The following is a 288358-nucleotide window of genomic DNA, read 5'->3' on the forward strand; positions in this document are numbered from 1 at the left end:
CAGTGCTTATGCTTGGTTACTTCAGTTAAGATTATTTTTAAAAATCACAATTAAGCAAAAATATATGGCCATGCTTAACCATACTTAAGATAAATTAAGTGATTTGGCCTGTTTCAGTATCCCAACTCACATGCTAACAGGGGCTTGACCTGTAGCTACGGTACCCTGGAGGGAATGATTGCATTTATTTGGTTATTTCAGTCTAAGTAGTAATAGTTCTGTCCTGGGAAAAAGACTAGCCTCAAGGCATTTCTGATTGAATGTTTTTCAATTACAGTCTTTAAACCAGTATGCCACAGAACTGCCTCTTTCCACATGACGGCCTTTGTGGTGGGTGGCAGATTGCCCTGAGGCCTCGCAAAATGCTAGGCTTTCACAATGTCACTGACTGACAGCCAGGCCCAGCACAGTCTTGGTGTGACTGTGGGGCTGAAGTTATTCCACCTTGTGCAATAGCTAAAGCCTTCTCTAACCAGCTGCATTCTTATAAAGTTAGAAGAAAGTACTTTTTTTTTTGAAATGGATTCTCGCTCTGTTGCCCAGGCTGGAGTGCAATGGTGCGATCTCGGCTCACTGCAAACTCCGCCTCCTGGGTTCAAACGATTCTCCTCCCTCAGCCCCCCGAGTAGCTGGGATTACAGGTGCCTGCCACCACGCCCGGCTAACTTTTTTGTATTTTTAGTGGAGACGGGGTTTCACCATCTTGGTCAGGCTGGTCTCAGACTCCTGACCTCAAGTGATCCGCCCGCCTCAGCCTCCCAAAATGCTGAGATTACAGGCATGAGCTACTGTGCCCGGCCAAAGAAAATACTTTTTATGCCAGCCCTGAAACTACCCTGAAGCACATACATCAACCTTGAGGCCTCACACTCCATCAAGAGGGGTGAAGGGCATGAGGAATTAGAAAGCATATGGATTTTTAGTTAGACAGATCTGGTTCAAATCCTAGACTTGTGCCTTGAACAAATTATTTACCCTCATTGAACTCTAGATTCATTATTTGTAAAATGAAAGACAATAATAGTTATCTCCAAAGGAAAGTTGAATATGATCATTCATTTATTCATTAATTCAACATTTATTATTGCCTACTTTGTGCCAGGTTCTATTCTAGGAACTAAGGGATACAACTTTGAATAGGCAAAATCTCTGCTCTCCTGAAGTTTACTTTTTTGTTTTGAGACAGAGTTTCACTCTTGTCACCCAGGCTGGAGCGCAATGGTGCTCTCGGCTCACTGCAACCTCCACCTCCTGGGTTCAAGTGATTCTCTTGTCTCAGCCTCCCAAGTAGCTGGGACTACAGACATGTGCCACCACGCCCGGCTATTTCTGCATTTTTAGTAGAGACGGGGTTTCACCATGTTGGCCAGACTGGTCTCAAACTCCTGATCTCAGATGATATGCCTGTCTTGGCCTTCCAAAGTGCTGGGATTACAGGCCTGAGTCACTGCACCTGACCTGAAGTTTATGTTCTAATAAATAGCAACAGACAGTAACATAAACCAAAAATAAATAGGAAAACACCATAACAAAAATCAAACAGTGATATAATTGAGAGTTGCTTCTATTTCTTTTTGTTGTCTTCTTGGTTCAATCAGCCTGCTAAACTATATGGAACCTCATTTTCATGGGCCACTTATTTAAGCCGGGGGACCTTGGAAAGTCTCTCATGTCTCTCATCTCAACGGCCTAATGTGACTTCTCTTGAAATATTTGGACATTAGCAGGAAGCTGAGGCTTTAGATCAGATCTTTACTTTAATGGTGGACTTGACTTTACTGGTAGATTTTTAGGCTCTGTGTGGACTGTGGAGATGATATCTGGGGGGGCAGGCAGACACTTGCCCTGCCTCTGTCTGAGAAAATTCTGTTTTGGATGTCTTGTTGACGTTGCTGCTGGCATCCTAAGCCCTTGCTGGGGTCGTAATTTAATTCATCAGAATGTGTGGCTTGCAAGAACCGGCTCAGATCCTGCCCTTCAAAAACAAAACATGAGTGTGCCAAGAAAGTCCAAGGTGTTGAATGTTGCCACTTCAAGCCTAAACTTTCTAGGAACACCTAAGTGGGTGGCAGCTTCCAGTTCTCCAGGCTGCTTCTAGGCCAGAGCTGGGTTCCACAAGAGACAGAATAGGCATATATATGCTTAAGGAACTGGAAAAACAGGCTCTCTCTCTCTCTCTCACAAACACACACACACACACACACACACACACACACACCAAGGTAGCTGTCAAAATGTTATCCGAAATTTTGGAACCAAAAAATCTTGAAAGATGGTATTCCAATATCACATTTTATGTAAGTTTTCTATTATATTAGATTCAAATTACGATTCGAGGCCACAAGCTTTAAGAATTCAGGGCCTTTATAACTTGCCAAGCCCCACACCACTCCAGGAACCTCCCCACACCCCAGTTCTCAGAATTCATGTGCAAGGTCTTTCCTAAATCCAGGGTCCAGGTCAGAGAGTGGAGGATGTACTCTATTTCTTACCTGATTGCAGACCCCTCTGACAGTGCTTCCTTCTGAAGCACTCACTGTCTGAACTTACACAGTCTCACACTTAAACATGCACAGTGAGCAAGACTGTGAGGTGATAATTGGCATCCCTGACTTATTAGGGCAAATCTATGGGAGGGGGAGACCTCCTGGACCACTGAGCAATTAATTCGTTTACATTAGGAAGTTTCTCCGTCAGATGCAGGAAAAAAATCTTGTTTTCCTGCTGTGGTTTTGACTTTTGCCCCATCTTCTGTTGCTGTTGTAGGAGGCAAAATAAGGGTCAAGGCCTGGAAACACAAGTGCTTTGACTGAAGCTCCACTTGGCTTCCCAAGCCCAAGCTGGGTTGCACCAGGTTCCCTAGGGTGCAGGCTGTGGGCAACTGCCAGGGACACGTGCCTGCCCACCAGCCTCTGGCCCTCACTGAGTTGGCCAATGGGAAATGACAATTGTGAGGTGGGGACTGCCTGCCCCCATGAGTACCAGGCTGTTGAGCCTGGGCCATCTCCTCCTCACTTCCATTCTGACTGCAGTCTGTGGTTCTGATTCCATACCAGAGGGTAAGAGCAATTCTGTGAAGTTCCCGGCTGGGTGGGGGGTGCATGCATAGCCTCTGGCTGGGATCACCCAGGCTCTCCCGTCCGTAGTAGTGTGGGAGTGGATACAGGTGGATACTCTGGTCAGAGCAGCACTGGTGGAGGCAGATATGCACTGGGCTTCTTCCTCAGTTCTCCCACAGCCCCAAGAGAGAAAGGGTTATTTCAGACATTCCTTTTAAGATGCATGGAACTATTCTGAATTTTGCCCAGTTTGCTCTGTAGCAGGATACCTATTGAGAAAAAGTTAGGGTCAGTAAGGTGGAAGGGTCTATCCACAGATGAAGTCCAATTCGATTAAGGGGGATAAGGGAATACACTGCCTCTTAGCTTGACCAGGTAGGGCGAAGGAAGAAGCATATATGAAGGCAGCTTCAGAAAAGTCAACCTGAGCACTGACTTCAGACTGGAATTAGGAATCCAGCTCTGCCACTTTATTCTATTCAGCAAATATTTACTGAGCAAATTCTATGGGCTAGAGAGTGGGTTGGGTTCACAAGATACAATGAGTGTGACATGGTTGTTGTCCATGGATGTGGGGATATATGTAGGTATAGGGATATCTTACAAGGTAATCAAGAGGTTCTAATGAGGCCAGCCATGGTGGCTCACACCTGTAATCCCACCACTTTGGGAGACCGAGGCGGGCGGATCACCTGAGGTCAGGAGTTCCAGACTAGCCTGACCAACATGGTGAAACCCCGCCTCTATCAAAAATACAAAAATTAGTCGGGCGTGATGGCAGGTGCCTGTAATCCCAGCTTCTCGGGAGGCTGAGGCAGGAGAATTGTCTGAACCTGGGAGGCGGAGGTTGCAGTGAGCCGAGATTGTTGCCACTGCGTTCCAGCCTGGGTGACAGAGCGAGACTTTGTGTCAAAAAAAAAAAAAAAAGAAAAAAAAAGAGGCTCTAATGAGATAAAATGAGAAGAGCCTGGCATATAGTGGGAACTTATGAAAAATTGTAATTTAAAAAAAAACATTTTCTGACAGAAGAAACTGGATCTACCTGGTTTTTCTGAAGCCTAATCCTGCTCACCCCAGTGAGTGCTGTTTCTGAGGCATCCTGGTTGTTTTGAGCTGTGGATGCTGAAGGTTAGAGTGGGAGGGATTTTAGAGGTTAGGTCTGCCCCTCTTGTGTTAGAGGACATGGATCCCTGGTCTGGAGAGGTTCTGGTTTTTGGATCAAGCCTCACAAGGGGTGGCACCAACTCACTCCTAGGGACTCCGCTAGAAGGAAGGCCAGCTCTGCCTAATTCGGTTGGGGAGATGGGGGTCCCTTTATGCTAGCAGAATATGTCCGAAGGAGCATGATGGTGTCAGCTTTGTTCATGAAGGCCAGTGGTACACAGGGAGCCCGGCAGCTTCCTCAGCAGTCCCTGCTGACACTCTTCCTTAAGTCTTGAGGAGTCTTTTTTTGGCACGATCTCAGCTCACTGCAACCTCCGCCTCCCAGGTTCAAGCGATTCTCCTGCCTCAGTCTCCCAAGTAGCTGAGACTACAGGCATGCGCCACCACGCCCAGCTAATTTTTGTATTTTTAGTAGAGATGGGGTTCACCATATTGGCCAGGATGGTCTCGATCTCTTGACCTCATGTTCCACCTGCCTCGGCCTCCCAAAGTGCTGGTATTACAGGTGTGAGCCACTGCGCCTGGCCGAGGAGTCTTAAGCTGAGATCACAGCATTGCACTCCAGCCTGGGCAAAAAGAGCAAAACTCCGTCTCAAAAAAAAAAAAAATAGACACAAGACTGGCTCCTTGTCTTTTTTTGGGACAGGGTCTCACTCTGTCACCCAGGCTGGAGTGCAGTGGTGCAATCACAGCTCACTGCAGCCTCGATTTCCCAGGCTCAAGTGACCCTCCCATCTTAGCCTCCTGAGTAGCTGGGACTACAGGTGTGTGCAACCATGTCTGGCTAATTTTTAAAAATTTTTTGTAGAGATGAGGTCTCACTATGTTGGCTGGGGGGCCTCAAACTCCTGGGCTCAGCAGTCCTCCCTCCTCAGCCTCCCAAAAGGCTGTGATTATATCCTTGCTCTTTTTAAGGTGGCTGTAGGGACAAACTTTCCACCTACTCCTTGTCAAGCCAGTGGACTGGTGGTCCCAGACATACGGCTAAAGTCAAGAGGTGATGTCTTTTGGAGAGATATTTTCAATCAGGAATTTCAATCAGAAATTCAATCATGTGGAGAGAGACTTATCCTAAAAATGTGGTGGTGCGTGGGATGCTCTGTTTTATTAGTTCCTTGACAGTATGTGTGTGTGTGTGTGTGCACGCACACTCATTTGGATGGGTGTGTATGTGTGTGTGGGGGTGGTGCATATGTATGTGGATGTGTGGATGTGGTGTGTGGGTGTGCGCGTGCATAGGTGGAGGTGTGTGTATGGGTGCAGGTATGTGTGTGTGTTGGGCATGGAGATATTGACAGCTCTCCCAGGGCTGAGTGAAGGCTTTCGGGCAAAGCTCCTGGGAGCTAGGCAAAGCTGAGTTGATTCCTGGTTATGCCATTTATTATTGGGTTGCACCGTGTGAAACTGCCAATATTCTACATTTTGACTTTTATTTATTTTTATTTATTTATTTTTTTGAGACAGAGTTTCACACTTGTCGCCTAGGCTGGAGTGCAGTGGCGCGATCTCAGCTCACTGCAACCTCTGCCTCATGGATTCAAGTGATTCTCCTGCCTCAGCCTCCCAAGTAGCTGGAATTACAGGCGCCTGCTACCACGCCTGACTAATTTTTGTATTTTTGGTAGAGAAGGGATTTCACCATGTTGTCCAGGCTGCTCTGAAACTCCTGACATCAGGTAATCCACCCACCTCGGCCTCCCAAAGTGCTGGGATTACAGGCATGAGCCACTGTGCCCGGCCCATTTTGACTTTTAAAAATGGGAGTTTGATATAATTCAATCCAGTGGTTGAATTAGCTAGCATCTTTCCCTCTCCAAGTCTCAGGTTCTCCTACACGTTAGAGTCAAAAGCAGGGCTATGGGAAGATTAAGTAAAATAAATTTTGAAAATGCCTTATGAAAATTACACTCCAAAGAACTCGCGCCAGTGTCAGCGTTCTCATGTTCCTCATCTCACGTGATCACATTTCGCGGATTAGGAAGCTGAGTCTGAGAAGCTCCGTGTAGTGCTTTTTCGGAGGCACCGTGATGTGATGGAAGGCTCACTGGTTAGGAAGTCAGAACAGAGTCTCTGAGGGATCATTTCCTTAATCTGTCAGTTTCCTCATCTCTGAAGTTGGGCTCATTTCCTTCCTTCATGGAGTTATTGTAAAGATGAAGATAAATAACGTGTAAAATCTAGCATGGGAACTGGCTTCTATAAGGTTCTAATAAGTGCATTCCTACTCCTTCCCCTCAGCCTTCCCATTTGTAAAAGCAAGGCAGGGGTGAGGTGATTTCTGGGGCTCCTTTTGGCTCTGACATTTGAGGATTTTGTATACTTTTTTTTTTTTTTTGAGACAGAGTCTTGCTCTGTTACCCGGGTTGGAGGGCAGCTCAATGCAAATTCCGCCTCCCAGGCTCAAGCAATTCTTATGTCTCAGCCTCCTGAGTACCTGGGATTACAGGCAGGCGCCACCACCCCCAGCTAATTTTTTTGTATTTTCAGTAGAGACGGGGTTTTGCCATATTGGCCAGGCTGGTCTTGAACTCCTGACTTCATGTGACCCACCCATCTCAGCCTCCCAAAGTGCTGAGATGACAGGTGTGAGCTACCGTGCCTGGCCAATTTTGTGTGCTTTAATGCCCTTTTCTGCTGGAAGAGTTGGCACCAGGTTTGGTGATCTCTTTCCCCCACACAGCTCTGCCTCCTGCCAGTCCCAGAGGGGACCCTGTCCTTACATTTCACAGGATTCTGCTGTTGCAACTGAAATTCCAGTAGGTCAAAGTGAAATTTCTCGTACATTTTAACATGAAGATAAATGATCACAGTATGGCCCTTCAGGATCCTGAGAACATCACGGTCATCCCCTGGTATAATTTTAAAAGCAAATAAATCCATGCCTGTGCGAGGTTTGCCAGGAAAGCCAGTGCTGGGATTACAGTGGAAGTCTTTTTATGCTACTTTTTTCTTGTATCCCTCACCCCATGGGGTGGCATATTGAAAGGCAGGATGTGTGACCACGATACTTTTCTCCTCCTGGACTATGTCTAAGAGTCTGTTATTGGGTTCTGAAGATCAGAGTTTAATTTCCGGCTCCTCTCTGTGTAGCTCTGGGATCTTGGAAAGCCACTTAACCTTTCTGAAGTCCCCTTTCCTCATCTCTAAAATGCATACACTCATCACTAACGTTTACTGAGCACTGACATGTGCCAGACACCATTCTAAGCATTTTACATGGACTACACCATTTGATCTTCCAACAAACAGAACACTGAAATGCATTACAGGTCAGAACAAATGATTTGTGCCTAAGCACCAAGACCATAGAGCCCGTGCTCCCTATTCTACCCTATCCTGTCTCTCAAAATGATTGTGAGAATTGAATGAGACACTAGGTGAGAAAAGGGTTTTATAAATAGCATTTAAAAAATTTTTTAAAGTCCACAAAATTTTTAATTTTAATACAGATAAAATAGATCCCTTTGTTTTATAAAAAGTAACAAAATTTGTTATACAACAACTATGTTATTTATTAATTTTGCCTTTTTGTATGCTGCCAGGAAAGAAATATTAAGAAATCTTAAATTGATTATGGTGAATCAGAAGGTCTGCCTGGACTTTTTATTGCTCTAACTGTACAGCTGATATACTACCTCAATTTTTTTTATGACACTTCAAGGGTGCGCTTAGCTTCATCACTCCTTCGTTGCCAAAAGCTTTGTGACCAAAAACAATTAAGCAGATTCCTGAGTCACTAAATGACACATAACCAGAGTTGAGACTTAGGAACTTTTAGTGCCATGCTAAGCCCACCGGGACACAACAAATAGCATTTTACAAAGGCAAAGAATTGTGACACTTGAGATTTAGCTTGTTGATCCATGTAAAAGTTTTCTTTTTAGGCATAATTGAGTTTTAGATCATAGTACTCACTATTACTTAGTAATAATTTTTTTCTGATAGAAATACAGTGTAACAGGCCGGGCACAGTGGCTCATGCCTGTAATCCCAGCACTTTGGGAGGCCGAGGCGGGCGGATCACTTGAGGTCAGGAGTTTGAGACCAGCCCGGCCAACATAGTGAAATCCCATCTCTACTAAAAATACAAAAAATTAGCCAGGTGTGGTTGTGGATGCCTGTGATCCCAGCTACTTGGGAGGGTGAGGCAGGAGCATCAGTTGAACCCAGGAGGCGGAGGTTGCAGTGAGCCAAGATGGTGCCACTGCCCTCCAGCCTGGGCCACAAAGCAAGACTCCACTTCAGAAACAAAAAAAAAAAGAGAGAGAGAGAAAAGAAGGAAGGAAGGAAGGAAAGAAGGAAGGAAGGAAGGAAAGAAGGAAGGAAGGAAGGAAGGGTAACAAGCAAAGTGTAACAATGGCAATATCTAAAAAAATAGGTATTTTTATATGTTTGTCGTTTTATATATATGACCCCCACTTTAGAGATGAGGAAACTGAGAGATTAAGGAAACGATCCCTGAGAGACTCTGTTCTGACTTTCAAATCGGTGAGCTTTCCATCGCATCACGGTGCCTCCGAAAGCATGACACGGAGCTTCTCAGACTCAGCTTCCTAATCGGCTAAACGGGATTATGTGAGATGAGGAACATGAGAACGCTGACATGGGTGAGGGTTCCTTGGAGTATCATTTTCATGTGGCATTTTCAAAACTTATTTTACCTAATCTTCCCAAAGCCCTGCTTTTGACTCTAATGTGTCTCCTGAGACTTGGAGAGCGCAAGATGCTAGCAACAGAGAAAGACTGCATCTCCAGATAAATAAATAAGTAAAATAAAAAAGAACACAAATAATTTTGAAAATTTTTTTTGAAAATTAGGCACGTTTGCACTGACCTTCAATTGTTATTAGTTGCTGGTTTCCCACCCAGAATTAAGTTGGAATGCAACTTTCTTTTACAATCAGAGTCCGTTCTGGGTCTTGGAAACTTCTGAGGCTCCTGTGCTCATCCCACTCTTGTATTTTCGGCACCTCTACCCCGTGCCACTGTCATGGAACCCAGGCTGATCGCACCTATTAGTGGAGAAATCTGTCCATAATACTGAAGTTTGGGGACAAACAGTGTTGCCTTAGGGTAGGAGAAAGAGATCTTTATTTTTAACAAAGGGGGAGGAGCCAGAAAACTCCAGAGACCCCTGAGTTTGCCCTCTCTCCAAGGTTTGGGGTAAGCCCCCCGTCACCCTTTATCTCTGGGGCCTTCACATATTCTGGATTCTCTCCTCCTGTTTCCCAGCAGAAAAGGATGGAGCCTCACAGATTCTTCCCATTTCTGGAGAAAAACATGCATGGAGCTCAAAGTTCTTCTCAGGAGTTTTATTGTCAAAGCCATAATAAGAAAGGGCGGAGGTGACAAGCAGTGAGGAAGTTTAAAGATGCATGAAATCTGTAAAGTCTCAGAACAAGAATTCTCCTAAAATGCAAAAGGGGCTTTGCTGGTCTCCCCTTGGCTTCTCATGTAGCTCACCGCTTTTTTCTTATCTTGAGACTAGTCAAACCTAAGCTGTTTCTCATTTTATTTCCAGCAGCTATTGAGAACACGCTCCTGAATTCTTCAAATTCAGTAGAGGGCGACAAATGTACATATAAATGATGGTAGTGGGTCTTAAATAAAGACTCATGACACCTAAAGGGGCAGCACCTGAGTCTGATTGCACCTGTTTCTGTTGCTGTTTCTGTCTCTCTTCTCTCTGTCTGCCATTTCATTCTCAATGGTTACTTTACTTATAAGATCATATTAGAACCTGATATTTGATAAATGATGCATCAGATCTATAGTGAGAGAAAAAATTAATGCAATTAAAGGTGTTGTAACAGCTAGTCTTCAAGTGGGGAGAAATCATTTGAGTACCTTAGGTCATAGCTTACATCAAAACAAAAAATCAGAGCTACATTAAAAAGTGAAATTTTAACTATATCAAACAATAGAAAAAAAAACAGAAGAAAATTGAATACTTACTAAATCTTAGCATGAATAAGAACTGTTTAACACTTAGAGGCAAGGACTGGGTGTGGTGGCTCATGCTTTTAATCCCAGGACTTTGGGAGCCCAAGGCGGGCGGATCACCTGAGGTCAGGAGTTTGAGACTAGCCTGGCCAACATGGTGAAACCCCGTCTCTACTAAAAAATGCAAAAATTAGCTGCGTGTGGTGGTGCATGCCTGTAATCTCAGCTACTTGGGAGGCTAAGGCATGAGAAATGCTTGAGCCTGGGAGGTGGAGGCTGTAGTGAGCCGAGATTGTGCCACTGCACTACAGCCTGGGTGACAGAGTGAAATCCTCTCTCTCAAAGAAAAAAAAAAAAAAAAAAGCAAACTAGAGCAGTGAGGTACCATTATTTCTTTTGCTCACTAAACTGACAACACACAAATGTTTTTTATAATACCCAAAGCTGATGAGGGTAGTTAAGGTATGCCCTTTTATACACACACTAATGTACTACTGGTTGGCAGTATAACATATGCTGCCATGTGGGGATATGTATCAGGAGACTTAAAAATGTGCATACCTTTTGGTCCAGTAATTTACTTCTGGGAATCTGTCATAACAGAATAATAATCTTGGGGAAAGCTACATGCCTAAGGATATTTAAAATATTATTTAAAAATCAAAGTATAATTTCTTACAGAATATAAAATAATATTTTAAAATGAAAATATGCTAAAAGTTTGATGAAATATAAATGGTCAAATATATATTGATTATATCCACTTACTAGACTAGCACTCACTCTGAGACGTTAAAAATTGTCATTATAAAAACTAGAAAATGCCAAAGACAAAATAGAGGAATAAAGTTTTACATAAAGTATGATTCCACTATGTTTAAAAATAAACAGAGACATTCTTGGAGTTGAGTATTGTTTTCTTTTCTGTCATGTCCAAAGAACTATATAACTATTATTTTTAATGAACTATATATGTAATATATACATATGGTTTATATGTATATACAAAGTTTATCTCATATATATGATAAAGACGAAAGATGAGTTGGTTGTGTCACGTGAAGAGGGTAGTATAGAACCCCAGGTAATGGGGCATAGGAGTGGGATTCCAGATACCAGGCCCATGTTTTTGGGGTGAGATTGCCAATCACGGTCTTTCTTCCATCCCTCACAGAGGAGTGGGTTTGTCTTCAACAAACCTTCAGTTGTCCTGAAGACAAACCTAATTCTGGAGACTTCATATAATCTAGAAGAGACAAGCAAACTGATGAAAAATAGTGAATTTTTAAGGTAAAATATAGTACATGGACTACACTTTGTTTAGAATCAGATTCTTGGGATTAACCACATTAACCCACAGAGGGTCTTAGTGATGCCTCTAATCCAGGATCCTAGGACCTATTTCTCTCTGTGAGATGCTTTCTCCCAACTCCTTGGTGAGAGTGGGAGACTAAGACCTCAGCAATCTGACGTGGGGGACTAAGATCCCCCTAAGATCAGAGGCAGAATCTGAGAGGGGATAAAAGTCCCTATACCTGTATTGGGCCCTTTTCTGGGAGGGGAATATCAAAGAATGATTTTGAGACAGGGAGGCTTTTGACTACCTGTGCCACTTGAGCTCTTTGCTGGGGCTCCAGAATACATATTTCAAATACATTCCCCCTCCCTCCTTCCTTCCCTCTTCCACTCTTCCTTTTTATCTTCCTTTCTTCTTTTCCTTCCTCCTTCCCTTCCTTTCTCTGGCTCTCTCATGATTTCTTTTCCTCATTATAAAAGTACTTATTTAGTCCCTACTCTGCTATTAGTGTGTTAGTCTTTGTCCCCTGGTACTTGCTGTTTAATGGAGAAATGGGTGAGCAAAACAGAAATTACAGCAGAGTGCAATAATAGAGCTAAGCCAGGTGTATAAATCCATTCTCACACTGCTGTAAAAAACTACTTGAGACTGGGTAATTTATAAAGAAAAGAGGTTTAATTGACTCACAGTTCCACAGGCTGTAAAGGAAGCATGGCTGGGGAGGCCTCAGAAAACTTACAATCATGGTGGAAGAAAGAGCGAAGGGGAAGCAAGCACATCACACAGCAGCAGGAGAGAGAGAGAGAAAGAGAGAGAGAGAGAATATAGGGGAAGTGCTACACACTTTCAACCAGATCTTGTGAGAATTCACCTACTATCATGAGAACAGCAAGGGGTAAGTCTGCCTCCATGGTTCAGTCACCTCCCACCAGGCCCCTTCTCCAACACATGTCGACGTGCTATTTGGGTGGGGACACAGACCCAAACCATATTACCAGGGCACTGGAGAAACACAGAGGGGAAAGAACCAGCCAAGGAGTGAGATGGAGAACAAGGAGGACTTCTTGAAAGAGATGACATCCAAACTGGGTGCTGAAAGCTGAATAGAGATTAGACAGGGGAGGAGGGGCAGCTAAAGATGGCCCAGGCAAACAAAGGGCCAGGGGATATGTTCATGGGATGATGTGTCTCTCGTTGTCTGCTTAACACAAGGTGAGTCTCTCCCTCCCTCTCTCTCTCTTTTTCTGTGTGTGTGTGTGTGTGTGTGTGTGCATGTGTGCAAATGTAATATACCAAATAGTCAAACATGTGCCCCAGGAGAGGGGTAGAGGAAGAAAGAGAATGAGAGAGTAAGAAGGAGGAATAGACACAGAAAATGAGAGAAAAGGGGGGAAAGAAGAAGAAGAAAGGAGCCAGAGGAGAGAAGCTGGTTAGCATTGAATGGAGCAATCTGTGTCATCGTACTTGGGAAACCCAAGGATGGATTCTTGGCACGTCGACTCTTGGAGCTTTCCCTGTGCTTGGTCCTGTGCTCAGATATGGGAAAATTAGAGGAGTGTCATCTGTGCAATCACTGAATTCATAATCTTGGTGAGGAAAGGAGACTACACACAGGGAATAATGCTAAGTATTACAAATTTCAGGGCAGAAAGAGATCAAGGTGGGCTGCAATATTCAGAAAAGTCTTCCTGGAAGAGTTGAATACTGAGAAAGCAGCTCCTAGAAGTAGACTCTGCTGAGATGGATGGAGTCCTTTGTAGGTCCCAACTGGGTGTGTGTGTGGGGTCTGTCTCTCCATGGCTGACAGTGCACATGTGGATTCCAGGGCTCAGGATGCTGTTGCTGGGAGCTGTTCTACTGCTATTAGCTCTGCCCGGTCATGACCAGGAAACCACGACTCAAGGGCCCGGAGTCCTGCTTCCCCTGCCCAAGGGGGCCTGCACAGGTTGGATGGCGGGCATCCCAGGGCATCCGGGCCATAATGGGGCCCCAGGCCGTGATGGCAGAGATGGCACCCCTGGTGAGAAGGGTGAGAAAGGAGATCCAGGTAAGAATGTTTCTGGCCTCTTTCATCACAGACCTCCTACACTGATATAAACTATATGAAGGCATTCATGATTAACTAAGGCCTAGACACAGGGAGAAAGCAAAGCTTTTTTATGTTAACCATAAGCAACCTGAAGTGATTTGGGGTTGGCCTTCCAAGGATGAGAGTAGATGGTGCCTCTGTAACCAAGACTTTGGCTTTGCTGCATCTGCAGCTCCTTTTCCATCCCCTTTCCCATCTTCACCCTCATCCCTATTCCCAGTACATTCATATTCTGATTCCTCTTTCTGTCTGCTTAACTTCCATTTCATCCAGTGGCATTCAACCACATTTACTGCACACCCCCTGAAGGGCTCAGTCCTGCCTTTGGGGAACTCTTGATCTAGGTAAGATGTCTAATGTGCAAGGCTCTGTTGGTGGTTACTACAAGAAAGTCTACTCTAAAAATGTCAAACTGAATGTGAACAAGTATTCAAAGTATGGAGCATAGAGAAAATATACTCACCGTGGACCTGATGAAGAATGAAGGCTTCAAGGAGGAGGCAGAGCTTCAGCTAGGCCTTGAATGATGGGTAGGCAGAATAGAGGAGGAGAGACATCCTAGGTGGAGGGGGTAGAATTGCAAAACCAGGGTTGATGGTGCCAGCACATAAAGGGCTGGCAGGGTGGAGGGTCTATGATAGAGACCTATAGGAGATAAAGATGGAGTTGAAATTATGGGAACCTCCGTGTCTGTGGGAGATACAGAAGGAGGAGGTAACACCTCTCTCCTTTTGGGAGCTCTTATTGGTTTCTTGATCTATAAGTCAAGAAGGTTGTGAGTGGGAGCCACAGGGATGGTAATTTAGGCTGTAACCAACCTAGGCAGGAGTTCTGTTCTTTGTAGTCACTGAGGTCTTCTCATTCCTTAGGTCTTATTGGTCCTAAGGGAGACATCGGTGAAACCGGAGTACCCGGGGCTGAAGGTCCCCGAGGCTTTCCGGGAATCCAAGGCAGGAAAGGAGAACCTGGAGAAGGTGCCTATGTATACCGCTCAGCATTCAGTGTGGGATTGGAGACTTACATTACTGTCCCCAACATGCCCATTCGCTTTACCAAGATCTTCTACAATCAGCAAAACCACTATGATGGCTCCACTGGTAAATTCCACTGCAACATTCCTGGGCTGTACTACTTTGCCTACCACATCACAGTCTATATGAAGGATGTGAAGGTCAGCCTCTTCAAGAAGGACAAGGCTATGCTCTTCACCTATGATCAGTACCAGGAAAATAATGTGGACCAGGCCTCCGGCTCTGTGCTCCTGCATCTGGAGGTGGGCGACCAAGTCTGGCTCCAGGTGTATGGGGAAGGAGAGCGCAATGGACTCTATGCTGATAATGACAATGACTCCACCTTCACAGGCTTTCTTCTCTACCATGACACCAACTGATCACCACTAACTCAGAGCCTCCTCCAGGCCAAACAGCCCCAAAGGCAATTAAAGGCTTTCAGTACAGTTAGGAAGTTGATTATTACTTAGTTGGAGGCCTTTAGATATTATTCATTCATTTACTCATTCATTTATTCATTCATTCATCAAGTAACTTTAAAAAAATCATATGCTATGTTCCCAGTCCTGGGGAGCTTCACAAACATGACCAGATAACTGACTAGAAAGAAGTAGTTGACAGTGCTATTTTGTGCCCACTGCCTCTCCTGATGCTCATATCAATCCTATAAGGCACAGGGAACAAGCATTCTCCTGTTTTTACAGATTGTATCCTGAGGCTGAGAGAGTTAAGTGAATGTCTAAGGTCACACAAGTATTAAGTGACAGTGCTAGAAATCAAACCCAGAGCTGCGGACTTTGTTCACTAGACTGTACCCTTTTATAGAAGTACATGTTCTCTTTGGAGTGTTGGTAGGTGTCTGTTGCCCACCTCACCTGAGAGCCATTGAATTTGCCTTCCTCATGAATTAAAACCTCCCCCAAGCAGAGCTTCCTCAGAGAAAGTGGTTCTATGATGAAGTCCTGTCTTGGAAGGACTACTACTCAATGGCCCCTGCACTACTCTACTTCCTCTTACCTATGTCCCTTCTCATGCTCTTCCCTCCAACTGGGAAAGCCAACTCCATCTCTAAGTGCTGAACTCTTCCCTGTTCCTCAAGGCCACCTGGCCAGGAGCTTCTCTGATGTGATATCCACTTTTTTTTTTTTTTGAGATGGAGTCTCACTCTGTCACCCAGGCTGGAATACAGTGACACGACTTCGGCTCACTGCAGCCTCCTTCTCCTGGGTCCAAGCAATTATTGTGCCTCAGCCTCCCGAGTAGCTGAGACTTCAGGTGCATTCCACCACACATGGCTAATTTTTGTATTTTTAGTAGAAATGGGGTTTCGTCATGTTGGCCAGGCTGGTCTCGAACTCCTGGCCTAGGTGATCCACCCGCCTCGACCTCCCAAAGTGCTGGGATTACAGGCGTGAGCCACCATGCCCAGTCGATATCTCACTTTTTATTTTGCCATGGATGAGAGTCCTGGGTGTGATGAACATCTCCCACCAGGCTAGAGGCAACTGCCCAGGAAGGACTGTGCTTCCATCACCTCTGAATCCCTTGCAGATCCTTGATAAATGCCTCATGAAGACCAATCTCTTGAATCCCATATCTACCCAGAATTAACTCCATTCCAGTCTCTGCATGTAATCAGTTTTATCCGCAGAAACATTTTCATTTTAGGAAATCTCTGGTTTTAACTATCAATCCTTGTTCAGCTGGACAATATGAATCTTTTCCACTGAAGTTAGGGATGACTGTGATTTTCAGAACACGTCAAGAATTTTTCATCAAGAAGGCAGCTTGAGCCCGAAATGCAAAACCCATGGAGGAATTCTGAAGCCATTGTCTCCTTGAGTACCAACAGGGTCAGGGAAGACTGGGCCTCCTGAATTTATTATTGTTCTTTAAGAATTACAGGTTGAGGTAGTTGATGGTGGTAAACATTCTCTCAGGAGACAATAACTCCAGTGATGTTTTTCAAAGATTTTAGCAAAAACAGAGTAAATAGCATTCTCTATCAGTATATAAATTTAAAAAACTATTTTTTTGCTTACAGTTTTAAATTCTGAATAATTCTCTCTTATATGTGTATTGCTAATCATTAAGGTATTATTTTTTCCACATATAAAGCTTTGTCTTTTTTTTGTTGTTGTTGTTGTTGTTTTTAAGATGGAGTTTCCCTCTGTTGCCAGGCTAGAGTGCAGTGGCATGATCTTGGCTTACTGCAACCTTTGCCTCCCAGGTTCAAGCGATTCTTCTGCCTCAGCCTCCCGAGTAGCTGGGACCACAGGTGCCCACCACCATGCCAGGCTAATTTTTGTATTTTTAGTAAAGACAGGGTTTCACCATATTGGCCAGGCTGGTCTCGAACTCCTGACCTTGTGATCTGCGCGCCTCCACTTTTGTTGTTATTTTTTGAGAAAGATAGATATGAGGTTTAGAGAGGGATGAAGAGGTGAGAGTAAGCCTTGTGTTAGTCAGAACTCTGTGTTGTGAATGTCATTCACAACAGAAAACCCAAAATATTATGCAAACTACTGTAAGCAAGAAAAATAAAGGAAAAATGGAAACATTTATTCCTTTGCATAATAGAAATTACCTGAGTTGTTCTGTCTTTAGATAAGGTTTGAACCAAAGCTCAAAACAATCAAGACCCTTTTCTGTATGTCCTTCTTTTCAAGCCTTCCGCAGCGTAGGCTTTACCCTCAGGTGCTACACAGTATAGTTCTAGGGTTTCCCTCCTGATATCAAAAAGACTGTGGCCTGCCCAGCTCTTGTATCCCCATGCCACACCATCTGGCTAAATGGACATCATGTTTTCTGGTGATGCCCAAAGAGGAGAGAGGAAGCTCTCTTTCCCAGATGCCCCAGCAAGTGTAACCTTGCATCTCATTGCTCTGGCTGAGTTGTGTGCCTGTTTCTGACCAATCACTGAGTCAGGAGGATGAAATATTCATATTGACTTAATTGCAGCTTAAGTTAGGGGTATGTAGAGGTATTTTCCCTAAAGCAAAATTGGGACACTGTTATCAGAAATAGGAGAGTGGATGATAGATGCAAAATAATACCTGTCCACAACAAACTCTTAATGCTGCGTTTGAGCTTTCTTGAGTTTCCCAGAGAGACATAGCTGGAAAATTCCTATTGATTTTCTCTAAAATTTCAACAAGTAGCTAAAGTCTGGCCATGCTCACAGTCTCACATCTGATTGGGGTGGGCTCCTCACAGAACACGCTTTCACAGTTATCCTAAACTCTCTGGGGCAGGGTTATTCCTTTGTGGAACCAGAGGCACAGAGAGAGTCAACTGAGGCCAAAAGAAGCCTGAGAGAAACTGAGGTCAAGATTTCAGGATTAATGGTCCTGTGATGCTTTGAAGTACAATTGTGGATTTGTCCAGTTCTCTTTAGTTCTGTCAGCTTTTGCTTCATATATTTTAGCGCTCTATTATTAGATATATATACATTTAGCATTATGTCTTCTTGGTGCATTTACTCTCTTATCATTATGTAATGTCCTTCTTTATCTGTGATAATTTTCTGTGTTCTGAAGTCTACTTTGTCTAAAAATAACATAGGCACTCAACTTCCTTTTCTTTCTTCCTTCCTTTCTTTCTCTCTCTCTCTTTCCTTCCTTCCTCTCTTTACTTTCTCTTTCTTTCTTTCTTTCTTTCTTTCTTTCTTTCTTTCTTTCTCTCTGTCTCTCTCTCTCTCTTTCTTTCTTTCTCTCTCTCTCTCTTTCTTTTTTTTGACAGAGTCTCGTTCTGTGGCCCAGGCTGGAGTTCAGTGGTGTGATCTTGGCTCACTGCTACCTCTACCATGAGCAATTCTCCTGCCTCAGCCTCCCAAGTAGCTGGAACTACAGGCGCATGCCACTGCGCCCGGCTAATTTTTATATTTTTCGTAGAGACGGGGTTTCACCATATTCGTCAGGTTGGTTTCAAACTTCTGACTTTGTGATCCACCCGCCTCGGCCTCCCAAAGTGCTGGGATTACAGGCATGAGCCATCACGCCTGGTCAACTTTCTTTTGATTAGTGTTTTCATGGTATATCTTTTTCCATCATGTTACTTTAAATATATCTATATTATTGTATTTAAAATGTGTTTCTTACAGACTGCATGTAGTTGGGTATAATTTTTATCCAGTCTAAAAATATCTGTCTTTTAATTGGTGTTTAGACAATTTATATTTAATAAAATTGTTGAATTTAAGATGGATGACTGTTTTATTTGTTTGCTATTCACCATTTCTGTTTTATTCTCTTTCCAGAATTCTTTTGGATTGTTTAAATATTTCATAATATTTTATCTTAATTTATTTATTGGGTTTTTGCCTATATCTCTTTGTGGTATTTTTTAGTGGTTGCTTGAGGGATTACAATGGACTTAACTTTTGACAGTATGCATAGAGTTAATATTTTGCCACTTGCAGTAAACCGTAGAAGGCTTATAATCATATTAGTTCCTCTATCCATTTTCTTTTATGTTGTAGTTGTCATATATATTACATCTATATACACTGAAACATTATAGGCAATGTTATGATTTTTGCATTCGTCAGTCATATATATAGTTTAAAGAATTTAAGAGGAGAAAAATACTTATTCAGATATTCATCATTTCCTTTGTTCTTTATTAATTTCTAATGTTCTATGTTTCTCTCTGGTGTAATTTCTCCTCAACCTGAAAAACTTTATTGAGCATTTACTTTAAAGCAAGTCTGTTGACGATGAATTCTCTTAGTTTTTCTTCATCTGAGAATGCCTTCATCTTTTCTACATTCCTGAAATATATTTTTGCTGGATATAGAATTCTGAGTTGATAGTTCTTTCTTCTAGCATTTTATTTTATTTAGTTTTTTTTTTCAGTGCATTAAAGATGTTTCTGTCTTCTGGGACCCATGGTGTGTGTGTGTGTGTATATATATATATATATTTTTTTCTCTTTATCTCAAAGGCTCTGTGGTTTCAGATGAGAAACCTGCAGTCATAGTTTTCCCTTATGTGTAATTTATCATTTTTTCTTCCAGCTGCTTTCAAGATGCTTTCTTTACCTCTGATTTTCAATAGTTTGATTATGATGTGTCTGGGTGTTTTCAAATTTCACCTATTTTAGGGTTCATTAAACTTCTTGAATCTATAAATATAGGTCTTTCAGCAAATTAGGACATTTTCTGCAGACATTTTTAATTTGTATTTTTGAGATTAGAGTGTTGCTATGTTGCCCAGGCTGGTCTCAAACTTCTGGGCTCAAGTAATCCTCCTGCCTTGGCTTCCCAAAGTGCTGAGATTATAGGTCTGAGCCACTGGAACTGTGAGCCAACAAATTTCTGTTCTTTATAAATTGCCCAGTCTGTGGTATTCTGCTATAGCAGCACAAAATGGGCTAAGATACTGGGCCGACCAGATTGCTCCAGGAATACGAATTAGGATGGATGTAAAACATGCAGATTCAGGACTCATGGGTCCTTCTGCCCTGCAGTGTAGAACAAGAAGAGGCCCAGCTGTGAGAAAGGTAGAGGCTTTGAGAGAAACAGAATTGAAAGTCAAAGAGAGAGAGAGAGAGATCTTGGATGCTTTCTACTTTTTGGTTCAGTCCTTCCTGAGATTTAACTGTATCCCAACCCACGGGGGCCGTAAGACACCAGTTCCTGTATTTTTATGTCATCTCTCCTTTTAATGTGAGTTAGCTTGAATGTATTTATTTTATGTACATCTAGAAAGTACACAGGGGGCTGAGCGCAGTGGCTCATGCCTGTAATCCCAGCACTATGGGAGACCAAGGTGGGCAGATCACTTGAGGTCAGGAGTTTGAGACCTGTCTGACCAACATGGTGAAACTAAAAATACAAAAATCAGCTGGTTGTGGTGGCGTGTACCTGTAATCCCAGCTACTTGAGAGGCTGAGGCAGGAGAATCACTTGACCTGGGAGACAGAAGTTGCAGTGAGCCAAGATAGTGCCACTGCACTCCGGCCTGGGCAACAGAGAAAGACACTGCCTCAAAAAAATAAGTAAATAAAAATAAAAAGTACACAGGGTTCGAAATTAAACTGTGACTGTGCCCAGGCACCAAGCTCAGGCTCAGTTAGGGAGAAGACTTGGCAACAGGATAATAGAGTCAAGTCATTAGGCACCCATAAGATTAAACCTAAAACCCTAGCTTCACTTACATGTATTTTATTAGCAATTAACCTCCTAGCTTAGAAATCCCTTGTGGACAGAGACTTTGTATTTCATCTTTGAATTCTTTACAAAGATCATTGATTTATTCAGTAAATATTTATTGTCTTTTATACTGGGTACATCATAATCTTAAAAATAGAAATAATAATATAATTATCATTTTGAAGTAGCTGCTTGAAATACATTATTTTATTTACTCTTTACAACATCCTGTACATTAAATATCATTGACCCCATTGTTAGATAAGAAAACTGAAGCTTAGAGAAGATAATTAACTGGCTCAAAGCTGCAGCTAGTAAATTGTAGAGCAAAGATTCATAGCCAGAGCTGCCTGATACCAAAAGCTATGCTGTTATGAAAAATAAACCCCAATTTCATTGGACTTTTTTTCTTTATAGTTTCAAGACATTGGGGGATAGAGTTATACAACCTGTAGCCTTAATGTTAGCAATCTTGTAAATACCGGTAATGGAAGAACTTGCCTTTGTAAAATGAGTCATTCAATTTGTTATGTGGCAGAAAGTCCGGTTGTTTAAAGAAAATATGATGAAATGTCTCACTCATCTTTCACGTGGGCAAGTTCTGAGGACTGCACTGAGGTTCTTTGTAGTGTGGTGCAAGAAAATAAGGGCCTTCCAAAATAGTTTGTTCATGCCAGCTGAAATAGGTTAAGTCAATGCTCAACCTTTCTTTATTTAAAAAATTCTATAACTTAAGGCCAGGCACGGTGGCTCATGCCTGTAATCCCAGCACTTTGGGAGGCCGAGGCCAATGGATTACCTGAGATCAGGAGTTTGAGACCAGCCTGGGCAACATGGTGAAATCCCGTCTCTACTGAAAACACAAAAACTAGCCGGGCATGGTGGCTGGCGCCTGTAATCCCAGCTACTCAGGAGGCTGAGGCAGGAGAATCACTGGAACCTGGGAGGCGGAGGTTGCCGTGAGACAAGATAGTGCCATTGTACTCCAGCCTGGGCAACAGAGTGAGACTCCATCTCAAAACAAAACAAAACAAAACAAACAAAAAAAACTATAACTTAAAGATAGAATGTTATTTCCCTGGTATGATAAAGAATAACAAATTGTAAATAATATCCAACATTATAATTAATAGCAAAACACTAAATAAATCCCCATTAAAATTGGTACAAAACAAGGATGCTTGCTTTCACCATTCTAATTTTAACAATGTTCTGGGAAATTCCGTTGATTTGTCCTCTTTTTTTTTTTTTTTTTTTTTATTTTTATTTTTTATTTATTTATTTATTTATTTTTATTTATTTATTTATTTTAATTTATTTATTTTTATTGATCATTCTTGGGTGTTTCTCACAGAGGGGGATTTGGCAGGGTCATAGGACAATAGTGGAGGGAGGGTCAGCAGATAAACAAGTGAACAAAGGTCTCTGGTTTTCCTATGCAGAGGACCCTGCGGCCTTCCGTAGTGTTTGTGTCCCTGGGTACTTGAGATTAGGGAGTGGTGATGACTCTTAACGAGCATGCTGCCTTCAAGCATCTGTTTAACAAAGCACATCTTGCACCACCCTTAATCCATTTAACCCTGAGTGGACACAGCACATGTTTCAGAGAGCACAGAGTTGGGGGCAAGGTCACCGATCAACAGGATCACAAGGCAGAAGAATCTTTCCCAGTACAGAACAAAATGAAAAGCCTCCCGTGTCTACCTCCCTCTACACAGACATGGCAACCATCCGATCTCTCAATCCCCTCCCCGCCCTTCCCCCGCCTCTATTCCACAAAACCGCCATTGTCATCATGGCCCATTCCCAATGAGCTGCCGGGTACACCTCCCAGACGGGGCGGTGGCCGGGCAGAGGGGCTCCTCACTTCCCAGTAGGGGCGGCCGGGCAGAGGCGCCCCTCACCTCCCGGGCGGGGCGGCTGGCCGGGCAGGGGGGCTGACGCCCCCACCTCCCTCCCGGACGGGGCGGCTGGCCGGGCAGAGGGGCTCCTCACTTCCCAGTAGGGGCGGCCGGGCAGAGGCGCCCCTCACCTCCCAGACGGGGCAGCTGGCCGGGCAGGGGGCTGACCCCCCCCACCTCCCTCCCGGACGGGGTGGCTGGCCAGGCGGGGGGCTGACCCCCCCACCTCCCTCCCGGACGGGGCGGCTGGCCGGGCGGGGGGCTGACCCCCCCCACCTCCCTCCCGGACGGGGCGGCTGGCCTGGTGGGGGCTGACCCCCACCTCCCTCCTGGATGGAGTGGCTGCCGGGCAGAGACGCTCCTCACTTCCCAGACGGGGTGGCTGCCGGGCGGAGGGGCTCCTCACTTCTCGGGGGGTGGTTGCCAGGCGGAGGGTCTCCTCACTTCTCAGACGGGGCGGCTGGGCAGAGACGCTCCTCACCTCCCAGACGGAGTCGCGGCCGGGTAGAGGCGCTCCTCACTTCCCAGACGGGGCGGCGGGGCAGAGGCGCTCCCCACATCTCAGACGATGGGCGGCTGGGCAGAGACGCTCCTCACTTCCCAGATGGGATGGTGGCCGGGAAGAGGCGCTCCTCACTTCCTAGATGGGATGGCGGCCGGGCAGAGACGCTCCTCACTTTCCAGACTGGGTAGCCAGGCAGAGGGGCTCCTCACGTCCCAGATGATGGGCGGCCAGGCAGAGACGCTCCTCACTTCCCAGATGGGGTGGCGGCTGGGCAGAGGCTGCAATCTCGGCACTTTGGGAGGCCAAGGCAGGCGGCATGCTTCGCCAGGTGGTCAGAGCTATTTGCCCATAGTCCGTAGCCCAGAGCCGGGGCTGCTCGGCTCTCCGTCCCGGGGGGCCGGGGCCGGGCTGGAGGCGTGCGAGCCTCTCATCGCCGCCTCCCAGCGCAGCCCGACTCTGTCTCTTAAAAAAAAAAAAAAAAGGCTAGGCATGGTGGCTCATGCCTGTAATCCTAGCACTTTGGGAGGCCCTTTTATTTTATTTATTTATTTATTTTTTTTTGCAACAAGTTCTTACTCTGTTGCTCAGGCTGGAGTGCAGCGGTGCAATCATGGCTTACTGCATCCTCAACCTCCCGGGCTCGAACAGTCCTCCCGCTTCAGCTCCCTGAGTGAGCAGCTGGGACTGCAACGCACAACACCACATCCCTGATTTGTCCTCTTATCTTTGAACTTCCTCTTGTTTTATTTTATTCATGTTCTTATCACAGTCTTCCAAAAACAGGAAGTCATGGAGAGTTTTGTGGGTTTTTCTAAATTTTGGTATATATATACATATATATAGCAAATATAGATAATATATGTATAGCAAATATATTTATATATATATATATTACATATATATATATTTCCCAGACTGGGTTCTTGGCATGCTGTTCATTTCTTTTTGTTGTTGCTTTTCTGTAGTATACCTGGCTGATCCAGCTTGCTTGTGTTGAACGTGGGTCTTTCTAGACTGTGTTTGCTCTGATACAGGGAGCATGACTGCCATCTCTGATACTTGCATGTCTCACCTCCCAGCCACAGAGCAAGAGCTGAAATCTCATTTTCTTTCCACTTTTCTGAGACGGAGGGAAGAGAGAATAGAAGCAGACTCTGGGGATTGTGCAGCCTTTGTTGGGTAACCTGGCTTTTACTCTCTCTTCTGAAATGCTGTTAAATGTTTGGTACCGCAAATTAACCCATCTCGTTGGCCATGCATCCTATTCCCATGGTGGAATACCTCTAGGTCCACAGGTTCCTAGTAACCCCTAGGAACCATCAGCTCTTCCACAGAGATCTTGAGATATGCTAGTTTGTACTCTGACAGGAGTCTGTACTCTGACAGGTTTTTTCTAGACTTTTCCTTGGGATACTTACTTACCTGTTGAGTCTTCTTTGCCCCAGGTTGAGGAGAACTCACAGGAATTTGTCCAATCCTCTTCTTTTCAGTATAGTCTTGGTGGGTGGGAGGCTACAGTGATATTAGAAGCCTTGCCATGCTCTGGCAGAATCTTTTGTTTCCTTCCTCAATAGCCATGTTTTGAAGTCTGTGACTTGTCATTACACCCTTTTCTTATATTTTGCTTCTGGTGAATTTTCAGGGGTGTTAATGTTTTTCTTTTTTGATGGTCATTTGAAAGAGCACACAGGTGAGACTGTATAAGAATTTTTAAAAACAGTAATTTAGGTGGGATAGGCAGCTAGCCTTGCTAGGTACTGAAAACATATTACAAAATCATAGCAGTTAAAACAGAGTATCCTGGGTCAGGCGCGGTGGCTCAAGCCAGTAATTTCAGCACTTAGGGAGGCCGAGGTGGGTGGATCACTTGAAGTCAGGAGTTCGAGACCAGCCTGGCCAACATGGTGAAACCCTGTCTCTACTAAAAACACAAAAATTAGCCGGGCTTGGTGGACATGCCTGTAGTCCCAGCTACTCAGGAGGCTGAGGCAGGACAATTGCTTGAACCTGGGAAGTGGAGGCTGCAGTGAGCTGAGAATGTGCTGCCGCACTCCAGCCTGAGCAACAGAGTGAGACTCTATTTCAAACCCCACCGTGCCCCCTCCAAAACAGAGTATCCCTAGCATAAGAATAGACAGACAGGTTAATGAAAGATAAGTGACCAGAATTAGACCCTAAGATATGTGGAACTTTAATATGTGATAAAAGATTTATGCACTTTAGTTATTTAGAAAAAAAGGAACACTCTTGGCCTCTTCCTCATATATACTTGAAAAATATTGCAAATAGATCAAGTAGTTAAATTAAGGGTGAAAAATGAACCCATAAAAAACCACTCTAAAATTATATAAAAATGGCTACTGAGTCTCTAGATCAGAGGGGAGACCTTCTAAGTTTAAAATAAGAGAAGAAGCAAAAGAAGAAACATAAATAGATGTGACGACATAAAACTTTAAATTTCAAGGCTTTATAAAAAATGGCCAAAATTACAAGGCAATCAGCAAACCTGAATGGGGGAGGTACTAAAAATTCCTTGACCAGGGGAGTCCTTTGACACAGGGTTTTGTTTGTTTGTTTTTGTGACGGTGTTAAGGATAAGAAAGGAACAAGACAAGCAAGCAAGGTGAGGCTTGCCCTAGGTCAACCTCTAGTGTTCATGGAGAGGAAGCTGTAAATTGTGAGGACTAGGTTCAGGAGTGGTTGCTAGGGAGGAGGTAGCCTGTGGCTGAGCTGGGAAAAGTTGCAGCAGAACCACTGCCCTTACAAGAGGTAAGTGCAAGTCACTTGGGGTGACCTAAGACAGAACTTCTTTTTTTTTTTTTTTTTTTTTTTTTTTTTTTTGAGGTGGAGTCTTGCTCTGTTGCCCAGGCTCGAGTGCAGTGGCACAATTTCGGCCTCCTGGGTTCACGCCATTCTCCTGCCTCAGCCTCCCGAGTAGCTGGGACTACAGGCGCCCGCCACCACGCCCGGCTAACTTTTTGTGTTTTTAGTAGAGACGGGGTTTCACCGTGTTAGCCAGGATGGTCTCGATCCCCTGACCTCGTGATCCACCCGCCTCGGCCTCCCAAAGTGCTGCGATTACAGGCGTGAGCCACCACGCCTGGCCTAAGACAGAACTTTTGCTTTTCCATTATTCTTTTTTTTTTTTTTTTTTTGAGATAGAGTTTCGCTCCTGTCGCCCAGGCTGGAGTGCAATGGTGCGATCTCGGTTCACTGCAACCTCTGCCTCCCAGGATCAAGTGAGTCTCCTGCCTCAGCCTCCTGAGTAGCTGGGATTACAGGTACCCACCACCACACCTGGCCAATTTTATATTTTTAGTAGAGACAGGGTTTCTCCAGGTTAGCCAGGCTGGTCTTGAACTCCTGACCTCAGGTGATCCGCCCACCTCAGCCTACCAAAATGCTGGGATTACAGGCATGAGCCACTGCAGGGGCCTGTCCTTTTTTTTTTTTTGAGATGCAGTCTCGCTCTGTTGCCCAGGCTACAGTGCAGTGGCATGATCTCGGCTCACTGCAACATCCACCTCCTGGGTTCAAGCGCTTTTCCTGCCTCAGCCTCCCAAGTAGCTGGGACTACAGGCATGTGCCACCACGCTCGGCTAATTTTTGTATTTTTAGTAGAGACAGGGTTTCACCGTGCTGGCCAGGCTGGTCTCGAACTCCTGACCTCAGTTGATCCCCCTACTTTGGCCCCCCAAAGTGTTGGGATTACAGGCATGAGCCACCATGCCCGGTCCCATTATTCTTCTTAGACAGAACAGATCCTTTCAAAGGAATGGTAAACTTGGGTTACACAATATATTTGTTAAAAAATTGGAATCTCATGCCTGTAATCCCAGCGCTTTGGGAGGTGGGAGGATCTCTCCAGTTCCGGAGTTTGACACCAGTCTGGGCGAAACAGGGAGACCTCGTCTCTACGAAATTTTTTTTTAAAAATTGGAATCATCCTGAACATCTATTGTTTGGCCCGCCTTTTCAAATGATTTGAATGCTTTTCTACACCGCAAAATATAATTTTCAAATGTGATGTCTTTCAAATGTGATTTGTATGTGGATGCATAATGTTTCCTTATATGGATGTCACTGTCATTTATTTGAGCAATGTTTATGCCTAGAAATGAAACTTGTTGGCAATGTGTATATAGTTGGAGCAAAATGTCTGAGTACTTTGAAAAATGGTGTCAGAGCCCAAATGACTTGGACATCTCCACTCTGAGCCAACTGGCTCAGTGTTAGTCACAACTGGAAAAGGGAGATGGAGAGAATGCCTCACAGACTCATGAATATGTTTGTATGATGTTATTAACAGAGTAAATTATAAAATCCAGACCTACAAAAGCTCAACTATTTCGTATAATTTGAGCTTGTAGAAAACTTCCTTAATATTCCACTGCTGCACGCACACATCTGTTAACTGGCTGAGGTTTGGCAAAGGCAAATCAGTGTTAAGAGTTGAAGTAGCAGCTCTTTCTCAGATTCACACATTCCTTTTCACTTATTGGAAACAAGATATTATCTGACTCCTAGTGTTGCTTACTTGGCAGGCACCTTTCAGTAAATATGAATACATTAAATCTCAGCCTTAAAGACAAAGACCTTACTGTCTTCCTTATTCATGACAAAAATCACAGCCATAAAATAGAAAGAATGAATTCTGGTATTCAGCTGAAGAAAAAGTTTGACTAAGTTGCTTTCCCACCCTGGAAAACTTTCTCTCAGAATAATTTCATGATGGATGATTCTGTGAGGAATGAAACAATGCTGTATCATTGCTATAAATGCTGTAATGTCTGCATGCCAAACTGCTTTCAATTAGTGTTTTCTCTGGAAACTGGAAAGTATGACACAGTCGAGGCATTAGCGTGCCCATTTTCTTCAGTAATAAAAAGAAAGGATACTGAGGGGAACTCAGGTGTGATAGAGATTTGAGGTATTTCCAAGTGATGCTTGCCTGACACTCTGTTAAATAAAATTAAAAAGAAAAAAATAAAAGCAAAAAAGATCTCTCTAAGTGGTATGGCATGATTTCCCAGCTACAGCAAAAGAAGCTACCATTATACCCTGCCTTTTCCTCCATCTTGTCTAGAGAACCTAGACGTATAAACTCATAATTTCCTTTTAACTTAATAAAAATTTATAAAATACGGTACAGGAGTTAAGAGGGGGGATGGTTTAGGGTGATGGAAATGTCAGGAGGTCTTTGTGTTGGGGATGACATTTGAACTAGGTCTTGCTAAACTGAGGAGTAAAGGAAGATATTCCATTTATAGTGAAGAGCAGATGCAATGTCAAAAAACAAACAAAACATAAATAAGTTGATAAGGCAAGGTGAGAAGTTCAGTGTGGCTGAGAAAAAAATATGTAAGACAAAAGGTCAGAGACAAAGTTGAGTGTGGCCAAGCAAAGCAGATAGGGTAGAAAGTAACTGGACTTCATCTTTCCATGACGGAGGCCAACAAAGAACTTTTAAGCAGGAGCAAAATATGACCAGATTGACATTATGTCAAGGTCACCTGCTGGAGTTACTGATAATTGGAAGATATTTGTTATTGGCCCCAGTAAAGGAAGACAAAAGCAGTGGTAATTGAATTGAAGACTCAATCCTGGAGAAATTTCTGTGTTAGAATTATACAGTTAGGATATAAAATGATAGACCACTGCTGTTTAATTCCATTGGAATGTGGGTATGAGCCAGGGGAAAGTATGAGTGTGTGTCAGGTGGAGGTGGGAGATTTGGCCGCTACGCTCAGAGAATAAACAGACGCAGAGTTTGCCACATACCTCTATCCTATCAGGTGGGGGCTGTGCTCTTGAGAAAGTGGTGGATATGTCAGTCCATTCAGGAAAATCCTCTGTGACCTCCCTCACATTTGAACAATTGAAATTACGGGAAGAGTGCTTTCTCTTAGGAAGTCCACTTTATTAAATGTGCCCTCTGGATGCTACCTTTGTATTGAGAATTAGTGCTTTTTAGTGCATTTATTTTGTCATCTTAGATTTTCATGCTGTTCTGCGAGTTATCTTAGCAAAGGGCTCTCTGTAGGTTGAGGGATGATGTTATGAATAGTCGGGGTGAGGTACTTAGAATTTATATAACTACAAGCCTTATGAAAGTGTCTTCTGAGGCTGGTGGAAGCCTTTTGATGAAGACCTTTCAGGGGTTGATCACAACCAGTAAGAGCCTGGTTCTCCAATTATGATGATATTTCTGATTTACTTTTCAGCCTATCCAAGCAAATGTTCAGGTCAATTATGGTTTCTCACAAAGGGGCAGGAAGTGCATACAGCAGTCAGTTAGGCAGATTATCCAGACGTACCACTTCCCTTTGTCAGCTTATCACTGAGTCTGGCTTCCTCCTTGATTGGGTAAACATCCTTTTCTTACCCCTGTTTTTCCCCCAAATCAGCACTTTCCTAATGATTTCCTGTTTCTGAGCAAAATCTTCCATAAATCAAACATGAAATCAAGCAGGAGAAATTAGTAAGGCCAGCTATGGAGAGAGAAGGTGAAGTCCTACAATTTGTCTGGGGTATGGAAAGTTCAAGAATTAGAAGGCGGTGCCATATCCAGGACACACAGCCTGCTATCCCTTCCTTCTGCGCAGGGCTGTGTGTCATGATAGGAGACACTGATAGGCAAAAAGATCTCCATGAAAGTTAACTAAGATTAGAAATAAACATTTGTCATTTAAGAGCGTCAGATAACTTCTAATTAGTATAGTGCTTATATCCAAGGTTGCAGGATAAAAATGCTTCACAGTGAATACATTTCTACTACTTCCTTTATATGACTGGCAATTTTTTTCCTTGAGCCACTGACAATTTTATCAGGGGAAGAGTTTTCTTCTAGTGATCATAACTTTGATAGCTGTCTTAGTCCATTTTATGCTGCTAAGTAGAATACCTGAGACTGAGTAATTTATAAAGAATAGGCCAAGATCACGGTGCTGGCATTTGGTGAGGGGCTGGTTTCTGCCTGCAAGATGGCGCCTTGCGTGCTCCATCCTTCAGACGGGAGGAACGCGATGCCTTCACATGGCAGAAGAGCAGAAGAGAGGAAACCTGCTCCAACAAGCTTTTCTTAATAATGGCATTCATTAATTCATTAGGGAAGAGCCCTCATGACTTAAACACCTTCCAAAAGACCCTACCTCTCCACACTGTTGCATTGGGGATTGAGTTTCCAACACATAAATTTGGGGGGATACATTCAGACCATAACAATAGCTTATTTTTTGATATGCCAAATATCTTTTTCAAAAAATGTTTTCGTTACATTGTTCACATTATTTGCTAAACACAGTGGCACTTGCCACCCCCAGCTACTTGGGAGGCTGATGTGGGAAGATCTTTTGAGCCCAGGAGTTTGAGACTGCAGTGAGTTATGATCACACCACTGCACTTCAACCAGAGTGAGACTCTGTCTCTAAAATAAAATAAATACATTGTTTATATTAGGTATCATAAACTGGTGTCTCCTAGGAGAACTTATGATGAATTCAAACTGTGTTAGTTTATGTAAATGTTAAACAGTAAGTTTACTAATGTTTTCTTTTCTTTTTTGAGATGGAGTCTCGCTCTGTCGCCCAGGCTGGAGTGCAGTGGCGCGATCTCGGCTCACTGCAACCTCTGCCTCCCGGGTCCACGCCATTCTCCTGCCTCAGTCTCCTGAGTAGCTGGGAGTACAGGCGCCCGCCACCACGCCCGGCTAATTTTTTGTATTTTTAGTAGAGACGGAGTTTCACCGTGTTAGCCAAGATGGTCTCGATCTCCTGACCTCGTGATCTGCCCGCCTCGGCCTCCAAAAGTGCTGGGATTACAAGTGTGAGCCACGGCGCCTGGCCTAATCTTTTCTTAAGACTGCAATGTATTAAAACCTGTAAAACTAAATTTTTCACGGGGTTAAGATGAACACTTTTCTTGGACCCTTTTCTGTAACAATAGAAATAAAAGTGATTCTGTCAGTTTTCTTGATTATTAAACACATTGAACAAAAACTTTGTTTTGTTTAAACTGGTTTTGACTAAAGAAAAAGAATTTTAAAAATGGTTTTGATGGTCTCCCAAATCTTCTATGTCTCCTTTTCTTTCTTTTCTGGGCCAGCTATTGGGTTGCTTGATGGAGATCAAAAGATGAGTTTGAAAATGAGACACAGTTCATGGACAAAAAAACTCATAAGTAGGTCATTTCTGTCCCTCCAAGTTAATCCGTACAGTCAATATAATTTTAATTAAATCCCAACAAAGTTTTCATGGCATTTTCCAGGCTGATTCTAACATTTTTATGAAGGATGAGAGGGCTGAGAAAAGCCAAATTTTTCTAAATAAAGAACATGGATAGAGAGTTTGTCCTTCTGGATAATGAGACTTATTACAAAGCCATAGTAATTAAAACAATGAAGTTTAGTTCACGGACAAAAAAATAAATAGAACCAGACATGAATCGGTGAATATATGAGAATTTTATTCCATATGTTCATGTAAAATAATTCATAATGAAGGTTGCTTAACAGATCAGTGGGAAAATTATAGATAATTTAATTACTGATGCTGGGATTACTGACTCTAAAGATTTTTTAAGTCATGAAATTGAATTCCTTTCTTGCTCCATACAAAGAAGTTAATTCCAAGAAAGTTAAAGACTTAAATATTAAATAAAAACTTTAAAATTTTATTTATTTATATTTTAGAGATAGGGTCTTGCTCTGTTGCCCAGGTTGGAGTACAGTGGCACAACTGTAGCTCACTACAGCCTCAAATCCTGGGCATGAGTGATCCTCCTGCCTCAGCTTCCCAACTAGCTGCAACTACAGGTACATGCCACCAGGTTTAGCTAAAACTTTAAAAGAAAACATGAAGGTAAGAAAATATTTTATAAACATGACTCAAAAGATATAAACAATAGAGGAAAATATTTATATATCTTGATGCAGTAACATTAAAAACTTCTGTTAATCAGAAAATAATCTTCAAGAAAGTGAAAGAGACAAGCCACGAATAGGGGGAAAGTTATTTGCACCACATATCACTGGTAAAAAATTAACATTCAGGAGACATAAAGAATTAAAAACCAGTCATATAAAAATTAAATAAAAGTATCAAAAGATACATGATTGGTCATTAATATACAAAAAGATGGCTATTCTTATAAGTAATTTAGGAAATTAAAACTAAAACCACAATAAGATACCATCTAAAAAATTTAATTTATAGTAACATCAAACTATTTAAAGAATCTACATTGAAAACTATAAAACATGCTGATATTTTAAAAAAATCAAAGTAAATGAAAATATATCATGTTTATGGACTGAAAGTTTCAATATTACTAAGATATCAATTCTCTCCAAATTGATCTATAGATTCAATTTAATCCCTGTCCAAATCCCCCCAGTCTTTTTTGGTAGGATTTCACAAGCTCATTCTAAAATTTATTTGGAAATGCAAAAGACCTAGAACAGCCAAAACAATTTTGAGAAAAAAAAGAATAAAGTTCGGAGACTTACGCTACAGAAATCAAGAGTGCATGGTATTGGCAGAGAATAGCCATATAGATCAATAGATAAGAATAGAGAACCCAGAATTAGACCAACACATTAGAACACTTATAACTCAATAATGAAAAGACAAATAACCATGTTTTTAAAAAGAGAAACATGAAGATATATGAAAGTCCAATGAGTTAATAAAAATACGTTCAAAATCATGAATCATTAGGAAAATGTAAATTAAGATGATGAATACCCCTTCATAAGCACTAGAATAACTAAAATTAAAAAGTCTGACTATGCCAAGTATTGGTGAAAACGTGGAGCCACTGGAACTCTCTTACTTTGTTGTTAGAAATGTAAAATAGCCAACCACTATAGAAAAGCAATTTGATAGTTCCTTATAAAGTTTTACATTTACCACCCAACCTGGAGAAATGAAAACATCTGTCTGTTAAAAAGTTGTACATGAATATTCATAGTGGATTTATTCACCACTCGTAATGGCCTCTAAAAACAACCCAAAACTTCATCTACAGGCAAATAGTAAACAAATTGTTGTGTATTCACCCACTCAGCAATTAAAAGGACATTTCTGATATTTGAAATAGTATAGTATAATCAAAAAAATGTTACATTGAGTGAAAGAAAGCTGAATTCAGAATTTTAAGTACTGTATGATTCCCTTTATATATATAGGTATAGATTGTGCAGAATAAATGTATGATGATAGAAATAAGATCAGTGGTTGTTACATAAGGTGGTGGTGGTGGTGGTGGTGAGGAGAAATTGGCTGTAAAAGAACATGAAGGAAATCTATCTATATTTTTTTGAGACAGAGTCTTGCTCTGTGGCCCAGGCTGGAGTGCAGTGGTGTCATCTTGGCTCACTGAAACCTCCACCTCCCGGATTCAACCAATTCTCCTGCCTCAGCCTCCTGAGTAGCTGGGATTACAGGTATGCGCCACCACGCCTGGCTAATTTTTTTGTATTTTTAGTAGAGATGGGGTTTCATCATATTGGCCTGGTCTCGAACTCTTGACCTTGTGATCCACCCACCTTGGCCTCCCAAAGTTCTGTTATTACAGGCATGAGCCACCGCACCAGGCCGGAGATCTATCTATCATCTATCTATCTATCTATCTATCTATCTATCTATCTATCTATCTATCATCTATCTATCTATCATCTATCTATCTATTTTTTTGAGACGGAGTCTCGCTCTGTCGCCCAGGTTGGAGCACGGTGGCATGATTTCGGCTCACTGCAACCTCTGCCTCCTGGGTTCAAGCGATTCTCCTGCCTCAGCCTCCTGAGTAGCTGGGACTACAGGCATGTGCCACCATGCCCAGCTAATTTTTGTATTTTTAGTAGAGATGGGGTTTCACCATGTTGGTCAGGATGGTCTCCATCTCTTGACCTCGTGATCTGCCTGCCTCGGCCTCCCAAAGTGCTGGGATTACAGGTGGAAATCTTTATTTCGATGCAGAGATGGTTACATGGGAATTTACACTTTTCAAAGCTTATTGTCTCATATGCTTAAAACGTGTGTATTTTATTGTATGTAAATTACACTTCAATAAACTCGATTAAAAACACAATGATGTACACAACATGAGTGTACTTCATGCCACTGAAAACTTAAGAGTGGTTAAAATGCTAAATTTTCTGTTATGTATGTTTTACCACAATAAAAAAAATGAGATACATTTTTCTTTTTCTTTTTTTTTTTTCCGAGACAGAGTCTGGATCTGTCGGCTAGGCTAGAGTGCAGTGGCGCAATCTTGGCTCACTGCAACCTCTGCCTCCTGGCGCAATCTTGGCTCACTGCAACCTCTGCCTCCTGGCGCAATCTTGGCTCACTGCAACCTCTGCCTCCTGGCGCAATCTTGGCTCACTGCAACCTCTGCCTCCTGGCGCAATCTTGGCTCACTGCAACCTCTGCCTCCTGGCGCAATCTTGGCTCACTGCAACCTCTGCCTCCTGGCGCAATCTTGGCTCACTGCAACCTCTGCCTCCTGGCGCAATCTTGGCTCACTGCAACCTCTGCCTCCTGGCGCAATCTTGGCTCACTGCAACCTCTGCCTCCTGGGTTCAAGTGATTCTCCTGCCTCAGCCTCCTGAGCAGCTGGGATTATAGGCACGTACTGCCATGCCTGGCTAATTTTTGTATTTTAGTAGAGACAGGGTTTCACCATGTTGGCCAGGCAGGTCTAGAACTCCTGACCTCAGGTGATCCGCCTGCCTTGGCCTCCCAAAGTGCTGGGATTACAGGCATGAGCCACCGCATCCAGCCTGATATACATTTTTCTAATATTACGATATGTAATTAAAAATTTCAAAAAGACATAAAAATAGAACCATACAATTATTCTCTTTATATCCATTCTGCATTATCTAGATTTAACCATTATTAAAGCAAATATGGTGAAATTTTTACAATGTACAATTTTAACAATATACACATACCCTGGAGTAAACTATTAAATTTATCATTATATTTATTATAATTATTAAATTTATCAATATCTATTACATTTTTATACCTGTATAAATTAACAATAATTCATTAATATTATCTTTTATCTGCCCAATGCTCAAACTTTCCCAGTCTCCAAAGTTCTCTTCTATCCCAATTAGGATTTAATCAAAAAGTGTGTTTTGTTTTGTCCTTTTAGTTTCATTTAATCTAACACAGTTACCTTCCTCCCTTATGATACTGATTTTCTAAAGTCATCACACCAGATGTGGAAAGTCCTGTATTCTGGCTTTGTCTGTTTCCTCATAGTAACAGTCACCTTGCTACTTGATCCCCTTTACCTTCTTGTAAAGTGGAAGCTTCTCCTGGAGCTTGATTGATTCGGGTTATAATTTCTGACAAGAATTATTCTATAGGTAAATCCATGAAAATTAATATTGCATTACATCAGGGGACCCATAATGCCAGATAGTCTTATTGTTAGTGATGTCAAATTTGGTCACTCAGCTAAGGTGGTGACAGACAGATCTCTCCATTGTAGTGGTCCATGTTTCTTTTTGCAATTTACAAGCAATAGTTTTTGCACCCACCAATGATCATTTGTTCTTTTTAAACCCACTAGATTGGCAAAAAGTTTTTAAATCTGATAATACCAAGGGTTAACATAAGTGTAAAGTCATTATTAATTGCTGGTAGGAGTGTAAGTTGATCTAATCACTTTGGAAATCCATTTCATAGTATCTGCTAGAGCTGAAGAGGCTTATAGTTTACAATCCATTCTATCTTCCACCATTTTAAGAGAAACTCTCACGCAGGTGTACAAGGAGACACACACAATAATTTTTATAGCAGATTGTTTTGTAAGAGCAAAACTTGGAAACAACCCAAATGTGCATCAAAAAAAGAATGAATAAAGTTGTATATAGTCAAACAATAGGATACTGTAAAATAGTAATATTGAATGGCCTAAAGCCACAAACATCAGTCTGATGAGTCTCACAATCATTACACACACACACACTCTCTCTCTCTCTCTCTAGGAGGAAACATGCAAGGCTTTTGATAAAGATGCTGAAATTAACACATGTATTTGCCTCTGCTGTTTCTCCAAAATCCACTAAAACACCACCAAATTTTTTTAAAAAGCATAAACGTTTGCACAAAAGCAAATGAAGAAGAGGGTAGACAGGGGCAATAACAACTTGCAGGCATAACTAATGATAATGATTTAGCAGACTGAAAAAGTTACTCTTAAGCTGGCAGGGAAAATGCAAAGAAGTACTATATATGTTTCCCAAAACACACAAAAGTTTCAGGAATTGGCAGCACCAAGTATCTCTTGCAATAGGAGTAAATATGGGCTTAAAAAAGACAAGTTGGTTTCAATTCTACTCTAAACCTGCAGCATGATGACTGTCCCTCTCTAGTCTGGCGGAAGATTGAGAGGGTAAAACAAAGGGCTCGGGTGTAGGACTGGAAAAGTGGTGGTTATAGCACTAATTTAGCATTGGACAGGTAGGGTGCTGGATCCTAGGAGGCCTGTGAAAATAGCTTAGGTATTCAACAATGGGTACAGCCACAGAGGCCTACGCAGATTCAACAGATTGGTAGAAAGGAGGAAACAAACATTACAGAAATGCAAAGAGAAAAAGAAGGTATAGTGAGAGTGAGTGAGAGAGAGAATGAAGGGGTGGGTTGCCCCTCCACACCTGTGGGTGTTTCTTGTAAGGTGGAACGAGAGACTTAGGAAAGAAAAAGACACAGAGACAAAGTATAGAGAAAGAAATAAGGGGGCCCGGGGAACCAGCGTTCAGCATATGGAGGATCCCGCCAGCCTCTGAGTTCCCTTAGTATTTATTGATCATTCGTGGGTGTTTCTCCGAGAGGGGGATGTGTCAGGGTCACAAGACAATAGTGGGGAGAGGGTCAGCAGACAAACACGTGAACAAAGGTCTTTGCATCATAGACAAGGTAAAGGATTAAGTGCTGTGCTTTAGATATGCATCCACATAAACGTCTCAATGCTTTACAAAGCAGTATTGCTGCCTGCATGTCCCACCTCCAGCCCTAAGGCGGTTTTTCCCTATCTCAGTAGACGGAACGTACAATCGGGTTTTATACCGAGACATTCCATTGCCCAGGGACAGGCAGGAGACAGACGCCTTCCTCTTGTCTCAACTGCAAGAGGCATACCTTCCTCTTATACTAATCCTCCTCAGCACAGACCCTTTACGGGTGTCGGGCTGGGGGACGGTCAGGTCTTTCCCTTCCCACGAGGCCGTATTTCAGACTATCACATGGGGAGAAACCTTGGACAATACCTGGCTTTCCTAGGCAGAGGTCCCTGCGGCCTTCGGCAGTTTTTGTGTCCCTGGGTACTTGAGATTAGGGAGTGGTGATGACTCTTAAGGAGCGTGCTGCCTTCAAGCATCTGTTTAACAAAGCACATCTTGCACCGCCCTTAATCCATTTAACTCTGAGTTGACACAGCACATGTTTCAGAGAGCACGGGGTTGGGGGTAAGGTCACAGAATCTCAAGGCAGAAGAATTTTTCTTAGTACATAACAAAATGGAGTCTCCCATGTCTATTTCTTTCTACACAAACACAGTGACAATCTGATCTCTCTTGCTTTTCCCCACAAGAGAATGATTTGCAGATGTGAGGTAAGATTTCAGAGGTGAAGTTCTAGTGATGACCAAGCCCTTGGTTTCTCTTCAAGGAACTCTTGCTGAGAAACATGCCCCTAAAAACAGCTTTGATGCCTTGTGATTAGGGGTGATGGCTTTCATTATTTTCCTCCACTCTCAATAAGTGCCAACAGAAAAAAGTTACTCCAGAAAGAATCTTTGTTGTTGCAATATGAGGCAGAATGAACAAAATTGCAACAGCTACTGTTATAATAGGAAGTAACATGGTGTAAGATGTAGTTTTAACAAGTAGAAGAGGCCCTGGTGCATCTGATTTGCCCTCTCTGAGTGCCAGAGTGTTAGCTACCATTGTCAGGAAGCCTGTCTCGTGCATCTTGACTTTCCCAACATCTAGAGGACTTCTTTAACCTAATGAGATGAAGATGAGCTGAGAATGACATCTTGAAAAGATCTGAGCCAGTAGTTTTCCAAGCGGTTCTCAGACCAGCAGCATCAGCATGGGAACTTTGTAGAAATGCAAATAATTTGGGATCTATCCCAAACCTATTGAATCAGAAGTTTTTGGGGTGGAGCCCAGCAATATGTGTTTTTAAAAGCTCTTCAGGTAAGCACACCAAGGTTTGAGAATCACTGACCTGGATGTAATTTTTTATAATTTTTTAACATTTTTTTGAGTCAGAGTATCCATCCCCCAGGCTGGAGTGTAGTGGCGCGATCTCAGCTTACTGCAACCTCCGCCTCCTGGGTTCAAGCATTCTTGTGCCTCTGCCTCCCAGTAGCTGGAATTACAGATGCACGCAACCACACCCAGATAATTTGTTTTTTTTTTTTTTTTTTTTTTTGAGATGGAGTCTCGCTCTGTCACCAGGCTGGAGTGCAGTGGTGCAGTCTTGGCTCACCGCAACCTCTGCCTCCCAGGTTCAGGTGATTCTCCTACTTCAGCCTCCTGAGTAGCTGGGATTACAGGCGTGTGCCACCGTACCTGGCTAATTTTTGTACTTTTAGTAGAGACGGGGTTTCACCATGTTGGTCAGGCTGGTCTCGAACTACTGACCTCGTGATCCGCCAGCCTCGGCCTCCCAAAGTGCCAGGATTACAGGCATGAGCCATCGCACCCAGCCAATTTTTGTATTTTTGTAGTGATGGGGTTTCACCATGTTGGCCAGGCTGGCGTCGAACTCCTGACCTCAAGTGATCTGCCCACCTCAGCCTCCCAAAGTGCTGGGATTACAGATGTGAGCCACCGTGCCCGGCCTAGATGTAATTTTTAGTCAACTTAAGCATGTGTAACCATATGCAATTATGCGCAAACAGTATAAATAGAGCTGATGTTAATCTCTAGCCCCGTTGCCTGGAGTGTTGGTGAAACTCTTATTTTGTAATCCTTTTTATATTTTAGTGGATGTTTCTATTGATTCTCTTCTGTACCCGCTGTTTCCTCTTTTATTGGAAGACACTAAAACAATTCAGAAATTTTTATAGGAATGCAGAGGATTCAAAATGTCTGAGTCGTGCTCTTCCAAAGCAAGAATCATGTCATAGCCATCATTTTTTTTTTCTTGTAAGAGCTTTATTGAAATATAGTTTACATACCACACAATCACCCATTTAAAGGAATCCCCTCTCCTGCCAGTCAATGCTTTTTGGGTTTCACAGAATTGTGAAACCATCACTACAACCAATTTTAGACTAATTTTATCATCCCCAAAGGAAACCTCATACCTATCAGCAGCTACTCCTCGTTTCCTCTGAAATCCTCCAGTCTTAGCTTTTACTAATCTAGTTTCTGTTCCTATAGATTGCCTAGCCTGGACATTTCATGTAATGCATTACACTATGATGTTTCACGACTGGCTTCTTTCACTTAGTATAATGTTTTGAAGGTTCATCCATGTTATAGCATTTACCAGTACTTTGTTTCTGTCAATTGCTTAATACTCCCTTATGTGGATACACAGTACTTTCCTCTTATCTGGGGGGCATATGTTCCAAGTTCTCCAGGGAATGCTTGAAACCACAGATAGCACTAAATCCTGTATATACTATGTTTTTTTCTATATCTAGATACCTAGGATAAAGTTTAATTTATAAATTATAAGATAAAAATAGAAATAAAAATAAATTAGGCTCAGTAAGATATTAACAACAGCAATAACTAAATAGAACAATTCATAAAAATATGCCAGCATCACTGCTTTTGTGCTTTAGGGCCATTATCAAGAAAAATATAGGTGACTTGAATACAAGAACTGTTATACTGTAACTGTCAATCTGATAAGTTACTAAGTGACTAATGGTGTTATAGAGAACATAGATGCACAGGACAAAGGGATGATTCACTTCCTGGGAAGGATGGAGTGGGATGACATAAGATTTTATCATGCTACTCAGAACAAGACACAATTTCAAACTTTTTTTTTTTTTTGAGACAGCGTTTCCACTCTGTCACCCAGGCTGGAGTGCAGTGGCTCAATCTCTACTCACTGCATCCTCTGCCTCCCAGGTTCAAGCAGTCCTCCCGCCTCAGCCCCACAAGCAGCTGGGACCACAGGCATGCGCCACCATGCCTGGCTACTTTTTGTATATTTTGTAGAGATGAGGTTTCACCAAATTGGCTAGGCTGGTTTTGAACTCTGGGCCTCAAGTGATCTGCCTGTCTTGGCTTCCCAAAGTGCTGGGATTACAGGAGTGAGCCACTGCACCTGGCCCGCACAATTTAAAACTTATAAATTGTTTATTTCTGGAGTTTTTCATTTCACATTTTCCCAATGCAATTGACTGTATGTAACTGAATCTGCAGAAGGTGAAACTGCGGATGAGAAGAAGCACTACTGTACTACATTACATTTGTCCATTCATTAGTTGATGGACATTTGGGTTGTTTTCACTTTGGGGCTATTATGAATAATGCTGCTAAGAACATTTGTGTACAAGTTTTAGTGTATGCATATATTTTCATTTCTCTGGGTATACATACACCTAGGAATGGTAACTATGTTTAACATTTTGAAGAACTACCAGGCTGTTTTCCAAAGTCACAAGACACGATTTCAAAATTTTTATTTTTCTTTGAGACAGATTCTCCACTCTGTCACCCAGGCATTGTACCATTTTACCTTCCTGGCATCAGCGCATGAGAGTTTCAGTTTCTCTACATTCTCATCAACATTTGCTCTTATCTGTCTTTTAAATTATAACCATCCTAGTGGGTGTGAAGTGGTATCTGATTGTGGTTTTGATTTGCAGTTCCTTGAGAACTAATGATGTTGAGCATTATTTTTATGGTTACTGACCATTTGTGTATCTTCTTTGCAGAAGTGCCAATTTAGATTCTTGCTTTTATTTGTTTATTTAGTTAGTTTTCAAGACAGAGTCTCTCTCTGTCTCCCAGGCTGGAGTGCAATGGCTTGATCACGGATCACTGCAGCCTTGTCTTCCCAGGCTCAAGCAATCCTCTTGCCTCAGCCTCCCTAGTAGCTGGGACTACAGGTGTGTATCACCACGCCCGGCTAATTTTTGTATTTTTTGTAGAGACGGGTTTTGCCATGTTGCCCAGGCTGGTCTCAAACTCTTCGGCTCAAGCCATCTGCCCATCTTGACCTCCTAAAGTGCTGGGATTACAGGCTTTAGCCACCACTCCCAGCCTGCTAAGAGTTTTATGGTTTCACCTCTTATGTTTAGGTCTTTAATCCATTTTGAGTTAACTTTTGTGTGTGGTGTAAGGTAAGAGTCCAACTTCATTCTTTTGGATGTACATATCCAATTGTTTCAGCACCATTTATTGAATTGTCTTAGCACTTCTGCTAAAAATCAATTGACTCTAAATGTGAGATCTATTTCTAGACTCTCAGTTCTATTCCATTGATCTATATGTCTGTCTTTTTGTCAGTGATACTCTGTCTTGATACTGAAACTTGGTAGTAAGTTGTGAAATTAGAAAATGAGTCCTTCAACTTTGTTCTTCTTTAAAATTGTTTTGACTCTTTGGGGTCCCTTGCAATTCCATATGAATTCCTGTTCCCCCACCCTGAGAAACACATAGTTTCTCAGACCACAGCCAATCCTTATTGACCCACTAGCATAGAATAAATTAGTAACTTCCAGTTGCAATCATTATGGACGATTATTGACCCAGTCCTCACATCAGAAAGGTCCGGGTGGGTAAGGGGCTCCTATTACTGATGAGGAGTGGACATAGACTGGGTCCCAGAGTCACTGTCCTGAGCATGGTAAGAATGAACTTGAGCATGACTCATGGGGCTGTCTGTGGAGCAGATTCCCTCTCCACAAGACAGAGGCCCAGATACAGAGCAACCAACCCAGCACAGAAACCCCTCAGTGTGGGGATGCAGAACAAACCTCCAGGAATTCCTGCATTCTGGGGAATATGTGCCCTGGCAGCTTTGAAACAAGGGAATGACATCATACTAGACAACCTAAAGCAGTTCCCTCTTCAAAACCTCGGAAAGAGTTGAATAAAATATCGTCCACATTCTTTTAAATGCACACCTGAACTAACAGAAAAGTGAAGAAAATCACCAGGGGCCAAAAATAGAGAGAGAGGTAACTGGAGCAATCATTACGGGCTCAGGCTGAGGCTGTCTTGGGGCCTTGGTCTCAGCAACCCAGGGGCATGGCTTTTAACACATTACAATGCAAGGAGTAAAGAACTTGTGCCCTGATGAAGTGAGAATTCAGAACATAATCAGAGTGGACTAGAAAGCAATGCTCTTCCCACCCTCATCCTAGAAAAAAAAACAAAGCAACTCATTTGTTTCAGCCTGTGTCTGGGTAAAGGAAAAAAAAGAGTCTCCTGAGCATTTGCAACACAAGCCCAGTACTCCTGGGGATCAAGGATGTGGGTTCCCGCTTCCCAGGGTGGGTAGTCCTTGAACCAATAACTTGAAAGTAAAAATTAGTCCCTGATCATTTGCTTGGCAACAATTTTAAAGTGTAATAATGAACATGGGAGAAGAGGTGTAGATCCTCAGGATCTTTCACACACTGCTAGTGAAAATGTAAATTTGTGCAGTCACTTTGGAAAACGGTTTGTCATGACCACTACCTCCTAAAGTTGAACACTTACACACTCTATATGACACAGAAGCTCCTTTTGAAGGTGAATGCCCAAGATAGTTGCCCATGAACAACAGGAGATATAAGATGTATATGAATGTTCATAGCAGCATTCCTCACAATAGCAGACATCTGAAGAATCAAAATATCCCTCAGTGGGATAAGAAACAACATAAACTTAGTGAAATTCATGCAATTAAATATTATACAGGAGTCAAAATGAATGAACTGTAGTGACATGCAGTAACATAAATGAATCTTAGCAATATAATATTAAATGAAAAGAGCAAATCCTGAAAGATTATAGATTATACATAGCATAATACCCTGTGAGTTATTTAGGAATATATATATACACATATATATTTCTTTGCACATATATATATTTCTTTGCATATATACATATTTATGTATATATACGTATATAGAAGAATTCATGAGAATCAGAATTCCATCCCCTTTGGTAATTTATTGTTTTGTCCTAAATGCTCCTTCTTGAGGGCTTTGTTTCTAAGAGTACTCTTTGTTTTTAATATGAAGTATGGTGCCATCAACGTGAATATGCACCACCATGCTCTCTCCCCCACAGGACTGCGCCAGTGCCTACAAGCTCCCCATTAGACCCTTATCTCTTCCAGTCAGATGTTGACATTGCCAGTTCCTCCTTGGAACCTTTATTACTTCTATTTATATCGTTGCGGCTGTGTATGAACGTGAATTCTAACCCAGTTATGGGCAGAGGGGAGGGGTTGGAATGAAGAGTCATTGAGCAGGGGGAAGGGTGAAAAGAGACTGATAATTCAAACATGTACAGGGTGATTTAGGGACAGGGTACTAAAGAATAGAGTACAGGAAACCTGACACCTTGCAGATGTAATGAGAGACAGGATTCAGGGTAAGATTTCTTTTTTGAAATTCATTGAAGCCTCCCTTCCCTGGCCACCTCTGCCTGCTTCAATATCTACCTCCTTAAAGTCGCCTTTTACTGTGCTTATTGTTATAGTTACTCATAATATCCTTGGGACACTTTTTTCACTGTGGTCCTGAGCTGTTACTGAGGTGATAAATTGCCGAACTTTTCACCAATCTGTATCTCTGATTTCCAGTTAAATCATAAGAAAAGTGTCCTTAAGTAATATGCTCATTCATCCATTCGGCTTAGTCCATTCATTATTACAGCCTCAAGTGCTGTAGGGACTTCAGAAATTTTCTTGTCCAACCATCTCATTTTATAAATGAAAAGGTGAGGCTTAAATTGGAGGATTGACTTATAGTAGGATCTACAGGGGTAGTTCTTGGCACGCACAAAATGTCAGCTACTGGTGACACTGAATAGATCTGACATCCTCAGTGACTAGATGAAACATTCAATGTTATCTTCTCCAATGACAAGAATCTATAGTACAGCAAAGTAACCTGAATGGACATACTGTAGCCATTTTTGTGGAGTAGCAGATAAAAGGGGCTATTTCCTAACATACGCCAAACCTAGAGGGCAGCCCAAGTCCTTGGGGGGTCACGATAATAAGTCCATGTTTCTAAGAGCCCAGGGAGAATCCTTCGGATCCTAACTTCATCACAAAAACATCAGAAAACAAGAGGGAAGGAAAACATACCAACGATCATCTCATTCGCATCTCCATTGTCACTCACCAAGAGGGAGATGCTGCCCACTCTGCATAGGACAAATCTGGGAGGCTTGAGGTTGAGGAAGATGTGAGGAATCATCATCATCATCATCCTCTTCTTCCTCTTCCTCTTCCTCTCCCTCTCCTTCTCCTTCTCCTTCTTCTTCCTCTTCTTCTCCTTCTCCTTTTCCTTCTCCTCCTTCTTCTTCCTCCTCTTCCTCTTCTCCTTCTCCTTCTCTTCCTTCTTCTTCTTCTTCCTCCTCTTCCTCTTCCTCTTCTCCTTCTCCTTCTCCCTCTCCTTCTTTTTTTTTTTTTTTGAGACACGGTCTCGCTCTGTCGCCCAGGCTGGAGTGCAATGGCACAATCTCAGCTCACTGCAACCTCCACCTCCCGGGTTCAAGAGATTGATTCTCCCGCGTCAGCCTCCCAAGTAGCTGGGACTACAGGCATGTGCCACCACACCCGGCTAATTTTTGTATTTTTAGTAGAGATGGGGTTTCACCATGTTGGTCAGGCTGGTCTTGAACTCCTGACCTCAAGTGATCCACCTGCCTCGGCTTCCCAAAGTGCTGGGATTACAGGTGTGAGCCACAGCACCCAATCTGGAATAAAACTTCTTAAATTGAAACTTGTACCAAGATGGCGAGAGGAATGGAGTCTAAGAGGCAATGAATAGAAGTTGTTCTTTCTCAGGAAGACCTGGCCAGCTTGGGGTCAGTTCAACAGTCACCTGATCAATTAAAACATGTCATAACACCAAAAATATAATAACTTTGATGTTATACATAAATATACAAGGTTGTCCATTGTAGCAATGTTTGTATAACAGCTTAAATGTCCATAATAGAGAATTAGCCAATGAATTCTAGTACCTTTAGAATGAAATGCTATGTAGGCAGTAGTCAGGAGACAGTAGACAATAATGCAGTTCTATATTCATAGGCTTGAAAAATTTCTATGAAGTATTTTTTAGTGAAAAATATTATCATTTACATAAAACCTTTAGATACTATGTAATTTATATATAGTATGTGAATACATATAATTAACATTTTATGTGTGTGTGTAATGTTTAGGGTGTATGTTTAGGGAGAACTCTGCAAAGACTACTAACAAAATATTTGCAGTGGTTACTTCTGGGGGTTAGTATTTTGTTCTTTTAAATTTTTTCATAGTGTTCTGTATTGCTTGACTTTTCTACACAATGTTTTCTGTTATAATCAGAAAAATAAATAAAGGTATTTTAAAGTCATTTTGCTTTGTCTTATCTCTCTTTGTGAGAGCATATTGCATTAAGAGAGGGAAGTCCAGAGAGGAGTAGGGGTGGGTCATACCTGTGGGTGCTGGAGCAAAGCCTGGGCTTATATGCCAGAAGTAGGTGTGATCACTGCCGTTTACAGACCTTTATAAGGAGGCTGAGGCTGTCCAACCACATTCTTTCCCACTTTCCATTCAATGTCCTACCAGACTACTTCATATCCCAAGTATGAATGTTGTGAATTTTATGCCTTTTTACCTGCCTAGAGTGGCTTCTTATCTGGCTCACTTTCATCCATACTTCAAGTATCACCTCCACTTTAAAACCTTCCTGGGCTCCACCAGGTAGATACAAAATTGCAAATTTTGTGTATACATCTGCTAACCGTGCTGGACTGTGACTTTCTCAGTGACAACCATGGTGATTGTGATTTTAACTGTGGAGAAGCCAGAAGAAGCACACTGTAGTATTAAAGAATAGTCAATACTGAGGCTGGGTGCGGTGGCTCACGCCTGTAATCCCAGCACTTTGGGAGGGTGAGGTGGGCAGATCACGAAGTCAGGAGTTTAAGACCAGCCTGACCAATATGGTGAAACCCTGTCTCTACTAAAAATACAAAACTTAGCTGGGCATGGTGGTGCACGCCTGTAGTCCCAGCTACTCGGGAGGCTGAGGCAAAAGAATCGCTTGAACCTGGGAGGCGGAGGTTGCAGTGAGCCATTGTGCCACTGCACTCCAGCCTGGGCAACAGAGCAAGACTCTGTCTCAAAAAAAAAAAAAATAGTCAATACTGTGTTTAGCAGGAAGATAAAACATCAAATACTACAGAGTAACAGACAGCTAGGGCCAGGTTAGTGGTTATGCTACCCAGAATTCCATGCAGGGTGGAAGACGAAAAATGCCAAAATTTCAATCATCAAGTTAGATAAAAAAACTTAAACATGTGGAAAGTCACTCAACCTTAAGTACAAGATACTATTTTTCATCAACTATATTGTTAATAATAAACAAGTTTTATGAAGCAACATATTGGTAATGTTATGGAGAAACAGAAACATTTGGACAGGTGCGGTGGCTCATGCCTGTAATCCCAGCACTTTGGGAGACTGAGGTGGGTGGATCTCTTGAGCTCAGGAGTTTGAGACCAGCCTGGGCAACATGACAAAACCCCGTTTCTACAAAAAATACAAAGATTAGCAGAGTGTGGTGGGACCCGCTTGTATTCCCAGCTACTCAGGAGGCTGAGGTAGGAGGATTGCTTGAGTTTGTGAAGTCAAGGCTACAGTGAGCCAAGATTGTGCCACTGCCCTTCAGCCTGGGTGACAAAGCAAGATCTTGCCTCAAACAAAAACAAAAACAAAACCAGAAATATTTGCTGGTGGGAGGGTAAATTGGTATAAAGTTTTTGAAAGGCAATTTGGCAATATTTGTCAAAATTTTAAATCTGTTTATTTTTAGCCAAGCAGTTCTACTGAGAATTTAATATCTTACTCATATGCATACACATCTATGAAATGACATGTATGCAAAGTTACTCACTGGAGCATTTTTCTTTGTAATAGCAAATTTTGTAAACAACTTGAAATTCATTAATAAAGAGGGGTCAAGGCTGGGCACGGTGGCTCATGCTGGTAATCCCAGCACTTCGGGAGGCCGAGGCAGGCAGATCACGAGGTCAGGAGATTGAGACCATCCTGGCTAACACGGTGAAACCCCGTCTCTACTGAAAATACAAAAAAAAATTAGCCTGGCATGGTGGCAGGCGCCTGTAATCCTAGCTACTGAGGGTAGGAGGCTGAGGCAGGAGAATGGTGTGAACCTGGGAGGCGGAGCTTGCAGTGAGCCAATATCGCACCACTGCACTCCAGCCTGGGCAACAGTGTGAGACTCTGTCTCTAAAAACAATAAAAAGTAAAATAAAATAAATAAATAAATACAGAGAGGTCAAATAAATTACCAAACATCCACACAATGGAATATGCTGTAGTCTTTTAAAAAAATAAAGGAGCTTTAGGTGTACTGATTTGGAATGATCTCTAAGATGCATTAGAAAAAACACAAAGTGCATAATAGTATTTATAATATGTTAAAAGTTGTGAATATAAAGGGATATATATGTTTCATCCAAAGATATACATAAGTGTATACATAAGTGTATAGTATAAGATACACACTTATATATATCTTTGGGTGAAGATACACACTCCTGAAGCCCTAGTTAGCTGGGGTTGCTATAACAAAATACTACAGACTGTGTGGCTTAAGAAGATGTGGGGAAAAGCAAGAGAGATCAGATTGTCAGTGTGTTTGTGTAGAAGGAAGTAGACATGGGAGACTCCATTTTGTTATGTACTAGGAAAAATTCTTCTGCCTTGAGATTCTGTTAATCTATAACCTTACCCCCAACCCCGTGCTCTCTGAAACATGTGCTGTGTCAACTCAGAGTTAAATGGATTAAGGGTGGTGCAAGATGTGCTTTGTTAAACAGATGCTTGAAGGCAGCACGCTCCTTAAGAGTCATCACCACTCCCTAATCTCAAGTACCCAGGGACACAAAAACTGCGGAAGGCTGCAGGGACCTCTGCCTAGGAAAGCCAGGTATTGTCCAAGGTTTCTCCCCATGTGATAGTCTGAAATATGGCCTCGTGGGAAGGGAAAGACCTGACCGTCCCCCAGCCCGACATCCGTAAAGGGTCTGTGCTGAGGAGGATTAGTATAAGAGGAAGGTATGCCTCTTGCAGTTGAGACAAGAGGAAGGCGTCTGTCTCCTGCCCGTCCCTGGGCAATGGAATGTCTCGGTATAAAACCCGATTGTACGTTCCATCTACTGAGATAGGGGAAAACCGCCTTAGGGCTGCAGCTGGGACATGCAGGCAGCAATACTGCTTTGTAAAGCATTGAGATGTTTATGTGGATGCACATCTAAAAGCGCAGCACTTAATTCTTTACCTTGTCTATGATGCAAAGACCTTTGTTCACGTGTTTATCTGCTGACCCTCTCCCCACTATTGTCTTGTGACCCTGACACATCCCCCTCTCGGAGAAACACCCACGAATGATCAATAAATACTAAGGGATCTCAGAGGCTGGCGGGATCCTCCATATGCTGAACGCTGGTTCCCCGGGCCCCCTTATTTCTTTCTCTATACTTTGTCTCTGTGTCTTTTTCTTTTCCAAGTCTCTTGTTCCACCTTACAAGAAACACCCACAGGTGTGGAGGGGCAACCCACCCCTTCAAGAAGAGAAATTTATTTCTCACAATTCTGGATGAAAGAAATTTGAGACTGAGTTGTCAGCAGGGTTGGTTGGTTTCTTCTGAGGTCTCTTTCCTTGGCATGTTGATGACTGTCTTCTCCCTGTATCTTCACATGGTATCTTCACATGGTCTTCCCTCTGTGTGTGTCTGTATCCTATAATGTCTTCTTCATTTTTTTTTTTTTTTTTTTTTGAGGCAGAGTCTTGCTCTTGTCACCCAGGCTGGAGTGCAATGGCTCCATCTTGGCTCACTGCAACCTCCTCCTCTCGGGTTCAAGCGATTCTTCTGCCTCAGCCTCCCAAGTAGCTGGGACCACAGGAGTGTGCCACCAAGCCCAGCTAAGTTTTGTATTTTCAGTAGAGATGGAGTTTCGCCCTGTTGGCCAGGCTGGTCTTTAACTCCTGGCCTCAAGTGATCCACCCGCCTTGGTATCGCAAAGTGCTGGGATTACAGGCGTGAACCCTGTCACCGGACCACAATTTATGCCTTTCTATTACACACTGAGGTCAGAAACTACCCTTTGGGAAGATCCTCTGTCCCTTCATCCTCGTCTGTCTCAGCCTCTAACTGCCTGCCTAGCCACCTTTCTAAAAATAAAAACTGCTTTCTCCTTTTCAGAGGAATTTAATGACTGGGGTGGCTAACTAAGAGCTGTGCTCATCTCAGACAAAGTTCATGGCAGAATCAGATTTTTTTTTTGAGATGGAGTTTCACTCATTGCCCAGGCTGGAGTGCAATGGCACGATCTCAGCTCACCGCAACCTCCGCCTCCCAGGTTCAAGCGATTCTCCTGCCTCAGCCTCCGAAGTAGCTGGAATTACAGGCACCCACTGCCGTGCCTGGGTAATTTTTGTATTTTTAGTAGCGATGGTGTTTCACCATGTTAGCCAGGCTGGTCTCGAACTCCTGACCTCAGGTGATCCACCCATCTCAGCCTCCCAAAGTGCTGGGATTACAGGCGTGAGTTACCGCGCCCGACCTAGACACTTCTTCAAGAATCTGGTTCTAGGTCAGGTGTTGGGAGCAGGCCCCCCAAAATCTGGCCATAAACTGGCCCCAAAACTGGTCATAAACGTAACATGTCCATAATGGCCATAACGCCCAAGCTGGAAGGTTGTAGGTTTACGGGAATGAGGGCAAGGAACACCTGGCCCACCCAGGGCGGAAAACTGCTTAAAGGCATTCTTAAGCCGCAAACAAAAGCCTGAGCGATCTGTGTCTTAAGGGCGTGTTCCTGTTGCAATTAAGTAGGCCCAAGTCTTGATGATTAGCATTCTTGATTTTACGTTATTTGATGCAGAAAGGGAGTCAGATACAATCTATAAGAGCAGAAAATCCCCAAGTATGTTTTAGCAGGGAAGGCATGACACAATTTCTTCAGAAGTAAACTTACCCTCCTAATTATGGATGCCTGGGATTACAATTACAGATAAATAGCATTTCCAAAGACTAAGGTTCTTCCTGCTTCCTTCTCCAAAGCCCTTCTGGCAAAGCTCCCTGAGCCGTAGGTGCTGCAGAGGTGGGTGAGGCGGGCTTGGGGAGCAGGCCTGACCAGAGGCCCAGAGGCGAGAGCAGGACAGAAGTAAGATGCCTTGTCTATATTCCCCTAGAAGGGAGGGCTTGCCGCCCAGCTGCAGGGACTCCAGGGCTCAGCTGCAGGGTCTCCAGGACTCAGTTGATTTGCGCTCTGCCTCAGCTGTAAAGTGGCCTCACACACAGTCATGCCCCCTCCTGGGGCAGCCTGCATCTGGTTGCCTAATGAAGTGGGGACCTAATCTTAGATGCTGACAAGCAATCCTCACTCCCCACCTCCACTAGGGGCTCCTGAGCATTTTGTCAGGCCCGCATCACAGTTCAACTTGTTCCTGGGCCTGATCCTGCTTCTTCTCTTTCCTTTCAGAGGTGCTGATCCTTAATAAGCATATTGTATCCCCAAACTCCTTTTTAATGTCTGCTGGAAAACCCACCCTGTGACAGTGGGTTAGGCGATAGAGAGTAGGCCCAGCTGCAGATATAGAAAGAAGAGGTCTCTCTGGCCAAGTCTAACCCACATCAGCTCCGGGGCCCCGTTTGAGGAAGAGATGTTCTAGCTGGTGGGCAAAGCACAGCGCTGTACACAGAAGGGCCGGTGGTGCTCAGCTCCAGGGGGCCTGTCAAAGGCAATGTGCATCTTAACTGTGATTCTGTTCTATTCCCCATCATATCCCGATGTAGGCCCTTACCGTATTTCTCCTGAATCATTTTGTAGTCTTCTAATTCTTCTTGTCTTTCACCAGACTGATCTTTCTGAAACCCATATCTGATTATGTCATTCTCTTCCATAAAACCTTTCAAAGACTCCCCTTAAACCTCAGGATCAGGCCCAAATGACTTAACTTGAATTATCATTGCCTTGAGATCTGGCCTTGGTTTGCTGTAAGCTTATCTCTTGCAGCTCTGGACTCAGTCAGCCCCTTTCCCATTTCTCACCATTGCCACTTAACGGTCTGAGGGGGGCTTTTCCTGTTACTGCACGCACCAGAGCCAACAGCTGAAAACAGTAGGCAACAGTACCCTCCCTCCTAAAGAGTGCTGCCAACTTAGGCACAACCACCTTCCTGGGGCTTTTTAAGAGTTAGCAGAGCAGCCCTGGTGCCCTACCAACCACCACAAACACCCCCCACCACATCCCAAGTCTGGGGAGAATGGAGGGTGGTAGAGTGATGGAGATGGCAAAGGCAGACAGCAGAGTATCCTGAGGACTGGCCTGCCGCATTTCACACTGGAGGGCTGTGCTCTGGGCCAGGCCACTCAGCAGAGGGGCAGACTATTGGGTTGGGAGCAGTGGAGGCGGGAAGATAGCAGAGGTGGGCAATGCCTAACCTTGTTTTTTACTCTAGCTCGCTACTTTAAATTTTCCCTTTTTTTGTCTCCTTAATTCCCAGCCATGTTTCCCATATGAATAGACTCTCCCTGGCTGGGGAAGCCGGACAAACTCCATTTGACCTTTTGATTTACAAGACATTAAGTGCTCCATACCCAACCCCCTTCCTCAAGGAGTTAACCTGTGTAAGCAGATCCTCAGCATTTCACAGGAGCCCAGTTAACTGATAAGGTACTGTAACAAACCATGTATGAAGTTCCCAGGATTTTTCTCAAAGAGATAACAACATAAAGCCTTGAGTTCGTGTACGGCATAGCATCTATATCTAACTCTAATGAAGGATTTAGAGCCCTGCACCTGGTACCGTTGCTTTTTGTAATCATTTGTCTTTTAAATTGTTTATCTCTCTGTAACCATTTGCTTCTTTTGATTCTTGCATGTTTTTACTCCTGTAGAATTATTGCATTTGAGTTCCCCTCCCCTTCCTAAACCAAGGTATAAAAGTTAATCAAGCCCCTTCCTCGGGGCCAAGAGAATTTTGAGCATTAGCCGTCTCTTTGGCCGCCGGCTTAAATAAAGGACTCTTAATTCGTCTCAAAGTGTGGCGTTTTCTCTAACTCGTTTGGGTGTAACAGGTGGACCTCCCATCTGGGAGCACCCAGAAGTGCTCTCATCTGAGCCCATGGCGGACCCAACACCTAAATGCTTGCTACCCCGAGAGCAAGGAGGCCAGGCTGTGTTAGCCAGAGGGTCACAGAGACCACAGAGAGGATCACGACAATGGCTGGTTAGAGAGTGACATTCACCCCATGCCCTTCTCTCTTGTCCACCCCTCACAGGAAGTGCTGGTTGTCATCAGAATTCCAGCTCCAATCTTGATAAATGAGTTTGAAGGGTTTTTTTTTGTTTGTTTGTTTGTTTTTTTTTTTTGAGACAGAGTCTCTCACTCTGTTGTCCAGGCTGGAGTGCAGTGGCGTGATTTCAGCTCACTGCAACCTCCACCTCCTGGGTTCATGCGATTGTCTTGCCTCAGCCTCCCAAGTAGCTGGGACTACAGGCACGCACCACCACGCCCAGCTAATTTTTGTATTTTTACTAGAGACAGGGTTTCACCATGTTGGCCAGGATGGTCTTGATTTCTTGACCTCGTGATCCGCCCGCCTCAGCCTCCCAAAGTGTTGGGATTACAGGCATGAGCCACCACGCCTGGCTGAGTCTGAGATTTTAAACTACCTTTTAATAAACTAGAAAGTGGGATCTGAAAGAGGGTGGTTGAAGACAGTAACTCAAAAAGTAAACGATTTTGTGTTTGTGCCCCATCATTATACTTTAGAATGCTGCCATCTTCCTTACACCCCAGCAGGACCACCTGCTTCTCATATCTACTCCAGAAAAGGGTGGCATGTCAGGCAGGAGCCAGCTACACTGTGTCCCTCCAGCTAGGAACTTGGATGGGCTATGGATGCCAGCATTTCTCCCTTCCCTTCGATCTCAGCAGTAACACTAGTTGGCTGAACACTTTCCACTTGCCAGGCAGTGTTTAAATTATTGATGTGTGGCCAGGAGCGGTGGCTCACACCTGTAATCCCAGCACCTGAGGAGGCCAAGGCAGGCAGATCACCTGTGGTCGAGTTTGAGACCAGCCTGGCTAACATAGTGAAACCCTGTCTCTACTAAATATATATAATATATATTATATTTATATGTATTATTTTTGTATATGTATATACATATGTGTATATATTATATATGTGTATATATACACACACACAAAATTTAGCTGGGTGTGGTGGCACACGCCTGTTATCCCAGCTACCTGGGAGGCTGAGCCATGAGAATTGCTTGAACCAGGGAGGCAAAGGTTGCAGTGAGCTGAGATTGCGCCACTGCACTCCAGCTTGGGCATCAACTGTCTCAAAATAAAAAAATAAAAAAATAATGAATGTCTGTCCAATTCAAGCTTGTTATTTAAAGAGCAGACCATATCTGCTCCCTGCATGACTTCTCTTACCACCTCTAAAACTGCTGCCAGCCAGGCAGTAATGACACAGTTGGTATCTTTGCAATATTTGCTGATATTGACCCCTCCCTTCTTGAAAATTCTGCCTTATTTGGTTTGTGTGACATCACTCCCTGTGGGGTTTCTCTTCCCACTGAGTACTCTTTTTCAGACCCATAGATTGGTTTCTAGCCAGCTTTCTTGCTATGCCTCCATATTGATATAACCCTGGACTCCATTCTGAGCACTCTTCTCACTTGATTCTCTACCTTAGTAATTGTCTCCTTGACTGGGGCATTAGTTACTGCAGCTATGTGAATTTGATATGTTCAGACAGCCACACTCCAAACCCATAGATCTTTGGCTAATGGTTGGCTCTACCAGAGTGTCCTTCAGGCAACCTAAACTGATCATTTCCAAGGTTGAACATATCATCTCCCATAAAGCCGGTTCTTTTTGACATAACCCAATCAGGAGAATAATTCCTAAGACTGGAACAAGCCTTCTCTCTCTCCCAACCCCACCGATCACTTGCCAAATTCTTTTATTTCTACTTTTTTTTTTTCTCAGAGATAGGGTCTTGGTCTGTCACCCAGGCTGTAGTGCAGTGGTGGTGTCACAGTTCACTGCAGCCTTGAACTCCTAAACTCAAGTGACCCTCTTGCCTCAGCCTCCAGAGTAGCTAGGACTACAGGTGTGTGCCACCAGGCTTGGCTAATTAAGAAAAAAAAAAAATCTGTGTGTGGTGATCTGGTGATCTTGCTATGTTGCCCAGGCTATCTCAAACTCCTGGCCTCAAGTGATCCTCCCACCTCAGCCTCTCAAAATGTTGGCATTACAGGTGTGAGCCACCACACCCAGCCATTATTTCTACCTTTTAAACTAGTGAGTCTCAAACTTTGGTCTCTGAATCCTTTTACACTCTTAAAAATCACTGGTATCTCAAAGAGACTCTATGTAAATGAGCCATATTTATAGATATTTACCATACTAGAAGCTAAAATAAAAAATTTAAAAATATTTAAGAGGAAGACGCGGTCGTAGGTGCTGAGGATTTCTGGTCCGCATGCTCCTGCTCCTGACTCACCGCTGTTCGCTCTCGCCGAGGAACAAGTCGGTCAGGAAGCCGCGCAGCAGCCATGGCTTTTAAGGATACCGGAAAAGCACCCGTGGAGCCGGAGGTGGCAATTCACCGAATTCGAATCACCCTAACAAGCCGCAACGTAAAATCCTTGGAAAAGGTGTGTGCTGACTTGATCAGAGGCGCAAAAGAAAAGAATCTCAAAGTGAAAGGACGAGTTCGAATGCCTACCAAGACTTTGAGAATCACTACAAGAAAAACTCCTTGTGGTGAAGGTTCTAAGACGTGGGATCGTTTCCAGATGAGAATTCACAAGCGACTCATTGACTTGCACAGTCCTTCTGAGATTGTTAAGCAGGTTACTTCCATCAGTATTGAGCCAGGAGTTGAGGTGGAAGTCACCATTGCAGATGCTTAAGTCAACTATTTTAATAAATTGATTACCAGTTGTTAAAAAATATATATATATTTATTTAAAATAAAAAACCCATCACATATTGACATAACTAATAAGCCCACCACATATTTACAAGAATCACACATTGACACATTAACACTAACATTTCTATTAGAAAATTATTTTCCAAAACAAAAAAAATAAGAGTTGAACTGCTTTACATTTTTGTAAATCTCTTAATGTCGCTTAACAGAAGGAGCTGAATTACAATATCTGCTTCTCTTGCAATATATTCAGTTGCAACCAAAATGCAATGATTTTGTTTGAAGTATACAGAGAAAAATTCATCCTCAAACAGATAAGTAGATGGAAAAGGTAGGGGAGTTTTAACATCATTTTTAGGTAATTGTAGATAATTCTTTTGTTGCTACACCAAAGCTCAACAAGTGGTAGTTTCTTAAAGGTTAGCTATAAAGTAGATTCCAAAACCATATCAGTGAATTTTTTGTACTCTGTTATATTAAAATCTACTGGGTTATTTTACACTTTGAATGAATCTTTTACCCCTTAATGCATGACTTTGTGATATTGTGTGCTGGGCTTTGGAAATTTTATTCACTGAGTCATGCATACCTTCCTGACATTGACCCATTTCCCTCTAAATGTCAAATAATCACATTTGATGTTTGCACCGCTGTATTGCTTTGCAAGACTGCCGTAACAGAGTACCACAAATTGTGTAGTTTATAATAACAGAAATCTATTCTGTCACATTTATGAAGGCTGGAAGTCTGAAATCAAGATGTTGGCAGGGTGGTTTCCTCCTTAAAGGGCTCAAGGAGAATCCCTTCATGCCCCTCTCTGAGTTTCTGGTGGTGGTGTGAAGTCCTTGGTATTTCTTGGCTTGTAGCTGCATTACATCAGTTTCTGCCTCTGTTTTCACAGGCCTACTCCCTTGGGTGTGGCTACATTTCTGTATCCAAATTTATACTCATAACACCAGTTCATTGAATTTGGAGCCTCCCCTAATCCAGTATGACCTCATGGTAACTCAAGTGTATCTGAAAACCCTGTTTGCCAAGGTCACAATCATAGATATAAAAAATTAGGACTTCAACATGTCTTTTTTGGAGTCACAATTCAACCCACAACACCCATTAGTGTCATCAGAAAAATGTTCAAGAATTGGGAAGCTGTCAGATTCACAGGGGTGGGTAAAAGTCTTCCAAAATTCTAATTTTTACCTGAAAACTTAGATTTCATCATTGGCAAAAAATACAACTAGTAACAAACACTAAAATAAAAACTAGAAAAATTTGTTATTCTTGAAGTGAGAGGTTCACTTTGTTGACTTTAAAGAAAACGTCTCCCAAATATGCAAGTCTGATAACCCTAGTTTATACTAGTAATTTTCTTTCAGGTGAAATCATATTTACCATACTAGAAGTTAAAAGTATAGTAAAACTTTTAATATAAAAGTTTTTTTCATGTTCCATAAAAAAAAAAACGGTTAGTTCAGTTCATAACTTAACTACAAAAGCGCTTTCCCTTGGGACAACCATCATATTTTACTCTGCAACTAAAATGCTTTGTATATCCTTCGTATATTGCATCACACAAAGTATTAAAAGGTTGTGGGCGCAGTGGCTCATGCCTGTAATCCCAACATTTTGAGAGGCTGAGGCAGGCAGATTACTTGAGCCCAGGAGTTTGAGACCAATCTGGGCAACAGAGTGAGACCCTGTCTTTACAAAACAAACAAAAATTAGCTGGGCCTGGTGGTGCATACCTGTGGTCCCAACTACCAAGAAGGTTGAGGTGGGAGAATTGCTTGAGCCCAGGAAGTCAAAGCTGCAGGGAGCTGAGATCACGCCACTGCATTCCAGCCTGAGCAATAGAGCAAAAACCCTACCTAAAAAAAAAAAAAAGGAGGCTGGTGATTCAGGAATGATAGAAAAAAAAAGAAAAAAAAGGATATGTACTCAAAGGTAAAGACTTAATAAAAATTAATAATATTTATTGCTTCATAAAGGATATTTAAAAAACATTTTTTTCCCTGTGAGTTGATGGTAGTGAAGCACACAAGACTACTAGTGGACTTTAGTGCCTCATTATACTAAGACACTAATAGTTTTACCCATTATTTCTTTTGCACTATTAGTGCAAATGTCAATACAGTGAAAAACGCAAATATGATCTTACTGTAATTGTGAAAATAGTTGTGACCTCATGGACCCCCTGAAAGTATCTGTAGACCACATTTTGATAACCACGGTCCTAAAGAACTCTCCACCAACTCTACCTCTGCCTTAGGACTCATGAGTTCTTAGGAAGACTATTACAGTAATCATCACCATAACCAGTTCTCTCTCTCTCCAGAGCTGTCCCCTTCTATCAGTCTTCCACACAGCCAGAGTGAGCGTTCAGAAAAGTATCAGTGGGACATTCTGCTTAATACCCTTCAGTGAGTTCCCACTGGCTTTAAGGTCCAAACTCCTTAGCATAGGGCATATGATGTAAACTCTTCATCTAGCAATGACTTATGTTTTCCACCTGTTCTCCAGCCATATTCTCCACATGTCTTCCAATTCAGCCAGACCAGTTCTCTTAATCTATCATGCTGTTCTCCCTGCCAGGAATATCCTCATCTCCTCACTTTTTATCTGGCTAAATCTTTACTTACTTTTAAAAGTCAGCTTCTGTTATCTCCTCCAGGAAGACACCCTGGGTCATCTTCCTGGTTCATCAAAAGGATTAGCAGATTTTCCTTCTCTATATTTCCATGACATCGTGTGCTTAGTTCTATTATGGCTTTTGTTTGTTTGTTTTTTGAGACAGAGTCTTGCTCTGTTGCCTAGGCTGGAGTGCAGTGGCATGATCTTGGCTCACTGCAAACTCCACCTCCCAGGTTCAAGCAAATCTCCAGCCCCATCCTCCCAAGTAGCTGCGACTACAGGTGCACACTACCATGTCCAGCTATTTTTTTTGTATTTTTTAAAATTATTATACTTTACGTTCTGGGGTACATGTGCAGAATGTGCAGGTTTGTTACATAGGTATACATGTGCCATGGTGGTTTGCTACACCCATCAACCCATAATCTACGTTAAGTATTTCTCCTAATGCTATCCCTCCTTTACCCCCTGCAACCCCCGGCAGGTCTCAGTATGTGATGTTCCCCTCCCTGTGTCCATGTGTTCTGATTGTTCAACTACCACTTATGAGTGAGAACATGTGGTGTTTGGTTTTCTGTTCTTGTGTTAGGATGCTGAGAATGATGGTTTCCAGCTTCATCCATGTCCCTGCAAAGGACAAGAACTCATCCTTTTTTATGGCTGCATAGTATTCCATGGTGTATATGTACCACGTTTTCTTTATCCAGTCAATCATTGATGGGCATTTGGGTTGGTTCCAAGTCTTTGCTATTGTGAACAGTGCCACAATAAACATACATGTGCATATGTCTTCATAGTAGAATGATTTTTAATCCTTTGGATATATACCCAGTAATGGGATTGCTGGATCAATTAGTATTTCTAATTCTAAATCCTTGAGGAACCATCACACTGTCTTCCACAATGGTTGAATTAATTTACACTCCCATCAACAATGTAACAGCATTCCTATTTCTCCACATCCTCCCCAGCATCTGTTGTTTCCTGACTTTTTAATGATCGCCATTCTAACTGGCATGAGATGGTATCTCATTGTGCTTTTGATTTGCATTTCTCAAATGACCAGTGATGATGAGCTTTTCTTCATATGTTTGTTGGCTGCATAAATGTCTTCTTTTGAGGAGTGTCTGTTCATATCCTTTGCCCACTTTTTGATGGGGTTGTTTGTTTTATTCTTGTAAATTTGTTAAAGTTCGTTGTAGATTCTGGATATTAGCCCTTTGTCAGATGGATAGATTGCAAAAATTTTCTCCCATTCTGTAGGTTGCCTGTTCACTCTGATGATAGTTTCTTCTGCTGTGCAGAAGCTGTTTAGTTTAATTAGATCCCATTTGTCAATTTTGGCTTTTGTTGCCATTGCTTTTGGGGTTTTAGTCATGAAGTCTTTGCCCATGCCTATGTCCTGAATGGTATTGCCTAGGTTTTCTTCTAGGGTTTTTATGGTTTTAGGTCTTATGTTTAAGTCTTTAATTCATCTTGACTTAATTTTTGTATAAGGTGTAAGAAAGGGATCCAGTTTCAGTTTTCTGCATATGGCTAGCCAGTCTTCCCAACACCATTTATGAAATAGGGAATCCTTTCTCCATTGCTTGTTTTTGTCAGGTTTGTCAAAGATCAGATGCTTGTAGATGTGTGGTATTATTTCTGAGGCCTCTGTTCTGTTCCATTAGTCTATATATCTGTTTTGGTATCAGTACCATGATGTTTTGGTTACTGTAGCCTTGTAGTATAGTTTGAAGTCAAGTAATGTGATGCCTCCAGCTTTGTTCTTTTTGCTTAGGATTGTCTTGGCAACGTGGGCTCTTTTTTAGTTTCATATGAAATTCATACTAGTTTTTTTCCAATTTTGTGAAGAAAGTCAATGGTAGCTTGATGGGGACAGCACTGAATCTATAAATTACTTTGGGCAGTATGGCCATTTTAATGATATTGATTCTTCTTATCCATGAGCATGGAATGTTCTTCCATTTGTTTGTGTCCTCTCTTATTTCATTGAGCAGTGATTTGTAGTTCTCCTTGAAGAGGTCCTTCACATCCCTTGTAAATTGGATTCCTAGGTATTTTATTCTCTTTGTAGCAATTGTGAATGGCTCTGTTTGTCTGTTATTGGTGTATAGGAATGCTTGTGATTTTTGTACATTGATTTTGTATCCTGAGACTTCGCTGAAGTTGCTTATCAGCTTAAGGAGATATTGGGCTGAGATAATGGGGTTTTCTAAATATACAATCTTGTCATCTGCAAAAAGAGACAATTTGACTTCTTCATTTCCTAATTGAATACCCTTTATTTCTTTCTCTTGTCCAATTGCCCTGGCCAGAACTTCCAACACTATGTTGAATAGGAGTGGTGAGAGAGGGCATGCTTGTCTTGTGCCGGTTTTCAAAGGGAATGCTTCCAGCTTTTCCCCATTCAGTATGATATTGGCTGTGGGTTTGTCATAAATAGCTCTTATTATTTTGAAATACGTTCCATCAATACCAAGTTTATTGAGAGTTTTTAGCCTGAAAGACTATTGAATTTTATCGAAGGCCTTTTCTGCATCTGTTGAGATAATCATGTGGTTTTTGTCGTTGGTTCTGTTTATGTGATGGAGTACGTTTATTGATTTGCGTATGTTGAAACAGCCTCGCATCCCAGGGATGAAGCCTACTTGATCTTGGTGGATAAGCTTTTTGATGTGCTGTTGGATTTGGTTTGCCAGTATTTTATTGAGGATTTTCGCATGGATGTTCATCAGGAATATTGGCCTGTAATGTTCTTTTTTTTTGTTGTGTCTCTGCCAAGTTTTGGTATCAGGATGATGCTGGCCTCATAAAATGAGTTAGGGAGGATTCCCTCTTTTTCTATTGTTTGGAATCATTTCAAAAGGAATGGTACCAGCTCCTCTGTACCTCTGGTAGAATTTGGCTGTGAATCTGTCTGATCCTGGACTCTTTTTGGTTGGTAGGTTATTAATTACTGCCTCAATTTCAGAGCCTGTTATTGGTCTATTCAGGGACTTGACTTCTTCCTGGTTTAGTCTTGAAAGGGTGTATGTGTCCAGGAATTTATCCATTTCTTCTAGATTTTCTAGTTTATTTGCACAGTGGTGTTTATAGTATTCTCTGATGGTAGTTTGTATTTCTGTGGGATCAGTGGTGATATCCCCTTTATCATTTTTTATTGCTTCTGTTTGATTCTTCTCTCTTTTCTTCTTTATTAGTCTGGCTAGCAGTCTATCTGTTTTGTTGATCTTTTCAAAAAACCAGCTTCTGGATTCATTTATTTTTTTGAAGGTGGCTTTGTGTCTTTATCTCCTTCAGTTCTGCTCTGATCTTAGCTATTTCTTGTCTTCTGCTAGCTGTTGAATTTGTTTGCCCTTGCTTCTCTAGTTATTTTAATTGTGATGTTAGGGTGTCAAGTTTAGATCTTTACTGCTTTCTCTTGTGGGCATTTAGTGCTATAAATTTCCCTTTAAACACTGCTTTAAATGTGTCCCAGAGATTCTCGTATGTTGTGTGTTTGTTCTCATTGGTTTCAAAGTACATCTTTATTTCTGCCTTAATTTCATTAGTTACCCAGTAGTCATTCAGGAGCAGGTTGTTCAGTTTCCATGTAGTTGTGTGGTTTTTAGTGAGTTTCTTAATCCTGAGTTTTAATTTGATTGCGCTGTGGTCCGAGAGACTGTTACGACTTCCGTTCTTTTGCATTTGCTGAGGAGTGCTTTACTTTCAATTATGTGGTCAATTTTAGAATAAGTGTGATGTGGTGCTGAGAAGAATGTATATTCTGTTTATTTTGGGTGGAGAGTTCTGTAGATATCTATTAGGTCTACTGTTCCAGAGCTGAGTTCAAGTCCTGAATATCCTTGTTAATTTTCAGTCTCATTGATCTGTCTAATATTGACAGTGGAGTGTTAAAGTTTCCCATTATTATTGTGTGGGAGTCTAAGTCTCTTTGTAGGTCTCTAAGAACTTGCTTTATGAATCTGGGTGCTCCCGTATTGGGTGCATATATATTTAGCATAGTTAGCCCTTCTTGTTGCATTGATTTCTTTACGATTGTGTAATACCCTTCATTGTCTCTTTTGATCTTTGTTGGTTTAAAGTCTGTTTTATCAGAGACTAGGACTGCAACCCCTGCTGTTTTTTGCTTTCCATTTGCTTGGTAAATATTCTTCCATCCCTTTCTTTTGAGCCTATGTGTGTTTTTGCACACGAGATGGGTCTCCTGAATACAGCACCATTGATGGATCTTGACTCTTTATCCAATTTGCCAGTCTGTGTCTTTTAATCAGGGCATTTAGCCCGTTTACATTTAAGGTTAATATTGTTATGTGTGAATTTGATTCTGTCATTATGGTGCTAGCTGGTTATTTTGCCTGTTAGTTGGTGCAGTTTCTTCATAGTGTCGATGGTCTTTACAATTTGGTATGTTTTTGCAGTGGCTGGTACCGGTTGTTCCTTTCCACATTTAGTGCTTCCTTCAGGAGCTCTTGTAAGGCAGGCCTGGTGGTGACAAAGTCTCTCAGCATTTGCTTGTCTGTAAAGGATTTTACTTCTTCACTTATGAAGCTCAGTTTGGCTGGATATGAAATTCTGGGTTGAAAATTCTTTAAGAATGCTTAATATTGGCCCCCATTCTCTTCTGCCTTGTAAGGTTTCTGCTGAGAGATCCGCTGTTAGTCTGATGGTTTTCCCTTTGTGGGTAAGCCGACCTTTCTCTCTGGCTGCCCTTAACATTTTTTCCTTCATGTCAACCTTGGTGAATTTGATGATTGTGTGTCTTGGGGTTGCTCTTCTGGAGGAGTATCTTTATGGTGTTCTCTGTATTACCTGAATTTGAATGTTGGCCTGCCTAGCTAGGTTGGGGAAGTTCTCCTGCATAATATCCTGAAGAGTGTGTTCCAACTTGATTCCATTCTCCCCGTCACTTTCAGGTACACCAATGAAACGTAGATTTGGTCTTTTCACATAGTCCCATATTTCTTGGAGGCTTTGTTTGTTTCTTTTCATTCTTTGAAAATACTATAGTATTAAATAATGATAATTATAACAAGCAAATCTTGTCTTCTCACTTTATTTCATTAAGTTCATCTTCAATCTGTGATATCCTTTCTTCTGCTTGATTGATTAGGCTATTGATACTTGTGTATGCTTCACGAAGTTCTGGTGCTGTGTTTTTTAGCTCCATCAGGTCATTTATGTTCTTCTATAAACTAGTTATTCTAGTTAGCAATTCGTTTAACCTTTTTTCAAGGTTCTTAGCTTCCTTGCATTGGATTAGAACATGCTCCTTTAACTCGGAGGAGTTTGTTATTACCCATCTTCTAAAGCCTACTTCTGTCAATTCGTCAAACCCATTCTCCGTCCAGATTTGTTCCCTTGCTGGCAAAGAGTTGTGATCCTTTGGAGGAGAATAGGCATTCTGGTTTTTGGAATTTTCAGCCTTTTTGTGCTGGTTTATCCCCATCTTCATGGATTTATCTACCTTTGGTCTTGGATGTTGGTGACCTTCGGATGGGGTTTTTGTGTGGACATCCTTTTTGTTGATGTTGATGCTATTCTTTTCTGTTTGTTAGTTTTCCTCCTAACAGTCAGGCCCCTCTGCTGCAGGTCTGCTGGAGTTTGCTGGAGGTCCACACCAGACCCTGTTTGCCTGGATATCACCAGCAGAGGCTGCAGAACAGCAGATTGCTGCCTGTTTCTTCCTCTGGAAGCTTTCTCCCAGAGGGATACCTGCCAGATGCCAGCCAGAGCTCTCCTGTTTGAGGTGTCTGTCGGCCCCTACTGGGAGGTGTCTTCCAGTCAGGATACACAGGGGTCAGGGACCCACTTGAGGAGGCAGTATGACCCTTATCAGAGCTCGAACGCTGTGCTGGGAGGTCCACTGCTCTCTTCAGAGCCATCAGGCAGGGATGTTTGAGTCTGCTGAAGCTGCACCCACAGCTGCCCTTTCCCTCAGGTGCTCTGTCCCAGGGAGATGGGGGTTTTATCTGTAAGTCCCTGACTGGGGCTGCTGCCTTTTTTTCAGAGATGCGCTGCCCAGAGAGGAGGAATCTAGAGAGGCAGTCTGGCTACAGTGGCCCTGCTGAGCTGCGGTGGGCTCCACTCAGTTTGAACTTCCTGGCGGTTTTGTTTACACTGTGAGGGTAAAACCACCTACCCAAGCCTCAGCAATGGTGGATGCCCCTCCCCCCACGAAGCTTGAATGTCCCAGGTCAACTTCAGACTGCTGTGCTGGCAGCGAGAATCTCAAGCCAGTGGATCTTAGCTTGCTGGGCTCCGTGGGGGTGGGACCCTCTGAGCTAGAACACTTGGTTCCCAGGCTTCAGCCCCCTTTCCAGGGGAGTGAACGGTTGTCTTGCTGGCATTCCAGGTGCCACTGGGGTATGAAAAAACAACTCCTGTAGCTAGCTCAGTGTCTGCCCAAACGGCCACCCGGTTTTGTGCTTGAAATCCAGGGCCCTGGTGGCGTGGGCAACTGGAGGGAATCTCCTGGTCTGCAGGTTGCAAAGACCATGTGAAAAGCACAGTATCTGGGCCAGAGTGCTCTGTTGGCCACGGCACAGTCCCTCACGGCTTCCCTTGGCTAGGGGAGGGAAATCCCCCGACCGCTTGTGCTTCCTGTGCTTCCTGGGGGAGGCTACACCCCACCCTGCTTTGGCTCGCCCTTCGTGGGCTGCACCCACTATCCAACCAGTCCCTGTGAGATGAACTGGATACCTCAGTTGGAAATGAAGAAATCACCTGCCTTCTGCATGATCTCACTGGGAGCTGCAGACCGGAGCTGTTCCTATTCGGCCATCTTGCCAGCACCAATTTTTTTTTCATTTTTAGTAGAGGCGAGGTTTCGCCATGTTGGCCAGGCTGGTCTTGAACTCCTGACCTCAGGTGATCCACCCGCCTCGGCCTCCCAAAGCGCTGGGATTACAGGCATGAGCCACTGCGCCTGGCCTATCATAGCATTTTTAATATCATATTATAGTATTAAATAAAGATAATTACCATTATTATAACAGCAAACATCTATGTACTACTTGCTGGACACTGTGTCAAGCACTTTAAATGCATCATAATTTCTGGTATATTAATTTCTTAATCATATTAAGTCTTCAGGTTCCTTAACCTCAGGGTATGGGAGGTAAGAGAGCAGTAAGGTTCACAGTTTTTCTTTTTCTTTCTATTTATTTATTTATTTATTTTTGAGACGGAGTTTCACTCTTGTCTCCCAGGCTGGAGTGCGATGGTGCGATCTCAGCTCACTGCAAACTCCACCTCCCGGGTTCAAGCAATTCTCCTGCCTCAGCCTCCTGAATAGCTGGGATTACAGGCATGTGCTACCACACTCAGGTAATTTTGTATTTTTAGTAGAGGTGGGGTTTCTCCATGTTGGTCAGGCTGGTCTCGAATTCCTGACCTCAGGTGATCCTCCCGCCCTGACCTCCCAAAGTGCTGGGATTACCAGTGTAAGCCACCGCACTCAGCCTATTTATTTGTTTTTTGAGAATGAGTCTCATTCTGTAACCAGGCTAGAGTACAGTGGTGCGATCTCAACTCATTGCAACCTCCACCTCCTGGGCTCAAGCGATTCTCCTGACTCAGCCTCCCAAGTAGCTAGGATTACAGCATGTGCCACCATGCCCAGCTAATTTTTGTATTTTTAGTACAGACAGGGTTTCACCATGTTGGCCTGGCTGGTCTTGAACTCCTGACCTCAAGTGATCCACCTGTCTCGGCCTCTCAAAATGTTGGGATTACAGGTATGAGCCACCATGCCCGGCCAGGTTCATAGTTTTTAAAGTTTGGAAAATACAAGTTCCCATCCCAGCTTCAATCTATGTGAATTTAAACAAGTTTCCCATTTCTCTTGCTCAAAAAAATGGTTGTTGGGCTTTTTTTTTTTTTTTTTAACCAAAGTGATAACATGATATCCAGAAAAGTAGAAAGAAGAAAACAATAAATTACCTCCACGTCCCACCATTTAGAAATAAAATTAAAATTTGTGAGCATGCTTATAGATATTTCCAAGTGGATTTGTATGTTAGAATGATACATAAATAAATTCAAAACTAATAACCTAGGATTATATTCTATATTCTGTTGTTTAAAAGTGAAAAAAGAGGTCCTGACGCAGTGGCACACACACCTGTAATCCCAGCACTTTGGGAGGCTGAGACAGGTGGATTAGGAGTTCGAAACCAGCCTGGCCAACATGGCAAAACTCCATCTCTACTAAATTACAAAAATTAGCCAGGCGTGGTGGCATGCTCCCATAATTCCAGCTACTCGGGAGGTTGTGGCAGTAGAAATACTTGAGCCCGGGAGGTGGAGGTGGCAGTGAACCGAGAATGCACCACTACACTCCAGCCTGGGCGACAGAGCAAGACTCCGTCTCAAAAAAAGAAAAAAAAAAGTGAAAAAAGGATTGCTGAGATTCAGGCAATGTTTCTTTACCGTGAGACATATTGGGATATTGGCTACTCTTTTAAATCCTTTAAGCAGGGCCCCAGCCTGGGTCCAGCAGGCTATATATTGACCCACAGAGGCAGTTTGCCCTTGGCTTCACACAGTTAATTTAAAGAAATAGAAACTAAGCTGGGTGTGGTGGCTCATGCCTGTAATCCCAGCACTTTGGGAGGCTGAGGTGGGCATATCATGAAGTCAGGAGATCGAGACCATCCTGGCTAACACGATGAAACCCCATCTCTACTAAAAATGCAAAAAATTAGCCGTCTAATTTAGTCTCGCTCTGTTGCCCAGGCTGGAGTGCAATGGTGCAATCTTGGCTCAGTGCAAGCTCTGCCTTCCGGGTTCATGCCATTCTCCTGCCTCAGCCTCCTGAGTAGCTGGGACTACAGGCGCCCGCCACCACGCCTGGATAATTTTTTGTATTTTTAGTAGAGACGGGGTTTCACGGTGTTAGCCAGGATGGTCTCGATCTCCTGACCTCGTGATCCACCCGCGTTGGCCTCCCAAAGTGCTGGGATTACAAGCGTGAGCCACCAAACCCGGCCACATGGTGCTGTTCTTTAGAGAAAAATCTGATTTTTTAAAAAACCCTGAGAGGTGACTGGATTTTTCTTTCTGAATATTTAAAGAATTTTTTTTTTGCCTTCAACTTTAACAGGCATATGCCTAAATATCTTTTTTCAACCAATATTGTTGGAAAACAATACATCTTCTTGAGTGAAAAACAGAATCACTTTGGAGAGATTTTCCTGTATTACATTTCTAGATAATTTCCCTAGTTAATTGTTGTAACTCTATTTCCAGGACAGTAGTAGTCGTTATGTTAGGTGGTTTTTATCATCTATCCTTTACATGTCTTAAATTCCTTATCCTTTCTTTCCATTTTCATTATGATTATACCAAGCCTTCCTTCCACAAAAATAATTTGATGCTCAGTTGGTTCTATTTTGTTACTTGGTTATTTTTCTAGGTTATTTGTTAGATGTAAATTGGGATTTTGCTACACAACTTCTTTCTTTAGTACTTTAATCTCCCTTTTAATCTATGCTGTTATTTTATCCTTTTGTCTTTGTGTTCTTGTTTTGTTAAAATCGTATACTTTATTAGAATATGATATATGTCTGAAGAGTGATAAATTCACAATGAGTATTGCACTGTTCCTTGGCTTGGGCTACGTTTTCTTCCAGATTGGATTACTTTTCTCTATATCGAATGCTTTCATAGCTTCTGCCCTGTTTCTTTTTGTTATCTAGCCCGTGATTGACACAGACGGTTTGGTAATCTCATTCCATTATTTGGTTATATGTGGGTGACTTCTCCTTGAAGCCCTTCTATCATGTGTAAAACCCAGTAGTCTTTCCATCAGGACTACAGGGGCTGCTTGCTGTCTACATTTCCGTAATTTGAGGGCATGGGGAAGGCATGGAGCTGCGCACAGCCCTTGCTAGAGGACCTGGGCATGGCATTTTTCTGAGATCTCATTAAGATGTCCAATTTTGTACCCCGCACCTGTGTGCCTGCCCTAACCCAGCACATGTTCTGGAAGCTGTCAGGCCCTGGCTGTTCTGCAATTTCTATGGTGGTATGTAGTGGCTTCTGCTTCTAAGCATTTTGTCTTGACTTTTCTTCAAGCTTCCTTTTCATCCTCTCAGTCAGATTCTCTGCAGGTTGAAACAGGGAGAGCGATTCCTAAAAATTATTAGAAATATTGCCATTGTATCTACTTCCCTTCACACTACTTCTAGAAAAGGTAAGTATGAAATTATGATCCCTGTGTCACCACACCAGTACTTTATATTTCTTCCTCTGACAACTTCTTTTCGACAGCTAAGGCATAAGCTTGAATCTCTTTCCTTGCTGCTGGTAGATTTTTTGCAATGTCATTTTGGAAGGATATTTTCAACGAATGTAGAATTGTAGATTGCCAGGTGTTCTTTCCTTCTCTCCCTGCAAACACCTTAAAGATGGTCCACTATCTTCTGGTCTCCATATTTTCTCTTTTCTTTTCTCTCTCTTTCTTTCTTTTTCTTTCTCTCTTTTCTTTCTTCTTTCTTTTCTCTCTCTCTCTCTTTCTCTCTTTCTCCCTCCTCCTCTATCTTTCTTTTTTTTTTTTTTTCCAGAGTCTGTCTCTGTTGCTCAAGCTGGAGCGCAGTGGTGCAATCTCGGCTCACTGCAACCTCCGCCTCCTGGGTTCAAGCAATTTTCCTGCCTCAGCCTATCGAGTAGCTGGGACTACAGCTGTGTGCCACCACGCCTGGCTAATTTTTGTATTTTTAGTAGAGATGAAGTTTCACTATGTTGGCCAGGCTGGTCTCGAACTCCTGTCCTCAGGTAATCCACCCGCCTCGGCTTCGCAAAGTGCTGGGATTACAGGCGTGAGCCACTGTGCCTAGCCTTCCATATTTTCTCATGAGAATTCAGAAGTGATTCAAATGGCTCCTCCACTATGTGAGGTATCATTTTTTTCTCTGGTTGCTTTCAAAATTCTCTCTTTAGTTTTCAACAGTTTGACTATGATAGGCCTATATGTGTCTTTATTTACATGTATGCTGCCTGGGGTTCACTGAACTTCAATTTATAAATGTATGTCTTTCAACACATTGGGGAACATTTAAGCCATTTGTTCTTCAAAATTTTGTTTCTGGTCTCATTCTCTCTTCTACTTCTGGAGTTCAATGACCTGTATGCAGGTATTTTTATATTGTACTACAGGTCCCTGAGGCCCTGTTCAATGTTTTCAACGTTTTTTGTAATCAGATTGGACAATTTCTATGGCTGTAGAAATTCTCTCTCTCTTTTTTTAAATCAAGTCCATCCAGTGAATTTTTAATTTAAAATATTGCATTTGTGAGTTTTAAGTTTCCATTGGTTCTTTTTTACATAGTTTCTATTTCTTGTTTGAGATTTCCTGCCTTTCATTCATTAAAGTATACTTTCTTTTACTTTGCTGAGATGAGTTGTAATACCTGCTTGAGAGTTCTTATCTGCTGCTTGGGGTTGGTCCAAGTTGATTGTTTTTTCTCTTAACCCTGGATCATATTCTCTGGCTCTGTGCTGTTTTTTCTCTTAACTTTGGATCATATTTTCTGGCTCTGTGCATGGTATGTGATTTTCGAGTACATTTAGGTATTATAAATTTGATGTTCTGGAGATTCTACATCCTATTATGTTCTTCTGAGAATGCTGATGTTTTGTTTTAGCAAGCACTTAACTTAGCTGAGCTCAAACTGCAAAACTCTATCCTTTGGACAGCAACTCATCTCTCAGGTCGTTTTCACTACCATTAGGTAGGCTGATTTGAGCATGCCTTATGTGAGTGTGGTTCAGGAATCTGCCCAAATCTTGATCAGAGTTTATACACAGGATCCAGGTCTTTCTTACTCTGGCTCATTTCTTTCTAGTATCCTCTCACCTCCTGCTTTCTAGCATGCTGTATTAGAATTTTAGCTATCCCACGTAGTACCAACCTCAGCCTGTGCTCAGGCTACAAAACTATAAAAATAGGAAACTCATCCCTTGCCATTTCACTTATCCAAGTTTTGACTCCCCCCGGATTCTGTCTGCTTCTGTTTACTCTTTAGTGCCTTCAGGCTTTTTGTTTTTGTTTGTTTCTTTGTTTATTTCATCCAGAGTTTATATGTATTATCTGTAGGAAACCAGGATCTGGTAGATGCTTATTTGTCCATACCAAAAGCGGAAATTGATGGTACTTTTTTGCTGTTGCTTTTACTTTTGCTGTTCATTGTGTTAAATGTTGGGAGGAGAGAGATTATGTCATCTAGAGTCATTTTGCCATCTTTATCCAGAAGTTTTCTTGTGCAAGTGGTTTATTCTTCTAGAGCCTCAGCTTTATAATCTATAAAATAAGCAAAAGAGTTTTTTGTGGAGTGTGTTATAAGGTTTAGATAAGATAGTGCGGGTAAAACTTTTTAGCCCAGAGCTTGGCAGTTAAGAAGATTATTACCATTATCTTCAGTGTCAGTATCTCATCCCTAACATGGTGCCGAGTATGTAGCAAGAGATAAATAATGATTGTTGGATAAATGAATTAGATACATGAAAATAGAGAAGGAAGAGAATGGATACAAGCAATGGTGAAACTAACTACAGGAAACTGAGAAGCTGCTTCAAGGCTGGCATTTCCCCATTGGAGCTGGGCATGTAACAGACACACAGGCCTGTGGCCAGGTAGCTCTTCCCTCTGGCCAGGCTCTGTTACACAACGTGTTCTCTTTAATTTGTGCGGTGATTCATGACACAAGCCGCAGCACGAGGACGATCCTGCAGAACTGGGGGAAGAGTCTCCACATCCCAGCTTTGTACACTTTCCAGAAGGCACAGAGGAATTTTGGGGGGATTCTGGAGCCTGCGTGGAACTCCCTTGTTTCGTGAGCATTGGAGGAAATGTCTGAAAGCTGCATTTGGGTGGGGCAGTAGCAGAGACAGAATGGATAGATTTGGGGATGGAGGAGGTGTTCATTCTCCAAGCGTGACAAGCTTGTAACACCCTGACTTCAGGAAGGAACTATTACCCACACCAGAGGGCTGAAATGCCAACCCTCAGCAGGTGGTTGCATGCTCCAAAACCATAATGGTATTTACCAGGGTGAAGGGGTCCAGCATTTAGGCACTATCAGTGGCTGTGCTTCTATTCACAGCACCTGCCAGGGCTACTCCAAGAGAACAGTAAGTTGAGCAAGCTCCTTGAGCCTGGGAGTCTTCTTAGCTGGATAAAGATACAAAAAGACTTTCGAAAATATTATTAAGTAACATGTTTAAAATGGTAAATTTTATGTTACATATGCCTTACCACAATGACAAACAAACAAAATTGGTAAAATAATATATGCTCATTATAGACAATTTGAAAAATTAAGAAAGATTTAAAGAAGAAACAAAGTTACTTATATTCTTTCCTTCTAGTATTTTGGCATATGTATTTCCTTTCTTCTTTTCCGTATCGGAATGGACTTTTTTTTTACTTAATTGAAATTATACTGCCTATAATGTGGGATTTTTGGGGTAATTTAGTATTATAATCTCAGCATATTTGTCATTAAGTATTGTTTGAATATCTTTTAATGGATTCAAAGAAATTCATTTATGGATTCATCAAATTGTACTTAATGGTCCCAGTGGCTATTTAGGCAGTTTTTAATATTTCACTAATAAAATAACACTTTAATAAACATCTTTAAACATGAGTCTATGTGTAAAAGCCCTTCTGAAATTAGAACATTTTTTCTTCTCTTCTTTCATCCTGCTTAGATCCTACATCTCCTTAAATGCCAGGCTCAGATCTGGCCTCTGCTAAAAAACCTACCCTGAGAATTTCAGCCTGCAAGAATCCCTTCCTTCTCTGACTCCAATTCATTCATTTTTTTCCTCAAATATTATTTTACGGCATATCAAATATGTATATGTATATGTTTATCAAATATTAATTTCTTTTCTAAAGTGATTGGTTAGTACAATGATTATGGCTAAGCCTATCGAGTACTTACTCAATGATGGCCCCTTTTAAAGCACTTTACATGGATTATATCATTTCATTTTTATAATACTATCCATGCTTTACCTATAGGAAAACTGAAGCATAAGTAATTTATCAAAGATTGCTCAGCTGTTCCTTGGGTGAGCTGGGATTTAACACCACCCACTATGGCTCTGAGTCCATTAACTGTATTAACATTTATGAATACTGCCTCAGCTGGACTATTCTAGGGAATAAAGTAGATAGAGCAAATACACTTCTGTCCTCTGGAATGAATTCACAGCCTGAGCTGCCCTGCTGAGTCTGGATCATAAAGGGTCTTGAGCCACTTCCTAATGACGGTCTGTGAGTACCTCTTATTCTTCCGTTCTGTGTACTCCTGCAGGGCTGGGATATGGTCCCCTTCTGCCTTCCACCCCCATAAAGCACACACTTAGTGCACAAGGGCTACTCAGTAAGGCCCTCAAACTGATGGCTGGGAGGTAGCAGAAAGAGATCTGAGTGCCTGGAGACCAGGGTTTGCTTCTGTCAGTCTGGTGTCTGTTTCTTCATGAGGGAAATGAGATCGTCTTTGACATTCTGAGAGTGTAGTAAGATCTTCCAGTAATACCTTAGGTTTTTCTCACGTGGTAAAGAGGAAACACTAACATACAACCCTCCTGTGGCCCTGAGATCTTTGATCTGGCCCATGGCCTGTAATTTCTGGGTTAAACATGAGAAAGCTGTCTCCACACTGCTTCTTTTTCAGTATGCACAGATTTGAGTGGAAATCTTTTAGAGGCTAAAAAGCAGTGCTAACTTTCTCACTGCTACATATTTGTTTCATAAAGTAGGTAATCACAGCTACAATGATTTTTTTTTTTTTTTTTTTGAGACAGAGTCTCGCTCTGTTGCCCAGGCTGGAGTGCAGTGGTGCGATCTCAGCTCACTGTAATCTCCATCTCCCGGGTTCAAGCAATTCTCCTGCCTCAGCCTCCTGAGTAGCTGGGACTATAGATGCCTGCCACCACGCCCGGCTAATCTTTGTATATTTAGTAGAGATGGGGTTTCACCATGTTGGCCAGGCTTGTCTTGAACTCCTGACTTCAAGTGATCCGCCTGCCCCGGCCTCCCAAAGTTCTGGGATTACAGGCGTGAGCCACTGCGCCCAGGCAGGTGTTTTGTTTTGAATGAGATTAAAGGATGAAAGAGGAACAACAAAGAAAGAGGAAGAAGAGGAGGAGGAAGCTTCCTATGCCGGGCCCTAGGCATCTGGGTTTTCTGCATTGGTCCTAGGGTTAAAAAAAGTTAGTTGTTCACCTCCTTCTGATTGGTTTCACATCTAATAATTATAATACCTTTCTCCTTTTGTGTATGTAGTTGATATACAGCCTGTCACCGCACACACCAGCATTATTGCTGATCCTTGCTGTGATCCTTCGAGGAATGCAGTGCTTCCATTTCACAGATTCAGAGAAGCTAAGGGCCTTTTTAAAAGCTATCTGACTGGTAAAAAGCAAGACAGGAAGCAAACTCCATTCTGCTTGGCCCCAAAGAACTCCTGAAGCACCACCACAGCACTGAGTTAGCTGTGGTCTCATTAGTTACCTAAGAAAGGAACTGTCAGCAGCCGACGGAGAGGCACACTGCAGAGACATGGCCTTTTTGGAGTTTTTTGTTTGTTTGTTTGTTTGTTTGTTTTGAGATGGAGTCTCACTCTGTCTCCCAGGCTGGAGTGCAGTGGTGCGATCTTGGCTCACTGCAACCTCTGCCTCCCGGGTTCAAGTGATTCTCCTGCCTCAGCCTCCTGAGTAGCTGGCATTACAGGTGCCCGCCACCACGCTTGGCTAATTTCTTCTGTATTTTTAGTAGAGACGGGGTTTCACCATGTTGTCCAGGCTGGTCTCAAACCCCTGACCTCATGATCTGCCCGCCTTGATCTCCCAAAGTGCTGGGATAACAGACGTGAGTCACCGTGCCTGGCCCATTTTGGAGTTTTATTAAAGACCTTGGAGGGGATTAGAGATGGAAATGTCAACTAAGAGGAGCAAGCATATTTCCTGGCCATGAATGGAGTTAGGAGAGACACTTCCTTCCCTCCCTACCTCTGTGGTCCTGGGCCAAAATTTGGGGAATGGCTAGTGAGGAGGGAAGTTTCCAATCTGATTTAATTTACAACTCTAAATCTGATAAAGAAAATTTTGTCCTGATTTGTGGACTTATTTATGTAAAACAAAGTGTGTTTCCATGAAACACCTAATGTGTATTTATTTGAAACGGTATTAAAAACCAAATTCCAGGCCAGGCGCGGTGGCTCACGCTTGTAACCCCAGCACTTTGGGAGGCTGAGGCAGGTGGATCACCTGAGGTTGGGAGTTTGAGACCAGCCTGACCAACATGGAGAAACCCCGGCTCTACCAAAAATACAAAATTAGCCGGTCATGGTGGCGCATGCCTGTAATCCCAGCTACTCAGGAGGCTGAGGCAGGAGAATTGCTTCAACCTGGGAGGTGGAGTTTGTGGTGAGCTAAGATCACACCAAAGCACTCTAGCCTGGGCAACAAGAGGGAAACTCTGTCTCTAAATAAATAAATAAATAAATAATAAAAAACAAAAACCAAATTCCATTTAGCTATACATCAAATACATGAGAAAACAAAAGGTACAGTCCCAGGAATTTCTGCATGTGTCTACAAGACTTCAGAGAAGGAAGAGATCAATGTGGATGCCAGGCTTCCAGGAGGAGCTTAGGATTGAACCAGACCTTAGAGGATGGCTTGAAGGCAGAGAGAGATGAAGGAGGCTTTTCAGAGCAATGAAGAAGCGAGTCCTAGTGGTAGAGACAGTGAGGAGACAGTCAGGTCATCCTCTCCTCACTTCGCCTCTAACGAAAAACAGATGAGCCTATTGGTTAAAGAGTGGCTTTGAAGTCATACACATCCTAGTTCAATTTCCAGCTTTGAAATTACAAGCCTTTGGCCAGTTATTCAAACTTCCTAAGCCTTAGTAATCTCATTTCCAAATGCGGTTAATGACGCACACCTCCCAGGATCTTTATGAGGATTAAATATCATAACCATTTCAACTCCTGCTTCAGTAATTTGAGGAAGTCATTATCTCTTAGATCATTCTGGAATATCCAGATACAAATCTCAACCACGCTCTATTTCACCTCAGTAACCAATGGAAATTACAATTTCTTCTAGCTCATGAGATCTTTGAAGCAGTAAAACTACCTCAACCCTCTATGTCAAAACCACTGGGGTGAAGGAAATGTGTTATCATAAGTCCAGATTCACACAAAGCCATCTCAAATGAGTGTCTTCCTTCTCCCCAGCAACAACGGCAATATCCCACCAGACTTCTGGCCATTCTCTATAATCTCCACTTATCACTTTACACATTTTTCTTGGCACTTTGAAAAGACAGGCTGAAAACCCAGGCTAATGATCCCCGAGCAGTATGAAAAGTCAGAAAATAATGAGCAGGTCCTGATTCCTCTCAGGGGCCTCATTATGAAGGACAAGCCACTGAAATTTCTGCTTTTTCTCAAGTCTTTTGTTCTTTACACATTTCTCTGGGCTACCCTCTGGCTCCTTATTAGCATTTACAACAGAGTCAGAAGATTTGGGCTCTAGTCCAACTGCTGCCGCTTATTAGCTAGGTGATCTTTGGCAAGTTATTGTACTTTCTAGACCTCAGTTGATTTCTCAGTAAAATAAGGATCAATCAAAAAATGTATAGGAATGCACCTCGCAAGTCCTCTAAATGTGTAATGCATATTAAAGTGAGTAGATTAATCAAGCAGGTGTATTGTACCCCTTTCAGCTTAACCCAACTACCAGAGAAGTCCCAGATTCTGCAATAAGATACCTCTTCAATAGTCCACTCTGAATGTGGACTGAAGACCTCTGCATCTATTCTGGGGAAGAAAACGAGTTTCCTAATAACGATCCTTCCTGTAAGTTTGAGAAAAGCGTCACAGAGGAACCTGGTCTGTAGAATTACAGCCCAGCTGACGGGTTGGGACCCCAAGCAGATTGGATCCAACCCTTTGAATATAATCATATATATGGTTAATACAAGTGCCTGTGCTTACATTCCCCCACACAGTCACAGACACACACAAATCTTCCATCTCAGTGGGCCTGAGCTGGAGTCCCTGCCTCCTGGATGAAGTTCTGGGGCCTCCACGTCATGGCCTTGTCTGAGCCTGTCTGGTTAGAGAAGTGCAGGCTCTTATTATCATTATAGACTGCCTGCTTGGTAATTGAACTGGACAGCTGAGTGCTTTATGATATCACCAAGTAAGACTGTAATGGATAAGGCTGCACTGTTCAGGGGCTATTTCCTGCACTGAACCATTTCAGTGCTTCCCAAATGCACATGTTATTGTCCGAACACTTAGACCTCAGCAGAGCTGGTTACAGGTTAATCCAAATCACCACCTCCTCCATCAGCTCCTGCCAGGAGGATGCTGAGGCTGTACGCTCAGGGATTTTTTTTTCCTCTTTTTTCTTCTCTTTCAAGAAACAGAATCAATACCCATGTGCACTCAGGTTTCTAATAGCGAGCTGTCCAAGGTTTTACCTTGAGCCCTGTACAAAGAGGGACTAGAAAATTAATGTAGTTTCATAGAGAGGGGTTTAAACTTTAGGCAATAACTTTTTTTTTCCTGCCTCAGGTTTATTTGTGCAAATAGCACAGAAGGACCCCAGCCCCATGCAGATGGCAGCCGGCGGGGGCGGGGTGAGGGCGGCGGTTGCACCAGTCCTTCTGTCCTCATGTTGGCAGACAGAGCTATCTACTCTGAAGCCTTTGTAGGGGTCTGAGCACCTTTGCGAGCCTGAGCTGGAGCTGAAGCTGGAGCTGCAGCCTGGACCTTGGTTTGGTGCTTGGCCTTGGCCCTTGGCCGGCACAGCCTGAGCCCCTTGGCAACGCGGGCACAAGCATGCTTCCCAAGCTTGGGGTGGGGAATGTAGGCAAGTCGATTGAGCTTGCGGCTGACATCCTTTGGGATCTTGGGCTTAGCCTCCTTGGGCTTCACAAGGGCCCTGATAGCCTCGGCATGTGCACTCATGGCCTCGGCACCGTTGGCCTGCATCTTCTTTAGGCTCTTCTTGTTGTGCTTCTTGGCAAAGCACATGTTCCTCAGGAACTTGGGGTCGACCCCCTTAAGAGATTCGTATCTTTGTGATCAGGCTTTCTTGATACCATTTCTGTGCCATTTTTGGGACTGGTTGTGTGTGGTGTGGTTCTTGGACTTGGCCATGTCTGCACTTTAAGCTGTGGCTCCTGAAGCACCTACAATTGGAAGAGCAGGAAATAGCTTAATGATAAGAAATGTGGCTTTTTCCAAAGGTTATTGCCCAGCTATTTGTGTTTAATTAACTACCGGTGATGGTAATCAATGAGAATGTTGCTGAGGCTGCAACCACGCCTCTGCTGTCTAAAGCCCACAGTCCCTTGGCAAAGGGTTCCTCACTCAGGGCAGCACCAGCAGAGAAAGCTCCCTTGGTGAAGGAGCACGAACATGTTCAGGCATGGTTGGTGGCTTTTTCCCTTTGGAGGAATTTCTTTGTGAGAAGCTAGAAAGAGCCTTAGAGGTAACCCAGTTGACTTGTCTGTAAACCCTGCAGCTCATCAGCCTTGCCTGGGAAATTTGTTAACAATTATAGATACCCAGCGTCTGACCCCAGAACCATTATATCTTGGGGAGGAGAATGAGAATTTATACTATAAACAATTTCAGCAGGTGACTCCAAAGTTCAGCCAGGCTTGAAAACAACTTATTTTGTCCAACTGCCCTTGTTCATAAAGTAGTAAACTGAGAACAAGAAAGGGCAAGTGCCTTGGCTGAGGTCTGCAGGCTGGTTGTGAGAGTTTAATGTGGAATGTAGGCCTGCTGTCTCCTAAACTGGTGTGCTGTGTGTTATGTGGCCTCTCTCATAAAATATTGGCTCTCCTTGGGGAGAGATGTAGAAAACACATGTGAGTAAAACACAGTCAGTGATGGGGTAATCCTTTGAACTGAATGTTCAAGTCACCAGGACTCAGCGCTGGCCGTCACTTGCTGTAATTAGTCAAATATTTTGGTTAAGAATTCAGCATCACTGGGTGGGTGCCGTGGCTCATGCCTGTAATCCAGCACTTTGGGAGGCTGAGGTGGACGGATCACCTGAGGTCAGGAGTTCAAGACCAGCCTGGCCCACATGGTGAAACCCTGTCTCTACTAAAATACAAAAATTAGCTGGGTGTCGTGGCGGGTGCCTGTAATCCCAGCTACTCGGGAGGCTGAGGTAAGAGAATTGCTTGAACCTAGGAGGCGGAGGTTGCAGTGAGCCAGGATCGCACCACTGCACTCCAACCTGAGAGACAGAGCGAGACTCCATCTAAAAAAAAAAAAAAAAAGAAATCAGCTTCACTGGCTGTGTGCCACGGCCCAGGCCTGTAATCGCAGTACTTTGGGAGGGTGAAGCGGGCAGATGACTTGAGATCAGAAATTCGAGACCAGCTTGGGCAGCATGTTGAAACCCCGTCTCTACAAAAAACACAAAAAATTAGCTTGTTGTGATACAGGCGCCCGCCACCATGCCTGGCTAATTTTTTGTATTTTTAGTAGAGACAAGGTTTCACCATGTTGGCCAGGCTGGTCTCGAACTCTTGACCTCAGGATCCACCAGCCTCTGCCTCCCCAAGTGCTGAGATTACAGGCGTGACCAAAAACAACCTTAATTTCCAGCTGTAGGAGAATGGTTGAATAATTTACGACGCATTCACATATTGTTAATAGCTACTGCTTATTCTGTGCTTACTGTGCCAGGTATTGCTTTAAGCACTTTTCTTGTTATTAATTAATTTATTTTTTTTGAGACAGAGTCTCTCTCTGTTGCCCAGGCTAGAGTGCAATGGCGTGATCTCAGCTCACTGCAACCTCCACCTCCCAGGTTCAAGCAATTCTCCCTGCCTCAGCCTCCTGAGTAGCTGGGGTTACAGGTGCCTACCACCATGCCTGGCTAATTTTTGTACTTTTTAGTAGAGACGGGGTTTCACCATGTTGGCCAGGCTGGTCTTGAACTCCTGACCTCAGTTGATCCATCTGTCTCAGCCTCCCAAAGTGATGGGATTACAGGTATGAACCACCATGCCCGGCCCATGTATTAATTAAAATAACTTTATGGGGCAGATACTATTATCCTTACTTTACAGTTAAGGAAACAGAGCCAGAGAAGTTAAGTAATTTGTCCAAAGTCACCAAGCTAGGAGGTAGAAGAGTCAGGATTCAAACCTGACTTGAGAATCCTCTCAACCATGAAACTGTCTCTTGTATAGCCAACCATTAGTACAATAAACCACTAATAATTTGCTGAAGAATGCTTGCTTTGCATGTAATAAGGGCTAAACTGAATGACTACATTTATTGTTAAATACACATAGGAAATGCTTATGACATATTTAAATGGGGGAGAAAAGCCGGATATCACTGTACATACATTATAATTTTAACTATAGAAAGTTGCAGAAAAATGCCCAGGAAGAAAACAGGCCAAATGGTTAATTCTATTTGTGGTTGATGGGCTGACAATTTTTCCCCCTTGCTTCTTTAACTTTGTCTGACTTTTCTGAATTTTCTAAAGCAAATGTTAACTGTAACATCAGAAAAAACACTATTAAAAACATGAGACCTTACAGACACAGGCTCAGGACAGATCACCAACAGGCAGCAAACACTGATCCTCCTCCACTCAAAGAAATTAACTGCAAAGAACTTTCATTGACCTGTGTAACCTCTTGCACAAAACATTGACTATTCCTATGATTTATTCTAACTGTCATCCTTAGATCATTAATGCATAGGAGGCAATTTCTACTTTGGTTCTGATAGAAGTCTCCCAAGAGAAGCCAATTTCCTGAATCTTTTTGAGAGAATTTATTATAAGCATCTTTGCTTCCTCAGAGTCCCCGAGCTCTTGCATTCCCTGCCATTATCAGTGTATCTGGTCTCCTGGGCATAGCTTATGAGTAGATGTTCAATACATGAAAATCATTATTACGAACTGAGATATTTTGCTAAAACATATGTGATTTGGGAACAGAGTCTTGGTTTCTCCTCGTATCTTCCCAGGGACTTAGGATGGGGCTGGACACAGAAGATAATTGGGTGAAGGGCAGCCTAACTACTCATGTGCCCACATGATACGTATATGTCTATTTCTCTGACCTATCCTGATCTCGCCATGCCCGTGTTCTACTCTGAGGTTTCTGGAGCCAGCAAGTCACTCCTTGCTGTACTCGGGGCTGTGGGGCCAGCCATCCTCCCAGTCTTGTGGCTGTGATCCTTTCATGAGACCTGTTTCTAGTTTCCAGCCCCTGCATTCTAGCACTCTTCTTCTCAGCCCCCACTCTGCTTTATCAGCCCATCTGTGCAGGTCTGCCTCACAGCAATCAGCAGGAGCCATCCCTGTGTGCTTAAATTAGAGATGCTGTTATTCTCTCTCTCTCTCTCATTTTTAATAAAGAAAAGGAAGTCATTTCTTACATTTACGGAGGCTGAGGAGTCCAAGGTCAATGGACTGTATCTGGTGAGAGCTTTCATGCAAGTGGGGAGTCCGCAGAGTTCCATAGTGGCACAGGGCATCACACGGCAAGGGGGCTGAGCATGCTGCTATTTTCTTTCTACTTTTAAACTTGAGTTCTACAGACTTAGTAGACTAGCTGTGAACATATATATATAAAATCATCCATAAGGCTGGCAGCACTGAAAGCCAACATGGTGGGCACAGGCAAACCACAGTTCTTTTAGGCCCCTGAACCTATCCTCATATTAGACAACATGTACTGAAGAGGAGACGTGATATGAAGCGGAGAGCTGTGAGGTTTATTTAAGGAACTTGATGAACAGCTGTTGTGGGTGGGGAAGAAAGATTTGGGAGGAAATTTTCAACTGCTTATTGTCTTTTTTTTTTTCCCCTCATGAAACATCACCTCCAATTCAAGAGTGTTATGAACATATTATTTGCAAGTGGATTGTTGTAAATGAAAATTATGTGTATTAATCCGTAAGATGTCTGAAATGATGACTGAGCAATGCATTACCTAAAAATATTATATATTGGCTAAGGTTGAGGTCAAGGGTTGGGGGAGGGATGGGGGATGTGTTAGTCTGTTTGGGCTGCTATAACAAAAACACCATAAATTGGGTGGCTTGTAAACAACAGGAGTTTATTGCTTATGGTTTTAGAGGCTGGTAAGTCCAACATTAAAATAATGGCAGACTTGGTGTTCAGAGAAGGCTCAGTCTCCTGGTCATAAGTGGTACCTTCTAGCTGCAGCCTCACATGTTGGAAGGGGCTAGCTAGCTCTCTGGAGTCTCTTTTATTTTACTTTTTAATATTTATTTATTTATTTACTTATTTTTGAGAGAGAGTCTTGCTCTGTTTGCCCAGGCTGGAGTGCAGTGGCGTGATCTTGGCTCACTGCAACCTCTGCCTTCTGGGTTCAAGCAATTCTCCTGCCTCAGCCTCCCGAGTACCTGGGACTACAGGTGAGTGCCACCACGCCCAACTAATTTTTTGTATTTTTAGTAGAGATGAAGTTTCACCATGTTGACCAGGCTAGTCTCGAACTCCTGACCTCAGGTGATCTGCCCGTCTCAATCTCCCAAAATGCTGGGATTACAGGTGTGAGCCACCATGCTTGGCCCGGGTCTCTTTTATAAGGGCGCTAGTTCCATTTGTGAGGGCTCTGCCCTCATAACCTAATCACCTCCCCCAAATGCCCCACCTCCAAATACCATCATCTTGGGGGTTAGGAATTCATTGTACGAATTTTGGGGGGATACAACATGCAGACCATAGCAGGAAGGTGTGGGTGGAGGGCCCAGAACTGAGATACTGTCCAGAGGGAAAGTGGGTATCTGTACTTCTCAAAAAAACCAAAACCAACCTGTCAAGGCAGGGACCCCAGAGAAAATGGGAGGAGAAGCCTCACATGTATAGACTGGGAGGACAGGATCATCTCCAAAGTAATGCCCCAGCCTCTGCCTCTCACTTATAGGTCAGAGGGTCCTAAGTGATGAGAGAGAACCTTGGTGGAGGCTGCTCCACAATGGCCCCCATCCTGGAATTTTACCAGGAGCATCCTTGCTTGCCCACTCATCTGTCTCAGACGCCCAGGATATTTTCGCACGTGTCATATCATCTGTGCTTATCTCAGTGTTGAGATAACCTTTTCCCTTGTTTTCTCCTTAATTTGGTTTTCCAGTTCTCTGGAAAAGAGAACTGCGGAGTGGGGACTGGACAACCTCTGAAAGAGTGCCTCCTGCTTTTGTGGAGTGCAGTGGCGCGATCTCGGCTCACTGCAAGCTCCGCCTCCTGGGTTCACACCATTCTCTGGCCTCACCCTCCTGAGTGGCTGGGACTACAGGCGCCCGTCATCGCGTGCCCGCCTAATTTTGTTTTTGTATTTTTAGTAGAGATGGAGTTTCACCATGTTAGCCAGGATGGTCTTGATCTCCTGATCTGTGATCCGCCTGCCTCGGCCTCCCAAGGTGCTGGGATTACAGGCGTGAGCCACCACGCCCAGGCCCCGGTTAATTTGTTTTGTGTTTTTAGTAGAGACAAGGTTCCACTGTCCTAGCCAAGATGGTCTCGATCGCCTGACCTCATGACCCGCCCGCCTAGGCCTCCCAAAGTGCTGGGATTACAGGCGTGAACCACCGCACCAGGCTGTTCTTAGTTCTTAAGTAATGTTGACATATGGGTGATGATGAAGGAGATGATTAAGGCTTTCAAAGAAAGTGGAAGAATGTGTCAAATTCTCTCTTCACTTCCTAGATGACTTCAGTTTCCTAATCCATAAAATAGGACTAAGACCATTACTTATCTGATGAAAAGGAGAGACAATGTAATAAATAAGGTGCTTTGAATCCTGTATTAGTCCATTGTCACACTACTGAGAAAATTATAAATTACCTGAGACTGGGTAATTTATAAACAAAAGAGGTTTAATTGACTCACAGTTCCACATGGCTGGGGAGGCCTCAGGAAACTTATAATCATGGTGGAAGGTGAAGGGGAAGCAGGGCACATCTTACATGGCGGCAGGTGAGAGAGAGAATACAGGGGAAATGCCAGACACTTATCAAACAACCAGATCCCGTGAGAGCTCCCTATCACAAAAACATCATGGGGGAAACCGCCCCCCACGATCCAATCACCTCCCAGGAGGTCCCTCCCCTGACACATGTGGATTACAATTCAAGATGAGATTTTTGGGTGGGGACACAGAGCCAAACCATGTCAGATCTCCAAATGGTAGCTATTATTTAGTTGTCCTTTTCTTCTGTCTTGTTAGTCACTGACACAGTTCAGGCTCTTATTATATCTCCATTGATGTCAGCTTCCAATCTAGTCTCTTGCATTCTCTGCTTCTGCCATCTATTTTCCAGTGTGGTGCCAGAGGAATCCTTGTAAAATACAAAGATGCATGTCATGCTACTGCACAGAATCTTTTAATAGCCTCCTTTTTTTTTTTCCCTTTTTAGAATAGGGCCTAAAATCTTCAATGTAGCATCCTTCCAGAAATAGTCTTCTGAACTTGGCTGCTTCTATTCATTCACGCATACATACATTTTACTGTCAGGAGCACCTTCTATATGCCAAACACTAAGCTAAGTGTTTCACGTAGGTCATTTCACAGAATCCTGAAAACAACGCTTTCCTTAATATCTCCATTTTGCAGAAGAGGAAAGGGAGGCTCACAGGATGTGGAACTCACCCAAGAAGGCACCGCGAGTTGGTCATAAAGATTTGAATTCACTCTGGCTGGCACTCCCTTCAATTGGAGCTCTTTGTACTGAGCAAAAATGCCTCAGGGGCAGCAGGGAAGGGAATGACAGTATCAGCAGAAGGGAGCCAGGATCAGGACAGGGAGGAAGCAGTGTTTGGAAGAAGGGTGCTGGGGACAGGGTGCGGATGTAACTTCCCTTTCCAAGGTTGGTGATGTGGGGTAGGCACCTCATTTGGAGACAGAACTCTGGGCCTGGGCTTCAGGCACTTTAAGTGTGCACTGGACTTTGTGTTCCCAGAGGACCCCCAAACCTTCCAGTATCTCCTTCCTTTCCCCTTTCCCACCCAGCACACAGCCTGGTGCCTAGTGTGCACTCAGTAGACAACTGGGATATGACTATTGCCTCTGGGAGTCACATCCTCTCTTTGGGCTATGGGAGGCTGGACTGGAGGCCTTAAAGGCCCCTTCCGCCCTCCTGTTGGGCAGTTTTTCTTTCTTAGGGAAATCGCCTTGGGGCTATCGGGGATGGTCAGTACGCAGCTTGGTTAATCCTCTTTCCTTCCCCAGCAGCCCCACCGTCGTCCGAGTGAAAAGAAAGAACCTCGCTCCCTTCACCATCCAGGCTGAGGCTTCAGTCTTTCAGCCTGCGGCTTGGGGTGGAAGCCTCTGGGTGCAGGGGTTCGAGGACGCTCCTCTCCTTCTGTATTTGCCATTTGAGAGCGCCCAGTAGGAGTCATGCCTCAATGTTAGGAGGTTAATGCCAAACGCAGTGAAAGATTTTGTTCTTTCCTATTCTAGATAAGAGCAACACGAGTCTTCGGAGAGGTTAAGCGACTTCCTCAGGGTCTCGTAGTCAGCCGGTAGCAGAGACCGGGTGTACAGCACCCGCATGTTAGGACCAAAAGCCGGACACTGCTGGATTGACCCCTCGCGGCCAAGCGGGGAAGAGGCATTTAGGGGTCCTTGCGCAGCCGCGTGGCCCCTCCCACTCGGCCCTCGATCCACCCTCCTTGAGGGCAGGCAGGATTCTAGCATCACCCAGTGCCTTCATCAGGAATCTTTAACCCCAAGCCCGCTCGCTAGCGACCTCCAGGCCGGTTTGGGGCGCGGTGTGGCCGGTGGCGAGAGGTGGAGTGGGGGCGGAGACCGACCCAGTCTTCGCAACTCTATTTGCATACGGAGGCGACTCGCTTCCTTCCCGCCCCTCCGCCGCGCACTTCTTCCTTCCTTCTCCAGTCCCTTCCACTCTGCGTCTTCTGTCCCCCGTTCTTCCCCAGCGGACCCCTCCTTCGAGACTCCCTAGTGGGGTTCCCAGCTCCCGGGCGCTCTTGCCCTTGCCGAGCGCGCTTTCTGGAGTCACCTGGGGGAGGGGAGTCCTGGGCAGGGCCGGGCTGGGGAAGACGCCTGGGGCACTGCCCGGCGTTAACAAAGGGAGCCGGTACCGACCGGCGTGGGCGCGGAGCGGGCGGCCGCCACCGAGCGTGCTGAGCAACCGCAGCCTCCGCGGCCGAGAGTGCAGCGAGTGAGTAGGGGGTGCGGTGGGCGGCGGCGCGGCCCGGGCTATCCCGGGAGGAGTGTGATGCAAAGGGGCGCGGGAGGATAGCGGAGCCGCGGGGCCCGCGGCGCGCGTAGGGCGCAGGGAATCTCTCTCCAGCTCCGCCTCAGCTGCCTTGGCTCCGGGGCTGGCCGCCTTTTGGTTGGGGGTGTGTGCATTTTTCTCCGGGCCAAAGGGCCACCCTGGCTTCTCTCTGGCTCCGCGAGCCTGCGGATCCACAACAAACCCACGTGCGCGCAGCCCCGGGGAACGCGGATTTCTCCACGGCACCGTCAGTATTGGGTGGGGTGGCGGGGGGGGCAGTGCGCCTTGCAGAGTCCGGGTTCCTTCAAATCCTGCCTTCTGGGTTTACGGATCGACAAATTGAGGCCCGCGGCAGCGGAGGGGGCACAGGCACCATAACAAACGCACGTGCGCCCTGCCCGGAGAGCTGGACGCACTGCATACCCTTAGGGGCCGCCCTGCGGTGCCGGGCCATTGTCTCAGCCTCGGGGGAGGGAGTGGCTCTAGAGGCGCCACTTGCTGGAAGAGGGCGAGAGAGACATTTAAAAGGTACCGCTTGGGCATCAGACTAAACTGCCAGACTTAAAAAGGGAAACCAAAACAAGAAAGCTACAAAAAGGTTACTCCAGGCTGAGTCGGTCCCCGGCCGTGGCGCATTCTTTTGGGTGAAGTGGACCACCCCTCACCTTCACCTCCTGGAGGTCTCTTAGAGATGTGGGTTGGGTTAAGGGTCTGAGGGTGCCCCTCAAAAAAAAAGAGAGTGCTGGGCGCACTATTGTCCCCTCACTCCGGCGATTGCCTCTGTGGGGATATTTTGGTCGCCTCCTCAGCCTGCGGGAAGAATGTACGAGTCGCCCAGTGCGGTCTTGCTCTTTGCCTCTGAGGCCCGTGTCCGTGTGCCCAGACACCCCAGATGTCACTAGCCCCTTTTGGCTTGTTAATGCATTTTCGCAAGCAAGGCCAGCCGAGACCTCGTGTTCTAGCTGGGGACGTACAATTTTCAGTTCTGAGTTTATTTGAAAGAAATTCCGAGGTCCGGAAAGAGAGGACTCTTGTTTGTTTTGCTTTTTCTTTGCTTACATATGCTCAGCTCAGCTTTGCAGATGTTAATCGGACACGATCTGCAGCAGGGAGATGGTTTCGCGGTGAATTGGTCTCTGAGGCGATGGTGTTGGTGCAGGTTGTGGGCGTGCAGTGTGAGCAGGAATGGAGGCGCCGCCGCCCCAGTGTGTGCCTGCTGAGCGGGCGGGCTGCTGCCTCACCTTGGCTAGTGTGGCTGAAGATTAACCTGTCCCCGGGGGGAACTGGAGAGCCTCCAATCCTATTCCGCTGTTATTGAAAAGGTCTAGAGAGCATCTAGGGAGCCTTCTCATTTTACAGGCAGGAAGCTGAGGCCGGAGAGTTCAGCCACTTGTCCAAGTTTAAACCGGGTGAAACGGGCCACAGAGAGAACACTTGAGTGTGGGTCTCCCAACTCCCACTGCATCACTCAGCGGGCAACTAAAGGCAAAACCGGGATTCTGTGATTGGCTTAAAAGGCAGTGGCCTTAGGCAGAATAGGGTGAAACAAAGAGTAATTCAAATAGAAAGCTGCACCCTTCCATTATCCCTTTCAAGAATTCTTTATTCTGTTGAGAAAAAATAGATTTAGTAATTCCTTACTCTCCTTCAAGCCTTTCAAAAGCTTAGTTATTTTTCTCTCCTGGCTGCCCCTTCCCCTCAAATTGGAATAAGGCCAGCTACGGAGACTCAGATGTTTTGCCTCTCATCCTTGTGCCAGGAGGCCTTTGTTTGGGCAAAAGCATGGGCTGTTGACATCAGCCCCACGGGGAAGAAAGTGTGTCTTAGCAAGCTACTCCTGAGCCACTTGTGGGAGAACAAAGCATTGTTTTCACTGATCTTATTAAAGTTACTTTTTTTTAATGAGAGTCCCATGGAAGTAGCTGCTTATTTTTGTATTTGGCAGAGAAGTAGGAAAACCAAAAAAACACTGAGAAGCCGGATTTCCCCAAAGTTAACATGTTGTTTTGCACTGTGCCTGTTATCTCCTAGTTACACTTGTTTCTTTTCCTTAGAGTTTCCAGCGTGTTTCACTTTCAATGTGATTCTGGTAGCAACAGGAGGCAGCTGGATGCCTAGGCAGATAGGGTCGGGTACCCGGTGAAACCCCCACATCCAGGCCAAAGACAGTTTAAAGCCTGAAAGCCAAGCTACGAGTTAAATCTTCAGACCAGAGTGAGAACTTGTCTGTTTGGCGTGCTTTCCCCTAATTGATTCCTACATTTCGCCTGTTTTACATATACCCACCTTTTCCTAATTGGTTTTCTACGCTGCCGTGCCCACCTTTGAGTGGTGTCTTTGCTTTAATCTTTTTTGCATACTCACAAACCGGTCAGCATGCACTCCCTATTCTGAGTCCATAAAAGGCCCCTGACCCAGCCACATTGGGGAACTTTTCCGTCTTCAGGTAGGGGACCAACCCGGTGTCCCCTCTCTGCTGAAAGCTGTTTTCAACACTCAATAAAATTCTTATCTGCCTTCCTCTCCCTTCAATGTCCAGTGTATCCTCATTATCCTTTGGTGTGGTGCAAGAGCTCGGAACCACCGAACGCGGGTACAAGCTATAATACAGTGAGCTGGGACACACCTGCATGGCCGAGCGAGCACAGGTGGGGCGTTGCTGGCCCGAGGACCAAGAAGAAAAATCCTACATCAATTCCTCTTGGCACTGCAGTATAGTTTTCTCACCAGGATGCTGACCCTGTAAGGAACTTCAGAAATCATGTGACTGGACCCTTTTACTTTCCAGATGGGAAAAGTGAGGCCTTAGAGAAGGGAAATTGCTTGCCCAATGATACACAACAACGCGTGGTCTACTTTTAGTGCACCTTTTTGCGTAAAAGGGAAATGGTTGCATCAAACCAGTAGTTGTTGGTACTCCAGAGAAAAGCCAAAGTTATGGTTGTTATAACAACACCCTTTAAGTCAGAGAACCAATTCCTTATGGATTTAAATAGGTTTGGTTATTAAGCAAAGCCAGGGATCCCAGTAGTAGGTATGCTGAATAGTGCAGTTATCTCTGGGGATCAGCTTTCTTTAGTGTTTGCTGAACGGTTCACTTTACTCTTGTGTTGGGTTCCTCCATGTCTCTGTCTTGTGCTTCCCCATTTAGGGGCTGCTTTGTATGAAATCATAAGGCAAGAGGCAGTGAGAAGACAGGAGAGAGGCGCCACTTAGCTGTTCATGCTACTTAACCTCTTGGGCTCCAGTTTCCTTCCTTGTACAGTGAGGGTTCTCCTTGCCCAGTCTCTGCACAGGCTGTTACAGCGGAGCGGAAGATGCTCAGGCCATAGGAGGGGTTTGGGGTCATCTTCCTGTCTCTAGTATTACTTTAAAACCAGTAGGCTGGGCCAGGTGTGGTGGCTCACTCCAGTAATCACAGCACTTCAGGAGGCCGAGGAGGGAAGAGTTCGAATTCCTTGAGCTCAGGAGTTTGAGACCAGCCTGAGCAACATAGTGAGACTACCTCCCCCACCGCCATCTCTACAAAAAATAAAAGAACAAAATTAGCTGGGCATGGTGGCGCACTCCTGTGGTCCCAGCTACCTGGGAGGCTGAGACAGGAGAATCGCTGGAGCCTGGGAGGTGGAGGTTGCAGTGAGCCGCGATCTCACCACTGTACTCCAGCCTGGGGACATAGCGAGACCCTGGCTCAAAAACAGAAAATAAAACAAAACAACAACAGAAAATCAGCAGGCTGCCGCTGCGTTGTGTAAAGTGAGGGGAGTAAGGCGTATGAATCTCCTGGGGTTGTTGAGGGCATTAAGTCACATGATGCATTCTTATGCCTGGTCAGACCTCTTGGCAGGCTTGAGTGCTTACCAGCTTTTAAAAAAATGTATTTATTTATTTATTTATGTATTTATTTATTTTTTCAGACGGAGTCTCGCTCTGTTGCCCAGGCTGGAGTGCAGTGGTGCAATCTCGGCTCACTGCAAGCTCCGCCTCCCAGGTTCACGCCATTCTCCTGCCTCAGCCTCCCGAGTAGCTGGGACTACAGGTGCCTGCCACCACGCCCGGCTAATTTTTGTATATTTAGTAGAGATGGGGTTTCACCTTGTTAGCCAGGATGGTCTCAATCAAAAATTTTATCTTTTTTAAACTTTTATTTTGGGTTCAGAGGTACATGTGCAGGTTTGTTATACAGGTAAACTTGTGTCATGGGGGTTTGGTGTACAGAGTATTTAGTCACTCAGGTACTAAACCTAGTACCCAGTAATTATTTTCCCTGCTCCGTTTCCTCCTCCCACCCTCCACCCTTCAGGAAGGCCCTGGTGTCTGTTGTTTCCCCTCTTTGTGTCCACGTGTTCTCATTATTTAGCTCCCACTTATAAGTAAGAACATGTGGTATTGATTTTCTGCTCCTGCATTAGTTTGCTAAAGATAATGACCTCCAGCTCCATCCCTGTTCCTGCAGAGGATATGATCTCATTCTTTTTTATGGCTGCATGGTATTCCATAGTATATATATGTACCACATTTTCTTTATCTAGGCTACTGTTGATGGGTATTTAGGTCTTTGCTGTTGTGAATAGTGCTGCAGTGAACATCTGCGCTCATGTGTCTTTATGGTAGAACAATTTATATTCCTTCGGGTATTTACTCAGTAATGGGATTGCTGGGTCAATGGTAGTTCTATTTTTAGTTTTTCGAGCAATCCCCACACTGCTTTCTACAACGGTTGAACTAATTTAATTTACACTCCCACCAACAGTGTATCAGCATTGCCTTTTCTTTGCAACCTTGCCAGCATCTGTTACTTTTTGACTTTCTGATAATATCCATTCTGACTGGTGTGAGACCAGCTTTTAAAGTGGTAGGGAATGTTAGTGGGAGAATGACCCCGTAGGGTAAGCTCATGTGCTCAGATTAGAAGACCTCACCTGTCACAAAGAGGTGTAAAGCAAGGCCTGCCAAACTATCAAGGGAGGCTTTGAGCAGTTGTGAAGTTTGTGTGACTCTAAGGTGACTAGAACTAGTAAAAAAAAAAGAAAAAAATTAAAACCAGAACCTTCACATAGGTGAGTAAAAATCTCAAGTCATTCTATTTCTGTATTCTGTATTTACTGACAAACAGGTGGTGGGGGTGGAGGGGATCTTGTGCTTAGCCTGGGATTACAAAGAGCATGGAGACCCACCCATTCTTTGTCCGAGGGAAGTCCAGCCTAGCTCCACCACCCTTGCTTAAAACACTTTTGGCTCTCCCTTAGAAATTGCCCTCAGGAGCCCAGAGAAAATTGATCTAATTTGTCTCAGTATTGACCTCTGGGGTCCCCTTCTCTTCATGAATAAAGGCAAGAGCAGGTGGTAAATGACAGAGTACAAGAGGGAAGGCTTCAGAGAAAATCTGGCCCTCCATAAATATGAGGACATGGTTGCATTAAAAATATACAGGAATAATTCATTAATGAAATTCACAGTAATTGTTCTGGACCATTAGATTCCTGAGAATTTAGACGGAATTAGTTGCTCTGATGTAGTATCAGTGATTTGTTCCATAAGAACTAAATTAGAGGCAAATGAATTTTTTCTTGCTTGTCTGCAGAAAACTATACGATGGCAGTCTGACTCCTATAGATGTATTTTTGATAGGCTTATATGTAACAGTAGCATTGAGCAGTACAGTTTCACCATATTCAACTACTGAGATGATTTTCTAAGTAATTATACTAGAAAGGTCAGGTTAGCCTTCAGAATCAATGTAGTGATTTAAATTTTATTTATTCTGATTATAAAAATAAAGCTAGGGGCTGGGCACAGTGGCTCATGCCTGTAATTTCAGCACTTTGGGAGACTGAAGCAGCTGGATCACCTGAGGTCAGGAGTTCAAGACCAGCCTGGCCAACATGGTGAAACCCCATCTCTACTAAAAACACAAAAATCAGCCGGACATGGTGGGCGGGTGCCTGTAATCTCAGCTACTTTGGAGGCTGAGGCAGGAGAATCATTTGAACCCTGGAGGCGGAGGTTGCAGTGAGCCAAGATTGTATTACTGTAATGGGTGACAGAGCAAGACTGTCTCAAAAAAAAAAAAAAAAAGCTTGACCATTGAGGATAATTTGGAAAGTACTGTACAAAAAAACATAGAGAAACAGAAAAAAATTCCGCTTTCCAAAGACAACCCCTCTTAACAGTTGGCAATTTTCCTTCTTCTTTTTTTTTTAAAATGGATTTATTTTTTGTAAATGGTTGAGAACATACTGTATGTGCGGTTATGTCTCTTGCCTTCTTGCTTAACCTTCCCATATATACATTTCATGGTTAACATTGCATTAAAGCTGTATCCTTTCATTCGTCACCCATATCAGCTGTTCGGCATCTCCAAGGTTGTGTGGGCCCCTGGGATCTGATCATTTCAGTGAGGGCCTATAAAATTTCAGGAGCCTCCAACTGCCTCTGCCTTTCCCACCATTGCCTCAGGTGTTCAGCCATCACCCGTCGGTTCTTTAGAAGTCTACAGGTACTGACAGTACAGTGGGGAGAGAAGAGGCCTGCACATGGCCTTGAGTTCCAGTCTGCCCTTGTGACCTTCAAAAACTTAACTTTAATACCCCAGTCTTCAACGTCTGCATATGTTAAATGAGCAACTCCAAGGTCACTTATTAATTTATTCACCACATATTTGAGTGCCCACTCTAAACCAAAGAGAAATAAGAAGAGCTTAGTTTTTTAGAAGCTCATAGTTCAAAGGAGGAGGCAGGGGTAACAAGAGATTAGTGCAGGATGCCATGCGACCTTGAGGAGGGAGCCACCAATGACTGGAGCAGTGGGAATGGCCTCCTGCATGAGGCCATACTGGACAGCCAACCACATCTAACTTTCTCTTATTGTAATTGACACTGTGATTAAAATATCTGTGAAGAGCGAGGAGTGGTGGCTCACTCCTGTAATCCCAGCACTTTGGGAGGCTGAGGCAGGCAGATCACCTGAGATCAGGAGTTCGAGACCAGCCTGGCCAACATGGTGAAATCCTGTCTCTACCAAAAATACAAAAAAACAGCCAGGCGTGGTGGCGGGTGCCTATAATCCCAGTTACTCAGGAGGCTGAGGTGGGAGAATTACTGGAACCCAGTAGGCGGAGGTTGCAGTGAGCTGAGATCGCACCACTGCACTCCAGACTGGGTGACAGAGCAAGACTCTGTCTCAAAATGAAATGAAATGAAATAAAATAAAATATTCATGAAGAAATTTCTGTTCATTTTCCAGACGATTCCCATAGGATAGTCCTAAAGTTGAAATTACTGGGTTATACTTTAAAGGGTATGACCATTTTTAAAACTTCATGGATTTAGTTCAATTACCTATAAAGTCTTAAAGTAGCTAAATATATATTGTGGGAATGGGAAAAACTAACAGCGCAAGCAAGTCGGGATTTGCTTTCTTGCCCACTGTGTATCACCTATGTAGACTTGGACAAGCTGCTTAAGCTTCAATTTCCTTCTCTGTAAAATGGGGATAACAGACCTTATCTCATAGGGCGATTATGAGCATTAGATGAAATCGTGGGTAAAAGGCTCAGTACAGTGCCAGGTATACAAGAAGCATTCAGTTAAGTAATAGCTGTTATTGTTATAACTGAGGTTTTCACAAGCTGCACACTTTTGCTCCTGATATTTTTTCTTACCATGACAGCAGGCCATTGTTTGGTTTTCTGTGCTGAGGGAAGCAGAAAGTTAATTAAAATGGAAACCCCCACCAAGTGACAAGTTGAGAGAGAAAAATGATCGTTCACATGATGCATAAAAAAAAAAAAAGTCTTTTTTATTATGGAAAATTTCAAACATACAAAAGCACAAAGAAGAGTGTAAGGAACCCTATATGATATCACCTGGCTTCAACTATGACTGAAATGCATGGCTGATCCGTAACCCCATCGTCAACCCCAGATTACGTGCAAGTACATCCCAGACATCTTATCAGCCGAGCCATGGCTATTTCAGTCACATGATGCATATTTGAGGCACTGAGTTGTGCTGGCTAAGAGCCTGCCTCTGCTGTCGCAGTCATGGGACTGTGTGTGTGTATGTGTGTGTAGGGAGGATTGGGAGTTAGGAGAGAGACAGAAAGTCAACCTAGGACCTTTTTTTTTTTTCTTTTTTGAGACAGGGTCTCGCACTGTCACCCAGGCTGGAGTGCAGTGGGATGATCATGACTTGCTGCAGTCTCTGACCTCCCAGGCACAAGCAATCCTCCTGCCTCAGCCTCCGAGTAGCTGGGACTACAGGCACGCACCACCACACCCAGTTAACTTTATTTATTTTTTTTGTAGAGATGGGTGTCTCACCGTGTTGCCCAGGCTTGAACTCCTGGGCTCAACCGATCCTCCTGCCTTGGCCTCCCAAAGTGCTGGGATTACAGGCATAAGCCACTGTGCCCAGCTTCCAACCTGGGCACTTCTTAAGCTTTACTGCCCAATTAAGGAGGCCTTGCTGTGTCACAAACAGACAGGGTGGAAGGAGCACTGAATTCGGAGTCAGGAAACCTGATTTCAAATAAGGGCCCCACCCCTTAATGGATTTATGCTTTTAGAAAGTGACTTTTGAATTTCTTGGAGCATATTTGTAAACATTTTGTGAGTATTAAATGAGATAACCCATGTGACAGCTCAAGTGGCTCAATATGAGTTGGACCTAAATCAGACTCGAGCCCAGCCTTACCTTCCTGAGAGGCAGCCTCCATATGCAGTTTAGGTCCCTGACTGCCACCTGCAGCCTCACCAGAATGCATTCAGGGAGCGTTGCTGCCGGTCTCTCATGCCGAAGATGTGGTAGTAGCTCAGATGAGCACCTGACACACACAACGCCCCATGCTTGCAAATCTCCCATCCCCTCTGTTAGCCCCTTCCCTCTGCTTTATGGATGAGGATGGGGGACCTAGAGAAGGTCCCAGTCCTTGGTAGCAGGCCCTCTCTCACACCCCGTCTATGGGAAGACAGGGTCCCTTTTCTACCTCTGACTTTGATGATTCTTGGTCTCCTCTAACTTGCTGTTACACCCAAGTAGGAATTTTTGACTCAAATAAAATAGGAAAGTCGATCCGATTTAGTAATCAAGTCAAAGTCCTCTCCTTAATCCACTGGGACACCCATTATTTCAAGACCTGGGCTGTGACTTGTTGTCTCTGGCTGTTGGTGGCTAGCTCTGTGACCTTGGACAAGTGCATGCCACCCTGGGTATGCCACCTCAGAGAATCAACTCTCAGCCCTGTGCAGCCCCTTCCAGCTCTGAGATTATAAAATGAAACATACATGTAAGACTGGGAGGCTTCTTCACATAAATAATAAATGAAATGGTTTTTTTTTAGAGTATTCAAATGGGGTAAAAAATTAACCCCTCAGCTTATGCCATTCCTCCCTCATTCCACTTCTCTTTGCAATGACTACTGTTTGCAGTTTGATGTCTGTCCTTCTAACCCCTTGGTACACATTTATATATGTATTTGTGGTTATATGCAAATACATTTTTAAAACTCAGTAGATGGATTACAATCAAACTTGTTCAACCCGTGGCGTGGGGGCCGCATGTAGCCCAGGATGGCTTTGAATGCGGCCCAACACAAATTCGTAAACTTTCTTTAAAAATTATGAGTTTTTTTGTGTTTTTCTTTTTTCTTTAATCTCATCAGCTATCATTAGTGTTAGTGTATTTTATGTATGGCCCAAGATAATTCTTCCAATGTGGGCCCAGGGAAGCCAAAAGATCAGACATTCCTGGCATTATACTAGTGCATTTACAAACTTGCCTTGTTCATTTTACTGTGTGTATTGGAGGTCTTCCCATGTCAGTGTTTATTTTTTTTTCATAGCTGCACTGCATTCTAAATTTTGAATGTGTTTACCTTACCAATCTTCTGTTGATGGACATTTATGTATTCCCATAAAAATATATTTCTAAGTGTTTTTAGACCTCAAACATATGGAGAGATGGTTGTAAATGTCAGTGGGTTAAATGAACCTAGTCCATCAAGTTCTGGAAAGGATGGTGAGAGAGTGGGCACAGAAACACTGGGGTCTGCACTCTGGAAAGCTGAATTGAAGGGCTCTCAGGAAGCTACCAAGAGGCTGTTTGCATGGAAGGTTATTTTTGGAGATAGCCTGCCTGGTTTGGTGTCCTCAGCTTCAAGTGCAAAAACTGAGCTGCGTCATCACGTTCCCCTCCCCCTCCCACCATCCTTGGGCCTTGCAAGTTTGTTTCTGGTCTCAGGGTCAGGAACAGGACCTCGTGGGAGAACTGGCACTTAAGTGGTAGGGAGGGAGGAGAGAGAACTGAAGAAAAGGAGTGTTTGATCTCGGGCTCTGGAGGAGGAATTGTTACAGTTATATTGTACTTTGTCTGGTTGTTCAAACCTACTTGGAGTGTTATGCTTCCCTGGGTCCCCTCCAGAGCGTGATAAAATGATGCACACCCAGAAATCGGCTACTTGGATGACAGTGGCTTAGGACAACATATCGGAGGTGGAATAAATGTGGAAACTAGGACTTTCTAGTCTGCAAGAGATAAAAATAAGAGGCATCCTTTTCATGTGGAAGAAATCACACTTCATTACAGTCACACTGAGTGGCTGCTGCAGAGGGGAGAAGCAAGATGGGGGGGGAGTGAGGAGGGGAAGGAGTTGCAGGAAAACAAATAAGGAAGAACTGACTTAACGGAGCTACCCAGCAATGGAACAAGCTATGTTACAAGGAAGCCACTGCCGTGTTATAAAGTGATCCAAGCAAAAGTTGCAAGTAGGCTGGGCACGGTGGCTCACGCCTGTAATCCCAGCACTTTGGGAGGCCGAGGCAGGCGGATCATGAGGTCAGGAGATCGAGACCATCCTGGCTAACACAGTGAAACCCCGTCTCTACTAAAAATACAAAAAATTAGCCCGGCGTGGTGGTGGGTGCCTGTAGTCCCAGCTACTTGGGAGGCGGAGGCAGGAGAATGGCGTGAACCCAGGAGGCGGAGCTTGCAGTGAGCCGAGATCGTGCCACTGCACTCCATCCTGGGCGACAGAGCAAGACTCCATCTCAAAAAAAAAAAAAAAGTTGCAAGTAAACTTGTTTGCCATCAGAGGACTTCTGCATTGCAGAGGGGTTGACCTCAATGCCCACTTAGGCCCCCTCCAGCTTTGAGAGTCTGTGACTATGGGGCAAGAAGCAGAAAGGTGCAAACTAGAACTAAAGGGGTGGGACAAGTTATAGACAATGTAATGAAGTAGTTTTCACCTGCTCTGAAAAGGTGGAATAAGATGGAAGCCATCAAAGGAGGCTTAAGCCTTGTTTCCCTTGGATCTTGGCAACTCTCTCCCTGTTCTGTCCTTGGCTTCAGCTCCCTTTGACCTTGTATTCTTAAAGTATTTCCACAGGAATAAATACCTTACATACACTTTAGACGATCAGGAAATCTGGCACCTGGAAAAGAACTGCATGTCCCAGGAGGATGGTTGTAAGTTTTTTTCATTGCAGTCTTTGTAAATCTGCATCCGTCTGTTGGTTGATGGAGTTTTCCTTAGTACAGTGCCGAGCTTCCAGCTTTAATTTTAGGAACGCTGTACCCTTTACAACCTCTCGATGGTCCTCTGTGCTGGAATTGAGGGCACCCACCGTGTTTAAGGCTGATCCCTCTCTTTCCTGCAAGTGAAGAAGAATGTTTTGACTTAACTCTTAACCAAGTCTGGTGAAGGAAACGTGGCAAAATTTACCATCTTCTGGGCTTTTGCTGTGTGCCTGGCCCTGATTAGGCATGTTGTGTGTTCTCTCATCCAATCATCATAGGAAGATCTGCTGTGTCGGTATCATTAGCTCCATTTTGCAAATAAGAAAACCAAGCTTCAGAAAGGGCTAGAAACTCATCCAAAGTTTCAGGTGCCCACCACTACGCCCAGCTAATTTTTGTATTTTTAGTAGAGATGAGGTTTTGCCGTGTTGGCCAGGCTGGTCTCAAACTGCTCACCTCAGGTGATCCACCAACCTCGGCCTCCCAAAGTGCTGGGATCACAGGTGTGAGCCACTGTGCCGGGACTGCAGTGCTCATTTTTAGAACCTAGATCCAAATAATCCCCATAGTCTGTTGCTTCCAGAGCTTAGTTGAAGGCAGATATGCCCATATTAATTACAATGTAGTGTGATAAATATTATGATTTGGGTGTGCACAGATGATGGGAAGAAGATCCAGTGAGTTTGGGAAAGATTTCTGGAAGAGGCAACACACAAGCTGTGTCTTAGAAAGTAGTAGCTGTTAGCCTCTGGGAAATGAGCATTTTTGAGGCAGGGGAAGGCTGCAGGAGCAAAGATTTGAGGGTGAGAAATGGCTCATTGTATATGTCAGGGAAACACTAGCAGGTTGATATTCCTGGAGAGAAATGCATGAGGCATGAAGTGGCGGGACTTGAGGCTGAAACCATTACATGCGTTATTTAATAGAATTTTCATAACACTGCATACACTATTATTATCTCAATTTTTTATTTATTTATTTTTTTTAGACGGAGTCTCGCTTTGTTGCTCAGGCTGGAGTGCAGTGGGGCGATCTCGGCTCACTGCAACCTCCGCCTCCCGGGTTCAAGCCATTCTCCTGTCTCAGCCTCCTGAGTAGCTGGGATTACAGGTACACACTACCATGCCTGGCTAATTTTTGTATTTTTAGTAGACGTGGGGTTTCACCATGTTGGTCAGGCTGGTCTCAAACTCCTGACCTCGTGATCCGCCCGCCTCAGCCTCCCAAAGTGCTGGATTGCAGGCATGAGCCACCATGCCCAGCCTATTATCTCAAATTAATAGGCGAGGAAACAAAGGTTGAACTAGATTCAGTGACTTGCTCAAAGTCAGACCGTGAGTGTGTTGAGTTGCGTGGTCTTGAACATAGGCCTGCTTGCCTCCAGAGCCCATGTCTCAGCCTCCACTTCAGTGCCTGCAGAGGCAGGCTGTGAAGGTCTGGCTTGCTGGCTAAGACGATTGTTCCCTCTCTTTTAATGTTTCAAGGACAACATCCTTTGCCGAATCCTCTTCTTTCAACCTGCCTCATGGTGTTACCCAACTTTTTGTTAAATTGGGACTAGTGGGTCTGATGTTGACAGGTTTTCTGAGTCTTGGTTCTAGGGTTCACTTTCCTTTTTATCCAGCCAATCAGTAATCCAGAAGTCTTCAAATAAAATCTTTATGTGCCCAACCATGTGTGAAGAGGGAGAAGATTCATCTCGTTTCTCAAAAGATCCAGGTTTATTTGTGAGCCCAGGTAGTGCCTGCGAATCCTTTAGTTTGGAGAAACCCTTTGGGGACTGGAACAGGAACAATCACAGCTGGCTGGAGGAATGTGGGGTAATGGGCCTTGAGCTGTCCCTTTAAGGATGAGTAGGAGTTGGGAAGGTGGAGGGCATAACATATGAGCAAAATTATTGTCTCACTTAATGGTGAATGGGACATCTTTTGCCTATTCTCCCCATCCTCCAAGATAATTCCTGGGTTAGAGTTGGCTCTCGGGTAGGAGAGGCAGTATGGGGAATTCATTCATGCAAAATCAAGATTATTGAAAACTAATTAATTGGATCCCAAAGACAAGATGATGAAACTACTCAATGAAATAAAAAAGGTAATTACAGAGCCAAGGAAGACATTGAGGATAAAAACAATGTCATTACAGAAAAAGTTACCAGGAAACATCACAGAATCTGTTGAAAATTAAATTGCTAACAGAGAAGGAAGGCTTGAGGAAAATCACAGCCTATGCTGAGAAAAAAGATAAAGCACTTAAATCAAAGATCTAAAGATCATACAAAGGTGGGCCTTCAAAAGGGTAATTGGAGAGTCTGCGGAGGCACGCGTCGCTTTTGCTCATATTCCATTGGCCAAGACTTAGTCACATAGATAGACACACCTGGCTGTAAGTAACTCTGGGAAAAAGTCTCCAGCTGAGAGGCCATATGGCTTCTTAAAACTCAGTTTTGGGGAAAGCTTTCTACTACTGAAAGGAGAACCTGGATATTGGGATCAACTAGTATCTGCTTTAAGGGAAGTCATGTTGGTCTCAGACATGACTGAACAGGTTTACAGAGGCCAGGTGAGGTGGCTCATGCCTAAAATCCTAGCACTTTGGGAGGCAGAAGCCTGCGGATCGCTTGAGGCCAGAAGTTTGAGACCAGCTTGGGCAACATAGCGAGACCCTAATGAAAATCATCAGCTGGGTGTGGTAGTGCATGCCTGTAGTCCTAGCTACTTGGAAGACTGATGTGGGAGGATCCCTTGCCCAGGAGCTCAGGGCTGCAGTGAGCTATGATTGTGCCACTGTGCTCTGGGCTGGGTGAAAGAGCAAGACCCTGTCTCTATTTAAAAAAAAAAAAAAAAAATTGTTTACAGAGTTCGGGGGCAAAGGCAATCGGACTGAAGAATTTTACACTCAAATTACTTTGCAAGTATGTCAGGCAGACATCCTCACACTTGCAAGAATTTAGGGAATCTAGCACTGAAGAGGCCTTCTCAGGAAACCCACTTGAGGAAGAAAAAGATTAATTGACAAACATACTTAGAAGGCATAGTGGAAGGTCAATTGGTGAACTCTTAATCCGTTCAAATAGAGAAGCAAAGCTAAGCAGGGGCAGGGATGGGCAGTGAGGACTAAGGAACAGAATGTGAGGAAGTAGAAAGAATATACCAGAAATAGGGGGTTAGGGGAGACGTGAGGAGATGTTAAGTGCTAACTTTAATTAGAAGTGTACCTTTTCCGGCTGGGCACGGTGGCTCATGCCTGTAATCCCAGCACTTTGGGAGGCCAAGGCGGGTGGATCACGAGATCAGGAGATCGAGACCATCCTGGCTAACACAGTGAAACCCTGTCTCTACCAAAAAAAAAATACAAAAAAATTAGCCAGGCGTGGTGGTGGGCACCTGCAGTCTCAGCTACTTGGGAGGCTGAGGCAGGAGAATGGTGTGAACCTGGGAGGCGGAGCTTGCAGTGAGCCGAGATCGCGCCACTGCACTCCAGCTTGGGTGACAGAGCAAGACTCCGTCAAAAAAAAAAAAAAAAAGAAGGGTACCTTTTCTGGCCAGGCGCGGTGGCTCATGCCTGTAATCCCAGCACTTTGGGAGGCCAAGCGGGTGGATCACCTGAGGTCAGGAGTTAGAGCCCAGCCTAACCAACATGGTGAAACCCCGTCTCTACGAAAAATACAAAAATTAGTTTGTACTGGGCATGGTGGCGGGCGCCTGTAATCTCGGCTGCTTGGTGGGGCTGAGGCAGAAGAATGGCTTGAACCCAGGAAGCGGAGGTTGCAGTGAGCTGAGGTCGTGCCACTCTAGCCTGGGCGACACAGTGAGATTCCATTTCAAAAAAAAAAAGTGTTCCTTTTCCTTATAAGATAAAATAATAAAATTAGCTATTTTATTTTACTTTTAAAAAACTTATTATTTTTTGAGACAGTGTCTCATTCTGTCACCTAGGCTGGAGTGCAGTGGCGCGGTCACTGCTCACTGTAGACTCGATCTCCCGGGTTCAAGTGATCCTCCCGCCGGCCTCCTAAAGTGTTGGGATTACAGGTCTAAGCCACTGCTCCTGACCCAAAACAGCTATTGTGTAAAGCAATCCCCATCTATCCTTTCACGCATGCTTTCTTCCATCTTTCACACTTCTATCCATATACAGATATAGAGACTTGAGGAATGATACTAATTCATTCATTTTTTCCTGGATAGAGGGCTCTTGGGTGATTTTTAGCTCTATATAGTTTTGCATATTGATTGACATTTTATAAATAATGAACTAGTCTTACTTAAATCAGACCACTGAAGCTATTCCGAAAGGCACCATTAAAAACTGGTTCCTGGGGAGTGAAGAGTGGGAGCGGAGATACAGATGGATGAACACTGTGGGGGATTTGAGAGTCAGTTATGCAAACACCTCACTCTAGGCAGAACAAAATACGTTATCAATCAGATGGACAGCTGGGGATTGGGGCCCACACGACAATGGAAAAGGTTTCACCCAGGAGACCGATGGAGTTTTGATAGGTGGAGAATGGGAGAAAGGACCTTTCTGGCCTGGGGGCAGCAGGAACACAGGCCTGGGGATGAAGGGGCGTGGCATGTCTGGGGTTACTGGGAGCAGTTTGTTGGTGGTTCGTGGTTGGAGAAGCAAGGATGAAGGAAAACATGGCGGCTGTTCATACAGCGTCCACAGCACACCAGATACTACACGTAGATATCTCTAGGTTGCCCAACAACCCTATAGCACAGGTACAATTATCTCTACTGTACACATGAGGGAACTGAAGTTAAGGGTGAGAGATCTGTGCTTGCTTCAGCAGCACATACACGAAAAGTGCAATGGTACAGAGAAGGTGAGCATTAAAAAATAGTGATGTTTATCTGCCCAGAGTCGCATGGTGGTGAGACTGATTTGAGCTCCCTGTGCTGCCTGCACAGCCATGCCCATGGTTTTTCTATTGTGCTATGATTTGTGGTGCACAGAGACCGGAATCAGCCACCTTTATGAAACACAAAATGTAAAAATAATTGTATAAGTAAATATTTTATAAGTAAATCTATTTTACACATTTACGTTTATGTTTAGATTTGTATTTATTATTATTTACATTTACCTATAAAATAAAACATGTTTTAGATGTAAATTTTGTAGGTAAATTTTTAGGTAAATATAAGAGCCTACATGATGGTCCAGACTCCACCATCCAGCAGCCGTGTGGCCCCAGGCTACTTAATCAGAACCCTAATTTCCTTGCCTATAGAAGGGGATAATAATTGTGCCACTGCCTAGCCTGTGATTAGTTTTTATGTTCAAATTAGATCATAGACGTTAAGGATGAGACAGTTTGAAAGAGGCACACAGAAGGGTTTGTTATTGCGGACACACCCCTTGCTCTGCTGAGAGCATACATCTGTTCAAGCACCCACAGGTGTCTGTGAAAATGTTCACAGTCATAGACACAGCCCCTACAGGGTTGACACAAACAACCTGGTCAACAGGCAAGAAACTGCTTCCCTGACTCAGTTAACCAGCTGGAGGCTGTAATGAAAGGCAGCAGAGAGTGAGGGAGGGAGGAGGCAGGGAGTGTGTCTGGCTCTCTCCCTGCCTGGGTGAGAGACCGCTCCTGCCTGCCTTCCTGGTTGCTGGGGAATTTCTGGGCCAGAGTTGTGTCGGGATGGCTGTCAACAGCTTGGTGAGGGTGGAGGAGGCTGTTCCAGACGTGCCAAGCTACAGGAATGAATGTTGGAGCTGCCACGCCGGCAGGCCCTGCCGTGTCTGGTAGACGCCAGTGGTCTGAAAGAGGGACCAGGAAGGATAGGGTTGTCAGGGGACTTCGGTGGCCAGCTTTATTCTCCAGAAGTACCGATGAGGACAAAGCAAGGCCCTGGCCTCAAAGAAATTGGGCTTCTGACAACACTCATCAAACTGGGCGGGCAGCCAGACCTCTGCTCTGAGCTAGTGTGGCTGGAGGCACCTGACGTTTGCTCCGGGAAGGATCAGGATGGTTGTAGGGTGTGGGCTGGGGCCTGGTATGCTCTTGGGGGTTCAGAAACTCCAGTGTGTGTGTGTGTGTGTGTGTGTGTGTGTGTGTGTGTGTGTGTGTGTGTGTGTGTGTGTGTATGGTCGTTGGAGAGAGACCCAGGCTATTCCATATCGCTGAAGAGATCCGTTTCTTCCTTATCTCACTGGTCTCTCTGCTATACCAACACCTTTGGCTCAGCCTCAGCTCCAGCCAGCCTCAGTTCCGGAGGAGCCCCCTCAAATTCATGGCCCACAAAGGAGAGAGAAGACTTCTGATCTCTTGTGCCATGCTCACTGTGCTATGTGAAATTTGCTATGTTAGACCGTGACGTCCTGGATGGTGGGAATGATGACTGGTTTCTCTGCACAGCCCTGGGCCCAGTATCCTGCCTAGCCCTTAGGAGTCCTCATGGAATGAGCTCAGCCCCCCGATGCTCCTGTTTGTCCACTGAGGTAAGAACACTTCCAGCCACCAGTGAGTTGAGTGGGTGTTCTCTTGGTAAGATCAAGGTGTGAGAGCAGGCAGTGGATTTGCAGTAGCCCGTGGTGGGAAGCCCGTGAGGCTGTAATGGGCCCTCCTGCTCCACCAGAGAGTCATTTTTCCTACCTACCAATTCTAGCCTTGGAAATAAAAGCCAAGCAGGCGGGTGAAAGAGGGAAAATACTCTGGGATGGTTCATGGATCTGAGCCCTGGAGGAGAGTCAAGCTTGGGACCTTGTTCTTCTTGTCTTATCCTTTTGGGAACCAGGGTCATAGGAATTTGTTCCAGGTGAGAGAGGGAGGAAGGCAGCTAGGGAGCTGTGACGCGGCAGCCAGGCTGAGTTATCAGTTACCTAAGAGCCTGCCTCAGGGATTGCCTTTGTGGACTGCACAGTGCTGGTTCTGGGAGGAGGCTGGCCTTGGGCCTGAGCTGGAGGTGGTGGCTGACAGTGTGAGGAATGAATCCCCAGAAGATGATTCCTGCCAGAGGGCTTGTGACGGCTCCTTTTTTGCTTTTCACAATGAACATCTTATTCTGGGCTGCAAATTTGGATGAGGGGAAAAAAACTGGCCAGGAGGAGATGAACCAAAGGCGTCTCACAGGGAATCCTTCTGTACTTGAAGAGTCCTGCCCTTGTCTCCCCAGCCAGATCCAGTGACTCACAGTAGGAGGGCTTGGAGGCAACTCACTGCCTTCCCTGTTAACTACCATTTGCAATGTCACCTTCCTCAGAAAGACCTTATCATTCGGAAAAAAAACCACACGCTTTGTAGCCAGACAGACTTGGGTTTAAATTCCAGATATGCCACTTCTCAGGTGTGCAAGCTTGGCAGCTTGGCCTCTCTGGTCCTCAGTTTCCCGTCTTAGTCTATATTCATCCTTTCTGCCTTGTAGCATTGGTATGAGTCCTAGAGGTAGTGCCTAACCTAGTTTTGGGTACATGGTTGGAGACCAATAAATCGTGGTTATTTTTAATATCACAGCACATGTGAATGGTTATTCTCAGTTATTGTCCACCTGATGGGCCACTTTGCTAGGGGCTGTGAATAGAAAGAGAAATGAGATACAGCCTCTCCCTGGAGGAGCTCTCCGTCTAGGAGGAGAGCCAGGTCTGTGGAAGGGGGCACAAAGGAAAGCAAGTTGCACAGGTTGTGGAGGGAGCTGGAGGCAGGGGCAGAGAAGGCCAGAAAAAGAGATGATATCCTCAAAGGCTTTAAAAGAATGAAGAAGAATCTGCCAGGCAGTTGGGGCGGGGGCGGCATTGGATCCACTCATAAGGGAGGGCAGAGCTAACAGTGGAGACTCCCTGGACAGGTGAGCCCTCGGGCTTCCCCTCTCTGCTGGCATTTGATCCTACTCAGTTTGGGTCAGGATAGAGTCTGCAGTCGTTTTCCAGCAGGTGGTTTTACATGGGCAGGAATCCAGCCAGGCCTGACTGGGGGAGAGAGGGTGTTGAGGTGGCACTTGTCATCCCAGTGATCTCTCCATAGGTATCTGGGCTCCAGGCTTAGGGCTAGGAGCAGGAGTGGGCCTCCTCAGAGGGAGTGGGACAGATTACCAGGCAGGAACTGCAAAGGCAGAGCTCACTAAAGTGCAGGCTCCAGGTCCTGTGGATGGAGGGGCTTCACAAAATGGTACAAAACGGTTGTTATCAAATTCAGACAGCAGGTAGGTGGGAGGAGGGGTGACCTGTGACTTCTGTGATTTCTGGGAGGTCCAGTGACCCTTTGTGCAGTGCTCAGTGTCAAATAAAAAGAACTGGAGAAGACCACCTTGATAGTTAAGGATATACATTTGTGGTTTTAGTTATTCACAAATGACTCTAAAGTTCTGTGATATGATATGATTGGGTGAATCATTTGGATGAGATAAAAACAGGATTTTATTTGCTGCATGCATGTTGTGTGTCACTTAGGTGGTGATAAAAACAAACGTAGAAGCTTTCATTTACTGAACTCTTAACATGTCTGGGCAAGTATCTCATTTAGCCCTGGCTAAATCCAGCTCTTTGAACACCATACCTACTCCACAAATCTGAGTGTGACTGTAGAAAAGCATAGTGTCATCCTGAATGGTCCCACTCTAATTCTTTTTTATTTATTTTTTTTGAGACAGAGTTTTGTTTTTGTCGCCCAGGCTGCAGTGCTATGGCGTGATCTCGGTTCACTGCATGCAGCCTCTGCCTCCTGGGTTCAAGCGATTCTCCTGCCTCAGCTTCAGGCACCTGCCAACATGACCCGCTCATTTTTTGTATTTTTAGTAGAGATAGGGTTTCACCATGTTGGTCAGGCTGGTCTCGAACTCCTGACCTCAGGCAATCCGCCCACATCGGCCTCCCAAAGTGCTGGGATTACAGGCATGAGCCACTGCGCCCGGCCGTAATTCTTGACCATGACTCTTAAGGGGACATTGGTGTTGTAAGCCATGTCGCTTCATTTTGTTGGTCCATTGGTTCTCAACCCTGGCTGTCATTAGTGTTACTGGTGGGAATTATAACATGTATTGCTGCCTGAATTCCTCTCAAACTAACGAAATCAAAGTCTTTGTGAGGTTGACCTGGGCACCAGTATCTCTTTGTTAACCTGTGCTGTTAATTCCAATGAATGATAGTTGAGAAGCATGACCATTCCTCTGTCATCTAGATGACTGTTTCGCACCTTTTTCTCTCTCTTCAGGCCTCTAACACCTTCCCTATCCATACTCTCAGTTGATAACCTTGTTTTAAACTTACCTGAAAAAATAATGGCAGTCGGAGGAAAACTTTCATACCTTTTGTCTTAGTCCATTCAGGCTGTGATAAGAAAATACCGTAAACAGGGTGGTTTATAAACAAAAGAAATGTATTGCTCATAGTTCTGGAGGCTGGGAAGTCCAAGTTGAAGGCACCAGCAGATTCGGCATCTGGTGAGAGCTTGCTTCCTAATTTATGGATGGTGCTTTTTCACCGTGTCCTCACGTGCTAACAGGGCTCACTAGCTCTCCAGAGCCTCTTTTATAAGGGTACTACTGTATGAGTCCATGTTGCATTGCTGTAAAGGAAAACCTGAGACTGAGTAATTTATAAAGAAAAGAGGTTTATTTGGCTCATGATTCTGCAGGCTGTACAGGCATGGCACCCGCATCATCTTCTGGTGAGGCTTCAGGAAGCTTTTACTCACGGCAGGAGGTGAAAAGGGAGGGGGTGTGCCAATTGTTATGCTCCTGGAGAGAGTTGTCTGCATTTGCACCCTGCACTCCCTCTTCTCTCATTCTCATTTAAACTCAACATGATCAGTCTTTTGTACCCATCACACCACCAAAACCATACCGGTCAGGCTCACCAGTATCCTCTCTTGCCAAATCCAGTGGTCAGATCTCAGTCCCTATCTTGACGGATCAGCAACGTTTGATACAATTGACCATTCCATCCTCCTTGAAATAGTTTCTTCTCTTGGCTTCTGGAACATCACTGTCTTTGCTTTTCCTCTTCTCTCACTAGGTTCTCCTTCTCAGTTCCTTTTGTTGGCTCATTTTCTTTTCTTTTCTTTTCTTTTCTTTTCTTTTTTTTTTTTTTGAGATGGAGTCTCACTCTCTTACCCAGGCTGGAGTGCAGTGGCGCGATCTCAGCTCACTGCAACCTCCGCCTCCCGGGTTCAAGCGCTTCTCTGTTGGCTCATTTTCACTTGGTCACTGTGGAGTGCCTCTGGGAGTGGCCCTTGGACTTGGCCTCTTCTCTGTCTCCTCATGCCCTGGCCATCTCATATCATCCATTTACTGACAACCCTCAATTTATATTTCCAACCCACACCTTTCCCCTGAGTTCCATGCTCAGATATTCAACCATCTACTTGACAAGTTTCCTTAGACATCTAATATACATCTCAAATATGACAAGCCCAAAATCGAACTGCTGCTTTTCTCCCTAAAAGAGCCATCCTCATTTCAGTGGACAACAATTTCATCTTTCCATCTTTTAGGGCTTAAACTCTGGAGTCATTCTAAATTCTCTTTCTCTCACGCTGCACCCACTCTGTTAGCAAACCATGTCAGCTGTGCTTTCACAATAAATTAAGAAACAACTACTTACTCAATTCATCAAATTCATGTTGGTCCAGGACAGAAGACCTGTTCTTTCTCTTAGAATCGTTTCATAACTGAGCCTCCTGCTTGTAGTCTTGCTCCTGTGGTATGTTCTCAAAACAGTAACCAGAGTGATCATTTTAAAAGCTGTAGTGATGTGTCATTCTTCTGCTCAAAAACCAGGAAAGCCTTCCTCTTTTACTCAGAGCTTAGAAAGGCCTACAGGATTCTGTGTGACCCAGCCTTCAGACCCTGCAGACTTCATCTCCTGCTCTTTTCCACCGCTTCATTCTGCTTCACCTCACTGAGCCTACTCCTCAGATATAAAGCACACTTTGGTCTCAGAGCCTTTCCACTGCTTCCTCCAGGCAGGACACCTTCCTTCATGTATCCTATTGTTTTCGTCTCTTCTTCAGGTTTCTATTTAGATGTCACCTTGTCAAACAGGCCATTTGACAGCCTTATATAAGATTATAATCTCCTGCCTCTCTCCTCCCACCGTCATACTTGGCTCTCTCCCTTTTATCCTTCCTCGTTGCTCTTCAATAGCGTAGGTGGCCATCAGAGTTACTACCCTGTGTCTTTTCTCACTAGGAACTTGCTTCCATGAGGGCAAGGATGTTATCTCTTTTGCTCACAGCTATTTCTTTAGGACCCAGAGCAATGCCTCAGGTATCATAGGCATAATCCACATTTGTTGGCTGAATTTAACAAAATCCTCGCAATGACATTTCAAAATTAGTTGGAATAACCCAAAATTTATACATGAAGAAACTGAGACACAGAGAGGTTTTTTTTTTTTTTAATTTTATTTTATTTTAAGTTCCAGGATACATGTGTAGGATGTGCAGGTTTGTTATATAGGTAAACATGTGCCATGGTGGTTTGCTGCCCCTATCAACCCATCACCTAGGTATTAAGCCCCACATGCATTAGCTATTTATCCTGATGCTCTCCCTCCCCCAGGCCCCCTGACAGGCCCCAGTGTGTGTTGTTCCCCTCCCTGTGTCCATGTGTTCTTATTGTTTAGCTCCCACTTATAAGTGAGAACGTATGGTGTTTGATTTTCTCTTCCTGTGTTAGTTTGCTGAGGATAATGGCTTCCAGCTCCATCCATGTCCCTGCAAAGGACATGATCTCTTTCCTTTTTATGGCTGCATAGTATTCCGTGGTGTATATGTACCACATTTTCTTTATCCAGTGTATCACTGATGGACGTTTGGGTTGATTCCATATCTTTGCTATTGTGAATAGTGCTGTGATGAACATATGCGTGCATGTATCTTTATAATAGAAGGATTTATATTCCTTTGAGTATATACTCAGTAATGGGATTGCTGGGTTACATGGTATTTCTGGTTCTAGATCTTTGAGGACTCACCACACTGTCTTCCACAATGGTTGAACTAATTTACATTCCCACCAACAGTGTAAAAGCGATCTTATTTCTTCATAGCCTCACCAACAGCTGTTGTTTCATGGCTTTACTAATTGCCATTCTGACTGGCATGAGATAGTATCTTTTTGTGGTTTTGATTTGCATTTTTCTAATGATCCATGGTGTTGAGCATTTTTTCATATGTTTGTTGGCCACATAAATGTCTTATTTTGAGAAATGTCTGTTTATGTCCTTTGCCCACTTTTTAATGGGGTTTTTTTTTCTTGCAAATTTGTTTAAATTCCTTGTAGATTCTGGATATTAGAGCTTTGTCAAATGGATAGATTGCAAAAATTTTCTCCCGTTCTGTAGGCTGTCGGTTCACTCTGATGATAGTTTCTTTTGTTGTGCAGAAGCTCTTTAGTTTAATCAGATCCCATTTGTCAATTTCTGCTTTTGTTGTAATTGCTTTTGATGATTTTGTCCTGAAATCTTTGCCTGTGCTGATGTCCTGAATGGTATTGCCTACATTTTCTTCTAGGGTTTTTATAGTTTTGGGTTTTACATTTAAGTCTTTAATCCATCTTGAGTTAATTTTTGGGTAAGGTATAAGGAATGGGTCCAGTTTCAATTTGCTGTGTATGGATAGCCAATTTTCCCAGCACCATTTATTAAATAGGGAATCCTTTTCCCATTGCTAGTTTTTGTCAGGTGTGGCAAAGATCAGATGGTTGTAGATATGTGGTCTTATTTCTGAGATCTCTATGCTGTCCCATTGGTCTGTGTGTCTGTTTCTGTACTAGTACCATGCTGTTTTGGTTACTGTAGCATTGTAGTATAGTTTGAACTCAGGTGGCTGGATGCCTCCAGCTTTGTTCTTTTTGCTTAGGATTGTCTTGGCTATATGGACTCTTTTTTGGTTCCATATGAATTTTAAAGTAGTTTTTTTTCTAATTCTGTGAAGAATGTCAATGGTAGTTTAATGGGAATAGCATTTAATCTATTAATTATTTTGGGTGGTATGGCCATTTTCATGATATTGATTCTTCCTATCCACAAGCACGGAATGTTTTTCCATTTGTTTGTGTCTTCTCTTTTTTTTTTCTTTTGAGACGGAGTGTCACTCTTGTCACCCAGGCTGGAGTGCAGTGGTGTGATCTTGGCTTATTGCAACCTCCACCTCCCGGGTTCAAGCGATTCTCTTGCCTCAGCCTCCTGAGTAGCTGGGACTACAGGTGCATGCCACCATGCCCAGCTAATTTTTGTATTTTTAGTAGAGATGGGATTTCACCAGGTTGGCCAGGATGGTCTTGATCTCTTGACCTTGTGATCCACCCACCTCAGCCTCCCAAAGTGCTGGGATTACAGGCGTGAGCCACCATGCCCGGCCTGTGTCCTCTCTTATTTCCTTGAGCAGTGGTTTGTAGTTCTCCTTGAAGAGGTCCTTCACTTCCCTTGTTAGGGGTATTCCAAGGTATTTTATTCTCTTTGTAGCAATTGTGGATGGGAGTTCATTCATGATTTCGCTCTCTGCTTGTGTTTTGCTGATGTATAGGAATGCTTGTGATTTTTGAGGCGCAGAGAGGTTAAACAACTTTTTCAGAGTAACACAGCTTGCTAGTGTAGAACTAGGACTCAAACCTGCCAAGTGACTGTGTCGTTAGATCGTCTCTCTGTGGAGCCTGGCCTTCCCCCTGCACCCACATCTCAACTGCCTCATTTTTTTCATGTCTTGTTGCAAGCAGCCGGTCCCACAGAGTGAGAAAAATCCCTGTGAAAAATGTAGCAAGTGTGACTGGAGGTGTGGGAAATGCATACACAAACAAGCCCTTATCTGCAACTTTCAAGTCCAAAAATTTGTGAAAGTCAAGCTTTATTCTTAACCCATTTGGTGGCAAAACCTGATTTGGACTGATGTGAGGCTATTTATAAATCTATGCCTGTAAAATGTTTGTGTGTGTGTTTTTTTTCTTCCTGGTAATTAGTATTTCCTTTAAGGCTCTTTCCAGGAACATGCTCAGTTTTAAGACCCGATTAAGATCAGGCACAGCAGTCCAGGCTAAGAGGGGCATGTGTGAAATGCAGTTCTATACCAGAGGGAATGAGGGAAAGTCCACATGCTCACCAGCGAAGCCTCTCGCTGCTCCCAGCACTTTTTCTGCTTCTGTCACACAGTGCTGGATACTAGAGTCAGATTCTGCTTTCCCTAGTCATGAGGCTAGAGGAGTCTTTCTGCATAAACTTAAGAGCCCAAGAGAAAAAGCCTATAGATATTGATATTTAGGGTGTTCCAAACAAAATGTACAGCTGACTCACAATCACCCTCCCGTAAGATCCACCAGTTCAGAAGCACTGATCATGCACACAGAACATCCGGTCAGTTTTTAGTGTCTCACTTTTCAATTTAAAAAGACAGCTAACGATCACCAGATATTTGAGAAAAGTTTGAAACATGAAAGGCAGAAATTAAAAGAGACAACAACAACACTAGAAACTCACAAGAAATAGAGAAAATATAGGGAGCAGAAGAAAACTTCACAAAACCTGTAATTACTAGTCTAAGAGAGATAAGAGAATATGTTGCATTAATAAAATAAAAGCAATGTGCAACAAAGAGGAGTTTCAGAGACTAAGAAAGAACTTTTGGAAATTAAAAGTGTGATAGAAGAATAAATCAGTAGAGGGTTTGGAATATGGAATTGAAGAAAACTTACAGAACCTTGCAGAAAGTCAAAGAAAGAAAGAAAATGTGCTGGGCGTGGTGGCTCATGCCTGTATTCCCAGAACTTTGGGAGGCCAAGGTGAGTGGATCATTTGAACCCAAGAGTTTGAGACCAGCCTGGCCACATGGCAAAACCCCACCTCTACTCAAAAATACAAAAATTAGCCAGACATGGTGGTGCACGCCTATAGTTCCAGCAACTTGGGAGGCTGAGATGGGAGGATCACTTGAGCCAAGGAGGTTGAGGTTGCAGTGAGCTGAGGTTGTACCACTGCACTCCAGCCTGGGTGACAGAGTGGGACCCTGTCCCTCCCACCTAAAAGAAAAGAAAAGAAAAATAAGAAAGGATTATTCTAAGAAGCCCAACATCAGAATAGTAAGACTCGCAGAAAAAGAGAATAGAGACAATGAAAGGGAAAATTTATTAAAGAAATAATACAAGAAAAACTTTGAGAACTGAAGGACATTGAAAGGCCCACTTGAGTACCTGGGGCTGTGACTTGAAAAAAAGACATACCCCAGAAGAAAAGCTTCTTGACAGGAGAAAATCCTCCCCCCACCGAAATGGATTATATATAACAATAGAAATATGATTGACATCATCTATCTCTACAGAAGCTAGGAGACAATGAAGCCATTCCTTAAATTCTGAGAGGCTAGTATTTCCAACTGAGAAATTATATCCTGACAAATTATTAATCAAATATGAGGGTGGAATAATGGCATTTTCAGGTATGAGAAGTCTCAATGATTTTATCTCCCACACAGCCTTTTTTGAGGAATCTATGATGCATTTGTTTCTCCAAAACTAGAGAGTAAACTAAGAATAAATGGGATCTTCCTTTAAGCACAGAAAGCAACCACTTCAGGTTGAAGGAGGAGAATGGAAGGTTCCAGAGGGGAGATTTTTAAGAATTAAAAAAAAAAAAAGATTAGTACATAATGGTGTATTTAGTGTACTGTGATGAGTTTTATAGTTTTGTTGGAATGTTGAGGGCTGAATTCGTGACAAGTACATAGAAAGTTAAGCAAACAAACAAATGAGGTAATAATGGACTCTACAAATGGCAACTAAGAAATATACATGAAAGGAATTAATTGTAACACCACACATGGCTCAGCTATGAATAATAATTTATCTGGTTATAATAATGTAACTTAATAATTACTTGACAAAATAATGTAACTTAATAACATAGCTATTAGTGTTGACTTAATAAAAAATGGTATAACTATTGGGAGAATGTGGGACAGGAGAGGTGGTATATGGAATGGTGGTAAGGAGCTAAATCCTTATTTTCTATAATAGGAAGTCAATGAATAATATCTAATATTGAAAAAAGTCCAGAGCCATATAAGCATGCTATTTAGATACAGTGAGACGACTCTGGAAATAGATACAGGAGTTGAAAGACAGAATTAGGGATATGGAGGGGTGGGGCAGGGCCTGCTGTTTCTCCTTACAGCCTTGCAGTACCACTGGACCTTAAAAATCATTGGTGTGTGTTGCTTTGATTTAAAAAAGGGCTCACTGTGCCGGGTGCTGTGGCTCATGCCTGTACTCCCAGTAATTTGGGAGGGCGAGGCTGGTGGATCACTTGAGGTCAGGAGTTCGAGACCAGCCTGGCCAACATGGTGAAACCCTGTCTCTACCAAAAATATCAAAAATTAGCCAGGTGTGGTGGCATGCACCTGTAATTCCAGCTACTTGGGAGGCTGAGGCAGGAGAATCGCTTGAACATGGGAGGCGGAGGTTGCGGTGAGCAGAGATTGTGCCACTGCACTCCAGTCAGGGTGACAGAGCGAGACTCCATCTCAAAAAAAAAAATTAAATAAATAAATAAATAAATAAATAAAATAAAATAAGTTAAAAAGGGCTCAGTGTCTCCCCCTGTATCCAGATTGGCACCTAAAATAGGCACCCAATCAGAGCTGAATGATTGTTTGCTGTAGAGAACATATTAACAACACAATCAAATAAATGTGCAGAGGCACCCTCCTCTGGAAATTTCGCATATGGCAATGGCAGAAGAGCTTCCCTTTTCTGGTTCTCTAAATGCAGACACCTTTTCTCTTTTTGTCAGAGCTCACCCATGTACTCAGTGTGCAACTCATACTTAGTTTCAGCTCTTTGCTGGAATCTCTTGGCCTAGCACTAAAGGGAAGATAAAGAAAAGCCCCTGGGAGGCAGCTGTGGGAGGCAGCTTTGTGTGTGGAACTCTGGCTTAGTCACTTACCTGCTTTGTGCCCGTGCTGTCACCAAAGCTCTTGTCACCTCATCTGAAAATGGAGAAGACACTCCTCGCTTCATAGGCTTGTGTGAAGAATAAATGAATAACTTAGTACATAAAGCACCTGGCACACAGTAGTTGCTAAAAAAAAAAAATTGAAATTAAAAATAAAGGAACATTTATGGTGAGTGAATATTATTAGGTCTAGGACAGGAGCCCCGTAATGTTGGATCTGGGCTCCCCATATGAACCATCAAGAAGGGATGTGAGCCCTGGGAGAGGAAGAGGGGGACAGAAATAATCCGGGAAGTCTCCTTATCTTAGCAGACGTTCTTACTGTGTTTTGGGTGCAGTGTCTTCTGATTTGACTGCTGTGTTCAGCAGATTTGTGGAGACCCAGATCCTGGAATGTTTTATGCACAAGGATCAATAAAAGCTCTTAGCTTATTTAGCTTCCATATTCAAACATAATCAAAACCATTGCTCACATCTCAGACAATGTGGAAGAATGGCTCCAGGGTTAACAGGGTTATCTCACGCTGAGGCTCCTGTGTGCTGAGTGGGGATGGCTCCTTGAAGCCAGCGGCTTGGGGCCACAGCCTTACTGCTGTGACAGGTGAACCCATCCTCTGAGTCAACACAGAGCACTCGAGCAATGGTTCTGCTTTGAGGGGCTGGGCCATGAAATTCTTGGCTCAATTTATGAACTTCTTTGGGTTCCTTGGTTCCTGGTGAGCTCTCCAAATCCTGGTTCTGGGTATGTGGTTGGTGCCTCACACATTGTACACTTACTTGAAGGAAACACTTGCTGGAGGCAAGAAGGAGTCACTGCGCCCAAGGCAGCCTCTCATTTAGCCACCCTCTTCCTTAGAATCATCTTCTGTGTCATCTAGATGCTTCTGGGTCTAAGGGCAGAGGAGAAAGGGGATTGGCTGAGCTGCTGCCAGGGGCTCTGGAGTTGGGGGACAGTGCAGTAAGGGCTGCCCCAAGAGATAAAACAGAGAACAGGCCCTGAGCAGAAGGAAGGAGTTGAGCATAATCTTGGCTGGCTGGGCCTCAAGAGGAAAGTAGAGAGACCAAATCTGGGTGTCAGGCCCAGTGACCCTTGTGGGATAGGAGGGAGGTCAGAGAGCAGAACTTGTGGTGACAGATTACAGAGCGTTATGAATTAAGTGGAAACTATATTAAAACGGCCAGGAAGCACGTGAGTAGATAGGAGGCTTGGGGGCCCTATGATCAGCTGAATCTGCAGTGCTGAGTATGGTGATAGGAGGAAGTTATATAATCTACTTAATAGAAAAAAAAAACTTTAGAATTTAAGATAGAAGAGTCATCCAACTACACTTTAGCAATCTAGCGTGGTCCTGTCAGTAGATTTTTGTTTCGTTTTGTTTTCTGTTTTTTTTTATCTTTTTTATTTTGAGATGGTACCTGCCTACCCTAGTGGCCCACGGCCACTAGACTCACTACATACCTGCTGTCCTGGGCCTGCATGATGTCCTGTCTACCTCTCCCAGGGCCTCTGCCCTGCTCTCTTTGTAGGCCAGCTTCCTCTCCTTCCATAGAGCCTCTGTATCTCCATCACTCTCTGTCTCACTCTGTCTCCCAGGCTGGAGTGCAATGGCACGATCTCGCCTCACTGCAACCTCTACCTCCCGGGCTCAAGCGATTCTCCTGCCTCAGCCTTCCGAGTAGCTGGGATTACAGGTGCCCACCACCATGCCTGGCTAATTTTTGTATTTTTAGTAGAGGCGGGGTTTCACCATGCTGGTCAGGCTGGTCTTGAACTCCTGATCTCAGGTGATCCACCCACCTCGGCCTTGGCCTCCCTAAGCTCTGGGATTACAGGCATGAGCCACTGCGCCTGGCCCCATCCAGTAGATTTTGATTACCTATCAAAAATTCAGCTACAAACTTGAGAAAAAAGTTTTTTTAAAAAATAGGCTTTTGAGTGCTTACAATGGATGGCCCAAGCCCTGCCCAAGACGTGCACTAGGTCATAGGGGAGCCCCCAGTCTCACAGCCCCCTTAGGCTTCAGGAGCCAGAGCCAGCTGGGACCCCAGAGCCCATTTAAACAAAGCTCTTGCACAAGATGAGGAAATCCAGGCCCATTTTAACTTTTCTCCCGCCCGGGCCTCACAGGCTGGGTTACTTGCAGCACCTGCCCTCAGTACCAGGCCTCTAGTTTGCATAGATTTGCTGTGTTGAGCAGAGCTGGAAATAAGTCCTGCTCTTTCTGTTCTGATTTCCCAGCCCAAGATTGCTGCAGCCTCAGGGCCTTGGAGAGATTGTTTTACGTGGAACAATTTGGTTGCAAGAAACAGAGACACCCTCCCAAATTGAAGGGGGTCAGGGAGTGCGTGCAGGAGTAAGAATTATGCACAGACGAGCCTCACGGCCACTAGACTCACTACATACCTGCTGTCCTGGGCCTGCATGGTGTCCTGTCTACCTCTCCCTGGGCCTCTGCCCTGCTCTCTTTGTAGGCCAGTTTCCTCTCCTTCCATAGAGTCCCTGTAGCTCCATCATTTGATCTTTTTTTTTTTTTTTAGATAGAGTCTCACTCTGTCACTCAGGCTGGAGTGCAGTGACTTGATCTCGGCTCACTGCAAATTTGCAAATTCCACCTCCTGGGTTGAAGCAGCTCTCCTGCCTTGGCTTCCTAGAAACTGGGATTACAGGTGCACGCCACCATGCCTGGCTAATTTTTGTGTTTTTAGTAGAGACAGGGTTTCACCATGTTGACCAAGCTGGTCTTGAACTCCTGACCTCAGATGATCCTCCCGCCTTGGCCTCCCAAAGTGCTGGGATTACTGGCATGAACCACTGCGCCCGGCCCCATCACTTGATCTTGTGCATGGCATTTGCTTGTCATGGTTCCACCACTACCTTTCCCTGAACTCTAGGGTCTACCACCAGCTGACTAGAGTCTTTTTTCACAGTTGCAGTTTTGAAAGAGTGTCAGATTGGCCCAGCTTCCTTATGTATGGATGAATTGTCTTTAAGTCAGAGTTCTACCCTTTGTCCATCAGGGGAAGTCCAGATGAATGAGCAAGTGGGGTAGGGGCAGGGTGGGCAGGTAGAATGACTTGCCTAAATATTGGAGATCTGCAAACCATTTTCCAAAGGACTTAAGAAGCACAAAAGGAATCCCCCATTCCCTCATGAATCTGCAGATTGCTATGGCTGGAGTGTAGGGTGCATGAGAGTGACAGGGCATGGGGCTGGTCAGCTGGAAAGGGGCATGAGACAGGTCCCCAAGGCTTTTGCCTGGGTCACAGGGCTGAGAAACCTAGTTATCTGTGTAGGTGAATTCTCCATCTCTCACTGAAAGTTTGGCCTGGAGCGAAAGGAAGGATACAAGAGCTGGCTAGGGAGAGATGGAGAGTGGAGTCTTCCTTCCTGTTAAGGAGGCAGAGCAGTCAGCCCAGTAGTGCCCACCCTACCTCCACCCCAGGAGCACTTTGCTCTTGTTCCCCCAGGAGGGCTCCTTGTGGGTGGCTCCTAGCTGACCACTAGCTCAGCTGTTTGCCTGTAAAGACCTCTTCCCTGACTGCTCTCATTTCCCCACAGTGACTCTGGCTCCTGGTGTTTTATTGGCATTAATTACAAACAGCAGCAAAGTGCCCGAAGCCTCAAGCAACTTGTGCTTTTTCCGTCTCACCAGATGCCTTTGTTGTTCGCCCTGTTCTGTCCTGAATCTTTGTGAGGTCTTGACGTTACCATCCATCGCATGGCTCACTTCAGCTTCAGTTCTGTCTATCAGCATCTCCCGTCTCATGGGATGAGTCTTGTTTCTCTTTGTATCTAAGGGTTTCTTTCCCCTGGACACCGTCCTTGTGTAGCTATCACTCCCCTGTCCCTCCACGGGTTTCTCTTTCTCTCCTTACGAATTGTCATTCATGTACCCCTCTTTCCCAAGCTTGATTGGCAGAGTTCATTTAGCATAATGGGTCTTATCTTAGGCTGGGGCTGAGCTGAGTGTGAGCATGAAAAATGAAAAGTCAGACTTGGAGAACTGTACCTTCATTTCCACTAGAAATGGTTACACCAGGTGAACGAGGATATGTGGGTGAGGGAGGGGCTTGGGGGAGAGAGGAGTGTTAGGGGAACGGGCACATTTCTCCATTGCTGGGAGCAGTTTCTATGGTACCAGTAGTCCTGAAGGTAGCATGCTAAGACTGTTCAGAAGCCTGAAGAATTTGGAAGCTCTTTGACCCAGCACAATTTTATTCCTAAGACTGTGTCCGAAGAAAATAATCATGGGACTCCCTGGAAGATTTTGTTTCAAACACTATTTGCCATTAGCCAAAAACAAAACAAAAGGCTGAAGATGACTTAAGTGTCCAGGCTTGGAGGGTTGGGTACAATTTATGGTACAGCTCTGTGGGGCACTATACATGGCTCATTGGAGATCCTTGGGTACATATATATTATGCAGCCATTAAAATGATGCTGCTGAAGATTACTTACTGACACAGCACTTACTAAACCATGCCTAGCTTTATTACATCTTTATAAAAAATCTGAAAAATAAAAACAAGAAACAGGTAGAGTATGTTATCTGTAGTTATCTTGGATGAAGAAAGAATGGGTACATTTTGTCTTTTTCATTTAATTATATTTTCTAAAATTTATAGATTGAACATACTTTTTCTGACACAAGGAAACACAATTACTTTAAAAACAAGTGCCCTCTATTCAGACAACTATAATAATATATGGGTTGAAAATTTAGGATCAGTTAAAAATGCTTCCAAAATGAATTAGAAATTAAATTCACTTTAAAAAAAAAATTTTTTTTTGAGACGGAGTTTCGCTCTTGTTGTCCAGGCTGGAGTGGCATGATCTTGGCTCACTGCAACCTCCGCCTCCCGGGTTCAAGCGATGCTCCTGCCTCAGCCTCCCAAGTAGCTGGGGTTACAGGCATGAATTCACATTTGTAACAGCATAAACAACATACTATAGGTCAAAGGAGACTGTGAACAAGCTTGATGTAGTTGTTGATTGAAATCCATTGTCTGCAGGCCTTCTCTAAACACAAGACTTGGGCCCAATCTGTAGCTTTCTAACCCTTGCTTTTTCTTACCACAAGTAGTGAGTAGCACAAGGATTCCATGACTGTAGCAGAGTTTGCTTTGCCCAATCTGCAACTTACTCTCAAATTGTACAACCCCAGAGGGATGAGTCTGGGTGAACATGTAGCTCGTTTAGGTCCTGGAAAGGAGGCTGGCTGCCCCAGAGCTGGCAGTGGGAGGAGCAAAGACTCTTCCTCCTGAATGTATTAACGTATGTGCTTCTGGTGAAACTTTGCTTTGTTGTTGTTTTTTAACCCTCTGCAGGCAAGGGGAGAGCCAGTTGCGCAGAGCTCTGCAACTAGCAGTCCAGGGAGAAGTGGTGAATGTCATGGAGCCCAGCTGAAATGGACTGGCCCCCTTGAGCCTGTCCCAAGCCCTGGTGCCAGGTGTCCATCCCAGTGCTGAGGTAAGACCCCTTGAAGCCCAGCCTGAGGAAGAGAGGACACAATGCCTTTTTTGCAGGGGCAGGAGGCAGAGGGCCTTCTCAGGAAAGAAGGAGCAGTTAGTTGTTTCTGGTTCAGTCAAACCATCTGCTTCAGCCTCAGCCCATTGGGAGGCAAGGTCAGTTGGTGGCCAAAGAGGCTTCTGCTTTGTCAGAGCAGGTCTTTGGAATCTTGATGGGAGTTGTATTTTCTCAGTTGCTGGTGAAATTTGAATTCCCAAGGGAATACATTTATCCTCCAGGTAAGACTGCACCAGATTCAGGTGAATGCTTAAGTATACCTCCTCTGCTCTGCAAGGGAGCTCTTGGGAAACACACACACGCACACACACGCGCATGCCGCGCTCTCTCTCTTTCAACCCAAGGGTGACAGAGTGAAACATTATGCAGAGAGGTTATTCCAAAACATTCTGGGAAGCTCACTAAAAATTGATTTTAATTACCTAGATATGTTCTGATTATAAAGGTAATATGTGCTCATAGAATGATTGGAAAAATTCTGTTGTGGAAGAAAATACAATATATCTGAAGCCCTGCCCCTGTTAACAATCCTCCAGGTGGTATTCTATTAAGGTTACTCTTTAAGCTTCCACAGGATGTTGATTTTTCCTGTGTGGAGGTAGAAAGGTGAGGCAGAAGGAGAACTTGTCCCTAATCTGGAAACTCTGTTTCCCAATTTTTATATATTCAAGAATTTTGCAAACTGCTTGTTAAAAACGATTAAAAACAATGGGTGGCTTGAAACTGACCACGATGGGGAAACTTACGCCATGGAAATGGGCAAGTGCTACAACCCAGGGCTTTTTTGTTTTGGAAATTCCGATTAGATAAGCAAGCTGCTGGTTTCAGGGCTTATCCTACCCCAGGCTGTGGGGCATCCGGGAAATCACTTCCCCTACGCATTCCTTCATTTCCTCACCTGTGAACGGTAGGTGCCCAGTAACATGAGTTGCGTGAATAAATGAAAGTGAGATTTCCGTCATTATTTCATACAACAATCGTGAGGGTCCCATAAAATAATGAAAACAAATGTTTTGCGTACAGTGAGCCTCCCTGCCCCTGTAGAGAGGGGCTTAGTTGACTGGGCAACCTTTGGTTTAGTGGTAGAAGTTGGCTGCATTTCCCCCTTTGGCTCTTGCTCCTTGGGGAGCCTTTGGATTACTGACACCCTTTTATAAAGGCAGATGAAAACCCACCATTTACTGGCCAACATCTGGGGCACATTTCCTTCCCGGAAAAGTCAAGAAGTTGGTCAGAGAAGTGTGAAAAGGGAGCCTCAGCAATGCAGGACATAAGAGCCAGAACTGAAATCAGAGCTTTTGACTCATAATCTCTAATGCGGGTGTGGGGGACTTCCTGCCAAATGTGAAATTGCAACAAAAGCCTCTTTCTTCAAAGCCCTGCTGTTGCAGCAGATTAGAGCTAATAAATTAGCATAATGAAGTCCCAGCCTCTATCCCCCTCCCTCTGCTTCCTGAATCTCTTCCTGTGTCCCAAAGGAGGGATAGGGAGCGGGTGGGACATCCGTTAAGCACCAGTTTATCCTTGTAGAATTGTAGGTTCAGAAGATTATAAAGGTGGTAAGGTCTACAGAGTCCATCTTGTCCCACACCCTCATTTTAAGAACCCCAGGCCACTGAGCTGGTGATTACCAGTGCCTGAGGCGAAAGTACGTACTCCTGGGAGGAAGGGCGCTCAGGTGGAGGGGTGGAGGGTGGAGCACTGCTCAGGAGGCCGCCTCCTCACAGAGCTTACATATGACGTGCAGGGAACTTGGTGGGTGGTCTCCAGGTGCCAGCCCTGCCTCTTCCCTTCCTAGTCCTTCCCCTGTATCTGAAGTCCCAGTGTACTTCCCGAGGTGCCTCTCTAGTGTGTTTGGACTTAAGGCCATCAGAGGCCTGGTTTTCCGGTCAGCAAAATCAACTAAGATCTTATTTTTTATTTTTTCGGGACAGAGTGTCGCTCTGTTGCGCAGGCTGCAGTACAGTGGGGCGATCTTAGCTCACTGCAACCTCCGCCTCCCAGGTTTAAGTGAGTCTCCTGCCTCAGCCTCCCGAGTAGCTGGGATTCTAGGCATGGGCCACCACGCTGGCTAATTATTTTGTATTTTTAGTAGAGACGGGGTTTTACCATGTTGGTCAGGCTGGTCTCGAACTCCTGACCTCAGGTAATCCGCCTGCCTAGGCCTCCCAACGTGCTGGGATTACAGGTGTGAGCCATCGTGCCCGACGTAACTAAGATTTTATTCTGAGAATCTTTAGATCTATTTATGACAAAGGGAAGGAAGGGAAGAGGCTGTTGATTGAGCTCATGATGGTTCCCGGCACAGTGTTTTGTAATCTGTCTACATTATCTTATTTAATTCTGCAATGAGCTAACAAGGTATCTATCCCATGTCACGGATGTGGAAATTGGGTCTCACAGAGGTAAAGAGACTTCCGCAGGATTTCACAGCTCATAAGCAGAAGAGATACACTAAGGCAGTCTGTGACCTCCACAGCTTCTCAAAGCTAGTGAGTGCTCTTTATGGCAAGCACTTGCCCACGTGGTAGTTCCAAAATGCAGTTCCCACACACAGAGTCTCTCCCGTCGGGGAATATCATTCCATCTCGGAAGCTCTGTGAACAGCTGCACCTCAAAGTGCTTGGAGCTTTGCAAAATGCTGCACTGTTCCTTTCAAACCCCAAGGGCTCTTCCTTGTAGAGTAAGATAGCACCAGAGCTGGGAGCATTTATAGAGTGCTATAGTGTAGTCCTCTCATTCAGCTGATGCCCCAGGAGGTGAGGCCCAGTGGTGCTGGGCCCCCAGATCTCCCCGCCAGTTAGAAGCAACAGGCGTGTCAGTCCCTGGACTCTCAGAACTGTTTCCCGGGGAGCGCACAAAGACAGATATGCTTGCTTTTCCTCTGCAACTCGGGAAGAGATTATTCCTCTGGCTAGAGGGATTTAATTCAGTTCCACAGATACTTACTGAAAGCCTACTATGTGCCCTGCCAAATATCTCAGCTTGTTTGGGCAAGAAACTCTGGCCCACACTTGGACATACAGATCTGACAGGGACAAGAGGAGGGAGCTTCCATACTTCAAGGCTGTTTAGTACCTTCTTTTTCCATCCGTTCTGTCACCACTCATGTGCAGCCTTTCCTTCAAGAACTCTAAAGGAGAAATTATGTCTCAAGTAGCTGTGTGTCCAGGGTTTCCAGACTCCTGAAGAGGTGTTTTTTTGTTTGTTCGTTTGTTTTTTAGACGGTGTCTTGCTCTGTTGCCCAGGCTGGAGTGCAGTGGCGCAATCTCAGCTCACTGCAACCTCCGCCTCCTGGGTTCAAGCGAGTCTCCTACTTCAGCCTCCCAAGTAGCTGAGATTACAGGCGCCTGCCACCACACCCAGCTAATTTTTGTATTTTTAGTAGAGACGGGGTTTCACCATGTTGGCCAGGCTGGTCTCGAGCTCCTGACCTCAGGTGATCCACATGACTCAGCCTCCCAAAGTGCTGGGATTACAAGTGTGAGCCACTGCGCCTGGCCCGAACACAGAGTTTTAAGCACCTAACTTGCTATCTGGGGAACAAACCAGCAGATGGGGGAGGGAGTCAGGGTCTTTGGAAGATACTTGCTGAGGGACAGGGCTGAGGGGAGGAGGCAGAGTGGCAGAGGGAGTGATTTGGGGAGGCACTGCTACGTGGAGGTGGTGCCCTGCCTTCAGCTTTGGCTCAGCAGGGCACTCAGAACATGAATTAGAGCCGAAAGAGCTCCTTGGAAGGCTTGATCGTTAGCCATCATGTCTTTCACTTAAGGAAATGGAGGCCCAGAAAGGGGAAGGATGTTATTTGCAGCATGAGAGGAATTGGAGTCTGTTCTGCTGACTGTCTGGTCAGGTCCTTGACACAAAACCACCGTGGCAGTAGAGGCCAGGGTGTCCTGGGGAGCCGGCACAGCCCACTTCCTGCCTTAGCCCATCTGGCCCGGGATGGGCTGGCTTTGGCTGTTGGAGGTATTTGTGGCAGTGGCAATCCAAGAGAGAGAGGGTGTCATTTTAGTGATGCCAGAGATCTCCTGCAGCCCCAGCCTCTCATTCTCATTTGGAGCCTTCTTCGAGGTCTTTCTTAGGCCGGGGAGTTATGGCCTGTGGCTTCAGGTTGGGAATTTGCCACTGTAGAAAGGCATCACGGTACGGAGAAAAGTGGCCCAGCTTTGAAGCCATTTGACTTGGGTCTGAGCCTGACCTGACCATAGCTGCATGACCTCCCGGCTTTCTGATCCAGTTTCATCATCTGTAAAATGGGCTGAATAATACCTACCTTGAGTGAAGATGAATAATTATTTATATAAAGTTTTTCCCCACAAAGTAGATGCCTATTAGATGGTACCCATTAATCTTGTTTTATATACGCTTATTGAGGTGTAATTGACAGACAAAACCCTGCACATACTTAAATTGTACAACTTGGTGAGTTTTGACATATGTATACAGTCATGAAACTATTCCCACAATTAAGCTAATGAACATAACGATTACCCCTAAAAGTGTCCTTCCGAGCTTTATCCCTCCTTCCTGCCCCCTTCCATCTCCTGCCCTCCATCCTCAGGCAACCACTAGACTAAGCTGCTTTATCACACTATAGGTTCGTTTGCATTTTCTGGAACTTTATGTAAATGGAATTATACAGCATGCATTTTTTTTTCATTCAGCGTAATTATTTTGCTGTTCATCAATGTTGTGTGTATCAGTAGTCCTAGTTGTGGATATACCACAATTTATTTATCCATTTACTTGTTGACACACATTTAGGTTGTTTCAAATTTTGGACTATTAAAATAAAGCCATTAGAATCATTTGTGGAAAAAAATGTTGTGGGGACATAAGTATTTATTTCTCATGAGTAATCTCCTAAGAGTAGAGTGGCTGGGTCATGTGGTGGGCGTTTGTTTAACTTTTAAAGAAGCTGCCAAACTGTTGCCTAGAGCACGGGTACCATTTTATATCACCACCAGCTGTGTACTAGAATTCCAGGCACTTCACTTCCTTGCCAACACTTGGTATGATCTATCTTTTTCTTTTTCTTTTTTTCTTTCTTCTCTTTTTCTTTTTTTTTTTTTTTGAGACAGAGTCTCACTCTGTGGGCCAGGCTGGAATGCAGTGGCGCAATCTCAGCTCACTGCAACCTCCGCCTCCGGGGTTCAAGCGATTCTCCTGCCTCAGCCTCCCGAGTAGCTGGGATTACAGGTACCTGTCACCAAGCCTGGCCTATTTTTGTATTTTTAGTAGAGACGGGGTTTCACCATGTTAGCCAGGCTGGTGTTGAACTCCTGACCTCAAGTGATCTGCCCGCCTCAGCCCCACAAAGTGGTGGGATTACAGGCGTGAGCCACAGTGCGCAGCCCATCTTTTTCATTTTAATAGGTGTATGGTGATATCTCATTGTGTTTTTTTGTGCATTCCCATAAACACTAATGATATTGAGCTTCATTTTTATGTGCTTTGTTTGCCACCCTGGATGGCTCCTCTGGTGAAATGTTTCGATTTTTTTACCCATTTAAAGAAAATTGGGTTGTTTGTCTTCTTATGATTGAGTTGTAAGGTTTCCTTATATATTCTACAGATAAGTCCTTTATTGGATATGCTTTGCAAAATTGTTCTCCAATTCTGTGGCTTGTACATGACAGGAGATGGAAGCAAGTAAGCTAATTATTGCAATTCAGTTGAATAAGCGCTGTGCACAGGAAGTGCAGAGGAAGAGCGGTGATCTCAGGATGGGGAGTCAAGGAAGCTTCCTTAAGGAGAAGCTATACGAATTGGATCTTAAAGGAAATGAAAAGTTATCTAGGCGAGGGAAGGGTAGCCTCAGTAGAAGTTCGTATGTGCAAAGTCATGGAAATAGGAAATGTCGTGGTACACACCGTACTATGAATAATTTGACCTGGTTGGAACACCAGGATTTTGGAGCGAAGAGTCTGAACTGGAATCCCAGTTTTCTTACTGGCTGGGTGCCTTTTCTTTTTATTTAACTTTTCATTTGGAAACAATTGTAGATGCACAGGAAGTTGAAAAGATAGTACAGAGACTCCTGATGCATCCTTCCTTTAGTTTCTTGTTTCTTCTTACATAATTATAGTACAATATCAAAACCAGGCATCTGAGATTGGTACAACGTGTGTATAGTTTGTGTCATTTTCTCTTGTGTGTAGGTTAGTATAGGCATCCCAGGAATCAAGATAGAGAACTATTTCTTTTTCTTTTCTTTTCTTTTTTTTTTTTTTTTTTTTTTGAGACAGAGTCTCACTCTGTCACCCAGGCTGGAGTGCAGTGGTGCGATCTTGGCTCACTGCAACCACCGCCTCCCAGGTTCAAGCAGTTCTCCTGCCTCAGCCTCCTGAGTAGCTGGGTTTATAGGTGCCCGCCACCACGCCCAGCAAATTTTTTTTTTTTTTTTGTATTTTTAGTGGAGACAAGGTTTCACTGTGTTAGCCAGGATGGTCTCTATCTCCTGATCTCGTGATCCGCCTGCCTCAGCCTCCCAAAGTGCTGGGATTACAGTTGTGAGCCACCGTGCCCGGTGGATACAGAACTATTTTATCATCAAAAAGGTCTTCCTTGTGCTGACCCTTTTTTGTCACCCTGCCCCCACCTCTGTTTTTCACTTCTATAATTTTGCCTTTGGAGAATATTCTCTAAATAGGATCATACAATATACAACCTTTTGAGGTTGGCTTTTTTGCACTCATCATAATGCCCTTCAGGTCTACTAAAATTGTTGAATTTATCAATAGTTTGCTCTTTTTGTTAAATTACCAAATAGTATTCCATGGTATGCATGTATCACAGTTTAACTGTTTGCCTATGGAAGGGCATTTTGGTTAATTTCAGTTTTTGGCTATTACAAGTTAAGCTGCTATGAACAATTGTGTTCTGATTTTTGTGTGGACATAAATTTTTGCTTCTCTGATATAAATGTCGAGGAGTTCAATTGCTAAGTTGCATGGTGAGCATATTATTTTGTTTTTGAAGAAACGGCCAAACCATTTCCTAGAGGGGCTATATCACTTTACATGCCCCCCAGCAACATAATGCACTTCTTTCACATGCTTGCCAGCATTTGGTGTTGTCACTTTTTCTCAGCTTTAGCTGTTCCCTTTTTTTTGGACACGGAGTTTCACTCTTGTCACCCAGCCTGGAGTGCAGTGGTGCTATCTTGGCTCACTGCAACCTCCACCTCCCGGGTTCAAGCGATTCTTCTGCCTCAGCCTCCTGAGTAGCTGGGATTACAGGTGTGTGCCACCATGCCTGGCTAATTTTTTTGTATTTTTAGTAGAGACGGGGTTTCGCCATGTTGGCCAGTGGCCAGTCTGGTCTCGAACTCCTGATCTCAGGTGATCCACGCGCCTCGGCCTCCCGAAGTGTTGGGATTATAGGCGTGAGCCACTGTGCCCCCCCAAGCGTTAGCTGTTTTAATAGATGTGTAGTGATATCTTATTGTGGTCTTAATTTGTGTTTCCCTAACAGCTGGTTGTGTGCCTCTGTTTCTGCTGCCCCAGTTTGGCTGTCTGAATCTAGACCACAGCCTGTACTCCTTAAGTGTTGGAAGCAAGATTTGGTGCTGACAAACCCCCTCCCATCATTTTCAGAGCTGCCCCAGGAATCTGACTTCCTTGTTCTTCAGCCCAGTTCACCAGTTATAGGAAATCTTTAGTCATTGTCCTGGGTGGCCCATGAAAAGTGATATTTTATAGAGCTGTGTATTTTTCCAGGGAGGATTGTTTTTGTTCACAGATGAGCAAACATCCTGTAAGTGCTGATTTTTCACTGTGCTTTCCACCCTGTTCCTCCCTGGTGCCAGCGTGCCAACATCTCCACTTACTGGCAGCCTAGTTGAAGAAACCTCTAGAGTTGGCCCAGGAGGACTGTTTTCTCAGTGTTTAGAGATCATACAGTGCCAAGGGCAGCTGTCACGGCCTCAAGCCTTCCCTAGCTCAGCATCTTCTACTCTTTCCTCTTACAGATGGAGAGGCAACTTCAATGCACTGGGGAAAGAAACGAACAGTGACAGTGAATGACGATATTGCACTTTTTATGGACCAGGCTCTAAGTGTTTTATGTATAGTAATTCACTTAATCCCCATGACAACCCTAAGAATTGGGTACAATTTATAACTCCATTTTATAAATGAGGAAACAGGCATAGAGAGGTCTCATAGCTAGTAAGTTGGAATTTGAACCTGGGGAGTAGGACACCCAGGTCTGTCCTCTTAGTCATTATGCTATGCTACCTGCTACTTTCTTACTTTCTTTCTTTTTTTTTTTTTTTTGAGACAGGGTCTCACTCTGACACCCAGGCTGGAGTGTACCTGGGAGGGATGTCATCTCACTGCAACCTCCACCTCCCGGGTTCAAGTGATTCTCATGTCTCAGCCTCCCAAGTAGCTGGGACTACAGGCACGAGCCACCATGCCCAGCTAATTTTTTGTGTTTTTAGTAGAGACAGGGTTTTGCCATGTTGACCAGGCTGGTCTCGAACTCCTGACCTCCCGTGATCTGCCCGCCCCGGCCTCCCAAAGTGTTGGGATTACAGGCGTGACCCACCATGCCCGGCCACTGCTTGTTACTATGTGTACATTACCTGCACTAGGGTGGATAGAACCTCATGTGGCACACATATGATGCCACATAACACGGCTCATGTGTTCACAGTGCCCAGCACAGAAGCATGCACATAGTAGGTGTTTATTTAAAAAGTTGATTGAATGCTGAATGAGTGAGTGGGCACTCTTCACTGACGAACTGGGGTAAGGCACATACTCCCTGTTTGATTTCAGTGTAGCACTGCCCTATAGCTGGGCAGACACCTTGGTGTCTCCCCTTAGGAGCATGTGGGAAGAAGAGGAGGATTTGCCATGAGCCTTCTCTGGGACAGGAGCAGTTTGGGATGTTGAGATGGGAAATGGAGTATTGAGAAGTGAGTGTATTTCCAGGGGGAATGGAGAGGTCTTTGGAGACCTGCATTGGCCATAGGCTGCCCAGTTGTGAGTGGGCTCAGGCTCTGGATCACCGCTGGGAAGATACCCTTCTATTTATTTATTTATTTATTTATTATTTTTATTTTTGAGATGGAGTTTTGCTCTTGTTGTCCAGGCTGGAGTGCAATGGTACAATCTGAGCTCACTGCAACCTCCGCCTCCTGAGTTCAAGTGATTCTCCCACCTCAGCCTCCTGAGTAGCTGTGATTGCAGGCGCCCGCCATCATGCCCAGCTAATTTTTATATTTTTAGTAGAGACAGGGTTTCACCATGTTAGTCAGGCTGGTCTTGAACTCCTGACCTCACGTGATCTGCCCGTCTTGGCCTCCCAAAGTGCTGGGATTACAGGCGTGAGCCACTGCGCCCGGCCCTCTTCTGTTTTCTGAGTCTCCTGTGCACTCAGGGCTGGCTCACATACACTGCAGGAAGAGGCTGGAGGAGGATGACACAGGGGACTGGACCTTGGAAGATAGCACATGATTGCACTGGCCCTCAGATTTTCAACCCCCTGCCTGTGCAGCAGTAACCTTGACTGCATTGTAGAGACTCCCATCCACTTCATCTCACCCTTGCCCATCAGGGGTGTCTGGGAAAGAGAGGTTTCTAGCCTGACAGATCTGAGTTCCAATTGCAACGCCTCAGTTGCCTCACCTGTAGACAGAGCAATAATAATAGCTGGTTTGTAGATTGTTGTGAGGGCAAAGTGGAGAAGTGTCTTAGGGAGTGTTGGCTCCCTCTCCTAACTCTTTGCCTCTCCTCCTCTCCTGGAGGCCCTCTTCATGAACACCCAGCTGTAGGGCAGTGCTGCACTGAAAGAAAACAGGGGACATGTGCCTTACCCAAGTTCAGTCAGTGAAGAGTGTCCATTCACTCATTCAGCATTCAATCGACTTTTTAAAAGAACACCTACTGTGTGCTTGCCTCTGTGCTGGGCACTGTGAACACATGAGCCATGGCGCTTGACCTCCTGTAGCATGTGATCTAAAGAGAGAGAGACAAATGCTAATTAAATCGTAACACAATCAAATGTGAAACCATGAATTGTGGGGGTTGCTGTGGAGGAAGCTCTGTGGTGTTGCGTGAATGAACCACAGCCTGGGAAGCCAGTGGATAGATACTTCCTCGGGAAAGTGATTTCAACCTGGGGTTTGACTCTCTAGCTTTGGGCCACTGGAGAGGCCAGTGTGGAAGATTCAGTAGGATCAGTCCACTTTATGCTATATCCTGACTATAGGCTGACCAGGCGCCTGGCCACCCCAGGACCCTCACCCCCCCTCCAACAGCCTAGACCATTCCTTGAGATTACCCATATCCAACCATTCACAGGTGCTGCGGATACTGCAGGAACCGGCTGAGCTTGGATCCCACACCTTACAGACCTGGAGCATCTTTTCTGTTGTTTATTTTTGGGTTGGCTCGTAACTCAGTTTATCACTCAGCCGAACAGAGTGAGCCACCATGGTGGTTTTGATCATCATACCGACATTTAAAGACAACTTTATTGAGGTACAGTTTATATTCCATGAAATCAACCCATGTTAAGTATACAATTCAGTGATTTTTTTTTAGTAAACTTACTGAGCTGTGCAGTTGTCACCACAATCCAGTTATAGAACATTTCCGTCGTTGGTGGGGTCAGCGTTAGATGCAAAAGACAGGAGAATTATTTTTGTTTTTATGGGATTAGTTCTGTGCTCCCAGCAGGAAGATCTCATTAATTAATTAATTAATTCAATTAGTATTTACTGAGAGCCTGGTGGGGGGGCGCCCACAGCAGGGCTGGGTGCAAAAGGAAATAAATAAATAAACAAGTGGTGGGGGCTGCTTCACTGTGGCTGATGAGCTTCCCACTGAAGATACGCTGTTAAGTGTAGCCTAACTTGCCTGCTCAGATGGGGTTCATGGCAGCTGCAGGGCAGGTTTCTGCTTTCTACCCTGTAACTCTTATTTGAAGGCAAGGCAAAGGCCTTCTTTTGCAATACCTGGTATTGCAGTGAATTATTGACTGAGCAGACAGAGAGACGTGTCCTCGCCAACATCTACAAATAGCTCTGGGCTTTGGCAGGCCTGGATGCAGGATCTTGGAAAAGAGGAGCGTGGGTGTGCTGTTTACAGTGCAAAGATTTGACAGGTGAAATTGGGGCGAGGGTGCGCTGAGGGAGGAAAGGAGTGCAGGCAACGTCAGGGCCGGTGGCCGGGGTGAATCCAGGGAAGCGGGTGCCTGTGTGCACGGTGGGTGTTGCTTGGAGGCTGGGGAGTGAGTGGGAGTATGGCCTTGTGTACTAGACTGAGGCATTTGCACTTAATGGAGTAAACATGGAAGATGCAATTTCAGTGTCTGAGGAGGAGCTTAATGATTCAGAGCTGGACTTCAGGAGATTAATCTTTTGTGAGAAAATAAGCAGGGGATGGGTTGGGAGACTGTTGTGAGGGTCCTAGTATTAGATGATGTGGACTTGACTTGGACAGGGGCATTGAGGCAAGGAAAGAAGAAGTGCAGGGGAGAGAAAGTTCTGCCAGGTGATGGGGAGTGATTCTTCTCTGTCCCTGAGGTTCATACCTGCCTGGCCATCTGCCTTTTGCTGTTCAACCAGTCTCCCTCTGCCTGTCCACAACTGAACTTCCCCACAGTGTGTTCTCCCATGGCCTCTTTGTACTCTCCCATCCACTTCTTCCCTCTTGTTCTACTTCTCTTGCCCAGGAGGAAGGAGAGGATCCAGCGAAAGAGATGGAGAGAAACAGAACACTGTACCCATGAAAGGCAGTGCCAGGGCAGGCAGTGGAGAGAGACTTCCAGAGAGGGTGGCTGGCTGTGCCAAACGCCACAGAAGTGAGTCAGGCTGGCACTGAAGGAGGCCTGGGGGACTCAGGATTGGGACTAGGGTGAGACCTCCCTTACTTCATCCCAATCCTGGCCCTGGGAGGAACTGGGGACCTCGGAGAAAGCATTAGTTTACAACAAACTGGACCAAGTGTGGGACTGTTTCTTCTGAGGACAGCCTCCCAGCCTCCCATAGGAAACTGCCTGAAACCGCTCGGGACCCACTGGTCTCCTTCTTCCCCACCCCAAGACAGCCCCTCAGGGTCTCCATGGGCTTGCTAGAGTTCCTGCACACAGTTTCAAGACCACAGATCAAACTCACCTCCCCGCATCCTACCACAGAGAACTCTGAGACCCAGCAAAGTACCTGACTTGTCCAAGGTCATCCAGTGAGGTGTGACCTTGTGGGTCTTCCTTTGCTTTCCTTTGATTTATCATCTTCAGTTGGTTTACGCTCCCCTTTTATTCACCTCCCCCTAACCTTCCCCTCCTCCGTAAGAATTGGAAACAGAGAGTTCATAGTTGAGGTCTGATTTATAGCTGAAGATTGAGGTCAAATTTGTAGCTGAAGATTGAAGTCCATTTATTGAGTGCCTACTTCTACCAAGCATTGTTTTAGAGGTGTTTACATACATCATTTTATTTCTTTTTTTTTTTTTTTATTTGAGATAGCGTCTTGCTCTGTTGCCTAGGCTGGAATGCAGTGGCACTATCTCGGCTCACTGTAGCCTCCATCTCCCGGGTTCAAGCGATTCTCCTGCTTCAGCCTCCCAAGTAGCTGGAATTACAGGCATGTGCCCCCATACCCGGCTATTTTTTTACATTTTTGGTAGAGACAGGGTTTCACCATGTTAGCCAGGCTGGCCTCAAACTCCTGACCTCAAGTGATCCACCTAGTTTGGCTTCCCAAAGTGCTGGGATTACAGGCATGAGCCACTGTGCCCGGCCTTAATTCTTATAAGACCCTTTCAAAGTAGGTGTCATTACCCTATTTTCCTGATGAAGAAATAGAGGCTCCTAGAGACTGAATGGCTCGCTTACCTTTGTATAGTTACTAACTGGTGCTGCTGGTTTATATTCTCTCCCCACGCATGTATTTCTTCAGTCACTCATATTTACCTAGTGCTTTAATGCCAGGCACTGTTTTAGGTGCTGATACAATATGAATAAAGGACACAAAAATTCTGCCAAGACCTTCTCCATTTGTGGCTTGCTTGCCAGAGGAGATCGGCTTGTTCTTTATAAAGTCTCCTGTGCTAGATGTCTCAGGGCTGGGTATAGCAGCTGCTGTGTTTATTGGCTGTTGCTGAGATGAAATTCATGACCCGATTTACTCCTCAGCCAGCAAGGCACGTGGACTTCTTTCTGTCTGCTTCCGGGGGTCTCTGAAGCCTTCTGCTGAAACTGCCCCTAGGCGAGATAGTTTACTCTGTAAGGAGTGTGACTGTGGCTCCCTCCCCCACGGCTTCTCCCCCATTTCTTTGCTTTTATCACCAGCGGTTTCCCTTAGCCACCACCACTAGCAGAACCCTGATTTAGTTCCATGATTTAGCTCTGATAAAGGCGAGCTATTTTGGCTTCCTCTGCCCTAAGCCCCAGGGAGAATTTGGACTCAGTGTTTTCACTTGTCATTTTAGACTGTTTGCCAGAGTTTGCGGAAGAAGGCCTGTATTATTAATGCCCTTGCCGGGAACAGCTGCACCCTGCCAGGTTGTCATGTGAGACCTCTGAAAAGCTCCGAGCTACAAGGCTCACAGCTCTCCTGGGCCCACTGGGTCAGGTGGGAAATGTGATCCTACAGAAACTGCAGGCAGCCAAGGAGGGCGGAAAGCAACTTGGAAGGAACTGATCAGTCTCACGCAGGAGACACAGCCATCCTGGGAGCGCCTCAGGAGGGCTAATTCCATCCCGTGCCTCCAGGGGCCTGCTGTATTTGAAGATCTTTTAGCCTGAGGGATTTTATCACATCATATAAAAGACACATAAAATAAAAATGAAGAGATTAATAATCAGTTTAATAATATTTAGAGAGCCATTATTACTTGTAGTGGTCACTATCCTCATCACTTGAAATAGTTTTAATTTTCAGTACAAGCCTTTGAAGTGAATGGGACTTGTTATTGCCATTTAATAGATAAGAAAACAGTCTCGGCCAGGCGTGGTGGCTCACGCCTGTAATCCCAGCACTTTGGGAGGCCAAGGTGGGAGGATCACCTGAGGTCAGGAGTTCGAGACCAGCCTGGCCATGGTGAAACCCCATCTTTACTAAAAATACAAAAATTAGCCAGGCGTGGTGGCACACACCTGTAATCCCAGCTACTTGGGAGGCTGAGGCTAGAGAATCGCTTGAACCTAGGAGGCGGAGGTTGCAGTGAGCTGAGATCATGCCACTGCACTCCAGCCTGGGTGAGAGAGCGAGACTCCGTGTCAAAATAAAAATAAAAATAAAAATAAAAGAAAAAAGAAAAAACAGTCTCAGAGAGGTTAAGGGAATTACCCAAGGTTATGTCAGGTAGTAAAGGTAGAGGTGGAATTTGAACATAGTCTATCTAGCTGGAAGCTCCTGCTCCTTTCAGGATGCTGTGAGCCACTAGACACATCATATTTCTCTGACTCCTCCTCAGTTTATCTGTGCAGTTGGTTCCCACTCCTCTCTCTCCACGTTACTCTGTTAACAGCTTCCGGAGCCTGGTGTTCCAGGAGGGACTTGAGCAGAGTTCACTATCTGCTGAGCCAGGGGTTAGCTGGGTGGATGGTGGGGCTGCAGGCCAGACCAGGAGCCAGAAAAGATGGTCTCTGGCACCCTTTCCTTTATTCACGGAAATGGCCCCTCTTCACCTCTTCGTGCTCCATCAAAGCTCCTTTTTAGTGCTGGGAGCACACCACGGAGTTTAGAGAAAACAATCTAATAATGTTATTTGCTTGCTTAGAAAACCTCCACCAGTCCCAGTTGCTTGCAGGATAAATTGGGACTAGAAATACCTCTGTCTGGAGCAGATGTCCTGTTGAAGACCATTTCTCATCACTGCAGCCCTTATACCCTGTCCCACCTCACAGCTTCTCCCCATCCCTGAACACAATGGGCCACTTTCATGACTGAGCCTTTGCACTGCTATTCTCTGTTGGGCATGCCTTGCTCTGCTTGGTGAACTCCTATTCAAACTTCAAAACCCAGGATGAACTTTACCTTTTCTAACTTCTGTCTTCCTCTAGTAGAGTTGGCACCACCTCCTCGGCCCTTAGTTTGTAATGCTTTACATGATTTTCCACCCACTAGTTTATGGTCTTTTCTCTAAGACCTCAGCAGCAGGAGCTGGGCCCTATTTATTTCTGTATCATCTGTATTTGGGGCATATTTGTGTGAACAAATGAATGAGGGCTCATTGTAAAACAAACTGTATATAAAGTGTGAGTCACAGGTGGCCCCACTTTAACTGAAATGTTAGGTTAGGTTGGGGGAATTCAGAGAAAGGAGAGGTGATACCCTGAGGCCTAGCGTTATTGATTAGTTGACCAGTGAGCTATGCACTCTGCCTGGAGCATTACTGCAAATGAGCCTAGGACCTATTGAGAGAAGGTCCCGGGGGTGAAGTAACAGTGGGAGGCCTTACAGTTGGGAAGTGAAGCTTAGGTCTTCCCTGTTCTCCAGGCCAGACTCAAACTCTGTGCCTGATCTGCTTCCCAGGAGAGGAACTCCTTGGGCAGACCTGGAGAAAAAGTGGGGATTTTGGATGGTCCCCAAAGGAGGGTAGGGGTGTGTGTTGTGCAGAAGAGGAGTCGAAACAGAGACAGGAGGAAGTCCAAGACAAACTTTCCTTCCTTAATACATAGTGCTCGGGGGCATCCTTCTGGCTGTAGCATCTGCATAATAGCTGCTCCTAAGAATGCAACATGAGCTGAATTCAAACATGAATTTGGAGCCAGTACCTGAATATGTGGGTTGTTCTATGCCACCGGGCCCCCTGCCTGTTTAATTTCTCCTTCCCCTGCTGCCAAGGCTTCTGAGAAGTTGCTGTGTAGGTGCTTAATGCTTCGGAGATGGTCAGGTGTGAGTTTAAATCCTGGTCTCGGGCACTTTAATTGCTAATTGTGTAGCACTGAGCAAAAATAATAGGGATGCAGCTTTTATAGCGCCATTCAGGTCAGTGATGTTGGTGATACTGTTGAGAGCTTACTATGTGCCAGGCATTATGCTAAGTGGTTGATGACCATTGTCTCATTTATTCCTCCGTATACCCTACAGGCAGATGCTGTCATCATTCTGAAATTCCAGATATGTAACTGAGGTTCAGAGAGGTTAAGTAAGTTGCCTGAAGCCATAAAACAAACGATGATGGAATCAGATCATGGACCCTGATATGTCACACCTTAACCATTGTGCCACTGGTCTACAATTTGCCTGATCCTAAGAATCACCTGAGACTCTTGTTAAAAGAGCAATTCCCAGGCCCTGTCTCAGATTCAGATTCAGCCCAGCTGGGGTGGAGCCTGGGCAGCAGTGGATGCAACGGGCACCCTGGATGATACTAGGATCTGGCAAGTTTAAGAAACACTATATTGTGCCTTCCTGCCTGTAAGGTGTGGCTCATGGTTGGCCCTCAAGAAATGTTAGCAGTTAGTATTATAATATAAATGGATTGAAAGGACAGCTTATTGTGAAAGAATATACATCTTTAAAAAGCTTATTAGTCCTGACACTAGATTTTAAAGATAGAGGTCGGATGGGCGCGGTGGCTCACGCCTGTAATCCCAGGACTTTTGGAAGCCAAGGCAGGTGGATCACGAGATCAAGAGATCGAGACCATCCTGGCCAACATGGTGAAACCCATTCTCTACTAAAATTACAAAAAAAAAAAAAATTAGCCAGGCAAGGTGGCAAGTGCCTGTAGTCCCAGCTATTAGGGAGGCTGAGGCAGGAAAATCACTTGAACCTGGGAGGTGGAGGTTGCAGTGAGGATCACCCCACTGCACACCAGCCTGGGTGACAGACAGACTCCATCTCAAAAAAAAAAAAAAAAAGATAGAAGTCAAGGGGAAATAGATTCTGGATCAATGAATCTATAATACTCTAAACTCAAAACTATCTGCAAGTGGGATGTGTGCCTTTATAGGTCCCTGTCACTAGTGGTCAAGCAATCTGTGCCATCACGTGTTGGGTGTGATGGCTGAGCTGTTCTTCAAGGACCCAGTCCTCAGTCAGTGTCTGCTGTATACATGCAGCTGCAGAGGACATTTGTGCACTGAGGAGGGCTTTGGGTGTGTCAATATTCTAGAAGAGGTGGAGTAGAGCAGCTATGCAAAGCAAGGAAGAAGGCAGGAGGTGTTAAAAGAAAAACTTTAGAGAAAATAAATGTAGCAGAGTTCATCTGAGCAAAGAACCATGTGTGAATTGGGCAGCACTCAGAACCAGAAGAGGTTCAGAGAGCTCTGCTGCCGCAGTGAGGACAGTGAGCTTTTGTAGGCTGAACGTGGAAAGAAGACTAAGAAAATATATTTTATTAGAGTGGGAAGACCCTAGTTAGAGGTTAGTTGGCAGTTTCTGATTGGTGAAGCCTCTAGTTACATTTTACTGTTTACATTGATTTGGATTTTGGTTTGCTTATGTAGAAGCTCTGGTTATGGAGACAACCTCAGGCTAATGGCCTCCTTCTTATTTGCTTTAACAGAGGGATGGCAGAGGTAGAAGACAGCAGATATTTGAGGGCCATCACTACTGCCTTGTACCGTGGGTAACCTGCATGAAGTCTTCTCTGTAGCTTCAGAGCATCTAGATCCGCTGTCATGCCACCACTACACTAAGGCACTTCATTTTCCTCAGGGAGACTGATGATGTCTTGTTATCTCTTATTAGCATTCCAAGTCTTATCTTATTTTTGAATTCTCAAGGTCCATTTTTGGGCATATAAATTACTGAAGGCAGTCAGGAAATATTGTTCCATCAGAGCTGGGAGAAAGACTCAACCCTTATCCTGGTCCATTGACCTATTTCCAACCTCAGCTTTGATGACAAAACTCAGCAGAAGCTTTCTTACAGACTAAGAGCACTTTATAAGACACTGCTTAAAGCTGAAGGAAACCCTCTGAATGACCATCCTTGAATACCTCCTTTACTAAGACCCATGATTATCTGGGAGTTAGAATCCATAATAATAGCTGCCACTGTGCACAGTGATTGTGTGCTGGGTGCTTTACATCTATTTTCTCATTTAATTCTCCTAACAACTCTATGATAGCAGTCACGCTATGATACAGGTCACACTGGTATTGTTTCACAAATGAATAAACGGGCCTAGAGAATTCAACTAGATTTCCCTAGGTTAGCAGTGGAGTTGGACTTCAAACCTAGGTCTGTGTAGCTCACAAATGAACACTTATTATGCTTATACCATTTTGCCTCATTAGAATAATAGGAAGTCCTTCCTTTTTTGCTGAGGAAGAAATTTAGAGATTGGTTACCCTGACTGGTGATGCAGAGCAAAGCTATGTACAAATTGCATCAAAGGGTGGCAGATCCCTACGTTCCCATCTAACATCACATCATTCCTAACCTTTTTCCATGTGGATAAGCATGACCTTAGTCAAGTCATTTCTTAGTAAGATAGATTGTTGGTTGCTCATGACTCTCAGTGAAGACCCGGTAATGCCAAGAATCATGGCAGACAGTTAGGGGGAATATGTATCTGCAACTATGGGGCAGTATGGCAAAGATATTGAGGGCCAGGAATTTGACTACTTTTGAGGAGCGATGACAACTGAGTACAGGAAGTGAGAGGAAGGGAGCATGTACCGTGTATCATTTAATCAACCTTGAGCTTGAGACCAAAGGGAACATACCCCAAGTTTAACTAGGATGGGTTTATCCAGATATAATGGCATCACATCGTAAACTGAAAAGTGTCTGTGTGTAATTCTCTCTGTCTTATTTCTTCGAGAAGGAGTTTCGCTCTTGTTGCCCAGGCTGCAGTGCAATGGTGTGATCTCGGCTCACTGCAATCTCCGCTACCCGGGTTCAAGTGTTTCTCCTGCTTCAGCCTCCCAAGTAGCTGGGATTACAGTCGCCCGCCACCATGCCCAGCTAATTTTTATATTTTTAGTAGAGACGGGGTTTCACCATTTTGGCCAGGCTGGTCTTGAACTCCTGACCTCAGGTGATCCACCCACCTCGTCCTCCCGAAGTGCTGGGATTACAGGCATGAGCCACCGCGCCCAGCCCCAATTCTCTCTTTTTAATAGTAATCTAATTACATTTATTTGGCTGCTTTGTTTTCTGTCTCAGGTACGCTAAGTTTGTCTCTCAAAACTCTTTGTGGGCAGGAATTGTAGTTTATATGGTAGTGATGGTTGTATTTTAATTTCACAGAGTGTCTAGCAGGTAATAATTAGCCAATAAAATGTTTCCATTCATTCACCAAATATTTATTGGATAGTTACCACGGTTTGGGCACTGGACATAAAGGTGCTAGGGATACAGTGATAATTATTACTTGGCAGTTGAAATGCTTACAGTTTTAAGGGAAGACAGACATGTAGGCAAATTAAAATGACATTTTAATTTGATTAGAATATAATTGAGATTTAAGTAAAACTTATTGGGAACTCAGATGAGAAATAATAAGAAAACAAAGAGAGGGAGGCAGATTTAAGAAATATTCTGAGAGTAGAAAATAGAAGCTTGTGACCTGTTCAGTTGGAATCAACACTGTTTATAGGATTGCTCTAGGGGCAGTGAGGCACTGGCGTGGACAGTGATCCAGGGGCACTCAGGGTGAGGGATGAGTTGAATATGAGGTGAGAAAAAAGGGAAGTTGAAGATACCAAGCTTAGCAAGGTAGTAAGAGGTGGAGAGAGGAAGGGAGGGGATTATAATGGTTATTATATAGGGAGTGCTTATTACTATGTGCAAGGTAATTAACATGAATTGCCTCATTTTTTCCTCATAATAAAAGAAGTAGGCACTTTTGGGGATACAGACACTGAGAGCCGTTGAGTAGCCTGTCCAAGATCAGACCTTTGAGGAGTGGAGGAGTTAGGTTTACGCCCAGGAATCCTTGCTCCAGAGTAAACAGTCATGCAGCTGGGTGGAGAAAAATTCCACTAGCTGATCAAGAACATCCGAAAAGCTCTCATGCTGATAACTCCCAAATATGGATCTCCAGCTCACACCTTCTCCCTGACCTCTAGACTTTCCTATCAGGCTTCCTACTTTACGCTCTGTTTGACAGTCTCATCTCAAACTCAGAATATCCAAAGCTGAACTCCAGATTTCCTCTGCCCCCAGGTCTGCTCTTCCTTTGTCTCCTCTTTTTCCATTGAAGTAGCACCATCCGTCTAGTTGCTTGGGCTCCAACCCTTGGAATCATCCTTGACTCTTCTCTCTCTCACACTCACATCTAAAATATCAGGCATGATTTTCAAAGCACGTCTAAAATATACCCACTTCTCTGCCTCCACTGCAACCACCTGGTCTAAGCCATGAGCATCGCTCACTGGGACTGCTGCTGTCTCCTTACTACTATCCCTGCCCCCTATTCTGGTTCCCACATGGCAGCCTGAGCAATTCTGGCATATTAAGTCAGATCCGGTTGTTCTTCTGCTCAGCCTCCTGCAGCAGCTCCTATTTTATTTGCTAAAAGCCAGAGTTCTTGCCAAGACCTCAAAGGCCCTGCCCAGTCTCCTCCACCTCCCCGACATCATTGTTTGTTCCTCCCGGACCCTGTCTCCATGTACCCTCTTCCTTGATCCCTTCCTTCCAACCAGTGCACACCAGTGCACTCCTGCCTTGAGCCTTGCCGCAAACATGCTTCCCCAGATATTGTGGGACTCATTCCTCCACCATCTGCAACTCTTTGTTCAAATGTCCCCTTCTCAGTGAGTTCTCCTCTGACTGCCCTTTTGAAAATGGAAACCTACCTCAACCCAGTACTTCCGATCTCCCCTTTCTTTCCTTCCCTTCCTCCCTTCCTTCCTTCCTTCCCTCCTTCCCTCCCTCCCTCCCTCCCTCCCTCCCTCCCTCCTTCCTTCCTTCCTTCCATCCTTCCTTCCATCCTTTCTTTCTCTCTTTCTCTGTCTCTCTCTTTTCTTTCTTTCTGAGATAGGGTCTCGCTCTGTCACCCAGGCTGAAGTGCAGTGGCACGTTCTCGGCGCACTGCAACCTCCACCTCCTGGATTCAAGTGATTCTCCTGCCTCAGCCTCCTGAGCAGCTGGGATTACAGGTGCCCACCATGACACATGGCTAATTTTTGTATTTTTAGTAGAGATAGGGTTTCACCTTGTTGGTCAGGCTGGTCTCGAACTCCTGACCTCAAGTGATCCGCCCACCTCAGCCTCCCAAAGTGTTGGGATTACAGACGTGAGCCACTGCGCCTGGCCCTATCCCCCCTTTCTTGTACTCTACTTTGTTCTCTAAGCACTTAGCATCTTTTAAGATACCAAATAATTTTTTTAATTTGTTATATTTACAGCTCTTAGTGTCTCCCTCTGCTAGTATGTAAAACTCTAAGGGTGTTGATCTTCATCTGGGTTATTACTGTAGTATCCTATGCACTAAGAATTATACTTAGCACTTAGCAAATATTTAATACATGTTTTTTTTAAAGTGAGTAAGCGTAGAATATAAAGCTTTTGTGCAGGTCTCTAAAAGTTTTTGAAAGGATATGGTCTGAGGCTAGGCACTCCCAGCACTTTGGGAAGTCAAGGTGGGTGCATCTTGAGCTCAGAAGTTCGAGATTAGCCTGGGAAACATGGCGAAACCCCGTCTCTTCAAAAAGTAAAAAAAAAAAAAAAAAAAAAATTAGCTGGTCCTGGTGGAGTATGCCTATAGTCCCAGCTACTCAGGAAGCTGAGGAGGGACGATTGCTTGAGCCTCAGAGGTGGACGTTGCAGTGAGCCGAGATTGCGCCACTGCGCTCCAGCCTCGGTGGCAGAGTGAGACCCTGTCTCAAAAAAAAAAAAAAAAAAAGAAAAAGAAAAAAAGACGAGGTCTGGAGTCTGAGGGAGATGTCACTGGGGGCTGGTCATGTGGAAGCAGGAATCTTCCCTGTGTATGTGGGCATTTCAGGACTGGCAGGAAGCTGGTCCCAGGGGAGGCTAAGCTGGGGAGGATGCCTGAAAGGCATTAGTGGGAGGGAGTTTGAAAAAGACCCAGAGACGCCTGTTTGAAATAAGTATTGGAAAGGACTCTTTAGATTTTGCAATTAGAAAGGCAGTTTCAGTGGAATGATGTGAACCGACTTCAGTTATTTGAGGAACCAGTAGAAAGTGGGGAAGTGTAAGCAAGTCAAGAGACCCCGCCATAAGGAAGCAGAGATTAGGTTGCCGTTTGAGGAAGTGATTTGTTTGAGGTGTTTTTTTTTAGCTCCACAAAATATCATGTTTTGGGTATGAGTAGGGATGGGGTAAATGACACACTAAGCTAATAACATCCAAACCAGCTTGTGAAACATCGTGCAAGTTATATCTGGTTCATACCAAAGAGTCGCTACTCAGTCCAGGCCTCTATCATGCCTGGCACATAGTGTTGAATATTATATTCAATAAATATTCAACAGTAAATATTTGTTGAATACATTATTAACTATAGAATTTAGACAGGTCCCTGTATCAACAACAGCAACAATGACCACCACCACCACCACCACAACAAAATAACAAGAATGTCCAATGTAGGGGGTTGCTTTTTGATCCACTTGCCTTTGGCTAGTGGTGTCTTTCTCTCCTTAGCGACATATTCTTTAGCACTTTCGGCAGCTGTATGTGGTTCTATTTTGGTCTCCTCTTTACTGCACGGCGATTATGTTTTCAAGAGGTGAATCTTCAGGGTGACTAGAGTGACACGTTATCTGAGTTCTGGATGGAGGTAAAGGAATATCATGGTGAGTCTGGGGAAGCAAGGGGACAAGAGAGTTGGCCAAATGAGGCGGAAAGACCCCAGACTTGCGATCAGAAGAACCTGATGTCAAATCAGATCCATCTTATAGCAAGTCGAGCCACCTCTCTGAAACTTGAATTTAAATGATCTAAGGTCATTTCCTTTGGATTTTATAGAAAGTATAGTGTCAGGAGAAAAAGAAAAACAAGGAACCATGACTTGCTAAACATACTCAGAACCAAAGTTTTTCTTTCTTTCCTTTTAAAAAAAAAGTGATATACAGTGAATACAGGCTTAGTTCCCTAATGGTGGCAAATGATGTAATGTTCACAGATGTCCTGGGGGAAAACAGAACAATCAACTTCTATTTTACTCTTACCATTTCTGAGAAAAGTCAGGCAGACTGCATAGGAAAGGAAGGAAGGAAAGAAGGAAGGGAGGGAGGGAGGAAGGAAGAAAGAGAAAGAGAGACAAGGAGGGAGGGAGGGAAGGAAAGGAAAGAAAAGGAAAGAAAGCAAGGAAGGAAGGAAGAAAGGAAAGAAAGAAGAAAGAAAAAGCCCCTAAGGTTAGTAAGTATCTTATGTCCCTGGAACTACGCTAGGCACATACATACCTTACCACCTTCCTTATCCGGTGAAGGGTATTACATCAGTGTTTTAGGTAACCTACCCAAGGTCCACAGCTAACAATGGGGAGAGAGGATACAACAAGCCTTTGGGGGAGAAAATTGAAGCCCATGGCCCACAAGAAATAAAGCCAAGAAATGTAGTTGCTTAAAGTCAGCCAGATTCCCCAGCACCCAGCATAGTGTCTTATTCTTAGGAGAATTTGAGAAATATTTATTTATCTAAGGGATGGTTGGTTGGTTGAATGAATTACCTGAGGAAACCTGAAGATGTTTTTTGCTGAAGTGCTGTTGAAGGTCCTCAAGGTCTTACGGAGATGGGAGAAACCTAGGGGGAGAGAAATAAAATTTAAATTTTCAAAAGGAATAATTATAAACCAACTGTATCAGGCAGTAACTGAGTTGACCTATGGAATATGCATAGCACATGGTAGTACTCAACAAGTGATAACTGTGATATTTAAGGGAATTATTATTATCATTAAATAAATATCTTTCTGCTGCTGCTTCTTATGCTAGAACTTGAGACACAGAGTTATTGGGGCTCATATTTAAAAGCACTTTAGTTTTTCTGTATGCATAATATCCCATGGTGTAAGGTAACCTCTTTTCCGGTTGGCAGTCATGCCTAGCTTCTCGTACCTCTGCTTTAGTTCCTCTTTGTGGTGTCGGCACAGTAAAATTTATATACGGCCATATAGCCTATATGTTAAAGACCATCCCAAGTATCTCCTCAGTGGTCAGGCATTTTTGTATAATACAGAAGCATAAACTTTAATTGACATTGGTTGTGGTGGTAATTAACTTAAAACTCTTCGATTAGACAGTGAACATCTTTGTATCCTCAGTAACAGGATTTCTATTCTCATAGACGAGATGGTAAATGTGGACTGGATGATGGTTCAATTGGTTTACATGTAGGGCTTCTGGAAGTGTCTCTAACGGGTGCTAATTTGTGTTGGTCACGGGGATAATGCCTCCTCAGCTCTCACCTGTGATTTAGATTAACACATAAAGGGCTTGTTGATCACACTGACGGAAAATTTGAAGCTGAGAGGGGTAGAAACTATTGTATATGCCAGAATCAAGATTCCCTATAAATTTAACAGCTTACAGGAAGGACTGAGTGAGGAAAGACAGGCTGCACCAATATAAATGTAAAGACCTAGCTGTAGGCTCCAAATACCAATGGTTAAGCCAGGCTGTGTGTGTGTTTTGGGGTGGGGGGGTGGGGGTGGGGGTGCAGGCGGGCGGTGGTGGGGTTAAGGATTAGGACTTGTAAGAAAAGATAGTGAGGTTATCAGTTGCTCACACTCTGTAATCCCAGCACTTTGGGAGGCTGAGGTGGGGGGAATCACTTGAGGTCAGAAGTTCGAGACCAGCCTGGGCAACATAGTGAAATCCCATCTCTACAAAAATTACAAAAATTAGCTGGAGGTGGTGGTGTGTGCCTGTATTCCCAGCTACTGGGGAGGCTGAGGTGGAAGGATGGCTTGAGTCCGAGAGGTGGAGGTTGCAGTGAGCTGAGATCACACCACTGCACTTCAGCCTGGGCGACAGAGCCAGAGCCAGACCCTGTGTCAAAAAAAAAAAACCAAACCAAACCAAACAAAACAAAACAAAAAAAGGCCAGTGCACCTGATTTCAACTAAGTGAGAATCATTAACATGAAGCTACTAAAAACTAACCAGAAACTTTCAGTATTTGCATCGTAGAGGTGTAGTCATTCCTCTTGTTTTACAGTAGTTGGGTCACACCTGGAACTGAGCTTACTGTCATTCTTTTAAGAGTGAGGGGGGCAAATGGAAATAGGCCCAGAGGACAATAAACAGAAAAGTTAGAAGACTCAGAAACCATATTATCTAAAGAATGATTCAAAGACTGAGACTATTTAGCTTGAAAAAGAGAAGGTTTAGAAGAGTGCCATAGTCTTAAAAGATTGTTTTATGGAAAAAAGAACAGACATTTGTTAGAACCAGGAAATGGATGCTTAGGGGAATGGGGAAGAGTTCAGTCCAACATATAAAAACATTTCTTAATTAATATTTTGCTCTCTGCAGACAGGCTGTCTTGAAAGAAGGGTTGTCATTATTACAGATGTGGAAGTAGATGCTGGCTGGCCACTTTTTGTGGCTATTGAGTGGGGGATTTTTATTCATCAGATAGAGGATTGGGCTGATGTCCACTAAGATCTTTTCTAGCTGTGATGGTGTGTTGCTAGGCCTCACAGAGCATGAAGCCCTGTGCACCACGTTCAAGGGAACCTGGATAACATTGTTGGCAGGCTAGTGAGAGCTGGCAGAAAGCTTGAGCTTTGGATGCAAAGCTAATGATTAAAAGCTTTGTGTATTTGACTTGCTGTCAGCATAGAGAACATATCAATTTGAGTTTATGTAAGATAATTAGTATTCCAAGGTGCCCACCAGGTAGCATTTACTATTTGAAAAACAGAAGAACAACTGAGGGCATTTGATTTTGCGTGTCTTCTCCCAAGGGATCTCAGGGACCCTGTGGACCTCCTGGAAGTCCCTCCAGCACTGCTCCAGCAAGGTCCCCGTCAACACTCTTACTTCACAGGAACCCTTCCTTATCCACCCTTATCTGTAGGGGCAGTCTTTCCTCTGGGTGCTGTAGCCACAAGCTTTGGAGTTAGATGAGTTGGTTTGAATCCTAGCTCTGTACCAGCTCCATGACCTTGGGCAAGTGGCTTAGTTCTTGACTGCGTCTTGCTCTGTCGCCCTGGCTGGAGTGCAGTGGTGCGATCTTAGCTCACTGCAACCTCTGCTTCCCAGGTTCAAGCGATTCTCCTGCCTCGGCCTCCCCAGTGGCTGGGATTACAGGCACATGCCACCATGCCTGGCTAATTTTTGTATTTTTAGTAGAGACAGGGTTTCACCATATTGGCCAGGCTGGTCTCGAACTCCTGACCTCAAGTGATCTGCCCACCTTGGCCTCCCAAATTGCTGGGATTACAGGTGTGAGCCACCAAGCTCGGCCTAAAGCTTCTCATCTCTATCTATTGAATGCAGGTGACTCATTTCCACCTGCCAGATTCTTAATGATCATTAGAGCGAGAGAAACTGCCCAGCAGCACGGCACTAGCATGCGTTCATGTTCAGTCAGTGGTGTTAATATTTGTGATGATAGGCATGGACTATTGATAGACTTGGTGACTATATTCAGTCATCTGTGGGTAGCTACTTGGTGTGAAGAATTCCTTGGCTGGGGCTGAGGAGAGTTCTCTACCTCACCTCAACCCCAGCCGCCTTCTCCCATCCCTCCCTCTTAGACCAATCCCTTCCTACAGGATGCTCTTTTTTTTTTTTTTTTGATTTCCTCTAAAAAATTTCAATAAAGAAAATAAAGCAGGAGGTAGAAAGCAGGAGAATCGCTTGAACCCGGGAGGCAGAGGTTGCAGTGGGCCGAGATCGTACCATTGCGCTCCAGCCTGGTCAACAAGAGCAAAACTTCGTCTCAAAAAAGAAAAAAAAAAAGGATATAAACCAGCTTCTGGCATTACCCAGGAGCAGCTGACCTAGATGCTTGTTCCAGTTAGTTCTCCTCACTCCCTCTCATGCTTGTCCGCCTCCCCACCTCCTCCACCCCTGCTTCCAGGTTGTCTGCAGACCGCTGGACCGGGTTTCACAGTATTGACGTGAATCAGCTTGCCAGGCTTCTGCCCTTTGTGCTTGGTGGTAGCTAACTGACTTTTTTCTTTTTCTCATGTGGTCAGGATTTTTCCACTGAAGCCTTTCTTTTATGATGTGGGAGAGACAGATAGCACCTGGCTAGTTGCCTTCTCTTGGACTTGCTGTGATTTGACTTTTCAGCCAGGCCAGGTATTTATTTTCCCTTGGGCGGAGTGTGGTTCTCCCATAGATACCTCATTCATGATTCATTTGTTCAGGGCATACAAAAGGCATTTCTTAGGACCCAGCCTGGGCCTAGTGGTGTGGTAGGTGCCTGGGCTTCAGAGAAGGCTAGGATGGTTGCTAATTCTCTGAAAGGTCATGCCTTAATAGAGGAAACGGACATAGAAACTGTGAGGGGCGCTGTCTTGGGGTCTGTACAGGGTGCTGTGGGAGCACAGGGAAGGGTTCCTAACTCACACTGGGGATCAGGGAGGCTTTGGCTCCTGATACTAAATTACCTCTTATTTGATACACTTTTTATGTCAGACTTGCTGGTTCTTTCCACACATTGAGTCAAAGGGTGTCTCTGGTTCCTCCCTGGATGGACTGATACAGGCCATTTCACTCACTCTCCCAAGGGTTTATCTCCTCTGGCCTCTCCGAGTCTCACCTGGAGGTGTGTGTTCCTGTGGCGTGGGTTCCTTGGGAGCGTGGGTGATTCACCGGCTGGCCTCATCCCATACTGATCCTCTGGGGTGATCCCTATTCACCTTGTCTCCTTTGCTGTCATAACTCCACTGCTGGGGGCAGAGGTGGAGATGTTGAGCTTGTGGGCAGGAATAAGTTCCACTGAGCCACAGAGCTTGCCTCTGCTCACCTTCCCACAATAGAACTCAGAGTTGGAATCCTTTCCCCAGCCACCTCCCCTCCCATCTGAGGACAGAGGGTAACCTGCCCGTCATCTCTGGGGTTATCTCCAATTTTCAGTCTCCCTCATCTCCAGCTGACCTCCCATATGGCCAAATCGATCCTGAGGTTGGGAATCCAGTTCTTCAAACTGAGCCCTTCAGACTCTGCTGTGGTACGTGAAAACAGTTTCAGTATCCCACCATAAATACCTTCCAAAATTCTAAATGTAGTACATGACCATTGATATGGTTTGGCTGTGTCCCACCCAGAATCTCATCTTGAATTGTAATCCCCATATGTCAAGGGAGAGACCAGGTGGAGGGAATTGAATCATGGGGGCTGTTTCCCCCATGCTGTTCTCATGATAGTGAGTGAGTTCTCACAAGATCTGATGGTATTTTAAGTGTTTGGTACTTCCTCCTGCTGCCTTGTGAGGAAGGTGCCTTGCTTCCCCTTTGCCTTGCACCATGATTGTAAGTTTCCTGAGGCCTCCCAAGCCATGTGGAACTGCAAGTCAATTAAAACTCTTTCCTTTATAAATTACCCAGTCTCCGGCAGTTCTCACACAGAAGTGTGAGAATGGACTAATACAATCATGACCTTAAAAAAAAAATAAATAAATAAATAAAACATGGCCGGGCGCGGTGGCTCCCGCCTGTAATCCCAGCACTTTGGGAGGCCAAGGCAGGTGGATCATCTGAGGTCAGGAGTTCAAGACCAGCCTGGCCAACATGGTGAAACCCCGTCTCTACTAAAAATACAAAAAAAATTAGCTGCATGTGGTGGCGGGCACCCATAATCTCAGCTACTCGGAGGCTGAGGCAGGAGAATCGCTTGAACCTGGGAGGCAGAGGTTGCAGTGAGCTGAGATCTCACCACTGTACGCTAGCTTGGGCAACAGAGTGAGACTCTGTCTCAAAAACAACAACAACAAATATTTGAGGCCTACTTTTTTGAGAACAGAAAAGCAAATTAGACGTGGTCCTTGCCCCTAAGGTGCTCACAGTCCACTATCTATCTAGGTCAGATATTTTCCACTGCTGGTCAGTGTTTATGAGGCAAACTGTTTACTAACTTGCCTAACACTGCCTGTCCCGTGCAGTTCTTCCTGGATTGACAGCAGCTAGATCCTGTGACAGAGGACAGCTGTTCCCCGCTCCCTCCCATCACTCCCCTCCTCTGTCTCCTGGCCATAGCTGTGGGCTGCAACTCTTGACTTGAGTGTTTGTGTCCCTAGTGCGTTTAGCTTCGGGTGGGGGCTGCCTTTGCAGGTACTCGATAAACACCTGCATGGGGAGTTGAAATAACAAGTTCTTAAAGGAATCTAATTCGAGCGCACACTGCTGGTGGGCCCTGTTTGGTGGCCCTTGGGCTGAGCACATGCTTTGATAGTTCACTCTCAGAAACATCCAGTCTGGTTCTTAAGTGGCCATAATGACCCGATGGAGTTAAGATTTCCTGTTTTTGGCATAGGGTCACCTGTACGTCTTTCATTCTAAACAAAAAAGTCAAGCATGTCTTGTCCTGTTCTCTCAAGCGTGTTAGCGAGATGAAAGACATAATGGTGGCCAGAGAAGCTGGAAGCAAAACTAAACAGAGGTGCAGATTTGCAGAAGCTACCCCTTGGCATCACGGGGTGCAGTTTTTCTCTGCTTCTCAGTTAGATAACTTGACAGAGTTTTATTTATTTATTTATTTATTTATTTTTATGTTTTAGAAAACTAAGAGGCCTAGGTAAATAACTGTGCCTTAAAGCCCTTCTTTCCACAGGAGTAGCAGCATGCTAGAAAAGAAAAGGGTGGGCCTGGGAAACTAGATTTGAATTTTGGTTTTGTCACTTTCTAGCTGTGTGGTCTTTCGAAAATCATTTGATTCCTCTGAGCTTCAGCTTCTTCACCTGTAAAATAATCAACCCACAGCATTACTCAGAAGGTTTACAATAAAAGAGAAAACCTAGCACATTACGTTATGTAAGCGATACTTATAACAATGATGATAATGATAATAATATCATAATAACAATTGAATGGTGGGCTCTCTGCTGCTGCATGTAGGTAGACATGGCTCTTCTTCGTCATCAAAGAGGGTCTCTGTGGCCTGAAGCACTCGGCAGGCTCCTTGCCTTCCACATATTTCTATGTGTTGGGATGAGATTGTCTTCAATCCTTAAATATCAACTAGTAGAAGCCTAGTACAGCTTCACCTTGGAGGAGAAAAATATGTCGATTCAGCTCTACTCAGCAACTTTTTTAAAATGGAGAGATTGAGAGAGAAAGAGAGAGTAATTGAAATAATGCCCACAGCTCTGACAGCCACTTGATCAGCTGAAAGCCCACAAGTGCAGGTGGGGAGACATGAATTCGAGTTCTCTCAGTCTCTGTAGGGTGAGCAGCTTGTTGGGCCAGGTGTGATCCCAGTATTTAAATATTTGTCTTTTTAGTGTAACATGGTAGTAAACTGAAGACAATTACTTCTTCTGGTGCACATCCTGATCCCTTTCAGGGCTGGAGTCTAACACAGCTGTGTTAGATTCACTGAGTGAATTTTATATGAGTGTTCAGGGCTGTATAAACAGACCATATATTCTGTGTTTCATAGGTGATTCAAAGTGGGGGGACTTTTTGTTTAACTTTCATTTACTGCACATGAATAGTCATACAAAACAAGATGTTATTTTAACTGACTTCAAATTCAGCTGTTTATTTTTTCATTTTTACTGTAGATATTTCAGTATGTATATTTAAAAGATAGAGACCCTTTAAAAATAGGCTGGGCACAGTGACTCACACCTGTAATCCCAGCACTTTGGGTGGCCAAGGCAGCCAAGGAGTTTGAGACCAGCCTGGCCAACATGACGAAACTCCGTTTCTACTAAAAACACAAAATTTAGCCAGGCATGGTGGGCGCCTGTAATCTCAGCTACTTAGGAAGCTGAGGCAGGGGAATCGCTTGAACCCAGGAGGCGGAGGTTGCAGTGAGCCAAGATCACGCCACTGCACACTCCAGCCTGAGCAACAGAGCGAGACTCCCTCTCAAAAAAAAAAAAAAAAAAAAAAGAGAGACCCTTTAAAAATAAAAACTACAAGATACTATTATCACATTCAAATAAGTAAGTAAGTATTCCTTAATACCAGATATGGAGTCAATATTCAATTTTCCTCAATTATTATATATATATGTGTGTATGTGTGTGTGTATAGATATGGGTGTGTATAGTTTTAAAATAGTTTGTGTATTCAAATTAGGATCCAGATAAAATCCAAGTGCAATAGATTGATAAGACCTTTAAGATTGTTAAAATGGGCCAGGCATGGTGGCCCACGCCTGTAATCCCAGCACTTTGGGAGGCCGAGGAAGGCGGATCATGAGGTCAGGAGATTGAGACCATCCTGGCCAACATGGTGAAGCCCCGACTCTACTAAAAATCAAAAAGTAGCTGGATGTGGTGGCATGTACCTGTGGTCCCAGCTACTCGGGAGGCTGAGGCAGGAGAATTGCTTGGACCCGGGAGGTGGAGCTTGCAGTGAGCCGAGATTGCGCCACTGCACTCCAGCCTGGGTGACAGAGTGAGACACCGTCTCAAAAAAAAAAAAAAATTGTTAAAATGCAGGCTGTGCATGGTGGCGGCTCACTCCTATAATCCCAGCACTTTGGGAGGCTGAGGTGGGTGGATCACCTGAGGTCAGGAGTTCGAGACCAACCTGGCCAACATGGCGAGACCCCATCTCTACTAAACATACAAAAATTAGCCGGGCATGGTGGCTTATGCCTATAATCCCAGCTACTGGGGAGGCTGAGGCAGGAGAATAGCTTGAGCCCGGGAGGCAGAGGCTGCAGTGAGCCGAGATTGTGTCACTGTGCTCCAACTTGGGTGACAGATTGAGACTCTGTCTTGAAAAAAAAAAAAAAGATTGTTTAATAAATGCTTTTAATCAATAACTTCCCACGGGAGGGGACACTGATTTGAGATATAATCTTTGGGTGAGGTGTGTGGCTGCCCTGTCTCTGTATAGGTAGACACAGGCCCACAGGTGCAGCGGCCATATTATCGGTGCGCGTTTACTCCTATCGCATGTACCATTCCTCTCACAAATACCTGCTGCCTGATCATTTGTCTTTTTAAATAAAAATATGATATTTGAGATTCTTTTATTCTCTTTAAATATTTGAATACAGAGTCTATTTGAAGGACCAGTATATTGAATAGCAGTAATATTTGAAGGACTAGTCAGCTGTAGAAGCCTTGACTTCAGATCTTCACCCAAGAAACTTTGTGTGTTTGCTTTTCCTGGGCCACTCAGATAGACAATTGCGTTTTTGATACAGTAAGAGTTTGCAGCTTAGCTTAACTAGAAATAATCCGGATCTTATTTTGGAATTAGGAAGAAACATGTTATGATGTAGAAAAGCCTGCTCTGTTACCTACATGATGGCATAGCTTTGTGCTTTTCATGCTTTGTGGCCTTGGAAGGGGGTAGATAGAGTGTAGGTGGTTAGGAGTTGTTTCCTGGCTAAAAATAGGAACAGCATACTGTGAGACAGGAGCTTCTTCTCTCACAAGCCTCTGTGCAAATAGCGGAGGGTTACGCATTTGCTGCAGGTGGTACTTAAGCTCCAAGAACTTACGGCACACCTGCTTGAGTGGATCATGGGTGAGCTGGAGAACCTGAAGTAGCAAAGGCAAGAAGGCAACGACGTTCCATCTGTGGAAGGACCTACCAACCAGGTATCTCTGGTGACAGGGCTCATCTCATAGGTGGCCCACTGTACATCATACCCTGATGTTTTCTTTGCATAACGTGCTATAGAATTCCAGGCTCATGCACACCTTTCTGCTCTCCTGTTTTGCAAATGTCTGCACTCTAGAGTCCTTCCTGTTGGCCACTACATACGTGTCCCCCGCTTCTTGCCCCTCTCTGCTTGGGTCCCTGCTACACTGGTACCCTGCTTGGGTCCCTGGAATGTGGACCCACTTTCCACCTTGTATTGCCAGTTTGTTTCCAAGGCCATCTCCACTTTGAGCTTGTTCATGACCACCTCACACAGCACACTTGGTCTGTGTGGTGGTTTGAGGGGTTCTGTCTGTACACTGTGCTTTGGCTGTGTCGGAGGCGGGCAGGTGGGAAGGAAGAAATGTATTCTTGGGGAGATTTGTTTTTAGAGACATGAGACATGGAAAATAGTTAAGTAATAATATAATATGGGAAGCATGGACTATCAGAGGAGGCAGGCAGGACTGCCCAACCTCCTCACTGGGCACGTTACGCTACTTCCTCCTGACCTCTATAGTCCTTTGCATTTATCAAGCACTGTCATACGTGTTATCTCATGCAATGACCAGGGTGTCACCCCCTGTTTTGTAAGTGACAAAACTGTCACTCAGAGGGATGAAATGACATGCTAAAGGTCATCTAGTTAGTAATGGTAGAATCAGGGCTGGAGCCCAGTCTTCTAAGTCTAGTTCCTGTTCTGCTCTTCATCATCTGTCTCAGGATGGTAAACTGAGGCCTGGAAAGGAGAAGGAACTCACCCAGCCTAAAGATTAAGGGTTTTAGGCTGGCCACGGTGGCTCATGCCTCCCAACATTTTGAGAGGCTGAGGTGGGAGGATTGCTTGAGTCCAGGAGTTTGAGCCCAGCCTGGGCAACATAGTAAGACCCTGTCTTTACAAAAAATAAAAAAAATAGCCAGGTGTGGTAGCACACACCAGTAGTCATGGCTACTCAGTAGGCTGAGGCGAGAGGATCACTTGAGCCTGCGAGATCGAGGCTGCGGTGAGCCGCAACAGAATCATTGCGCTCCAGCCTAGGACAGAGTGAGACTCTGTCTCAAAAAGAAAAAAAAAAAAAAGATTTTAGACAGTGCTGACAATATTGAGACAATGCTGACTGGTGAGTGGGGACGGAGAAGTAAAGAACTAACATTGTGCAGAACTGTGTTCTCAGCCAGTGCTATCTAATGGAAATAGAAAGCAAGCCACAAGTGTGGGCTGCATACGTAGTTTTCAGATTTGTAATAGACACATTAAAAAAGCAAAAAGAGGCCGGGCATGGTGGCTCGTGCCTATAATTCCAGCACTTTGGGAAGCTGAGGCAGGAGGATCACTTGAGCCCAGGAGTTAGAGACCAGCCTGGGCAACACCCTGTCTCTATTGTTATTTTTATAAAATTTAATTTTTGAAAAAATACAGAAAGTAAAAAGAAACAGATGAAATTAATTTAAACAATATAGAACTACACAGGGGTTAAGGGCACTAGCTCCCTGTGCAGTTGAAAGTCCATGTATATTTTCTGAAAGTAGACTCTGAAAAATAAGAAAAAGAAAGAAAATCCACGTATAACTTTTGACTGTCCCTAAACTTAATACGAATAGCCTGTTTACCAGAAGCCTTACTGATAACATAAAAAATTGATGAACACATATTTTATATGTTATGTGTTTTATATACTGTATTCTTAAAGTAAGCTAGGGAAAAGAATGTTAGTAGGAAAATCATAAGAAAGAGAAAATGTATTTATTATTCAGTAAGTGGAAGTGGATCCTCATAAAGGTCTTCATCCTCATCATCTTCACATTGAGCAGGCTGAGGAGGAGGAAGAGGAGAGGTTGGGTTTGTTTCAGGAATGGCAGAGGTAGAAGGAGGGCGAGGGGGAGGCAGGAGAGACAGGCACACTCAGTGTAACTTTTATTGAAAAAATCTGCATATAAATGGAACTGTGCTGTTTAAGGATCAACTGTATTTTATTTAACTCAATATATTCAAAATACTCTTACTTTCTCATGTAATCAATATAAAATTACGAATCATAGTTTCTACATTCCTTTTTCCATAAGAAATCTTCGATGTGTATTTTTACACTTACAGCACGTCTCATCTGGCCTAGCCACATCTGGCTAGTGGCTGTTGCATTGTGGAGCCCAGTTCTAAGCATTTTACGTATATTATTTCATATAGTTCAATAATCACGTGAAAAGTTTATTACAGAACTATCTAATGGTTGAGGAAATGAAGCCCAGAGAGGTTAGGTAACTTGCCTGGGGGGCACGAAGCTGGAAAGCAACAGAACTGGATCCTGGCCTCTCCTTCCTCTTCCCACTGTGGCCAACTGCCAGCCGACCAGGAAGGGGGCCCCGGGGGCAATGCAGGGGTAGCTAATTTCCAAACCATTGTTAAACTTGCTCTTGTGGCGGCAGCTGGCCCTGGGGAAGTAAAGGGAATCCTCCTTTTTAAATGTATATGCAAAAGTTAAGGGAATCCTTTCACTAGGCAGTAAGCCTCTGTCTAGGGCCTTGGGACCATTAACACCACTCTCCTCGTAGAAGGTGTGTGTCATTCAAGGTGATAATGCATAGGAACAACTCAGCTATGTCAGGGCCAGGCCATTATGGGTGCTGAATAAATGTGTTTCTGTCCCCTATGCTAAGGCAAGACATCCGGGGAAGAAGTAGGCCCGGATTTGTCGCCTTGAAGGAAGACTACTATAATCTCTTTTTTTTTTTTTTTTTTTTTGAGACGGAGTCTCACTCCGTAGCCCAGACTGGAGTGCAGTGGCGCGATCTTGGCTCACTGCAAGCTCCGCCTCCCTGGTTCAGGCCATTCTCCTGCCTCAGCCTCCCGAGTAGCTGGGACTACAGGAGTGCACCACTGCGCCTGGCTAATTTTGCATTTTTAGTAGAGATGGGGTTTCACCGTGTTAGCCAGGATGGTCTCGATCTCCTGACCTCATGATCCTCCCGTCTTGGCCTCCTAAAGCACTGGGATTACAGGCATGAGCCACCGTGTCCAGCCAAGACTACTATATTCTAATGGAGGGTAAGTGGAGTAGGAGGGCCATGTGCGTGCTCTGGGGGCAACAAACTTGGTGCTAAACTTGTTTTTCTTGTTTTACTCACAAACATTATGACAGCAGTAAAGATACACTTTTATTTATTTATATATTTTTTTAGAGACAGAGCCCCCCCTCTGTTGCCCAGGCTGGAGTGGCTATTGTAGTTCACTGCAGCCTTGAACTTGTGGGCTTGGGATCCTCCTGTCTCAGCCTCCTGAGTAGCTGGGACTATAGGCGTGCACTATCACACTGAGCTATTTTAAGAACATTTTTGTAGAGTATGTTGGCCAGACGGATCTTGAACCTCTGGCCTCCAGCATTCTTCCTGCTTTGGCCTCTCAAAGTGATGGGATTCATAAGCATGAGTCATGGTGCCCAGCCAAGATACATTTTTAAATGTATCCTGCCTCCTGACACATTACTGTTCACTTGTAACAATGGTCCCTTGTAATCATAGTCTGTTTGCAAAGCAAGCTTTTAATAGAATTACAATTTTAGTGTTGACCAAAAGTTTATTTTGGGCCGGATGTGGTGGCTCACGTCTGTAATCTCAGCACTTTGGGAGGCTGAGGTGGGTGGATCACCTGAGGTTAGGAGTTCGAGACCAGCCTGGCCAACATGGTGAAACCCCATCTCTACTAAAAATACAAAAAAAAAAAAAAAAAAAAAAAAAAAAAAAAAATTAGCTGGGCTTGGTGGAGGTGCCCGTAATCCCAGCTACTCGGGAGGCTGAGGCAGGAGAATCGCTTGAACCCGGGCGGCCGAGGTGGCAGTGAGCCAAGATTTTGCCATTGCACTCCAGCCTGGGTGACAAGATTGAGACTCTGGCTCAAAAAAAAAGTTTATTTTGTTTCTCTTGTTATCATAAACATTGTTTTTCATCTTTATAGTGCATGTCGTGTGTTAATGGCTTCATAGGCAATCAATGGACTTCTGGATCACAATTTTGCTTGTTCCTATGGCTAGATATTTAGGTTGTTCCAAATTTTCTCAGCATTACATTTGATGCTACAGTAGGCACCCACAAATTTATGTTTCTTTTCTGTTTTTCAACTATTGTTGGTTGTTCTGAGGTATTTTCGTAAGGTTTCACTTCTGTTTTCCCAGCCATGAGTGATACATGAGCACAACCGTTTTGCTATTAATCACCAGCATTGGGTGTGAAAATTTACTCAAAGTTTTGCTAAATTTAACTGGAGTAGAAATGGGCCAAGCATTTGTGCGTACTTCCCCAGATGCTTTTTAGAACAGTGCTTCTGTAACTGACCAGAGTGTCAGGTGAGGCCATCGTTGGCAGAAAGGTGCCTTCCTTGGGAGAAGGTGGGTTAAACAGTTTTTCTCTGCAGATTAGTGGTGAGAGCCAAACCCGAAGACCCACAGGTTTCAAGCTGGCCATGTGGCTTCACTAAGTTTGGCCTCAACTTCCCACAGTGGCACAGAAGCAAGGTAGAACTCAGTGTTCCTACCCGAACCCTGGACATTCTGAAATGTCCACAGCCCGAGGAAAGGGATGACCTGCATGTCACTTTCCATACCCACCACTGCACATAGATCTGTCTCAGGCATTGAATCAGAGGGATGTGTGACTTTGGACAAATTATTTTACCTTTCTCTGCCTCATTTCTTCACCTAAAATCAGGTGACAGCAATGTCTCCCTGTAATATTGCAGTGGGGATTAAATCTGTTAATACTTGAAAAGTGCTGAGATCAGTGCCTGGCACATAATTAGTGCTCAATAACTGTTGTAAACCTGGGTTTGGATCTCACTTCCAGTGCTTTCTGGAGGCCCACTTTGGTCAAATGGCTGACCTTTCTGGACTTCAGCTTCATCTGTAAAATGGGATTATGGCATCTACTTCAGCAGCATGTTAGGGGTTTAAGTGAGAAAATGCATTTCACACAGTGTCCTGCACATAAAGGGCCCACCATATATGTAATGAAAAACAAACAAATGGCCGGGCGCAGTGGCTCACTCCTGTAATCCCAGCACTTTGGGAGGCCCAGGCGGGCAGATCATGAGGTCAGGAGTTTGAGACCAGCCTGGTCAACATGGTGAAACCCCGTCTCTACTAAAAATACAAAAATTAGCCGGGCGTGGTGGCAGGCGCCTGTAATCCCAGCTACTCAGGAGGCTGAGGCAGGAGAATTGCTTGAACCCGGGAGGCGGAGGTTGCAGTGAGCCGAGATCACGCCACTGCACTCCAGCCTGGACAACAGAGTGAGACTTTGTCTCAAAAAAAAAAAAAAAACCCAAAAACAAAACAAACAAACAAACAATGTTTTTAGCTTTATTTTCTACTCTACCAAAGAGAGAGCTTTGTTGCCTTATATTGGTGTTGTAATTAGCTGTTAGATCTGAGCATATTTTCTGTTATGGTGTATTTTTAAGTCCACATTCTAGGTTTAAGGCCATCATGAAACAAATGGGAGGCAAATCAACATTTTCGTGTGTCTGAAGCTTTTAATGTAATTTTGTTTTGGAGATGAATGAGCTCATAATTCCACAAAGAAGGGATGATATTTCATATACTTATTAGTTTAGTGATTTCCCTCCCACACTTAGTGTCAAACTGTCAGGTTTATGGAAGCTATCAAATGTTTCTTTATGCTCAGCAGCACAGATCAAAGTTGTCTACATGATAAGGTAAAATACATATTCTTTAGGAAATGCAAAGAAATGACCCAAAAGACCCTTGAGCACAGCTCATTCCTCTCCCTGGTCTGTCCAACTTTCCCTCTTCTTCTTTTCTGAGCTGAGACACGTGTCCCCGGCAGCCTCCCTGAACCATCCAGCCTGGGAGCTGGGTCCTCTGAATGGTGAGCCACTCTGCAGCTGTCGTGTCCTCCTCCCTGCCCCTTTCTGGAGATAGAGGCATTTATGGAGTGCTGAGATGTTCAGGCCGGGTGTTAGGTAATGGGTGTTTGTTGGCTGAATGAATAAACTTGTAAAAATCTTCCTGTGATGATAGAAGCGTGTATAATAAAGACAGGTGGATCTGCAAAGCCAAACAAGAAGAAGAGAGGTGCCATTATCTGCTCAGGCTAAGGAAAAGTCAATGTAGTCATTATGTCTGGAAAATGCCAAGGACTTCTTTCCCTCATTTTTTACGTGGCCTTGCACTCTGTGAGGCATTGGCTGGGAGGTTCATCGTAGCTTTCTTGCCGCTAAGCATCTCCTCTCTGCCAGCATCTCATCAATTCCTGTCTGTGCCAATTACCTTTGCTTAGGATTTGGGGTGAGGAAAGTTCTGTGATTTGTCTGTTTCTGTTTCTGGGTAAAATCTCAACTCTGGGCGTATCAGCAGAAAGGGTTCTGAAATGTCCCTTGATTCAGATGATTCTGAATCAGTAGCATGTATGTGTGTGTGCATAATTACCCTTATCCAAAAAATTCTCCATTGTAATTCTTTAAAAGCACAGGTTCACAAATTATTAGAAAGTATATTTTGTATACTATTTACGGTAGCAAAATATCAAATGCAAGAAGCAAGTTTAATTAAAGATAGGCAAGACATTTTACTGAAGACTATAAAACATTAGTAAGAGAAATAAAACAATGGCTTCTGCAATTATGGAAACTGACAATTACCAAGATCTGCGACTGGCAAGGTGGAGGCCCAGGAGCAGCAATGGTGCAGTTCCAGTCTGAGTCCAAAGGCCTGAGAACCAGGGAAAGCCAATGGCGTAGTTTTAGTGCAAATGCCAGTTGGCCTAAGGCCTTTCAGTTTGAGTCCAAAGGCAGGGGAAAAAAACCCCAAAACCAAACCAAAAAAACAACAACAAAAACAATGCCCCAGCTCAAGGCAGTCAGACAGGAGGAGCTCCCTCTTACCTGTGGGAGGGTCAGCCTGTTTTACTGTATTCAGGCCTTTAACCGATTGGATAAGGCCCACCGTTAGAGAGGGAGCAATCTGCTGTACTCAGCCTGCTGATTCCAGTGCTGATTTTATCCAAAACAACCCCATCGAAACACCCAGAATATTTGACTAAATATCTGGGTACTCTGTGGCGCAGTCCAGTTGACACATAAAATCAGCCATCACCATCAATTTGGGGGAAAATTGACATTTTAACAAAATTGAATCTTTCGGTTGATCAACATGGTATATATCCTCCATTTATTTAGATCTTTTATTGCTCTCACTAGTGTTTTGTAGTTTTCAGTAAAAAGTCTTGCCTATCTTTAATTAAATTTGCTTCTTGGCATTGGATACTTTGCTACTGTAAATAGTAAATAAGATATATTTTCCAATGATTTGTGAAATTTGCTTTTGAAGAATTATAATGGAGAATTTTTAGGAGAAGGATAATTGAAAATCCGTCAGACAGCAGTGAAGTTTAGGAACTACCATTCTGGACATAACCATACATCATTAATAAAATATTCCTTACATCCCTATGCTACTTTATTATTGCCAAAACATTTTTTTTTCCTTTGGTCCTCATAAGGGTTCTTAGAAAGAGACAGAAGAGCTATTATTTCTACTTTCATACAAGGAAATGTGGCCTCAGGGATTGATGTGGTTTGAATATATGTCCCCACCAAATCTCATGTTGAAATGTAACCCCCAGTGTTGGAGGTGGGGCCTGCTGGGAGGTGTTTGGGTCATGGGGGTGGATCTTTCATGGCTTGAAGCTGTCCTCACAACAGTGAGTTCTCGTGAGATCTGGTTGTTTAAAAGTGTGTAGCACCTTCCCCACCACTGCCTCTTGCTTTTGCTTTCGCCATGTGATGTGCCTGCTTCTGCTTCACCTTCCACCATAACTAAAAGCTCCCTGAGGCCTCCCCAGCAAGTGAGCAGATGCTGGCACCATGCTTGTGCAGCCTGCAGAGCTGTGAGCCAATTAAATCTCCTTTCTCTGTAAATTACCCAGTCTCAGGTATTTATAGCAATGGAAGAACAGACTAACACAGGGAGACTATCTGAAAGTCCTATGACTAGCAAGTGGCAGAGCCAGCCCCAGAGCCCAGGACTTTTCCTAAGAGAGAGGTCCTGCTTCTGATACCAAAGTTTTTCTATAGAAAGATGGCCTTTTATAAGCATTACTGAGAAGATACCTCCAGGTGCCCAGGAAGAATCTCCTGCCTGTAGCCTCCATAGGCAGTGTAGGAGGAAGGGAAGAAAACAGCGTGGACCAAGGTAGCAATATGTAATACACTAGAGTGGGGAGCGAGAATGATGTCCTGTTAGCTTATACGGCACTTTCGCGCTATTAAGAAAGGATGCCCTTTCAGCCAGGACCAGATGCCATTATGCAGTGAACAACTTGTACAGTCATATGTGACATCCCAGAGAGAAAACAACAAATACAGAAACCTTACTTATTCAGGAATTAATTATTGACGAGGAAGCTAAATTGGTGTTTCTTTCCTTTAGAGAAATTGATTGAAAATACTTCAAGATGATTCAAAGCTAAAAGAGAAGAAATCATCTTTCTTTCTTCTCCCTTTTACAACCTTTCTATCTTCTATCCTTTCTCTTTCTCCTCTTCTTCCTTTCATTACTCAGCACTTATTGAGTGCCAGGGCATGAAAATGCAGAGATAAATGAGGTGGCATCTCTCCCTAGGAGCTTCTAAGTCTTACAAACTTTTTTGACTGCCACCATCAATAAGAAGTACATTTTATGGTATTGCAGTTTTTTTTTTAGGTCTTTCTTTTTTAAGGTTTTTATATATTGAAACATTTATTAATGAAATGATGAGTTCAGGATTTGTTTCAAAATCTAGGGATATAGGCGTAAGTGGGGTATACACAAAACAGGACTGACCATGAGTTGATAATACTGAAACTGGTCATGGGTCTGTGGGGTTCATTATCTGTCATCCATGTTTCTTTTTCTTTTTCTTTTTTTTTTTTTTTTTGAGACGGAGTCTTTGCTCTTTTTCCCAGTCTGCAGTGCAGTGGCACGATCTCGGCTCACTGCAAGCTCCGCCTCCCGGGTTCACGCCATTCTCTTGCCTCAGCCTCCCCAGTAGCTGGAACTACAGGTGCCCGCCACCATGCCCGGCTAACTTTTGTATTTTTTAGTAGAGATGGGGTTTCACCGTGTTAGCCAGGATGGTCTCGATCTCCTGACCTCGTGATCCGCCCACCTTGGCCTCCCAAAGTGCTGGGATTACAGGCATGAGCCACGGCGCCCGGCATCTGTCATCCATCTTTCTAATGATCTATTTGAGACAAAAGTTTCATGAAGCTCTACTTTCTCTTATTACATGCAGTGGATTCTGATATTTTAAAATCTTGTTTATTCTCTTTTTAAAAACCTGGTCCTTGTGCCCTAAATTGCTTTTGAGATCCACTGATGTAAAATAATACGTATTTTGAAAAACACTGGTGTATTGAGGGAGAGAGGGACCTATAAAATAATTGATTACTGTCAACCAGAAAGTGCTACTAGAATATGGTCAGAGGGCTGTGGGAGCACACAGAAGGGAAGGACTGACCAACAGGTTCCTGGGGAGTCTGGGAAAGCCCTTCAGTAACTTGCATGGAAAAGGAGACATAGGCATCTTTGACAAGATGGTGGGGGGATATCTGACCTTGAGGATGAGGGAAGTGATGCAAGTGGGGTGAGCCAACCTGAGTTCAGTATGGCTGGAATGTGAGGGCTGTTGGGGAGTAGCAGGAAATGAGGTTACAGATAGCAGCAGCAGCAAAAGTCACTAGTTTTCTGGGACAGCCTAAGGAATTTATATTTTATCTGTGTTTCAGGGAACCATTGGAGGGTAAACTGAGAAATGACCCGGTTCCATTTGCCTCTTACAGAGATCATTCTGTCGGCTCCTTGTAGATAGACCAGTCTACCTCTGTGGTCTGATTTAGAACATAAAACCTAGACCCAAAGGAGAGCCAGTCTGGAAGCCAGATCTAACCTACCTCATGTAATTATGTCCCCACTCTGCCACATGACTTCTCAGATCTACACAGAACACAAATTGGGCTTTTTCAAGTATTTATCAAAACAAAAATTATGGTCACTTTCAGGACATAGGAAGAGGTGGAAATAGAGCCAATTCCCTGTGTGCTCCTTTCCCCTTTTCCCTGCATAGGGTTCTCTCATCTGTAGAGTTATGGCAACCTGTGAGAGATTCATAATAATCACCTATAGTGTGGCATTTTTCTAGGTGCTTTACAACTATTAACTCACTTAATCTTCATAATAATTCTATGTGGTAAGTATTATTATTAATTTCATAGATGAGGAAACTGAGGTAAAAAGAAGTAAGTGATTTGTCTAAGGTCACACATCTAGCAATTAGCAGAGCTGGAATTTTGGCAATCTGGCCCCAAAGTCCACTTTTAACCACCATTGTGCTTCTTGATTAAGTTTGATTTCATTCCAGTCATCTCCTTAGACTCAGATGTTTGAACAAAGAGAATCGTGAAAAAAATTTGGCTTTAAGTTTTATTCTCAAGATTGCCAAATCCCTTTCTTCCCTAATGAGAGGAAGAGGAAAGTTTTCTAGCTGGGAGAAAAAGGATGGCTTCTTAGAAGGAGGTGGTATTTTAGTGGAGTTTTGAAACATGGATGAGAAGTAAATTGCTGAGAAGGATGAGTTGCTAGTACAGCCAAGATGAAATAATCCAACCACAATCTCTACCAATGTTTACAACAGAAAGCTGAATAGGATGCAAAAAACCACATGAAAACTCTGAAAAGTAATAGCAGGCAGGCAGAGTACTGGGTTCAAAACTTGAACAATGACTAACAATGAACATGGATTTGCAGAACAGTGTGGAAAGCTAAGAGTCCGAGATAACTCCATCTTTCTAACTCAAGGAAGCAGGGGGGAAAAAGCCACTGGAAGCCAGAGAGTGTGAGGAAATCCCTGAGAGGAGAAAGGTGGAAAAAGGGATCCACAAATTGGACTGACAAAAGTGCTGGGCACACTACAAGGTGTGCATGCATGGAACAGACCCAGGAGGCACAGAAGAGGTTTTGAGAATCTAACTATGATATTAACAACCACCCAAGTCCCAGACAAACTCTTGAATGGAGCATGTGACAGATTGACTCAAATGGCATACCAAAAGCTTTGAAAACTGATCTGACACTGGAGCTAACACTCATAAAAAGTGAGATAGTACTTTCAGTCTGAACCTAAGTGGATTAATTTCCTGGTAAAACAAACAAACAAACAAACATTTTTCAGATGATTTTTAACAGGATTCAGAGTCTCACAACATATTAAAAAATCCAGGATACAATTCAAATTTACTCAATATCAAAACAACCTGGAAAATCTAAACAGTACTCAAAGGAAAAGACAATTCAATAGGCAGTAACACTGAAATGACTTAGATCGTGAAATTATTAGACAAATAAAGTAGGTATGACCATTCTCCACTCTTGAAATTAGAAAGTTCTTGAAATTAGGAAAGATAGAAGTTCTCAGCAGAGAAATAGAAACTGCAGAATAATCAGATAGAAATTTTAGACCTGAAAAGATGATATGGGCCCAGTAGCGGAATAAAGATAACAGAGAAAAGAGTCAGTGAACTTGAAGGTAGATCAATAGAAAGTATGCACAATGAAATATACATTTATGAAACAAAAAAAAAAAATTGGAGAAAAATGAAAAGCCTTTCATGGTACTGTGGGACAATGTCAAAAGGCTGAAACTTCTTGGTATTGGCATTCCATCTCAGAAGGTAAAAAGAAAAATACTGGTGCAGAAAAAATATTTGGAGAAAGAGTGGCTGAAATAGTTTCAAATTTAAAGAAAAACATATCTTTACAAATTGAAGAATCTCAGTAATTTCAAACAGGATACACTTAATGACAACTCCTCAGCCATCTCAGAAGAAAACTTCTAAAAACCAAGGATTAAAAAACATTAAGAGCATTAAAATATGACACATTATACATAAGAAAAGGGAAGGAAGAAAAGAGAAGAAAGGAAAGACTCAAGAAAGAGAGAAAGAAAGAAAAAAGAGAAAAGGAAAGGAAGGAAGGAAGGAAGGAAGAAACCTATTCGAATGACTGTCCATTTCTCATCCAAAACCATGGTGGCCAAAGACAAAGACAGTGAAACCCCATCTTTAGAATGCTGGAAGAAAAAAAAAACTATCCACCCAGAATTTTATATCCAGAAAAAATATTCTTTGGGAGTGAAAGCAAAATAGAGATATTTTCAGGTGATGGAAAACCAAGAGGCTTCATTTCCAGGAGCTCTCCTCTTAAAGAAATACTAATGGAAGTTTTTCAACCTGAAGGGAAGCTGTACTAGAGGAAAAGTTAAAACTTGAGGAACAAAAGAAGAGCAGGAGAAATAATAAATATCTAATACATTCCCCTTGATAAAAATACACACAAACATAAATCTCATGACATGGGTAACTACAAACTACTGGCGATATTTTAGATTTATTTCCTATAAGTCTTTTTTTTCTGTGAATATGTGTTTCTCTTTTTCTTTTTTGGTTTTTCTCTCTCTGTCTCTTCCTTTCATGTGGACATTTCATAACATATTTAAATATTCCTTTTTGTTGGGATTTGAGGTTGTTTCAGGTTATGCATGGACTGAAGTGAAACTACAGTCTTTGGCAGCATTTCTGATAATTCTTTTTTGGAGATAGAATTACTGAATTAAAAGAAGATGGACATTTTTAATGCTTTGATTCTATTTGGGAAATTGCCCACCCTCCCTCCCTTCTTTTCTTCTTCGCTTCCTTACCTCGCCTCTTTCTTCCTCCCTTTTTCTTTCAACTAAGATTATGTAGTATATAGTTTTATAATATTCTTTATTTATTCACACTATATTGTGAGCATTTTCCTGTTTTGTTAAAAAGTCAATAATTAAAAAAACTTTTAAGTTTTTAAATTTTTTTAATGGTACTATGGTCGTATTTTTTTAAAGGTACGTAATTACATATTTATGGATGGAATGATATGTCTGGGATTTACTTAAAATACTTAGGGATAGGTGGCTATGAATAAAACATTATTGACCCTGAATTGATAATTGTTGATGCTAGGTAACGGATACGTGGTGGTTCATTATTACTACTTTCTATAGTTTTCTATATGAGTGCAATTTTTTATTTTAAAACTTTATCTGAGTGTGGTGGTGTGTGCCTGTAGTCCTAGCTACTTGGGAGGCTGAGGAGGGAGGATGGCCTGAGCCCAGGAGCTCAAGGCTGCAGTGAGCTATCACTGTGCCACTGTCCTCCAGCCTGGGTGACAGAGTGAGACCCGGTCTCTAAAAATAAGTAAGTGAATAAATGTTTTAAAAGTAAAAACTGTAAGAAATTTTTATGAATTTATTTTTAATTGTTCAATCGTAACCCATTGTGGCTGGGCATGGTGACTCACGGCTATAATCCCAGCACTTTGGGAGGCTGAGGCGGGTGGATCATGAGGTCAGGAGTTCAAGACCAGCCTGGCCAAGATGCTGAAACCCTGTCTCTACTAAAAAATACAATAATTAGCCAGGCGTGGTGGTGGGCACCTGTAATCCCAGCTACTCAGGAGGCCGAGGCAGGAGAATCGCTTGAACCCGGGAGACGGAAGTTGCGGTGAGCCGAGATCACGCCACTGCACTCCAGCCTGGGCAACAGAGAGAGACTCCGTCTAAAAAAAGAAAAAATTATAACCCATTGTGTGGACATTTCATAATGTATTTAACTTGTCCTCTTTCAAGGAAGAGGACAAGTTAAATTGTCCTCTTGGGAATTGAGGTTATTTCAGGTTATGCATGGGCTGACATAAAACTGCAGTCTTTGCTTCTCTGAATACTTCTTTTTTTGGGATGGAATTACTGGGTTAAAAGAGAATGGTCATTTTTAATGCTTTGATATATTTAATCAAATTGTCCTTCAGAGAAGACGTTCCATGTTATTTTTCCATGAGTTACTTAAAAGTGACCTTGTCAGCTCTATTGTAATTTTTTAGTCTATTAATTTGGTGGGGGAAAGTGTAACTATTTTAATTGAGTTTCTTTTATTTCCAGTGACATTGAATCCCCAGCCTGTCACTGAATTGGTTCCCACCCGTTTAGGGAGGAGGCAGAGACAAGAGTAGAAGAAAAATAATTTATTTATTTTTTGAGATGGAGTTGTCCAGGCTGGAGTGCCGTGGTGTTGTAATGCCCAACCTTGTTTTTACTAACCCTGTTTTTAGACTCTCCCTTTTTCCTTTAATCATCTAGCCTTGTTTCCACCTGAATTGACTCTCCCTTAGCTAAGAGAGCCAGACAGACTCCATCTTGGCTCTTTCACTGGCAGCCCCTTCCTCAAGGACTTAACTTGTGCAAGCTGACTCCCGGCACATCCAAGAATGCAATTCACTGATAAGATACTGTGGCGAGCAATATCCGCAGTTCCCAGGAATTAGTCTGATTGATAACGCCCAAAGCCCCGCGTCTATCACCTTGTAATAGTCATAAAGCCCCTGCACCTGGAACTGTTTACTTTCCTGTAACCATTTATCCTTTTAACTTTTTACCTATTTCTGTAAAATTGTTTTAACTAGACCCCCCTCCCCTTTCTAAACCAAAGTATAAAAGAAAATCTAGCCCCTTCTTCGGGGCCGAGAGAACTTTGAGCGTTAGCTGTCTCTTGGCCGCCGGCTAAATAAACAGACTCTTAATTAGTCTCAAAGTGTGGCGTTTTCTCTAACTTGGTCAAGTACAACAGTGTGACCTCTACCTCCCAGGTTCAAGTGATTCGCTTGCCTCAGCCTCCTGAGTAGCTGGGATTACAGGCATATGCCACCACGTCCGGCAAATTTTTGTATTTTTAGTAGGGATAGGGTTTCACCATGTTGGCCAGGCTGGTCTCGAACTCCTGACCTCAAGTGATCCGCCCACTTCGGCCTCCCAAAGTGCTGGGATTACAGGCATGAGCCACCGTGCCCGGAGAAAAAGGATTTATTTTCTCTTCCTCATTCTTCACTTTGAAGATGAGAGGCAAACAGACAGATCCCAGATTCAAATCCTGGCTCTACAACTTACTAGTTACTGATTTTGTACCTTTATTTTTCTGACCCTCAGATTTTTTACTGAAGAAATCAGTGCAATCATGAACTGTGAAGTAATAGACATTTATAGAGAAAATGACTGGGGTGCAATGGTCATTCTGAAAATGGTAGCTTTTGTTGTCCTTGGGAAGCTGAGGCTCAGGATGTGAAACAACCTCCTGCTCTTTTTCAGAGGCGGCAAGGAGCTCAGAGCTGGGTTCCTTCACACAGGGAAGGCCCCTTGCAGGAACTGCTGCTGGTATCTGCGTCATTAATTCTTTATCTTTTATTCTTCCAGCCTCCCGGCTCCGCAGTCTTTCATTCCCTGCTGGGCATGAAGGCAGCTATCACAGGCCAGGAAATTCATGTTAGGGAATTCGGTCATCTTAGGGAACTAGTTCAAATTGCTAATGGTATTTATTTGATTCAGTGGAAATGCACCTTGCAGTACTTGATTCAGAGGACTGGGTTGAATTTCGGGAGGGTTTGTTTGACATTGTCTCATCTTACTCTCTGGAGCAGGATTCAGACCTGGAACGCTATCTTCCCAGGGCAGCCTAGCCAAGCTGTGGTCTCTGCCTCAATTTATTGCCCTTTCCCCAGGCCTCACATCTTCCTCCCCACTCACTCTTTGCCCAGGCTCCGGTCATCTATGTTAGTCGTGCTCTTGCTACACATCTGCCACCTCTTTCAGAAGGTTGAGAGCAGCCAAAACAGAAACGGGAACTGTGGCTCTCAATAAACTGTCTGCTCGCAGACCAAGAGAGAAGCGGGAGTGCTTTGTCTGTGTTTACTGCATTTTTTTTCATTTTTTTTTTTTCTTTTTTTGAGACAGGGTCCTGCTCTGTCTCCCAGGCTGGAGTGCAGTGGCACGATCTCGGCTCACTGCAAGCTCCGCCCCCCGGGTTCAAGTGATTCTCCTGCCTCAGCCTCTTGAGTAGCTGGGATAACAGGCGTGCGCCACCATACCCAGCTCATTTTTATATTTTTAGTACAGACGGGGTTTCAATATTGGTCAGGCTGGTCTTGAACTCCTGACCTTGTGATCCATCCACCTCAGCCTCCCAAAGTGCTGGGATTACAGGCAAGAGCCATCTCGCCCAGCCGCACTTTTTAAGGTTATTTGAACACTAAGCAATTAGTGCTTCTGGGCCCAGGCTCACAGATGAGGCCAGAAAACCCCACCACACTCTCTCAGTCCTGAGCAAGGGTGCTGCTGATCGGGCACAGAGCCATTTCTCCTGAAATCAAGACTGGGTGCCAGGCCGTAGGGCTGCCAGCCTGCCCGTGATTTCTCTCTGGGACCATCTCAGTGATTTCCTGTTTTCTTCCCCTGAGCACATTCAGTGCAAGAGGTCTAAGCATGAGGGTGGGAGGTGCAGTGAGTTTGGCCTGTTTTCCAAATGGAGGGGAAATCCAGGGAAGTCAGCAGGCTTCATTGTGAGTCGTCGGGTCTACCAGCGTTTCCTATGTCAGGCCGTGAGCACCTGCTCTGTGGAAATGAAAGCAAATCTTCTCCACCAGGCAGGGGCTGCAGAGGGCTGGCAGGGGTGAGGTGGAAGGGCTCAGGGAGAATTTAACAATGTTGTGTTTTCATCTTGATGATCACACAAAAATGATTCTGTACCAGTCACGAAGACTTCAATTCATAATGGAGGAGACCTTTAGCGTCTTAAGTGTTTCTTGAACACTGTTTCTTTTTCCTCTTTAAAATGGGAGCTGACTTAATCTGTAAGCCTTATTTCTTATGGCTCTATAGAAGTGATGAAATAACAGCACTGTCTGGAGAGACTTAAAATAACAAACATTTCCTCTGCACAGTTTAAAGCCTTCTCCCATCTATTACTTCCCCGGTGCTTTCCCATAACTCTGTGAAATAGGGACTATTAAGCCCTTTTTTCACATGAGGAAACAGAGACTCAGAGAAGATAAGTGACTTTTCTGAGGACACACAGTGATTTGGTTGGAGAGTTGGAGGACCTCACATCTGTGCCCGGGTTTCAGGCTTTTTCTATTAGTTCAGTCTTCACAGTGACACCCCCTTGACCCTGCCTCCCACGAGGGTCCCATGTTCCTATTCTCTTTGCTGTGGAGCAGTGTTTGAAATAGCTAACACTAAAAGTGGCAACTATTGTTTTGTTTTGTTTTTGTTTTTGAGACAGGGTCACCCTCTGTCACCCAGGCTGGAGTGCAATGATGCAATCTCGGCTCACTGCGACTTCCACCTCCTGGGTTCAAGCTATTCTCGTGCCTCAGCCTCCTGAGTAGCCGGGATTACAGATGTGCGCCACCACGCCTAATTTTTGTATTTTTAGTAGAGACGGGGTTTGACCATGTTGGCCAGGCTGGTCTCTGACTCCCGACCTCAGGTGATCCTCCCACCTTGGCCTCCCAACGTGCTGGGATTACAGGCATGAGCCACCGCACCCGGCCACAAATACTGGTTTTGTTGAGATGAACATCGAGGTCTCGTGTTTAGCCAAAGATAAATACTGATTCATGACAATCCCGAAACTTTCATCTCATCCTTGAAAATGAAGACTTTTCACACCCAACAGCGGTCAAGCCGGGCCTCAGCCTTCTGACCCTCCTCCCCTGCTTCCTGGCAGGTACAGGTTTGCCAGCTCCCATTTATTAAGCACCTGGCATGTGCCAGGCACTGCACAATCCTTACTTCTAACCCTCACTGCAGTCCTGTGAAGTAGGTGCTTTTGCACACATTTTACAGATGAGGAAACTGAGACCCCGACTGTCATGTAATTTGCCTAAAATTGCATGCTGATTAATAATAAAGCCGGGATCCAAATCTAGATTTGTCTGACTCCAAGTCTTGGTGCAAATGAAATTTAGCACCATTCCTCCCAACTGAGCCTTGTCTGAGGGTCTTTTGCCTTCTCAGTCTTGGTCTTTGGTCCCCTTTAGTTTTTTCTGGGCCCACTGTTTTGAGCTCCCAGTTACCAGCCTCTTGATTGAATTGATTGACCTGGATGGATGTGGTCAAAACAGGCAACTTCACAGCTCTGCCTTTCCCAGGCCAGCACTGGGGTGAGGTGTGGGGAGGGCAGGCAGCCCAGGGGCAGCTCTCTTCCTTCTTTGGGCCTGCTTCTTACATCTCCATCCTCCTAAGTCCACATTCTGTGCTTGGTCAGCATGCAGGAGTTGGGACTGTTTTGAGGACTTGCTTATGGGTTGTGGGGAGGGAAGGGCACTGGCATGATTGCAATACATTCCTGGGCAAGTCATCTGGCCTCTCCCATTTGCGGTTCCTTCATCTATAAAATGTTAACACAGTGTGTCAGAATGTTGGTGTTCTCGAGTGATTTTTCCTAAGATCTTTGCCAGTTCTCAAATCAACATCCTTATGGTCATTGTTGCCAGGATCTCATTTATTGTGTACAGTAGCCTAAGAGGAGGCATTTTGTTCTTGCTTGACACATGACAAAATCACACACATGCCACCAGAGCACATAATTCCCCCTTACACCGTAAATACAATCAAGCACACTTGAAAATCTAAGTGATTTCTTCCTTATTGATTCCACAAATAAAAGGCAGTAGGGATTTCTAAATGTGTTAAAGGAAATTCATCACTGAGTGTAAATTCTCCCTAACATGGACTAGCAATTTTGTTTCTCTGGGAGCCATAATTCACAAGCCAACAGGTATTTCTGTCACTTCCTAATACATGGAGGGTACAGCATCCCCTGCACACTGGGTTCCAGCCTGAGTGTGAACTCTCTTGCGTACGAAGGGACTGGCCCCTGTGAGCTTCTTACTGCACGCACTTCATAATTACTCCTTAGCAGACTTAGGCTGTTTCATGTCTAGGACCTTCGGAGTTATTCTCAAAAGTAAAAATCCCAAATGTTGATTCTGTAAATACCAAGGGTCAACTATAATATTAGCAATGATCCAGGGCTGCTGGAGGATTCAATGAGATAAAATGCTAAGTGTCCAGCATCCTAAGTGTGCTCTGGGCTTGGGACCTTGCTCATTCACTGAAAATCACTGAAATTCCAGGGTTAGGTGGGCATGGCTTTGGCTGAAAGAGTCACAGGTCAAACAAGATGATCATCTTAGTACAGGCTTTAAGAGTGCAGTCTTTCCTGGGTGCAGCAGCTCACGCCTATAATCCCAGCACTTTGGGAGGCCGAGGTGGGTGGACTGGTTGAGCCCAGGGGGTTCAAGACCAGCCTGGGCAATGTGATGAAACCTGTTTCTACAAAAAATTACAAAAATTAGATGGGTGTCATGGTGTGTGCCTGGAGTCCCAGCTACTTGGGAGGCTGAGGTGGGAGGATTGGTGGAGGCTGGGAGGTTGAGGCTGCAGTGAGCTGTGATTGAGCCACTGCATTCCAGCCTGGGTGACACAGTGACAACTTGTCTCAGGAAAAAAAATAAAAATAAATAAAAGAGTACAGTCTTGGATTCAGACAGTTCTGGATTCAAACCTTGGCCCTGCCATTTACTAGCAGAAGTCCTTTAACTTCTTTGAGATTCAGGTTTCTTATCTGTGAGATGGAAAGGATAACACGGTACCGGCTTTGGAGGACTGTGGTGAGATTGAATGAGCTGTCGGATGTCCAGACCTGGCACAGTGCCTGGCACGTGGGAACCCCCTAGGAGGCAATCACAGTCACTTTTCATCCTTCCTTTCTTTCTGTACAGAGCCACAGACCCAGCAGGTGCTTCATGCTTGTTGATGATTTCAGTTCCTGTCTAAAACCATTTTCTTGTTTACAAAATAATCATCTTCCACCCCAACACACACCACAAGCCCCCGCGGTGGATGCCAGCCAGACATTCTATTCATCAAGCGCCACTTGCCTATCCTGTGCTTGGCAGTGCTAAAAAGGAGACAGAGAAGGGATATAATCTTATTTTTCTGACTGGAAGAATAAGATTCCCACACGCAGCACCTGGAGAAGAGTGCGGGAGTGCAGGAGAATGTGTGTGCATGTCAGGAGTGTGAGTGGAAGTCGACACTGGTGGAGGACTCCTCACTGCAGGATCTGAGAAGCTTCCTCCAGGGACATGGGCTGGAGCTGGGGCTGCCTTTGGGGACCTAAAGTGAAGGGAAAGAGTAATGCGGGAGGCAGTTCGAGGTTGAGATGAACCATTGAGTGATGACTTCTGTGGATCTGTCCCCCAAAGAAAAATGTCCAAACGTTGGTCAACATGCTCCATTAAGCACCCAGAAAGTGCAGATATAAAATGTTCTTCAGGTGTGGTAAGGAGGAAGCAAATGTGAAAACCCCCAGAGAACCAGCCCCTGCCTCCCAGGAGGCAATGATGTGGGCCAAGAGCAGAAGTTGAGTTCTGGCCTTCGCCTGGGATTGCTCAGAGGGTAGCAGCCCCTTTGCCCAAGAGATTGAGCTGCAGCTGTGTTGCTGCCTATTCATTTGGTGACCACAGACAAGACAAGATCACCACGTGGGGAGGAGAGAGAAGTGAAAGGCCCACCTCAATGCAAGGGTGATTAGCTCTTTCTCCAGCAGTACTGACTCACTTTGGCCTACTAATCAATGTGAATTCTTCATAACAGGCAATCCCCTTTGAGTCCAGGAGGACAGAGTTGATGACAGTGTAGCCTGAAATTCCTGGGGCCCTGGATTGAAGCTGTGGCCCTGCCATTTCCTCAGTAACTCTGAGCTGTTATTGGGCAACAGACTTCCTAGGTTGTGGAGGAGGCTGGGTTAACTGGGGACTTTAAATGCTTGAGCCATGTGTTGACTCATTAACTATGTCTACCCTAGGCTGAACTGGTGTTGCCCTTCCCTTCCCAGGAAAGGCCTGGCCTCTCTCCCATTCTGCCCAAGGCCACCCTCTGTGAACTTTTACATTCTTCCAAACTATTTTGATGTTTATTGGTCTGGATCCGTTAGATCAGAAGCTACTGAGGATAATATCAGGCATCTATATTTTAAAAATGCTTCCTGGGTGATATTAATGCCCAGGTAAGATAGAGCAACAATGTTCTAAGTGGTTCCCTTCACCTACACCACTCACCTTCATGGCTGTGAGATTAGGGGTGGGAGGGCAGGGGAGGGTTACACCAAGGGCCTTGAAGCTCGCAGGACAGACTTGAACAACCTTTTTCTCCTCCATGTTCCCTTCCCCTTTTTCTTTGTAGGGGGTCCATTTGGCCTTGGACGGGTTCTAGCAATGACGTCAGTTTGTTAAGACGAGCGAGGTAAACAGTTGTTGCCTTGGTGACTTTAAGGAGAGGTAGTTGCACTTCAGTGATTCTGGCAATTAGAAAATGTCAAGGAACACTGGCTCAGACTTCCTCCTGCCCAGATTGATAACACGAAAACCACGATGGACATGGTTGGAAAGAACGGCCGCCTGGCGCGATCCCCAGCCCTGGAATTCCTGGAGGACATGATATTTAAGAAGACATTAGTAGACATTGTCCTCACTAAAGACAGAATTAAAGTGGAGTTTGAATCATCAGATCCACGTTAGTAGGATTTCAGAGGAAATCCTTATCTTTGGTATTTCAGTAGAAATCGTTCCTGTTTTGTTGCCATTTGGTTCTCCTTTGCAACTTAGCATGTGAGAATTCCGGGCAGCCTGATTCCTTGCCCATCTTTGACAGCTCTGCTGCTGTGTCCCGGGGGAGGCAGGTTTCCGACATAACTGCTACTCTGCCTTTGCCTGGTGAGTGCTGAGATGGAGAGGCAGGCTGGTATCTGTTTGATCTGATACTCCAGGAAAATCGTAATTTTACATTGTTTTTCTCCTGATTTCTAAACACATGAAACCAGATTCTTCTGGAGAAACATAGAGTGCCTTAATTTTGCCTAGTTAGGGGCTGTTGGGGGTGGTTTTTCTAAGCACCCTTCTGTGTCTAGCCAACGAGTAGAACCTGATTTTTGGGAGGTGAATGAGCCAGGGTTCTCTAGAGGGACAAAACTAATAGGATAGATGTATTTATAAAGGGGAGTTTATTAAGGAGTATTGACTCACACGGTCATGGAACTATGTGAGGTCCAACATAGTCCATCTGCAGGTTGAGGAGCAGGAAAGCCAGTCCGAGTCCCACAGCTGAAGAACTTGGAGTCTGACGTTCGAGGGCAGGAAGCATCCAGCACAGGAGAAAGATGTAGGCTGGAAGGCTAAGCAAGTCTAGTCTATTCACATTCTTCTGCCTGCTTTTTATTCTGGCTACACTGGCAGCAGATTAGATGGTGCCCACCCAGATTAAGGGTGGGTCTGTCTTCCCCAGCCCACTGACTCAAATGTTAATCTCCTTTGGCAACACCCTCACAGACAAACCCAGGATCAATACTTTGCATCCTTCAATCCAATCAAGTTGACACTCCGTATTAGCCATCACAGGGGTATGCTAAGCAAGAATTGTGTCTATGGCTGTAATCACAAAGTTATGATTATTGGAGTAAGCTCCACAAACCAGAGTCCCTTGTCCAGGGCCTCCAGAGATCCACCAGACACTTGAGTATCTTGAAAAGCCAGATGGGAGAAGCACGTTCACCACAGCAAACCTGCGCAGCCAAGAAAATCAAGTTTCTTTGTTTTATGCTAAACTTTTATCAACTGACTGTGGTAGTCGTGGCAATCTCATGCCATTCAGAACCTCTGATTGGCAACAGTATCTTTGTTCATTTGATAACAAATAACTCAAATTTTAAATTAAAGTTAGTCGACAACATCTTTCAAAATCTTGGAATCATGTCAGGGGAAACAAAATACAAGAGATATGATTTGATGTGAAAGAATTTAGGACCTCTTGGCTTTGATTAAATTAGGGTGTGCTTCTGTTATTTCACTGGGATTGTGAAATGTTGGGATGAGGAGATATGAAAAATCTATAGCTGAATATTCTGTTGATGGTTTTAAACCATAGAAATAAATATTCAGGAAGTCTCTACTGAGTAGCTCTATAGGGTAATGCTAGCTGCTAGAGCAAATAAACTCACGTCTTAACCATCTTGGCCCAGAAGTGATGTATGTTATTTTTGCTCACATTTCTTTGCCAATAACTAGTAAAATGATCCCATCTATATGCTGTGTTTGTGTGTGTTTGTGTGTGTGTAAAATGCAATCCCTCTCTGGACAGTAATTTACAGCAATAACTATATGGCAGAAGGAGCAAACTTCTTGTGGGGCAGCCAGCTATCCCTGATATGAGGAAAGAGAAAGAAGGGTCAGCATTAAGTGGCAGCTCAGGTGGCACACATTAAGAATCCAAGATCTTAGAGAAATGGGAGTCCTTCATGGGAGAGGGTTTCTGGCGGCCAGGACACATGGAGCCCCTCTCGGAGGCACTATGCCACCCTCTGGGGGCAACAGGGTGTCAAGCACTCTAAGTCTAAGAACAGAAAGTTTAGGTTCTAAGGTCCAGATGAGGGTGAGGTTTGTGCACTAAAGATTAAGGAGATGAAGATCAGGGCAGAGTAAATAGGTGTCACCAGAAGGTCAATACAGTGATTAGCAACTGTAGTTGATGTGATAAAGCAGAGAGGCTCGCAGAAGCCCTTGGAAGGGCCTGAGTAGAGGGACATAGGATGAAGAGCACTACCGGTTTGTTGGTTGGAATAATCTGGTCAGCCGGGCGTGGTGGCTTATGCCTGTAATCCCAGCACTTTGACAGGCTGAGGCGGGTGGATCACGAGGTCAGGAATTCAAGACCAGCCTGGCCAAGATGGTGAAACCACGTCTCTACTAAAAATACAAAAATTAGCCGGGCATGGTGGCGGGTGCCTGTAATCCCAGCTACTCGGGAGGCTGAGGCAGAGAATTGCTTGAACCTGGGAGGTGGAGGTTGCAGTGAGCCAAGATCGCGCTGCTTCACTCCAGCCTGGTAACAGAGCGAGACTCTGTCTCGAAAACAAACAAACAAACAAACAGAAAACAAAAAACGAATAATCTGGCCACACCCTGGTTTCACCATTTACAGTGACATCTTGAGCAAATGACTTAAACTCTCTGAGTTTCAATTTCTTAATTTAAAAAAGAGGATTGTTAATACCCCACCCCACAGGGTGGTGGTAAGAATTAAATTTGGTAACATCTATAAGACCTGCTGTTTATTACAGTTGATTCTTAAGGCAGCATCCGGTGATGCCTTTGAAACATACATCGGCAAAGTCTTAATCAGATGAAAGCCAAAACCCCTACACCTGTGTAAGGCGCCACATTATCTGGCTGCCCCTGTGTAGGTATTTTGCTGTTCCCTCTACTTGCAACCCTCTTTTCTCAGAAATCTGCATGGTAGCCTCCTTCATCTCTGTTAACAGAAAAACCAAATTCTGTAAAATATTTTCAAGAAGTTTATCCTGAGGCAATATGAGTTACTGTAGCTTAGAGAAAACACAAACCCAAGAAGCCTTGAGTGAGTGGCCCTGAGGCAGTCGGGCCACAGTGTGGTTTTATACATTTTAGGGAGACAGGCATTACAGGCAAGGATATCTGGAAATCAGTACATGGAAGGTAACTGGTAGTTCTGTCCAAAAAATGTGAGACATCTCAAAGTGGGGGAGGGGGTGCGGTGTTAGGATATATGTATTGGTGTTTTTTTTTGTTTGTTTGTTTTGAGATGGAGTCTCGCTCTGTCACCCAGGCTGGAGTGCAATGGCGTGATCTCTGCCCACTGAGCCTCCGCCTCCTGGGTTCAAGTGATTCTCCTGCCTCAGCCTCCTGAGTAGCTGGGATTACAAGAGCATACCACCACGCCCGGCTAATTTTTGTATTTTTAGTAGAGATGGGATTTCACCATGTTGGCCAGGATGGTCTCGATCTCCTGACCTTGTGATCCACCTGCCTCGGCCTCCCAAAGTGCTGGGAATACAGGCGTGAGCCACCATGCCTGGACTATGTATTGGTTTCCATGCATGTTTCGTGGCACATAGCCCCATAGCCCTTGCTACAGTCTTGCTAGAATGTTGGGCTTTTTAGACTTCAGGGGCAGGCCCTAAGAAACAGTCTCTCTCCTGCCGTCCTTTCACCTGCCCCAAGGCAAGATTTTTATGTTTTCTGGCCTGACTGTGGGCCTTACAACCCTCCCATGAGGCCAGGCATAGTGGCTCATGCCTGTAATCCCAGCACTTTGGGAGGCCGAGGTGGGTGGATCACCTGAAGTCAGGAGTTCGAGACCAGCCTGACCAACATGGTGAAACCCCGTCTCTACTAAAAATAGAAAAATTAGCCGGGTGTGATGGTGGGCGCCTGTAATACCAGCTACTCGGGAGGCTGAGGCAGGAAGAATTGCTTGAACCCAGGAGGCAGAGGTTGCAGTGAATCAAGATCATGCTACTGCACTCCAACCTGGGCGACAGAGCGAGACTCTGTCTCAAAAAACAAAAAACAAAAAAAAAAAACCTTCCCATGAGAGGTTCCTACCCTATGCCCTGGGGGAAGAAATGCTGACGTCAGGGAAGCTTCTGTAAAAACCCAAGAGGACAGGGTTGGGTGAACTTTCTGATAGCTTAATAGGAGGAGGTTCCTGTAGGGCTGCACAACCAGGGAGGGCGTGGAAGCTCTGCATCCCTTCTCCCATACCTTGCTGTACGCATCTCTTCATCTGTATCCTCTGCAGCATCCTTGATGATAAACCAGTAAATGTAAGTAGGGTGTTTCCCTGAGTTCTGTGAGCCGCTCCAGCAAATTAATTAAACCCACGGAGAGGGGAACCCCAACTTCTTTCTGGTTGGTCAGAAAGAAGTTCTGGAGGCCTGGACTTGTGACTGATGGAGGGGGGATGTCTTGGACACTAAGCCCTCAATCTGTAGGATCTGACGCTATTTCCAGGTAGATAGTGTTGGAACTGAATTAGAGGACACCAAGCTGGTGTCGCTGCTTGGTGTTGGGGTGGGACCCCCACACATATGGTCACATAAGTCATCTTCTGTGTTGATTGTTGTGGTGTGAGAGCAGAGGAAAGATGGCTACAGAGAGTTTTCCCTACACAGGGACTTGGGGGGTAGAGGGTTAGGGGAGGGCTGAGGGCCTTACAAGTCTTAAGTGCGTTTTAGGGATTCTTTAGCTAACAGTAGCTGAGAGAGCCAAGTTATTGTCTAGTGACTTGAAGTCAGTAGGGAGGAATGCCTGAGTAAGATAAGGAGGTTGTGGGGGCCAAGGTCCTTGGTTGGGTGGTTGGAGCCTCATAGATAGCAGCCCTCTGGGTGAATAGATAGTGATTGTCTCTTCTCAGACCTTTGGGTGTCTGACTCTCAGTTAATCTCTCCTAGATCTGGGAAAGGCCTAGCAAGGGAAGAGACATTAATATTGATTCTCTGGAGATGCACGTTTCCCCCACCAAAGATGGCTTTGCAGTCCGAAGGCTGTCTGGCAGCCTTTTCCAAATATGTCAAAGAAATGTATTTTGGGGCAAAATATTTTAATTTCCTTCAGAGTCTGCTGTCTGTCATGTGATACTATACCAGAGTCAGGTTGGAAAGTAAGCCACATTTTACTGGGTTAATTAAAAAACCCATTTAATGAGACTGTATTGTTTGTAGGGTATGACTTAATCTTTGCCTTTTATGGCCTTAGGTATTGTGTATAGTTTGGTATCTTATTGTCATAAAGGGTCTGTTTGGTCAGTCTTATAATCTCTATTTTACCTTAATGCTGGTCACTTGTGCCTAAACCCCAAAAGGGAGGGGTATGATGAGGGTGTAACCTCCTTTCTGTCATGGCTGGGAATTCAGTTTTTCAGGTTTCTCTGGGGTGCCCATGGCCAAAAAGGAGTCCATTCAGTTGGTTAGTGGGGGGCTTAGGATTTTATTTTTGGTTTACACCTCCTTCCAACCCTTGCTCAAATGTCTTCTTTTCAGTGAGGCTTTCTCTGATCATCTGATTTAAATCTCCACCTCACCCACTCCAAGCTGTCCCTATTTCTCTTACCTACTCTAATTGTCTGCATATCAGTTATCTCCTTGCAAAGCACCACGGATTTATGTTGTTTGACTCTTTATTTATCCTCACTATAAGGTGAGTGCTGGAGGGGTTCGGGATTTCTGGCTGGTTTCTCTACTGCTGTGTCTGCAGTCTGGTTCACAGTAGGCAATCAGCATTTGCTGAAAGAATGAACCTATCGCTTGGAACCAACCCAAATGTCCAACAATGATAGACTGGATTAAGAAAATGTGCACATATACACCATGGAATACTATGTAGCCATGAAAAATGATGAGTTCACATCCTTTGTAGGGACATGGATGAAGCTGGAAACTATCATTCTCAGCAAACTATGGCAAGGACAAAAAGCCAAACACCGCATGTTCTCACTCATAGGTGGGAATTGAACAGTGAGAACACCTGGACACAGGAAGGGGAACATCACACACCGGGGACTGTTGTGGGGTGGGGGGAGCGGGGAGGGATAGCATTAGGAGATATACCTAATGCTAAATGACGAGTTAATGGGTGCAGCACACCAACATGGCACATGTATACATATGTAACAAACCTGCACGTTGTGCACATGTACCCTAAAACTTAAAGTATAATAATAATTAAAAAAAAAAAAAGAATGAACCTATCGCATGAGTATTGGTGTAAGTTTTCTTACAGGCCCCGGGGCCACCACAAAGTAGAAGAACTCAACCTTCCCTATTCATTTCCTCACCTCCAACTCCCTTAGACTACCAGGACTTAGATCCTTTTGGGTATATATATATATATGTTTTATATATATACATATATACATGTTTTGCTTGTTTGTTTGTTTTTTGAGACAAAGTCTCGCTGTGTCGCCCAGGATGGAGTACAGTGGCATGATCTCTGCTCACTGCAATCTCCGCCTCCCAGGTTCAAGTGATTCTCCTGCCTCAGCCTCCTGAGTAGCTGGGACTACAGGCGCATGCCGCCACGCCTGGCTAATTTTTTGTATTTTTAGTAGAGACGGGGTTTCACCGTGTTAGCCAGGATGGTCTTGATCTTCTGACCTCGTGATCTGCCCGCCTTGGCCTCCCAAAGTGCTGGGATTACAGGCATGAGCCACTGCGCCCAGCCTAAATGTTTTATATATATATACACCCACACATATACTCTCTATATATACACATACACATATATACACATATATATGTATATATATATATAGAGAGAGAGAGAGAGAGAGAGAGAGAGTATATGTGTATATATTTTAACAAAAAAAACCTGGGAGAACCATTGAATTTGAAACCACCAAATCTCAACAAGCCTTGAAATCTAACACTCAGTTTAAGGAAACACAGAGCAGAGAGGAGAACATTAAACAACACCCTGAGGAAGCCGTGAGCCAGGCTGAGAACATAAGCCACTCCACAGGAGAAATGACTTCATTTTTTCAACAAATATATGCCATGGAAGAGAAGAAGTAAGGGAGCGAGGAACTATTCTAGATAAGAGAGAATTGAAAATGGCACATCATCCAGTCATCCAAACAAAATGTCCCGTCCTTGTTTGGATCCTCTTTTGAGCAGGTTAGTGTAAAAGACATTATTGAGAGAATTGGTAAAAATTTAAAGGTGGGTTGGATATTGGGTGATATTGGCATTGTGATCACATTGAATTATTATTTATATTCATATATTCTCTGGCAGAACCTGGTGCGTGTGTGTATGTGTCTCTGTGTGTGTGTGTCTCACAGTGTAGAGAATCTGAGGGTCTACGTTCTCAATTCTCCCAGGGGTGGTACAGTTCTCTCCCGGGTGGTACGATTCTCCCAGGGGTGGTACAATTCCCCCAAGGGTGGTACGATTCTGCCAGGGGTGGTACGTAGGTAATTCTCGATGCCATGGGAGTTAGTTGATGCATTGCATACAATGGAGGTCTTAGGACATTAAGGCTTAATTTTTTGTTGGATCCGCAGTTGGGAAGAGCTGGTAGCAGGAAACTGATACAAAGTCTGGCGTTTGCTTTAAATTACTCCAGGAAAAATCGAAGCAGCGTAGTAAAGATTAGGAGGTGAGACAGTTCCTCTTTCTGAGGAGATGGCGGGCCCATTTTCTTCTTTGTCTGCCTCTCTGTAGCATAGGGGTGTGGTGTAGTGTAGGGATGTGGAGGAAAGAGTGGGTGGCTATGTTGCTGGGGAGGGGTGAAGTGTTTTTTCCACTCTCTATATAGGCCCTTCCTGCTCTGTCCTCTGCTTAACGCTGATTTACCAAGCGGAGTGCATTGTGTGGTGAGCATGTGGGAGATGCCTCCTGGGGCTGGGGTGTGTAGTGGGGAGTGGGCATTATACAGAAAGGGAATTCATGGGGCATGAAAGGCCTACTTTTTGCCAGGCACCTGTCAAATAGGAAGGCAGATATTTCTACGAATACATGTCTGTCTGTCTGTGCGTGGGGTGCAAGGGTGAAGACAGTAGCAAATGGCTCATTATTTCCCTTTGCCGTGGCTGTGTCAATCTGGAGTTCAGAGCTCTCCTAATCAGTTCCGAGTGGTTGGCTCTGGTCAGGGACCGCAGCCTGACCTCATGGTGGGGACACAACACCCCCCAACAAAGTTCTGTTCTCCAGACTCTTAGAAAACCTCTGGGGAAATGTACTCAGGGAAATGTTCTGAGGACTTCATTATCAGTGCTGCCTGGCTGGGAAAAGATGTAATCTCTGGTAAGAGACCCTTGGCAGGAGTGAAAGCCCTTTATGTTCAGGGCTTTGCTCTGGGCAGGATCTCCCCCTCCCCACCATGAGCCGTGCAGGTGGGCCTGTCCTCAGGTAAACACTTGCCAACAGTCACAGCCTCTCAGGCACTGCGCGCCCCTCATGGCTTCCTTTCTTTCACTGTCTTCTCAGATTCACCAGCTACAAGTCGGTTTCTTGTTGCATATCACGCTTCTGACCTTTGCTGCGCTTTTGAGCAAAATAGTGACTTGTCAGAAATGTTTTGACAAATGATTAATGTTTTGACCCCTGTTGATTCCCGCTTGATAGAGCTCAGTGGGTAGGAGCTGGGGTGGTAGAGCCAGACAGCCTGGGCAGGCTCCTCTGGGGACTCTGTGAAGCACATGGTGATAACAGTCCTCGCCTTGGGCACTGTTGTTGCTGCAGGAATTAAATGAGCTTCACCAAATTACAGGACCTTTACTGCCTGTAAATTACTTAGCACATAGTAAAAGCTCATTAATTATTAGCTAAAATAAAGTGATAAAAATCTATCATTAAATTGTCAGCACAGCCCTGCAGAGGCAACCTTTTAAGTATTGTTATCCTTCGCAGATGAAGACACAAGGTTCACAGAAACTGACTAATTGGCCTAAGATAACTTACAGTACAAAAGCCAGGATTTCAATCTAGCTTTTTGAGACTAGAGCCTCAGTGAACTGTTTCTCCAAAGCCAAGGCTTCTCAAACTATTGGTGGTGAAGAACCAAATTTTTTTCCCAATTCCTCTCACATCAGTAGTTTCGTAAAATACAATAAAAATGGGGCCAGACGCGGTGGCTCACGCTTGTAATCCCAGCACTTTGGGAGGCCGAGGCGGGTGGATCATGAGGTCAGGAGATCGAGCCCATCCTGGCTAACACGGTGAAATGGCATCTCTACTAAAAACACAGAAACAAAATTAGCCGGGCATGGTGGCGGGCACCTGTAGTCCCAGCTACTGGGGAGGCTGAGGCGGGAGAATGGAGTGAACCCTGGAGGCAGAGCTTGCAGTGAGCTGAGATCTCACCACTGCACTCCAGCCTGGGCGACAGAGGGAGACTCTGTCTCCAAAAAAATAAATAAATAAATAAATAAATAATAAAAAATAAAATAAACAAATAAATAAAAAAGCATGGATTCCAGAATCATGAAATGAGAAAAAGGACATTTGAAATACAAGCCCCATTTAAAAAAGTATTGATCTAACAGGCATAAAATTACTCTTTAAAATTACTGTAAAAGTCACTTACACTCCATTTCTGTACTTTTCTCATCTTGCATCTTGAAAAGCTTTCTCAGCCTAGCACTTCTCTGCAGATCTCACTTTCAGTAGCACTGTTCTCAGCGACCTGTTTCTCACCACTTGCCTGAGAATTAATTACCTGGGGTGCTTATTAAATGCAGATTTCCAACTTCCCCCCAATATTCCCCCAACCTCCCAGACTACTTGAATCAGAATGATTGAGATAGAATTCAGGAACCCGCATTTTAACAAGTGATTTTAATAATTTGGGTGTGCTCTAAGTCTGAGAATCACTGTGCTCCTCAGTGTTGCCTCCTCTCTACAGATAACAGATAAGACGGTAAATAGTGAAGTGAGTGCAGTGTTTTATTCCAGCCCCCCTTCTTGCCCCGTCTTCTTTTCTCAAAAAAAATTTTCAAAGGCTTCCTTTCTGTAGAAGCTCACTGACAGAACCTACTTTCCGGACTCAGTGCACTTCAACAAACAGGTATTGAGCTCAAACTGCAGGGGGCTGGGTAGGTGGAGAGCTGACCGCAAGATGCTCACAAGCAGTAGAGGGTGAGTATAGGTAGAGAAAGGGCAGGTCTAGGGCATTTCTGTGCATAAAGTGGGGCAGAAGAGACGGAGCCAGCAACGAGACCAGTAAGGCATTACCGGTAAGGCAGAGAAAAACCAGGAGAAGTATAGGTTTTGGAAGCTAGGTGAAGAATATGCATCAAGGAAGAGGAAGTTATGGACTGCTGATGAGCTGAATAAGATGAAGACTGAACATTGACCATTTGGTTAGCAATGTGGAGATCGTGGAGGTCCTTGTGACTCTGACAAGATCAGGTTCATGGAGATGGGGAGGCCTGGTTGGAGTGGGTTCAAGTGAGAGTGGGAAGATAGCTATTGCAAACAAGACTATGGACAGTCTTTCAAGGAGTTTTACTGTAAAGGAAAGAGAAATAAGGCATTTTAAAGAAGAGAAATGAGGTCAAGAGGTTTAGGGTCAGGGCAGGGAAGTGGAGTTTATTTAGAACTCATGCAATAAATGACTCAATATATGACTTCTCTAAAGTCATATATCTTTTAGTTAATTCCTTGAGTAAAACAGAAACAATTGTCTATCGTGACTTTTTTCTTCAAGCTCTTTAAAACTCTCCCCACTCCCAAACTATATCATTGTCTAAGAAGAAAGGAGTTTGAAAATCAGTCTTGTTACATAGCTTAATTTGAATACATCCAAAAAATGACATTGCATTATTTTCATATTTGCTGAATCTATTTTTTGGCTGGAGTATTTTAAAGTAGATTTTTAAAGTAGATTTCATCTCTTACTACTTCACATGCATAGGACTTTTTCTTTATATAACCACAATACTTTTATACACCTAACAAAATTAACAATAATTTCTTAATACCATATAATAACCAATCTATGTTCCAATATCCCCATTTGTCCCCAAGGTGAATCAAACCAAGATTCAGACAAGGTGTACATATTACATATTATTTTATCTGCGAAGCCATTTGTTTTTATTCCCATTTACTTGTTGATGAAACCAGTTCAGCTGTCCCATGGGAAGTCCTACCTTCTGGATTTGTCTGATAATTTTCCTTTGGCGCTATTTGACTTGTTCTTCTTTCTTCTGTATTTCCTAAAAACTGGAATTGTGTATGACAGCTTGATAATATACAGATTAAACATTTTGGGCAAGAATTTTTCATAGGTGGTTAGCAGGGCGTGGTGGTGCACGCCTGTGATCCCAGCTACTCGGGAGGCTGAGGCAGGAGAATCGCTTGAACCTGGGAGGTGGAGGTTGCGGTGAACAGAGATTGTGCCACTGTGTACTCCAGCCTGGGTGACAAAGCAAGACCTTGTCTCTAAAAAAAAAAAAAAAAAAGAATTTTTCATAGGTGCTTCATGTCACGTCACATCAGAAGGCACACACTATCTAGATGTCTCACTGTTAATGATGCTAAAAGACTGATCAGGGTCAGGTCATGGCTGCTTGACTCATGAGAGGCGTTTTGATTTTACTTTTTTAAGAGCAGCAGCGTGTCTATATGTTGATGGGAGTAATCTTTGAGAGAGGGATACTTATCAATTAAACAAAGGGGTGAGGTTTTCTAGAACAACTTTCTTAAGTAAACAATAATGTGTAGGATCTAGTGGACAAGTGTTGGTTATTGCAAGTGTTGGACATAGCCAGTTCATCTATAGTAATGAGGCATATGGACATAAATGCAGATAAAGGGGGCTCTGTTAGGGGGTTTGAGGAAGTTCTAATCTGGCAGCTTTTGTTTTCTCCATGAACAAGTAGCAAATTCATCACAGGAGAGGGAGATTGAAAGGAGGAAGTCAAGTAGTGGGCGAGTGCCAGATGAATAGACTGGACAAGTAGCATATGATTTCTGAAAAGCATTAAGGACCTCCTGGCAGTTAGGGATCGCGAACTTGAAGTGAAATCAGTAAGCATTGTTGTACAATTTTCTCTAGCCATGCTCAGTTGCATGTTTGCTGGTGTGGAGCAGAACAGAGGGTTGGATTTAACCAGGATTGAGTTTTAGCCAATCATGTGTGATCAAAGAGGGCAAAGGACTCATTTTAATGATTTTGACCATGGAATTTAAGCTGTGTAGGAAGGGAAGTAAGAATATGAGGAAAGTGAGGAACAGTGACAGGTGGAAGGATTAACCACAGAAGCTTGTTGGAGTTGGGGTACTAGTTGGAATAAGCTGCATAGACAGGAGTGGTAATTGGAGATGGGATGCCTGAACTCAAGATTATGGAAGGTATTGTTGGGAAATAACAAGATCAGAGATACGACTCTGGGAGTGAGTGGCCGTGGTCACAATCACTGGGGTAGAGGAGATCAAAGGACTGTGAGGCCAGAGGACTAGAATATCCTAAAAGTGGATATTAGTATCACAAGGAGTTATGATAGAAACAGTGTTGGAGGTAAAATATTCAGGCAATGAAGCACGGTATTTTGGGTGGGGGAGAAGATGGCTGCAGCCAGGTAAGTGGGGTCATAGGTAGCGTTGTCTGCACAGGGTCTCTGTGAGGATGACATGCATTGATGCATGTGATGCTCTTCACTTTGAGCCTGACAAATAGCATGTGTTAGAGGTTCAGTCTAACGCTTGCTAGAGGCAACAAGTGTTAGAGGTTCTCCATCTGAGTCTATGTGGCTCCAGTGAGTAGAGCTTAAAACACTGGGTTTATAGTTATTCATTTTTTATTTTTTTTTATACAGAGTCTTGCTCTGTTGCCCAGGCTGGAGTGCAGTGGTGCAATCTCAGCTCACTGCAACCTCCGCCTCCCGGATTCAAGCGATCCTCCTGCCTCAGCCTCCCAAGTAGCTGGGATTACAGGCGCCCGCCACCACACCCAGCTAATTTTTGTATTTTTAGGAAAGATGAGGTTTCACCATATTGGCTAGGCTGGTCTCGAACTCCTAACCTCAAGTGATCTGCCCGCCTTGGCCTCCCAAAGTGCTGGTATTACAGGTGTGAGCCACCGTGCCCGGCTGCAACACTGGATTTATTTTTATAGGGAAGTTGATTTTCATTAACTTTAATATATTTCTAAGAGGCAGAGCTACTCGCACAGTTGTGTGTGGTCTGGGGTGGTAGTAAATTCCCTGTCATTCAGTGTATCCAACAGGCAAAATGAACATTTGCACTGATGGTGCCGTCAAGGTGATTCTGGCAACTGAAGGTGATGGGTGGGTAGGTGGGAGGGAGTGGCTGTAGCAATCGAAGGCAGTGGGCAGTGGGGAGGGATGGTGTCAGGAGCTAGCTTCATTCTTGCATTCAGACATGACTGAACATTTCCTAGTTGTGGCCCAGGATCTCTCAATCTGGTTGGGACAGATCTGCAAACAGATAAATGTCACATAGTTTGATGAGGGGAAGAATAGGCACCATGGAGTTATGCTGATCATCTCTGTGAGGCCAAGGAAGCTTGAGAGTCAAGGAGCACTTGAGCTGGTGTTGGAAGCTGAGTGGGCATGGCCCCATGGGAACAGCACAGGAAACCACACTTTGCTGAAGAACTTCTTGTGCAGAGCTGCAAAGGCATGAAAGAGTCTTCGACATTTAGAGTGCCATTCTACTTAATCTGGGCAAATTATTTATCTTCCCTGTCTCAGTTTCCCTGTTTGTAAAAATGGGGGTAGTAATGGTATCCACAGAGGAAGGGATGGTGACTGTTGTAATCCCTTTGAGTGGATTATCTTTTTTTTTTTTTTTGAGATGGAGTCTCGCTCTGTTGCCCAGGCTGCAGTGCAGTGGTGTGATCTCGGCTCACTGCAACCTCCACCTCCCGGGTTCAAGTGATTCTCCTACATCAGCCTCCCGAGTAACTAAGATTACAGACACACGTCACCACGCCCGGCTAGTTTTGTATTTTTAGTAGAGACGGGGTTTCACCATGTTGGTCAGGCTGGTCACGAGCTCCTGACTTCAAGTCATCCACCTGCCTCAGCCTCCCAAGGTGCTGGGATTACAGGCATGAGCCACAGTACCTGGCCGAGTGGATTATTTTACTTGATTCTGTAAATCACACTATGAGGTAGGACTTGTTATTATTACTATTTCTATTTTACAGATAAAGATGTCTTAAATCTTGGGTCTTAAGGGGTTGAGTAACTTGCTCAAAGTCAGGTACCTGGTGAAAGGCAGTTTGGGCTCTTGTCTTGATAAATCTGATTCCAAAGCTTGTATTGTTCATCCCTAAGCTATAGTCAGTGCTTGGCACATAGCTAGTGCTAAATAAATGGTAGCTATTATTGCCAGGATTGCTAAAGTTTCTCACCCAGAGAGTTGAGGGTTCTGTTATCACTTCTACAGTTGGTTGAAGATCAGTAGTGCTGCTATCTCATCAGCAGCAGGGACTATTTTTGGAAAGCCCTCATCACCTATGATAAATCTAGATAGTTGCACCACTTTTGTTTCAATTGGTTGATTTTTGAAAATCAAAAATGGAGAGTGATTTTTATCTTCTTAGAGGGCAAGGCTTTTTGAGCAGATGCAGTTGATGTGAGGGAGGAAGAGCTGGGATTGATGTACTTTTCTGTTGTCTGTGGGCTGTATCAAACAAAAAGTTTCATGTTCTGGCTGCCAGCTGGAGGATGGCAGCAAACCAGCATTCACAGGCAAGAGGTATCATCCAAAAGTCTGGTGACTGCCCACAGTGTTTTCTACAGGGGGCTAAGAAAGAGCCTCTTCCATGTTTGATGCCAGGAGTAAGAGCTGTGAACCCGTCACCCATTTATTCATTCAACAAATGCATACTGAGAGCTTATTAAGTGCTAGACATTCATCTAGTGTCTAGAGATACTCCCTGGAAATAATAGAGAAGAAGGTTGACAAAATTCCTATTTATGAAGCTTATATTTTTAGTGGAAGGAGACAGACTAATCAAATACTAAATGAATGCCCGCATAATTACAAACACTCATGCCACAAGGGAAATTCATGCTGTGAAAATGTCAGAGGGATAACTATCAGAGAAATTTTCTGAGTCTTCCAAGGATGCTGCCCAGAAAACTGTCCTTCTTTGAGCTGATGAGGAGAGCCCCAAATGTTTTGACACAGGGCAGAGTGGCACCTCTCACTTTTTCCCTGGTAGTCATACCTAGGGTTTGCCTGCCTGCCTTCCTCCTGGTCATGAAGAGCTGGGGTTCTCCCAACCTGAATTCCTAGCCTTCAACAGAGGATTTTCTCTTGGTTCATGGGGTGAAGTCAAGTATGTCCATATGGCTTCCTCTTAGTTCTGTTAATGCTAGATCTCCTAGGACAGGCCTTGCAGCCAGGTTAATATTGTGCACCCAGTTGATACACAAGGTTGAAGTGTATTTTTAGTATTGCCCCCAAGAGTTTTGCCTTAATTATTCAAGTAACATAATAAAAATAATAAAGGAAGTTGGCCAGGCGTGGGGGCTCACGCCTGTAATCCTAGCACTTTGGGAGGCCGAAGTGGGTAGATCACCTGAGGTCAGGAGTTGAAGACCAGCCTGGCCAACATGGTGAAACCCCATCTCTACTAAAAACAAGTATTAGCCGGGCATGGTGGCCGGTGCCTATATTACCCAGCTACTGGGGAGGCTGAGGCAGGAGAATCGCATGAACCTCGGGGTTGGAGCTTGCAGTGAGCCAAGATTGCACCACTTCTGCCTTGGCGACAGAGAGAGACACCATCTCAAAAACAAAGAATAAAATAATAAAGGAATTCAAACTGATAAGAATTAATCTTTCATCAGTTTATCCGTCAATGGTATTCAAGTCTCAACCATTTACATTTTTTCTAGACAGTTGGATATACATATCTTTTAAGTCGCCATCTGAGTACACAGATAACATTTTCTGTTTTGCTTTTTTCATTATAAGATTTTAAGTATTTTCTCCCCTATTACTATATAAATTCATACACAATTATATAAATTATTTCAGGTGGCTATACCATGCTTTTCTTATTTCCTTATTGCTGGATGCTTACTTGTTAACAGATTTTCACCTTGATAAATAAGTTTGACATTAAAAATTTTTATTTTTGGCAGTGTTATTAGGAAAGTTTGTAGTGCTTAACATCTACTTCAAAAAGTTAGAAAGATCTCAAATTAACAACCTAATATTGCACCCAGAGGAACTAGAAAAAAAATTTATCCCAAAGCTGGCAGAAAAAGAAAAAAATAACTAAAATCAGAGCAAAACTGAACAAAATTGAGACTCAAAAATCCATACAAAGAATCAACAGAACCAAAAGTTGGTTCTTTGAAAGGATAAACAAGTTTGGTAAACCACTAGCTAGATTAACAAAGAAGAAAAGAGAGAAGATACAAATAATCACAACCAGAAATGACAAATATGACATTACAACTAATCCCACAGAAATATGAAAGATCTTTGGAGACTATTATTAATACCTCTGTTCACACAAAGTAGAAAATCTAGAAGAAATGGACAAATTCCTGGAAACTCACAATCTTTCAAGATTGAATCAGGAAGAAATTGAAACCTGAACAGACCAATATCAAGTTCTGAAATTGAGTCAGTAATAAAAAACCACCAAAAAAAGCCCTGGACCAGATAAATTCACAGCCAAATTCTATCAGACATACAAAAAAGAGCTGGTACCAGTCCTACTGAAATTATTCCAAAAAAGTGAGGCAGACAGATCCCTCTCTAACTCATTCTATGAAGCCAGCATTACCCTGATACCAAAACCTGGCAAAGACACAGTAAAAAAAGAAAACCACAGGCCAATATCCCTGATGAAAATAAATGCAAAAATCCTCAACAAAACACTAGCAAACCGAATCCAGCAGCACATCAAAAATTATTTCACTGTGATCAAGTAGGCTTCATTCCTGGGATGGAAGGTTGGTTCTACACAGACACATTAATAAATGTGATTCACCTCATAAACAGAATTAAAAACAAAAGCCATATGATCATCTCAATAGATGCAGAAAAAGATTTTGATAAAATCCAAAATCCTTTCATCAAAAAAGCCTTCAAGAAACTAGGCATCAAAGGCACATACCTCAAAATAATAAGAATCATCTATAACAAACCCACAGCCAATATCATACTGAATGGGTAAAAACTGGAAGCATTCTCCTTGAGAACTGAAACAAGACAAGGTTGCCCACTCTCACCACTTCTATTCAACATAGTATTGGAAGTGCTGTCCAGAGCAATCAAACAAGAGAAAGAAATAAAAGGCATCCAAATAGGAAAAGAAGTCAAACTGTCTCTCTTTGCTGACAATATGATTCTATACCTAGAAAACTATAAAGACACTGCCAAAAGGCTTCTGGAACTAATAAACAACTTCAGCAAAGTTTCAGGATACAAAACCAGTGTATAAAAATTTATGGCATTTCCATAACCAGTAATTTTCAAGCTGAGAGTCAAATCAACAACACAATCTCATTTATAATAGTCGCAATAAAATTTTAAATACCTAGGAATACATCTAATCAAATAAGTGAAATATCTCTCCAAGGAGAACTACAAAACTTTGCTGAAAGAAGTCATGGATGACACAAACTAATGGAAAAACATTTCGTGTTCATGGATTAAAAGAATCAATATCATTAAAACAGCCACACTGCCCAAAGCAATCTGTAGATTCAACACTGTTCCTATCAAACTACCAATGTCATTTTTCACAGAACTAGAAAAAACCTATCCTAAAATTCATGTGTAACCAAAAAAGAGTACAAATAACTAAAGCAATCCTAAGCAAAAAGAACAAACTCAGAGGCATTCCAGTACCTGACTTAGAACTGCACTGTAAGGCTACAGTAACCAAAACAGCATGGTACTGGTACCAAAACAGACACATAGACTAATGGAGCAGAATAGTGAACCCAGAAATAAAGCCACATACCTATAATCATCTGATCTTTAACACAGTCAACAAAAATAAGCAACCGGGGAAAGAACTCCCTATTCAATAAATGATGCTGGAATAACTGGCTAGCCATATGCAGAAGAATGAAACTAGATCCCTTCCTTATACCATATACAAAAATTAACTCAAGATCAATTAAAGATTTAAATGTGAGACCTCAAACTATAAGAATCCTGGAAGAAAACCTAGGAAACACCATTCTGGACATCAACCTTGGGAAAGGATTTATGACAAAGTACTTAAAAGCAACTGCAACAGAAACAAAAATTGACAAGTGGGATCTAATTAAACTAAAGAGCTTTTGTGCAGCAAAAGAAACTATCAACAGAATAAACAGACAACCTACAGAATGGAAGAAAATATTTGCAAGCTATGCATCTGACAAAGATCTAATATCCAGAATCTATAAGAAACTTAAACAATTGAACAAGCAAAAAACAAATAACAACATTAAAATGTGAGCAAAAGATATGAACAGACAATTCTCAAAAGATGCATATAAGCTGCCAACAAACATGAAAAATGCTCAGTATCACTAATTATTAGAGAAAAGCAAACAAAAGCACAGTGAGATACCCCCTCATGTCAGTCAGAATGGCTATTATTAAGTCAAAAAACACCAGATGCTAGGGAGGCTGCAGGGAAAAGGGAACACCTACACACTGTTGTTGAGAATGTTAATTAGTTCAGCCACCATGAAAAGCAATTTGGAGATTTCTCAGAAAACTTGAAAACAGAACTACTATTCAACTCAGCAATCACATTACTGGGTATATATCCAAAAGGAAATAAATGTTCCTACCAAAAAGAGACATGCACTTGTGTGTTTATTGCAGCACTATTCACAATAGCAAAGAATGGAATCAGCCTAGGTGCCCATCAGTGGTGGACTGGATAAAGAAAATATGGTACATATACACTGTGGAATAGTACACAGCCATGAAAAAGAACAAAGCCATGCCCTTTGCAGCAACATGGATGCAGCTGGAAGCCATTATCCTAAGCAAATTAATAATGCAGGAACAGAAAACCAAATGCCATATGTTGTCACTTATAAGTGGGAACTAAACAATGAATGCTGATAGACATAAAGATGGCAATAATAAACACTGGGGACTACAAGACGGGGAAGGCTGGGGAAAGAGCTAAAAAATGAATTATTCAGTACCTGCATGGCAGGATCAATCATACCCCAAGCCTCAGCATTGTGCAATATACCAGGTAACAAGCCTGCATACATACCCGCTGAATCTAACATATAAATTAAAATTATTTTTTAAAAAAACCCTTTTCTTCTTTGTGTGCGTATTGCTTTATAGAACTCATATTCTTTATCTCATTAATCCTCTTTCATTTGTCATCAGAACCATGTAATGTAGAGAATCATTTTACATGTGGGGAAACTGGAGTATGTAATCTTTTTTCTTTTGAATTATTTATTTATTCACTCTTATTTCCTAAAAGTACAGTAGCATGGTCCATGGTCAGAAGCTCTTAATTCTATGGCCTGAATACATTCTAGACAGTTTACATTAATTTATACGATCCTTTAAATGTATATCAATTTAATTATAATCTGTCCAGCAATGAGTATTATCATGTAGAAAACTGCGGACGAATGTAAATTCTATAAACTAGTTTCTCAGTATTCTAGTTGCCCCTCTTGGGTTTCTCTCAAGATTAACCATAACTTTATATGCTTGTTAATCGTGCTTTTTATTTTGTGATTAGTCTGTTCATGTTGACTACCTCTTTATTTTGGGAGACTTTTATTATATTAACCCTTTTTATATTTTGACTTTTCCTTTTTATTGTAGTTACAGTATTTTTCATTGTATAGATGTTGAAATTTTCTTGCAACTGAATGTATTAAACTTTTCCTTTGCTATTTTCCTACATCGCATCAAAAGAAGAAAGAGGTGACAGGTATATATTTATATTTGTAGCTGTTTTTTGTTGGTTTGTTTACAGACAGGTTCACTCTGTCACCTAGGCTGGAGTGCAGTGGCGCTCATAGCTCACTGCAGCCTCTAACTCCTGGGCTCAAATGATCCTCCCTCCTCAACCTCCTGAGTAACTGGGACTACAGGCATGCACGCCTGGCTTATTTTTAGCTTTTTAAAATTACATTTTTATACTTTTGTACATTTTTTCAAAGTCAAAGAATAATGGATGTACATTTTAGAAATTTTGGAATATATGTAAAATTATAAAAGATGAAAACATCTATTATTATTACCATTCTGGGTGTACTTTTTTCTAGTACTTTTTCCTAGTACTTTTTCACGTTCTTTTAAATGTATTTTTTTTCTGAATTTGGATAGTATTTACCGTTTTATAACCTATTTTTTCAGTTGGAATTATACTGATTGAACTTTCACATATTATTAAATATCCTTTGAAAATAAATAATTTTTTGAAAATCTGTATGAAGTTTATTTCAGGATGGACCTAATTGCTCCCTATTTATCTCCAAGCCAGCAATTAAACAATCTGTTCTTCCCAGGTTGGTCCATGGTGGCCGCTTTAGCTTTCTAGCCCATTCTTATCTGGTGTCAAGTCTATTTCTTTTTTTTTTCTTTTGAGACAGAGTCTCTCTCTGTTGCCCAGGCTGGAGTGCAGTGGCGCAATCTCGGCTCACTGCAACCTCCGCCTCCCGGGTTCAAACAATTCTCCTGACTCAGCCTCCCTTGTAGCTGGGACTACCAGTGTGCGCCATCATGCCTGGCTAATTTTTTTTTGTATTTTAGTAGAGATGAAGTTTCACCGTGTTAGCCAAGATGGTCTTGATCTCCTATCCTCATGATCCTGATCCGCCCGCCTCGGCCTCCCAAAGTGCTGGGATTACAGGTGTGAGCCACCACACCCGGCCAGTGTCAAGTCTATTTCTAGGCTATCTGTGCTGTTCACAGATCCAGACCATTGCACCTTTAATAGGCTTTTCTCTCTCTCTTTTTCCTGAGCCCTGGAGGCTTCCTGGATTGAGACCTAGCCTAGGTCTGCATAAGCACCTTTCCATCTTGTTAATGTTTAACACTGCCTCTGCTGGAAAACAGCTCTCACCTCCTCTCTTTCTGTCTCTTATTTTTTGCCTTTGCAGATGAGTTTTGATCATCCTGAGAAAAATGGGCCTTGGCCTCCAGACCCAATAAATCTTCCCTCCCATGGAGAATAGTGCTAATTCCTGAGGACCTGAAGGGCCTGCCGCCCCTGGGGGATTAGCCAGAAGCAGGTAAGGAACACACAGAGGCATGGGCTAGCAAAGGGGTACATTCCTGAGTAAAAGCTGGTGTGGCAGATGTCCTGGCAGGGAATCTCAGGATCTCAGTATCTGGATCCAGCTTTGCTGTTTTCTTTTTGTAGGTATTTTTTAGTCCCCTTTAACTGCTGATTCAATGTGGGTTTGGTTGGGGGGTGTAGAGAAATCGCTTGTCCATTTCTATTAACTATATAAGATTTAAGTTTTTCTGTATTTCAGTCAACCATTCTGAGTACCTACTACCTGCCACGAATGCAACTGGTACTGAGTATGTCGTGATGGGTGGGTCGGGACAGGATTTCCTTGCTTTGAGCATTGATTTCTGCCGGTTCAGTGTTGGCCAGTTCTTTGAATGTGATGATGCAAGTTGCTGTGTTCTTCCTCTAGAAGCCTCATGATGATTGTAAAGATTCTCTGATACAATTGCATCAGTTCAATAATCTTTCATTGAGTATCCGCTCTGGTCCAGGCACTGTGCTGAGTACTAGGGTTTCAGAAAGGATGCCAGGAGGAGTTTTCCTTTAGCACAAAGTCAGGCATGAAAAGCAAGCATTACAAAGCACTGGCTGGCAGCAAAGGGGAGCAGGGATAGTGCGGAAGGGGAGGTGGCCTCCACTGACCTTCAGAAGCAGAAAGGTGATGCTGTCAGAGCTGGCAAGCCCATGGACAAGGAGAAAGAGTGCAGCAGTGCAGACACCTGGAGGCTTAACACAGTCTGGTGTAATTGGAAAATTCAAAGCTTAGTATGTTTTTCCAAAACATTTGTAGAGAAAAGTTTGCTACTCTTTTCCCTTGGTTGCGCCATTTAGAGAAAGTTTCTTCAGCCTCTGCCTTCTTCAAACAATTTGAGAGATGAGAAAGGGTCTTGCAGTTATAAGTGCCTGTGACCAGAAACTCCAGCCACCTGGTGGACTTGGAGCTTCAACCAAGGGTGGTGTCAAGGGACCACATGAGCCCTTATGTGAGATTTCAGATGAGTGCCCTGAGGCCATGACAGAGCACAGGCTGTGAAGGCTGAGGCTGTCTGATGGTTGCAAGACTGTCGCTAGACCCAGCTGTTTGGAGGAACTCTTCTTTCCTGGGAAACCACACCTTGGAGAGTAGGTACTGGGCAGCTGCTCCCTGAGCCTCCACTCCTGTGACAGTGAATCAGGCCCTTCCTGCCATCTTGTTTCATTCAGACATGTGAAAGTCAGGTTCCAAGTCCACTATTTCCAAATCACTCATGCAACTTTGAAAATTATTTGTATTTCCAAACCTCACTATACTCAGCTATAAATGGAGCTCATAAAATCTGCTGTGCTTATCTCACAGGAGTATAATAGGTCTGTAAAACCTTACCAATATGGAAAGTACCCGAGTGGTAACACAGTGCACAGCAGGGATGGCAGGTGCAGCACTGATGGTGAAGGTGGCTTATCTGCGACTGTCTGACAGACGAAGTTCCCTCTCTAGTGACCTTGAGTCCGACTTGATCACACTGACTTCTCACTGTCCCTTATCACAGATGCATGGCCTTGGGTGGAAAGATGATGAACTTTTAGAGTCAGACAGACCTGGGCTGGAATTCTGGTTCTAGAACTGACTTGCTGTTGACATTGGAGAAACCCTATAACCTTGCTAAGTCTCAGTTTTTTCCATTTCCTAAAATAGGATTGTCAATATCTCTATCATAGTGTTGTAGTAAAGGTTCAATGAGATATTGCAAGGAAAGTGACTACCATGTAGTAGGCCCTCCTTAAATGCTACTTTCCTTCTTTTCTCTAGTTCTTCTTCAGTTGTCATATGGTCATGTGATTACCTGTGTTGGGTGTCTGCGGAAATTGAATTCCTTAGTTTCTGGTAATACAACAAGCTTCCACCCTCCACTTCATGATCTTATATCTGAATTCTTCTTCCACTGTGTACATTTAATCATTTCCACAACTTCAGCAGCCCAAGATAGGAGCCCATCGTTCCCAGAGTCACTGGTTCCTGAGGTCTGGGATGGTGGAAGCACTGCTTTGGTTGGTACTGCCGATGGATTCCAGGAATGAGCTAGATGTCAGTTCATGGAGGATTCCCAGGGAAGAGCCTGGAGCTCATGGCTGCTGAGTCATGGCTGTGGCTTCACACCACTGTCTTCACTACCCGTATCACCTCCACATGGCCCCCAGGCTGAGCTGCTGCTCTCCTGTCTCTGTTCAGAATACCTCCTGTGCCTTTTTGCTTATCTAGTTCAAATCCAATGAATACCATCCTCTTGTTTTGCCCTCCCAACACTCTGCAAATCACACAGGGCAGAGATAATTATTCTGAAAAACTCAGGGGCAGAAATATTAAGTGACCTGCCCAAGGTCACCAAGAATGGGGATAAGAACCCAGGTTTTGTGAACACCCAGTCCAGTACTCCTACTACCTTTTCCTGATATCCTTAGGAGCGGGATCCATGGGAAGGGACCTCAGACCCCTAGTGGGTTAGCAAAACCCCGGAGGTGATTGCTTTGATTTATTATTGTAAATAAACCCAGTGATTGGGGAAAGAATGTAATGTTTTCCAAAAGATACAGACATTATTTGAGTTCAAAGTGCTTCCAGTTTCCATTCAGTTACACAATAAATTCTGAGAAAACAAAGTAGGTGTTTACTCAGAAATAAAGAGACTATTCAGTCTCTATTTGCTCAGTGAAATCTATTTTCCAGAGCTTTTTGCAGTTCTGTGCATGTTGTACTGGAAAGGACATGGGTTACGGAATCAAATCCACTTGGATTTGAACCTCAGTGCAGCCATTTCCTCAGCTCTGTGAGCTTGGGCACTTCCCTTGACTTCCTAGAGCCTCAGGTTGCTAATCCATAAAATGGAGATTGTAACACCTTTGAAGTGAACCCTGTACAGGTTAGGAGATGCCCTTCGTATTAGACTACGCTATGCGTGGTGCCCCCAGAGTTGTGTCTCATGGTGGCCCCGGTTATGGTGAAGTTAAGTGAAATAACATCTAGCGTGCTTAATGAATTTTTGTTTCCATTTCCTTAGTTGGCTACATGTCTGCTATCTTACCCAGAATTCCTAGCCTCTATCATGAGGTGAGTCAGCTTCCTGTCTCAACAGTGCTCTTCTTGCAGGGCACTGCACGAAACTATGTGGTGGAGATAACCCTCGATCTTCTCATGCAGGAGTCCAACATTGCAGCCCTTAGAGAGATGCATCAGAAATCTATGGCATCATCTATAACGAGAAGTCTTTTTCTGGCCATTTTGAAGGGGTGTTGGGCCACTTACTATTTTAGGAAGTTTAGATCTGGTGATGTAAAACAGTCAGCCTGCTCTTTTTTATTCTATTTTTTTTTCAAGCATGCATGGCTTCATTTAACAAATGTTACAAGGCCCTAGGAACTGAATGATTTGCAAGATGTGGTTTCTGACTTCAAGAAACTCAGAGTGCAGTCAGAGAGGTAGACCAAGGCAACCAGAAACTAATATTCAGCATAGAAAAAGTAATGATGGGAGGACATATAAAGTGTTCATGGCTCAAGAGGAAGGAGGGAGTGGAAGAGTGGAAGAGGAAGAGGGACTGCTGTCCACGTTCAAAGCCCAAATTGAGGCTGACTTTTGTCGAGAATTGCTTAACAGGCTGCAGAGGTGGCCAGGAGGTAGACCAGGGCTGGAATTCAAGTCACCTCATTTCAAATCTATTGCTCAGTCCATCGCTCCGCCTCATGCCACATTGGGTTTTTCTTTACATCATTTGTTTTTCCTTGTCTCACTTTTTTTAGGCTTGTTTTCCTGCTCAGAACAAAGTGGCTTCCCTGAACACATCTTCATTATGATTCACACCAACCTGAAGAAAAAGTTCAGCTGCTGCGTCCTGGTCTTTCTTCTGTTTGCAGTCATCTGTGTGTGGAAGGAAAAGAAGAAAGGGAGTTACTCTGATTCCTTTAAATTGCAAACCAAGGAATTCCAGGTGTTGAAGAGTCTGGGGAAATTGGCCATGGGGTCTGATTCCCAGTCTGTTTCCTCAAGCAGCACCCAGGACCCCCACAGGGGCCGCCAGACCCTCGGCAGTCTCAGAGGCCTAGCCAAGGCCAAACCAGAGGCCTCCTTCCAGGTGTGGAACAAGGACAGCTCTTCCAAAAACCTTATCCCTAGGCTGCAAAAGATCTGGAAGAATTACCTAAGCATGAACAAGTACAAAGTGTCCTACAAGGGGCCAGGACCAGGCATCAAGTTCAGTGCAGAGGCCCTGCGCTGCCACCTCCGGGACCATGTGAATGTATCCATGGTAGAGGTCACAGATTTTCCCTTCAATACCTCGGAATGGGAGGGTTATCTGCCCAAGGAGAGCATTAGGACCAAGGCTGGGCCTTGGGGCAGGTGTGCTGTTGTGTCGTCAGCGGGATCTCTGAAGTCCTCCCAACTAGGCAGAGAAATCGGTATGTTCTGGGGTTGTTCTGTGAATGGCAGTGCTTATTGGGACTGGCTGGGCATATTGATGGTATGGGAGACAAGTGGCCCAAGTGTGGCTCAGCGGACCAGTGGAGTGGGCCCAGGGCAGTGTTTTTTTCAGAGTCACAAGTGACACAGAGGGAGTTGAACAGATGGCGCTCTAGGCCCCCGGCATCTTTATCAATTAGAAGAGCTTCATTATTGTTTCCTAATATTTTTAGTTGATATATAATAATTAGATATATTTATGGGGATATTTTGATACATGTATTCAATGTGTAATGATCCAATCAGGGTAATTAGAATATCTATCACCTTGAACATTTATTGTTTCTTTGTGTTGGGAACGGAATAGTTTTATTTTCATCTGTTTTAAATATTGGAATTGTGTAGAAGATTTCATTTGAAAAAGAGAGTTCCGCTGCTACCAATAATCAAAAGCCTACAATTGACCTTTGAAAAGACTTGAAGCATAGATCTGCACATCATTTCCAGGTTCTGAAATTCTGTTGTTTTTCCTGATTAGTGGAGGACTCTATTGGCCTCAACAACCTGGGTAATTTTCAGCTTTTCTCTTTGAAAAGATTTAATTGGGTCAGTAATTCTTAACTGGGGGCTATGGACCAACTTCAGAGGGTCATGAATCCCTGCAATTGCGTGCAAAACTGTCTGTGGATTAGGTGTGTATAATGTATGTGTATGCGTATAAGTGTGTCCGTGCATTTTTCCAGGAAGGGAGTTTGTAGACTGCAGTTTATTCTCTAAGGGATCTGTGACCCAAAAAAGTTTCAGAGTCACTGGTCACAACATATTAATTTGCTTTTCTTGAAACCCTTTGTAGTGAATCAAGATAGAAAGTCTCTCTATATTTGTAAACCTGTGTAACAGAGAGCCTTATTTCTCTTATGCTGAATGTGTTTTCCATTATTTGAAATGAATCAGCTAAAGAAAGCAAAGCACAGGAAGCTTTGCTCCTCTGTCAGCCTGGAGGTACTGGAGCAGGTGAGGTCATACGTCTCCTTTTTTATTTCCTTCATTTGACTGCCAGGAAAAATGGTCTGAAACCCAGCACAGGCTCTCAAAGAAAAGTAGGCCCAAATTGGATTCTCTAGAGCAGAAAGAAATGGTGAGATCAGTTTCTACCTCCCCAAATAGGCAGCTGCCCCGCTGGCCGGCCCCACCTCAACTTCTGCTTTTGTATTTTTGGTTTTTCTTGGACTTTGTTTTCAAGAAACTAAATGTGATTGGTTTTTGTTCATCCATAATGGAGCTAAGTTTCTTTCTTCTCCATTTTTGCTGCTTATGTAGCAAATGTTTGGGACATCCTAGGTATTAGCTGATCCTTCTTCTTCATGTCAAGTTAATATTGCGTGCCTGGCTGAAATTGTACTGAAGTTTGAGACAGGGCCTGATAGCTCTGTGAATTAGAACTACAGCTTTAATTTTATGCACTCCTTAAAGGTTTGGAGTGATTTAAGTAAACATTAATACAAATAATATTTTTCTATAGATTGCAGTTTCAACTTCAAAATAAGGATTTCCACAGAGGGACTTTGATCCTGAGATGTAATCAAAATTGCATGTTAGACTTCGAATGTTCTGCTGTTATGGGGTATATATCCTCTTGGCATTTTGTCTAACAAATATTTTAAGACATTCATATATTCTTTTATTTATTCATGGATTCATCAACAATACAAAGGGGAAGGGGAAGGGAAAGCCCCTTTGTTGAAGCCCGAGTTGCAGGCAGCGTGCCAGGCCCATACACTTCCTCCTGCATCTGGAATTTGTTGAGTCTATTCCCAACTACTGGATGGATCAGATTATTTCAAATGGTTTTCTTTTACAAATAACATTGCTGACAAGGTTTTTGTGCAGATAACTTAGGTGACCACTATTGACATTCAACAGGGAAATATCCTCAGAAGTGAGGCTAGAAGACACAAGTAAGAGACATTTTATGACTTTTTTTTTTTTTGTCCATAGCAAGATTTTCTATCAGAGAGAGTGTAATAACATACTCTGCCTCCAGCAGTCTCACAAACCAGCCAATGGTGGGCTCAGTCATTTTCAATTATTTTTGATAGTTTACTCATACATGTTAAGTATCCTAGATTTGCTGGAATTTTCATGTCAAACAGTAGCATAATTTTAAAACACTATCATCAATACAAGTGATGCTTATTATGCATCTGCTGAGTTCCTAACATGCCTTGCTCTTTTCATCCTCCCAGAAGTCCTGTGAGGTTGATAAGATTATTGGTCTCATTTTGCTGGAGAGCTAAATGCGGAGGCTCAAGTGGTTACACAACTGGCTAATAGCAGACTGGGGTTTGAAAGCAGAGTGCTTGCTTCAAAGACCCCACTCTTAGCACCTCTGCTGTTGTGCCTCATAATAATTGTAGCTTCATAATAAAATTCGGTGTGATTATTCTTTTATTATGTTAAAAAATTTCTTATATTCTTGTCTATTAGCTGTCCTAGAGAAAAAGAGAAGGGTATTCTGAGTTAAGGCAAAGGCAAGAAGCAAAGGCTGCATGGGGAAAAGTGTGTTTGGGCATCACAAATAATCCTGTTTGGATGGCATGTGGGTCCTTGTGGGTGAAGATGGGTGAGGAACGAGGCCAGAAAGGTAGCTAGGCATTAGCTCTTAGAGAACGTTGATAGTCACAATAAGGACTTTAGGTTTCATTCTTTAAGCCATGGAGAGCCCTAGAAGGTTTTTGAACAAGGGAGACTTCTCACTTCTCTATGAGTCCCTGTTTTGTACTCTATAATGTCTCCATTATTAGGGACTATTGCCACAACCAGGTCAGAAGTGCCAGGCCTGCCCAGGCTGTGGTAGCAGTGATGAAGAGAAAGGACCTTACCTGAGAGGCCTCATGAAGTAAGAGGCAGAACTTACTATCTAGCTGGAAATGATCTTGAGTGAGAGGCAGGAGCTAGGATGTCTAGCCTGGGAGCAGGCTGTATCTTACCAAGGGGAGCATGCTTCCAGAGGAACGCAGATTCCACTTTGGATGTTCTGAGACTGAAGTGTGTGTGGATTTCCCTGGGTAGACATCTATGCTGTTGAGTACTTAATTCTAGAGAAGGATCAGATGTCGAGATAGATTTACAAGTCATTTGTATCAAGGTGAGATAATGGTTATAATCCAGGGAAGAAGACCAATTAGAAAACCTAGAAAAAGATTTACATTTAAAGGACAAAGAAAAGAACAGGGATAAGCAGGAAAAGTCAGAAGGGTCAGAGACCAGCTAGAGGAGAACTAGGTGTGCACCATACAATGGAAGGCAGAGGGGGATGGAGTTTGAGGGATGTTGGCTGTTGGTATCAAAGTCTGCAGAGGTGGGACATATTCTTGGGCAGAATAAGGACTAGAAGACACCTGTGAACTGAGTAGCTTGGAGAACATGATCAGTTATATCAGGGGTCAGCAAGCTTTTCTTAAAAGGCTGGATAGTAAATAGCTTTGGCTTTGAGGGCCATGATGTCTGTCACAACTACTCAACTCTGCTGTTGTACTGCAGAAGTAACAATAGATAGTAGTAAATGAACAGGCCTGGCTATGTTCCAACAAAACTTTATTTACAAAATGAGGGATGCACCAGATTTGTCCTTCAAGTCATAGTGTTTTGTTTTGTTTTTGACGGAGTCTTGCTCTGTTGCCCAGGCTGGAGTGCAGTGGCACGATCTCGGCTCACTGCAAGCTCCGCCTCCCAGGTTCATGCCATTCTCCTGCCTCAGCCTCCCGAGTAGCTGGGACTACAGGTGCCTGCCACCACGCCTGGCTAATTTTTTGTATTTTTAGTAGAGACAGGGTTTCACCGTGTTAGCCAGGATGGTCTCGATCTCCTGATCTCATGATCCGCCCACCTCGGCCTCCCAAAGTGCTGGGATTACAGGTGTGAGCCACCGCGCCCGGCCAAGTCATAGTTTTTTTTTTTTAACTCTGATCTATAGTATGTCTGTTTTCTTCAACCGGAATCAGAATGTAATTTTCCATAAATGGTTGTAGGATGTATTAAGCTAACTTGAAAATATAAAAGCGTTTGGTGATAAATTGTGATAAAATTTCTTTCATAATAATTTCTAGCTATTTAGAATTAACTACACCTAGAGGCAGTGGATTTTGATGTATTTATGAATTTACTAACTTGAGCTGATTCTGTTGAATTTTCTAAGCGTGTGATTGTATAATCTGAATACAGTGATGCATTTATTTTTTTCTTCTCCTAATTTGCCTCTTTTTCTGAGCTCTAATTCTAAGTTACAGAGAGGTGGTAGTTTCTTTTTTCTGCAGCCTTTCCCCCTCGCTAGGCTTGTTTGCTGGGATCTCAGTAGTTGTGGATTTCTCTTGGTGATTTCTTAGAGGCCTATTTGAGTTTGAAAGTTCAACTTTCAATTAGCAGGGAGGTTTGACAAACAGGATTTTTTTCTCTTTAAGCACCCAAGTCAGTTTAAAGTTTTCTTTTTAAAAATTTGATATATAATAATTGTACATATTTATGGGGTACATGTGATATTTTGGTACATGCATACAATGCACAATGATCAGATTGGGTAATTAGAATATCCATCGCCTCAAAAAAGTTTTCTCCTTTGATTGGCTTTTTTCTTTTCCTTTCTTTTTTTTTGTTTTTGAGACAGAGTCTTGCTCTGTTGCCCAGGCTGGAGTGCAGTGGCGTGATCTTGGCTCACTGCAAGCTCCACCTCCTGGGTTCACACCATTCTCCTACCTCAGCCTCCCGAGTAGCTGGGATTACAGGCGCCTGCCACCATACTCGGCTAATTTTTTTGTATTTTTAGTAGAGACGAGGTTTCACCGTGTTAGCCAGGATGGTCTCGATCTCCTGACCTCGTGATCTGCCCACCTTGGCCTCCCAAAGTGCTGGGATTACAGGTGTGAGCCACCGTGCCCAGCCTGATTGGCTTTTTTCTTAGAATCACGTCCAAACTTCATACCTGGGCCCCCATGTCCGTGTATGATCTGGTTCCTGCCAACCTCTGTAACTGCATCTTTGATTTTTCTTCCCCTCACTCCTTGTCTACAGTCAAGTCCCTGCCCTCATTGTGGTCCTGACACTTGCTGCATCCTCTGACTGGTGGACTTCTCTGAACCCTTCCCAAGGCTGCCCATCCTTTGGGTCTCAGCTCCAAGGCATTCCCTGAATCATCACTCTATGAAGGAAATTCCCTCAGTGTCTCTGGCACACAGCTCAGCTTGTTAGTGTCACAGTGTTTGTCACAATCCGAAATTATCTTATATGTAGGTTGTTGTCCGTCTTTATTGTCTATGTCCGTGCAGTAGAATGTAATATCTCTGAGGGCATGGACCTTGTCTTTGTTGCTCACAGGCGTCGTCTCCTGTGTCTAAAACTGTGCCTGGCATAGAGTAGGTGCTCAATCAGTATGTGTTGACTGAACAAAACAATTCTCCTTTCTTATGGTCAACATCAAGCATCTGTTCTAACCTAAGCCTTCTGTGCTGGATGTTCTCCAGTTGCACCTCCAAATCCCACTCTCACCCTTTTCCATCTGGCTCTGTCCCTGAGAAATTGAATTTTTTTTTTTTTTTTGAGAATGAGTCTTGTTCTGTTGCCCAGGCTGGAGTGCAGTGGCACAATCTCGGCTCACGCTAACCCCCGCCTCCTGGGTTCAAGCAATTCTCCTGCCTCAGCCTCCAGAGTAGCTGGGATTACAGGTGCGTGCCACCACGCCCAGCTAATTTTTGTATATTTTGTAGAGATGGGGTTTCACCATGTTGGTCAGGCTGATGTCGAACTCCTGACTTCAGGTGATCCACCCGCCTCGGCCTCCCAAAGTACTGGGATTACAGGCGTGAGCTACTGCGCCCAGCTGAGAAATTAAAATTTTGAACTGCGTTAATTGGCATTTCTCACTCTCTGGATTTTCTCTGGGACTGGCCAGGAGAAGCAGTGGCATTAAAGCTGAGAAGAAGACTAAGGTCAGGGCACCTATTCCGCCATGTTTCGCCTTGCAGAGTAAACTCAAGCTGTATCTTTCTCTTGACTGAAGGTCTCAGATCCTGCCAGGAGGCCGTCCCAGTCTTGGTCCTGCTCTGTCCCTTTTCCCTTCAGTTCTATGAGATCCAAGGGAAGGGGCAGAACCAGGTTGGGATATTGACTCCCTCAGGCTCCTTCTTGCTGGCCGGAGGTTGGCAATAGCTGTGTTCCTCTCCTAAAGGCAACAGCTCCCGACAGGTGTCCCTCCTCAGCTCAGGGTCTCCGCTCATCAGGCCACAGTAGACCTGGGGTGGTAATAACACCCTGCAGTCATCAACCCTGGGGCTTTAGCCTATTCCATGTTGATTTCTTTAAACTCTACCCCAACTTGGTAAGTAGTCCTTTTATGAATCTCTCAATTACTCCATTGGAACTTCTCATCTCTTTTCCACTGGGATTCTCACCAATAATTTATTCATCTGTGAAATGGAAAAGTTGACTAACTGAAGTTTCTGATGGATCTGTGTTTCTCATGCAATTACTACTAATCCCTTTCGAACCAGTGACTGATTCTGACAAAATGTGTTGTAATTCTGAGTTGTATAAAGATATACCTCCTGCCCTATGTGCACTTCAGTGTACCTGCCCTGTAAGATGATAACAGTTTGGACTGTGCCCTTCTCAGGTAATTTTCAAACCATTTTGATGAAATTTTGCCCTAGGATTGAGGATAGGGTTGTGTTGTTTTCATGAATGATGTTTCTGTGTTCCTGAGGTTTAGTACATACATTGGAACTGAAATAAAGAGAGAGGCTTTCATCCTTAATTCTGTGGATATCCTCTTTCTAAATCATCTTGTGTTCAGTCAAATGCCCTCACTTCCCCAAATCCTGTGTGGATAAAGAATGATCCAAAACAAACCTGAATAGGACAATAGAGGATTCAGCTGACCCCCAGATCCCATGTAGATTTCAGTGGTGAGCCCCAAACTTGCTTGACCGAGTAAGATTGAAAGAAGTTCTCATAGGATCACAGGATTTGGATGGCTCCTTAAAGTCTTCAGTTCCCTCCTCCATCAGATAGGTCAACGTGGGGTAGAGAAACTTTTCCAAGTCTTCCAAACACTGCTTAAACAGTTGCAAAGACAAGGAGCTAGCCCAGGAAGCTTTTAGGTTTTTCAAGATGGCCTGTTTGATTTTGACTGGATTTAGTACATTGTTTCTGACAATGGCTTACAAAGAAAGAGAGAGAGAGAGGGAGGGAGGGAGGGAAGGAAGGAGGGAGGGAAGGAAGGAAGGAAAAGAAGGAAGGACGGAAGGAAAAGAGAGAGAGAGGAAGGAAGTTAGTTTAGCTCTCTGACCTCCTCTTCCATTTCTGCCACACCAGTTCTGTGACTCTTCCCTGGGCCTCAGGTTCCTAAATGGAACACCTGGGGGTTGTCTTGGATGCCATAGTTAAATCCCGTCCATTTGCTGAGCACTGCATGCTTTTCAGAGTGCAATGGGGTCCTTTGCACTTGTGGGATACACTGAACATATGGTAGTGTTTTCACTTTTCTGACAGAGATAGAAATATAATCTACTGGTGATACCAAGAGAATATCTGGTTTGCTGCTTTGATAACTGGAGTAGCTACTCCACTGTAAGTAGCACACTGGCTTTGTTCACTTTTCTGTGTGCCCAGGCACAAGTGAATGTCTTTGAATGGGTTTCAGGAATGCCACAGTATGGCCCCCTTCAGCCCTTACAGTGGCTGGCAGACAGGTGGTCATCTCTGCCTAGGAGCTTTACCTGAGCACCACACAAATACTGCCATTTCGCCCTATGGATCATGATGGGGTAAAGATGGGGAAGCATTATTCCCTTGCCCCCTCCCCCGCCTCTTGTCTTTCTCTTTTTCTGCATATTGCCAGTGCTCATCACCTCTTTTCTGTTTCTTTGTGGTTTATAGATGATCATGACGCAGTCCTGAGGTTTAATGGGGCACCCACAGCCAACTTCCAACAAGATGTGGGCACAAAAACTACCATTCGCCTGATGAACTCTCAGGTAAAATTTCTTCTGTGCAGCTATGGTGTAAGAGAAGGACCACAGTGTGGGCTCTAATGTGGAATCTATCTACTGGGAGCATATCTAGGCCGCCAATTAAGTCTCTTGATCTTCCTGAGTTCCTGATTCCTCACTGGAGAAGAAGACAATGATTCCATGACCCAACCTGATGATGTGTTTATTTAAAGAAAAACCCTTTAGTATTAGTGTCTGCTAATGGAGGTGTCTGGTACCCAGGAAAGTAGAGTTGAGCTGTCCTTGCTGCTGCAAGGTCGTACCTGGAGGTTTACATGAGGGACAGCAGAGCCCAGAACATCCAGGGGAGAGTGGGGAGTGTTGTGAAAAGTGAATGAAACAATACACAGGAGAGCACTTTACGAACCGTAAAATGCTATACAACTACTATAAGACAGTATCACCATGTAATTACGTGTAATATGGCACTAGAATTCATGTACTATTTCATAAATTCCCATGGATAATTAGGTTCCTGGAGTATTTTCAGGTAGCACATGCCGATTTCTCAATACTAAGGGAGACTTGAGAAATATTCTTGCCACAGGGTTCTGTTAGTATATTTTATTAGTGGGAAAAACTGTATTACACATATATCAAAATATCAAAAATTGCACAATAGGGCTGCAACCTGCCCATCTCACAACCACCAACATTTGCCTATTTCTGAATAAACATATGTGCTCTGGGGGTTTTTATGTCAGTATTTAGTCTGCATACTTCCCTAGGAGTCCTGGGCATGGGGTGGATCCTGGAACAGATCAGAAATGCCTTTTCAGCAGTGTCTGTGGAATGTGTGTTTCTTTCCTTCTCTACTAGGGCTCCACTTCCCTATATCTGTCTCTTCACTTCCTTACTTTCAGGAACTCACCAGCTAGGCAGAAGCTGCTTCCTGCATAGCCCACTTTCTATTTGAAGCCCACAACCTTAAGAAACTTTTTTTTTTAATTATACTTTAAGTTCTAGGGTACATGTGCACAACGTGCAGATTTGTTACATAGATATACATATGCCATGTTGGTTTGCTGCATCCATCAACTCGTCATTTACATTAGGTATTTCTCCTAATGCTATCCCTCCCCTTGCCCCCAACCCCACAACAGGCCCCGGGGTGTGATGTTCCCTGCCCTGTGTCCAAGTGTTCTCATTGTTCAACTCCCACCTGTGAGTGAGAACATGCGGTGTTTGGTTTTCTGTCCTTGTGATAGTTTGCTCAGCGTGATGGTTTCCAGCTTCATCCATGTCCCCACAAAGGACATGAACTCATCCTTTTTTATGGCTGCATAGTATTCCATGGTGTATACATGCCACATTTTCTTAATCCAGTCTGTCATTGATGGACCTTTGGGTTGGTTCCAAGTCTTTGCTATTGTGAATACTGCCACAATAAGCATACGTGTGCATGTGTCTTTATAGCAGCATGATTTATAATCCTTTGGGTATATACCCAGTAATGGGATGGCTGAGTCAAATGGTATTTCTAGTTCTAGATCCTTGAGGAATTGCCATACTGTCTTCCACAATGGTTGAACTAGTTTACACTCCCACCCACAGTGTAAAAGCATTCCTGTTTCTCCACATCCTCTCCAGCATCTGTTGTTTCCTGACTTTTTAATGATCGCCATTCTAACTGGTGTGAGATGGTATCTCATTATGGTTTTGATTTGCATTTCTCTGATGACCAGTGATGATGAGCATTTTTTCATGTGCCTGTTGGCTGCATAAATGTCCTCTTTTGAGAAGTGTTTGTTTATATCTTTTGCCCACTTTTTGATGGGGTTGTTTGTTTTTTTCTTGTAAATTTGTTTACATTCTTTGTGGATTCTGGATATTAGCCCTTTGTCAGATGGATAGATTACAAAAATTTTCTCCCATTCTTTAGGTTGGCTGTTCACTCTGATGGTCGTTTCTTTTGCTGTGCAGAAGCTCTTTAGTTTAGTTAGATCCCATTTGTCTATTTTGGCTTTTGTTGCCATTGCTTTTGGTGTTTTAGTCATGAAGTCCTTGCCCATGCCTATGTCCTGAATGGTATTGTTTAGGTTTTCTTCCAGGGTTTTTATGGTTTTAGGTCTAACATTTAAGTCTTTAATCCACCTTGAATTAATTTTTGTGTAAGGTGTAAGGAAGGGATCCAGTTTCAGCTTTCTACATATGGCTAGCCAGTTTTCCCAGCACCATTTATTAAATAGGGAATCCTTTCCCCATTTCTTGTTTTTGTCAGGTTTGTCAAAGATCAGATGGTTGTAGATGTGTGGTATTATTTCTGAGGCCTCTGTTCTGTTCTATTCGTCTATATATCTGTTTTGGTACCAGTACCATGCTGTTTTGGTTACTGTAGCCTTATAGTATAGTTTGAAGTCAAGTAGCATGATGCCTCCAGCTTTGTTCTTTTGGATTAGGATTGTCTTGGCAATGCAGGCTCTTTTTTGGTTGCATATGAACTTTAAAGTAGTTTTTTCCAATTCTGTGAAGAATGTCATTGGTAGCTTGATGGGGATGGCATTGAATCTATAAATTACCTTGGGCAGTATGGCCCTTTCCACAGTATTGATTCTTCCTAACCATGAGCATGGAATGTTCTTCCATTTGTTTGTGTCCTCTTTTATTTTGTTGAGCAGTGGTTTGTAGTTCTTGTTGAAGAGGACCTTCACATCCCTTGTAAGTTGGATGCCTAGGTATTTTATTCTCTTTGTAGCAATTGTGAATGAGAGTTCACTCATGATTTGGCTCTCTGTTTGTCTGTTATTGGTGTATAGGAATGCTTGTGATGTTTGCACATTGATTTTGTATCCTGAGACTTTGCTGAAGTTGCTTATCAGCTTGAGGAGATTTTGAGCTGAGATGATGGGTTTTTCTAAATATACAATCATGTCATCTGCAAACAGGGACAGTTTGACTTCCTCTTTTCCTAAATGAATACCCTTTATTTCTTTCTCTTGCCTGATTGCCCTGGCCAGAACTTCCAACACTATGTTGAATAGGAGTGGTAAGAGAGGGCATCCCTGTCTTGTGCTAGTTTTCAAAGGGAATGCTTCAGTTTTTGCCCATTCAGTATGATATTGGCTGTGGGTTTGTCATAAATAGCTTTTATTATTTTGAGATACATTCCATCAATACCTAGTTCATTGAGAGTTTTTAGCATGAAGGGCTGTTGTATTTTGTTGAAGGTCTTTTCTGCATCTATTGAGATAATCATGTGGTTTTTGTCATTGTTCTGTTTATGTGATGGATTATGTTTACTGATTTGCATATGTTGAACCAGCCTTGCATTCCAGGGATGAAGCTGACTTAATCGTGGTGGATAAGCTTTTTGATGCACTGCTGGATTTGGTTTGCCAGTATTTTATTGAGGATTTTTGCATCGATGTTCATCAGGGATATTGGTCTAAAATTCTCTTTTTTTGTTTTGTCTCTGCCAGACTTTGGTATCAGGATGATACTTGCCTCATAAAATGAATTAGGGAGGATTCCCTCTTTTTGTATTGATTGGAATAGTTTCAGAAGGATTGATACAAAGAGGTTTGTACCTCTGCTAGAATTTGGCTGTGAATCCGTCTGGTCCTGGACTTTTTTTGGTTGGTAGGCTATTAATTATTGCCTCAATTTCAGAGCCTGTTATTGGTCTATTCAGAGATTCAACTTCTTCCTGGTTTAGTCTTGGGAGGGTGTATGTGTCCAGGAATTTATCCATTTCTTCTAGATTTTCTAGTTTATTTGCATAGAGGTGTTTATAGTATTCTCTGATGGTAGTTTGCATTTCTGTGGGATCAGTGGTGATATCCCAATTTATTGTTTTTTATTGCGTCTATTTGATTCTTCTCTCTTTTCTTCTTTATTAGTCTTGCTAGTGGTTTATCAATTTTGTTGATCTTTTCAAAAAAAAAAACAGCTCCTGGATTCATTGATTTTTTTGAAGAGTTTTTTGTGTCTCTATCTCCTTCAGTTCTGCTCTGATCTTAGTTATTTCTTGCCTTCTGCTAGCTTTTGAATTTGTTTACTCTTGCTTCTCTAGTTCTTTTAATTGTGATGTTAGGGTGTTGATTTTAGATCTTTCCTGCTTTCTCTTGTGGGCATTTAGTGCTATAAATTTCCCTCTACACATGACTTTAAATGTGTCCCAGACATTCTGGTATGTTGTGTCTTTGTTCTCATTGGTTTCAAAGAACATCTTTATTTCTGCCTTCATTTCGTTATGTCCCCAGTAGTCATTCAGGAGCAGGTTGTTCAGTTTCCATGTAGTTGTGCAGTTTTGAGTGAGTTTCTTAATCCCGAGTTCTAATTTGATTGCACTGTGGTCTGAGAGACAGTTTGTTATGATTTCTCTTCTTTTATGTTTGCTGAGGAGTGCTTTACTTCCAACTATGTGGTCAGTTTTACAATAAGTGCAATGTGGTGCTGAGACAAATGTATATTCTGTTGATTTGGGGTGGAGAGTTCTGTAGATGTCTATTAGGTCTGCTTGGTGCAGAGCTGAGTTCAAGTCCTGGATATCCTTGTTAAGTTTCTGTCTCGTTGATCTGTCTAATATTGACATTGGGGTGTTGAAGTCTCCTATTATTATTGTGTGGGAGTCTAAGTCTCTTTGTAGGTCTCTGAGGACTTGCTTTATGAATCTGGATGCTCCTGTATTGGGTGCATATGTATTTAGGATAGTTAGCTCTTCTTGTTCAATCGATCCCTTTACCATTATGTAATGGCCTTCTTTATCTCTTTTGATCTTTGTTGGTTTAAAGTCTGTTTATCAGAGACTAGGATTGCAACCCCTGCTTTTTTTTGCTTTCCATTTGCTTGGTAGATCTTCCTCCATCCCTTTATTTTGAGCCTATGTGTGTCTCTGCATGTGAGATGGGTCTCCTGAATACAGCACACTGATGGGTCTTGACTCTATCCAATTTGCCAGCCTGTATCTTTCAATTGGGGCATTTAGCCCATTTACATTTAAGGTTAATATTATGTGTGCATTTGATCCTGTCATGATGTTAGCTGGTTATTTTGCCCGTTAGCTGATGTAGTTTATTCCTAGCATCGATGGTTTTTACAATGTAGCATGTTTTTGCAGTGGCTGGTACCAGTTGTTCCTTTCCATGTTTAGTGCTTCCTTCAGGAGCTCTTGTAAGGCAGGCCTGGTGGTGACAAAATCTCTCAGCATTTGCTTGTCTGTAAAGGATTTTATTTCTCCTTCACATATGAAGGTTAGTTTGGCTGGATATGAAATTCTGGGTTGAAAATTCTTTTCTTTAAGAAAGTTGAATCTTGGCCCCTACTCTCTTCTGGCTTGTAGAGTTTCTGCTGAGAGATCTGCTGTTAGTCTGATGGGCTTCCCTTTGTGGGTAACCTGATGTTTCTCTCTGGCTGCCCTTAATATTTTTTCCTTCATTTCAACCTTGGTGAATCTGACAATTATGTGTCTTGGGGTTGCTCTTCTCGAGGAGTATCTTTGTGGTGTTCTCTGTATTTCCTGAATTTGAATGTTGGCCTGCCTTGCTAGGTTGGGGAAGTTCTCCTGGATAATATCCTGAAGAGTGTTTTCCAACTTGGATCCATTTTCCCTGTCACTTTCAGGTACACCAATGAAACGTAGATTTGGTCTTTTCACATAGTCCCATATTTCTTGGAGGCTTTGTTCGTTTCTTTTTACTCTTTTTTCTCTAAACTTCTCTTTTTGTTTTATTTCATTGATTTGATCTTCAATCACTGATACCCTTTCTTCCACTTGATCGCATTGGCTATTGAAGCTTGTGCATGCATCTCGTAGTTCTTATGCCATGGTTTTCAGCTCCATCAGGTCATTTAAGGTCTTCTCTATACTGTTTATTCTAGTTAGCCATTCATCTAATCTTTTTTTCAAGGTATTTAGCTTCCTTGCCATGGGTTTGAACATCCTCCTTTAGCTTGGAGAAGTTTGTTATTACTGACCTTCTGAAGCCTACTTCTGTCAGCTTGTGAAAGTCATTCTCCGTCCAGCTTTGTTCTGTTGCTGGCGAGGAGCTGCGATCCTTTGGAGGCGAAGAGGCACTCTGGTTTTTAGAATTTTCAGCTTTTCTGCTCTGGTTTCTCCCCATCTTTGTAGTTTTATCTACCTTTGGTTTTTGATGATGGTTTTGGTGTGGATGTCCTTTCTGGTGATGTTGATGCTATTCCTTTCTGTTTGTTAGTTTTCCTTCTAACAGTCAGGTCCCTCAGCTGCAGGTCTGTTGGAGTTTGCTGGAGGTCCACTCCAGACCCTGTTTGCCTGGGTATCACCAGCAGAGGCTGCAGAACAGCAAATATTGCTGCCTCATTCTTCCTCTGGAAGCTTTGTCCCAGTGGGCCAACTGCCTGTATGAGGTGTCAGTCAGCCCCTACTGGGAGGTGCCTCCCAGTTAGGCTACACGGGGCTCAGGGACCCACCTGAAGAGGCAATCTGTCCGTTCTCCGAGTTCAAACACCATGCTGGGAGAACCACTGCTCTCTTCAGAGCTGTCAGACAGGGACGTTTAAGTCTGCAGAAGTTTCTGCTGCCTTTTATTCAGCTATGCCCTACCCCCAGAGGTGGAGTCTACAGAGGCAGCAGGCCTGGCTGAGCTGCAGTGGGCTCCACCTACTTCGAGCTTCCAGTGCTGCTTTGTTTACCTACTCAAGCCTCAGCAATGGCAGACGCCCCTCCCCCGCCAGGCTGCTGTCTTGCAGGTCGATCTCAGACTGCTGCACTAGCAGTGAGCAAGGCTCCGTGGTCGTGGGACCCGCTGAGCCAGGCACAGGATATAATCTCCTGGTGTGCCATTTTTTAAGACAGTTGGAAAAGCGCAGTATTTGGGCAGGAGTGTCCCATTTTTTCAGGTACCGTCTGTCACGACTTCCCTTGGCTAGGAAAGGGAAGTCCCCTGACCCCTTGCGCTTCCTGGGTGAGGTGATGCCCCACCCTGCTTTGGCTCGTCCTCCATGGGTTGCACCCACTGTCCAACCAGTCCCAATGATATGAACCAGGTACGTCAGTTGGAAAAGCAGAAATCACCCGTCTTGTTTGTCGATCGCGCTGGGAGCTGCAGACCAGAGCTGTTCCTATTTGACCATCATAAGAATATTTTTATAATGGGATAGAAATTGAGGAACTTAACTTCTTTGTAAGTGGTCAAAGTCTTGTTTTTTTGTTCTTCCTCTAATACCTTTTAAGTTTTTTTTAAAGAAAATCACTTTCTATCACCGTCACATCTTCTAGTCACCTCTAGGTGCTTCCAATGCCTGTTTGTTGTTCAAATTTATATTTTGGCTTTTGGTATTACTTTTATTATTATTATTATTATTATTTGAGATGGAGTTTCGCTCTGTCACCCAGGCTGGAGTGCAGTGGTGTGATCTTGGCTTACTGCAACCTCCTTTTCCTGGGTTCAAGCGATCCTCTTGCCTCAGCCTCCTGAGTAGCTGGGATTACAGGCATGCACCACCATACCCAGCTAATTTTTGTATCTTTAGTAGAGATGGGGTTTCACCATGTTGGCCCAGCTGGTCTTGAACTCCTGACCTCAAGTAACCACCCACCTTGGCCTCCTGAAGTGTTAGTATTACAGGCATGAGCCATCGTGCCTGGCCTACCTTTATTGTTACTAGAAGAGATAGGATTGAAAGGAATGGACTGGCTAGCAAGAAGCTCTCTGGGGCAAATGACAGTTGAGCTAGACTTTGAAAGATGGGCAGGACTTGGGGAAATAGCAATAGACGGGCACTCCAGAAAGTGGAATTGGCAAGACAGAGGAGAACAGGAAATGAGGGAGGCGTTACACCACTCCAAGAGTAGTGTAATGATCACTCCCCTATTAGTGATCAGGCTGGAGTGCAGTGGCGTGATCATAGGAAATGAGGGAGACATTCAGATACCCCTGGCTAAGTTGGAGGTGGAGGTGTAGAAGAATTGGCTGGCTTTGCCCCGTAGAGAGAGATGAGGCTGGACCTTCATGGCTGCTTGTGCTCTGGCAAGTGTGGAAATTCAGACAGAGGGTTAGGACCAGCTTTGTCCCTTTCCCTTCTCATGCCTAGTCAGGAACCCTGGAGCTGGAGAGCACTTTAGGGAGCACTAAAACCTCATCTCCACTTCTATATAAGATGCTACCTAAATATCCAGGAGAGATGTTCATTTACTCTTAATTCATTCATTCATTGAACAAATGTATTCAGTATTGAGTAGACTGTGGCAGTCAGTACATAAACTCTATAGTTAGCCTGCTTGGGGTTGAAATCCAGTTCTGTCTCTTACTAGCTGAAGGATCGTCAAGTTACTTCTCTCTAAAAAAGGGAGAATAATTCCCTTACAGGGTTGTTGTGAGGTGTAAATAAGAAAAATCTGTGCAAAGCACTTAGAACAATACCTGGCACATGTATCAATAAACGTTAACTGCACTTACTATTGATATTTGCAGACATTGGTAGGGGAGGGTACAATTGTGAGCAAAACAGGCGCAGCCTCTGTTCTTATGATGCAATCAAATAGTTTTACAAATGAATAAATTTGCAAAAAAGAACTAGAGAAGAGAGTGGTCAAGGTACTAGGAGAGCCCTGAAAGGGGAGATTTGAGCTATTCAAGGAGGTCAGAATCCCTAAGTAGGTGGTACTTGGCTGTGTAGAAGGAATGTGTGGATGTTGAAAAGGGTGGGATAAGAGCTTTTCAGGAAGAGGCAACAGCATGGGTACAGTTTTGTGTGGAAGGAAATGGGGGACTGGAAGGACTCAGGAAGAGGTGAGTATATGTGGGGCTATGTGGTGAGAGACAAGGCTGAAAGCAAGAAGGACTCAAGCCATGGTGCTGCACCGAGGCATCTTCTTTTTTCAGTGGGGGTAGGGGGATTGGCCTGTCACCCGGGCTGGAGTGCAGTGGCGCGATCTCAGCTCACTGCAAACACCACCTCCTGGGTTCAAGCAATTCTCCTGCCTCAGCCTCCCGAGTAGCTGGGATTACAGGCGCCCACAACCATGCCCGACTAATTTTTGTATTTTTAGCAGAGACGAGGTTTCACTATGTTGGCCAGGTTAGTCTCAAACTCCTGACCTCAGGTGATCCACCTGCCTCAGCCTCCCAAAGTGCTGGGATTACAGGCGTGAGTCACCGCACCCAGCAGGGTGAGACATCTTCTTTATGGCATGATCAGATTTGCATTTTGTAACCATCACTGGCTTTCATCTGAGCAGAGGGGCTGCAGTAGATGAAGATACATAGTTAGGAAGGTCTTGCAGTAGTCTGGGTTAGATATGCTGATAGCTTGCACAAGAGTAGGGGTGAAGGTGAATGTGAGAAAAGAATGTATTTAAGGGCTGCTTGCGATTTGCAGTCAACAGGTTTTAATGTCGCATTAGATGTGAGAAGTAAAGGGAGAGGGGCCAAAGGTGCAGCTCAGTTTCTTTCTTGTGTAACTTGGCAGCTAGAAGTTGAAATTAGAAGTCAGCCCCTTATCCATGGTTTCACTCTCTGCAGTTTCATTTATTTGTGGTCAGCTGCAGGCTGGAAATACTAAATGAAAAATTCCAGAAATAAGCAATTCAGAAGTTTTAAGTGACACGTTGTTCTGAGTAGTGGGATGAAATCTTACACATCTTACTTTGTCCCTTCTTCATCACAGGAAGAAGGATGGGTACAGTACAATAAAATATTGAATAAATAAGCAAATTCAATAAAGTAGCAGGATCCGAAGTCAACACACAAAAAATATTCATTTTTTCTATTATATGCAATAACAATGAATGATCTAGAAAGGAAATTTAAAAAACAATTCCATTTACAATAGAATAGCATAAAAAAGCATAAAATACTTAGGAATGAATTTAACCAAGGAGTTGAAAGACTTATACAATGAAAACTACAAAATATTTCTGAAAGAAATTAAAGGAGACACAAAAACCTGGAAGACATCCCATGTTCACAGATTGAAAAAAGTATTGTTAAGATGTCAATAATACCGAATATGATCTGCAGATTTAATGGAATCGTTGTGAAAATCCAAAAGATATTTCTTTTTTTGCAGAAATAGAAAAAGCTATCCTAAAATTTATATGAAACCTCAAGGGACCCCGATTAACCAAACAATCCTGAAAAATAAGAATAAAGCTGGAGTTCTCTCACTTCTTGATTTCAAAAAATACATATGTTACAATAATCAAAAGAGTGAGGTACAAAGACAAACATATAAAACATTGGAATAGAATAAAAGTCCAGAAATAAAGTCTTGTATATATGTGTAAATGATTTTTGACGAGTGTGTCAGGATCGTTCAGTGAGGAAAAGACAGTCTCTTTAAGAAATGATACTGGGAAAACTGGCTATCCACATGCAAAAGAATAAAGTTGGACCCTTACCTAACACCAAAAATAAAAATTAACTCAAAATGGATCTATGACCTAAATGTAGACCAAAAACTATAAAACTCTTAGAAGACAACATAGGGCAAAAACTTTATGATATCAGATTTGGCAATGATTTAATCATTTATGACACCAAAGGCATACATACATAACAAAGGAAAAAATATACAAGTTGGACTTTATGAAAATTAAAAATAATTGTATATCAAAAGATACTCTCAACAGAGTAAAAAGACACCACACATAATAGGAGAAAATATTTGCAAGTCATCTATCTGATAAGGGATTAATGTACAGAATATATAGAACACTCATCAAACAACAATAAAAAAATCAAATTACCCAATTTAAAAATAGGCAAAGGACTTGAATGGACATTTCTCCAAGATATACAAATGGTTAGTAAGCACATGAAAAGAGACTCAACTCTTTTTTGCTAGGGAAATGCAACCCAAGAATACAACACAGCACCACCTCACCCCCATTAGGGTGGCTTCTATGATCAGAAATCGGAATCCGTGGGCACTGTTGATGGGAATGGAAAATGGTCAGCCACTGTGGAAAACAGTACGGCAGTGCCTCAAAAACTTAAAAATGGAATTACCCTGTAATCTAATAATCCTATTTATTGGCGTATACGTACAGAAATTGAAAGAAGGGTCTTGAAGAGATATTCATACCCCCATATTCAGACTACTGTTATTCACAATAGCTGGACTGCAGAAGGAACCCAAGTGTCTGTTGATGTTGAATGGATACACAAAAGCTGGTTTATACATATAATAAAATATTATTCTAAAAAAGGAAGGAAATACCGAGATTGGCTACAACATGGATGAACCCTGAAGACATTATGCCAAGTGAAATAAGCCAGTCACACACACACACACACACACACACAAAATACTCTATGAATGTGGTTGCCAGGGAATGTGAGGTGGGAGGGGGAATGGGGAGTTACTGTTTAATGAGTATAGAGTTTCAATTTTGCAAGACTGAAAAAGTTTTGGAGATGGTTTGGGGTGATAGTTGCACAACAATACAAATGTACTTAATATCACTGAACTATACACTTAAAAATGGTTAAGATAGCCAATGTTATGTTATATGTATTTTAATACAATTTTTTAAATTGGAAAAAATGTCAGTAGGGGAGACAGTCACAGAAGTACAAACACTGTATGATTCCACTTTATATGAAACACCTGGAGTAGAAACAAAGTAGAATGATGTTTGCCAAGGGCTAGGAGGAGAAAGGAATGTGGAATTGTTGTTTAATGAATACTGTGATTCATTTTGGGAAGCTGAAAAAGTTCTGGAGATGGTGGTGATAGTTACACAACAATATGAATGTACTAAGCTGAATACTTAAAATTGCTAAAATGGTCAATTTTATGTTATGTATATTTTAAAAGCTTTTTTTTTAATCAACAGGGAGAAACCAGTTGATAGAGGGAGAAAGTGAATATACTAAAAAGAGGAGAAAATGATTAGTTACCCACAACATGATGGTGGTGGAGCCAAAGCGTAGTGGAGGATGAACCCCAGCAGGCGGGAGTCAGAGGGAAGAAGGTGCGAGTGGTGTAGCTGGAGGCAGTCAGTATTAGAAGGATGAGACGGCTTCTATTTTCTCTGCAAAGTGGGATGCAAGGCCAAGTCAGAAGGAGGCTGAGAGGGAAAGAGGTTTTAGTAGAGAGGGTTTGAACAAAGAGATTTATAATTGTCATTGAGGTGAGTGGGACCGTCAGTAAACCTGATGAATGGAGTAGGATTTCCAGGCCATGCTGGGCTACTTTGAGGTTGAAGAGAATGAATTTAGAGAGAAACCAATCTCTGTTTGATGCATGGATGGTAGGATCTGGAGGTGAGCAGGCAGCAGCAAAGAGGAGCGGGGAGAGGGGAGGAGCCCTCCCTGAGCACTCTCTTGGACTGCGGAGGCTACCTACTCTCTGAGCACTTCTTCGTGATGATTCAGTCTTCCTCACTGTGAAGAACGAAACCCCAATCCTGCAAAGATTCTGAAACTGTATTTAAGGCCAAAGTAAGGTTGCCTGGGAATTAAGAGTACTGGAGTCAGACAGGCTTTGATCAGATCCCTCCCCCAACACTTCCTATGTGAGCGACTTGAGCAAGTTGCTTTACTTTACCTTTCTGAGCCTCATTTCCCTTACTTGTAAGATAGAAATATGAATAGTTACTATCCAGGGTTTTTTTTTTAGGATCAAAGGAGTTACTATGTGTGGAGCATGTCACCCAGAGGCCGGTATGCAGCAAGTGCTTTGTAAATAGTAGTGATGGGCACTACTGAAACCTGAATGTCTGCCTCTGCCTGTTTGCGAATGACTCCACCTTCCCAAATCCCAACAGGGAAGGTGAGTCAGCTTGAGACCACTTGAGAGGCATCTAGCAGAAGGGAGGCAAAACTTCTGTTAAAGGATAATTTTTAGGGAAAAAAAGGTAAGATGATGACTCTCATACAGATATTAAAAATGAATTCATCATGAAGATTTTATTTTACTCGTATGATGGAACCAGGCAGATATTACAACTGGTTCAAAGGAAAAGTCAAAGCAACACAAATTTGGAGTAAAGGAGTTGAACTAGTTTTTCTGTGAGATAAGGCAGGGGGAGGAGAGAAATCAATTGATACTCTCCTGGGCAGCATCCTGCCCAGTAGGCACATGTATTAGTTGCCTACAATTCACAAAGGGTTGCGAAATAGCTCCCGTGGAATCAGAATCTGATAGGGAGGAAGAGTGTGCTCAGAAAATGCATGGCTTTCTACTGAAGCAGATTTTTTTCCCATTACACTTCTAGATCTCTGTGCACCATTGTGCCAGGGCTGTGAGGAAGGTGGCCCACTTCCCGGGATACACTACCCACCCTCAAGAGAGCCTTTCCTGCTTCTTCTTAGGCAAATCAGCTCTCTTTTCTCACCTCCTGTAAGCAACACTAAGTATCTGGCTGTTCCTTTCGTACTTGAGTCCTGGATGCTCCATGACAGCACTTGTGGTGGTATTGAACTGTGATGGACACTTTCTATCATTGCCCTTTCTTACCTTGATATCCTAAAAAGCTGGTGGTCTGTCTTCTCTATCTTTTGTCCTGGTCAGTTATCCTAACTATTTTGTGTCTGTTTCTGTGGATTAGTAAACGGGGTCCCCACCCCCACTCCACAAGGAGAACATCTGGCACCCAGAAGTCACTGAGAGAATAGCTGTTGCTTTGGTAGAATTCTGCCTCTGAGTGGCTTGTTCTTTTCCCAGACGGAGAGGTCTCCTGACAGCAGCTCTCTTCTTTTTCTTTTTCTTTTTTTTTTTTTGAGACAGAGTTTTGCTCTTGCGCTCAGGCTGGAGTGCAGTGGTGCAATCTCGGCTCCCTGCTCTGCCTCCTAGGTTCAAGTGATTCCCTTGCCTCGGTCTCCCAAGTAGCTGAGATTACAGGCATGCACCACCATGCCCAGCTAATTTTTTGTATTTTTAGTAGAGACAGGGTTTCGCCATGTTGGCCAGGCTGGTCTCAAACTCCTGACCTCAGGTGATCCACCTGCCTCAGCCTCCCAAAGTGCTGGGATTACAGGCATGAGCCACCGCGCCTGGCTTCAGCAGCTCTCTTCTAAAGCCATCTGGACCCACATTTGTTCAGCTCCCCTCCCTTGGCCATGATGAAGGCATGCAAAACAAAAAAGGCACTTTTCTTACTGAGAAGGTGGCTTTTTATAGAGAATGGTGTCATACTGCTAGGTTTCAGGCCAGCAGACCTAGTCAGGCATGTGACACTTCTGTGCCAGGTGTGGCTATGAGAGTCAACAGGAAAAATGATATATGTAAATGGACAGGTCTTTAAATAAATGCAGTTTTGACTATAAGAGTAAGAAGGTTTCTGTGAGACTCAACTCAGTACCTCCTGTACCCTGTGGGCCTGAGAGAGGAGACAATGGGACAAGAAGACCCAGTGGCTTCCTTGGAAGCTTTTGTGCTAGCTGGAGAAAGATCTACTTCCTATATGCCTAGCAACAGTCCACACTGACTGGACTGCAACCAGGACATTTCCAGATTACTCAGTGGGGCTTATCTTGAAATAATAGTTGATGCCATTTGTTAAATATATTATATATACCATCTAAGGGTCTTACATGCCTTCTCTCATTTGATCTTCATGGCAAACCCTGTGAGGTATGACCACCAACCACCATTTTACCTCAGAACTCAGGCTCCCAGAGTTTGAGTAAGTTGCTCAGAGGAGCCCAGAAAGTAAGCGACAGAGGTGGGATTTGGTTCTAGGTGTTTGCCACCAGCACTTTAAATCACCAAAGCTTTCTGGAAGCTCCAACTTTTCTTCTCAAGATACTGAAAGACAGGTATCTGGATGGGTTGGCAGGGCAGGTGGGAGGTGGGCGAGATTTCCATCAACAACAGGTCTAAAACCAGCGATGGTGAGCTGGGTGATTTTGATGGAACCCCTGCCATACAGTCTATTAATATCATAATTGGAGCTAAAATTTAATCATGATGGCAATCATGAGTTCTGGGGCTTCTTGATTTGGGCCAGCAGACACACTCTCAGTCACTAGTTCTCCGAATCAGAGAAAGGATGCCTTCAGGCTGTGTCTTCACATGGCTTTTCCTCTGTGCGTGGTGGAAAGAGAGAGCTCTGCGGGTCCCTTCTTGTTGTAAGGACACTGGCCCCATTGGATTAGGGCCCCACCACATGACACATTTAATCCTAATTACCTCCCTCACAGCCCTATTTCCAAACAGGGTATTAGTCACATTAGGGATTAGGGCTTCAACATAGGAATTCTGGGGGCACACAATTCAGTCTATAACAGAGGGAAAACAGATTTGAGAAGAAAAAAGTCCAAAATATGCACAGTGGTAATATCTGAAGATGTGCATGTGTGTGTGTGTGTGTATGTGTGTTTCTATTCTTGCATTTTCTAACTGTCCCCAGTGAGTATTTGTTACTTTCTAACTGAGAAGGTTACTTTAAACAGTGTCTTGAGCAGCAGCACTCCATGCCCTGGTGTAGCCTTTTCCTGGCAGATGTTCCCCAGGGCTCTGCTGCTCTGCCAATGACTTATTCTCAGCATGAACTCCTCCCCTGCCCCCTAAGAGGATCTCCAAACCCAGGTCACACTCCCCCTGCAGGTAAGTACAGGCGTTTGAGAACAGCTTTATTCTTCCAGAAACAGCTGGTCCCCTCAGCAGGGCCTTACAAGGTGGTTATGTCTAAATAAGGCACCTGAGGCCAGGAGATGTGACATGGTCCATCTAATACCATGGAGTGAGTTAGACACAGAGCAGGACTGGAACCCATGCTTCCAATTCCCCATCCAGTTTTAAGGCAATCTTCTTTTCTTTCTTTCTTTCTTTTTTTTTTTTTTTGAGACAGAGTCTCTGTCGCCCAGGCTGGAGTGCAGTGGTGCGATCTTGGCTCACTGCAACCTCTGCCTCCCGGGTTCAAGCGATTCTCCTGCCTCAGCCTTCTGAGTAGCTGAGATTTCAGGTGCCCGCCACCACGCCTGGCTAATTTTTGTATTTTTAGTAGAGACGAGGTTTTACTATGTTGGCCAGGGTGATCTCGAACTCCTGACCTCAAGTGATCTGCCCACCTCAGCTTCCCAAAGTGCTGGGATTACAGGTGTGAGCCACTGCACCTGGCAAGGCAACCTTTTTTTTTTTTTGGTAGAAAATCTTTGAACTTCATATAGATGGTGTTAATGTGGGTGAGTTCAGAGCCATGTGTAAAGTTCCAGGAGGGGAGTGCTTGCTGGCTTCTCCCTTATCCCTCCACCAGATCCCAGCCCCAGCCACTTTCTGTTTCTCTTCTCTGGATAAAACTATCATTCATCTTCACCTGTTTCTATTTTCATGGATTACTGTCTCATTCATCTCAAGTAGCTCAAGTGAATGGCTGTTTTTCCATTGGATACAGGAAGACTGAGGGTGACCTGACCCTCATGGTGTGCTTGCTTATTTGAATGTCTGATGGTTTTATGGGTGTAGTCCTGCTGGAGCAGAAAGAATATCTGTTAGGAGCCTGCCTCTGGGCTCTGGTTCTAACTGTGCCACAAACTCATCGTAGCCTTAGACAATTCTCTTGTCTCTCTGGGCCTCAGTTTACCCATCTGGAAAATGATGGGTCTGAATTTAATACCTTGAGTATCATCCAGCTGTGACATACTACAACTCAGGCAAGAAGCAAATTCTCCTGACACTCCATACTCCTATCCAGTGTTCTCTGACGTCCTTCCCCAAGAGCTGTGGTACCCTACCCTGCCCACATTATGTGAGGCATTGTAGCACATAGGTTAGAAGTGTGGTCTCTGGGCCGGGTGTGGTGGCTCATGCCTGTAATCCCAACACTTTGGGAGGCCGAGGCAGGTGGATCACGAGGTCAGGAGATCAAGACCATCCTGGCTAACACAGTGAAACCCCATCTCTACTAAAAATACAAAAAATTAGCTGGGTGTGGTGGCACATGTCTGTCGTACCAGCTACTTGGGAGGCTGAGGCAGGAGAATCACTTGAACCTGGGTGGCGGAGGTTGCAGTGAGCCAAGATCGTGCCACTGCACTCCAGCCTGGGCAACAGAGCGAGACTCCATCTCAAAAAAAAAAAAAAAAGAAGTGTGGTCTCTGGAGCTAGACCTAAGAATCCAATTCAGACTCTCTTACTTACTGACTGTGTAACTTGGACAAGTTACTTAGCATTTAGCATCTCTATTTCTTTAATTATAAAATGAACATATTAACACTTACTTCCTAGGGCTGTTGTGAAGATAAACTGAGTTGAGGTATGACAGTACCTAGCATGTAGTAAGCATCATTAAATGGTGTCTGTTGTTTTCACATATTGTAAAGAAGAAAGCTTCGTGCATCTCTTGGAATTTCTGAGGACAGTGAAGCCACAGCTGGGAAAGTCTCAGGGAGCCAGGAGTTGCTGGCCTCCTGCTTTGCATACTCAAAATTGCTGGAAAGGGGCTATAGCAGGGGGAGACATTTTTTTAAAATCCCAGTTATTGCTATTCCTCATGAGTATGTATATATCACCTGGCATCAGTACTCTGCATAGAAAGAAGCATAGCTAAAGAAAAGACACTTTGCTTTTAATATACCAGCTATTTTCAGGGGAATAGGGTGGATGAGGATAGGGAGTACTGGCCCTCTGTCCTCAGGCCTCCCTGTCACTAGCTCAGTCACATCTATCTTACAAATCCCCATCTAGCAGGAAGCCTGCTCTGCCCTTGGACTATAGACCTGAAGGGCTGTTGTAAGTTACAATGTTCCCAGTGGAAGGAGGACAGTACTTAAAAGTTACAAGATGTGGGTTCTGTTCTTAGTTCTTATGGCCTGTCAGCCAGGGAACTCCTGGCCAGTAGTCTCAGCCTTGAACTTCTTTTTTTTTTTCTCAAGACGGAGTCTCGCTCTGTCGCCAGGCTAGAGTGCAGTGGCACGATCTTCGCTCACTGCAACCTCTGCCTCCCGAGTTCAAGCTATTCTCCTGCCTCAGCCTTCCAAGTAGCTGGGATTACAGGTGCTTGCCACCATGCCTGGCTAATTTTTGTATTTTTGGTAGAGACAGCGTTTCGCCATGTTGGCCAGGCTGGTCTTGAACTCCTGACCTCAAGTGAGCCACTGCGCCCAGCCCTCATCCTTGAACTTCAAATTTCCACCCCACCTTACTCCCACAGGCATATACCAGTTGTTCCTTTTTCTCTGTTCTTATGCAGGAAATGGCCTGAGGTCCAGGAGTCCCCTTGGTCCCCTTTTTCCCTCACTCTCAACATTCAATTAGTCTTCACATCTACAGCCGACAATTGTAACTTCTTTTCTTTACTCCATTATTTCTTAGGTGACAACAGGAGCTTCTTTGTGGTCTTCTTTTTTCTAAAAACACTAATTCAGAACTCTAGCGTGTTTAGATCTTCCTTACTTAAAACCCTTTCCTGGTCCCCATAACCTACTGAAGAAATCCTAAGCTCCCTGGCTTGGCCTCTGTCTACATTTCTCTGATCTCTTCCAGCTCTTTCTCTGTATCCTAGCCATACTGAACTACTTGCAATTCCCAAACAGGGTACACACTGTGCTAGTTGTTCCTGCAAGAGACAGGAACACACATCCCCCCACACTAGCTTAACAAAACAAAAAATGCATTTCTCTCTCATGCAAAAGAAGTCCAAAAGTAGACATTCCAAAGTTAATATGGTGTTCCAGTGTCAGAATCAAAGTTCTTTCTACTTTGTGGGTTTGCCGTTCTCAGCATATGACTTCCACTTTATGGTCCAAAATGACTGCTCAAGCTCCAGCCATCACATCCACATTTCAGCCAGCAGGAAGAAGGAACAAGGAAAGGCATAACCTTGCCTCTAAGGATAGTTCCTGGAAGCCACACTTGCTTACGTTCCATTGGCCAGAATTAGTCACCCAGCCATATTTATCTATAAGAGAGGCTATGAAATTTTTTTATTTCAGGGAGTCTATTTTAGGTTGCCATGTGCAAAAGTAAAAACCAGAGGTGTTGGTGGTCAAGGAAGAAATAGAGAATGGATGCTGGGTAACATCTAGCAGTCTCTGCCACACACTCACACATTCAGGGGTTTGCACTTGGTTCCCTGTGTCTCAGACATCCCCTCTCTCATGCTTACAGTCTCTGCTTGGCATCTTCTTTTTTGCCCCCTAACACTTGCTCTTTTTTTTTTTTTTTTTCAAGATGGAGTCTCACTGTTGCCAGGCTGGAGTGGAGTGGTGCAATCTTGGCTCACGGCAACCTCCGCCTCCTGGGTTCAAGTGATTCTCCTGCCTCAGCCTCCCAAGTAGCTGGGACTACAGGCACCCGCCACCATGCCCGGCTAATGTTTGTATTTTCAGTAGAGACGGGGTTTCACCATGTTGGCCAGGATGGTCTCAATCTCTTGACCTTGTGATCCACCCGCCTCGGCCTCCCAAAGTGCTGGGATTACAGGCGTGAGCCACTGCACCCGGCCCAACACTCGCTCACTTTATGGCCATCCTCATACTACCTCTGTTGTTGCACCATCACAGCGTGTTAACCATTGTTCAATTGTCCACCTTTCCCACTACCCTGTGACCTCCTGGAGGGCAGGGACTGTGTCTTTCCTTTGGCTCCTTAGCACCCAGTATAGCTGCACAATCTCCAGCCAAGGTAGACCGACCACCAATATTTCTTGTCTCAAAGATACATTGAGGAAATGAGAGTATATTCTTCAGGCTTCCAGGAACTTCCTTACGTCTGTAGGAAGGTATGGGCATGGGGATAGCTCAGTGATTGTAGAGGCTCGTGGCAGATTGCTATTCTTTGGGTTGCACACAGGCCGTCTCTCTTGCCATAGTTTTTTCCAGATACTGCAGTGACATTGATTAGGTCTCAGCCTTGGCGATGTAGACTGAGGTGGAGAGGGATTATTGTCATGATTCTTGCTTTCGTTTCAGTCAGTTCTTGATTTGATTTCTGCCATTTATTCCTCTCAATTTTTACCTGGGCAACATCATCTCCCGCCTGCTTTTTAAGGTGAATGTTGACAGCTGATTTCATATATTAGTTCTGGCTTTCTTAAGAGGGATATGGCTCCCTTCATTCTTAAGCCTTTGGGGCTACTTTTCTTTCTCATTCACTCATGATCTCCATTTGATCCGCAAGACAGCTCATGTTTGAGAGAGCAGAGCAAATGTGTTATTCCCATTTCACAGATCAGAAAATGAGGGCCGGCCGGGCGCGGTGGCTCATGCCTGTAATCCCAGCACTTTGGGAGGCTGAGGCGGGCGGATCACGAGGTCAGGAGATCGAGACCATCCTGGCTAACAAGGTGAAACCCCGTCTCTACTAAAAATACAAAAAAAAAAAAATTAGCCGGGCGTGGTGGCGGGTGTCTGTAGTCCCAGCTGCTTGGAGGCTGAGGCAGGAGAATGGCGTGAACCTGGGAGGCGGAGCCTGCAGTGAGCTGAGATCACGCCACTGCACGCCACACTCCAGCCTGGGTGACACAGTGAGACTCCGCCTCAAAAAAAGAAAAGAAAATGAGGGCCTAGTAAGATTACTCTTATTTGCTCAAGATCATAGGAAAGTTAGTGGCAACGCCAAGAGTTGATCCTGGATCCTTTTGTATCCAAGACCAGTATCTTTTGCAAATACTTTTCTTTATTTTGATAAATAATTAACATTTACATGCATTATTTTCCCCCAGAATTTGAATTTTTTCTTAGGATAGATTCCTAAACATGGAAGTATTGAGTCAAAGAGTATAAATGTGCTTTAAAAAAAAAAATGCTCTTAATACATTTTGCAGAATTCTTCAAGCAAGGTTGTCACACTCATGTTTAAGGCAGGTATAACTACCCATGTGCAGGCCAGCCCAGGAGCCAGTGTGGTGGGGAGAGGCCATAGCCAGCCATTGCTGGTTCCCTCAGCCAGCAGAGGCACACATGAGCTTCTCACCAGCCCGGTGAGGGTCTCCTGTTGGGAGGTGTGCATTTTTGCATGCACTCTGGCCTCTGCACACAAACTGAATATTTCATCTGGTGCTCAACCACAAGCACAGCCATCTGTTCCGTGTTGGAACAGATGTGTTGGACTGTGTTGGCTGTGTTGGACTGTGTTGGCTGTGTTGGACTTCGTGAGAGATCCTATGTCAGTCTCCATCAGGATGTGTATGTAGTGTACTGGACTCTCTAGGTGATTGAAAGGATTCCAGAGATAATTTTGATTATATGAGTCCCTGACTTCAGACTCCACTCTTGTGACCACCACACAAGGTGTGACTCCAGGAGGCTGGGATGCCATGCTATTTTCACTGTACCCTTGCCCCCGTAATCTCAAAGCCTGACTGGATGGAACCCTTTCTATTCTATGGCTAGTGGCTTGTGATAAATGTCCTTTCAGGTCAACACAGTGCAGGCTGCTATCTTTACCTTTCTTTCACCGAAGTTAAGTGCTGCACCAGAACTTAGAAGCCTCATGGGGCTCTGGGGCCTCAGGCTGTACCTTGTGCTATGTCAGCTATTACTTCATGTCAAACATTTGCATATGAATGTTCAAGTGACAGCTTATCTCTTTCTTCCTGCAGTTGGTTACCACAGAGAAGCGCTTCCTCAAAGACAGTTTGTACAATGAAGGAATCCTAATTGTATGGGACCCATCTGTATACCACTCAGATATCCCAAAGGTAAGTGGGTGTCCGTGGGAAATAGGGGTTGAGTTTCCTGTCTGTCTACAGATTTTCCTGATTTCCTAGGTTTTTTAAAGTCATGGCTGACATTGGCTATTCCTAAAGGCTGGGTATTTGAGTTTTAGGGTACCCCATTTCATCTGGACTAGCAGATTCAGAAGTATTCCTGTCCTATGCCAGCTACTCTCTTTGCCGTGCCAGGCACTGCCAGGTATTGTCTCCCAGTTACAGTATTTACTGGGATAGTGGCTGGAGTTCCCAGCGTCTGGGGTAGATTGTTCATTAATGCAATTATTCGTGATGAGCATCGGCAGAACTCGAGAGTAGTTGCCGTTACTCCTGTAAATAATATTAGCACCCTTTTATTTCACACTTCCAATATCCAGAATTCTTCCCATTTCACTCTCATAACAATTTAAGGAGATAGATGGAAGCGTGGTTGTTCCCATTTTACAGATGGGGAAATTGAAATGTGGAGAATGAAAGTCCCCCATTCCAGGACTTAATTTACTAAGCAGAAGGCGCAGATCTGCAACAGCAGCTCTTTCCGGGGAAGGAGACATGAGTGGCAGGCCTGCTGGATTCTAACCTCTCTGGAATAGTCCTCTCACTGTTAATGCATGTCAGTTGACCTCTCCCTGATGTAGGCTGCTGTGGCCTCAGGAGCATGGCCTGAGAAGGGCAGAGAGCACTAATCTTGGGACACTTAACTCTGAAGTTGGATCTACCAATGCCTGACAGGCTCTGGCGACCCCTGGCACGCTCACTATCTGACTTTCAACAGTTTTGCACTGATCTCACTTAGAACTCAAATTTGCCTAGGTCAGGACAAGGACTCTGAACCCATAGATGTCCTATGCTCTAGTTTTCTCCCCTTTAAAAATGAGAGATGGGGCCAGATGGTACGTGGGGCTCTTTTCAGCTCTGATAGTGTTCCCGGACTCTGATCCTGAAGCCTGAAGCTGATCTTGGGTCGCCAAGCTCAACTCTCCCCCAAAGCACAGGCTATAGGCTAGGCCCCACCCTGCTATCCAGTGAAACCTGCAGCTGGAAGAGAAGCCTGTAGTCTGCTGCAAGAAAAGGGCTGTGCCTCAGGAACAACACTTGTTGATCCTTTCCCCTCCCCATGTCCACTGATGAAGATGACTCCTGGGGGGAGCAGCTCACTGGCCCATTTCTCCCTTGAGAGGACCACTTCTTTCTTTTTCAGTGGTACCAGAATCCGGATTATAATTTCTTTAATAACTACAAGACTTATCGTAAGCTGCACCCCAATCAGCCCTTTTACATCCTCAAGCCCCAGATGCCTTGGGAGCTATGGGACATTCTTCAAGAAATCTCCCCAGAAGAGATTCAGCCAAACCCCCCATCCTCTGGGATGCTTGGTGAGTTCATGTCGGGGAAAAGACCTTGCATGTTTGTTTCTAGAAGAGATGAGCTTTTTTTCTGGGGTCTCATTCATTCATTCGTTTGTTCATTTGTTCACTAAACAATTGCTAGGATTTTGCTCTGCTTGTAGACCATGCCAAGTTCTATCTAAAATACAGAGGGAAATAAGATAGAATCCTTTTTCCTGAGGGCATCTATTGGGGAGGTCAATCAGATGTCTGAGGCAATATTCAATTTGTGCCAGAAGGGAGAGACAACCTGGTGTCATAGGAGAGAGGACACCTTCTAGCTGGACAGTTGCATATAGCCTCATGGAGGAAGTAGTGTTCGGTAGGCTTTGGAGAGGGGAGAATTTGGCAGAGGAAGATGGAGGGAAGGGAAGCTATGAACAGGGGAGGGAGGTGGGAAAATGAGGAGTGGGGCTGTACCTCAGATGAGGGGAGCAAGGCACTTTTCTCAGGTGTACAATTTAAGGGGGTACCCCTTAAAAACTCAGTCATCAAGATAAATAATATTTCACTACAGTATCTTCAGAAAACACAATTAATGTAAAAATTATGATGAGTGAAATATCAAGTATTTAAATAAAGATAGGATCAGTAACAGTGCTGTGCAGAGTTTATTGGAACAATGCTGGCCAGGGGCCCTCTTCTTGGATTTTCTCTACACCTCATAATACAGACTGTGGAGTGCTCCTGTTCCAGCTGTCCCTTTGCCCAGCTAAGGGAAGAAAAGTCTTCCCTCCCCAACACTGTTTCATGCAAATGCTATAAGGAAAAATCTGCTCCCAAATAGCACCATCCAAGAGGTTCTGCAGGATGTCACAGTGCTAGAAAGTGCTAACTACACATGATGCCACTGTCTCCTCAATCAGCTCAGTAATCTTGTCCTCTTTCTCCAAATAAATTATTCCATGGATACATTCATTGGCTGATTGATGGAGTCATTTAATCTACTAGCATTTAGGGAGGATCTATTATTCACCAGGCCCTGGCCTAGGTGCTGGGGATTCAAAGGTGTATAACCCTCACACAGCCCTGCATCCTAAGGAACACTGCTGGGCTTGGCTTGCTGAAACTTAGATTGGGAATCACAGTCATAAATAGAAACTCCAGAGGGGAAGCTCTCCAAATTTGGGGTCATGAGCTGCTGAACCCACTGGGCAGAGCTCTGGGGTGCTGGGGTGGGTTGTCAGGCATGACTCACCTCTGCTCCCCTCTCCAGGTATCATCATCATGATGACGCTGTGTGACCAGCTGGATATTTATGAGTTCCTCCCATCCAAGCGCAAGACTGACGTGTGCTACTACTACCAGAAGTTCTTCGATATTGCCTGCACGATGGGTGCCTACCACCCGCTGCTCTATGAGAAGAATTTGGTGAAGCATCTCAACCAGGGCACAGATGAGGACATCTACCTGCTTGGAAAAGCCACACTGCCTGGCTTCCGGACCATTCACTGCTAAGCACAGGCTCCTCACTCTTCTCCATCAGGCATTAAATGAATGGTCTCTTGGCCACCCCAGCCTGGGAAGAACATTTTCCTGAACAATTCCAGCCTGCTCCTTTTACTCTAGGGGCCTCTGTCAGCAAGACCACGGGGGCTTCAAGAGCCTGTGGTCAGGAAATCAGGTCCAGCCTTCCCTGTAGCCAGGCAGTTTATGAGCCCAGAGCCTCCTGCCACACACATGCACACATATCTAGCATTCCTTCCAGACAGCATCCTCCCCACCTTCCACCTGGGTAGATGCAAGGTCTATCTCTCCCATCAGGGCTGCCAAAGCTGGGCTTTGTTTTTCCCAACAGAATGATGCCATTCTCACAAACCAATGCTCTATATTGCTTGAAGTCTGCATCTAAATATTGATTTCACGTTTTAAAGAAATTCTCTTAAATTACAATTGTGCCCAATGCCGGGTGGCTCTGGGGGGCAAGTAGGTGGTACAGGGGATTGGAAACATGCTCCGCGCCTCCAGAAAAAAGTTGCTCCCGAGGTCCATGCCCCTGGAACGTGTTCCTATCACTCTGGCTGGTTGGGCTGGTCCTTAGACTGGGTGCTTATGATTAAAGGGTCTTGGTTAGCCCACTTTCCCTCTCCATGTGGAGATGGAAGGTAGAGAAGGATACAGTGTCTATCCTCAAGTTGCTACGGTTCAGTGAGAGAGGCAGACATCTGAACAGGCAGGTAGGATTCAGTGTGCTCAGTGCACTGGGGATTTGGAGAGAGATGGGCTTGCTCTCTCTGTGCACCCAGGAGGGCCACACACTTAAAACTGTGTTTGTGGATCAGAGAAGGCTTTATAGCACAGGGGGCATTCAGATGAGTCTTAGAGGAAGAGAAGAAACATGGCAAGCAGATTACATCTGAGCCGTTTGAATTGTGTTTTTCTTTCTTCCCATGTTTTTTTTTCTAAGATCTACCTGAACTTAGAGACTCAAGATATTTTTTTAGGAAACCTCCTACCCATGTCTGAGGTAGCAAGTGCAGCCTCACGACAGATACCAGGCAATCCAGAGCCACAAAACCTGATTCCTCCAGGCTCTGCCTGGCCTGACCCTGTCCTGTCAGCTGGGTTTACATATCAGTCCCATTCTTCCTTTTCAATACCTACCCCCAAATCTTCTCCTAACCACCATCTGTTTTTTTTTTTTTTAAAGCATTTTTTGCTTTAAAAGCATCCTGACCCCAATTTCTTTGAGCTCACGGGCCTTTTGCCGAAGGTCTCTCAGGGTGTAGTGGTGTGGCTCTCTGGACTTACGTCACTCTCAGAGGTCAGAACCTTGGAGATCAGAACTGATTCTCACCAGGTGTGAGAGGTGTGGTAGCAGATTGCAATGCTCTGCACCTCTTCCTTGCAAGTGAGCAACTTCAGGCTCTCTGGGCAGAGGCTGGCCCACTGTAGTTTGCAGACATGCTCTCCAGATGGTTTTACTAAGTCCCCTCTCCCTGATAGGGAATCCTGCTGGACCAGCGCAGCCCTGGTGTGGAGAGGTTAAAAGACTTGCACAGGATCACCAAGTCATGCTGTAGAGCCAGGGTTCCTAGACCCAGGGCTCTGCACTCTCAAGGCTGGCCCCATGTGCTCAAGGGGATCTAATGTTTGGGCTCCAAACCAACGATCTCGGAGCTGGGCTCCTCATTTACTGCCAAACCCTCAGCTTATGTAGCTAGAAAGGGCCCTGGAGTGAGAAAGCCTGGATTTTCAAATTGATGCTCCCCTACTGACTAGCTGTGCCACTCTGGGCAAATGCTCTTCCTTGAGCCTGTTTCCACACCTGTAAAGTGGGGATGATGATCCTATCTCACTGCTTTTGTGAGGATTACAGGAAAGCACCTGTCCTGGCTCTGTACCTGGCACGTAGTAGGTGCTCAGTTCATGCTGGTTTCCTTCCTGCCTTCAGTAGGGACCTGCTCTGTGCTCACACCTCGGCTGCACGCACCCTGCTGTGACAGAGGCTAGTGTGGAAGAGGTCCTGTCCTCAGGGAATTAACTGTCTTATTGGGAGACAACAACTATCCTCCTTGGAACACCCAAGAAACCATGCAAAGCAGTGGACAACACAGAACACACCCTCCTCCTCGCTGCCTGCAGCTCCAATCTGATTCTGCTTGGGAATGGGCGGAGCACGTGGGCTGCTTAACTGCTGTATAGGACAAGCCCCTTACCCCTCTCTGGGCCCATGAATTCCTGGCTTGGTTTATGTTCTGATTTGACACACTGATTTTAATCTTCGAATCATGACACTGAGTGCCGAGGAGGTGGCATTCCGACAGCAGGACATACATGTTGGTGTGAAGACTGGGACGACACTGGGTAGAATCTAGTTTTTAATTATTATTAATATAAAGGATCAAATTAATTTAAATATGATTCTGAAGTCTACAGAACTTTTAGTTCTGTGCTGTCTATGTGGACACTTTGGTAAAATGCAAATTATGATATGGACGTTATCATTGGTCTGGTGAGATGTTTCATATTTGTGACAGTTAATTTAAAAATTATGACTTAATGCTGCCTGTGTCTATGGGGTTCTGTCTTCTTTGATAGCCATCTATTCATCTGGATCATGGGACCCTCTCTAATCCTTCCACCAATCAAATAAGCTATTGCTAGTGGTTTGGAGTTGAGATATCAGTCTCGGAAACTTCTGAAAAATGCCTAATTTTTCAGAACATTCTGAAAAATGCTAATAATTACCCAAGGATTATGTCAAATTTTAAAATAAATGTGTGTGTGTTTCTTTAAGCTGCTTCTCTCTTCTTATTTGCTAAATGAACAACTGCTGATTGCCAACTTTTATCTCCAAAGAGGACACAACCGAGATCCTGAACCCCCCAGTCCTTACCCACTAGCTCCTCTAGCCTTAGACTTACTCTTCAGTACTCCAGGAAAAGAAATGTGAACTTCACTGGAAGGATCACCTCTTTGAAATAGTCACTGGTTTACTGATTTTATTTTTATTTTTTGTTCTTGCCTGGATTCACATAACTAACCTGTTGCATCAAAGAAGAGATGGAGTCGGGCAGAAAGCAGAACATAAGGAAGATCCTTCCCTCGGTTTCCAAAACTCTAAAATCCTTAAATGAATGATGTCTTAAAAGGATTTAAAATGTTTGGACACAAATCTTGAGAAGGAGCATGAGTTAGGGGAGAGAGGATAATTCCTTTCTCCTGTGAACTGCCCACCCCCTTGTTACAGGTTGAATTGTGTCCCCCCCAAGATTTGGATGGCTGAAGTCCTAACCCCCAGTGCCTCAGAATATGACCTTGTTTGGAAATAGGGTCATTGCAGATGTAATTAGTGAAGATGATGAGGTCATATTGGAATAGGTTGGGCCCCACTCCAATATGACTGGTGTCCTTTTGAAATGTGGAAATTTGGAGACAGGCATGCACACAGGGAGAACACCATGAAGGCTGAGCCCACAGAGATACCAAGCACCTGCAACCTCCACTCCCACCCGACTAGTAGGGTTCTCACTGACAAAGCCCGACTTTCAGTGTCTTAGATACCGTTCTTAGAAAGTGCTTCATGGCCTGGCAGTGTGCTGAACCCATACCAGTGCCTGGCCTCTAGAGCCATGAGCAAGATGGGGAGAAAGGACACACAGGACTCAGAGACTGCCACCTCCTTTCTAGTCCCAGGTCCTTGTCCTCTGGATGTCCTTGGTTTCCACTTCCTTCATGACCCCCGGCGCAGCCCTCTGGGATGTGTTGTAATGTGACAGAAAGTGGCTCTAACACCGCTTTCCACTCTCACTTAGGCCAGGAACACCCGCTCAGGAATCTCATGCTATGGGATGGGATAATGGCATCAGCTCAGGAGAGAGGAAAAGCCCTTCTCAGTACCCCTGAAATCCCACCACCCAAAGCATTGATGTCCCCATCCAGGTGTTCTCAGGATTAATCAGAAAACAAGTTTATAATGGGAAGAGGAATTCTCTTTGATCCAGTGAATACACATTAAACAGCCATCATGTACCTGGCACTGGGAACAGGATGAAAACCCACAGCACCTGCCTCCCAAGGAAATGGAGGGCCACAGGAATGGGCCTGCCCTGCCTGTGGATAGGTATTATCATACTAATGTGAGATTAGTGATGTTATTTTCTGGAAAGCTAAACCTGGATAACACTGCTATTGTTAGGCACACATCCATAACTGCTTAGAAGAAAAATAGTATGCAAATGCCAAATATGAAGACATGTGATAATACAAGGTAAAGTAAAATAATGGCGTTATAGAGGAGATATTCATTTTAACGGGGAGATTTGGGGAGTCTTGAGGATGGGCAAGATTCTTTTTTCTTTAAGTAAAATGAAACTTCTGATTATGAAAGTAATACATATTCAGTGTCAAAAGAACAGAAAATTTTAAAAAGAGAAAAAGAATCATCTTCCACATCCTATGATCCAAAGGTAACCTCTACCAGCAGTTTCCAATCCTACTTTAAAAACAATATTTTTATACAAATAAAAACCCATCTTTTTATTTAAAAAATACATTATAAAAATGCCTGTGGATCATTAAGGACCTTTTTGAAAACAGGCTTTGTAATGGTTGAATGATATTCTATCATAAGGATGGGTTACAGTTTACACACAACTTGTTCCTAGAGTTGAGCATGCAGTTTATTTACGTTTGTTTTCTCCAAGACACCAAATATATAAGCACATGTTCTCATCTCTGATTGTATCCTGAGGTGAGAAGTGGGTTCATGGGGTGGGCTGGGTACTATTTTCCCCTCAGGAATTGTGGCTGGGAGACTCCGAATCATATTGGGGGAACTTCTGGAACAGTCTTACAGAATTAGAAACAGACAGACCAGGGGTTAAACTGAAGGCAGCATTATAGGATTGCTGGGAACTCTGTTACTTTCTCTGGTTAATTATTTTGCTATTTTTTGGTGTTTGTTTCTCCATACAAATTAGTCATAAGAACCTCCAAAACGAAGATCTGTATTTGTTATATATGGCTAACAAATGACTTCAAAATTTAGTAGTTTAAAACAAAAGTATATTAGTTTGCTAAAGCTGCCATTACAAAATGCCACCGACCGTGTGGCTTAAGCAAGAGAAATTTGTTTTCTCGCAGATCTGGAGGCTGGAAGTCCAAAGTCAAATCGTCATCAGGATTGGTTTCTCCCGAGGCCTCTCTTGTTGGTTTGCAGATGGCCACCTGCTTCCTGTGTCCTCACATGGCTTCTCCTCTGTACACATGATCCCTGGTTGTCTCTGTGTCCAAACCTCCTCTTAGAAGGAGACCAGTCAAATTGCATTAGGACCCACCCTAACGACCTCATTTTAAATTAATCACCTCTTTAAAGGCCATCCCTCCAAATACAGTCACATGTTGAGGATTGCGGATTAGGACTTCAGCATATGAATTCTGACGGGACACAATTGAGCTCATAACAAGCAATAAACATTATTTTCTCACACAGTTACTATGAGTCAGAAATTTACGAGTCATTTAGCTAGCTACTTCTGGCTTGGGGTCTCAAAGATTGCAGCCAAGATGGCAGCTAGGGCTTCATTATCATCAGAACTTAGTATAGTATATATCCTATATTTCATTCTTTTCTTTTTTCTTTTTTTTCTTTTTTTTTTTGAGACAGTCTCGCTCTGTCACCAGGCTGGAGTGCTGTGTCGCGATCTGTGTTCACTGCAACCTCCGACTCCCTGGTTCAAGCGATTCTCCTGCCTCGCCTCCTGAGTAGCTGGGATTACAGGCACACACAACCATGCCCAGCTAAGTTTTGTATTTTTAGTAGAGACGGAGTTTCACCACGTTGGCCAGGATGGTCTTGATCTCCTGACATTGTGATCTGCCTGCCTCGGCCTTCCAAAGTGCTGGGATTGCATGCATGAGACACCGCACCCAGCCTATACCCTATATTTCATTCTGCCTTTCAAACTACCAAGTTTTCTGTTGCCTTATGTTTTACAATATACTTTAACCTATATTTCCTCTCTTATCAGAGTCAGGAATGAAACAGTATCTTGTATTTTTATAAGATAAGAAGTTTGACACACTTTTATTTTTTAATCACCCATCCTTAGTTTTTATTAACATTAGAATTTTGGATTCAGAATATCATTGTTCTTTGGAAAATAATTTTTGGTAATATCATTCGGCTTTATAATCAAAATTACAATGTATTTTTAAGGCACATTTCTATTTTAAATTGGTTAATTACTCAGCATTTACCCTTTTATACATGACAGCTCCATTCTTTTTGAGACAGGGTCTTGCTCTGTGGCCCAAGCTGGAGTGCAGTGGTGCCATCTTTGCTCACTGCAACCTCCACCTCCCAGATTTAAGTGATTCTTCTGTCTCAGCCTCCCAAGTAGCTGGGATTACCAAGCTCCATTCTTTTTATTTCTTTCTTTTTGAGACAGAGTCTCATTCTGTCACCCAGGCTGGAGTGCAGTGACGTGATATCAGCTCACTGCAGCTTCCGCCTCCCGGGGTCAAGCGATTCTCCTGCCTCAGCCTCCTGAGTAGCTGGGACTACAGGTGCATGCCACCATACCTGGCTAATTTTTTGTATTTTTAGTAGAGATGGGGTTTCATCATGTAGGCCAGGCTGGTCTTGAACTCCTGACCTCACGATCCACCTGCCTTGGCCTCCGAAAGTGCTGGGATTATAGGCATGAGCCACCACGCCTGACTGACAGCTCCATTCTTAATGCCCTTTATTTGCTCCATTTACCGCTCTGTTGTAGTACATCTTCAAATAATTTTTTCAAGGATACATGAATCCTTGCATATCTGAGAATGTCTCTTTTTAATACATGAATGTTGAATTGCCTGGGTGTAAAATTCTAGAGGTAACATTTTTTTCTTTTAAAACACTGTACAGTGGAATCATTCGGATTCAGTTGCAAGGTTAAAAAATTAGCATAGAACGCAAAAATCATGCATAGAAGTTAAAATCACTCTGAATTTAATTCCTTAAAATGTCCATCATACCAGGACTGGGCCCTTGGAAACTCAAAAGCCTAGGATGATCTATTTTTGCCTTTGACTGAAGTTCCCCTTTCTCTGAGGCAGAGAAGGCCAAACATCTGCTAGCAAAGCAAAAGTTTGAAATTGGATTCTTGTTAGGCAAAACATAAATTATTCTATGTAGTTATGTAGATTGGTCCCAAAGGCCCAGGCCTTGGAAGAAGTCTGTCTGCTTGAAAGGACCACCAAGCAAAGTCAACTAAGATTGAGCACCATGTGTTCTGAGAAGCTTTCCCTGATTCTGCAGCCCCTCCCCGCGAAGAAAGCTTTGGTAGGTGCCCCTGTCCTTCCCTTTTCCATTCTGTGGTTGTCTCTGCATACGTTGCATTACAGTAAAGTAATGTGTTGAGCCTCCTTGGGACAGGGCTTCGGTCTGATTTGTCTTTAGTGTCTTTGGGAGATGAAGATGGGCCGGGTGCGGTGACTCATGCCTGTAATGCCAGCACTTTGGCAGGCCAAGGAGGGAGGATGGCTTGAGGCCGGGAGTTCAAGACTAGCCTGGGCAACATTGGGAAACCCTGTCTCTACAAAAAATAAAAAATGTGTTGGGTGTGGTGATGCCCTCCTGTGGTCCCGCTACTTAGGAGGCTGAGGTGGGAGGATTACTTGAGCCTGAGATGTCGAGGCTGCAGTGAGCTATGATGGCACCACTCACTGCAGCCTGGGTGATATAGCAAGACTCTGTCTAAAAAAAAAAAAGATGTTGATGATTGATTGGTTGAAAGTTTGTTAAACTGAACAGGAAGATACAGTATTCTAGAAACACAATACTAACCAATTTCCTTGGGTTCTGTTATTGTCAGATAAACTTCTTAATTGTGCCAACGTTGTGACTTCAAAAACTGTACATTTCACATTGAAAAGAAAAAATCAACAGAGAACATTTCATCCCTAGGTGTTTCATGTCCTGTGCTAAGCGGGCCGGTGAGAAGCCCAAGGTAATATGCATCAATAAATCCACTTTGTTTCTAAAGCAAATGCTCTTGCTTTCTCAGAACAGTGTTTCATCACCTCAGCCTTCCAGAGGAATAAAATAATGGTAAGTTTAATAAAATAATTAAATAACCAAATCCTTACTGATGGGGTCTTAGTGGTCAGAGAGTATTCCACATTTCTGTTATAATATCATAGCTTCACAGACCCTTTGTAGATTCTTGTGTCACAGACAATAGTCATTTACTCTAGGAACCTTATCCTGTGAAATTCTATTTTCTCTTATTTCTTTTATTTCCTTTTTTTTGTTGTTGTTGTTGTTTTTTTTTTTTTTGAGACAGGGTTTCACTCTGTCACCCAGGCTGCAATGCAGTGGTGCAAACTCGGTTCACTGCAACCTCTACCTCCTGGGCTCAAGCCATCCTCCCACCTCAGCCTCTCAAGTAGCTGATATTACAGACATGCGCCACCATGCCCGGCTACTTTTTTGTATTTTTGATAGAGAAAATACATTTTTGCTATGTTTCCCAGGCTGGTCTTGAATTCCTGAGCTCAGATGATCCACCCGCTTCAGCTTCCTAAAGTGCTGGGATTACAGGCTTGAGCCACCACACCCAGCATATTTCTTTAAACATATAAAAAGGGACTTTCAGTGAGAAAGAAAAATACATCCGGAGGATGTGCCATATTTTCCTTTTATTTTAATTACAAAATTACTTCATGTTTATTGTGGGAAAACATAGTAGTATAGATAAAAGGAAAATAAAAACACACTTTGTTACATTTCTTTTTAGACCAAAATTTGCTATGTCTCTCTTAAGAGTGAATTAAAAGAGCTTCCTGTCATTTATTTATCTTTTACAACTTCCTCTGCATAGTGGAGGTGGCACAACAAAGCCCGAAACATTCCTAGAATTTCATTTCCAGGCAGCTTAAACTAGGAAATTAGTGTCGGGGGTGTGCCAATTCTTTTCTGCACTAAAAAAAAATTTTAACAGTGTGTATGATTGGCACAAAATAAACTGCACAATTTGATAAATTTTGGCTTATGTATACAACTGTGAAACCATCACCACAATCAAAATGTAAACATATCACCCATTAAGGTTGTTTCTTCATTCCCTTGTAACCCCTTCCTTCCATCCCTCCCTGCTCCTCCCTATTCCCAGGAACTTTCTGTTTTCTGCACTACAGATTAGTTTGCATTTTTCAGAATTGTATATAAATGCAACCATACAGTATGGACCCTGTATCTATGTCAGTCAGGGTTCAACAAAAGAGAGTAGGGTGGGGGTAAAATATATGTATGAATCTGCTACAGGAAATTGGCTTTATGCAACTGTGGCAGCTGGTCAAGGAGTCTCTTTAAGGCTGTTTCCATGTCTGATGCTAGAGCTGGAAGTCTAGTGGGCAAAAAGTCAAGACGATCACAAGTGGGCTGGCATAGGGAAGCATGAGCTGGAGCCTCACAAGGACAGGCTGAAACTCTTGTCCATTCTTGTTGCCTCTGATGTTGGTGATGAGGGTATCCTGCAGAAGCCAGGGCGCTTTGTCACAGAACTAAACACATACATGGTCCCAAAGTCAGAAAAACTGGTGAATCCAAGGGTAGGTAGTAGAGCAACTATAGGCCCAGATGCTGCTTCAAAGTAGCTGCTGCCTTTTTCCCACCCTCTAAAGTCCCTTGTTGCTAACTCTGATAGGAAACATACAGGAAGTAGAATTCTTGGACAGTTTAGACTGGCCAAGTACAACATTACAAATCCACCACTTAAATCACAGACTTTTTTTTTTTTTTTTTTTTCCAGACAGGGTCCGGCTCTGTTGCTCAGGCTGGAGTGCAGTGGTGCAATCTCAGTTCGCTGCAACCTCCACCTCCTGGGCTCAAGCAATCCTCCCACTTCAGCCTCCTGAGTAGCTGGGATGACAGGTGCACACCACTCTGCCCGGATACTTTTTGTATTTTTTGTAGAGACAAGGGTCTCATTATGTTGCCCAGGCTGGATGACAGGTGCACACCACTATGCCCGGATACTTTTTGTATTTTTTGTAGAGACAAGGGTCTCATTATGTTGCCCAGGCTGGTCCTGAACTCCTGAGCTGAAGCAATCCACCTGCCTCGGCCTCTCAAAGTGCTAGGATTTCAGGCATGAGCCATTGTGCCGGCCCACATACTCTTTTTTTTTTTTTGTCCAGCTTCTTTTACTCAGCATAATGTTTTGAGATTCATCCATACTGTAGTGTATATTAATAGCTTATTCCTCTTATTGCTGAGTAGTATTCCACTTTGTGGATATACCATATTTGTATAACAGTTATCTTTGTTGTTGAACATTTGGATTGTTTTCTAGTTTGGGGATATTATAAATAAAGTTGCTATGACCATTTGTATACAAGTCTTTTATTTCTGCTGGGTGACTTGTAGGAGTGAAATGGTTGAGTCATATTATAGGCATTTAGTTAATTTTTAAAGAAACTGCCATATTGTTTCCTAAAGTGGTTGTACTATTTTAAATTTCCACCGGCAGTGCATAAAAATTTTAATTCTGCCACATTATTGCTAAACTTAGTTTAAGTCTTTTTAATTTTAGACATCATAATAGGTGTGTTACCTTATTTTGGTTTTAATTTGCATTTCCCTAATGGCATATAATGTTCATCATCTTTTCATGTGCTTACTTCCTATCCATTTTCTTTGATGAAGAATCTTTTCAAATAATTTGTCCATCTCTTAATGGACGATGATTGTTTATTGTTATATTATTGAGTTTTTAAGAATTTATATATTTATGTATAAATTTATATAAATTATTTATATATTATATTTATATATTCTAGATACAAGTCTTTTATCAGGACTTGTGATTTGTAAACATTTTCTCTCAATCTGTGGTCTGTTTTTTTCATTCTCTTAAAAATGCCTCTAAAAAACAAATTTTAAATTGTGATGAAGTCCAATTTATCTTTTATTGATCATGTTTTTGGTGTCATAACTAAGATGTTTTGGCCTAACCCCAAGGTTATAAAGATTTCTTTTAAAAGTGTTATAGTTTTAGTTACATTTAGGTCTATGATCCTAATTTTTTTGTATTGGTGCAATGTATGGAACAAAGTTGGGGTTTTTGCACATGGATATTCAATTGTTCCAGTACAACATGTTGAAAAGAATATGCTGCCTCCACTGAATAGCTTTTGCACTTTTGTAAAAAAAAAAAAAAAAAAAAAAAAAAAATCAATTGATCGTATATGTGTGGATTTACTTCTGGACTTTGCTCTCTTCCATTGGTCTATTTGCCTATCTGGATGCTAGTTACACACTGTTATGATTATTGTAGCTTTAAATTTCTTTAAATTTTTTTTGGGGGGGTATAGCCGGGCATGGTAGTACATGCCTGTAGTTCCAGGTACTTGGGAGGCTGAGGCAGGAGGATCACTTGAGCCCAGGAAGTTCAAGGATATCTTGAGCAACATAGCAAAACCCTGTCTCAAAGAACAACAACAACAACAAAAATTGGGAGGGTGAGGGTATCTTTGGTCCTTTTACATTTCCACGTAAGTTTTAGAAATAGCTTGCCAGCATCTACAAAAAAAAGCCTGCTGGATTTTGACTGAGATTGCATTAAATCTATAGATCAATTCAGGAAAAATTGACATCTTAATAGTAAGTCTTCTAGTTCGTGAGTGCAGTATATTTCTGCACTTATTTAGGTTTTCTTTAATTTCTCTCAGAAATGCTTTGTAGTTTCTAGTTTACGAGTCTTGCACATCTTTTGTCAGATTTATCCCCCTAAGTATTTCATATTTTTGATGCTGTTGTAAATGTTTGTTTTTAATTTCAATGTCTGAATCTTTGTAGCTCGTATATAGACATACAGTTGACTTTTGTATCTTGATTTTGTGTTCAGTGATCTTGCTAAATTTAGTTCTAGGGGCTTTTTTGGTAAATTCTTTGGTTTTTTCTTTTTTTTTTAATAGGTAGTCATTTCATCTGCAAAAAAAGACAGTTTCTTCTTGCATTGTTTCTGGTGAAAAATCTGCTGCCATCCTTTTCTTTGTTCCTCTGTATGTAATGTGTCTTTTTTTTTTTTTTTTTTTTTTGAGACGGAGTCTCGCTCTTTCGCCAGGCTGGAGTGCAGTGGCGCGATCTCGCCTCACTGCAACCTCCGCCTCCCGGGTTCAGGTGATTCTCCTGCCTCAGCCTCCCGAGTAGCTGGGACTACAGGCACCCGCCACCACATGCGGCTACCGTAATGTGTCTTTTTAAAAATTTACTTTTACTTATATTATTTTTAATTGACAAATCATAATTGTCTTACATGTATGGAATACAATATGATGTATACACATACACATACATGTGGAGTGATTAAGTCAAGCTAATTAACATATCCACCACCTCAATTATTTGACATTTTTTGTGGCAATACATTTGAAATTTACTTCCTTAGTTATTTTGAAATATACAACATATTATTGAATATAGCCAGCCTGGTGTCCAATAGATCTCAAATCTTGTTCCTGCCGTCTAGCTGAAGCTTCATACCCTTTGACCAGTAGTAACTCCCCATTCTCTCACTCCCTTGACTCCAGTATCTGGTAACCATCCTTCTATTTTCTACTTTTGTGAATTCAGCGTTCTTAAGATTTCACATATAAGTGAGATCATGTGGTATTTATCTTTCTGTGCTTGGCTTATTTCACTCAGCATAATGTTCTTTACATGCATCCACGTTGTCCCAAATGACAAAATTCCATTCTTTTTAAAGGCTGAATAGCATCATTCTATTGTGTATATATGCATTTTCTTTATCCATTCATCTATTGATGGACACTTAGATTGATTTCCTCTCTTGGGTATTGTACATAATTCTGTAATAAACATGGGAATGCAGATATCCCTTTGACATACTGATTTCAATTCCTTTGGACATATTCCCAGAAGTGGGATTGCTGGATTATATGGCAGTTTTATTTTTAGTTTTTTGAGGAACTTCCATACTTTTTTCCATAATGGCTGTACCAACTTACATTTACATCAGCAGTGTACAAATGTTCTCTTTTCTCCACATTTTCACCAATGCTTGTTTCATCTTTTTGATAAAAGCCATTCTAACAGGTGTGTGGTGATATCTCCTTGTGGTTTTAATTTGCATTTTCCTGATGAGTGGTAATGCTGAGTATTTTCTTGTAAACCTGTTGGCCATCTGTATGCCTTTTTTTGAGAAGTATCTGCTCAAGTCTTTTGCCCATGGATTATTTGTTTTCCTGCTATTGAGTTGTTTGAGTTCATTATATATTTTGAGTATTAACCCCTTATCAAATGTACAGTTTCCAAATACTTTTTCTCACTCTGTGTGGGCTGTCTCTTCTAAACTTGGCAGATTGTTTCTTTGGCTGTGCAGAAGCTTTTAAGTTTGATGCAATCTCATTTGTCTATTTTTGGTTTTGTTGCCTGAGCTTTCAGGGTCATATAAAAAAAAATCTTTGCCCAGACCAATGTTAAGGAGTTTTTCCCTGTGTTTTGTTCTAGTAGTTTTATAGTTTCAGATCTTACATTTGAGCCTTCAGTGCATTTTGAGTTGATTTTTGTGCTTGGTGTAAGGTAAAGGTCTAATTTCATTCTTCTGCATGTGGATAACCAGATTTCCCAGTGCCATTTATTGAAGACTTTCCTTTCCTCATTGTGTGCCTGGCACCTTTTCCAAAAATCAATTGACCATAAATAGGTGGGTTTATTTCTGGGCTTTCTACCTGTTCCATTGGTTGATGAGTCTGTTTTCATGCCAGAACCATGCTGTTTTGACCACAATTGCCTTATAATATATTTTGAAGTGTGGTACTATGATGCCTCCAGCTTCATTCTTTTTACTCAGGATTGTTTCAGCTTCTCATCATCTTTTGTAGTTCCATACACATTTAAGAATTATCTTTTCTATTTTTGTGACAAATGGCATTAGAATTTTAATAGGGATTTTATTGAAGCTATAGATTTCTTTGAGTGGTGTGGACATTTTAACAATATTAATTCTGATAATCTATGAACACGAGATATCTTTCCACTTATTGGTGTTTTCCTCAATTTCTTTCATCAGTGTTTTATAGTTTTTAGTATACAAGTCTTTTACCTCCTTAGTTAAATTTATACCCAGGTATTGCTATGGCTCCTCTCGTTAATTCTTTCCAGGTAATGCATTTTTGGTGTATAAAAAATTACTGATGTTTGTATGTTGGATTTGTATACCGCAACTTTGCTGAATTTGTTGATCAGTTCTAACAGTTTTTTTGTGAATTTTTTTGGGTGGATTTTCTATGTATAAGATTATGTCATCAATGAAGAGAGACAATTACACTTCTTCCTTTCCTATTAGGATGCCTTTTATTTTATTTTATTTTATTTTATTTTTTTTGAGACGGAGTCTTGCTGTGTTGCCCAGACTGGAGTGCAGTGGTGCGATCTCGGCTCACTGCAACCTCCGCCTCCTGGGTTCACACCATTCTCCTGCCTCAGCCTCCCGAGTAGCTGGGACTACAGGCGCCCGCCACCATGCCCGGCTAATTTTTTGTACTTTTAGTAGAGATGGGGTTTCACCGTGTTAGCCAGGATGGTCTTGATCTCCTGACCTCGTGATCTGCCCACCTCAGCCTCCCAAAGTGCTGGGATTACAGGGGGGAGTCACTGCACCCGACCTTGTTTCTTTCTCTTGCCTAATTGCTCTAGCTAGGACTTCCAATACTATGTTGAATAGAAGTTGTGAGAATGAGAATACTTGTTTTCCAGTTCTTGGAGGAAACGCTCTCAGCTTTTTACTGCTGAGTATGTTAGCTATGTGTCTGTCATACATTGCTTTTATTATGTTGAGGTACATTCTCTTTATAACTATTCTGTTGAGAGTTTTTATTACAAAAGGGTGTTGAATTTTGTGAAATTCTTTTTCTGCCTCTGTTGAGATGACCGTATGGTTTTTATTCTTTATTTTGTTAGTGTAATGAGTCACATTGATTGATTTTCATATTTTAACCACCTTGCATCTCAGGGATAAATCCCATTTAATCATGGCAAATGATTCCTTCAATGCATTGTTGAATTTGTTTTGCTAATATTTTGCTAAATATTCTTGTATATATGTTCATCAGGAATATTGGCCTGTAAATTTTTCTTTTGTAGTGTTCTTGTCTGATTTGGGTATCAAGGAAATGCTTGTCTCATAAAATCAGTTTGGAAGTATTCCCTCTTCCTTGATTTTGTGGAATAGTTTGAGAAAATTTGGTATTAGTTATTCTTCAGTTATTGGTAGGATTCAGCTGTGAAGCTATTAGGTTCTGAGCCTTTCTTTGATTTCTCGCTTATTTGATCTCCTTATTTTTTATTGGTCTCTTCAGATTTTCTATTTCTTCATGATTCAGTTTTAGTAGGTAGAATGTGTCTAGGAACTTATCTGTTTATCTAGATTGTCCAATTTTTTTGGCATATAATTATTCCAAGTAATTTGTCGTGATCTTTTGTATTTCTGTGTTATCAATTGCCTCCACTTTCATTTCTAATTTTATTTGAGTCACTCTATTTTTTCACTTAATCTAAGTAAGGGTTTATCATTTTTATCTATCTTTTCAAAAAACAAATACTTAGTTTTATCTATTTTTTCTATTACTTTGCTAGTCTCTATTTCGTTTATTTTTTTCTCTTTCTGCTCTTGTTATTTCTCTCTTTCTGCTAACGTTGTTCTTTTTCTAGTTCCTTGAGGTGTAATATTAGGTTGTTTATTTGAGATCTTTCTTTTTCTGATATAAGTATTTATTGCTATAAAATTTCATCTTACGACTGCTTCTGCTGCATGCCGTAAGTTTTGGTATGATATATTTTCATTTTTGTCTCAGGGTACATTTTTCGTTCCTTTTTTATTTCTTTTGTGACTCTGGTCTTGCAATCAGGCAAGGGAGAGAAATAAAAGGCATCGAATAGGTAAGGAAGAAGTGAAATTTTCTCTCTTCGCTGATGACATAATCTTATAAACACATAAAAATCATAAAAATTCCACAAAATTTCCACATACTAATTTCCACATTTGTGAATTTTCCAATATTTCCTGAGATTTCTCTTATTATTGATTTCCAGTTTCATGGCATTGTGATTGGAAAAGATACTTGCTATGATTTGAATCGCCTTAAATTTGATAAGATTTGTTTTGTGGCCTAACGTGGTCCTGGAGAATGTTCCATTGAGAAGAAAGTGTATTCTGTTTCTGTTGGATGCAATGTTCTGCATATGTCTGTTAGGTACATTTGTTCTAAAGTGTAATTCAAGTCCAGTGTTTCCTCGTTGATTTTCTAACTAGATGGTCTGTTATAAAAAATGAATACCCGTACTATTATTGCATTGCAGTCTACCTCCTCTTTGAAATCACTTAATAATTGCTTTATGTATTTAGTTGCTTTGATGTTGGATGAATATATTTACAATTGTTATGTCCTCTTGATGAATTGACTCCTTTATCATTATATAATGGCCTTTTTGATCTCTTTTTATAGGTTTTGAATTACAGTCTATTTTTCCTTATATAAGTATAGCTAACCCTGCTCTCTTTTGGTTTCCATATGCATGGAATGTCTTTGTCAGTCCCTTCATGTACAGTCTATGTGTGTCCTAGTGAGGTGAGTCTCCTGTAGACAGCATATGATTGAATATTGGTATTTTGTTTGTTTGTTTGATTTGAGACAGAGTTTTGCTCTGTTGCCCAGGCTGGAGTACAGTAGTGCAATCTCAGCTCACTGCAGCCTTGACCTCCTGGGCTCAAGCAATCCTCCCACCTCAGCCTTCCAAGTAGCTGGGACTACAGGCATTCACCACCATGTCTAGCTAATTTTGTTTATTTTTTGTAGAAATGAGATCTCACCATGTTGCCCAGGCTGGTCTTGAACCCTTGGGCTCAAGTGATCCTCCTGCCTTGGCCTCCCAAAGTGTTGAGATTATAGACGTGAGCCACCATGCCTGGCCTGAATATTGTTTTTATGCATTCAGCCACTCAATGTCTTTTGATTGGAAAATTAAATTTATTTACATTCAAAGTAATTAGTGACAGGTAAAGGACTTGCTACTGCCATTTTGTAATTTGTTTTCTGGTTGTTTTATAGATTCTTTGTTTCTTTCTTCCTCTCTTGCTGTCTCCTTTTGTGGTTTAAAGGTTTTCAGTGGTGGTCTGTTTTTAATTCTTTATTTTTATATTTTATGCATCTATTATAGTTTTTTGCTTTATGGTTACCATAAAACTTATATAAAACATCTTAAACTTAAAACAGGCTATTTTAAACTGATAACAATTATAATTGCAAGCAAAAGCTCTACACTTTACTCCTTCTCCCTACCTTTTGTGCTTTTGATGTCAAAATTTTCCTTTTCGTATAATTTGTATCCCTTAACAATCTATTGTAGCTACAATTTTTAGTAGTTTTATTTTAGCCCTCATAGTAGAGATAAAACTGCTTTACACACAACCTTTATTTACATTTTTGGTGTATTCTGAATATGACTACGTATTTCTTCTACCATTAAGTTTTTTATTTTATATGTTGTGTATTATTAGTTAGTAGTCTTTTGTTTCCACTTAAAGAACTCCCTTTAGAGGCAGAGGTTGCAGTCAGCTGAGATTGTGCCACTGCACTCCAGCCCAGGTGACGGAGCAAGACTCTGTCTCAGAAAAAAAAAAAAAAAAAAAAAAAAAAAGAACTCCCTTTAGCAATCCCTGTAGAGTGGGCCTAGTGGTGATGGTAAACTCCTTAGCTTTCATTTGGAAAATTTTATTTCTCCCTTATTCTGAAGGACAGCTTTGCTGGGTAAAGTATTCTTGATTGGCAGTTGTCTATTATCCTTCAGCACTTTGAATGTATCATCCCACTGTCTCCTAGACTACAAGGTTTCTACTTAGAAATTCACTGATAGCTATATTGAGACTCTGTTCAGTATGATATGCCTCTTATTTCGTGCTGCTTTCAGTATTCTTTCTTTGTCTTTAATTTTTGATAATTTGAATGTGATGTGTCTTGGTGAACTTGTCTTTGAGTTAAATTTGAAAAGTGATCTCTAAGCTTCCTGTACCTGGATATTGTCATCTTTTCCTAGATTTGGGAAATTTTCAGCCATTATTATCTTAAATAAATTTTCTGGTTCTTTTTCTTTTTCTTTTCCCTAGGGAACTCCTATTATGCGTAGATCTGTTTTCTTGATAATGTCCCATAATTACCATAGGCCTTTTCCATTGTTTTTCTTTCTTTTTTTTCTTTTCATTCCTCTGACTAATTTAAATGTCCTGTATTCAAGTTCACTGATTCTTCCTTCTGCTGGTCAAGACCTGCTATTGACACTTTCTATTAATTTCAGAAATTTAGTTATCGTATTCTTTAGCTTTATAATTTCTATTTGGGTTTTTTATTGTTTATATTTTTGTCAAACTTCACATTTGGTACATGAATTGTTTCCCAGAATTTCATTCAATTTTTCGTCTATATTTTCTTGTGGTTCTCTGAACTTCTGAATTCTTTATCAGTCATGTCATAAATCTCCACTTCTTCAGAGTCCACTAATAGAACTTTATTAGTTGCATTTCCCTCATTTTTTTTTTTTTTTTTTTTTTTAGATGGAGTCTCACTCTGTCGCCCAGGCTGGAGTGCGGTGGCATGATCTCAGCTCACTGCTACCTCTGCCTCCCAGGTTCAAGCAATTCTCCTGCCTCAGCCTCCCAAGTAGCTGGGATTACAGGCACGCACCACCATGCCCGGCTAATTTTTGTATTTTTAGTAGAGATGGAGTTTCACCATGTTGGCCAGGCTGGTCTTGAACTCCTGACCTCAGGTAATCCACCTGCCTCGGCCTCCCAAAGTGCTGGGATTACAGGCATGAGCCACTGCGCCCAGCCTTCCCTCATTTTTTATAATCCTTGTGTCTTTGCATTGGTACCTACACATTTGAAGAAACACTTTCCAGTCTTTGCTGGTATTCTTTGGCTGTGCAGATCTTCACTATTTAGTATAGCCTAGGATTCTAGTTGGGCCAGTAGGTGGTGACAGGTAGACCTTGCATGTTCTCTAGTTGGGCTGGGCTGTTAACTGTGTTCTGGCATCAAGCAAAACTTCTGGCTGTAATAGCAATCACTATAGTCTGACTCTCAGGAGGTCTTCCTCTTAGGAAAAGGGGGAGAGTACCACATCACGAGAACACCGTGTGGGACAAAATAATCTGGGTGACAGGCCTTGAGTCCCAGATCATTCCTGTGGGAAAGTTTCTTTCAGCAGAGACACAATTGCAGTACTGGACTCAGCAGGGGACATCTGTGTCTCTATCCAACAGTCAGACAGGCTTGGTGCTCATGAAAGGTCTTAGAGAAGGGGTCCTCTTTCCCCACTTGTCCACCACTGCAGACACAGCTGGGGCTTCTCTCATGGGAACTCTGTGTGGATTCACCTACAGACAGCCTTCCTGGAACACTTCAGGGCAACTGCATCCCCACAGGAGGAGCATTCCCCAGGTTTGGGCTTGCACAAGAAGCAGACTCACAATTTCTCTCTACTTGAAACATCAATATTCCTACAGACAAAAAGAAGTGCCTGTATAATCTGAATAGCTGGAACACTGGGACAGGCATGAGGCTGGGAGGTGGATAGCTTTTCTGCTGGCCTGGCAGGGGAGCTGAGATAGCTCCCAACCTTCACTCTGATAAGACCTCAGTGCATCTATTTGGGAGCTCCCCAAGCAACCTTAATCAAGGCTGGGATCTCTGCTCACCATTGGGTATTGCATTTACCCACTTGCTTTAGCTACAACTGGTTCCTACCCAGGGATACAATTCCACCCCTACTGTCCTGAAGCTTGAGCCATTAACTCAGTAAATAAAATAATGGAGAAAAAATAAATAAATAAAAGTGCACAACACAGGGAAATGAGATAAGCTTCAAAAGACCCCTACCATTCCAATCCCACAGGAGACAATGAACTTGCCTATACCAAGTACATACATACTACAAGTAGCATCTGAGACAGCCATCACACAAAGACTCTCTATAAGCAAGGAATTCTTACAGAATCTTCACTCATAAAAGCACCAAGAACCAAATTCAGCTGTAATAAACTATAAATATTGAAGTCACATCCTTAAGAGAAAAAAAAAGAAATTAAAAAAAATGAAACCAAAAATAAATTCAAGAACAATTAGAAGAAATAGTCTACCCAAATGAGAAGGAACCAGAAAAGTGATTCTGGTAATATGACAAAATGGGGTTCTATAATGCCCTGAAAAGATCATACTAGCTCCCCAGCTCTGGATCCAAAGCAAGATGAAATCTTTGAAATACCAGATAAAGAATTCAGAAGGTTAATTATAAAGCTGCTCAAGGAGATACTGGAGAAAGGTGAAAACCAACATAAAGAAATTTAAAAATCAATACAGGATGTGGATGAGAAATTTTCCAGAGAGATAGATATAAGGAAAAACTAATCAGAATATCTGGAAATGAAAGACAGATTTAGGGAAATAAAAATACAGTGGAAAGTTTAAATAATGAACTAGAACAATAGAAGAAAGAATTTCAGAGCTTGAAGACAAGGCTTTTGAATTAGCCCAATCAGATAAAGATAAAGAATCAAAAGAACAAAGTCTCCAAGAAATATGGGACTATGTAAAATGGCCAAACCTAAGAAGAGTTGTTGTTCCTGAGGGAACGGAGAAGGATAAAAGTTTGGAAAACGTATTTGAAGTAATAATTGAGAAAAAGTTTCCTGGCCTCGCTAGAGATTTAGATATCCAAGTACAGGAAGCTCATAGAACATCTGAGAAATTAATTGCAAAAAGATCATCACCAAGGCAAAAAGTGATCAGGCTATCTAAAGTCAATATGAAGGAAAGAATTCTAAGAGCTGTGAGACAAAAGCATCAGGTAACCTATAAAGGAAAACATATCAGGCTAACAACAGACTTCTCAGCAGAAACCTTACAAGCTAGAAGAGATTGAGTGTCCTATCTTTAGACCCCTTAAACACAATAATTGTCAGTCAAGAGTTTCGTATCCAGCAAAACTAAGCTTCATAAATTAGAGCAAAATAAAGTCTTTTTCAGACAAACAAATGCTGGGGTTATTTGCCACTACCAAACCAGCACTACAAGAAATGCTAAAAGGTGTTTTAAATTGTGAAAGAAAAGCTTGATATGCACCAAAATAGAACCTCCTGAAAGCATAAAACTATAAGGCCTATAAAATGTAATGAATGTATGAATGTAAATGGCCTAAATGCTCCACTTAAAAGGTACAGAATGGCAGAATGGATTAAAAAAAAACATAAACTAGATATCTTCTGTCTTCAAGAGACTCACCTAACACATAAAAATTCATGTAAACTCAGGGTAAAGGAGTGGAAAAAGATATTCCACACAAATGGAAACCAAAAGTAAGCCGGAGTAGCTATTGTTATATCAGACAAAACAGATTTTAAAGCAACAACAGCCAAACACAAGCAAACAAAAAACAAAGAATAACATTATATAATGATAAAAGGATCAGTCCAACAAGAAGATATTACAACCATAAATTTATATGCACCTAACACCAGAGTTCCAAGATTTATGAAACAATCACTACTAAATCAAAGAAATGAGATAGACAGCAACACAGTAATAGTGGGAAATTTCCATACTCCACTGACAGCACTAGAAAGATCACTGAGACAGAAAGTTAACAAAGAAGCAGTGGACTTCAATTATACGCTAGAACAAATGGACTTAACAGATATTTACAGAACATTCTACTCAACTACTGGAGAATATACATTCTTCTTATCAGAACATGGAACATTCTCCAAGATAGACTGTATCATAAGCCACAAAACAAGTCTCAATAAATATAAGAAAATCGAAATCATGTCAAGTATCTTCTCAGACCACAGTAGAATAAAACTGGAAATCAACTCCAAAAGGAACCTTCAAAACTATAAAATACATGGAAATTAAATCATCCGCTCTTGAATGATTTTGGTGTTAATAATGAAATCAAGATGAAAATTTAAAAATTATTTGAAATGAATAATAACCGACACAAGTTATCAAAACCTCTGGGATACAGCAAAAGCAGTGCTAAGAGGAAAGTTCATAGCATTAAACGCCTACATCAAAAAGTCTGAAAGAACACAAATTGACAACCAAATTTTACACCTCAGGGAACAAGAGAAACAGGATCAAACTAAACCCAAAGCCAGGAGAAGAAAAGAAATAAAGATCAAAGTGGAACTAAACAAAATTGAAACAACAACAACAACAATAAAAAAATACAAAAGACAAATCAAACAAAAAGCTGGTTCTTTGAAAAGATAAACAAAGTTGGTAGACTGTTAGTGTGATTAACCAATAAAAGAAGAGAAAAGATCCAAGTAAGCTCAAATAGAAATGAAACTGGAGACATTACACAGAATACCACAGAAATACAAAAGATCATTCAAGACAACTATGAACAGCTTTATGTGCACAAACTAGAAAATCTAGAGGAAATGGATAAATTCCTGGAAACATATAACCTTCCTAGATTAAATCAGGAGGAAATAGAAATCCTGAACAGACCAATAACAAGCAGTGGACTGAATCCGTAATAAAAAAAATTGCCAACACAAAAAAGGTCCAGGACCACAGAGTTTCACAGCTGAATTCTACCAGACGTTCAAAGAATTGGTACCAATCCTACTGAAACTATTCCAAAAGATAGGGAAAGAGGGAATCCTCCCCAAATCATTCTATCAAGCCAGTATCACCCTAATACCCAGACTAGAAAAGGACATAACAAATAAAGAAAACTACAGACCAATATCCCTGATGAACAAAGATGCACAAATCCTCAACAAAATACTAGCCAACTGAATCCAACAGCACATCAGACAGATAGTATATCACGATCAAGTGAGTTTCATCCCAAGGATGCAGGGATGGTTTAACATACACAAATCAATAAATGTGATAAATCACATAAACAGAATTAAAAGCAAATGCTATATGATCATCTCAATAGATGCAGAAGAAGCATTTGATAAAATCCAGCATCATTTTATGATAAAAACCCTCTACACACTAGGCATAGAAGAGACTTACCTCAAAATAATAAAAACCGTCTATGACAAAGCCACAGCCAACATCATACTGAATGGGAGAAAGTTGAAAGCATTCCCCCTGAGTACTGGAGCAAGACAGGGATGCCCACTTTAACCACTTCTGTTCAACATAGTACTGGAAGTCCTAGCCAGAGCAATCAGGCAAGAGAAAGAAATAAAGTCATCCAATTTGGAAAAGAGGAAGTTAAACTATCACTGTTTGCTGATGATATGATGGTATACATACAAAACCCTAATGACTCATCCAAAAGGCTCCTAGATCTGATCAACAAATGCAGTAAAGCCTCAGGTTACAAAATCATTGTACACAAATCAGTACCACTGCTATACACCAACAACGACCAAACTGAGAATCAAATCAAGAACTCAATCCCTTTTACAAAGCTGCAAAAAAAAAGTAAAATACCTAGAAATATAGTTAACCAAGGAGGTGAAAGATCTCTACAAGGAAAACTACAAAACCCTGCTGAAAGAAATCACAGATGGCACAAACAAATGAGAACATGCCTCAAGTTTATGGATGGAAAGAATTAATAATGTGAAAATGACCACACTGCCCAAAGCAAACTACAGATTCAATGGAATTCCCATCAAAATGCCATAATCACTTTTCACAGAACTAGAAAAAAGCAATACTAAAATTCACATGGAACCAAAAAAGAGCCCACATAGCCAAAGCAATACTAAGAAAAAAAAAATCTGGAGGCATCATATTCCAACTTGAAATTATACTACAAGGCTATACTTACCATAACAGCATGGTACTAGTATAAAAATAGGCAGGTAGACCAATAGAACAGGACAGATAACCCAGAAATAAACCACATATTTATAGCCAGCTGATCTTAAACAAAGCATACAAAAACACAAATTTGGGAAAGGAAATCCTATTCAATAAATGGTGCTAGGAAAACTGGCAAGCCACCTGTGGAAGAATGAAACCATCTGCATCTCTCACCTTATACAAAAACCAACTCAAGATGGATCAAAGGCCTAAATCTAAGACCTGAAACCATAACAATTCTAGAAAATAACATTAGACAAACTCTTCTGGACATTGGCCTACGCAAAGGATTCATGACTGAGACCCCAAAAGCAAATGCAACAAAAACAAAAATAAATAAATGGGAACTGATGAAACTAAAAAGCTTTTGCACAGCAAAATAAATAATCAGCAAACAGACAACCCACAGAGTGGGAGAAAATATTTCAAACTACACATTCAATGGAGAACTAGTGTCCAGAATCTACAAGGAATTCAAACAAATCCACAAGTAAAAGACCAAATAATCCCTTCAAAAAGTGGGAAAAGGGCAGGAGTAGATAATTCTCAAAAGAAGTATACAAGCATATGAAAAATGCTCATCATCACTAATCATCAGGGAAATGCAAATTAAAACCACAATGAAATACAACCTTACGCCGGCAAGAATGGCCATAATTAAAAAATAAAAAATAAATAAAAAAAAAACAGATGTTCACGAGGATGTGATGAAAAGGGAACACTTTTACACTGCTGGTGGGAATGTAAATTAGCACAACATCTATGGCGAGCCCTTAAAAAAACTGAAAGCAGATTGACCATTCAATCCAGCAATCCCACTACTGGGTGTCTACACAAAGGAAAAGAAGCCATTATATGAAACGGACACACACACACACATATTTATAGCAGCATGATTCACAATTGTGAAGATATGGAACCAGCCTAAGTGCCCATCAACCAATGAGTAGATAAAGAAAATGTGGTATATGGAATACTACCCAGCCATAAAAAGGAATGAAATAATATCTTTTGAAGCAACTTGGATGGGGCCAGAGGCCATTATTCTAAGTGAAATTACTCAGGAATGGAAAATCAAATACCATATGTTCTCACTTACAGTGGTAGCTAAGCTATGAGGATACAAAGATATACAGAGTGATATAATGGACTTTGGAGACATGGGGCAGGGAAGGTTCGGGGCAGTGAGGGATAAAAGACTACATATTTGATACTGTGTACACAGCTCGGGTGACAGGTGCACTAAAATCTCAGACTTCACCACTGTGGAATTCATCCATGTAACCAAAAACCACTTGTACCCCCAAAAGCTACTGAAATAAAGTAATAATTTTAAGAAAGGAGAAATTAAATTTACCATATATATAAAAGAAATGAGTGTAATATTAAGGGCATGAAGTACAGAGAAAGACAACATTACAATTATTCAAAGAATTTATTGGAAATAGCTAGTATTAATAAAATGTTCTCCTTTAAAAAAAACAAACAAACCTGAAATGCTGGCTGTGCTCCGCAGTCTGATGAGACCAGTGGCTGGACTCTGCAGTAAGGCTGAGCTGTTTGATTGCTCCTTGACAGGCCGTGTTGTAGGCTGTCTTCTCTGGTTGGCCAGTACTGCAGTTTTGAATCTGTAGTTTGGCAGGACTGCATGCTGGGCTCTGAGGCTGAGCAAGGCTTCTCGGATCACTACTTAACTACTCTGGGTGGACGGGGCCAGAGGCGATGCTTCACAGATATGCGTGAACTTGAGCTTGCTTCTCATCCCAGGGTAACCTTAAGCAGAGCACTGAGGCTTGGTGTTTTAGCTCTTTGGCTGATGGAGCTGGGTGGGGCCAGATACTCCCTTTACAGATAATCACTGCCCTGCCCCTATCTCCCAGCCTGGGTAAATTTCAAGGAGGGTAACAGGACTGGCTGTGGAAGCTGGCCAGGTACCTGAATTTGAGAGACCAGTTGACTGTGCTTAGTCCAGAGCAGCGCTGTTGGCTAGCCTCTCTGGTGGTGCACCTCCACTGGCCTGAATGCAGGACAGCTGCCAAGATTCCTGCACTAGTTGATGTGAGCCCCACATCTGTTCTTTATCTCCAAGTGATCTCAGATGTCTAGCTCTGCTGATACTCCCAGTGCTTCCTGTGTGATGAGACAAGAGAACGCTTCCTCTGAAGGGTCCCAGAATGGTGGCAAAGCTGAATGTTCACCTCCAACTCTCTCCTCCCTGTGTAACAACCGTGGGTCCCAGAGAATCCTCTATGTGTGGCACGTTGCCAGCTTGGGGGAGGAGCAATGTGGCCAAAGTGAAACTACTCCTCTTATTCTTGGCATGCGGCTGTTCTCAGTTCTGCGGTATAAGGGGGTGTCTCAGCTTCACTCTCAAGTTCTGGAATATTCACAAGGGTGTTTTTGTCTGTGAGTAGTTGCCAGTGGATTTGTGTATGTATGTGTGGTGGGGGAGGAGAAATGGAGCTAGAAAATTCCTATTCTGTCTTCTTGCTAATGTCATTCTCAATGTCTTTTTTTTACTGCTTTTAAGATTTTTTAATCTTTATGAGTAGTTTTAAGTGATGGGAGTATGATATGCCTTCTTGTAGTTTTCTTTGTGGTTTTTTTTTTCTGCTTAGGGTTATTTGAGCTGTTTGGAACCATGTTTATAGTTTTAATCAGATTTGGAAAATCTTTTTTTTTTTTTTTCTGAGACAGAGTCTTCTCCTGTTACCCAGGCTGGAGTGCAGTGGTGTGATCATAGCTCACTGCAGCTTCAGTCTCCTGGGCTCAAGCAATCCTCCAACCTCAGCCTCCTGAGTAGCTGGGACCACAGGTGCATGCTACCGTGCCTGGCTCCCTCAACATAGAAGACCCTGTCTCGTCAAAGAAAATTTTTATTTTATTGCTCAGGCTGGTCTCAAATCTCTGGCCTCAAGTGATCCCCCTGCCTCAGCCTCCCAATGTGCTGGGATTATAGGTACGGACCCCCATGCCCGCCCTCCTTTGGAGAACCAAATAACATGAATGTTAGGTTGCTTAAGGCTGTTCCATAGCTCATTGGTCCTTTCTAAATTGTTTAAATTATTCTTTCTTCTATTTTATTTTGGGTAGTGTCTAGTGCCATGTCTTCAAGTTCACTTATATTTTCCTCTGCAATATCAAGTCTGCCATTAATCCCATCCAGAGTGTTTTTATCCGAGATATTATAGTTTTGATCTTTCCTTTGGCTTCTTGAATATGTAAAATACAGTTTTAACAACTATTTTTATGTCTTTGTCTAGTAATTATATCAAGTATATCATCTATGGGTCAGTTATAGCTGATTTTACTCCTAACTATGGATAACGTTTTCCTGCTTCTTTGCATGACTGGTCATCTTTTATTGGATGCCAGACATTGCAAATATTTTCTTTTGGGGTGCTAGATATTTTTGTATTTTTATCAATATCTTGAGCTTTGTTCTGGGATGCAATTAAGTTTCCTGGCAATAATTTGTTCCCTTTGGATACCACTTGTTTGCTTCCTGTTCCTCAGGAATCCACTATTCGTTATTACCTGATTTCCAATGTTTTAAATATTGTTATTTTTTTCATGTTCTTTATTTGTTTCATGTAAGAGGGTAAATCCAGTCTCTTTTACTCCGTCTTGGCCAGAAATTGAAATATCTCTTCATTAAAACTTGAAATAAATATGTTACAGGAGTTTTACTTCAGCAGAATCTGGGTTCATTCAAACATGTGGCTCTCTCTCAGAGACCGGAAATAGGGACGCTACGGGCCTCCCCGTGCCCCACCCGCCACCTGAGCAGTGTACACTGTACCAAATATGTAGTCTTGTATCCCTCACTGCCTCCAGCCTTCCGTGCCCCAGGCCCCACTGGTAAGGAGCTCCCTGATCGTCCATAGGGGAGGGGGCAGAGCTTAGGTGAACCAGAGGCCTAAGTTCAAGAGGCCACAATAGAAGGGAATAGGAACACTGATTGTTCTATGGCCCTGTCTTGTGGGCTAGGAAGAGAGGACTACAGTGAAAATATGAGAAGACCCCATGAGTTCAGATTATCTGCAATACCTATGAAATATTGAAACCTCAGTGTGGCAATGAGAAGTCTGCAGCTTCAGTGGCAGCATCGTGGTAGTAGGAAGAGGCCACAAGAATGGTTGGTGTCTGGTATTAGTGCTCATAGAAGAAAGACAGAAAAGGAGGAAAGTGATGGCTGTTATAATGAAAGGTTCAGTGCCTTTCTGTCCTTTTCTTTTTCTTTTTTTTTTTGAGACAGAGTCTCGCTCTGTAGCCCAGGCTGGAGTGCAGTGGCGCGATCTCGGCTCACTCATGCTCTGCCTCCTGGGTTCATGCCATTCTCCTGCCTCAGCCTCCCGAGTAGCTGGGACTACAGGCGTCCGCCACCACACCTGGCTAATTTTTTGTATTTTTAGTAGAGACGGGGTTTCACCATGTTAGCCAGGCTGGTCTCGATCTCCTGACCTCATGATCTGCCCTCCTTGGCCTCCCAAAGTGCTGGGATTACAGGTGTGAGCCACTGCGCCCAGCCCTCTCTGTCCTTTTCGGGTAGGCATTTCGGGGGGCTAGATCCCCAACTGAAGGATCTAGGTCAAAGCAACGCCTCGGGAAGCAAAAATGGCCTGTGACCGGGAAGTCCTTGTGCACGCACATACACAAGCCAGTCAGGATGATAGTGGGAGCTGCAGTGTAGTGTGCTTGCTTGAATAAGTGAATTTTTAAAGTCATTAGTGACAAAAGTGACTTTTTTTCCCCCCGGACATGAGATCTGACCTGTCTTTCTGTGGTGATGAGGTCTTATGTTTGCTGGCCACATCTCTGCTCCGCGGAAGCCTACGGGTGAGCCTGCCCAGCTGAATAAGCAAGGGCCAGGACTGAAGGCTCAGGGCCGGGCATGATCCAAGCACTCACTGGTGCTTCCTCAGATGTTTGTTTTACCTTTTTGCCAAAGAGAGATTGAAGGAGCCTTAAAACAGGTGGGGAGAAGTTCCATAAAGTTCTTCATCAGGAAGCTCGGAAAACCGCTTGGCAAAGGCGTATCTAGAGACCCGGTTACATGAATGGAAAAGGATTGGTCTGTAGGCACAGGCATACTCCTCTGAAAATGCTGAAAATCTATTCAACTCTGCGGCTCAGGTTGAGACAAATGCTGTGACCGCTTCATAAATCATGGTAGAAGGAAATCAAAAGAGAAATGTCTGTGAGGACTTTATATGAGTATTTCTTTTCCAAATGTGGAACATCCCATTCTTGGAACATATTGCACAGGGAAAGTGTGTGGCCCTGGGAAGCACTGAGTTATAAAGTAGTATTCCACTGAGAATTCTAGGAGCAAGCCAAAATACAGAGAAACCCTGAGTAGCTGCTTTTTCAATCAAATAATACAACTGTGGTAGATTATAATGTCCCAGGCAGTATTCACGAAGAGGAACGGGTTAGTGGTTTGGCCTGCGGTAACGAAGCTGACTTCACTGTCTGCTGCGCTCGGCCAGCAGCTAGTAATCTCCACCTCTTTTTCCGTCAGTTTCACTTGTGTGAGTTATTTCTCACCAGACCACGGGAAATGCCACTAGAAGCCTCATAGCAGTGCTTCACGTTTACCAGCGGGAAGGACACCAACACCAGCCCACTACTCAAGAGTGGACAGAATTGAACCTGCGTTTTGAGGAAACAGGTCCCAAACGCACTTTTTGTAGAATCTAAGCAGTGACATTTCCGAGTCTATTGAGCCCTTGTATTAACATATGAATATCCAGCCCTAAAAACTAGAAACAAGCTATCAGTGAAAATGCTTTGTTATGTGCTATTTTATATAACACAGTGGAACCTGTGTTTTGATTCAGCAAGTTTGAAACACACTTTTTTGTGGAATTTATGAAGTGTAACACTTTCCAAATTTGTCCTTACATTGAAGTTTTTTATACTATTGCCTAATTCAGCAACTTTCAATTATAACAGATTCTCTAGTCTAGACATAAAGTACATTTTAAAGTATTTGAATATAGTGCCCCAATCTTGCAGCTATCTCTTTGCACCCTCCTCTTTTAGAACTTTTAAAAATTAATACGTTCGTTCTGCCATCCGTCCATCCACCCATTTACTTGTTCATTCAACTGAGAGATATTAGCATAAATACACTGTGCCTAGTCTTGGTGCCATGTGAGGGAGTTACAAAAATAACAATGACAACATTAGTGACAGACTCTCATATATCACTTGCCACTTGCCAGGAACACTTCTATGCTCTTAACATATTAACTGTTAATCCTTGTAACAACTATTGAGAAGTTGTTAGCTGTTGAACTATGAGACGATACTATTATTACCATGTGCAGATGAGGAAACTAAGATTAATGAGACATGGTCTTTGCTTTCAAAGGAGTTTACAGAGTAGTAAGAAGTCAAATTATATGTGCATAAAAGAGTGAAGTTAACATTGTTGGTTCTAAGTATCAATACAAGCTTGCAAAATTAATGGCATAGGATAGTTTCATACAGTACAAGGGAATGTGTCTTACATCAGGTTCTCCCAAAAGCAGACACTGAGTTAAGGATTTGGGTGGTCATGATTGATTAGGAAATTGCTCTCTAGAGGAATCAGTAAGGAATGGATACAAGATAGGAAAGAGGAAGAAGCCAGCACAAGGGTACTTTCAGGGGAAGGTCTAGCTTCAGCCCGATTCCATGGAGAATATTGGAGTATAAATTATACCTTGCATGTTGTGATGGTTAATACTGAGTGTCAACTTGATTGGATTTAAGGATGAAAAATATTGTTCCTGGGTTTGTCTGTGAGGGTGTTGTCAAAGGAGATTAACATTTGAGTCAGTGGACTGGGAAAGGCAGACCCATCCTCAATCTGGGTGGGCACAATCTAATCAGCTGCCAGCTTGGCCAGAATAAAACCAGGCAGAAGAACATGGAGAGATTAGACTTGCTTAGCCTCACAGCCTACATCTTTCTCCCATGCTAGATGCTTCCTGCGTTTGAACATTGGACTTCAAGTTCTTCAGCTTTGGGACTTGGACAGGCTTCCTTGCTCCTTAGCTTGCAGATGGCCTATTGTGGGACCTTGTGATTGTGTGAGTTAATACTCCTTAATAAACTCCCCTTATATATATATATCTATCCTATTAGTTCTGTCCCTCTAGAGAACTCTGACTAATACAGATTACCTGCCTAGAAGCAAGGGAACTGAGCATTTGAATGCTCCCCCCATCAATAATTGGCTCATGAGTCTCCCTGTGGTTGGGAAACATGTAAAAATCCCATGCATATTAGGTATGTCAGTCAAGTGGTGGAAATGGTGGGCCAGGGTAGGCAGCTCCAATGCCCAAGATCAGTCCTTTTATTATCTTGGGTTTAAGCCATTTGCAACAAAGCATGCAGAAGCTGGGGTACATGGAATTGATAGAAGAGGTCTGAGAGGATCTGGAGGGTGAGTATCAACATATCTGCTATAGTTCACCTCTTGTATTTCACAGATGAGCTTGCTTCTCTCACTCCATCCTTAAGCTCACTCCATCTCATCACAGTATCTTCAGAATTCTGGTTGGTTAAAGATCCTGGGGGAAACTTCTAAGAAATAGGTTAATGGAATAAGCTAGAGTGCTCACTACTGCAGTTTGTCTTGAGATTGTACCATCTATTTGTCCTTTTCTTCTTCTACCACCCTTTCTAGATTTCCCTTGCCCTTGGATACCACTTCTGCTAGTTTAGGTGGCTTTCTTGGTGATGTGACCCTGACCTTCAACCCTTAAAGGCCTGAGCCCCTGGCTACCATGCTTTTATCAGGCCATCGTTGCTGTAACTACCCTTTCTCACTTAATGCTGGCCATGGGAATATCAAGAAATGTCCCAGAGAACAACCTGAATTCTGAACATATTCCTCCACACCTTCATTAGGTAGCGCAATTCTACGTCCTCATGATGTCAGGGTCAACTCTCCTGCTAGTATGGTGACTTTTATTTCTGGTATAGTGGCAGCAACCAGTTAGCAGTCATAGCTTTTTAAATGAAATTCTTAATGTGTCCCCTGGTGGAAGGACACCTCCTCTGTGAAACAGGACCTGAGACCCACAGTGGCTGAGTCTGGGGAGACAAGAAGTACAAATTCCCCAAGTGGGAATGATGGTAAGTAGGTCCACTTTCTACTCTCACCACTTGAATTCTGGAATCAATTATTCTATCTATTGACAACATAGGACCCCACCTTCGGAGGATTATCATCTTCAAGCTGGCACCTCAACTCTGCCTAACACTGTTAGGCCAGCAGCCTCTGGATGATATAGTACGTGGTAGGACGAGTGGATTCCACAGTCTTGTGCCCATAGCCAGACATCCAAGGCATTGTCACATAGTATGCCCTGCTGGTTAATCAGATGCTCTTTAACCCTTCATCAGATAGTGATGTTGTTTGAGGCCCGTGGGCAGGAAAGGCAAGCCCATTCCTGGAATACGTGACAATCCCAATGGGAAGAAAATGTTTGGCTTTCCAGAGTGAATGGAGTCCAATGTAATCAACTTGCTGCCAAGTGACTGGTTGTTTTACTTGAGGGTTAGTACCATATTTGGGCTCCAGTGTAAGCTTCTGTTTCTGACAGCTGAGACATTCAGCAATGCCAGTAGTTAGATCTGCCTTGCTAAGAGGGAGCCCATGGGTCTGTACATAGTGTCTTTGTTTCTGGTATCCTGGCTTCTCTGTTCGTGGGCCTATTGCACAAAAATTGGGATGGCCAAGAACCAAGGTGAGCTCACATCCATTGGAAGAGCTACTCTGTTCAGCTGGTTAATGTCTCTTCTGGGTAGACGCTTACTTGTGGGCCTTAAATATGTGCTATAAAGATGCTCACACTTTGAGACCACTTCCATAGGTTAATCCACATGTTCATCTCCAGACTATTTATTCCTGATTTTCCAATTTTTCTTCCTCTAGGCCCCTGGTTAATCAGCCACTACTATCCATGAGGCTATATACAGTCATTCCTTGGTATCTACTGGGGATTGTTGCCAGGATTCCCCTTGGATACCAAAATCTGTGGATGTTCAAGTCCCTTATATAAAATGACATGGTATTTACATATAACCTACGCACACAATCCCGTATACAGTAAATCATCTCTAGATTGCTTATAATACTCAACACAATGTAAATGCTATGTAAATGTTCTTATACTATATATTTTTTAAAATTTGTTTTATTTATTTTGCATTTTTTCCAAATATTTCTGATATTAGCAGTTGGTTGAATCTTCAGAGTAGAACCAGTGGATATAGAGAGCCTCCTGTACACATATCATTACCATATAGCACTTCCCACTGTACACAACATAGGTGACCAGATGCAACGTCCAAACTTTGTCCACTTAGAGAACTTCTCTCACCATTGTCTTTTAGGGCCACCCAGGAGGGGGGATACAGTTCAGTAATAGTCCATTTTTGGTTCATACCAAGATATTCAATAAGGTATCCATGAATCAGACCTGGTAATTTTCCTCCTCTGATAGCTGGTCAAAGGAAACTCCCACACGAGGCCAAAGGGTTAGCAAAGGAGAAGTATAATTGTATTGGTGATGAGTGATGGGGATTCGGGCCACCTGTTCATGCAGATTACTGTGCCCTCTGGATCTGCTGCAGCTGCATCTAGAACCTACCACTTCTATCACATGATAGATTGCTGCTGAGCCTGCCCAACGTTGTGACTTGGTAGTTCTGAAAGTTCTCAGCTCAAGATAAGCAGCTCGGATCCTAGAGTCACTTGATGAGATGCTCTGTCTCTATGAGAGCTTAATACCTACCTAGCCAGGAGCTGCTTTTCATATGGTATATAATTTTATGCTTTGAACGGCATGGCCTTTCTCCCTTCAGTGTATCGAGGACACTCAGCAATAGTCGTCAAATTGTTCTGCAGTAGCTATAAATGATTTCCTTTGTATCTCTCAATCGCTGAAGATATTGAACAAATCAGAGCATTCCCTTCTGTTTCTGTCTTAGTTAACCACAGGTGAAAGTTCTAGGAATGGCATTGCTATGGCCTGCCAGGGCCTATTAACACAAGACATGAAGTCATTTTCATCTGGTCAGAATCTCATCCATAAAGTGTGCATCCTAAGACCACTTTTGGGGCCAACTGTCTTAAAACAGGCTCTCCTGGAGTCAGATCCCGAGTCAAGGATTCAGGTGCTAGTGATTTATTAAGGGAAAAACCAGTAAGGAAGTGGGAGAAGCAGCAGAGGAGAGAAAAAGAGACTAAACAAGACATCAACTTTTGGTGAAGTCTCAGTTTCAACCCAAATTTGTAGAGAGTAATGATTGACTCCTCATTTAGTTTCACAGCAAAGGAGCTGGGGAGAGGGGGTAGAACTAGATACAGAGCACCCAGGCACCTCCTGCTCTCAGCTGGGGCAGGCAGCCCTCGTGCCTGGGAGAAGATCTCTGAAGGTCACAGATGTTGACTGCTGCTGCAGATCATGTAGAAGCTAGAGGATGGAGGCACAGAACTGGGAAGAGGGATCTCAGGGGATCTGGCCAGGGCACTCTTATGCCTACTCCAAAGTGATACAGGAAGAAACGTGCTGAGTTTAGGGAATCAAGCAATCCTGTGTGAGATGGAGTGATCAAAGAAGGCTTCCTGGAGTTCAGACTTGAGGTAGATTAATCTAGAGTCAGTGGACGTTGACTCCAATTATTACCAACGGCATCGCAGTTAATGTTTAGTGGGGTTGTCAATAGTGGCTAGAACATAAAAGGGTGTGAGGAACAGGATTTGATCACCACAGTACTTGCTGTTGAGATTCTTTGACACTTTCCTTAGCACGCTTCCTAGGCTGGAGAAAAAATATAGAACAAAAACACAAACATCCTAACTATCTAACCTTTCTCACTAATCTCTCCTGCATATTTGTTTCAAGTCCTCCTCTAAGAAATGTCTTCTGGAGGGGTGAGTGCTGACCATCTTTACCTAATTTCCCTGCTCCCCATCCCATTCCCCACTCTTTCCTTCCCATCCCTTCCTCTCTTCTATGTATTGGGTGCTGGTCACCAGTAAGGGCTCTGAAGACACCGCATCCTCTCTCAGGATGTGTTTGCTTTAATTGAACAAGCATTTATGACTTCCCTGCCTCCTCTGAGGGCTTAGCATTTGCTGCAAGTTCCAAATCACTCTTACTTAATACTATGAAAGAGAATTTGATGAGCTGCCCAAAGAAGTATAATAGATTATGAATATGAGTGCTCAGAGACCAGTTTTGTTCAAGCAAACAGGGAAGACTTTCAGGAGAATATGGGACCTGATTTGAGTCTTAGAATATAAGATGTAGAGACGGTGTAGGGGAATTGGCCTACAAAGGAGCTGTAGTGTGCGTGAGTGAAGACGCAGATGGTCCCCGATTTACTATGGTTCAACTTCAGAGGTTTTGACGTTAGGATGGTGCAAAAGTTATAAGCATTCAGTATGCTTCTCAATTTACAATGGGGCTACATCAGGATAAACCAATTATAAGTTGAAAATATCAGTTTGTTCAGACTTAATCCCACCTTAAGTCAAGGAGTGCCTGTATTTGATATGGAAGTCAGGAGAATGCTACATTAATAATTCTTCTGCATGATCCTCAGACCATCACCTCAGTATCACAATGAAAGCACCCATTCTCCATTTCTTCTCTCCCATTCACCTATACATTCCTGTTCCCAGAGGGAACCACTTTCAAATATTCACCATTTATTATAGTATTTACTTTCATTTTCCTAAAGGATATGATTATACTGCCATGTTTTTGTTTTTTGACTTTAAATATTATTTACTACAATAGATGATAAAGATTTAGCCATCTTACAATTCACACCTCATCCACACACAATTCTTCTATAACCCACTCCTAATGTAGTTATAATAGCATCATATTTGGTTAAGTCAATATTCAAAGATTATATGTTTTGACTACGTAAATGTTATTTACAGCTGAGTTATGTATGGGTTTCATGGTTACATTTTCTTTCCCCGCCCCCTGCATTTTTTTTTTTTTTTTTTTGAGAGAAAGTTTCCCTCTTGTTGCCCAGGCTGGAGTGCAATGACGTGATCTCAGCTCAACACAACCTCCGCCTCCGTGGTTCAAGCGACTCTCCTGCCTCAGCCTCCCGAGTAGCTGGGATTATAGGCATGTGCCACCATGCCCAGCTAATTTTGTGTTTTTAGTAGAGACAGGGTTTCTCCATGTTGGTCAGGCTGGTCTCGAACTCCTGACCTCAGATGATCCACCTGCCTCAGCCTCCCAAAGTGCTAGGATTACAGGTGTGAGCTATTGCACCTGGCCTCTTTCCTTTTCTTTAACCACCCCCCTACCCTGGAGTTAATGATTACATTTTTTTGTTTGCTTAGTATTCTTTTGTAATATCACCAGTTTATCCCCAAATTCTGACACAGCTGTCAAACTTTTGTTGGTACAATTATTTATAAATATTAAATATTCTATAAGCTTCTTTTTAATCCTTCCTTCCTCTTTCTCTTTTCTCTTCTCTTTTCTTCTTCCTTCCTTCCTTCCTTCCTCTCTCTCTCTCTCTCTCTTTCTTTCGAGACAGAATCTCACTCTGTCGCACAGGCTGGAGTGCAGTGGCATGGTCTCGGCTCACTGTAACCTCTGCCTCCCTACCTCAAGCAATTCTCCCACCTCCGCCTCCTAAGTCACTGGGACTACAGGTGTGTGCCACCACACCTGGCTAATTTTTGTATTTTCAGTAGAGACAGGGTTTTGTCACATTAGCCGGGCTGGTCTTGAACTCCTGACCTCAAGCGATCCACCCGCTTTGGCCTCCCAAAGTGCTGGGATTACAGGCATGAGCCACCACGCCTGGCCTATAAGCTTCATTTTTGAGGGGAGTCTCTGGGGGCGCTGTCTCTCCTGAACTGGTGATCTCTAACCCTACATTAAACAAGTGTTCTCCTAGAACTTCATTTCATCATCATCTTAGGAATTTCCTTTGCTCCTCTGTGAATCTTGTTCCTTTTTCCCTCACACTGCTTCTTTCTTAGTTTACATCTCCTTGCTTTTGTGGGACATACCAGAATGTGGTTTTTAGAGAGAGAGGGCACATGGGAGGAGGCAGCAGGGTGAAGGTGGGAATGGATGGCTCAGAGGAAACATGCCATATAAGGAAATGTGAAGTTATCACCTGACAGTAATGCAAGGACACCGTGTCGTGTGCTCTTGGAGGTTCTTCCTTCAGAGACAATAAATTTCAACTATACTGGATTTGAAAGGTAAAGCCTTTAAGATAGAGCTTTATATTTTTTGGTGTGCATAACAGGCTTGGATATCTCCTGGAAGACACACTATTCCTCCCCCAAGTACCAAAACACGATCATTAAATAAGCTGTACTTCACCACATTGACAGAAGAGGGCACCATTAAACGAAGAATCTTGTAAATTAGCCCACATCCACAAAAAGAATTACAAAAAATGGAATAAATCTATGCAAAGCTTCTTAAAGAAAGAAAGAGACTCAACACACCTCAAGTGATAAAAATTTTCCACCACTCCAAGGGAGGTAAATACAAAAATGACCATGAAGCAGAGGAAAACTGCAATGTTACACTCCAGACTCAAATAACCTCAAACAAGTATACAGACATGTGAAAAGCTATACATATATACATATATGTATATATGTATATATGTGTGTATATATGTATATATATGTATATATGTGTGTATATATGTATATATTTGAACCTCCCAGGATCAAACAATCTCAAACAAGTATACAGACATGTGAAAAGCTATACATATATACATATATGTATATATGTATATATGTGTGTATATATGTATATATATGTATATATGTGTGTATATATGTATATATTTGAACCTCCCAGGTTCAAACAATAAATTTTAGAACTATATTTATTTTTTGAACCTCCCAGGTTCAAGAGATTCTCCTGCCTCAGCCTCCCAAGTAGCTGGGATTACAGGTGGGCGCCATCACACCCAGGGAATTTTTGTATTTTTAGTAGAGACGGGGTTTCACTATGTTGTCCAGACTGGTCTCAAACTCCTAACCTCAAGTGATCCACCTGTCTTGGCCTCCCAGAGGGCTAGGATTACAGGCATTAGCCACTGCGCCTGGCCTGAAAAACTATCTTTAATCAGAAATTAAAATATAAATGGATTTAGAAAAAAATGGGAAGTAATGAACAGTGTGTTGCTTGAACTCAGAAAGAAAATAAAAGAAAAAGAATCTTAGGATTGAAACATAAATTTTAAGAGGGTACTTATATTGGTTTCCTAGGGCTATCTTAACAGATTACTATAAACTGAGAGCTTGAAACAATAGGAATTTATTTTCCCACAGTTCTGGAGGCCAGAGGTCTCAAATCAAGGGGCTGGCAGGGCTTATTTCTTCCCGAGGCTCTGAGGGAAGGGTCTGCTCTATCTCTCCTTCATAGCTTCTGGGGGCTGCCAGCAATCCTTGTTGTTCTTTGGTTTGTAGATGCATCACTCTAATCTCCACCTTCCTTCCCACATTACCATCGTTTCCATGTGTCTTCTCTCCTTCTCTTCTAAGGATACTTGGAATTGGAATTAGGGCTCAACCAGAAAACCTAGGATGATTTTATCTTGAGATACTTAATTACACCTGCAAAGACCCTTTTTCCAAATAAGATCATATTCCCAGGTTCTGAGTAGACATTTTTGGGGTGTGGGGGTGGGCGTGGTCATCATCACCTCGCTATAGCACCCAAAGGAGAATGTACTCAGATGGAAATTTAATATGGGCACTGAAGAAAGGCAAACAAGCAAGAAAATGAAATGAAATGAAGAAGTGAAATGGGTCAGGAAGAAAGTGATTGACAGGGAAGACAGTCCAAAGCAACACTGGTATAACTGGAGTACATGAAGAAGAAATAGCAAACAATGTAACTATCATTTAAAACTATAATTGAACTGTTGAACTGGGTGGCAGGGTGAGACCCTGTCCCTAAAAAAACAAAAACAGAACTGTAATAGAAGAAGAAAGCTTTCCAGGAGTAAATACAGGTTTAACTTTAAAAATGCCCAAACTATTCCCTATTTTTTATTCCCACCAGCAATGTATGAGAATTTCAGTTGCTTTGCATCCTTGACAGCACTTGCTATTGTCAACTGTATTCTTTTGCTTTTTTTTTTTTAATGTTTATTCATTCTTATAGGTCAATAGTGGTATTTTACTGTAGCTTTATTTTGTATATCCTAAAAATGATGTTAATTGCATATCACTATGAACCTCTTTTAATGTGCTTATTTGCCAACTACATATCATCTATGATGAAGCGTCTGTTCAAATTCTTTGCCTGTTTTATAAATTGTTGTTTCCTTATTATTGAACTTTGATAGTTCTTTTTATAATCTGGATATAAGGCTCTTATTTGATATATGTAGTATATAGAGATATCTAGAGAGAGCAAATATTCTGCTTCTGATGTTACTTTTCATTCTCTTAATGTCTTAAAGAGAAATGATTTTAAATTTAATAAAGTCCAACTTATCAAGTTTTTAATTTTATGAATTGTGTTTTTGTTGTCATATTTAAGACACCTCTGCCTCACCCAAACTTAAGAAGATTTCTTTTATGCTGTCTTCTAGAAGCTTTATACCATTAGATTTTACATTTAGGTCTATGATCCCATTAGAGTTTATTTTTGTATATGGTACAAGATATGGATCAAGGTGGGTTTTTTTTGACATGTAGATGTGCATCATTTGTTGTAAAGACTATCCTTTGTCCACTGAATTGCCTTTGCACCTTTGTCAAAAGTTCATTGATCCTCTATGCATCGATCTATTTTTTAAATTTCCTGTCTTGTTTCTTCATTCTACTTGTCTATCTTACTTCACCAAGCCTACATTAGCTCAATTACTATAGCTTTACCGTAAGTGTTAAAATCAGTTAGGGCCCAGTGTGGTGGCTCATGTCTGTAATTCTAGCATTTTGGGAGGCCAAGGCAGAAGGATCACTTGAGCCCAGGAGTTTGAGATCCACCTGGGCAACATAGGGAGACCTCATCTCTACAAAAAATTTTAAAAATTAAAAAAACTAAAATCAGTTAGTATGAACCCTCCAAATTTGTTGCTTTTTTCAAAATTATTTCGGGTATTCTACATTCTTTGCATTTCCACATAAATTTTAGAATCAACTTATTTCTACAGGAAAGCCTATTATGTTTCTGATTGGAATTGTGTTAAATCTATAGGTCAATTTGAAGAAAAATGACATTTTACCACTACTGAGTTCTCCAATCTATGAATACAGTATATCTCTCCATTTATTTAAGGCTTTGCTTTCTTTCAGCAGTGTTTTGCAGTTTTCAGCATACAATCCTTTGCATATTTTTGTTAGATTTATTCTTAAGTATTTTGTTTTTTGATGTATTGTAAATGGTACTATGGTAGTATTTTAAAATTTTTAATTTCCAATCATTTATTTTTATAATACTGAAATTCAATTGTGTTTTGAATATTAGCCATATATATTGTGACTTGCTAACCTCACCTGTTGGTTCTAGGATCTATTTTATAGAATATTTGGGGTTTTTATATCTAGACAATAATTTCATTAATGCATAGAAACAAATACTGGAAGAAAAGGTGAGGCAAATTCATTTAAAAAATGGGTATAGAGAAAGGATTTCTAATTATGACTCAGAATCTCGATATAGTAAAAACAATTTGATAAATTTTGTTGCATAAAAAACCTTTTGTGTGGGAAAATACCATAAACAAAGTAAAAATACAACGGAGAAATTTGAAGAAAAAATTTGCAACATACATCATAAAGGGCTAATATCCCTAATATATAAAGAACTCTTAAAAATGGAGAGGAAAAAGTCCAAAAATATGACATGAAAATGGGCTTAAAACATGAACAGACCACACACACACACACACGATTTAAAAATGGCCCTTACACATATGAAAAGGTGTTCAACCTCACTCAAACAAATGAATGCAAATTAAGACTATACTGAGATACCGTTTCTCACCTACCAGATGGGGAAAATTAGATAGTGTGATGCCATTCTGATGAAAGGCTGTGAGAAGAGAAGACAGCTGTGAGGGGTTTTCAGCACTCGGCTCTCCAGTTCATCCTTCTACATAAGTTTCAGTGATGATCAAGGAAGATAACGTGAGGAGAAGAGAGTGCCCGTGCTGTTTGGTGCAGACTTAGAAAGGATGTTGGGAACAAAGCACTGGGGTGTTCTGGAGATGTTATCTGAGTTCCAAAGAGTGGATTTAATACATTTTAAAAAAATTTTCTAATTCCACAGGTTATTGGGGAACAGGTGGTGTTTGGTTACATAAGTTAAGTTCTTTAGTGGTAATTTGTGAGATTTTCGGTTCACCCATCACCCAAGCAGTATACACTGCACCCAGTTTGTAGTCTTTTATTCCTCGCTCCCTTCCACCCTTTCCCCCTGAGTCCCAAAGTCCATTGTGTCATTCTTATGCCTTTGCATCCTCATACTTAGCTCCCACTTATGAGTGAGAACATACAATATTTGATTTTCCATTCCTGAGTTACTTCACTTAGAATAATAGTCTCCAATCTCATCCAGGTTTCTGCAAATGCCATTAATTAATTCCTTTTTATGGCTGAGTAGTATTCCATCATCCATCTATCTATCTATCTATCTATCTATCTATCTATCTATCTATCTATAAAAAACAGTTTCTTCATCCACTCATTGATTGATGGGCATTTGGGTTGGTTCCATATTTTTGCAATTGCGAAATGTGCTGCTATAAACATGTGTGTGCAAGTATCTTTTTCGTATAATGACTTTTTTTCCTCTGGGTAGATACCCCGTAGTGGGATTGCTGGATCAAATGTAGACCTATACTGAACATACCCATTTATATCATCCTACAATTTCAAGTATATTTTCTCATATGATATGTGGCAAACAAAAGACATCTGTATCTTTTGATATGTGCTCTCTGTTAAGGTTGGTGCTGGTGCTTGAGAGTGACCTAAATTTTATGGGTCCCATCAAATGGAGGAAAAATTCTCTATAATTGACCTCAGATTTCATTAGGTGACAGATGGCCTATGCTCAGAACATAATCTATTAGAATCAGAAAACTACCTATTGTCTTGGATATTTATGGCAAATTATTAAAATGTTTTCAATCATCAATGCTAGCGTGTAGTCACAGCCCTTGGTGCAGCCTAAAGACAGATGAGCCCAGACCCCCACTCAGAAACAGACCATACCAAGGTAGAGAGGTTCAGCCAACCCAGCCAGCTCAACTCAGCTCAGAGTCAGACCTCTGACACTCTAAAGCAGCATTTTATGAAAACCTTGTTTTATTGCCTCAGTTTATGAAGCTGTTTTCAATCTCATTCAAGCCTTGTAACTCAGTGAGGAAGTCGGCTGTCTGATATATCCAGGTGAAATACAATAATTAAGGCCCAGAGAGGTTCTCTACCAGTTGTCCAACATCATAAAACTGATGGGAAGAGCCATAACTTCAAGCTACCCGAATCCTAGTCCTTTGCTTTTTGTTTCTATTGTGGAAGAATTCTTCCCAGAAACAGGATCACTCCCACAAGCAGGGATTCCATTATTTCAAAATTGAGTCAGGAATCTTAAGATTATGGGAGTAAAGCCTTGTTCAATTAACTAGACTCAAGATACAGAAACCAAGATGGGTGTGGTGGCTCATGGCTAGAATTCCAGCACTTTGAGAGGCCAAGGTGGAAGGACTGCTTGAGGCTAGGAGTTGGAGACCAGCCTGGGCAACACAGTGAGGCCCTGTCTCTATAAAAAGTAAAAAATTAGCTGGGCATGGTGGTGCACACCTGTTATCCTAGCTACTCAGGAGGATGAGGTGGGAGAATCATTTGAGCCCAGAAGTTCAAGGCTACAGTGAGCTAGGATCACATCACTGCACTCCAACCTGGGCGACAGAGCAAGACTGTCTCAAAAAAAAAAAAAAAGAAAAGAATAGAAACTAATACTCGATTTTATATATGGGCTCCTCCTTCCTCTTCCATCATAGCTTTCCCAGTATGATTCCCTTAATTTTCTTAACCCTAGTACAACCATCTCGTGATGCACAGACCAGATTTTTCCTCCACTGTTCCACCACTGGGACACGTTGTCTTAGGTCTATACAACATTGATCTAATCCCTGAAGATGAAGGGCTCACTTAAAAAAATTATCTATGTACTAAAAATGTATCTATGTCCGAGGCCTTCTTTGTACAGTCATCACTTGTTATCTGCCAGGGATTTGTTCTAGGACTTCCACAGATACTAAAACCACAGATGCTCAAGTCCTTTATATGAAATGGCCATACTTATTTGCATATAACCTATTCACTTCTTCTGTATATTTAAAATCATTTCTAGATTACTTATAAGACCTAATAAAATATAAATGGTATATAAATCATTGTTATACTGTATTTTTATGTGTATTATTTTTTATTACTGTATTATAATTTTTGGACATTTTTAATCTGTGGTGGGTTGAATTTGCAGATGCGGGACCATGAATATGGAGAATTGAGTATACTCAATTTTTTTATAAGCATAAAATTACACTCATTCCTAGACCTTTACCTCCTATACACTTCTGTGCTCAGGGCAGCTACGTATTTATGAGGCAAAGCCTCTCATTCAATTTTGAGAATAGGGAATTCACTCCTGATATCAGAGGGAGAGATGAAGCTGACCTACATGACACCTTAGCACAAAGAAAAATGTATCCTTCCCTCTGGGCGGATGTAGCTTTGCACAATGGTGCGGCTTGGCAAGTGGAATTCTAGCAGAGTTGTAGTCCTGATTAACTCCCTTGGCCAGCCATCTTTGTCTAACAGCCAAACTGCATGATCATACAAGGTAGCCGTGGGACTGGGATCCATGAAGATTATTTCCTTAAGATTTTTTTTAGTAACTGACAAGGCAAGTAGACACAGTCACTTCACAGTTTGTAATTACTTACTTGCAAGATTTAATATCTGCTCCCAGTTTAATGAGTTCCATGAAAGTAGGGACTCTGTCTTTACTCACTCCATATGCCAGTGCCCACTATAGTGCCTGGCACATCATAAGCACTCATTACTTGTTCAATTATCTTAATAGCTGTGGCTGCAATACTTTGGGAAGAGCAAAAAGATTATCTCATAACTCTTAGTTCATAACTCTCAGACATGACCGCTGTCCAGAAGTTTATGGAAAACACAAGAACCCACATGTAGAGAAGAGTGAAGAAGACAGGCAGAGACTGCTAGCTAGAAATGTTACAAATTCTAGACCATGGCCTACTACTGCTTCTGCATAATGTCCTATTTAAATAGAGTAGCAATATAAATGACAAAATCTGTGACTGGCCCTTTACTGGTCACTGATATTTGCACTTTATCAATGGCCTCCTGTTCCATCCAATACCATTCTTGTCTCTTTTTCAAATCCATTTTCCATAATACAGCCAGTGTGAAAACTGACCTGATTGAAGTATGGTTTCAGTTCAAAACCTTTCAATGGTTGCTGATTGCTTAGGAGAAAAAGGCACAAAGTTCTAATGATTTATAAAGCCCTATGTGGTTTGGCCTTTACTTAGCTCTGCAAACTCACCTAGAGTCATTCCCTCTGCTTTCTACGCTCTAGCCAGCTCCTTTCTATGCTCCTTTCACTTCCCTAAGGACATAATGTGCTCATTGCTGCTCAAGGCCTTCAAACATGCTGTTTCCTCTGCCTAAAATACTTGTTCTCCCTATGACAATCTTCACTTACTTGACTCGTGCCTCCTATAGGTCTTAACTTATATTGAGTTCTGAACACATACTGAAGGCATAAAGTGGGTCTCCCCACTTGCCCAGGAACTCTACCTTCTCTGTATCTTATTTTCCTCTGTAGTCCTGATCTCATTTTGTCCCATTTATACATCTGCATGATCTGAGCAGCATCTATCCCTCTCACCACAGGCTGAAGGTCTATTTGGCTCAGCATTTATCCTCCGCATTACCCAGGGGTTTGGCATACAGCACAGATCCTGATGTTTACCGAATAAATGAAGGGACAGTTTTTAAAGATGACCGAGACATTTTTGAAACAAAAGCTTTCACATATTTATTACTGAATCCACCCTACTAGCACAGAGCATACAGAAAAACAGAAAAAAATATTCCCAGTAAAACATGTGCAACTGTCCAGATAGTGGTGACATTTTCAGCTTGATATCGTAAGATGATCGTGAACTTGATACAGCATAAATATGTGTGCCATCTCATGTGCAATTCCTTATAGACCCAGCTTGGTTCTTCTCCAATGCCTCCTTTTGGAGTTGGACCTGATTTTACTACCAGGTTTCATCTGAATCCACTGGGGGATGGGACGATTTTGCTTTTGTTTCTTGGCCAGGAATCGCTTAATGGTGAAAGTCTTGTGAGAAGACATGGCGAGAAACAGAGTCAACCACACACCACTATGGCGGAGAAAGGGAGAGAGAGACAGAGACAATATTACCATAGGATAGGATAAGGTAACATGAAGAAATAACAAGACAAGAAAGAGGATCTTTGGTGCCACAGCGAGGGCTCATTGCCACTCAGGATCCCACAGGCAGCTCAGGAGCAGCTCAGGAGCCAGCAGCGGTCTGAGGAGTCTGATGGCTGTTCTGGTGGATCAGCAGCAAAGGCAGGAGTCCCTTTGTTCCTACTGTTCCTGACTTGATGCTACTCATTTCTCAGCAACATACTTCTGCTTCTCTTGTTAAATGTCCATCAAGAGGAATTATTTTCAACTTTAAAAAAGTTACGAACAGGTAATACCAGTTCATTACAGAAAAATTAAAGCAATAGAACACTAAAAAAAACTATTATCCCATCTAGCTAGAAAAAGCCCCAATATTAACAACTTGATATTATAAGAGCCTTCCAGTTAAGACAGATGTACATGCAGAATAGTCTTTCTATAAATTGAGATATTGTAGATATTATTTTGTAACTACAACTTATCTAACTAATATGTGACCCTTTTTTGGCAACTCTTTCTCAATAACCCTTTACATTTGGAGGTCTTAAATCTTTTCCAGTGTCCTGCTATGGCAAATAGTACAGAACAGGAAAATATGGTTGAAAATAGAAACCTATAAAACAAGTAATTCATCCCCACAACACTTAAAATATGAATGTATACATTTAAAACATGAGATTTGCTGTAAAACTACCTCATGGTACTTTCATGTTACTACTATTTTAAAAGCCACTGGCTGTGCATACTAATATTTTTATCTAATTATCAAAATTGACCACATTGCCATCTACTGAATTGCATGCTACCACTCCATTTAAAGATCTTGGGTCCTCCATAATTAACGAACATCAACCTGGGGCCAGAGACACAGTAGTTATTCTTAATGATTCAGGTGCAAAATAATGTCTACATCTCAGATTGTGAGAGTAATTACATGATGGCAGTAAAGTCTTACTGCAAACAGTGTTGCAGATATACAAACAGTATGGATCTGTCATGACAAAGGCATTTTTTTTTTTAACTCTAAGATAATGGCGATAGTGGTAGTGCGCAAAAAGTATGACTGTTTCTGACTGTCTGAGTTCACACACAGTGTCTAACCCAGTCTCTTCAGATGTGACCCAAGCTATTATCTTGGTTTCTGTCTTATGGCTCACTGTTGTGAGATGTTTATTCTATGTCTGGCATCTCCCCTAACATGCAGGCAGGAGGAAGAGAAAGAAAGAAAGAAAGGCAAAAGAGTACATGCTGTGAGGCTACCAGCTTTTAAGGAGCTTTACTAGGTATCTCTCTCAATACCTTTGATTACACCTTATTGGCAAGAACTGTGTTCCACTGCCATCCTTAGCAGTAATGAAGGATGGGCACTATAGTTTTTTAGCTGAGCACATGATGCCCCTAACCCCACACAAATCAGGTTCTGCTAAAGAAAAAGGAAGAAGAATGAATAGCAGAGTAGATAACTAGCAGTCTTTGCTATAACAATTTTGGAAAAGATAATTTAGGATACTTCTGTGAATTTCAGCTCTCAAAATAACCAAAAGAAAACAGAGGAAAATTTAAAAAAGAGAAAAAGGAAGTTCTCAATAGAAATACCTATTAGTCTAGGTATTGAAAAATGGGGTGGAAAAAAAGTCCAAATTGATGGGCAACCCATAAATATCATGGTAAGGAAATACCAGAAGAAATAAGAGTGCTAATTATACTGTCTGCCCTTCAACCCTAATATCCAAACTTCAGACACTTCTGAGACAACTGCCCTAGTGGGGAGGCCAGTGTCCCCAGATTTGTACATCTTCCCACTGGGAACTTTCAGGAGCAGGAGACTTTATATGCAAGTAACAGATGAGTAGGCAACTAAGTTGGGGTATAGTGTGGGGTGTGGTTGAGATACAAATGTTTCATGAAATATAAAACACTGAAAACTAAGCTCCAAGTATCCTTGTAGGAGTCTACAGGTTACGAGAATAACAAATAGGCCTGAAAATGCCAAATGGGTGATAAAGATAGGGAAAGTACACTACTATTTCTGCCCAATCCTTTTATTTTCTTCCCATACATTAGCAGCAAAGAACTTTTAGCTACCAATCACAGTTCATCTTAAATTGACCACATGCTGACTTTAGCTAGCTATCTAGCAGACCCTGTTCTACCCTTCGTATATTAATTCCCTCTATACAATCTATCAGTGACTATTTGGCTCCAACCACTTCAGAAAAAAAGTCTTCAAGAATACAGGGAAAGAACTAGACTGGGTTGCCAACAAACCCAGAGTCTTAACACCCTCTCCCTTGGGAACCCTGGTTGTACTGGTTAGGGTTCTTGAAGCCAATCTTGTTTGAAAGTCTTCTGTAAGAAAAATTTACTGTAGTAAGATAAAGAACTACAGTAGGACAAATAGTTTACTGTACTATTCCAAGTATTCATTTCCAATGAAGAGGATGATAGGGTGCTCACCTCTGGAGACACTTTGGGCTAGAAGCTCTGGCCAGGTATTTCCTGAAAGCTCAATGCCAGTGACATACAGCTCTTAGCTAGAACTAACTCTCATGGAAAGTTTTAAAAAGAAACTCAAAGAGATATCTGCTATCTGCATTGGAGACAGTGAAAGAACTGAAAGAACTGGCTATAATGCCAACTGAAATAAGCTTATAGCCAGTAAGTCAGTAGTCCTCATTCTAGTACAATAGTAATGGTTATGAGGGCAGTTTTACCTTAAAAGGAATGATTACACTTAGGAATTGCCCCACACATCTCAGGTGATTCAGAGGACCTCAAGGAGTTCAATTTTCTCAAGAAAATATTGAATTACATACCTCTGGCTATATGCTAAGTTATCTAATTAGTCTAGAGGCTGCAAATACAGTATAATATAGATCCTAAGTACTGGAGATACACACTTCATTCCAGAAAATTGAGAGATGGGAAATCATGGTACCAAGTAAAAAAACTGGGCAAATTCTAGAAACTGGATAGCCTATGCAAAGGCGAAGTTTATTAAGTGATCATAAATGGAAGGCCTGCTGCAGTTGAAAGAAAGCACATGTGGAGATGGAGGCTCATGAGATTTATTAAATCTCTATCAGATGCAATCATACTTGGCCATTTAACTGGCGCTTCAAGAAAGATGATATATCCCTAAACCCCGAGACATACATTTCCTGCCCCTTGCTGTCCTAAGCATAATCTTCAACCATATCTAGATGATTCTGAGGGTTCAAGGCACTAGTGCTTGTAAAATCAAGGTGCTCATAAGGGTCCCATTCTTTAACATCTATACTGAATATCAAAAATTGGACTCTGGATTTTGGCAAAAAGTATAGGCCCACTCCTCATTCTTCTACTTACTGGATATAGAGGTCATGTGCACACCAATGGCTGCCTGAGGAATACAGTAGTGGCAGCTATTTGGGCATAACTGGGGCCATTAAATGGTTAGACCACTTAAATTAGGCCATTAAATTAGACCACTGGGGCCATTAAATGGTTCCTCAAAATTCTTATTAGGCTCAGAAACAGAATTTGTTATATAATTTCCAAAGTTCAGTTGACTGAGCAACCTCAGCAATCAGTGATACAGCTATTATATATGACCAGCTATGTAAAAGTAATGCCAAAGAAATGGTAGCCATAATAAATGTGGTCTAAAACCACATGTCTTTAGATCATATTCTAGCTGGGAAAGGAGGAGGAGCATGTGCTACTAAATAAGGCAAATACCTACATCCCAGACAACAAAACACATGGGATGCAATACGATATGTCTATAAAGAAGTGGTTAAACTGAGTGGGCTTCATGGTGGTCCTGGCTCTCCATACCTTTTCATAAAGTAGGATTTTATAATAAGAAATGGAAATTTATACTAAGAAATTTTATACTTGTGAGAGCAATATTTTGATTTTTAAGTGATAAGTTGTGTGAAAATAATGGTGGCATCATATTGGTTTAAAGGTCAATGTGTTGTTTTAAACAAAAGTTATCAACTAAGGGTTGGATGGAGGTTGGCCATAACTTGCCTTGTAACTTAAGAAGTGTCATGGCTGGAAAGCCTCTATGTGATGTGAAAAGCACCCTTTGTTATTTGTAGCTCGGAACTGGAGAGTTCCTGCATCTTGTGGCTTTCTGAATCGCTGCACTCAGACAAGAAGAAGCACCTGCTGCCTGTTGACCACTACCTCTTCCTTACCCATCCCTAATCACTGTCTTTCCACATGTGGTTACAGTGAGATACTAGATCCCCCATTCGACCACCTGCTGCCTGTTGATCAACTCCTCTTCCTTGCCTCTCCTGTCTTCCTTCCCCACTATATAAACCCCTAACTTTGGCTGGAGCGAGGAGATGGATTTGAGGTTTGGCTCTGGTCTCTCTGGTTGACATCAACTGTAAAATAATAAGTCTTCCCTGGTAATACTTGCTTCTTTTTGTGCGGTAAGCAATGGGACCTAGACTGAGCCCCTAGTGTTTTGATATCACTATCACAAATCGTGAAGTGGATCTGTATTAGGCACACCTCTGCACTTTGTGAGGCTTTCTGAAGTCGTGGGAAGCATTTCTTGGAACCCACTGAGTAAATATCAGAGCACTCCGGAGTGGTTAAAGGTTATATTACTATTTAAGGTCATAAGGTTAAAGGTCATAAAATATTTTTAAATATGGAACTCCGGGAATCTTTTAACAAAAAAGTTTTTGTATCCAAACCATCTTGTGTGTCCCATGTCTGATTAAACTTGCAGACTAAAAATAAGAACTTTCTGTTCCCAAAAATATAAACATCTATTGGTTTCTTTTTTTTTTTTTTGAGATGGAATTTCACTCTTTTTGCCCAGGCTGGAGTGCAATGGTGCCATCTCAGCTCACTGCAACCTCTGCCTCCCGGGTTCAAGCAATTCTCCTGCCTCAGCCTCCCGAGTATCTGGGATTACAGGCGCCTGCCACTATACCCAGCTAATTTTTTTATATTTTTAGTAGAGATGGGGTTTCACCATGTTGGCCAGGCTGGTCTTGAACTCCTGACCTCAGGCGATCTGCCCGCCTCGGCCTCCCAAAGTGCTGGGATTACAGGCTTGAGCCACCACGCCCGGCCCATCTATTGCTTTTTAATGTTTTGAAAAACCACAGTATTTTGAAAAATACTGTGCTTTATTAATTTATTTTCCATTTCTAGTAATGGTGGCCCAGGTTATTTAGGTCAGTCTGCCAGCTGAAAACAAACCAACTAAAAAACTGGGTAAAATATATTTCAAATAATATTTTAAAAAGCCTCAAAGAGATTACAAAATAGTAAGGAATTATCAGGCCAAAAGTTAAGAGAAGCAAAGAATCAAGAGAAGTAAACAAGCCTGAAGCCACTTTTTCACGGAAAGCACTGCTAATCCCAGAACATTAGGACCTCCATTTTGACAGCCTTTCAGAGTACAGGGGAGATTGAAAACAAAACCCTGGGTTCATATAAGTTGGGGAGTCTGTCAGGAGACCTTCTCCTACAACAATCTGGGATCCAAAATCTCAGAGTGAAGGTGAACAAGAATTGTAATAATGTGAATGCGCTGAGACTCCTCTGAGTTGTCCAGGAAATATCAAACTTTGAACAGGTGGGCCCAAACTTGTGGTACCTGCAGGTACCCAACAAAAGCAAATATGTGTGATCTTTGGGACAAAGTATCTTAATTACAGGCCAGACAATTATTTCCACAAAATGACATTTCAAGTGCAATGACTAGCAGAGGGTCAAACATAACCATCATATAAGAAAATTGGAATCAATGATTAAAACAGACAATAGAAAGAGATCATTAGAAACTCTAGGTAGGACCCAGCATCTGTGTTTTAAAAGCCCACCCAGGTCATTCTGATGCATGTTAAAGTTTGAGAATCATTGCTTTACATTTTTATCATATAAATATACATCCCATAAAAAATATATAAATGTAATACATCAGAGAATGGACCCAAGAATTTGCATTTCTAACAAATTCCCAGATGATACTGATGCCACACCACACTTTGAGAACCACTGGTATGAAAAAAAGAATTTTAGTATACAGGTAAAGATAGTGGCCACCTGTGTGGAGAAGGGCTGTTACTTAGAAGCAATATGCGTATATTTCCTAGAACGCTGGTAATTTTCTATTTCTTAGCCTGGGTAGTTATTACACAGGTGTCATTATTAAACTACACATTTACACTTTAGTGCCTATTTTAATGCATAGTGAGATAACTGGTTTCCCTTTCCCATTCAATCATACAGTTCAAATGCCATGGCATAAATCCTGTCTACCATCATCCCACCACCTTCATTTATAATCAGTGCCTAAAGTATAAAATGTAAAAGTTTGTGAAGTTCCAAGACATAACTCCTTTCACTTTAGTTTGCAATGTAATTTTTCACAAAATTAAATAGCTTTGAAAATTAAGATGAGAAAAGTTTAGTCTAAGTTTCTGAAAACCATATTTAAAACACTTGTTTAAAATTCAGATATACTATCTACAGCCTTCATCCCTAATTTAAAAATATCTACAAAACTAAAAAGAAACTATCTTAAATTTTTAACAAAGTGTCCAATTTTAAAAATTACACTTTTTCTTCACAAGTTGAAAGAAAGAGGAAGAAAATCCTACCTTTTTCAAGTCTGAATTTCCTACTCCAAAGAGGCAAAGATGCTTGCTTCTCTCCAAATAAAATCTGAAAAGAAAATATCCAGTGTGTAATGGTAACAGTAAGATCCTACTATTTTCAGTTAAACCTTACCTATGGGTGAAAGTAATGTTCATCAATTGGCCTGAAATTTGTGAAAACCTTAAGAGAAAATATGGGAAGTCTTTTTGCAGAAAGAGAGGCAATGACAACAAAATTGAAACACATAATATTAAACTGATCAGTGCAGCCTGTGCTTGCTTTTGAATTCCCACTCACAAATCCTCAAACAACATTAATAAAATGTGGGATGTGTACACCTGTTTCTTGTGTTTATGAAAAATAAGCTCTTTGGGGGGATTAGATTCTTCCAAAAACTTCAAAAAACAGTAATATTTGCCATTTTTTTGATTCATGGTATCAACATAGTTATTATACAAGCCCTCCTCACCTTTCCTCTGTGAGGAAACCATTATAACAGTTTTTTAATATACATTTCTTTCTCTCTTTTTTGAGACAGGGTCTCATTCTGTTGTCCATGCTGGAGCAGAGTAGCATGATCCTAGTTCACTGCAGCCTCAAATGCCTGGCCTCGAGTAATCCTCCTGCCTCAGTCTCCTGAGTAGCTGGGACTACAGGTATGTCCCAGCATGCCTGGCCTGTAACAGTTATTATAGTTACTGATTCTGGCAGCTAGGCAGTAGCTGTCTATGCCTTGTGATGTACCAGACAGGTATCTGAACAACCAAATAGTCCCCACGGCAAGGTCTGTGTGTAATGCTTCCCTGTGGCAAGCTATTGACTGAGGCTATGGCAAAAACATATGCAGTTGGGTTTCGTTATGCCTATAAACATCATGATACGTCCAACGTCCATTTATGTGGTAACACCTAGCCAGACCCTATTATACCTCTTGCTTTGCTCAGCACTATTATACCTCTTGCTTTGCTCAGCACTATTATACCTCTTGCTTTGCTCAGCACTATTATACCTCTTGCTTGCAGAGAGCTGTATGCACCCATCCCTTACAACGTCCTCTCCTTCCACTGTTGCAAAATGGCCATATGTTATGATGCCTAATCATTATCATATCAACTACAGGCTATGTGGCAAGACGGTGATGATAGCTTAGCAAGGATTGTTTCTGAATATCGAATGTTAGATCCAGATGGTCAGACAAGTGAAAGGCAGTTTTTGCACCATGTGAGTTAATACACTGCAATTTCAAGATAATATAGCTCAGGATAAAAGAGGTTTGATAAGCTCGCTTCCTGAGCAGGTAGAACAATGGGTTTTAGTAGTCTAAATACATCTCCTAGGCGGATTTGGGGAGACGTGAAAAGCCACACACACTGAACACTGCCAATCCAATGTCCTCTGTGTCCTTTACTCATAATGTAACCTTCACCAAGCCTCAAACCCAGTCTTCTCTGGGATCACTTCGATTTAGAAAGTAATAATCATTTTTTTAAACAAAAGCATAACCATGGCCTCGGAATAGAGCTGATCTTAGGAGAGCAGTGCTCCTCCTCCTCCTCACTGACAACAATACCTTAAGCACATAATTCGTTCTACAAAAGGACATCCTCACTCAGTTCTTTTGAGTAGAAAATTCTAAATTATCCAAGACTTAGCTGAGCTTGTTATATTAAATGGTGTTTACCTGGTCTTAAGGATAAAATATGCTACAGTAAAGCACAAAATATGTAGTATCTTTTCATTAATGTCTACAAATTGTACTGGATTATGAACCCTCTATACCTTTTGGACTATAAAGTTAACCTTAAGAAACCAATCTATAAAATTGCTGCATTATATTTTTCAACACAATCTGAGTTTTCCTCCCTACTCCCAGGTCACCACTATACCCTCCCCTCCACCCTTTTTTTTTTTTTTTTTTTCCTCTGTGAGAATATCAGGCTCACATATTAAGTGCCACTTAATAAGAGCTGTATTGTATCATCTAGGTCACCCAGTAGGTATAGAGAGGACATTAGTGATTTCCCTTGGGCTAGGCTAAAATACTTCATCTCATACATAGTTTTAATATACTTTATTATAATAATCAGTTGGCTTAAAAAACCCATCATAGAACTCTCAAAGCATCCTACTCCTTCAAGACAGCCCTTGCCAAATGCTTTGAATATTCTTGTTGACTGTCCTGTCTTTCCTATGTATCCTCTTACAAGAACCAGTCTCGGGATTTGTGAGATATTCTAGTCATTTGTGAATCTACTTTGCTTCACATGAGTTGATAACATCCACGATGTCACCTTCAAAGCAAAGTTCTTTGTACTTTCCATTCATTGGTTTTATTCTCTGATGTATTAAACCACAATTACTTTTGCACCAATCTAATAGTTTGGATATTTGTCCCCACCCAAATCTCATGTTGAATTCTAATCCCCAATGCTGGAGGTGGGGCCTAGTGGGAGGTGTTTGGGTCGTAGGAATGGATCCTTTGTGGCTTGGTGCTGCCGTCGTGACAGTGAGTTCTTGTGAGTCTGGTCATTTAAAAGTGTGTGGTACTTCCCTTTCCCCAACTGTCTCTCTCACTCTTGCTTTTGCCATGTGACGTGCCTGCTCCCACTTCACCTTCTGCCATGAGTAAAAGCTCCCTGAGGCCTCCTCAGAAGCAGAGCAGATGCTAGTGCTATGCTTCCTGTACAGTCTGTAGAAACATAAGCCAATTAAACCTCTTCTTTATAAATTACCCAGTCTCAGGTATTTCCTTACAGCAATGTAAGAATGGCCTAACACATTCTCAATCATTTGACAAAAATTTTCATCCTAAATATCTTCTGTATGGCAGGTGGTTTCTGAGCAATCTTTAATTTTGAAACTGAAAGTACTCAAGTATTTTATATGCAGAGGTAGGGCTGTTCTTACAAGTTTTTTTCTTTTTGTAGCACTTCCGCTGTTACTGAGTCATCCGCATCACATGACATTTGTATCAGATGGGCACAACTGTCTGTGTATTTCATGCTGTTTGTTGACTTATGAGCCCAGGGCATCACTATACCACTTGCTAACTTACTTTCCTTAGCATGTCCTCTTTCAGCTTTCTCTACATCCTTGGTTGGCACATGACCTAAAATCAAAGTGGTATTTAAAAGGCTTTTCTCACATATACAACTCTCACTTTCTCTACATCATCCTGCAAGTTGAAATATTTTATCTCTTCTGTATTTGCGACCACTGTCACAGTGGTTAAAAGAACTCTGGAGGGCCGGGCACAGTGGCTTATGCCTCTAATCCCAGCATTTTGGGAGGCTGAGGCAGGCACATCACCTGCCTGCATTTTGGGAGGCCGAGGCAGGCACATCATCTGCCTGATCTTGGGAGGCCGAGGCAGGTCAGGAGTTCAAGACCAGCCTGACCAACATGGTAAAACCCTGTCTCTACTAAAAATACAAAAATTAGCCAGGCATGGTGCCTGGTGCCTGTAATCTCAGCTACTTGGGAGGCTGAGGCAGAAGAATTGCTTGAACTCAGGAGACGGAGGTTGCAGTGAGCCAAATCACGCCACTGCACTCCAGCCTGGGAGACAGAGCGAGACTCCTTCTCATTTAAAACAAAACAAAACAACAACAACAACAACAAAAGAACTGTGGAAACAAACTGCACAGGCTCAAGTCTCACTGCCACCACTAGCTGTTAGTGTGACCTTGAACACATTTCTTAGCCATGTTGTTCCTTTTTTCTAATCTGTAATATGTGGATAATAATATCTAACATCATAAGGTTGTTATAAAGCTTATGTAGGTGAGGATTTAGCATAGTAATGAGTGTAAAATATTTAGGACAATGCTTGGCACATAACAAACACAATACAGGTCTTAGCTGTTATTTTTATATCTACAGCTGTATAAAGCCTACAGTTGTTGAAATTATAAATGTTCCCAGTTTTAAGATTTCTGTGTTGATTCTGCTGTACTAATGTCACTATCTTGACTATTTAATAGGAAGATATCACATACACAGACTATAAGCTCCTCAAGAGGTTATATTTTTCTTGGATACTCAAGGATGCTCAGAAGAGTAATTGAGCACATGATAACGCTTTCGTCGTCACACCAGATACAGAGCATTTCCTTGAGGCTGCCTACCACACAACCACTAGTTATGGTTGCAGGGGTCACAAACACTCCTGGTTCCCACAATATCTGAAATAAAAAAACACAATACCAGAGGTATTGCCCATGGTAACATAAACCAAATATGCCCCCAGGCAGCTGATAGCAAGATTATACATGCATGTGTCACACACAGGCTTATTCACCCAGAGATGGTCAATATTAATGTTCAAAGATTACTGCTACACTCAGCCATCTTCCTTTGACAAGAAAGAATACAGATTTTTTTTGAAAAAAGTTTTGCTCAAAAATCTATGAAAGATGCTCAGTTTCTGGGGGTAAAGTATAAGTCTGGTGCTGGTTGAATGCTGACTACAGGTGTAGAAGGAATAGGTGCGGACCCACCTCTTCAATGAGAGTTCATTTAGGTAATCAGGTAAATCTGATGCTGACAGACAAAAGAATGGCAGATGCTGAAATGATTTTCCTTATTCTCTATTTTCGGGAATATTTCACAAGAACTTCCCTGCTTTAGTAAGAAACAGATGTTTCCCCCGTATGGTTTCTCACTATCTCAAGAGCCACTTTTGTCCATATTCAACATGCATAAATATTTCAGTAATTTGTCTTCTGCCTAGGATGTAGAAACCTAGAAAGAGCATCGCTCCTATGCCAACAACCAGAAGAACTACGAAATAATTTTTCCTGAAACTCAGAGCTGACTGAGGTTAGGAAGACCAACTGGACTTTCCCAGTATGAGAACTAAAAGTCCCATATCCTGGGAAATTCCTCAGATCCAGGCAAACTGGAACAACTGGTCACCCCACCTAAGGTCACAGACCAATAAAGTAGCTTGAAATGCAAGGAAAGACTGACCTGGCAAAGGAGCAAAGGGACATGAGCACTGAAGAAGAGACATCAAGTACCTCATACACTGATAAGAATTCAGCTAAAATTGTTAATGAACTGCTAAAGGTCAAGTGTGGACCAGCATAAGAGTATAAAACCCCTGGGAGCCTCAGACATAAAGACAGTTTGCTTCCACTTTCAGTCTCTCTTCCATGATCTCT

The 288358-nt window shown here is 43.0% G+C and overlaps 4 protein-coding genes and 1 pseudogene across 11 annotated transcripts in view; 3 read left to right on the forward strand and 2 right to left on the reverse strand.

The window, feature by feature from the left end:
* Positions 1-13209: 13209 nt before the first annotated feature.
* On the forward strand, positions 13210-14942 carry ADIPOQ (adiponectin, C1Q and collagen domain containing). The gene is made up of 2 exons (XM_034955624.2): positions 13210-13510; positions 14422-14942. The coding sequence occupies exons 1-2, from the start codon at positions 13276-13278 to the stop codon at positions 14940-14942; spliced, it is 756 nt and encodes a 251-aa protein (XP_034811515.2). The 5' UTR covers positions 13210-13275.
* Positions 14943-54874: 39932 nt separating this feature from the next.
* LOC100969087 (small ribosomal subunit protein uS10) lies at positions 54875-55357 on the forward strand. The gene has a single exon (XM_008955830.4). The coding sequence runs from the start codon at positions 54958-54960 to the stop codon at positions 55315-55317; it is 360 nt and encodes a 119-aa protein (XP_008954078.1). The 5' UTR covers positions 54875-54957; the 3' UTR covers positions 55318-55357.
* Positions 55358-76178: 20821 nt separating this feature from the next.
* On the reverse strand, positions 76179-77169 carry LOC100969441 (large ribosomal subunit protein eL29-like; annotated as a pseudogene).
* Positions 77170-84815: 7646 nt separating this feature from the next.
* ST6GAL1 (ST6 beta-galactoside alpha-2,6-sialyltransferase 1) lies at positions 84816-233941 on the forward strand. Of its 8 annotated transcripts, none has more exons than XM_063603014.1 (9): positions 84816-85207; positions 103103-103233; positions 118996-119137; positions 194181-194312; positions 198092-198748; positions 206679-206776; positions 228204-228302; positions 229516-229690; positions 230919-233941. In XM_063603014.1, exons 5-9 carry the CDS (start codon positions 198142-198144, stop codon positions 231158-231160), a joined length of 1221 nt encoding a protein of 406 aa, XP_063459084.1. In that variant the 5' UTR covers positions 84816-85207; positions 103103-103233; positions 118996-119137; positions 194181-194312; positions 198092-198141; the 3' UTR covers positions 231161-233941. The 8 variants fall into 8 exon arrangements, with proteins under 8 accessions (XP_063459084.1, XP_008954100.1, XP_014199972.1 ...); XM_008955852.5 differs by having other exon boundaries at positions 103151-103233; XM_014344486.4 differs by lacking the exon at positions 103103-103233 and adding an exon at positions 129511-129690.
* Positions 233942-276144: 42203 nt separating this feature from the next.
* The window catches only part of RPL39L (ribosomal protein L39 like), an 18630-nt gene continuing 6416 nt past the window's right edge, over positions 276145-288358 (reverse strand). The window contains exons 2-3 of the mRNA XM_008955873.7: positions 283196-283259; positions 276145-276525 (exon numbers count right to left, since the gene is read on the reverse strand). Of these exons, the coding sequence (XP_008954121.1) occupies positions 276342-276497 (156 nt within the window). The 5' untranslated portion in view covers positions 276498-276525; positions 283196-283259 and the 3' untranslated portion in view covers positions 276145-276341. The remainder of the gene's footprint in view (positions 276526-283195; positions 283260-288358) is intronic.

The sequence above is a fragment of the Pan paniscus genome, chromosome 2 (genome assembly GCF_029289425.2).
Source record: "Pan paniscus chromosome 2, NHGRI_mPanPan1-v2.0_pri, whole genome shotgun sequence".
In the NCBI taxonomy this organism is placed as follows: Eukaryota; Metazoa; Chordata; class Mammalia; order Primates; family Hominidae; genus Pan; species Pan paniscus.

What these genes read in the sequence shown, in the direction of transcription:
- ADIPOQ (XM_034955624.2), top strand. Translation starts at nt 13,276, where the DNA reads ATGTGGATTCCAGGGCTCAGGATGCTGTTGCTGGGAGCTGTTCTACTG. An exon ending in GGGTGAGAAAGGAGATCCAG is followed by an intron (nt 13,511 to 14,421) that starts GTAAGAATGTTT and finishes CTCATTCCTTAG; the next exon opens with GTCTTATTGGTCCTAAGGGA.
- LOC100969087 (XM_008955830.4), top strand. Translation starts at nt 54,958, where the DNA reads ATGGCTTTTAAGGATACCGGAAAAGCACCCGTGGAGCCGGAGGTGGCA.
- ST6GAL1 (XM_063603014.1), top strand. Translation starts at nt 198,142, where the DNA reads ATGATTCACACCAACCTGAAGAAAAAGTTCAGCTGCTGCGTCCTGGTC. An exon ending in ACCACTCAGATATCCCAAAG is followed by an intron (nt 228,303 to 229,515) that starts GTAAGTGGGTGT and finishes TTTCTTTTTCAG; the next exon opens with TGGTACCAGAATCCGGATTA. An exon ending in CCCATCCTCTGGGATGCTTG is followed by an intron (nt 229,691 to 230,918) that starts GTGAGTTCATGT and finishes TCCCCTCTCCAG; the next exon opens with GTATCATCATCATGATGACG.